The 288358-nt window shown below is 42.3% G+C and overlaps 5 protein-coding genes and 1 non-coding gene across 15 annotated transcripts in view; 3 read left to right on the top strand and 3 right to left on the bottom strand.

Moving 5' to 3' along the window:
- Nucleotides 1-17484, bottom strand: part of POLR1A (RNA polymerase I subunit A) — a gene marked incomplete in the record, with an annotated part of 52493 nt that extends 35009 nt beyond the window's left edge. The window contains 10 exon segments of the mRNA XM_074285655.1: nt 7417-7600; nt 8221-8326; nt 10185-10277; nt 11422-11519; nt 11653-11738; nt 11887-11994; nt 12707-12856; nt 13286-13402; nt 13404-13491; nt 17306-17484. Of these exon segments, the coding sequence (XP_074141756.1) occupies nt 7417-7600; nt 8221-8326; nt 10185-10277; nt 11422-11519; nt 11653-11738; nt 11887-11994; nt 12707-12856; nt 13286-13402; nt 13404-13491; nt 17306-17382 (1107 nt within the window).
- Nucleotides 17485-17785: 301 nt separating this feature from the next.
- PTCD3 (pentatricopeptide repeat domain 3) lies at nt 17786-42492 on the top strand. 7 transcript variants are annotated; one of them, XM_074285663.1, is made up of 26 exons: nt 17805-17927; nt 19564-19616; nt 19770-19806; nt 20169-20373; nt 20561-20623; nt 22376-22421; nt 23388-23456; nt 24972-25076; nt 25656-25779; nt 28704-28819; nt 30966-31042; nt 31804-31891; nt 31977-32037; nt 32212-32294; nt 32940-33084; nt 34097-34147; nt 35375-35464; nt 37012-37040; nt 37451-37557; nt 38120-38198; nt 38291-38381; nt 39316-39401; nt 39752-39897; nt 40868-40909; nt 40994-41152; nt 42101-42492. In XM_074285663.1, the coding sequence occupies exons 8-26, from the start codon at nt 24975-24977 to the stop codon at nt 42171-42173; spliced, it is 1749 nt and encodes a 582-aa protein (XP_074141764.1). In that variant the 5' UTR covers nt 17805-17927; nt 19564-19616; nt 19770-19806; nt 20169-20373; nt 20561-20623; nt 22376-22421; nt 23388-23456; nt 24972-24974; the 3' UTR covers nt 42174-42492. The 7 variants fall into 7 exon arrangements, with proteins under 7 accessions (XP_074141760.1, XP_074141763.1, XP_074141762.1 ...); XM_074285662.1 differs by lacking the exons at nt 20169-20373; nt 22376-22421 and adding an exon at nt 22290-22329 and having other exon boundaries at nt 17794-17927; XM_074285664.1 differs by lacking the exon at nt 20169-20373 and having other exon boundaries at nt 17802-17927.
- LOC141559285 (small nucleolar RNA SNORD94) lies at nt 40272-40408 on the top strand. The gene has a single exon (XR_012487346.1). It is a non-coding gene; the product is annotated as a small nucleolar RNA SNORD94 (small nucleolar RNA).
- Nucleotides 42493-46863: 4371 nt separating the features above from the next.
- Nucleotides 46864-85632, bottom strand: IMMT (inner membrane mitochondrial protein). Of its 3 annotated transcripts, none has more exons than XM_074285657.1 (15): nt 85235-85632; nt 74669-74742; nt 72352-72538; nt 67945-68038; nt 66366-66467; nt 65931-66041; nt 63857-63993; nt 63375-63475; nt 55724-55862; nt 53806-53935; nt 50623-50637; nt 49735-49958; nt 49122-49253; nt 48043-48172; nt 46864-47809 (listed from the first exon to the last, which is right to left on the bottom strand). In XM_074285657.1, exons 1-15 carry the CDS (start codon nt 85277-85279, stop codon nt 47199-47201), a joined length of 2232 nt encoding a protein of 743 aa, XP_074141758.1. In that variant the 5' UTR covers nt 85280-85632; the 3' UTR covers nt 46864-47198. The 3 variants fall into 3 exon arrangements, with proteins under 3 accessions (XP_074141758.1, XP_074141759.1, XP_074141757.1); XM_074285658.1 differs by lacking the exon at nt 85235-85632 and adding an exon at nt 84718-84960; XM_074285656.1 differs by lacking the exon at nt 50623-50637 and having other exon boundaries at nt 53785-53935.
- Nucleotides 85633-93006: 7374 nt separating this feature from the next.
- MRPL35 (mitochondrial ribosomal protein L35) lies at nt 93007-99633 on the top strand. The gene is made up of 4 exons (XM_074285668.1): nt 93007-93119; nt 94712-94898; nt 96487-96631; nt 99370-99633. The coding sequence occupies exons 1-4, from the start codon at nt 93080-93082 to the stop codon at nt 99556-99558; spliced, it is 561 nt and encodes a 186-aa protein (XP_074141769.1). The 5' UTR covers nt 93007-93079; the 3' UTR covers nt 99559-99633.
- Nucleotides 99634-102577: 2944 nt separating this feature from the next.
- On the bottom strand, nt 102578-227318 carry REEP1 (receptor accessory protein 1). 2 transcript variants are annotated; one of them, XM_074285667.1, is made up of 9 exons: nt 227053-227318; nt 172728-172800; nt 158542-158618; nt 152899-153019; nt 148748-148861; nt 126481-126658; nt 118629-118664; nt 110726-110883; nt 102578-105825 (listed from the first exon to the last, which is right to left on the bottom strand). In XM_074285667.1, exons 1-9 carry the CDS (start codon nt 227082-227084, stop codon nt 105754-105756), a joined length of 861 nt encoding a protein of 286 aa, XP_074141768.1. In that variant the 5' UTR covers nt 227085-227318; the 3' UTR covers nt 102578-105753. The 2 variants fall into 2 exon arrangements, with proteins under 2 accessions (XP_074141768.1, XP_074141767.1); XM_074285666.1 differs by lacking the exons at nt 110726-110883; nt 118629-118664 and having other exon boundaries at nt 227053-227303.
- Nucleotides 227319-288358: the final 61040 nt, after the last annotated feature.

Consider the following 288358-nt stretch of genomic DNA (forward strand, 5'->3'; position numbering starts at 1 on the left):
GTCAAAAACTTTAATAATCTAGTGTTTGACAAACCCAAAGACCCCAGCTTTTGGGATAAGAACTCACTGTTTGACAAAAATTGTTGGGAAAAAGAATAGATGAAAAATTCCCAATTAAACACTAAATTGGAAATCCAGAAAATTAAGAGATTAATAAAATTGAAAGCAAAAATCATTTACTAGTACATAAAACTAGGAACCTGGTTTGTGAAGAAAAAGAATAACATAGAGAAACCACTGGTAAACTTACTTAAAAAAAAAAGAAAGAATGAAAAACAAATTACCATTATCAAAAATGAAAAGAGTAAATTTGCAACTAGTCAAGATTGAATTAAATAAATTATTAAAAGCTACTTTACCTGATTATATGCCAATAAATCTGACCATCTAAGTGAAATGAATGAATACTTATAAAAATACAAATTACTCAGATCAACAGAAGAGGAAATAGAATATTCAAATAACACCATCTTAAAAAATACTAAACAGGCTATCAATGAACTCCCTACCAAAAAATTCCCAGGACCAGATGGATTCAGAAGTAAGTTCTACCAAACATCTGAAGAACAATTAAGTTCAATACTATGGAAGCTATTTGGGAAAAAGGTGAAAAAAGGAATCTTACCAAATTTCTTTTATGACACAAATATGGTGCTGACATTTAAATCAGGAAAAGCAAAAACAGAGAAAGAAAACCACAGGCCAATTTCCCTAATGAATATTGAAGTAAAATTTTAAATAAAATGCAAGCAAGGGGCTTACAACAATATACTACAAGGCTCAGACTTGATGATCAGGTGACATTTATACCAGAAATACAGGACAGGATCAATGTTAAGAAAACTATCAGCATAAATGACCACACCCATAAAAAAATAACAAAAAAACCATAAAATTATCTCAAGAGAAGCAGAAAAAGCTTTCGATGAAATACAACACCCATTCCAATTAAAAACACTAGAAAGCATAAGAATAAACGGAGTTTCCCTTAAAAAGATAAGCTGTGTCTACCTAAAACTATCAGTCAACCAGGCATATAACGGAGATAAGCTAGAAACCTTGCCAATAAGACTGAAGTGAAACAAGGATGCCCATCATCACCACCATTATTCAATACTGCTCTAAAAGGCACAGAGTGATTAGAATAGGCAACGAGGAAGCTAAACCACCACTCTTAGCAGACAATGCAATGGTGTGCTTAGAGAATACGAGAATCAACTAAATTACTAGTTAATATAATTAATAATTTTAGCAAAGTTTCCAGATATAAAAATAAACCCACATAAATCACCGCCAGCATTTCCACCTATTACCAACAAAGTTCAGCAGCAAAAGATGGAGAAATCAATTTAAAGTAATTGTAGATAATATTTTGGGAATCTATTAGGACAAACACAGGAACTATATGGACACAATTTCAACCGAAATTTTCACATAAATAAAATCAGATGCGAACTAGAAAAATATTAATTTCTCATAAGTAGGTTGAGCCAATATAATAAAAACTGGCACTTTTACAAAATTTAATTATTCAGTACCATACCAATTATATTACCAAAAAAACCCCCAAAAACAAAAACAAAAAACAAAGAACAAAAGATCAAGAGCATCCAAGGCATTCATGGAAAAAGTGGTCTCACTGCACCAAATCTCAAACTGTAGTACATCAACATCAAAATCTGGTGCTGGCTAAGAAATAGAGCAACAGAGCATTGGGATAGACTGGCTACCCAAAACACAGCAGTAAAAGACCAGGCAAGACGTAACACGGACGCTGCGGGCATGCACAAGGTCACGGCCCATTCCAGGCAAGGCAGCTGCTGAGTGAAGGCCCATTAAGACGTGCTTCCAGCACCTGAGCAGCATCTTGGCTCTTCCTGTATCCTTTCAAAGAGAAGTTCGCCCAACCAGGTGTGGTCCTCCAGCACCACCTAGTGACCATGGGGGAAGGCCCGTGGGAGCGGAGGTGGAAGAGCTAGTGGAGTTACCTGAGGAAATATAGAATGAGAAGGTCCCTCGGTTTCTGGGGGAAAGGGCCACAGGAGAGCCAGACATGCCAGGAGCAGGAGAAAGGAGGCTGTGCACTGATCAATCAGCGCCCTCAATCGGCAAACATCACTAATCACTCCCACCTCTTGGGGAGTCTCCAAGGGACTTAGGAAAGAAGGGGAGCAGGCTACAGGAAGATCTGAGAACAAATTCTTTGGACAGTGCCTGTGAGAACTCCCAGGGAACAATTCCTTCTACCAATGCAGATTACACAACCTGGTCACAGACAACTGATAGAAATTAAGTGATTTATGGGGCATCTCTTGAACCTAGTACACAGGGGCACCATCTTTTCATAAAAGGGAAAAGATGTGGGATGGAGGGAGTGTCTAGTGCTAAGGAGCCTAATGGTGAGGGGGAACAAGACAGGCAAAGTCAGACCTTATCTAGGGAAGGGCAGCAGCACGACCCACCCTCAATTACTGAGGGAACTGAGGTGGGGGAGAAAGGGGGAATGGAGGGACACAAAGAGAGGGGTGGGAAGGAATGGGGGAGGGGAAGACAAAATGAGAAGGCCCTTGGCTTGGAGGGGGGCTATGCTCCCACCCAGCAGGAGAAAGGAAGGACGGAGCCTTTTGGGGAAGAGGCTGCAAGCCCAGGGCAAAGGGACCCCACCCACCACTGCGTCCCTAAAGCACTCTTCGTGGGCAGGTGAAACCTGGGCTTGTCCAAGCCTCTGCTCACCCCTGCATGGTGAAGGAGAAGCGCTATTGTATTTAAGTGACATTAAAGAAGGAAGCTTTGGGGCAGCTAGGTGGCACAGTGTAGAAAGTACCGGCCCTAGAGTCAGGAGGACCAAAGTTCAAATCAGGTCTCAGACTCAACACTTCCTAGCTGTGTGACCCTGGGCAAGTCATTTAACCCCAGCCTCAGGGGGGAAAAAAGAGGTGGCTTTGGCTTCTTAAAAAAGTATCAGTCTTATTTCTATGCTGCCATTTGGCCAAACAAAAAGGATTTCACTGGCTGCCATAGAAACAGCATCCTCTTTTGCTTCTGTTTTCGCTACTACCTAGGGGATATGATCTTCAGCCAGAGCAAGGGAAATGGATTAACAGGGAATTAAGACCTATATAAATGAAGAAATTATGAGAAGACATGCTAGCTGCCATCCTCAATGAATTCAAGTCACCAGCTTGAAAGAATGAAAAACTGATCTGTTGCTGGAACACTGTATGACCTCAACAAAATCACAGAGAAATGCTTAAAAAAAAAAAAAAAAAGACCATAAAGTTTTCAAAAAGGAGAAGGGTATTGCTTGAAGTGCAAACTAGTAAACCTGACTTCACTTCAAGGCAAAATTCTAGAACAGAAACATGAAAGCACTGATTTCTGAGCATTGAGAAAAAGAAATAGGGATCTCTGGAAGGGGCCACTGGGCTTTACCTACTTCTCTTGCCTGATCCTCACAACGACCCCATGCAGTAGGTGCTCAACCATCTGACAGTTGAAGAAACCATATGAAAGACGAGGTCATGATGTGACCAGGGCCATGTTGTCATGGCATTCAAAGTTTTGTGCCAAAAGGAGCTTTAGGGGCCAACTTTTGGTTTTACAAATGAGGAAACAGGCCGGGTGAGGAAGAATGTTAGGGTCCCACACAATCAATCAGGGTGGGATTTGGACCGGAGTAATATTGGAGGCTAGATTTGAACTCAGAACTTCCTGACTGCGGACCCAGCCATCCCAGGCACTCCAGAATGTGTATATCGGCTGGGCCCTGCAGAAAGTCGCTCCTGGCGTCCTTCTGGGTCAGATGGAGAGGCCCAGGAGAAGGCCAATGACCAAAACCCAACAAGTCCAGACTACCGGGGGTGACATCCGCCTGGAAGGAAGGCTCTGCCAAAGGGGCCCAAGGCCGTCACCACACCGCATTCACACCAATGGCCCTGATAAAGGCACAAAGGGAAAACGGCCCCAGTTTCCCAAACCTACAGATGCTGAGGGGGATAGCAAAGGGCTGTTGGCATCAGGGACCAGAAGCCTTAGGATAAAATTCGACGGCAGACAAAGTCCCATGCTCACCCAGTCAGAAAGAAGGCTGAAGAAGCCCCAAACTCCATGAGCCCAAAGTGTACAGTGGCAAAAACTCTCCCACACCCCAGAGTGGCAGATCGAGCCCCCCGAGCCCAGACAGCCTCAGAGAGGCAGCTGAGGCTAGAGATGAAGGCCCCAGCGGGTGCTCAGCCCCCTTTCCCCTGGGCCAGCCCACTCTCCCAAAGCCACACCAGGCGCCTAGTGAACCACATTTGGGGACAGCAGAGCCTGGCTGGCACTAGGAACAGCCTCCCTGACTTCTGGAGGGCTCACGGCAGGCCTTGGCCCCAAGGAGGATCTGGGAGCTGCAGAAGGCCACCCCGTTTCAATGGAAGAAAAGACACATTGGGGGCTAAACGGCAAACATGGGAATGGGTTCCACAGCCTGCAGCACCCAGAGGCCCAGAGCCTGGCTCAGTGAGGGGCCACTTGGGCAAGGCCTGATGAGGGGCTGGAGCATCACTGGGGGCGTGGTGCAGCTGAGGGGCTGGGGAGTCACAGTGGGGAGGAGGGTGCAATTGACAGGCCTAGGAGTCACACTGGGGGGTGCAGGAGTTATTTCGGGGGGATGCAGCTGAAGGGCCAGGGAGTCACTTTGAGGGGGGGGTACAGTTGAGGGGGAGGGGCTGAGGAGCTGGGACATTAAGGGGGGGTACAAGTGAGTGGCTGGGCCTCACTCTGGGGAGGAGAAGCTGGGGAGTCACCCTATGGGGGTACAGCTGAGGGTCCAACCCCAAAGGCTCCCTGATTCCACCCAGACAACGGGCTCCACCTTGTGGTGAGCTGGGGCCATGACAACTAAGACCCTTCAGGAACACTAGTTTCGCAGAACTGGGGGGGAGGGGGGGACATTTTGCCACTGCTTATAGAACCACAAAATCACATTACTGGGAGGAATCTCTCCCAGTGGGGGTTCTCAACCTGGGATCTACAGCCTTTCCCTCCCCTGAGGGTCCGCAGATACATCTGAGGGAGTCCCTGAGCTCAAATGGCAAAAAAAAAAAAAAATTAATTTTTAAATATCAAGAATTACATTTGTATTTTCACAAACTTCTAACTAAAATTTAGTTTCTCCTTCAATAAGGATCTTTTTTTTTTTTTTAAATTCTGCAAAGGGGTCTGCAGGAGTCTCAGCTGCCAAAGGGACTCCTGGTCTAATCCGGCCCTCACTGTGCAGACCAGGCCAGCTCCCACAGGACCCTCCTCCTAATGCTCCTGGAGAGGAGAAAAGATCGATACAAAGCAGCGCGACGCTTACCAGCCAAACACCGGAAACTGCACAGATGGGCCAGGGAATCAAGTGCTGGATGCCAGAAACATGGGAAAACGTGTATGAAATGAGGCAAAATAAGGGCAAAAACTAGAAGCAAAAAACCAACAGGATGGTGAGAAGAAACCCACTGCCCTAGGTTCAGGGCGGTCCAACTCCCACCCTGATTGATTGTGTGGGACCCTAACATCCTTCCCCACCCCCCGGCCTGTTCCCTCATTTGTAAAACCAAAAGTTGGCCCCTAAAGCTCCTTTTGGCACAGAACTTTGAATGCCACGACAGCATAAATGTGCACAGCGACAATCAACGATATAGTAAATAACAAAAATATGCTCCAGGAGAGACCCACCCGAACAGAATGTCCTCACTTCTCTAGCCTGATAAGAGTTAATATATAGCAATTGTTTTAAAAAAAAGTCTATGAAAATCCCAAATCTGGTTTTGTGTAAACTCACTCACAATCTTTCTCACGTTTCTTTGAATATTTGTGTGTGCTGAGAGATGTTAAAAAAATCTAATTTCTTAAAGAAAATAAACCGAGACCAACTGATACTCCCGAGAGATCACCATCCTCCAGAGCCTCTGATTTTTGACCAGAAACTAATGAAGCCATCTGCTGTGGCAAGGCCTGTGCTTTAGCTGAACTTCCTAGGGCCTAACCCAGTGTTCCATGATTGGCAAATGTTGGCTAAGTGAGGAGGGGATGGAGAAAGGAGGGAGAGATCAAACAGGGAACTAGATGTCCGGTGAAGTTTTTTTTTCACCATACCATATTGATGTACTTGAAAAGAAAGCTGTTGGAATTTTAAAAAATTGGGAGGGGAGGCGGGGGAGGAGTGCTATTATTTCATCTGTAAAATGAAGGGGTTGGACAAGATGAACCCAACAGAGTAAGTAAAACTTACTGAGTGTAAAACAAGCTTTAGACTTTCAACTGTTACATAAATGCACGCTGCTATTAGCATTCTATTCCCACTAAACAGGAAATCCCTCGATCCCATGACTAACGGTAAACAGATTTCTGAAAAGCTAATTCTCACTGAACTCAGAAAAGAAATTCCTATTTACTAAAATGACCTAAAAGAACTCATTTTTTCATATGATTATTGTGGAAGGAAAAAAATCTGTGGCCTTTGACCTAGAGATCCCGTTACTAAGCATAGAGTCAAGGAGGCCAAACACAGAAAGAAAGGTCCCACATCCTTGGGAATGTTTCACAGCAAGAGCCTTCTGAAATGGAAATAAAGCAGATTTCATCAAGTGAAGAGAAGTTAAAACAAATTATGGCATGGGAAGGTCATGAAATACTACTGCACACTAAGAAAAATGTTCAGAAAATATGGAAAGATTTGTACGGACTAGGGCAGAAAGATACGTCCAGGAAAACCACGGCCACAATGCACATGGAGAGAACGGCAAAGTGAATGCCAGGAACACCCGAGCAGCTCCCAGAGAGGCAGCTCCCAGGGAGCCCTCCCTCCTGCCCAGGGACAGCATCTACACTGTCAGATTCGGTTACAGCATCTACACTGATTCGGTGGCGAGATTGCTTTTGCTTTGTCTTTCTTTTTCACTTTCTGCTACAAGAGGGTGAGGAAGTGATGCAGGCTCTATCAGGGAATAAAGGTGACAAAAAACCAAAGACCCCAGCAAGTCCTTTGGTATTCTCCCTGAGCTCCTACAGGCCAGAGAGGTGGTCCGGAAGTAGGGTCAGGGACAACACGGGACTTAAATGGCCTCACTAATCCACACACCGGGTCATTATGGATCACTAGAGAGCTAGAAGAAATCGACAAAGACTCTAACCCTGAGCACAACGTGACTCGCCTTGACATGGCCTGGCGCCTCTCACTGAGTAAATACTCAATAAATGTCAGTCCAAATGATCTGAGCACAACCAGAACCCCAGCCTACGCGAGGCTCTTTCTGCCAAGGCCCAAACGACCGGCGCCGGGTCTCCAAAAACGTCCCGATGTCTTTTTCACTGCCCAACAGCTTTTTTGTCTCGGCAGTTCACCAGACAGCCCCAAGTTAGTCCTGAATGTGGGCCTCATTACGGTACCTCTGGGGAGCCATTCTGGATCTCCTTCTCTGTCACTCCCACGCCCTCACTGGGGAGGGACTGTTCTTGGGCCATCAGAGCCAGAAGCTTTCGGATCAGAACCACATCTTTCAAAACAGCCTGCAGGTTCACTGTCTGGCCATTGGTATACATCTGGTCCCCGAGGCGGTTGACAGGGCGGTACCTACAATGCAAGACAAGGTTAAAACAGCCAGGAAGAAATTCCCCCCCAAAAAAAGAAAAAAAAAGAAAAAAAAAAAAAAAAAAAGAATTTTGTTTTCTTTCTCATTTTTTCCCCTTTTTCGATCTGATTTTTCTTGTGCAGTATAATTGGGTAAATATGTATAAAAGAACCTTTTTTAACACCTTTTTAACATATATTGGATTGCTTGCCATCTAGGGGAGGAAATGGGGAAAAGGGAAGGAAAAATTTTGGGGACACAAAAGTTTTACAAGGGTGAATGTTGAAAATTATACATATGTTTTTAAAATAAAAATAAAAAGCTTTAACAAAAAAAAAAAAAAAAAAAAAAAAAGAAAGAAAGAAAAGAAAAGAAATTTCCCTCTCACCTGTTACTGAAAAAGCAACCAAACTACTCTGCCTTCTTCCCCAAGATGATCAAAAAGGAGACAGAGGCTAGAATGGAAGACTCCTTTATTCTAGTTCCCTACTGACCCGGGGGACAATCCTTGGGGAGGCCTGCTGCCATCCTCCTCCTCACCTAAATCATACATCCCTCCCTCCAAGTGAGAGGCACCAATCAATCCTCCTTCCAAGTTGTTACACAAGGAATTAAGCGTTACCTAGAAGGCGGCACCACCACAAGGTCCAAAAAGAAGATATTTGGATTGAATTTGGACTCCATGCCAGGCTCCTCTACTCCGGAGAAAAGGTAGTTCAGAAAGAAACCTGTGATTGAAAACAAGTAAACTTAGTAAATCAAATAGAAGGGCAGCACCATTAAAAAAAAAAAAAAAAATCAATCAATAATTTCTACAAAGGAGCCAAACGAGAAAGTGGTTACTGAGTTTAATGGTCACATGTTTAATTTCACTGCTGTGACATAAGAAAAGCTGCCTAAATCAAATTATCAATGTGAATTCACAACAAATAAAAAGAACTATCAGAAGCTACTTTACAAATGTATATGGCAATAAAAATTAATAATTCAAAGAAAACCGATCATCTACAAAAATGCAAAATATGGCAACTAATAAAGATCTCTCAAGTCAACTTCAGAAAAAGAAATAAAATAAACCAGAAAAGTGACATTTTAAAAAAAAACAAAACAACTTTCCCCTGGTTGTTCTATTAGATACATTCTATTAGATAGTTAAAGAACAATTCATGTCTTATGATACTAAATTATTCTTCAAGGGTGATTAAAAGCTTCTCCCAAAACTTTATGGGTTCTGTTACCCAAATAAGGGAAAGACAAAGCAGAAAAAAAAAACTATAGTCCAATCTTACTAATTAATATTGACATGAAAAATTTAAGTAAAATTATCACAATGGACTAAAGCAATTCGCCATAATCAACCTGGATTCACATGAGGAATACAAGAATAGTTCCCCATTAGTATTTACGTAAGCAATATTAAAAAAAGTATCAAAACCACTAAACTATTTCAAGAAATGCAGAAATTCTTTACAATGAACAAAACTTATTTACACTTTAGAATTCTAAAAATACCTGATATAATGTGAGCAAGAACTTTGAACTAGAAGTCTAATGATCAAAAGGCTAAAAAAAAAAAACCCAAAACTGGAGAGTTGTTTAAAACTGGAAACATCCTATTCAATCAAGTGACCTCTTATGTACTAACATTTGCCTACCTTAAATGATACATATTCAATAATCCAATTCTCCTTTTAAAAATGGGGAAACTGTGGCTCAGACATTGGAAGTGACTTGTCCAAGGTCCCACAGTGACAGCCAGGATTTGGCCCAGATTCAATGCTCTCATTCGGAACTGCTAATTAAAAGGCCTTTATTTCATTTGTTTTCCCTTTGCTTTCACATTAACTTCACTCATTAATTAATTCTACAAAAACATATTAATTCTGTTAAGGAAGCACGGGAAGAATAGATGAGAAGCCAATAACATTACAAGCAGAGTTTTAGAGCAATAACAAGTATGTTATGCAAAGTGTGCCCATCTCGCTAAATTTTTATATTTCTACATTTTTAATAGTCAACCCCCAATGCTTCATCAAGAAGCACTCTTTTCAGAATAGTGAGAAGAGCAGTGTACTAGAACTCATGAGAGCCAAGTTTCAATCCCAGCTTTGACCCTTACTGGCTATTTAATAGACAAGTCACTGAATTTCTGCAGGCCTTGGCTTTCCCAACTGTGAAACAGGAATAACAACAGTACTTGCACAAACTACCTCAGAGTGATATGGTATGGTGAGAAAGGAGCTAGAGAAATCTGGGTTATTCTCCAGAACACAGCGAACAACTGGTTTGACTTGTTCTGAGCAGACCCCAGTCAGAGCAGGGAAAACCCCACAGATTTTACTTATCTAAAGCACAAAAATCCCAACTCGTACATGGAATCACTTAGGCAGTTACAGAAAACATTCATCATAAAACTGTTTTAAAAAGCATGTCCTTCAAGGGCACATCATTCAATTCATCTTGAACACAGTGAGAGGCTAACTGTTCGGCTCAGGGTGATCCAACACGAGGGACAGATCTCAGTGGAGGACGCAATGGTCATTGGTAACTAAATGAGCAAATTAAGACTCTTAGAGAGCAGATTACCTTCATTCTTCCAAAGAGCCAAGACATGCTCTCGGGCAGTGCTGGGCGTCAAGTAGCCCCTCTTCCCTAAATGGGCTTCGTCGATTTCTGGGGCTGGAAGAGTAGGGAATGATGTGAGTGGGAAGAAGCCTGGGCCTGACAGACCCTCACCTTTCTCTTTGTCCCTCCCTTCTCACCTAAAACCCCCCAGTGCTGAAGGGCCGTCCCAACAGGGTCTATCAGGGACTCCCCAGCTAGGAACTCTGGGAGACTCCCAAGGGGCCCATTTCTTTAAACGATTCAAGAGAACACAAAGCCCAAACACTTTCAGACTGACTAGATCTTCCACAAAAGAGCAAACAGACATGGCAAAGGGGGTGACTTCTGGGCAGGAGCAGCCGTCACCCAGGCAGAGATCACTGAGCTCACAGCAGGCACCATTCTCATCAAAAGCGGCTGGCAGAATGCCAACCATACCCAAGCCAAGGGGACCTCAGAGTCACCACAAAGGGAGCCTCCAGTCCCTGGCCCGGGGATAGTCTGAAGTCCTATGTGCCTGGCTTGACCTCCTCATCCCCCTTCTCTGTCTTCTGCCCCTCACTCTCCCACACTCAGGACTCCCCGGCTGAGCACGGAGCTGCCAGCTTCTACGCGTGCCTGCCCCCCTCCCTGGCACGGTCCAACAGTTCAACTTCAGAACCGATGGCCAGACATCAATCACCTCTTCTAAACGTTGACTCCCCAAGGGACCTCGCCTCTGTGTTGCCCAGCAGAAGGCAGGGTCCCAGAGTGCCAGGCCAGCCTGGCTTTACCAGCTATGACGCCTGGCACAGGTTAAGTGCTTAAAAACGGCTTTCTTCATTCTTCTCTACAGACAAGCTGCAGAGTCTACATAGATAAAGGTGGCCCATGGGGGAGGGCTCTGCAGGGGCAGGCAGGGTCACTGGGGAATGAGGTCAGCTCCCCCCCCCCCAGATCAGGGGACAGCCAGATAAACGATGGCAGATGAGGTCCAAGGCTTGGGACTGTGCTGGAGGGATGGGATGGGATCAGCAGCACCCACAGGCTGCAGGCTGGTGCCCACGCTCACACGTGCACATCCTTGTGCTTATGCACACTTGGGGGGGGAGGTGGAAGGCTCACCCAGATTCCCCTGATTTTGGCAGCTCCTTCCCCCACGCAGGGAACATGGCCCCCCGATTTCAGAGACAGATCCCTGCTCCGGGGATCACCCTCCAGGGCAGCAGGGGCGCCTCACCTTGGGCGGTCTTGGCCTTATCCTTCTTGTGAACCACTGTAGGGTAGGTGACGGTCAGCTTGCTGTTGTGCTCCTTGCGAACCACTGACTTCCCAGTCCTGGGGGAAGAGAGCACATTCAAGACCGGGAAATGAGGGGCCGGAGGGGGGTGGGGGAGGGCTGGAGTGGGGAGGGGCAGGAGCAGGAGTGGGAGCACAGTGGGGGCAGGGAGGCCAGCTGCTGACCACTTACTTGCAGTGGGGACACCTCTTAGATGCCATGTGTGCCTTCCAGAAGTGGGCAATCAGCTTGCTCTTACTCTCACAAACGTTCTTCACCTGAAAGACACAAAGAATGTCCAATGGAGCCTGCGGTGAAGGCGGCCTGCCTGTGCGGGTGGCGCGGAGGGCCGGGGGCCTGGGGTCTTACCCAGGAGCCGTTCTCCCCCTGCCCCCTACTCGGGAGCCATCCCTCCTCCCCCCTCACCTGGGATCCTTGGGCCCCCAGCAGATTGTTCTCTAAGATGGCTCGAGTATGCTCTTCTAGCTCTTCCTGCATCTCGCAGACAGAAGCATTGGGGTTCTCATCTTGAAACTGAAAAACCGAAGGAAGGTGAGTGGTCCCGGCCCTTCTGGTCCTCCCCATCAGACTGCTCGGGCCTTCTGCAGCCCTGACCACCACCCCTGCCTCCAGCCACTCACAAGAATGATCATGACATGTACGGGCACTGAGGGCCCAGGCCCACGTGGCCTAGACTAAGGCAGAGCCGGGCCAAAGGCATAGGGGTCCCCCTTCCCGTGTCTGAAGGAGGACCCTCTGTGACTGTAGGTGGACCCCAAGGTTGGCAGTCACAACAAGCGCCCCAAGCGTCCCCTGCTTTAGAGAAGGGCCCCATCACAGTCTGTTAGAGGGTCCCTCCCATCTCAGCCTGCTTTGGAGAGGGCCCTGCTACCACTGCCTGCTTAGAGAGGGGGCCCCCATCACAGCCTGTTAGAGAAGTCCCCCCCTTCGCATCCTGCTTTAGAGAGGACCCCCATTGCAGCCTGTTAGAGAGGGACCTCCCATTGTAGCCTGCTCTGAAGCCTCAATGGGGATGAGAATGAGCAGAATCTCAGTGGAGAATGAGAGCGCGAAAGGCGTCTGCTCCACATGGTCAGTCTGATGCCCATCCCAGCCAAGGACGGCAGCCAACACGTCCCCCCCGTTCCTCTAGACCCCTGCTCCTCGGGGCACCGCTGAGGCCCCCAGGGGCTTCTTCTCGAGATCAGGCTTTCTCCTGAGCCCCAGGACAGCCTTGCCCACCTACCCTGTTCAAGGTGCTCTCGAGCTCATAGACTCCTTGAAGGGCCCCGACCTCGAGCACCCGTAGCTGGCAGTAGAGGAGGTGGACCACCGGTCGGGGACAGGTCAGCAGGTGGCAGTTCAGACAAGAGCCTCGGATCAGCAGGTAGAGTTTCTGAAGGATGACAGGAGAAGACCATGTTAATGCGCAAGGTTGAGGGGGGTGGGCCCACGCTCCGGCCCCCTTCCTCCAGGAGGGAGCCAGGGCTCTGAGTGCAGAGCGCCCAATAGGCTCTGTGATGGTGGCTGGCTGCGGCTGGACCACTCTTTCTGTGTCTTCGGTCTTTTACAAGGATGGGCTGGGTGGGATTCACCAGGAAATAAAGGGCATATAAGCCCAAAGCAGAGAGGGGATCCCTATCTGGAGCCAGGAGGGATGCTGGAGGCCACACGAGGGCCAGAGGGATCTGCCCACTCCCCTGACTCAGAATCCAGGGTCACGGCCAAGGGCGACAGCCAGGTCTGGCTGCGGAGGGAGGCCCGAGACTGCCGCTCCAAGAGCCCGCCTGCCAGCTGCCCCAAGAGCAGAGCTGGATGTACGTACGTCAAAGAGCAGAGGGTTGTAGACAACCAGGGGCAGGTCGATGTGGCCCAGGTGCCCGGGACAGTTGCCAAAGTCCTGCACACAGGTGGAGCACGCCTCCTTGGAGTCGGCCGAGCCCCAGGGACAAGTCGTAGAGTCCGTTCACTGAGGGGTTCCCCACGTGGTCCACATAGCGAGGGTTTGTGATGGCTTTGACGCTTAGTTGCCTGCAGAGAAGGTCAGAAGTGAAAGAGGAACTATCCACTACTTATGACACCGACAGAACTTAATCGCTACATTGATTGTACAGATCAGTACCCCATTGGGGAGGGCCTGCTCTTGCCCCCCCAAATGCATCTTCCTGGGCAGGTGTGTCTCACTTCAGGGAAACCCACTACATGAACCTGTAAACAAGCCGCTCTCATTCATCACAACCAGATTTACTCTCTGTATCTCACATGCTGTGAAGGCTGCCAAGCACGTGGCTCGATCTGGTGGAACCATTAAGCTAAGAGGAGCCGAGTTCAACGTTACCTGGAGTAACTCTGAGCAAACCACAGCTTCCTCATCTGCAGAACGGAGGAGCAGAGGGGCGCCCAATGGCTGCTGATGCCCTGCCGGTGCCCAAGGATACCAAGCCCCCGGTTTATAGCAGATTAAGGGAAGAGGTTCCATCACGTAGTTATTTCAAGCAGAGCAAGCCCCCAGAAAGCAAACTACCCAAAGCGTCTCCAGCGGGCCATTAGCCCATTCCTACTTCTGTCTCCAACATTACTGCAGCCTCCATAGCCAAGCTTCCTTCCAAAACCCCCTTCCCTCTTCCTCCCTCCTCCTTTCTCCTTCCCTCGGCCCCTCCCCATCTCTCTCCCCTCTCCTTCCCTCCGCTTTTCTCTTTATGGACACGGGCCCACAGGTGGAATGCAAGTTCCCAGATCATTTCCCTCCTCTGCATAATAGGAATAATAACAACTAACAAGCAAATGGGGTTTTCAAGGATTCTGCTTGCTCTTCATTTGATCCTAAATGAGTCTTGTTGGTTTTTTATAGATGGCAAGTGATTCAAGTTTTGTTTTACAAGTAGCATCATTTCAATTTCAGAGAGGCTTGGAGAAACTTACATGAACTGATGCTGAGTGAAACGAGCAGAACCAGAAGATCGCTGTACACTTCAACAACAATACTGTGTGAGGATGTATTCTGATGGAAGTGGCCATTTTCAACAATGAGATGAACCAAATCAGTTCCAATAGAGCAGCAATGAACTGAACCAGCTACACCCAGACAAAGAACTCTGGGAGATGACTATGAACCACTACATAGAATTCCCAATAATCCTATTTGTGTCCGTCTGCATTTTGGATTTCCTTCACAGGCTAATTGTACACTATTTCAAAGTCCGATTCTTTTTGTACAGCAAAATAACTGTTTGGACAAGTATACATATATTGTATTCAATTTATATTTTAACATATTTAACACGTCTTGGTTGACCTGCCATCTGGGGAGGGAGGAAAGGAGGGGAAAAATTAGAACAAAAGGCTTGGCAATTGTCAGTGCTGTAAAATTACTCATGCAAATATCTGGTAAATAGAAACTATCAAAATATATATATATATAAAACCCAAGTAGTATCATCTAATTCAATGCACTCAAACATGGGCCAAAGTTTTGAAGGGATCATTTCTCGTGTGCAAGAAATGTTTCTGTGGTCATTTTTCACATGCATGAATGTGGTGACTGCGTTAGCACCCTGGATACCTTAGAATCAGCAGGTATCAGGATAAGCAAAAGTCTTTATTCTTGGTCTTTAGAGGTAGAAATAAAGAGAGTGGACGCGTAGGATCTCTGTGGTCTCACCTCATCATCTCTCGAAGAAGTGACCCTGGCTAGTCTCCCTGCACCCCCTAGTCCCTCCCATAAGTCTCTGATACACCAAGCAATTGGGCCAGCACAGGAGAGTGGGAAGGGCCATTTTCTAAGCATATTCTTATACTGTCCAATCGGTAATTAGCCTCAAGTGCTGGATTGTCTGGCCTCAGTGCATTGACTCAAGAGTTTCAGCCCCTCACACGTGATAACAGCATCTCTCCCCTCCCTTGTAGACCCGTTTGCTGAACTTTAGCCTACATTCTCTGGGCTCTCTCCCTCCTCTGACCCCTACCCTTGAGGTTGGGAGCGGAGAGAGGGAAAGAGATGAGGGTTGGGGATGAGAGAGAAGTGCTGGAGAAAGCTCGGCCGGGAGGCAGCCAGGTGGAAAGCAAAGTGTGCCGCTGATCCCAGAGTCCCAGGCAGAGGATCTGAATCTGCCCCCGGGAGGACCCTGGGCTGGCCTCTCACCTAGTCTCGCATCTCTTCAGGGAAGGCGGCCTAGAGCAGGCTTCTTAAACTCTTTTACCTGTGACCCTTTTTGTACATGAAATGTTTATGTGACCATTGGAACACTACATGTAAAATAGGTACACAAATCTAACATTTATAAATCGTAATTTTATGTGCTCCACATTCTGTTACGAGAGCCCATCTGGGGTCACGACCCACAGTCTAAGAAGCTGGGAGCTAAATGATGTTTGAAGACCCCTCCCATACGGCTCTCAATCTATATCCGTCAATCATCACGGCCACCGAGGTAATTCACAAACTGCATCATCTACACCTGATGCTTCTCTGGGCCTCATTTTTGCAACCTGCCAATGGATAAGGGAGAACCCGGATTTAAATCCAGGAGGCTGCTTCCTCCTCCCTGGGGCGCATTCTAAGAAACAGTGGAAGAACCGCACAGAGGAGACAAGACTCAAATCCTGACCTCAAGACAGCCTCGTACCCTCCTGGTATTCACCCACTAAACCTTGGGTGAGTTTGGCTTGAAGGAGGTCTATGATCGCACATATCCGGCACATCCCAGGACCTGATCCCTCAGCACCTCATCCAGCAGATACTCATAATCATCAATGCTCTATCACTCAACATAAAAAGACACAAGAATAGGGGCAGCTAGGGGGCGCAGTGGATAGAGCACCAGCCCTCAAGTCAGCAGGACCTGAGTGCAAATGTGATCTCAGACACTTATCACTTCCTGGCTGTGTGATCCTGGGCAAGTCACTTAACCCCAGCCTCAGGGGGGGAAAAAAAAAGAGGAATAGAGCAGCAGCTCATTCTTCCACTCCTTTCAGACCCAAAGAACCTGCAGGTATGCTTGTGCCCATTTCCTTGATGAGGAAGCTGAGAGCAGGCAGGATGGGAGCCCGCCCCTGCACATTTACTCCACTCGGCTTCTCTCTACACAATTACATGTATTTCAAGAAATCACATGACACATTTAAGCCAACAAGTGTGACACTTAGGGTGACTGCTCCCGTTTATCAGAAGTTAAAAAAAATTGGCTTCCTGCACATCAAATGATGACAATCCCGTGACTTTCCACTCATTCCCCGGTCTGTTCCACTCCCTCATTCACTCCCGCGTTCAGTGACCAATGAATGCTGCACATCGATGCCATGGACCCGATGTCGGCTGGACCCGACAGCGACGTTACTGACAACACAACGGAGTCAATTTCAGGTGACGCAGCCGAGCCGCCAGGAGTGAGCATCTTCTTACTTCTCCAGGATAAAAATATTTGAAACTGACAAGCTCTAAACTGATCTCAGCGGATCCCGACAGGCAGCCGCTATGGCCACGCCCATTTTACAGAAAAGTAAACTGGGGCAGACAGAGGCGAAGCAACTTGCCCAGGCAGACCGCTAACCGGGGTCTGGGTTTGGGCCCAGGTCAGCACTCCGACCACTTCGCCAGCTGGCTGCCCCCCGGGAAGAGAGGGAGGGGGATCTATCCAAGCGAGTCAATCTGGCACACGGCTAGCTAGCCCCAAGCCCACTTAGAGCGGTCCGCCCCGACAAGGTCACCGAACTACGACTCCCAGGAAGCCACGCGCGGAGCCTGCGTCTGCCCTGAGCTCCACAGCGCGCACAGCCTGCTGGGAGTGGTAGTTCCGCAGGCCCGCTTTTCCTGGGATCCGGCAGGGTCCACCACAAAATCTCTTACCGGAGCTCCTCGGCCGAGTACATCCCGAAAGAAATGCCCCGAAGGCGCCGCCAGGGAACCTCCTTGGAGGCCTGCATCTTCGTACCTTGCCCACGTTCTATTTGCCAAGACGGACGGCCGCGGCGTCCCGGCGCCAACTCAAAACTTACTTCGGAGCAGTGACGACCACGCTACTTAAACTACGCATGCGCGGAAAGAAGCATGCGCGAGAAGAGTAAGAGGACTAGACTATTATTTTTCAAGGGAGGGAAAGAGAAGAATTTTTGGAATCCTAAGTGTCACAATATTTATTTACATAATAGGAGTTTTCTATGTGTTTGAACAAATATTTTGAGATTAGACAAGCATATTTTCTATTAAAATTCTTAATAAAAATATTTTAGAATATGACACACTCCTCTTTCAGACCAACATAGAAAGCCTCCCCTATATTTTCGCCTAGTGGTATCTTCCCACTTCCTCCTCTTCCCTATCGTCTCATCCCAACATGCTTCGCGCGTGAGCCCAAGATGGCGGCGGCAGCGGCAGCTGGGAATCGTTTTCTCCGCGCTGGTTGTTGCTGGTCCCGGCTGCCCTTGGCCGGTAGACGGGCTGACGCACGGAGAAGAGTTACTGGAAATAGGTATGGAGCAAGGGTCTGTGAGGTAAAGTGGGTCCCGGGATCGGTTTGAAGCTGTAGTGGGAAAGAAAAAAATGATCCTCTGCCAGAGCTGTGAAAAGTTAGGGTGCGCGTGCGCAGTGTTCATGGCACGTGGGTCGGGGAAGGCGACCTGGCGACCTCGAGCGGTTAGGTCATAGTTGGGAATCCCCGGGTAGAATTTGAACCCAAGTCCTCTGACTTCAGATCCAGTGCGCTTTGCACTGTGCCTCCTTGAGCTCCTTGAGATTAGGTACATCTTTCATTCATTTCAGGAACGTTCAGGAACGTTTAATACGTTCAGAAAAGTCACATGTTTAACACACATCGGGTTGCTTTATATCTTGGGGAGGGGGAGAGGAAGAAAAGTTTGGAACACGAGGTTTTGCTAGGATGAATTTTAAAAGTCTGAGGACCACTGAGTTAGGGTTTCATAACAACAATAAAGTTACAATAATGCTTTTATTCCCACTTTATAAATGAGGAAATGGAGGTTGGGGGAAGCGAAGGGAATTACCCATCACACCGCGTGGGAACTAACGTTTGACCTTGAGACTTCTAGTCCAGCAGGCTAACTACTTCACTGCTTAGGTGCACATACAACTAGTCTAATTCCCTCACCACGGATTAGGAAACTGACTTACTCCCAGGTCACGCCCACAGTGGCAAGGGAGCAGTCTGAACGCAGACCTGGCTCCAAATTCTTTCCACCGCGTTTCTATGAAGACAGTGGCCTTCTGGTTTCCAAACGTAATCATCCTATAATACCTGACTCCAAAGTCTGCATCACGCGCTGCGTTTTCCTCTTGGTAAATGGAATACCCTAATCCAGGGGTCCTCACACTTTTTATATGGGGGCCACTATTCCCTGTCCCTCAGACTGTGGGAGGCCTGACTACAGTAAAAACAAACACTCACCTCTGTCCCCGCCCTCAGCCCTAATGAGATCATTTGTGTAAAGTGCTTTACACACTTCAGTCTCATATAAATGTCCTCTGAGAAACCTTCTAGCTTAAAACATGAACTAGATAAATACTGCTTTTGTCAGTTCACACCCCAAAAGTAAAGTTGATATTTTCACCCGTTGATTAAATCGCTCTTGTCACAAATATTTTTTTTCATTTTTAATAGCTTTTTATTTACCAGATAGACGCATGAGTAATTTTTCAGCATTGACAATTGCAGAACCTTTTGATCCAATTTCTCCCCCAGATGGCAGGTTGACCAGTACATGTTAAACATGTTAAAGTATAAATTAAATACGATATATGTACATGTAACCATACAGTAAATATGAACTTTTTTTAATTACTAGAAATTTGAATTTATTGTTAGTTTGTCTAATGAGATCACGTTACCAAATTTTGATAGCAGGATTTATGTCACCATTCTACACTAATAACGCAAAACACGTGTGTAGGACAAGATAAACTGAAGTGGGTATCGTACATAAAAAACTGATTGAAAAGAAAGAAGCCCCTTAGAAGAAGGAGAATTCTGCTCCTTGTCCAGGCCCTGCCATGTGGGAAAAGTGTCTGCTCCTTTTTGGAGAGTTAAACAATTGCGTCATCTGTGTTGGTGTAGGTAATTTCTAACTAGAACCTTTGGCCTTATTATGCAGGTTTTATTCTGGAAGTGCATCTCTCCCAGCAGCAGCAGGACCTGATCTTCCAGGTATGATACCGTCATTGTGCCCATAGCATAATTCTGATTTCAGGGAATCCTGGAGTTGCGGTTGGCTATTTACCTGAAAAGTTAGCTACTATTTTGGAATTGACTATTTTATTGAGAAAATCTAAATCATTGGTTTTCATTCTGTTCTTTAAGGTTGTGAAGAAGTGGTCATTCCAAGAAGAAAAACTTGGTGAGTGATGCTTTTATCTCAAAATAGTGATTGTTCTAACTTGGGAGAGATGACAAGATGATCTGTAGAATCAAATATATATCATTGGAACATGTTGGCAGCATCTGTGTGATAGCTGTTGCTCTGTAGAGGTGAAATCCATTTAAGAGTCTTACATGAAAAAGAATCAAAGAATTACCTTCTGATGTTGATCCTGCCATTCATCGACCCAATGTTTCTCTGAATATAAAGCTACTGGGTGACATTTGGTCATCTTGGGCAGTGGAGGATAGCCATGGAGTAAACCCAGTTTAAAATATCCTGAGAGGGCAGTATATTTCTGGGAATGTCCTAATGATTCAGGCTCCTTTTGGTCTTTCCAGGACCAACCTGGCCAGGCCAGATCTGAGAACATTCCTATGTTCATAGCCTGCCTTGGGATCCTTGTCTCTCCTCAAAACACTGGTTGAAGCATAAGCATCTTTCTTGCATAACGTTAAAGGAGAGCCAGGTTAATCCCCTTCTGAGTGACCAATATTGTGCTTGGTTCTTCCAGACAGCATCTGCGGTCGAGGTTTCACAAAAAAGGTTCTTGATGGGGAGATGGGTGTGGATTAGAGTTTGGATTGGTATAACACAGTGAAAGGAGCAGTGGGTTAAAACCACCATTTTAAAGAGTACAAGGGACTTGGGTTTGAATTCCAGCTCTGACAATTACTAGCTTTGTAACCATTGTTACATTGTAAGCCAATCACTTATACTTTCTGGGCCTTAGTTTACCATTTTGTAGATGAAATCCATACTGCTTGAACTATCCACCTTACAAGGTGATTGTGAGGTAAGCATTTTGTGAACCTTGAAAATTAAATTTTCCATGTGTTATCTCCTTATTAGAATGTCTAAAGTTTCCTTTTATATCCCCAGCCTTAGCACATAATAAGCACAATAATAAATGTGGTGGGGGTTTTTTTGTTTTGTTTTGTTTTGTTTTTTTCCCCAATCATTCTTAAACTCCTTAAATATCATGAGCAAATCTTTGGAAGTAGGGATTATAATGGGGGAAGGGGGGAGCTGGCAAGAGCAAGTCACCTATATCAGAAAAATAAGAAAGAAATGAGGTTAGATAGAATGGGGTCTTATGGCTTAGAATCTTAGGAATGTTTGACCTGTAGAATACTAGAGAAATCATTTAGTCCCTTTTGTTTAGATCAAGAAGTGGAGCCCAAAGAAGCTCCACTTCCTCCAGATCCCAAGATCATTAAGGGATTGCGGTGAGTTTGCTCTCTGTAGAAATTGTGGGAATTCCTACATGAGAAAGTGGAGCTTAAAATGATATGTTTATTAATGACGTGGGGTCAAGGAGGCTGGAGGTAAAGAGACCCATTAGGCTGGGGCTTTAAGAATGGATTTTAGTTTCACTGTCCCAAGGAGGGCTGTAAGTATATCCTTACAGCAATCTGAAAAAGTGGCCAATTTGCTTTAGCAATTAGGCTAACTTAGCACTTTTTTATCTTTTATTCCCAAGCTGATACAACATAGAAATGATTTTTTTCTTGAGAAAAGGATGAAATGTAATTAAAAGGTTGGTAGAGTGTAAGCTGATTTAAATATAGTTATTGTAATTACCTATACTTAAGCCTTCCTCTTAGCTTGGTATCCTTTTTGCTGAATGTTGTTTTACACTTACAGTTTGAAAGAGAGTAGTGAAAAAGATTAGTCAGATTTAATATCAAAACAAGGATGGTTTCTGCAGAAGACAGCAGTTCAACACATGTTCCTCAGCAGTTTGTGCCGTTAGGCGAATGACCAGCAAGTCAGGCTGGAGGATAGGAGGAGCCCTTGGTTGAATTTGTGATTTTGTACAGATTTTATATATTCATTCAACTAGCATTTGTTAAATAGCTGCTGTGTACTGTGATTCACTGGTGTCAGGGTTAAGCAAGTCACTTAAGACTATATTTTACAGAGAAGGTGGGAGTTTCTTCACATGGGACTTCTGTCCACCAATGAAATTCGTATCCTTTTTCCTTTTGTGTACAAGATTGCTGAATCCATCTTTGGCAAAGAGGTGATAGACCAGAGGTGCAGAATAAGAAGTACAATATCAGTTACAACTGGCCCATAAAGTTATTTGCTTTTAGTGGGGCATTGAGGGGCCACAGTAGTAAAGAAGCATAAAGATAATTTAGATGGACTCACAGGCAGTTTTAGTGTTGGTACTACCATATTTAACATATATATATTTTTTAAAAATAAGCTATATGTAACATTCACAGTTGCATATGTCAGGGTTTGTTTTTTTTCCCCTTTATGCTTTGAAATTGGATATATCAGATGCTCTTTACCACCTTGTTTGCCCATAACATTGGTTTTTGGATCACCTGTACTTTCTTTGGGTGATTTTCCCAATGTTTCGTCACTTACTGGGTTTTCTGCCCTTTGTTAGGTTTTACTATGAAATGAGATATGGTTGTATTTATACTGTGAATATTTCTTCCTAACAGATTGGAGCAAACCTGAGGCCAGACTCCCTTGAATCACATGGTAAATGTATGAGCTTATTTTTCATTGTTAAAATTCTCATTTTTAGGGATAATGTAGCAGTTCTTCAAGCTCTGGCATCCACCATCCAGAGGGTAAGTAGTACTTTTTGGATCCTTGAAAATAGTCTAATAATGCCTTTGGTTGATGTTGAGACTGCCATTTCATGAGCTTATTTCCACCCAGAATTCCCACATCTAATAGAAAAAGAATCAGTCCTTTTTCTAAAGTACTTTTCCCTCATCAAGCCTGTGGGGTTGATGAAATATTTGACGTATTGTCATCCACATTTCACCGGAGCATGCAAAAGTTAAGGTCGTTGCACAGTCAAAAAGCTAACAAGGACCAGAACTACACCTCTAGCCCAGATCTTTTCCACAAAGGAGCATTACAGAAACAAAAAGCTTATTTATACCTGTTTTAAAGTTAAATTGCTGAAACTTGTCAATGGAAATTTATTTTGAACTGGGTCATTGCTTTCTGTCCTCACATTCAGAATTCATAAGCTATGCCTAAGTGTTTTTTGAATTTCTTCCTCACCTTCACCCCCCAAAAAATACCTGATGTTTAGAACTTGCCATTTCCCTGTGAGAATGTCAAATGGTTCCCAACATAATAGGATTTAAGCTTCACTTGTTTCTTAAAGAGGTACACTAGTGAAGCACAAATCTGTTTTGAAGTCCTGAAAAGGGTCATGCACCAGAACCTAGAAGGGAAGTTTTAGGAGTCCTGTTTTCCAGAGAACCTTAATATTTGTTCTGCATTAAAGTTTCTTGGTCTCTGCAGTGAAGGCAAACATTTCGAGATTATATGCCATTTCTTCTTAACTGCTTGTATACAGTGTCCCAAAATGTGTCCTGGCTTTCAATTGTTCCTAATACTTTGCTTACTGATTGCCAATTTTTACACCACATTAACTGACTTTCCTTCTCATTAGGAGTTTTTACTTTGAATCTCAGGTCCTGCCCCTTAAAGTGGAATAGTAAAATTTCAGAATCTCCTTCAAAATAATTTTTGATCACTTGAATGCTGAAATTAAAGAGACTTAATTTCCCCCCCAGGATCCCACCGCTGCCCATTACACATTCCAGGATGATCCTTACCTCACCCCAGTCACGTTTTCAGAAGCCGTAAGTGTTTTCATATACATATCTTGTCACCCAGCCCTATTCACACACATAAATGCTGACTGGTAACTTCCCAGATTGTGATTATTTAGGATATTTAAATAGTCAGGGGTAAAGGACCAAGATTAGCTCAGGTACCACAGGGTGAGAGCATGGGAGGAATACCTGGGTGTGGTTTGGAATCAGCTAGAAAGGGGAAAGAGACTAAGTGGCAAATATAAGATACATCTTAGATATGTGTATGTGTGCATGTGTACACACACCCTCTTATCTTTATGCCTTTTATTTCTACATAAATTTAGATTTCTTACTAACTCAACCTCCCCAGTCAGTCTCCCCATTTCATCTGGAAAGGATTGGATTTGTTTTTGATTTGTTTTTTCCCTATGTGGCCAAAGCTATTCTTTTATCTTCACAGAAATTTAGTTTTGTTTTTTTTTTTTGTTTTGTTTTTTTTTTTTAATTAAAGCTTTTTATTTACAAAGCATATGCATAGGTAATTTTTCCAACACTGACCCTTGCAAAACCTTTTGTTCCAGGTTTTCCCCTACCCCTAGTTGGCAGGTAGTCCACTACATGTTAAATATGTTAAAATACATGTTAGATCCAATATACGTATACATATTTATATAGTTATCTTGTTGCACAAGAAAAATCAGATCTAGAAGGAAGAAAAAGAAAAACTAAGAAAGAAAACCCAATGCAAACAGAGTGGAAATGCTATGTTGTGGTCCACACTCAGTTCCCACAGTCCTCTCTCTGAGTATAGTTGATTCTCTTCATCACTGAACAATTGGAACTGATTTGAATCATCTCATTGTTGGAAAGAGCCACGTCCATCAGAATTGGTCATCGTATAGTCTTGATATTGCCGTGCATAATGATCTCCAGGTTCTGCTCATTTTACTTAGCATCAGTTCATGTTTTTCTAAAGTCATCCTCCTGATCATTTCTTAATATTCCATAACATTCAAATACCATAACTTATTCAACCATTCTCCATTTGATGGGCATCCACTTGGTTTCCAGTTTCTTGCTCCAAACATTTTTGCACATGTGGATCGCTTTCCCTCTGTTAAGATCTCTTTGGGATATAAGCCCAGTAGAAACACTGCTGGATCAAAGGGTCTGCACAGTTTTATAACTTTTTGAGCTCTTCAGAATGGCTAGATCCATTCACAGTTCCACCAACAATGTGTCAATGTCCTAGTAGAAATTTAATTTTTTACTTTTTCTGGACAAGTTTAAGACAGTTAAAATTTTGAATAAGACAGTAAATCTGATTTTAAATCCCACATGCAGATTTATTTGGGTGAGATAAGAATTATGTAAAATAAAAAATTAAACTTGACTAAAATATCTTTATCCTGCATTACAATGAACGTGTTCCTGTATTTTTTAAATTTATCCTCTTTCCTAATAATAATGGTAGAAAAAAGATAATAAAAAATGCAGTTGATTTGAGTCCAAATCAGAATGACTGGTTAATAATTAAATCAATCTCCTTTTCTTACACAGAGAATGTTTATGCTGGCAAAGGCTTCTGGAAAGAATGCAGCAAAATATATTATTAATACAAATCCCACGTTCTTTGATAAGTGTAGAGCAGAACCACATATACCGGTAAGTAGAGGTTGGTCATTTCCCACTCTGAATAAGTTTGTTTTTAGGTTTTCCTTGAGGTGATCAACATTTGCCTCGCCATTGAAGAGAAATCTTATAAAGCATTGTGCTTAGGTGGATAGCAGAGGGAACAGAAAAGAGATTCCTTTACCTTTAAATACAATATTTTGTGTGTGTGTGTGTGTGTGTGTGTGTGTGTGTGTGTGTGTGTGTGTGTGTGTGTACATATATATATATATATATATATATATATATATATATATATATATATATATATATATATATATATATATATATGTTTTTGGCAAGGCAATTGGGATTTAACGTGACTCACGCAGCTAGTAAGTCTGAACTCGGTGCCCTATCTAGCTGCCCCCTTCTAGGTTGTATTAAGAAAAAGGGAGAGGTGGGATGATTGCAAGCTGATGAAAGGTAGTCAGTAAGTAGCAAGTCACTTTTCAAGTAACTTTCAGTAGTCACCTGACAATGCAGGGCCCCAATCTCTTTTCTTAATACTCGTCTTGTGGAAGAGAGAGGGGCCCCTGAGACCTTACACCCTAACATCCAGCCTGTTTTTAGTGCCTGATGCCTGAATACTTGGAGCCTCAGCTTGAGGAAGTGAGCGAGGCCGCCCTCCAGGAGCGCATCCGGCTTCGCAAAGTCAAGGCCTCTGTGGACATGTTTGACCAGCTCCTTCAAGCAGGTAACTGGCCCCCAGCTCCTCTTCTTGCCCACTGGATTAGTGTTCTTGGATGGTTTCCAGAAATCTCAAACTGCTTCTAGGGTGCTCTTTGAATTGGGGGCTTTTGCCTTTCTTTAGAGTCCCAGTGCTCAGCATAATACCTGGCACAAAGGAGGTGCTTAATAAGTGTTTAGTGACTGACTAAAAGGTGCAGGACAAAAGTAATGACCCATGTGTCTGTGAGCCATGTTACTCTGGCCTTGGCAAGCACTATTGCTGTGGCCAACTCTCCCTGGGTTTGCTTCCTGAGCCAGGGTTGCCATGTCCCCTGGCTGGCCTGTTTGAGAAGTTGGGGAGGGTGACAAAAAATTTTCATAGAGAAAAAGAGAAAATGACTTCCAGTGCTCCCTTGGTTGCATCAACACCATGGTAGTAGAGGGCAGGTGAGAGGTGAAAGGGGATTAGAGACTCCCTCCTCTGTGCTTCTATCGGACAGTAAGGGTGGGAGTCAGGAGGCCAGGATCCTCCTGGGGGGCTTCAAGTACCATGACCTGAGACAAACTTCATTCTGTGGGAGCTTTAGTTCCTTCTTTGTAGACTGAGAATAGTAAGACTTCTCTTTGTATCTTAAAGGGTTCCTTACAGTGACGGTTAGGTGATTCTGTCTAAATCATGGATCTTAGAATTTAGAGCCAGAAAGGACCCCCAGAGAGCCCCTTTACACATGAGGAAACTGATACCTGGAAAAGTGAACCCGTTCTTGCCTTCTTTGTGTCTAGGGCACAATCGTCGCTTCAGTCACCCAGCTTGCAGCCTTGGAAGTGTTCTTCCGTGGTCCCTCTTCAGAATCTTTCCCATTTAGGTCTGTGCATCCATTCCCATGGATGTGTCCAAAGAGCCCCCAAATCTATGGCGCTTCCCTGAGCTTCAGTTCCTCTTTGCCAGCAGTGAGCCGTTTCCTCATCAATTGCATCAGTTAAATCAATTAAATTAAAATCAATTAAAAATCAATTTAAAAATAAATTAATTAAGAAGGGGGGAAGGGGCTGAACCTGCTCAGCAGGTTATTAGGGAGACATACCTGGTCTGTTTGGAGGAGACTTTTGGTCTCAAACATGAAACAAGGCCAGTCTTGCTTTCTCAGTATTTTCAGTTTTGCTGTATTCTTCTGAATAATAGAGAATTTGGAATAGTATAAGCTTTTTTTAGCTTGAGTTACCCTGGCTTTTCTAGAGCAGATTAAAATAATCATTTTCGTTTTATCTTCATGAAGTTAAACAGTGCACTAGAGATCCCTGAGGATCATTTTAATTTTTTTGGAGGACAAATACTGCCACGGACCTCTCTGAGTTTTTAAAGTCATTTTCAGGCTGCTTCTGTGGTTCCATCATAGTCTCCTAAAAAATCTTTCTGATGCCACAATTGAAACTGTTGCTTAGTTGTTCTGGCAGAGGAATTGCCCTGACCTTGTAAGAACCACATAAGTTTCTGGACTGATTTCTGGCAGCCACCAGCAGGACTTTTTTCTTTGCTGAAAATTAGTTGTGAAAGATGTGCTCCAAAGTAATGGGGGGAGAAAAGGAAGAAAAACCTCAGTGAAGCAAGTAAAAAATAAGTGAAGCTAGGAAAAATTCAGAAGACACAGATAAGGATTTTACTCCAAACATGATGAACTTTAGATGTATTTTTTAAACAAGCTGTGCAAGAGAGTCATGGTTGTGTATATAATCCTTTTTTTTTTTTTCCCCTCTCCTTTATGATTGGAAATGTTTGTGTTGATTAAATCCATAATCTTTTTATTTATTTGGGGAAGAGGGGGGTCCGGGAAGGGACCACATCACTCCTGGGGCAAATTGAGCCAGATTCAGCTGTAACTGGGAAATGACACTCCCACAGGGATACTTGGGTATTGTTTCTCTATAACTTGGATGCTATCATGCTCCTTTTAGTTCTAAAGTGGTGTTGCTTCCTCCAAAATAGAATCCATTTTATCTTCCTCCATTTCTCTTTCCAACATGACACGGTCTCTTGTGGGCATTGAGTCCTTTCTAGTTCATCCCTCTCCTTTAATCCCCATGTCTGATGAGGTGCTCAGAATTGAGGGTCCTCTGTCTCCATCCCTGGGCTGCTGCCTTGCTTCAGGTGCCCCTCTCACCTCCCAATTTTCTTTGCAGGCTGGCTCTCACCCCATGGTTCGGGACCCTGCTTCACCAAGAAGCTTCCCTCACTCCCCATATCCTTGGGTTTATTTTGCATATTCTTAGATTGTTCTATTATTTTTAGCTGTTTTATTAGTATGGAGCCATATTTCATAGTTATCATTTTGAAAGCTGGTTATTCATATCCTTTGACTTCTTATCTGCTGGAGATTAGCTCTTGTTCTTATATCATTCCCTGAGTGTCTCAGGTGCCTTTAACAGAGACGATGTTTCTTTCTCTCCTATCCTGGCTGCCTTTCAAATAATGTCACCTGAATTGTCTCTTGGGTCTTCTACAATTCCCTTTCCCCCTGTTCACTTCAATTCCTCCCCAACTACCTGCTAGTAACTTTAGCCAGGATTGCTGTGCTTTTTGCACATCACCTGGCAGGTGTGGGCCAGGCACAGAACACGAGTGCATGGGTGGCTCCATCATTTCAGGTCTGGAAAGAGCTGCTCTGGCTTTTGTGGTTTTCCACTGTCTCAGGAACTCCTTGTGTCTTTCTGTGGAGCTAGCACCACACTTGGCACTTAGGTGCTTAGTAACTGTTGGGTTGGAGTTAGGAAGACCTGTGACCAAACCTTCCGTGGAATGGAGGGAGCGTAGTGACTTCCAGGGGTTGTTGAGAGGGAAATCTTTTACAAACATTAAAGGACACTTATGAAAATGTGGGCATTAGAAAGCATAGTTTGCAGCCCAGTGCTCAGGTCCTTTCATCTTTCATGGTCTCTTTTGTTTGCTTGTAGGGACTTCTGTATCTTTGGAAACAACAAACAACCTCTTAGATCTATTATGTTACTATGGTGACCAAGAGCCCCCAAGAGAAGAACAACCTCATCAAATTGAGGAATCAGAAGAATTGGTAAAGATCAGCACATTGGGGTTTGAGGTAGCTTGGGGGCTATGGGGGCTATCGGGGCTATCGTTATTTGCAGTGGGGAAACTTCAGAAATGTCCCAGTAAATACAGAAGTAAGGCAAGAAGACCACTCCCCGTTCTCCCCCTCCCCAAGGATTTTGTTAGTAGTAGCAGTGGGGGAATAGGAAGGGGGGGGGGAGCAAAACAGACAAAATGAGCCCTTGTCGATAATGAGCTGATTGCTTACTTAGAAAACCACAGCATTCCCAAAGAGAATACCTGAGACAATTGAAAGCTTTGGTTAAGCAAGATAATCCATTAATAAAAATCAATGGCATTTCTTTGGCTCAGTAACAAAATCTGTGAGAAAATAGAAAAGGGAATATTAGAATAACTACAAAATACTGCAGAAGTCTAAGAGTCTGCTAAATCATACTTAAAACTTTAAGCACAATTGCTTGTCTTTCATTAGAATTAATTCTGGAATTCTTAAAAATTGAAGTAGAAGTGAGTCTGTGCTCTATTGAGGCTTTGACCTGAGCCCTGAGGGAATAGGCCTCAGTCTCACTTTGCTGACCTGATAGAAGCTTCCTTGGATGACCCAGAGCATGTGAAGCAGGGCATCTTGTGACTTTGGGTGCTGATTTCATCTTGGTGCTTAGTTGACATGTAGCCTTAGGTCACTTTTTCTCTCTGCTTCAGTCTCGGGCAAGGTGTCGGAGAAGTCTCTGTGATATTCTCAGCATTTAATGCTTTAGTCTGTAATTACCTGTCTTTGAAACCAGAAAAAGACACCGTTTTCGCCTGTCTTATATCACTGCCTTGAACAATTGAGAATTTTTTTTAAGCTATTGGCATTGATTGTAGGCTTTATATCCCTGAACAAAAGGGCTTTTGACCAACTTATTCTGGTCACTCTGAAATAGGAGGCTTTCCTGCTGGCAGATTTGCTGTCACTACCAATGTACATGTGATGGGAGCAGGAAGAAAGTCTTCCTTTTTTCCCTTCTCCCCTCCCCCACAAAACGGAGTAAAATAAAACCCACCTCTCTCTTCCAGGCACATTGTCTCAGCCTGGGGAGCTCCTTTGTCTTTAAAAATGTCAGTGACCCGATTCAGACATTTAAATACAAATTTACTTTGCTTCTGACTAAAAGGGTTATCTGAGCTACTTGAGAAGCTGAACTAGGTTGTAAAGCAGCAGTGATGCTGAATTTGGGACCCTTGGAAGGAGAGATGGAAATTTTGTGGTGCAGGCAGTCAAGGGAAGGGTGTTTCAGTGAAGAGCTCTGGGTATTGGGGCCACATTGGCGACTCTGTGTTGGGTTACCCCGTGCCTGGCTACTGGCCCAGTGGCATCTGATGCCCAGACCCATAGGTCTGATAGCCCTGCAGCAGGCAGTGACAGTGACCCCCTTGTTGGCATGTTTGGTTTAGCTCAGAGCATAGGCTGTGAATCTAAGCTACATTTAGTTTTAAGTTATCCCATCTTTTAAAAGTTACAGAATTTAAATAATGAGGAGACAAGCCAGTCAGTGGTACAAAGAGTGAGTGGGACTCTGCCTGGGTTTTGCTTTCATTCTGTGTGACTCGCTTCCCTCAGTTCTTTTCCATTTGGCCACACTGGGCTATTCTCAGTTCTGACCTCCTGTATCTCCAATCTTGGGTGGGAGCTTCCCCCTCGCTCAAGACAGTTGGGGCTTGTTTGGCTCACGGGAGAGCCAGGACTGCTGAAGCTCAGGACTTTTCCACCCTTTCCTCCTCCTCCTGCCAGGTTCTCTCCTTAGAAGAATGCCTGGCTTGTGCTGGTCCATCATCTTGGTCAGCACCATGAGAATTTTGCCCACTGAGAAGCAGTAGGACCCTTTTTGTGTGATAGGATCTTCAGCAAGAGAGGGGTGGAGTCATTTATGGCTTTGGGGGGAAGGATGCAATTTTTTAGTAGAGTTCGTGTTGGGGTCACATTTTGGGATTTAGGAATCTTTTCCTCACAACTGGTAGGGAAGGAAACGTGAAAGTTCGATGCCCTGTTTACAGGCAAGGAAACCTCGTGAGTGGGAAGCAGGTGCACATAATCCTCTGACTCTGGGCCTGGGTTCCTCCAGGAGCTGGATGTGACCTGCAGTGTTGTGTTGGGGGTGGGGTTTCAGGAGGAAGCAGAAGTTAATCTGACGAAGAAGTCCAAGAAGAAAAGGGGTACTGAGTTCCAGCCCTGGGTTACCTGGAGGTGAGTGTATCGCCCCGGGGTTGCTCTTATGTGCAGAGGACTCAGGACACGGCCGAAGGACCAGGTGGTTTTAAGGCAGAAAACTTGGGAACACAGGAGCTACATATGCAGGCCATCGGTGTCTGAAAGTGCTGTGGTGTGCCTTTGGGGGAGCCTTTCTCCAAGCAGAAGTGTGTTCGTGGTCAAAGCTCAAGTCCCCATCATCCTGTTCCCCCCCACCCTTTATTTTTCCCTTAAAAAAAATTAATGTACCTGACATATATTTATTCTGTTGTCCATTCAGGACAGAGCAACACTGCTGGCTTTTGTGGCGCCCTTCCCTTTCCCTGGGAAAGTTTGGGCTTTTGTTGTAAGCAGTGCCGTGTGATCTCAGCCCCAACCCATAGCACCACGACATCCCCCTGGACCAGCGTGGGGGGGGGGGCAGGCCTAAGCCTTCCCCCCATTAGTCACCACACTTACCCTCAGGCTAGTAAAACAGCCCCAACTGTAAGAGTTAGAGAGCAGCTATAGGAAGGGAGTCGGTTGTAAGAGTATCATCCCTTTTGAAGAGCAAATGGGGGCCCAGGGAGGCCACGGCATCATCCCTGGCGTTCTGACCTGGCTCTCTTTGTACCCCACCCCTGCCCATGGAGAGACTGCTGGCCAGAGTTCAACGTGAGACCTAAGGGGAAGAGTCTAGGGCTGGGGGGGAGGGGAGGGGAGTTGGGATGGCTCCCAAAGAGTGCTGTCCTTCAGGTGCAATGTCTCCCTTAATCTAGAGCAAACAACAATGCAGAGAGAATTTTCAATTTGATGCCTGAGAAAAATGCACATTCCTATTGTACACTGATCCGGGGAATGGCCAAGGTAAGCCTGGGGGTCACCTTTGTTTTGCACTCCCGGGGCTCGCTGTCTCCTGCTGACGGGGCTGCCTTTGCTCCTTTTCTTCTAGTATCACGCGGACAAGAAGGCCTTCAGTGTGTACACAGACTTGCTGAACAACCGGCTCCGGGGTGAGTGCTGCTGGGGTGGGGTTGGCGAGGGCCGAGGCCGCACGTTGTGGGCTCAGGGCCCGCACAGGAGCTCCAGAGTGGATGACATAGGCACTAAGAGCCTTCGTTGCCTCTGATCCTCCTATCATCTCCTTTTCTTCGTTCCCAAATCTGGTTTTTTTCTGTCTTTTGCAGCTGATGTTCATACCTTCAATGCACTGATTGAAGCATCAGCCTCAGTGAGAGACAGAAATGAAGAAAAATGGAATCTTGTATTGGTAATATTGATTTATCTCTTAGCGATTTATGTGAAATACTATAGGTAACCTTGATATTCCCTCTCAGTTTTAAAAATTGTAATGATGGTGAATTTTATACAAATGAGAAAAAGGCAATGATGACGATGATGATGATAGAACAGGGATAATTTATGAACAAAGGAGTAAAATGTGATTCAGAAAACTTGGGTTAATTTACCTCTTTCTCATTAACAGTGAATGATTGGACATGGTAAAAATGGGAAAGAAGAATATAGGAATGAGGGAGGAGGAGCTACTCATATTCTCTTTTCTTGGGAAGGATACTGTTTGGTGTTGCTGTGGCTGATGGGCGGTCAAGGCAAAAACCAGCATAGAGGGAGGGTCCCTGAGCATGGCCATCATACCATGCTAAATTCTGGTAATAAGCGAAATGCTAATTCTGGGAAATGCTCTCTTAGCAGAATTTTTAGTTCAGGTAAAAAGAGAGTACCACAAGGAATGTAAAACAAACCAACCAGTCTTGGACTAACCAAAAGCCAGTTTTATTAAAGAAAGTTAATTTGGCACCATCGATTGTAGTGTTATCACCCAGAGCACTTTGACAAATGCTTGAACGTAAAACTGCACCCCTCTCATTTGCAAACTTGGTTTTTATTCCACTAGGATTTGTTGAAACAAATGACTGAACAAAAGGTGAAACCAAATCTTCAAACATTTAATGCCATTCTTCGGGTCCTTAGAAAACTAGCTTACTTTGGAAAAGTTCCTGCTTTACAGACCCTGTGTGAAATGAAGGCCCTCAATGTAGGTGAGTGGGGGTCCTGGATGTTAGCGCAGAGTCCCAGTTTGGGATGTCGTGTTGATTTTGGCAGCCAGGTCTGTTGATGTAGTCTTGTGTGTCCATTTTTGGTTTTGATTGACTTGTTCATAAGTATTAAGTAAAATAGCCTTGTGTGGGGGACCAAGTGGCTGGAAGGCTTGTCTCGTGTCTCCATCCTTTCAGCTCTCTGTTGCCCCTGGCAGGACTCTCAGGCTCTCACTGTCTAGGAGTCTCCCGGGGCCCTCCTGCTGGGGCTTCTAGAGTCAGGAGGCTTCCACAGAAAGGCTGTGCTTAGGAGCTGTGGGCTCCTTGGTGCGTAGGGATTGCTTCGAAAGTCTGACTCCTGCCTTAATTGGCTGCTTTGGCCAGAAGAGGTTCTGCTTTTCTTGTTGCACTTAGAGCTCCTTGGGCCTGGCCTTGACCTAGATTTAAGCATCCACCTTGTGTTCTCAAAGAAGAAGCCCTAGCACAACCGCATAAGCTCCGTCCCCAGGTCTCCCTGATAAGAGTCTCCCACATCATCCTGCATCCCATCTGCTGTGTAGCACCCCCAGAAAGACAGGGGCCGCAGAGGATGCCTTGTGCTCTGAGCAGCTCAGCCCTGCCTTTGGACCCTCTTCATTGCTGGAGATTTGTGGTTGAAGCACTGATAGTGAATGCAACTCTCCCTCCCTCCCAACAGATTTTGCATTTAAAGATTAACAAATTGGCCTTTTCCCCATAGCTGTGAATACCAGGTAGGCATTCTAATGACAGGATTTGCCAGCTTCCTGTGGGGTCAGTACAATCTTGCCTTTGGGACCTGGAAGCAGCAAATGTTTGGGAAAAAATACTAGGTTAAAAAATAAAAACTAGGCCAAAAATCGGCCTTGAATGTGGCCTGTGGCGCCATAGCTGTTTGCGAGGCGAACGTTGTGTGAGATATAAAATATCCTACAAATGTCAACTATTAGAACTTACTCTTTATTCTTTTTTTTATTCCCTTCCTGACGATTTTGAGAACCTTCACTTTCAACGTATCACTATATACTTGAGATATTTTACAAATCTGGTAAGTATAATCTTAGATTATGTCTGGCTGTAGAAACTTAACAAGCTTTGAATGCAAATAGTAAATAAATAGACTCAAATAAATTTCCTCAATAGAGGAAGTGGTGTATGAGTATCAGGCTATTTGCCCTCATCTGAATTTGCTTTTTGTATCATTTTTTGTTTTAAGTTGAGAGTGAGATAATAAGGATTCTTACTCCTGTCTTGGAATTTATATGTGCCCAATGATGAGATCATTGAGCCAAAATGTGTGAACTTTACTTGCAATGTATTAAACTTTTAGGCCTATGATTTTTCATTTTAATGAGAGATTTTTTACTTTTGAGTACCATTGACTAGTGTGCCTTGTGATTTATATGCCTCTGGAAAGTGTTCTTTATTCCTGCTGGTCCTATTTTATGCCACCCAGAGCAGTACTAGATGGTGGCTTGTCATAGTACAACTTACAAGTGGTTGATTGTTCCTCGAGCATCACTTCCGGTAACATTGCGGTACAACTTGGATGACCACTGTCTCTCCTTGAACTTAATATGTTTCTAGAAATGCTTGCTGTATAGCAGTAGGACAAGAGGCAAAGGAACAGAATTACCCCCTTGTGGTAAATAACGTGATTTACTTAGAAAATTCTAGAGATTAAACTGAAAATTTCATTAAAACAATAATTTTAGTAATAGAACCATATCCCATCCAAAAATATCAGCCTCTTATACATTACTAACAAAACCAAGTATGAAGAATTTACAAAAAGAAGTTTCATTCATAGCTCACAGAATATTTAAAGTATCTGGCAACGCAAATGGCAGGGCACAAAAGAATTACGTGAAAATAACTTCAAAGCATTCTTTATGGAAATAAGACGGACCCATGTAATTGGAGATAAATTAATGGCTCATTGTTGGGCCATTCCACTATGGTAAAAATCACAGAATTGCCCAAATTGTGCCTTCCAAATTACAATACTGTGCTAAATCTTAATCCTGCAAGCTGTATGTTGAGGGAGAAGGCAGAACTCCATAACAGATGTCCAGTGGTTGCATACATAATAGTCTCCTTTTGTGGTGTTCTTTACATAGCAGAATGCTTAGGGTTTTATATTTTATAAATTTATAATTCTCTAAAATTAAAAAAAAAAAAAGTAGAACTACAGCCTGTTTTAATTGGTGCCATAAGATTGGAAGGCTCGACCAACGATCTTAAAAGAAATTCTTGTGCTTCACTGATTCTGCAGCCCCAGGAGTCAAAGTCTCCTCCACTCACCTAGCTGACATTCTCGTTGAGCTCCAGGGCAAGAAGCTGCATGTGCAGGATGTGGATGATGGTAAGCCTCTAGACATGTCACATTGTGTTTGGGAATTCTCTTTCCTTTCTGCCTCCACTTAACAGTGTTTTCAGAGAAAACTTAAGAATGTTCCATCATGGTGGAATTATTTTTTAAAAATAATTTATCCTTTATTTTTAATACTTTTTAAAAAAATTTTTTTTGAGTTCCAGATTCTCCTTCCCTTCCCTGTTCATTAAAAACGCAAATAATGTTCTCAGTTACATATCTGAAATCATGCAAAACATTTTCATGATAATCTTATTGCATCAAAAAGAAGAATAATAAAGTCAGAAAATTATTTCAGTTTAGCATTTTCTCTCTGGTAATATTTTTTTTTGGTTTGTTTTCTGAGGCAGTTGGAGTTGTGACTTGCCCAGGGTCACACAGACAGGAAGTGTTAAGTTCCTGAAGCCAGATTTGCACTCAGGTCCTCCTGACTTCTGGGCTGGTGCTCTATCACTGCACCACCTAGCTGCCCTCTAAGTAGAGGTTTTTCATCATGAGGCCTTTGGAATTGTCTTGAGATTGCTTATATTGATGAGAGTAACCAACTCTTTCATAGCTGGTCATTATTACAACATTACTTTTACTGTGTATAAGGTTCCCCTGGTTGTGCTCTGTATCAATTCGTATGTCTTCCCAGGTTTTTCTGAAATAACCCCCATTATCATTTCTTTATAGTACAATAATATTTGGTCACAGGAATGTCACAGCTTGTTCTGCCATTTTCCAGTTAATTTTCTGATTCTTTGCCACCGCAAAAAAACCCAAAACCTGCTATAAATATTTTTATGCATGTAGGTCCTTGGCCTTTATCTCTTATCTCTTTGGAATACAGACTTAGCAGTGGTAGTGCTGGATCAAAGGGTACGAAGCTTGGTTGCCCTTTGGGCATAGCTCCAAATTGCTCTCCAGAACCATTGGATCAGCTCCACTAGCACTTTCTTAATGTACCTATTTTCCCTCATCCCCTCCAGCTTTTATCATTTCTGCTAGGTGTGAGGTGGCACCACAAGAGTTGTTTTAATTTGCCTTTTCTCTGTAATCAATAGTGATTTTAGAGCATTTATTTTTTCATATCCTTTGACCGTTTATCAATTGGGGAATAGCTTTTAGTTTTATAAATTTGACTCAATTCCTAAGTATTTGAGAAAATTTTTGATATTCGTTGCCGAATGAAGTTTCCATGTATCTCTTTCAGTTAGGTCAATTTTTGTTTTTGCTTTGAGATCATAATTATTAAGGAGGAATTATTATTATTATTATTTTTTCCCTGAGGCTGGGGTTAAGTGACTTGCCCAGGGTCACACAGCTAGGAAGCGTTAAGTGTCTGAGACCAGATTTGAACTCAGGTCCTCCTGAATCTAAGGCTGGTGCTCTATCCACTGCCCCAGGAGGAATTATTTTTTATCAAATTGAATTAATACAACTGCAGCTTGAGCTGCTTCCACTAGATTCTTCCGCATTGTTGTTAAATAAAAATGTTAATGGCTATTTCACCTTTACTGACCAGAGGTTAATACCAGCCCTAAATTTCCTTTCAGACCAGTTTTTTTCATCTGCTATGAAGGTGGTAAGTACATTTCTTGCTTCCAAAGAAGACCTTGCTCTCCCTCAGACTTCCCCCATGCTTTCCATCTGCCCTACCCTTTGTTCCTCCTTCCATTTCTTGTCTTCTCTCCATATTTGTGTGATTTTCATATCCTGAGGGTCAGGTCTTGTCTCTGGGTGGGCAGGCCTTGATTCTGTGTGAGACAGACGGGCAGCTGTCTGCTGATTGGGGGTGGGGGTGAGGGGGGAGCAAGGGCAGTGCCGTCCATGGCTGTCTCCCCAAGTCCAGCAGCTGCTCCAGGGTCTGACAGCCTGCTGATAGTGCAGCGCCTCGGACCCAGTCCCTGACCTCCCTCCGCAGCCTTAGAGCTTGTGGGTGGCCTTGGCGCCTCCGGCCCCTGCAGCTTGGGCTCATGGCCCCGCTCTTTGCAGTGCTATATGCTCAAAGACCTGGACCTCGCCTACCAATTGCATGGCCTCCTAAGGACCGGTGACAACTGGAAGCTGCTTGGGGATCCCCTTCACAGTCTCTACTATTAGTAAGTTGGGTGTAAGCATGAGCTTCTTGTTTGATTTATTTGCCTCTGCCTGTAAGACTGCAGGGTCAAGGCAGACAAGCTTCTCCCTGCCAAGAAGTCAGGGCCTGAAAGGGGGATGCAAATGCAAGATGAATGGATGGGTTGCAAGAGAGTGGGGGGGGGCTGCCTCCTGGGCCAGGCTAAACCTGCAGTTAGTTTCTTAAAGATTTGGGCGGGCACCCAAGGGTGGACGAGGGACTGGGTCATCTAAGAGTTGGGAGTCTTTACTTGTGACTGGTGGTTGAAGCAGAGGGCTAGGCTCAGGCTTGTGTGTGAGGAGGGGGCTAAACTTCTGTCTGGAAGCGTGGACAAGCCATCTTGGGAACGAGTGTGTCCCTCGTCCTGGAAGTTTTCCCTTTCTGCAGAGGAGATTCAAGCCCTGTTCCTGTGGAACTTAGAGTGTCCTGGGGCTGCCTTTAAGATGCTGGGGGCCTGTCCTGATGGCAGGGACGGTGCGGGCAGGTTCTGGGTGGGTCCACCTTGTGCTGTGGGGAGAGCCTCAACATGTTTGTTCTCCCTGCAGTCAGAAGTTCTTCAATTTGTTGTGCCTGATGGAGCAGGTGGATGTCACTCTGAAGTGGTACAAGGAGCTGATCCCTTCTGTAAGAGCGCCTCTCATTTGTCGTGGGGGGCTCCGCCTTTGTGTGTTCCTGCCCCCCACGCCCAAAACTGAGAGTGTGTTCCTTTTTCTCAGGTCTGCTTTCCTCACTCGTTCCTCCTGATTAATCTTCTCCAGGCCCTGGATGTGGGGAGCCGATTGGACATGATCCCTGAGATCTGGAGAGGTGAGTGAGGCTGGCAGCTCCCCACCCAGCCCCCTTTTTCTTAGGAGGGACCTAAAGGAGGCCTCCCCTGCTGGGCGTGTGGCACAAACTGGGCACCATGGGCCTGGGCTCTGAGGGAGACCAGAACAGAAGGTGTGGAGGAGCCGGATTAGCTTTGATATTGGCTGGCTGTGGCCGGTGCCTGGTAGCGGGGAGGCCTCAGGAAGGCCTCGCCTCCTTCCAGTCTGGCCTGTCCGCCTCAGTCTCAACTGCAAGATGAGGAGAGTTCCTCCTGGGCTTGGAAGGACCAGGTCAGGTCACACATTTAGCCTTGGGCCTGGCACCAAGTATACAATGACCGGTGTCATGTGCCAGGGGCACAGAGTGCAGTGCCGGAGCCAGGCTGACTCCCACTGCTGAGCTCCCATCCGGCCTTAGATACTCAGTAGCCGGGTGACCCTGCCGAGCTGTTTCACTGTGCTGGCCTCTGCTTCCTCATCTGTAAAATGGGCTGGAGAAGCCAATGGAGACTACTCCAGTGTCCCTCTGCTGAGAAAACCTCAGAGGGGTCACAGCCGGCCAGGACTCCCTCAGTTAAAAGATATTATTGTTGTCACTTGCATTGTTATTGTTTCTTGTCATCACAAATCTCTGACAGTCCTATTGTATGGGCCTGGGGTCTTTGCCCTCATATTCTCTGCTGGGTGGACAGAGTTTTATCCAGAAGCATTTTGCCCATCAAGTGTTCCTCTGTTCCTGCGGCAGCAGGGGAAATTTCAGGCCTTTGGTTCCTTTCCATTTCCCCCCATTCCCTCTCCTGGGGGGCTTGCTGCTTTGTGCCGTCTCCCTCCTGAGACATGGGGGTGATGGGATCTGGGGTCAGTGGCCAGAGCATTGTGCGGAGGTGCTCAGGGACGGCCATAGTCATTTCTGCCTGTGTCTCTCTTGTTCCAAGATTGCAAAGAATTTGGTCTCAGCCAGTACAACAATCTGAGGGACGAGATCCTGCAGCTGATGGCCAGAGAGAAGCAGCCCCCCGAGGTAGGACGATGGGGGCCCGAGCGCTCTCTGTAACATCCCATGTCCCAGCAGCATCTGACTGCTCAGTCGCCGGCCCAGCTTCCACCTCCTCTGGGTGATCTCTCGGGTGTCCATGTGGGAAAGTGGGGGGAACAAGAGCAATGACTTGTTAGTGCCCGAGACAAGGAGTCCTAGGAAATGGTCCCAGGACGTGTGAGAACTTGTGTTAAAACTGGGGGGCCCAGGGTCATTTTGTGCCTCGGCTTCTCCCTCTGTAAAATGAGGACGACAGGGCTTGGGTGGTTGTGAGGTGAAAAGTGCCAGGGTGGGCTGTGGGCTGTCAGGAGCTGGTGCTAACCATCTCTCCTCAGCTCCAGGCAGCGTTTGCCGACTGTGCCGCAGACATCAAGTCAATATTCGAAAGCATAGACGGCAAGCCCGGGTCAGAGTGGTCCACCAATGCCATGAATTGTATCGCTGCTGTCCTCCTCCGAGGGGGCAGGACCCAGGAGGCCTGGTGAGTGTGGTCCTGTCTGTTCGGCCAGGTCGGGGGGGGGGGTAGTGCAAGGTGTTGAGCAAGACTGCCAGAGAAGACCTCTAGCCCCTGGCCTGGGTGTGGGCCGCAGGTTGGGTGCCTGTCCATGGCCAGGGTCCTGCCCAGGCTTGTGGGATTGGACTCCATGGAATTCTGGAAGCCAGCACCTTGGGGGCCTCTTGTTCACCCCTCTTTTGAATGAGGGAGCGGTGCTCTTTCCTGGAGCCCTCGGGCCTCGAAGGGTCTGCTGGTCCACAGGCCCTGGGCTCAAGGGGCCCTTGCCCCACTGCAGTCCCTTCCTGAGATTGACATGCCAAAATCATGAGGTGGTGGCGGTCCGACCTCCAGGGTGTGGTTTGGCTGTGATGATTGGCGCAGGGGTACGGACCTCAGCTGAATCATGGGAGCTGAATGTAGGTGTGTCTCTGCCCTCCTGCATGTGGCAGGTGGATGGAAAGCACTTACATGAAACTGGTGCCTAAATCTGAGCCTTCTCACACCGGGCAGTCTGCTCCCGCCCCCGCACACGGTCCTCCTGGACAGCCAAGGCTGGCCTCTGCCTTCATGGGGACACAATCCCTGGGTCCTTTTGGATCTGGTTGTGCTGCACATTGGACACCTCCAGGCTGGCACACGGGCAACGGGATTCTCCATTGTTCCCTCCAGCATGTTCTGTTTAAAATCCTTTCTTCTGGCTGGTCTGGAACATGATTTGCTCAGGAAGTAAGGGCTGTGCCCAGTGCTTGCCCACAGGGGTTGCCTCAGGTGTCACACTCCAGCCCAACTTAGACCTTCCCCCCGCTGCAGGACCTGGCCTGTCTCTTCCCCAACCCCTTCACAGGTGGTGAGGTCCCCATTGACCCCCTTCAGGGGAAAAACCGTGCCGGCCCTGGGAACAATGGGAGGGTCAGGTGCTCCAGCCCTGAGAGAACCATAATCTTGTCTCAAACAGGCAGATGTTGGAGAATTTCAAGAAGCAAAACAAAATCCCCAGGTGAGTCCTCTGGGGGTTTCCTGCCATCTTCAGTGGCCGGGTGCGGCAGGCATGAGCCCAGCCCCATGGATCTTCTTGTTTCAGAGCCGAGCTGATCAATGAATTCATGAACCACGCTCAGGAACGCCACGATTCTGCCCGGGCTGTGCATTTGGTGAAGCTGACCCACTCCCTGAGCCTGGCCATCTGTGAGCCGCTCACGCAGAGAGTGCTGGCTGAATTTGAAGTCTCTGAGGAACAGAGGTAAGGGTGCCCTCTGCTGTCGCCCCCTTGGAGAGGCTGTTAATGAGCAGCTGGGGTGGGGGGAGGCCCTGCTGACCACCATTGGAGCTCTCCTGTGGTTCCAGTTATTTTTAATACATGTTTTTTCTTCTCCCCTTAATCTCGTCCCTTTCCCTGACATCCTAAAAAGTACAGCAGAACTTAACCCTGGGCAGTCACTTCATTTGCCAGCGGCCCAGCGTTACTCTGTAACTTTTACCTTGCCAGGCTCTCCTAATTCCCAGGACGTCAGAGAATCCTCTGGCCACTGACCTTTGCAGTGCCAACTGACTTTACCCGGCTGCCTCCTCTGAGGCCTTCAGAGGTCTCTGGCTGCGATTTCTCGAACCGTAGTTTAATGACCGACAGTGGGCTCAAGAACAGCCACACGCAATCTTAGTCTTTATTCTACTTGCTTACATATTGCCCTGGTGTGTTAACTCCCAAGTGAACATCATGTGTCACTATCAAGCTCCTTACCTCTCTTGGCTATCCATCCACTCGGCTCAGCCACCCCGGGATAAAGAGAGCGACCTCCGGCTGCGTGGGCTTAAGAAGGGTCTGTGAGGTTACACACACAGCCCGTCAGAGAGGGAGCCGTCTCCCGTTACCAGGCTATCTCAGTATGATCAGTGTGATCAGGTCCTGCCCATGAGGCAGTCTCTGTGCCAAAGAAATTATTTACCTCAAGCACTTTCGGCTTCTTACTTCCTGTTTGCACTGTGCTGACCCATTCACAAGACCCTAACAGCATCCCACTTAGTCAGTGGTGTTTTTAATTGAATTTTCATTTTGAGGCAGCCCGGCATGGCCGGGGACTCTGGCACTGCTTCTGGCTTTTCTGCCCAAGCCCCCAGACTCCCCCACGTGATAGGGGACGGCAGGAACCCCAGAAGAGAGAACATGAACTGTCTGTTTTGTTCCTTGCAGAAAAGCCCTAGAAGACTTAACTGGGACAAGCAGTGACAGCGACAGCAGCAGCAGCAGCAGCGACAGTGAGTGAGGGTCGGTGTTCCCCAAACCCTGAAGATCTGCTGGGTCTGGAGCTGAATCTGACTCGTGGGGGCAGGGCAGAGCCCGTGGGAATAAAGGCGCCGGGCAGCAAGTGAAACGTCGCTGCCGAGGGGCAGGAGTCAGGAAGGAGCGATTGGGACTCAGGCCTGCAGCGCTCACGCCTCGGCCGCCCTTCGTGATAAATGAGGCCGCTTAGCTGGCCACAAGCCCGTATCGGGGCGCAGAACTGGTGCCCTCGCTGTTGTTGGCTTATGTGCTTGGGAAGTGTTGGCTGAAATCAGAGAGAATAAACCCTGCGTGGTTCTGGCTGCCTCCTCCCTGAGTCTTTCCTTAATTAGACCCGGCAGCTCTGGGCACCCTGAGGGGCCGCTCCCTCCCCCAGCCTTGGCTGGACACCTGAGGCTTGGCCTGAGAGATGCCTGGTCCTTTCCGTTGTCCGAGAAGATCATGTGATAATGGGGCTGGGTTTGAAAATAGAGAGTGTGCCTCCCCCAGCCCCTTCTACTTCCAAGGAGAGCAGCAGCCCGCAAGGGGGGGCCCCCAGCCCACATCCTCCTTGGCTAATGGTCCCTGTGCCTCCTTGTCTTCATTTACTGTGCAGTTTGCTCTGAAACTAGAGGAAGGGGATGGGCAGTGAGGACTGGTGCAGACTGACCCGGCCCTCCTGGTCCTGCTCCACCCACACGTGACTCAGCCCGATTCCGGGAACCTCTCAGAGCCTCCTGATAGCCACAGACACTCGAGTTGAGTTTGGTGTAGACAAGGATGGGGAGCCCACAACGGCCAGCTAAGGAAAGGGATGATGGGACTAGTCAGCAAAAAATCAAAATGGGGGGGTCCACTGGGACATGGGGAGAGGGGCGAGCGGGCTACATTTTGCCTAACCTGGATGTTAAGGAAATTGTCAAAAGGAGTAGGAGAGAAGCAGGCCGAATGCCAGAAGGCACAGTGTGGGGAAGGGAGCAAGCATCAGGCCCCGATGTGCCTGGCACTGTGCTCAGCACCGGGATGGGCAGCGCGCGAGAATCTTAGGCCTCAGGTAAGAAGGGTAGCCACAGAAGTCCAAGGGAACCCCTGGGCCATAGCCATCACTAACACCTTCCATTTTTCTCTATAAAAGTGAGTGTTCTTGACCCACTCCCCCATAGGCAGGTCCAGGTCTGTGTACTATTCTTCCCCGCCATGTTAAACTGCCCGGGATGGCTGCCTCCTTTGGGCTTCTCCCATTTGTAGCTAAGATCTTATGAAAGTCACTTCTGGGCACCAGAGGCATTTTCTCTGCCCTGCTCCTGGGCGTTGGCAGTGTGGCCCCTGACCCCCCTGGGAGCCTCCTCCTCCCTTCACTCTCAGGGCGTCCAGTCTAACCCACTGGTATCCAAGATGATCTTTCAAAGGCTCGCATGCACTTTTTCATTGATGACTTCTAGGAGCCGCTTCAGACAAACCTCACTTGCTGGTTAGTGTTTTCGTATTTATCAACCAAAAAAAGTAACTTGTCACTGCTCCCACTTTGGCTCTCTCTGGAAGGAAGGAAAGTCAGGACTACTGTTTGAAGGGCGGGTCCGGTGCGCCCCATCATTACAGCAACACCCTCTATTTATATAGAGACCTGGGGGAAAATTGGATTTACCAGGACTACCCTGGGCTCCAAATCTGGCTTTCCCCCTTCTTCTGCCCAGTACTTTGGCTTCCAGTCCTCATCCACCAAACAGCTCTTGAGTGGCTATGGGTCTTCGAGGAGACTGCATCCCTCAGAGTCCTGAGCCTATTACCTCGTCTGAACAAATTGCAGGGTGGGGAGAGGGGGACGCAAGATGGCGTCCAGGCTCCCTTCCGTTTTTAAAGCTCTCATTTGAGGGTGTAAAACAAGCTTCCTCCCTAAGCATATTAAAACCAGGAGCCCTGGGAAGAGCTTTGGTCAGTCTGATGATCAGTATCATTCAGGATACAAAGAGAACAAATGTGTGCTCCCGTCTCGGGGGATTACTCAGCACAAAGTACAAGTTTCCTCTGGAAAGGGAGCTCCTCTGCATCCTCCCATTTTGCATCAGTTATAATAGTCTATGCCCTTGGTGCAAAAATGTCCATGTCGATGAGGTAGCAGATCCAGAGCAGCGGTCGCGTTACATTCAGGCCCGTTCTAGCCTGCTGCTCTCTGGTTCCTATTGGGAGTCCAAGTTGTGCAGTTTACAGAAAGTTTTAAAAAATTAAATTAGGGGGCAGGGAAGGAAGGGAGAATCTGGAACTCAAAAAGAATATGACAAAATCTTTTTTAAAAATAATTCCATTGGACCAAATCAGTCCAGCGAAAGAACTCTGGGAGATGACTGTGAACCACTACATAGAATTCCCAGTCCTTCTATTTTTGTCCGGCTGCATTCCTGATTTCCTTCACAGGCCAATTGTACACTATTTCTAAGTCCGAAAAAACAACTGTTTGGTCACGTATACATATATTGTATTTAACTTACACCTTAACATATTTAACATGTATTGATCAAACTGTCATCTTGGGGGGAGGGGAGGCAAAAAATTAGAACAAAAGGTTTGGCAATTGTCAATATTGTAAAACTACCTATGTATATATCTGGTAAATAAAAGGTATAATTAACTTTAAAAAATAATAATTCCATTGGGGCAGCCAGGTGGTACAGTGGGTACAGCACCAGTCCTGAAGTCAGGAGGACGCAAGTTCACATGTGACCTCGAGACATGTAACATTTCCTAGTTGTGTTATTTAACAAGCAAAAAAAAAAAAAATTTCCACCATGATACAACTTCCCAGTGATGTCCCTGCAAACATGGAGGCAGAAAAGAAAGAAGCCCCAACCACAAGCCTTCCACCTCTTGTGTTGGGGGAGAAGGGAGGTTGTAGGACACGGCTTGGGACTTAGGTCCAGGTCCTGCACGTGAGGCTTCTTGCCCCAGCTCACTGAGAACGCCAGAGATTTTGTGGGGGACGGTGGGAGGGAGGGAAGGCTTCCCTAAACCCTGTCCATTCTAGCCACTTTTCTCCGAAATAAAGGAGCATAGAGAGCTGAAATTGCCTGGAGGCTGTAGTGAGCTCTGTGCAGATTCAGGATTGCTCCTCACCCTGGAAGGGGGACCAAGGGGCAACAGGTGGCGATGAAGTGTCTGTATGGTTGGGAGACAATGACTGTCACCCTGGAATTTCCCAAAGAAAGAACAGTCAATCTTGGACTTAGAAAAACACCTCCAAAGGATACCCACCTGTACAAAATCGTTTGAAAAAAAAGCATTTTGTCCCCATTGATTGGGGAATGGCTGGGGTACGTGGGGGTAATGGGATGATGAAAATGTTGAACAAGCTGGTTTTAGACACAACCTGACTGAGCATAACAGGCAGAACCAGGAAAACAGTGTTCGCAGTAAGAGCCAGAAGGCCTGGTCCTCAGCAATCCCGTCTGCACCCAGGAAAGAACTAAGGAGCCGAATGCAAATCAACACACGCTGTGTTCACTTCTACTTTGGTTTTTTATCTTTTCCACAATGTTTCCCTTTGTCTGGTTTTCCTCTCCCCTTGATTCATGAAGCAATGCGTATTAAAAATCATTTTACTAGAAAAACAAAAGAAAAAAATTATCCTAAAATGTGGAGAAGGGCATGTCCTTGTGTGACATATCCCCTTCCCGTGTCCCCACAGTGGGACGACAAACAGGGACCTGGGGGCCTCGGTGCCAGGACCACTAAGGGGTACATTAACACAAGATCCAGGATGCTCAAGTGTAAAAGGCATGAATCTCGGGGGAGGTTCAACATTGAGGGCATGGATAGGAAAGGGGTGCAGGGGCCGAGGGCAAGATGGTCAGAGGAGCAGGGAGACCCACTGGAGTGGGCCAGCACGGAGGCAGTGCAGGAACAGACACCCAGCGGCCTGAACAGCTCCTGACGGGCTCCTGCCTGGGGGGAGATCGGTCCAGCCAAGCTTTGCCACCCACCCCACGCTGTCCCATCCTCCCCCCTGACTTCTGCAAGGACTTCTTTCAGCTAGAGCTTCTATGAATACCCAGCTCCTGCCACATGTCGACCCACTAAGAGGTGGGGGCCATGCTGCCAGGCTACTCTTGCCCATGCCATGCGGGCAGTGTTTGCCCTCAGCTGCAGGAGGCTGAGCCTGGTTTAAAAAGCTTCCAAAAGGCAACAGTGCCAGCCTCTGACCTCAGCCCAGAGGGGTGGCCAGGCACCCTCCCCCTACAGCAAACTTTCAAAGTGGGGTCATCGGTTCCAAGTGAAGCCCCCTTTCCACATATCATGTGGGCAAGACTTTTTAAAAGCTGTCATGCTCCGGTTCCTCATCTGGGAGACCAGATAGATGGCTGCAGTCGTGAGGGGATTTCTGAAAGGAGAACCCTTGGTGCGCTGGTGAGTGCTCGGGGGCTGAAGCACGCAGAGGCGCCAGGCTTTACACAAGCACAGCGTCTCCCGAGTCAAGAGTAAAGGCTCAGGAGCTCCTGGAGTCGTGGGCCTGGAGAACAAGGGTCCTATCCTGTCCCTAAGCCGTACTGCTGACCCGAGTTCTGGGGACACGCGCTGAGACACCCGAGAATGTGTGCATGGGCCGCGTCCTCCCAGCTCATCACGGCCCTCCCCCCACATCACCGCCCTCCTGTGGTCCTCGGCCCCGCCTCTCCACACACCAGAGGACACACACAAATCGGTAATTTTCACTATTTTATTCAGTTTGCTCCAAGTGGCCAAATCAATAGTGGTCGGGATCACAAACATTATCTTGATTGGATCGAAAGCCCCATCAGTAATACCCGAAAACGTCCAATGTTAGACAAAGTGTGAAGGAAAGTGCCTGGAGGTGGCTGACATGATAGTAATTGGAAACGGAGGCTGCAGCAGGCGGGGGTGACAGGGCAAAGATGGCCCCCAGCCCTGCCCCCGGGAGCCTTGCTGCACAGCCCTCCAAGACATCGTGCGGATCTCTCTAGACACAGGACAAGTGCGTACAGGAGAGCGCGATGGGCCGCGCTCAGGCCTGGCGCCCTCACTGCTGCACCTGGGTGGTCCCGAGGCCCACGGCGCTGGCGTACGCGGTCAAGATGTCCACGACCTGCTTGGTTTCCAGGGTCACACGAGCTTCGTTCAGCCAGTCCTGGGCCACCCGGCGCGACTCCCCTTTCAGCTGGTTGACGAACTTGGCGGCCAGCTCGAGGTCGCCGTGCTCGATGCTGTACGAGGCGTAGGACAGCAGCGTGAACGTGTTCAGGTCTTCGGGGACGAGCTTGGCCGGGGGCTTGATCTGCTGAGGCTGGAAAACAAGCAAGGACTGCAAGTAGGAGAGGAAGTACTGGTACAAGCTGTTGCGGGTCTCATCAATCATGGCCACCCTGCGCGCCAGCTTCTGGACGTGCTGGAAGCGCGCCCTCAGGGTGTCCTCGCTGTAGATGCCGCGGCTCAGGGACTCGGCCGGGATGGCCGCGGTCAGGGCCTGAGCAAACTCGTTGTCCGAGCAGTTAATACGGATGGCCTCCACTGCCGTGCCCAAGGGGATCGTGGGACCGTCGCCCGAGGCGGTCTTCAGGCTGTACTTTAAGGCCTCCACAGAAAGCCAAAGCTGGTGTGCCTTGCGGGCCTCCTCCTCGGCCACCACGTGACCTGTGGGGAGATGCTGTGTGGTCAGCAGGGGCAGGGGCCAGCCCCTCACCTCTACCACAAAGGGAAGAGGCGGTGTGAGGCAGGACCGCCCCCAAGACCTGAACCCAAAGCCAAAGCTCCCCCCTGGCCTCCCACCCACATGCCCCGTCCTCTCCCCGGCCCCTCTGCCCAGGATGCTGGCAGTAAGCCTCGAGCTCGAGCCAGGCCCATCGGGCACCGGTCACCCCGCTCACTCTGGACGGCCTGCTCAATCCCTCGGAGCCGGGCGTAAGCTGTGTTTATGTCCAGGGTGAAGTTGTCCACCTGCTCCTGACTGAGGCGCTTGAACTGCAGCTCCTGCTCGGCGAGTTTCTCAGACAAGCCCTAAAGAGACCACAGAAGGCCCAAGACACACCTGTCAGTGCGCATAGCCCCCCTTGCAAGGCGCTCTCAGCCCCCATCCCTCTCAAGGACCCGGCTTGTGGCAGCAATGCCAGGTCAGGGAAGGACAAACAAGGGGCCGTGCCCAGTGGCAGCTGTGAGTCAGAAAGGAAAAAGCTTAGAGTTGGTTTTGGGTGCGAATTCTACACAAGCTGAAGGCCGAGAGTCTCCCACCCTGAGCCACAGCTCGGCAAGAAAGCCAGGACAGCTGCTCGCCTGTCACTGCCTGGCCCGCGGCCACTGACCACACAGAAAACCAGCCCTGACTGGGAGTGCTGGCTTGCCCCCCACCCCCAAGGAAATAGACCCAGTCTTTGAAGTGACCCGGGAACACATAATAGCCACGGTCCTCAGAGACTGTACTGTTTGCATACTGAGAGCAGCCAGGGCCCAATTAGGGGGAGGCAAGACTGGAACTGGGGGCTTCTGCAGCCCCCTTCATCCACTAGGACTCACACCTCACTGTGCAGGAGAAGCTGCCCCAGCTCAAAAAGAAGAGTACTGAGGGGAGCCCCCGTGCCTGCCCAAGGCCCACCCAGGCCCGCCCACATGCGGAGACCAGGGTTCAAAGGGCCAGTGCAGCCAGGGGAGGGGAAGTGGGCAGGGGGAGAGGGAGGCTGCTCCACTAGCTTTGAACACATCTAGGGTCAGCCACTGGTGAGGAGTGCCCACGGGGGGAGGAGACTAGCTGAGGACAGGGAACCCCAAAAGGCACCTGCCAGCAGAGCCTTAAGGCTGGACTCCTCCTGGCCTCACATAACCAGAGGCCCCAGGCCCATCAGCCTGGCCTCGAGGCCCCACTGGAGGCTGAGGCTCTCCTTTCCCCATGGGGCAGCACCCCAAGTTCACTCGCACTGACCAAAGGCACTTCCAGGCCCCCCAGGTCCATCACCTGCTCATATTCATATTTGAGCTCTTGCTCCTGGATCCGGAGAACGTCCCTCAGGTGGTCAGTGTGGGCAGCGGCCTGGCGCCGGAGCTGAGTCCTCATTTCCGCTTCCATCAAATCTCGGACTTCCTCAACCTGTAAAGCCAATGCTGAGTGACCGTTCGTTCTGTTGCTCATACACAGCCTCAGGAGGTCGAAGTATAAACGGCACAAAGCCAGGGCCTCCTCTCCAAAGACAACAATCTGAACGCAAAGGCCCCCAGCCTCCTCAGGCTCGAGTCTATCTCCTGAGGCCAGTATATTATACTGTGCACAGACTCTCAATTCATGGATGAGCAAGGATATCAATTGTACTCACATGGGCCATCAATGGTATCATTTAATCCCCTAAGGCAAAGGGAGTGTGTCTTAGACCACACACCCAGGGTCTGAGGGGGTTTCCCTGGCCATCAATTTTAGCTCTTAACTGAGCGTGGTATTCCTGCTTCCAGAGAAAATGGCGATCCCAGAACCTTCTGGAGAAGGTCTGTGGGCATCTGCACCCACACCCATGCACAAACACATCAACAAGGAGGCCGGGCCCCGCTCCCTCACCCTTGGGACCCTGCTCCCTCACCCTTCGGTCCTGCTCCAGCTGTATCTCGCTCCGGTGGCGCTCGAGCGCTTTGGCCACGGCGGATTCAAAGGCCTTGTCGTCCTCCAGCTTCTGCTTCTGCAGCGCGCTGTCGATGTGCTGCTGCTCACGGACCTTCTGCTCGGCCAGCTCCCTGTTCAGCTGGTCAATGCGCCGATGGGCGTGCGCAATGAGGGCATTGAGATCATCAGTGGACAGCTGCCCGGCTAAACAAGGAAATTTTCAATGAGAGACGGCCAATAACCTTCACGACTAGCCGGGATGGGTTTAACAATCTAAGTTCTGACCATTGGCCCCTAAGCACTGGGCAGAAAAAGGGAGCCAGAGCATAGCAGCTGCTGCCCCCAAAGCAGGAGAGCCTTAGCTCCAGGTCAGGCTCCTCATAGGCACCATTGGAAGGGAGGGGGAGTCTAGGGCCCCTCTGTGGCCCATCCCAGCTCAGGGGCCCTAAGGCTATGGCGCCTTCCTGGACAGGAGGTTCCAGACCCCTCCGCCTCCTTGAGTCTTTCTGGCTCATTCTCCAGCCTTTCTTACCTAACAAGGTTTACAGAAGGCCTTCGTATTCTTTCATGAGCCCAAATCCAGGCAAAGGCCTACCCTCCCCCTCTTTACACTGCCCCGAAGAAAACTCCCTAGTACACATATCAGTGGACTCTGCTGTCACCCAGATGATTCTGGACATGTGAGGAGCAGCTTATCCTGTGGCCCTCATGAATTTCCAGAACATCCAAGTGAGACTTAGAATGAAGAATTTCAAGTTTGGCCTGAAGAACAAAGTGAGTATTTCTGAAGGTTCAAACTATCTCTGAAAAGGTAATTTAAGTCTTCAAACTCAAGTCTTTAAAGATCCTAAAATACTGAATTACTCACCTATATCTGAGATCTCTGCAAAAGAAAAGAAAAAGATTTGAAATATTAATATTCATTTGAAATATTACATGTTTATTTCAACATATTCACTAATAAATATATGTAAAGGGGAAAAATGCTACTAGTGGATTTTGCACATTCTAAACCAATTCAGAAACTGACCTTAAGGTCAGTTCCAAATACTGGGGCAATTACCTTTCTTAGAAGTTTACGTTGTGGACTGAATTATTTTATATTTGAAATAGAAAAACTACTTTGTTCAAAAGATGTTTAACTGCCTTATATCTGTTTAGGTTGGCTAAGATGACCGGAAAAGATAACAAATGATGGAGGGGATGCAGGAAAACTGGGACAAATATGCATACTTCCATCAAAGGGCTATCAAACTGTGCATACCCTTTGATCCAGTAATGTTTCTCCTGGGCTTATATCCCAAAGAGATCTTAAAGAAGGGAAAGGGACCCACATATGCCAAAATGTTTGTGGCAGCCCTTTTTGTAGTGGCCAGAAACTGGAAAATGAATGGATGCCCCATCAATTGGAGAATGGCTGAATAAAAGAAACAATCAGCAAGATGATTTCAAGAGAGGCCTGGAGATGGGCTGATGTTAAGTGAAATGAGTAGAATCAAAAGAACATGGTCCACAGGTACAGCAAGACTGTGTGATAATCAGTTGTGATGGACTTGGTTCTTCTCAGTAATTCAAAATAATTGCAATTGGCCTGGGATGAAAAATGTCATCCACATCCAGAGAAATAACTATGGAAGATGAGTGCAGATCAAAGTATACTATTTCCATCTGGTTTTTTGTGTGTTTTTTCCCTTATCTTTGGATTTTTCTTTTAAAACATGAATGATATGGTAATATGTTTATAAAATGATTCTACATGTATAACCTATATCAAATCGTTTGCTATCTTGGGAGAAAGATTTGGAACAAAAAAAATCTTACAAAAAGTGAATGTTGGAAATGTAATATTTTGGAAAGGCATTAATAAAACAAAAGAAAACAAAGTTATTTACCTCACAAAAAGGAAAAAACAAACAAAAAGATAATTAACTTCATAGGGAGGATGTGTCACCATAAAAATGGAGATCCTCAATCAACGTTCTCTAATTTTGATCCCTTATGCAAAAACATGGGATTTTTAGAAAACAAAGTAGTCCTCCCAAGCTTACCAAGAAGTTACTTTTACCATAATTATGGCTTCCTCACTCTCATTTTAAAATAGAAAATATACACAAAGACCAAACATACACGCAGTGCATGCCTCTGAGTACTGTTAATTATCAATATTAGCAGCTAGCAAGTGTGTTAGTGTTGTGAATTGTTTGCAAAGTGCCTTATAGTCATTTTTCAGTCATGTCTGACTCCTTGTGACCCCATTTGGGATTTTCTTGGCAGAGATATTGAAATAGCAATTTCCTTCTCCAACTCATTTTCCTAATGAGGAAATGGAGGCAAACAGGGTGAAGTGACTTGCCCTGGGTCACCCAGAAGAGTCTGGGGCCACATTGAGAATCCAGGAAGATGAGTCTCCCTGACACCAGGCTCCACGGCACCGCCTAGCTGCCCTAAAATATACTGTCTCATATAACAAGGGTAGTTGCTATTATAATCCTCATGTTTTTCCTTTTCCCCTCTACTTTTCTCTCTCTTCTCTCCTCTTTCTCTTTCTCCCTTCCTCTGGAACTTCTTACACATATCAGGATGCACTATACTACATTCATGAACCACAATTTGTTAAGTCATTCGCTAAATGGCAGGCACTGACTGTTTCTGGGTCTTTGCTATTACAAAATGGGCTGCTACAAGTATTTTGGCAGGAGTAGGGACATTTGTGAATGACCTTTCCTTGGAGTAAATACCTTCAAAATACCTGCAAGGCTCTATGTCAGCCAGTCATGAAATGCAACTGTCTCCAAAGAAGGAAAAAAGGCATGTTTAAGCATGAGTCTGAAGGACAGGTGTAAAAGAGATCCCCCCCGCGGCTGTCTGATAGGAAAAGCAGCAGACGTGCCCGTCGGAGCGTGTGGTGGGGCCTCCAGCCCCTGCCTAGACGAGTCCCCCCAGGCCGGAGCCTGCCCTCTGTGCCGTGGAGACGAGAGGTCCATCTAAGTATAACTAGGCAGAAGAGGAAATGCTCAAAGGTGTGAGCAGCGAATGCCTGACATCTGCACAAGAGACCCCTGGGCAAAGACATGAAGGCTGAATAAGACTTGAGTACGGACACGTGAGAAATGGTCACAAGGCTCTAACAAGGGCCCAAGTGAGGAGCCTGAGGTCTCATCTAGGGTGGGGGCAGCAGAAAAAGTGTAGAGGGGCAGAGGCGTGCCATGTCCTCAGGGCTTCCCGGCTCCTTCAGATGATGCAGACTTCTGGCCCTCCTCTTCTGCTGTGCCTGTCGCCAACTTCCACAAGAAAATCTCCTGTGGGGCTTAGGAGTGACCTCCTGGCTTCTGTCCCCCACCTCCCTCTTTAATCAATCCTGACACCTACCGGTCACAAGAACCTTCCTGCCCCTTCATGGAATGTCCCGGCCACCATGGACAATGCAAACCCCAACCCCAAACCACCCCCACCCCCAATCCCACAGGGTCTCCCTCAGTTCCTTCCTCGGCTCCCATCCCCTATTCCTACTCCCTTCTCTGCCTGGGATGGGGGGGGAGAGGGAGGGTCAGTGTGCCCTCCCTCATTGCTTAGCGTCCATTTACTTATCTGTGTACACGTTAAGACAGTTAAATGTCACCTGCGACCAAAACTCTCAGAGGGCAGGGGACTTCATTTTGGTCTCTGCAGACCTCAGGGCCTTACATACAGAAGGTGCCTAAAAATGCTCACTGAAATGGACTAGGAAGCCTGTGGCACGAGCTTCGTCCTTGCATCCTACTCCAGTCCAAGGTCTCTTCACTTTGACCCCACGGACATGCTCCACAACTCCCATCTGGACCTTCCCCAAGAGAAGCTCCAAACCCAACCCATCTGGCTGCCTTGCAGCCAAATCCCACGACCCCCGAGTTTCCCCAATACTTCCTCTGCCCAGGGGGTCCTGACTGCTGGAAGCACTGGGGCCACGTCTGGTGTTTAAGCAATGGGGATGATGCCTGAACGGAATGGGACACGGCTTTCCTGTTATTACTGAGCACTCCGAGAACATCGCCCATCTGCTGGTCATACTTACTGAGCCCGCTCCAACCAGGAAGTAAATCTGGGGTGATGCTATTCAATTCCCTTTGGAACTCATCCCGGGCCTGGGTCACCAGCTCATGGTACTGTGTGACGACTTTGGCTTCAGACTGAGCTGCCTGGACCTAAACAAACGCAAAGGTCTCAGGTTTGAAAAGGGCCTCAACATCAAACACGGAGTCATCCCAAGCTGAGAGGTCAATTAAGCGCTTACGAGGCACGCCCTGCACCACAGCCCGCAGATCCACAAGACATCCCTGCTCTGAGGGGCTTTTGCACCACACAGGGGAGAGAAAGGAAAAGGAAGGGCGTCCACGGGGATGGGGCAGAGGAAGGAAGAGGGAATCTAGGAGTCAGGCTGCTTCTGGCACAAGGATTAAAGGATGGAGAACAGAGCCATAAGCACTTATTAGATGCTTACTGTGTACCCACTACACAGGTTGCAAAATGCTGGCAGCACAAGAAAAGGGAATAGAGGTCTGGGAGGATCCCAGAGAATAAGAAGAGGCAGACGGGGTGGGTGTGGGGGAACTGGGTATGAAGGGCTTTAAGAGCTAATGAGAGTTTACATTTAATCTGTTAAAATTATATAATAAACATACAAAGGGAAGAACTTCCGAGGGAAAAAAGTTTATATTTCATTCTAGAGCCCCTCGCATTTACTGTGCAGTGCTCCAACATAAATGTAAAGAAAATGGCCACAGTGTGGAGGGCAGACTGAAGGGAGGAGAAACTGGAGGCAGGAAAGAATCAAGTGAGAGGAGCTGTGGGGGGCAGATAAGGTGCTGGGGTGACACATGGGCTAAAGGGAAGAGACCCAAGGGATCCCCCCGGTGACCAGGGTCAGGAGAAGAGGCTCACTCTCAAATGGCCTCGGATAAGGGGATGGGGGAGGCAAGAAGATGTATGGAAAACTTGAAGAGAGAAGAAAAGTACAGACAAGCTTTTGTGGGGGCTACAGCAGAGAATCCAAGGATTACTTCGGATCGCCCGGTACTGGTGAGGGCCCAGTTAGCAACACTGTGTGGCTCCCATACCTCCATTCATCATTAGGTGAGTAGAAATGAAAGAGGAAGAAGTAACAACACATGGGGGCAAAAGTTTCTACAGGAGAAGACTTGCAGCAATACTATGGCTAACTACAGAGTCAGGACTGGAAGCAGTCAGTGCAGGTGTGATGTTCAGCGAGAGTGCAGAGGTAGAGGGATGGTCTGATTGGAGGCAAAGAAATCAACCAAACAGAGAGGAGATTAATCCATCAACAAACATTTATTAAGTTCATCCTGTGTGCCGGGATGTCCCAACCTGGGCCCTTGTGATTCAAACACAATGACTGACATTTAAGCTCTGTTCTTTCTCTTTGTCAGGTCTCTTTTCTTCCACAGCACTAAAAGGGTTGTTTCAACTAAATTCTACCCACTTCCACATTTTCCAAACCAAAAGGAATCACTCATGTGAAAAATGGGAATGGAGGGAAATGAACTAGAGATCTCTGCAGAATCTATTAAAAACAGAAGGCATCCCTTTATTTCGTGTAATTTAAATTTCATTATAGTTAAATGACATTCTAACCTGCATATTGAATTGCTCATTATTTAAAGCTATTCAGTAAACCTAGAATATAATTCCAGACACAGAACGTGCAACTTTTCCTGGCTAATAGTAATTTTTCACTCACATAATTCGAGATCAGATAAACTCTAATACGGGAGGTCACTTAAATAGAATAAATCTATATGCATCTAAAGGTCTTTTTTTTTTTTTTTTAATCAACAGCTTCAGCTTGGCTAGTTATTTTGGCACAAAAGTCTAGGTGAGTAAAGGAAGTTGGTCAGTCCTACTTCCTTCTTCTGAAGTTATCAAACGGATGCTCAAGCCCAGTCAAATGAGTAAGGTGAACAGTGGAAACTGACCTTTTTGACCACATTATCCAGATCAACGATCATGTTCTGAAGATTCTCTTCTGCAGCAGATATGTGAGTCTGGGTCCCTGTGAGCTCACTTCTTTTCTTGGACTTCTCAATGACACCCTTCGTTTTCTCTAACTCTTCTCTGAAGACATGAAAAAAAAAAAAAGCATTTGTATTGTGGTACAACACAGCATTGTACAACAGAATTTGACATAAGGTATAACAGATGATTTCGATGAGTCACTTGTCCTCACCCTATTAAGGTACAAGTAATTTTGGTCATCTATGGTCAGCTGAAAGAAACCTCACCAGCTATATGTGTTGGGAGTCTGCTGCAAAGGCAGTTCAAAACAAGCTTTTTAAAAAATAACAAAATTTACTTTATACCCCCCTTTATATCCCATATTCCCTCAATCCATGAGAGAATGAAATAGAATTGATAGCTTCTTCTACAAAATACCTTCACATAGTAAGAATGCCTTTAAGAGTGAAGCCAAAATTCACTCAGTTTGGGCATAATACTGATTGAAATAGGAAAAAAAAAGTCAACACAAAAGACAAGAAAAGAACTCCTAAAAAAAACCCCAGAATAAGCCAAAAACAAAAATCCACTAAAGAGAAGAATGACTTAAAAAGCAAAACTACCAAAATGTACAAAGATGTACAAAAATTCTGAAAAATAGAACTCCTTAAAAAGTGAAAACTCCTTAAAAGGCAAAATTGGCCATATAAGAGGAGGTACAAAAGTTCAAAGAAGAAACTTGCTTAATGATTAGAATCGGGCAAGTGGAAACTAATGATCCTATGAGGCATATAAAGAAACAATGCATAAGAAAACATAAATAAGAAACAATAAAACAGGAGCAGTGGATAGAGCACCAGCCCTAAAGTCAGGAGGACATGAGTTTAATTCTGACCTCAGACACTTAACACCTTCTAGCTGTGTGACCCGGGGCAAGTCGCTTAACCCCAACTGCCTCAGAAGAAAAGAAAAGAAAAGAAAAGAAAAGAAGAGAAGAGAAGAGAAGAGAAGAGAAGAGAAGAGAAGAGAAGAGAAGAGAAGAGAAGAGAAGAGAAGAGAAGAGAAGAGAAGAGAAGAGAAGAGAAGAGAAGAGAAGAGAAGAGAAGAAAAGAAAGGAAGGAATTAAGAGAGAGAGAAAGAAAGAAAGAATAAAACAAAATCAAAAGATTGAAAAATATGGAAGTATTACATTGGAAAAAAGTTAATTGACTTGGAAAACAGTCTGAGAAGTTAAGAAGAAAAAGGAAGGAAGAAAGAGAGAGAGAAAGAAAGAAAGAATAAAACAAAATCAAAAGATTGAAAAATATGGAAGTATTACATTGGAAAAAAGTTAATTGACTTGGAAAACAGTCTGAGAAGTTAAGAATTACTGGACTACCAGAAAGCTGCAATAATAAAAGAACCTAAACATCATCTTTCAAGAAATTATCTAAGAAAATTATTCTGATCTCCTAGGAGAAGAGGTTAAAACATTAATAGAATCTACCAATCCCTTCCTGAGATCCTAAAATGAAAACTACCAAGAAGTCAAATTTCAGTGTGTTCAGGTCAAGGAGAAAAATTATAAACAGCCAGGAAAAACAAAACAATTCAAATATTGTGGAGACACAATTAAAAACACAAGATTTACGAGCTTCTACATTAAAGGATAAGAGGGCTTGGGATATGATATTCAAAAAGGCAAAGGAGGCAAGGATTACCTACCCAGGAAAAGACAGTATTATTCACTGGAGGAAAAAGTTATTTAATGAAGTAAAATTAAGGTGTGAGAAAAGAAGGATCCAATGAGAGAAAGGAGGATGGGAGAAACAGAATAGGGTAAATTATCTCACATAAAAGAAGTGGAGAAAAAGCTTTTACAAATGCAGGAAAAGACAGAAGGGCAAAGGGGGAGCTTGATTGGCTCAAATTGTGAATAACACATTCAGTTGAGTATGGAAATCTATTTTACCCCATAGGAGAAGGGGCTGATAAAAGGGAGGGTATATTGGGGGAAGGAGGTATATTGGTCTGAAGCAAAACACTTTTAAGTAGGGACAGAATGAAAGAAGACAAAGAAATCTAGATAACCTGAGGGAAAGAGAAGGGGAGGAGAGACAAGATGGAGGGAAATACACAGTACTTCTAACAATGGAAAAGTTTTTGTAATATGTTTCTCAGATAAAAATTTCATTTCTCAAAAATATAGAAGTTCATAAGAATATAAGTCATTCCAAAAACTGATGAATGGTCAAATATAATAAGTTTTCACATAAAGAAATCAAAGCTATCTTTATTCCTATGAAAAAAAAACTCTAAAATCACTCTGATTAGAGAAATTAAACAATGCCATACCTACAAGACTGGCTAATACAGACAGAAAAGGAAAATGACAAATGTTGGAGGAGATATGGGAAAATTGGGACACTAATGCACTGTGGGTGGAGCTGTATATATATATTGATTCGACCATTTCTGAGAACAATGTAGAACTATGTCCAATGGGCTGTAAAACCATTATATACCCTTACTCCAAAACAATACTACCACTAGATTTGTATATCAAAGAGACTAAAAAAGGAAAAGGCAAAAGGACTTAAATGGCTTAAGTTGTGAATTAGGATTATGATGGATTATTGTGCTATAAGAAATGAACAACAAAATAAATAGAACCAAATATAGTGACATTGTACAACAATCAGCTATGAAAGACTTAGATCAGGGTTTCTCAAACTACGGCATGCGGGCCAGATTTTTTGGGGGGAGGGGTAATGCTGAGGACGTTTATGCGGCCTGCCAGGTTATGGCAAATGGGCTGAGGGGCGGAGACAGCGTGAGCTTTTGTTTTTACTATAGTCTGGCCCTCCCACAGTCTGAGGGACAGTGAACTGGCCCCTATTTAAAAGTTTGAGGACCACTGACTTAGATACTTGTGATCAAGATAATGATCCAAAACAATTCCAAAGAACTTAGAATGAAAATTACTTTCAAACTCCAGAGAAAGAAATGATGGAATGTAAATGCAGATCAAAACACACTCTTTTTCTTTATTTTTCTTGGGTTTGGGGGTTTTTTTTGGTTCTGTTTTCTTTCACAACATAACTAATACGGAAGTAGGTTTTACATGATTGTACAAGTATAACCTATATCAAATTATCTGTTTTCTCAATGGGGAGGAGGGAGGGAATAAGGGAGGGAAAGAATTTGACATAACTTTTTAAAAAAATGAATGTTAAATGTAAGGTTTTATATATAATATATAATCTGGGAAAAATAAAATACTTTTTTTTAAAAAGAAAAAGGATGAATGAGTAAAAAGAACAATCTATAGCACTAAATTAAAACCTCAAAGTATTCAAAGAAAAATGTTTACAAATAAAGTAATTTCTAATCGCATATGAAGTAGTATAGTTGATTTTTGAAACATCCAAATGACTGAAAAAATATTCTGAGGAACAATGTTTCAAGAGAGGTTTCTACAAAGAAAATAGACTTTTTGTGAAGTGAATGATGATAAAATTCGAGACCTTATGCCTCATCCTAAAATGAGGCAAATTGTGCCTCTCAGGAAAGCAGGCAGGAGGAAATTCAATCTTTAAGTACTAAGCTACTGTCAGCAAATTCTGAGAGACGATGGAAGAATACTACCCAAAGAAAGGGGTGAAGGACAAATGTCCTGATTTTCAAAGAAAGGGAGGGGAATGAAGGCTGCAAAGTAGCCCAGTGAGTTTGTTCCAATTCCTTCTTCTTCTTCTAGAACATATTATTAAAGGAATGGTTAAGGAAAATCTATCAAAGAAGCAGTGTTCATAAAGAGGTAGTTCCACAGACTAGTGAAGCAGGGGACCAGTAAAACTAAGCACCTGCATTGAGTTCAATCACACAGCAGAGTGTAAACAAGATGGCAAGATTCGAGTTGGTCAATGGTAAGAGCGTGAGGTCTTTAGAATAGACTGAATGAATGGAGATTCTCTCCTTCCAACCCCAAGTCATTAATATTTCAGTGGACTAAATTTAGTCTCTAGGGATTCATGTTTGCTATTGGGACGGCTTGATGCAATTCAAAAAAAAAAAAAAAATTAAAAAATGAATGTTAAATGTAAGTTTTTTATATGTCATTGGGGAAAAAAATAAAATAATTTTTTTTTTAAAAGAAAAAGGATGACTTTTTACTAATGACAAAATAAAAGCTAGAACAGCATGCTTAACAAATCTGCAGATGAATTACAATTGGGTTAAAGTATACCTATAAAGTATAAACACAGAGTGGGGGTAGACAACAGAATTGAGAGTGGGAGGACTGGTGGAGGATTGCTTCCATGAGTCCATGGTACACTGGGAAAGGCAAAGATTTCATTCAAGTTCAGGCTGCATAAAGGGAAACAGAACATACAGGCCAAGGAGATGAACTGAGCCACGCTCTTCTCTAATCAGATGTGACCTTGTGAATTACCATGAGTTCTGGATCCTCCGTGTGGGACAGGGTATGGATAAGCTGGGGGGAAAAGGCATCAGGTTATGCCACAAGGTTCTACTTTAGAGAATGGGCCATTTAACTTAAAAAAGACACATAGAGAGAACAGGAGAGCTGTCTCCAAGCATGGAAAGTGGGCACATGGACAAGGCTGACAGTTGTTCAGCCCGATCTGAGAGGGCAAAACTAGGAGTTGTGTAAGTTATAGGGAGAAAGATTTCAGCTGTATTTAAAGATTCCTAACCAGTAGAGGTATCCAAGAGTGGAAAAGTTGCTTGGAGAGAATGGAGTCCTCATCAGGAGAGATCGTCAAACATCAGTTAGATGACTACTTATCAGCTAGACTGCAGTGAGTATTTAATTGGCTTCTGGGTTTGCCCTAGTACATTTTTCAGTCTCTGACACTCTAAAACTATAATTCTTAATCCCAGAATGGCAGCAGCACAACTCCATACAATTCCCAAAGTGCTATGACATAGTCAAGATACTTCCTCAGGCAGGAGTGACTAATGTCATGCCTGATAAACAGTTCACTGTGCCCAAGATTTTGCAGTGTTTTTAAGGAGCCTAAGTGGAGTACTGATGCAAAAACTTAAGGCCACTATTCTCCCAATAATACTATTTGGCCAAACATCCAATACAATATAAGAACCACCAAAATTAAAAGCCAAAGGGCAAAGCAAAGATGCCCAGCAGGTGTACTCAGCCTTATCATACTACCTCACACAACTTGCACATCGGCCATAGCCTAAAAGACAATTATGAGGATGATGGACCAGTCATCCCCCCTCCCCAATGCATCTCTTTAGATCATCCTATCCAACAGAAGAACAGAGATATGCCTCACAGAGGTTGGCTCAGTGAAGAGCACTCAGTGACAAAATCACAGATCAAGCAAAGGTGGGGGTGGCCCAGGAGCCAGAGAGCCTAGGATTCAAGCTTTGCTGCAGACATGTACTAGCTGTGAGAGCCTGGGCTCCATCACTTATAAACTAGGCATCACCAGAGCTCCCATGGCCCATGGTTGTGACCGGACGAGGATAGCCCCAAAGCATCTCCTGCTCTGACGACTCAATGTTGTTCTCATCTCAATGCTCACTTTCTAAAGGTTATCACCACGCCACATGGCTACAATCAGGCCTTGTGACATACACAGAGCTAATGCTAAGGGGCCTGCAGAGGAACCCGGACCAGAAGTGGGCTCCGGGCTGTCAGCCATGAAGGCCTGGGAGCGTCTCCCCGTGTCTTGTGTGGCAACCACAAGAAGACATACAGAGATGGCTGTGGAGGTTTTGCAGTCTGTCATTTTGCAGCAGAGCATGAGCAGCGAGGGGGCCATGGGGCACAGAACACCTGCCTGAGTGCCCATCTTAGCCTCAGACCCTACGTGCTGTGTGACCCTGAGCAAGTCACTTATCCCTGCTTGTCTCAGCTTCCTCATATGAAAAATGAGCTGGAGAAAGCAAAAGCAAACCACTGCACTATCTCTACTAAGAAAACCTCAAATGGGGGTCACAGAGATATCAGACACAAGTATAAATCAACAGAGGCAACAAAAAATTGGGGACAGATTTTGATTCTTCACTGATGATGAGAACGTGAGACCATTTTGTAGAAGAGTTTCACTGGTAGACAAATTTTCTTCAGGTATATCATCAGGCCAGAGATAAATAGTCCCATTCATGATATAGATATATAGATATTCCCAAACCACAAATCTGGGAGAGACCTAAGAGATCTAGTTTATCCTCTCAACCACAGCCAGAATCCACTTCACAATATCCCTGGCAAGGAGGGTCAAGCATATCAGAAACATTTCTATCTAAGTATCTTAGGACAAGAAGTTAGCAGATTCTGTTTCGCAGCAAATAAACACCCATTTCTAGGACCCTGATGAAATCTTCAATAAAGTTCACAGAAAACATATCAAAGAAAAATAAATCTTATTCAGTAATATAGCTCAAAATGTTCCCACGCTTGCCTATATTGATCACAAAATATAGTAAATCTTAACTTTACAATATAATCAAGAAGCTGTCCTAGGAAAATCTTAATTCTTCCCTCATTTAAAATCCTCCATTAGGAGTTTCTGGCTGATTTCTTACTTAGACAAATTTTCTTCAAAAAGAATGATTAATTCAAGTCATTTTCCAATTGATAAATGGTCAAAGGATATGAACAGACAATTTTCAGATGATGAAATTGAAACTATTTCCACTCATATGAAAGAGTGTTCCAAATCACTATTGATCAGAGAAATGCAAATTAAGACAACTCTGAGATACCACTACACACCTGTCAGATTGGCTAAGATGACAGTAAAAGATAATGACAAATACTGGAGGGGATGTGGGAAAACTGGGACACTGATGCATTGTTGGTGGAATTGTGAATACATCCAGCCATTCTGGAGAGCAATCTGGAATTATGCTCAAAAAGTTATCAAACTGTGCATACCCTTTGACCCAGCAGTGTTTCTACTGGGCTTATATCCCAAAGAGATCTTAAAGAAGGGAAAGGGACCCACATGTGCCAAAATGTTTGTGGCAGCCCTTTTCATAGTGGCTAGAAACTGGAAACTGAGTGGATGCCCATCAATTGGAGAATGGTTGGGTAAATTGTGGTATATGAATGTTATGGAATATTATTGTTTTCTAAGAAATGACCAGCAGGATGAATACAGAGAGGCTTGGAAAGATTTACATGAACTGATGCTGAGTGAAATGAGCAGAACTAGGAGATCATTATACACTTCAACAACAATATTGTATGAAGATGTATTCTGGTGGAAGTGGATATCTTCAACATAAAGAAGATCTAACTCAGATCCAAATGATCAATGATGGACAGAAACAGCTACACCCAAAGAAGGAATACTGGGAAATGTTTGCACTTTTGTTTTTCTTTCCAGGTTATTTTTACCTTCTGAATCCAATTTTTCTTGTGCAACAAGAGAACTGTATGGATCTGCACACATATATTGTATCTAGGATATACTTTAACATGTATAAGACTGTCTGTCATCTAGGGGAAGGGGTGGAGGGAGGGAAGGAAAAAATTGGAACAGAAGTGAGTGCAAGGGATAATGTTGTAAAAATTACCCATGCATATGTTCTGTCAATAAAAAGCTATAATTAAAAAAAAAAAAAAAAAGAAAGAAAAAAAGAATGATTAATTACTTGGCTTTCAGAAGGGCATCAGTAGCTTCATTGACAGCTTTTCTTCGATCCTTCAAGGCATCCTCCACTGATCGCCACTGCACTGATTTTCCATTCGCAATCTAGAAAATAAAACTTGTGCTATTAGGCAGATTTGAGCAAGAACAAACAAATAAATGTTAGATGGTTTTGAATGAGTATGCAGTCATTTACAGATTCCAATAATCTAAGTACTGTCCAGTCAGTGAGGTAAGTATGTGAACATGGTGAAGAAAGTGTGCTGTGAGCACTATAGGCCAATTCATGAAGCACTTGCTCTGGGACAAAGCATACTGTAATTGTGTTGATGTGGGCTGCAATCAATATTACACTGACATTAAATTTAGCTTTAAAAAAAAAAAAAAAAAAGGAAATGTGATGACTTGATTCATTATGGAAACAAATGCTCAATTTTCTTCATGTTAAAACAGAAATTTTTTCCCAGTCCATGAGCACTGACTTACCTCGGAATTGTCCATTGCTTTCTTCAACATGTTTGAGTGACTGTTGATGGCCTGGATGGCAGCATTCTGGGCTGAGATTGCCTGCAGGGTAATCTGAGCAGTGCGGCTTAAAGAATCTTCCAAGTTTTTGGCCAGAGCTTGAACAAAACCCAGAGTTAAAAAAACAGTCAGGGTCCTCACATCATGAGGAATGGATTTTTTTTTCCCAATGGCATCATGACCTCTCCCCTTCCTTTCCATATGATTCTCCTCCTAAAGGATTTCCCCCCCCAAGACAATATCTCTGGTCTTTATGAGGTTGTGACCTAGAATACCGGTAAATCCACATCAGAGTTATTAACCAGAAATGGTATCACCATAAACATGGAATTCTGCTATCAGAATACCAAGCCTAAAGTAAAAGACTTGGTATTGTTATAAACCACAAATAACTCTTGAGATCCTAAATATCTATAAACAAAGATTTTAGATTCTCAAGGGACCCAAACAGTAAAATGGACAGAAACTATGGCATTTCAAATCACTCATTATATATCTCCTTACCAAATGAGAGTTAATAAAAATGACAATTCTCTAGCCTAAGAGGAAACAGACATCAGAAGAAGAAAAATGCACAAAAGGAAGAAAAACTAACAAACAGAAGGTAGAAGAGAGGAGAAGGAATTCTTTTTGGACAGTTTCAAAGCAAAGACACAGCTAAAATGTCACTAAAATCCTATTGGTTTAGGTGAGCTTTATACAAAAGGATAAAAATATTCCCAAATAGTTCAAGATAGCCCAGGAAAAAATGACTACTCTTCCCAAATATTTTCATGATGCCATGTACAAGAAATTAGATGTAACAAAAGAGTAGATTCGGTCCAGTTAGACCATACAAAAAGACAACTTGAGACAGGCCTGGAAAATGCATCACAAAAGACAGATAGAAAATGCAAAGATCACTTTGGATGGAAAACGCCATCTGCATCCAGAAGAGAATTATGGAGACTGAATGTAAAATCAACACATGCTATGTTCATTTTTTTTCTTTTGTTTTTATTTTTTTCCTCAAGGCTTTTCCCTTCTGTTTTGTTCTGATTTTCTGTCCCAAGGTGATTCATAAGGAAATATGTTTAAAAAAAAAAAATTTTTTTTGAATGTACACGCATAACCAAAAATAATTATTAAAAAGTTAAAGATCAAAACTATGAATTTAATTATTTAACATGCTATCCCCTTTTGAGGTTCTCTAGAATCTGAGATTTACAAATTTTGAAAAAGGATTTCAAGGTAACATGGAAAAATCTTGCCAAAAGTCATAAAGAGAACACGGCTTTTCGGGCAATCCTTTACACTCTGCAGGCCTTGGATCCCCCTTTTTAATCATAAGGTGATTAGGAGTCTCAAATTTGAAAATGAAGGTACAACTACTGAGTACATGTGAGCTCAAGGCATTGGGGGGGGACTGCTACAGGTACAAAGAATCACAGAGTCAGAGACAGAAAGGAGCAGAGAAGTCAAAAGAAAACAGATGGAATGACGAAGAGAGGACAAGACCTGGAGCCAGATCAGAATTCAAATCCAGCTGTGTAATGCTAGGCAAGTCACTTCACTGCCTGCCTCAGTTTCTTCAACAATAAAAAGGGATGACAGGACCTATCTCCCAGGATTGTAACGAGGATCTCATGAGATAAATATTGGTAAAGAAAAATTTACAGTATGCTATAAATGTTAGCTAGTAATAATAGTGAGGTCCCATGAGCCAGTCCTTTCACTTTACTGCTGAAGAAACTGAGGTATTATATCCTTAGTGACTCACACTAGCAGAGTGTGTGACATGGGCCGTGACATATTCATGCCACATACTCTTCCTGAATTGGAATCCAGAGTTCTGTCTGCAGGCCCTTTCCATGGGATAAGGAGAGATGAGAGTAAAACGAGGCCGCCCCAGAGAGCCCAGGCATCAAGAACAAATCACCTCGTGCCACCCAGGAAAGGAAGGCCCCACGAGAGGGTGACAGACACGACCCCGGGCTAGGTAGCAGCCAGAGGCTCCCCCCCACCCCAATACTTAGAGTTCTGGTTGTTTACATACACTGGATCGCTCTCTCCTGCTCCTCGGCTTCCTGCTGGCCCCGGAAAGCCGCAAACTCTTCTGAGAGTTGCTCTTTTTTAGAAGATGAAGTTGCATACTCATGTTTCTCCTCTTGCAACAGAACAGAAGGAACCAGATTTCAATGCAGAATTTATACATGTGATGGGGCTTAAAACAGCAATTTCATACCTGCCAGGGCACTCCACCCATGACCACTCCAAAAGGAGAACATGGAAGGGCCCTGGCTGCTAAACACGTTTTCAAAAGGATGCGCTCAGAATCAAGACACAAGTCTTTTCAGAAAGCTTCTTGAAGAGGACCAAACTTAAAAATGACAACTCCAATAGTGGTGAAGCTATCATGGTCCCACTGTCTGGTTACTCCTTGAGCACACTAGGACTTACAAGAGACGAAAGGAAAAATCAATTTTACTACCTGCAATGTATGGCTTAAGTTTTCCTTCTAGTAGTTCAAGTGGAGGTACTTGGACAAAATCTTCACGCTGCTCAGCAGGAGATGGGACAGGTCTAGCAGCATCTGGTGTAGAAATAATCTGTTTGCTTCTATAGTGCTATAAATATACATTACCCTAGGCAAATCCCTATTTACCTTGCTTGTGGCTCAGTGACACATAAATATCTGCACTATTAATGATTAACACATCTCTGTGTCTGACAGGAATGGCTGGGCAGAACCATCTGCACAAAGAAACAGACAGACAAATGTTCCACCCAGCGGATGCCTTCCCAGTGAGAGCACTAGGACTGTTGCATTTGTCTGAATGGAAAAGGTCCTCACGCAGTGCCCAGAGGAAAGCTGAATGACCAGCCAGGAGCAGTCAGACATCCAGTGTTCCCAAGGGCAGGATGGGAAAAAAGAATGTGAAATGAGGAAGATGGAAGAATGGAAAAAGTGCCCAGAGAAATGAGAACAGGTGGTGAAATGGGGAGTGGAGAGAATAGAGGGGACCAGAAACAGACTGGAGCCACAGGCTAGGAGAGGTCAATGGAGGGCTTGTGAGGAAAGGCCCCCCAAATTCCCCAAGACACTCTCCATTTCCATCCTGTCTGGCTGTAAATGAAGGAAAGGAGAGAGAGAGATGCTCAGAAACAGAAATAAAGGTTTGAATAAGGAAAAGATCCAAGTCCAGGAGTTGTAAAGTGAAAAGCAACATAAAGAAGATAGAAGAGTTGAGGAGAACTTTCTATCCCCAAGACAGCTTAGAAGATATGAACCCCACTCAGAACTGAAAATGCAGGAAGAAGCATTAAGAGATCTGTTCTTGAAGTGGGAACACATGCACAAAATAGCAGGTAACAGGAAAGAGTGGAATCAGAGAGAGAAAGGGGACATGGTTTACAGAAGCAAGAAATGTGAGAAATTTTCAACCCTTTTGGGTTGAAAAGACACCAAAAATGAACCCTATTAAAACACTGACCCACTATGTGCTCTGAGGAAGCCTCCTGCAATGGCAAAAACACTCGAAAGCAGGCGTCCTGAGGAAGGCGGCCTCCTGAACACATCACTGGAGCCTAGGAAATTCAATGACCTCAGGACTTTCTAAATACTAATAGCTTTACAACTAAGTCCATCATCTCCCCAAGCTAAGCAAAAACCCAGGGTGACACAGGGCATGGTGAGCATTGGCAGGAGAGGTGAGGTCTGAAGGCAAACAGCTGGGCAGAAATCAAATGGGTACAAGTGGGTTCCCCTCCCCCCAAAAAAGAAAAAACAGTTTACTGGAGGAGAGGGATAAAGCAAGAACAAAGCAGCACCAGAGCAAGCTCTTGTGAGCCAAACAAGCCCACCAGCAGCTACTCTTCTCCTTCCTGGCCATCCACATTCTGCGTAACAGCCAGAGACCAAACTCTGTCAGCAGGCACAGTGTGGTGGCCGACTAACTCTCCAGAGATTCAGGGAAGGGACAATCCTTTTTTGAGTACAAAAATGTCACAGCTGTCTATGCATTTATTTCTATGCTTAACTTTAAAATATCAGGATAAAATACCAGTACCTTTAGTTGAAGAACTTGGAGTGTCTCCCTTTTGTTTTTGGACTTTAGAATCTTTCATTACTTCTGACACAGTAGTAATTTTTAGTGGACCAGGCTGAATGTTGGGAACAGAAAAGACATGTCAAATTCAGAAAATATAGCATGCGCAGCAATCTCCCATTGAAATAAATAGCTTCAAAAAAGACATTTTCTTTTGGAAGACTACCCTCAGAAATACACTCCCCAGCCTTCCTGATAAATAGCAGGTAATACTCAAAATGCAAAAAAGGACTCTATGTTATTGGCTATGACCCATGTGGAAATGTGTTTTTTTTTGATTATGCATTTGTTATATAGGTTTTCTTCTGTTGTTCCTACTATCCAAATTATGAGGGAGAGAAAAAAATAATTAAAAAATGCTTGCTCCCTGATAAAAGATAATAAAATTAAATTTAAACGTAAACCTAAAAAAAAAAAATTATCAGTAAATTATTTCCATTTTAGCTAAGTGTTTTTTGTTCTCATATTTGATGAGAAATTTATGTTCCATCACTATTCTTTCATTCAGGGATGAGTCACTTAGGAATTATTCAAGATGTCTCTCTCCTCCTCCTTGTGCTTGCCTGGCTATATGCTTTTTCTAATATCAGTGCTATTCACTAACACCTTCACCAACAGGTACACCAGCCCCTCACTGAGTCTTAGAAATTTCTATTTAGCCCCTTCATCCCACCTCCTGGGAGGGAGGGGAGGCAGGGACTTGTATCTAGTCCCAATGTCTACAAGATATCTGGTCTCCCCATATAATAGATGCCTCAAATGGGCATTGAATCCTGATATAATGAAAAGATTATTAGAGTTGAAGTCAAGAGATCTAAGGTTCAAATGCCAGCTGTGGGTCCATAGTGACAGCTATTTGAAATTTATGAAAAATATACATTAATTACCACACGGGAACATTAGGAATCATTAGGATCACTTAAATAACAGCGGATTATTCCTATCATCCATCATCATACCAATAGTTCAGAGTCAGTCAGTCTCATGAACTGGGTGAAGTTCCACTTCAATTAATCACTAAATAGTGACCAAGTACCTACTAATGGTGAGAAGCAATGCACGATAGAAAGAATATAGGACTAAGATAGATGTGTTTCCTCATCTGTAAAGGAAGATCATGGTTTCCAACTCTAGTGATCCCTAGTTTTTATGATTCCTGACCTCAAGAATCTAATTTAGTGAAACATGTAAGACACATAGATCACTGAAAAGATCGTTCTCTTAGAGCTAGTATGGACTTGAGTATTTACTGAGACAAACCACCTCTCTCCTCCATTCACCCCACACCCTACTTCTGACTTAGAATAAATGAAGAAATGAAGTAACCAGAAGGTTACTGAGTCAGGATCACAGAACTACTCATGGATGTGGATCACAGCTAAAGACACTGGGCCGGAGCAACTAAATTCTTTGTCCAACTGTCCACAGGTGGCCATGGAATAGATCTGAGCCTGAAACCCAGCTATTGTGATGCCCAACTTAATGCTATTTTCACCCCATTATGCTAAGCACAGAGATTAAAAACCTCCCAAGGCCTGACTCTCCAAGTTCATACTCTCTCCATAATTTATTAAGATCCCCTCAATATTTACTTTTCCATTCATGATCTTGTGATGTTCTCATATCATTTCACTGAGAAGACTCAGTGTTTTATGAAAATTAAGTGGAAGATCCATACAGAGCTGACAGTAGCTAAGGCAGGACAGGGAGACAGAACTAGAAGAAACCAAGAAAGGAAAGGAGGCATGAGTTTTTTAAAAGATGACTAAGGATTCAAACGGGAAATTATTCACGCAATGAAAACAATAGCAGGAAATGAGAGCCACTTGGTGTTCACTTTAAACACACCAAGTCTGAAATGGTGTCAGGTCACCCAAATAAAAATGCCATGTGAGATACGGTGGGGCTGAGGAAGAGAAAGACTGATTCCGAAGTTGTATACAAAGGAATCTAAGCTCAAAGTGGTGAGAGTAACTAATAGGATCCATGAGAAACACTAACACAAAGCAGGTTTCAGACCCACTTTCAATTTGATTCCAGACTTATCATTTTCTCTGGCTATACCCGGAGGCCTGTACCTTAAAATAGAAGTGCTGGGGTGGGAACAGTCCCAGCAGCTGAGACACTTATCACAAGCATGTCTATTTTAAGTTAGGCCCATGAATCCACCAGAGGTTATGTGGGACTATGAGTTCAAATTTATATAGTTCCTTAAGGCTTACATAACGCTTCCAACAAAATATTCCAATGAATGCTCACAATAATCCTATGAAAGAGGTACAATTGTTATATTCTACATTGTTTAGATGAGAAAACTGGCTCCATGAAAAACATGGTAAGTGTCCAAGACAAGACTCAGCCCAGACCCCCCATCCTCCCAGTCAGCATCAGTTCTACTGAGCTGCTTCTCTAAACAGCAGGCAATGCCAGCTCCCCACAACCCAAAAAGTGGCTGGGGTTGCCCATCTCAGCACAAGAGAAGAGCTGACACCCCCTCACCCCAAAACAGCCTGTCAAGAATATGGATGTATAGCCTCTATCAGAATGCTTGATGGGAAAAGGGAGGGAGCAGAAAAAAATCTGAAACTCAAGATCTTACAAAAATGAACGCTGAAAACTACAGTGTTTGGAAAAATATTATTGAGGAAAAAAATAAAAATAAATTTTAAAAATTAAAACTTTTTTTTAAATTACAGAAAAACCAATATAGAAAACTGCAAAATGCTGTGGTTCATGTTTTTTAAAGGGTTTACTTTGTAATCTGGTGAACAAAGGGTGCTGACATAATTGGCAACTACAAGGTTTTAGAAATATCTATGGATTAAGAAAAGCAAACCACTTAACAAACCTGAGGTCTACCTTGTGGACACTGTAACCATTATTATTGCATTTTTTTTTCCCAAACCACCTAATAGACCTGAGGTCCCATGTCCAAACTCCCTTTCTGCTCTATGATGTATGTGGGCATATTCATTTTATCTGGTGTGTGTTAAGTGTAATTTATATATATATATATATATATATATATATATGTATAATTTTTTTTTGAGGCTGGGGTTAAGTGACTTGCCCAGGGTCACACAGCTAGGAAGTGTTAAGTGTCTGAGACCAGATTTGAACTTGGGTCCCCCTGAATTCAGGGCTGGTGCTCTATCCACTGTGCCACCTAGCTGCCCCTCAAATAAATTTTTGAAGACTTTTAAAAAATGTATGAATTGTTGGATTTAAATGTTCCCTGGTCTCCTTAATCCAGAGACAAAGAATTGACTGTATTTCTGTATTTCACAAGATTCAATCCTCCCAACCCCACAACCACCACCTTGTGGACATTACAAGCATTATTATTGCACTTTTTTTTTTTTTTAAAACAAGCTAAATAACTGTAGAATTTCAAATGCTAACAACAGCATAGGAGAGTAGGAATACAAATAAACTAAAAATCAGAAAAACAGGATTTTCTACTTCTAATTCTCACTGGACAAAACAAGACAATTAATACCATTATCTCAAAGGCTCATCTGTAAAATGAGAGGCCTGGGACTAGGGAATGAGCCTTTCCAGCTCTATGAGCCTATGATTTATCAATAAAAAAGGAAAACCTAAGGGTTGAAGAAGATTAGGCTAATTTAAATAGTGTTGGCAAACACCAATCTGTTATGAATAAAATTTTTCCTGTGAAAGTCTTTTTAATTCCATCTTAGTAATGGAATTGCTAAACACATGAATTGTACAAAGGATGAAAGGCTGCCATTTGCACATAGTCAAAATAAGACTATTCATACATTAATGACAAACTACAAGAGAGGAGGCAAGTCAGAGGCAGCTGGTGTTAGCAAGAAGACCCCGACACAAGGCCTGCCTTGACTGTTTCTTAAAATGTAAAAATGTAAAATGAGGAGCTACCCCTTCCTTCTTTTATCTGTTTGGTCATATTGATCATTCTTCATTTTATTTTTTTAAAAAATTCCACCTTGGTCGTGGCTCTTTTCCAACAATGAGATGATTCAGACCAGTTCCAATGATCTTATGATAAAGAGAGCCATCCACACCCAAAGAGAGGGCTGTGGGAACTGAGTGTGGATCCTAACATAGTATTTTCACTCTTTTTGTTGTTGTTTGACTATAGTTTGTTTTCTCTTTTTTTTTCCTTTTTGATCCAATTTTCTTTGTACAGCAAGATAATTATATTAAATTGTATACATATATTAGATTTAACATATATTGGATTACTTGCCATCTGGGGGAGGGGGGGAGGTAAGGGAGGGAAACATTTGGAACAAAAGGTTTTGCAAGGATCAATGTTAAAAAAAATTACCTATGCACATGTTTAGAAAATAAAAAAGCTGTAATAAAAAAATCCCATCTTACCGGCTTTTTTGGTGATTGCGTTGCCTGGGAAGAACCAAGGACCATCTCAAAGACTTTGTCAGAAAAAGGGATGGTCTTCTCTATACTGTCTCGGAAATGCTGGTCCCATTTAGCATACAGAATAGTTCCACCAACACCACCACCAATAAACAAGAGGCCTGCTCCAGCAATTTTGCCTGCAGAAAGTCTAAGATAAAAAAAATAGCAAATATTTAATATTTATAAGAGGTTCTGAATATTACCTGATAAAACATAATATTAGAAATAATTAACAATTTCAGAATACCACTTTCTCCATTGCAACCACCTTAAGAGTGCTCCAGCACCATTTTCCTATAATCAATTCAGAAATCAGGAATAATGAAATCAACTTTTTTTCTCTTTAAACTTGCTACCTTTAACACTCTATGGCAGAAAACAGACCTGTCCAGCTACTGAAGAATGGGGACAGGAAAATTCCCAAAGATAACAAAGATGTTGCCATTTATAAACCTGTTCCTCTCCTCCTGAGCAGAGAAAAGATTGAGAGATTTGCTTTGAACCCTAAGGAGATTCAATAAAATTAATTTAGCAGGTAATGTTTTCTAAGCTTCTCCCCACTTGATGTTTCTCTTCCAGCAGCTTAGAAATATGGCATTTAAAGCATTTTACAAGGGCCCAGATTCCATGCCTGGTACACAGCAAGTACTTAATACCTCTGCATTTTTAAAAAAAAATGTCAGGCAATATTGCTAGCCACTCTATATGTAGCCTTGACCCCACTAGCCTGGTCAGGAATCACCCTGGCTCCTTTCTCCCCTTTGTGGCAGAGCTCCTTTGACAAGACAATCTGCCATTGTCTTTCTCCCCCCCCCAGAGAAGCTGAAACTTCTCTGCCCAAATTCTTCAATCATCTCAGTGGCCAAATCCAGGGACTTTCCTGAGCCTGCTCTCTCCTCCTCCCTATCTGAGCACTCCTGTTCAGGGGCTCTGCTAGAGCTTCCTCCAGGTCCCACCAGCTGATGGAGAAGGGCCTCCTTTCTCTCCTCCCTCAAGGTACAGTATTTTCACTTGATGATCACACCAGCTCCTAATACAGAGGACTCTAAGACTCTCTCCTAACCTAAAGACCGGAATCTCCAACTTAACCTATTAAACATCTTGAACTGGAAGTATCAGAGACAGAGAATCTTAAACTCACTCTGTCTTCAACTAAAATCACTATCTTGTTCCCCGCAGCCCCTTCTCCTCAATTAATTGTCTTCCCTTCTGAATATCTCTATTGCTAAAGAGTGCTGCCAATCCTCACTTAAGCCCCTGTCCAATCAGTTGCCAATACTGTCATTTACATCGCCCAATTATCTCTTTGAGATAGCCTCCCCTCCCCCAATGTACTGCAAGCCCTGATCCAGGCCCACCTTGCCACTGGGCTGGTCTCAAATTCCTCCTGACTCCAAGCCCATCTCCATTCTGATATCAAAACTGATATTGCGAAAGCACTCGTCTGCCCCATACCATGTAATCGTGTCCTTCGTTGGCTTTCAAAGCCCTCTGTTACCTAGTAGCCAGGCCCCCTTCTTGGCGTTCCCAGCTTCTGAACCCCCCTCCGATGTTGGGCTCCACACTTCCCACTCAGGCCATTTCCACTTCCCCTGCTGCTCCCCAATGGGAAGGATCTCCCTCCTTCCCTCCCGACCTCCATCCATGTCCTGGCTTCCACTTTCATCCAACGCTTCTCCTAGACACCTTCCCGGTCTTCCTGAATCTAAAGCTTTTCCTTCAAGACCACCTCAATGTAACCCACAGACCTTTTGTGTGCACACAGCTGTGTGCATGTCCTCTCATTAGAAGGGGAGCTCACTGAGGGCAGAGTTTGGATGCTTTTGGGTCTCTGCAGGGCTTACTACCATGTATGGCACATACTATGAGTGCTTAATAAATGCTAGGAGACTCCATGGGTACACAGTCTTCCCCATTAGAATATAAACTCCTCAAAGGAGAGGCCTGATATGCCTTTTGTGTCTCAGCATTTGGCACCAGGCCTGGCACAAAAGAGAGCCTTCCCAAATGCTTGCTGAATGAAACTTTGAAAGTGTTAGCAATTCTGGTCAACACAATGACCAACACAATTCTGGAGAAATCCAGCACTGCCTGAGGCTGGATTCCAGCACAGCTTGAAGGAATTTGTTCTCCTTGATGATATATGACAAATGGGATTTTACTTTCCTTGGTTTATCAACTGAAAGGCAGATCTTAATATTTTTTAAAATAAAAAAACAAAGCTTGCTTATTGTTCATAATTAAAAATATTTGTAGACATTAGCATTCATCTACATACCCAGAATTTCTTGTTGTAGAATATCTACGGCATGGTCTCAAGGGACGGAGTATAAATTTTCTGCAGAGGCAATTCTAAGGAAGATAAGAACATACAAAATGACAGTTAAATTAAAAATATATGTATTTTCAAGCTTACAGAGACCAAAAGTAAACCTTACAAATGTTTGTATTTCATAAAAATGAATTTTTAGAAATTCAAATGAGTTTCAATAATGAATTTGATCCCAAACATCCATCAGCTATGAAATAACACTGTCATGTGAAGGGGGAAAAAAACATCTACAACTTAGGAGGCTGGGCAATCTTGGGCAAGATGCAGAAACAGAAAATAAGAGTTGAAAACTGAGGACCTCTGACAGTATTGCACCCAAGCTAGGTCTGCACCCAAGTCTCCTTAACTTCAAAACAGATAAATATGCACCCAGTTTTCTTTACTTCCTATGGCACCCCATTCGACTTCTTTATATTGATATTTTATTCAAACTTCTATCAGTCATTAAAGTATATTAATGTATCAAAGAGAGTTGAAAGCAAGAATGTAAAACCATTGTGAATACATAGACTTGTAACAATGCATCTGTTGTTTACTCATTTATTAAAAGAAACAAGTTATATATTAGTTTTACCAAGGTAGTAACAAAGTCATCTAATGCATTTAAAATGGATTTTGTTGCTATTTGATATCTTTACACAGCCGTAAGTAAATCTGTTTGATTCAGTATCATTTCATTTAAGTATTCTTGATTTCTTCCCAATTGTTATTTTTTACAAAAGTCAATTACACGCATATATTATTTATTCAATCACTCCCAAATTATTACATTTATTCCACATTTGGGATGATCTCATCATTAATAAGAATAATATGACATTAGTTAACATTTCTATACAGCCGTTAAAATTTTGTGATCACACGTTAGATGATAACAATCCAGTGTAATCATTATTATGACCATTTTATGGATGAGAAAGTTGAGGTTACCCACCCCAAGGTCAAGAAATTTATCTAAGGTCCCAAAGATACTATCTTGCAGCATTAGTCACACTCATGTCTTTCGGATCTTTTGATAAGTAGGCAGACAGAGCTAAACAAGTGCTGAAACTAGATTTGGATTGGAGGACTCAGATTTAAATTCTATCATTTACTACCTGTCTGCACTTGGATAAACCATCTAATTTCTCTAATCCTCAGTTTCCTCATCTGTAAAATGAGAGTAAGCTCAATGACCTCTGAGCTCTTTTCCAGATCCTATGACATGATGTAATTATCTACTATCCACCATGATGCACTGTTAGGAAGATTTTCCTCACATGAAAAACTGGGTCTCTTCAAGTTTTCATTCAATGTCTTCTGGGACCAAACACAACACTTTTATGTCTCTTCAACCTGACAGTTCTTTAAATACTTAAAGACAACTCCTTACCTCCTCTTCCCAATCTTACCTGCATGTCCTATTCTTATCCACTCCACTAGTCTGTCAATGTCCTACCTAAAATGGTGCCCACAACTGAATACAGTCTTCTAAACAGAGTCTAGATAGTCTACCCGCACAGAACAGAGCGGGATCATGGCCTTTCCATGAAGGCAGCCTAAAGTCACCTTAGCTTGAGGCTGCCTTGCTGAACTCTGGAATTCTAGTAAGGTTTAGTTCACCCCAAAAAACCCTACTTTTCCCATGAATTGTGCTCTAGCCCAAACCTCTCCCTTCATGACAAAGATATTCAATAACCAAATCAAGGGCAAACTCCTGAGGTGTTGCTCTAAAGCTCTCCTTCCAAGATTACATCAGCAACTAAGTTGAGGAGAGAAGGGGAATGAGGAATAAGGTGGTGCAGTGGATAGAGACCTGAGTTCAAATCAGCTGTCAGTGACTTCAGGCAAGTTACTGGATTCAGAATGATTTGCAAAAACAACAAAAAAAGCAACAAAATCTTGAGTTTAGTTAGGCCACATAACCAGAAGACTAGAAGAATAGCTTTCATCCAATGTCTTGGTGAAACCTAAAGATATAGTGTACTTATTAGGAATGTCTAGAGGATACCTCACCTAGTCTTGTTACCCAAGATTGTGGCCAATCGGATTTATACACACCTGTCACCTTGGAATTTCTTAACAATAAAACAAAATGCAAGACAATGAAGATAAAACCTATTTCTTGGCTGAACTTTCAACTGAGGAACACTAAAAAAATCTCTTTTCTAAGTTGTAAGCAAAATTTTTCTAAATGTACCATTTCATCAAGAGAAATACTAATTTCTCCTCGATGCCTATTTCTTTTACCTTCTGGAAGTTTACATTCCAAATTTTCAACTCCTTTAGTTAGAGTGGTGACTGCTGACCCTGCCTTTGGCTCTATGGTAATTGAAGACTTCCCTTCTGGATAGCTGTAGTATTTTTATCTCTGACCAGAAGTTCTGGATTTGAGCCAGATTGTTCTTGGGAATTCGCATTCCAGGGTTCTGACCTCTGGATTCTTCCTATTTCCCCCTCTATACTCTAGATCTTGAGCAGTTTTCTTTCTTGAAATATGACATCCAGGCTCTTTATGGCTGTGGTATTCAGACAATCCAAAAAATCTTGGCTTTTTTTCCTCTTCTGTTCAATCTGTTCAGTAGTTTGCTGTGAGAGATTTTTCATTTCCCCCCCCCTCCCCTCTCCAATCTCTTGATTTTTTTCAATATTTTTGGTCTCATGGAATCATGGGTTTCTCTTTGATCCATTCTAATTTTCAGGAAATTTGCTAAGATTATGGTTAAAATTTTGCACCTCATGTCAAGATGTTGATTCCCTTCCCCATTCTTTCTTCTGTAGCTCTCATTTTTTCCCCTAATTTTCTTCCTCGATCACTCTCATTTCATTTGTAATATATATATATATATATATATATATATATATATATATATTTATTTATTTATTTTTTAAGCATCATACTCTTTCAGGAATTCTGAATTTGTGGCTAAGCTGTGTTTTCCTGAGGCCTGATTTAGAGATTGAGACATTTTCTTCTTTACCTCTAGATCATCCCTGCCATCACAAGAGCTCTTTATGATGAAGTTCATGTTTGTTCTATTTTCTAACTTCAGATCTGATGCTGGAGTTTGGCTCTAACAATTCTGAAGGGAAAGTCTAGGGCTGCTTCTGTTGCTGCTTTTCTGGTATTAAGTATCATGTTATTATTCAAGGACCTCTCAGGCACATGCTAGGGAGCTGCAAGCTTTCATAGCTCCCAAAGTGTTCCAATTCCTGCAAGTTACTAACGTGGGGCTGGCTCTGATCAGCAGCTGACTACAACTGGAGTCAGTCCCTATCAGCCAGCTAGGATGCTCTGCTGGTTTCAAGAGACTACTGATTCCCCTTTAACAAGTGATTTGGGCTCTGGTTGGTTCCACATCTGCAGGCTGAGCCTGAGCCTACAACTGAGACTCTGCTTTGCTCCCGGAGTGTGAGCTGCACCTCTCCCTCCAACTGCTTTCTGACTTTCTTAGTTCACCACAAAGGGCTCCTAGATCTATGATATGGCCCAGGGTCATGGGGAACTACAAAGCTGTCAGCCAGGGATACCATCTCTCCCTAGACAGTGTGCTCCTGGACTACTTCATTTTCCAAGATCTGGAGACCTCTCTGCCCATCTTCCTAGGTCAAGCTGACATGCACAAATGGCTCACAAATGAAACATTTTCCAGATTTCTAAGAATTGAGTCTGGTGATTTTTTTTAGATGTTTAAAGAAGTCTTTGTAAGGGGCCCTGTTCCTGCTGTTCTGCCCTTTGAGATTTTAAAATCAGAAAGCTAGATTAGATATCTAAGGTTCCCTTCCAGCCCTCAAGTTCTATTGACTAAACAAGACTAAATGCAACAAAAACTAAGTATGTGCAAAGCATGCCAGAAGGTACTACTGGGAATAAAAGGACAAGTGAAGGATTAAAAAAAAAAAAAAAAAAGAGTTAACTAGCTCTCCCTCCTGTTACTTCCCTGGCTTCAAGACTAATCCTATATGCAAGGACTTTTCTTACACCCTGCCCTAGCCCTTCAACCTGGCTTAGTGCCTTCTGTGTACTGGTTATTTACATGTTGTCTCCCCAGGTAGAAAGGTGATCTGAAAGGCAGACTTTCTGCTTTTTCCAGGAATTAGCACCTACCCTGGCCTATCATAAACACTTCTTGTCTAACCTGGGGTGATGGGACATCTGAGTCAGGTACCACCCCGTAAGCAAACTTCCAGGGAATAGTACTGCTGAAATACCAAGCATCTGCATCATTCAAAGAGATCTTTGAGGGTAACTTTTAGGGACTCCTCCTAGCGCAGGGTGCCAAGGGCACCACTAGCTGTGCCCACCCTATTTCTATAAAATAAAAAGATCAGAGTCATGGAAGAGCAAAGTTGGAGGCCACAGAGGGCATTGGGGCTAAAAGGAACAATGTCACCGTCTTCAGGCACTTAGAAATGCCACATTCTACAGGAAGCTTTGCCGATCTCAATCTCTAATTCCAGTTAACCATGTCTCTTGCTTGTCTGTACACAGCTGCTTGCATGTTTTCCCCGCCATTACGCTGTCAGCTCCAAGAGTGGCCCTTCTTTTGTTTGTGTCCCTAACATTTAGCACAATATCTGACATACAGTAGCCACTTCATGTTTTTCTGCCTGCCTGACAAACACTGTGCTAAGTATTGGGGAGACAAAGGTAAAAACAAGGGGTCTTCCTGCTTATCTCCACTTTAGCCAGTGTATTCTAGATGTATGCTTTCTCTCCCATTAAACTGGGAAAGATGCTTTGCCTTCCTTTGTATGCTTAGCACCAATTAAAGACTGGCACATACTAAGAACTAATAATTGCCTGGTTATAACACTGGACTTTCATAACCTTCAAATGATGAGCAGGAGTTCACAGCCCTAGATTTGTTCATTATTGTTGTGTTTTCCACCCCCACATCCTTCAAAGTGGATCAATATGACACAATATGTGGTCAAGGTGCAGCGAGTCATATTGTGGCTGCTCAGACCTATATGAGCTCAGAAAGCTCTACTCAGGATCAGGCCCAAGTAGTCCACATGAATATTCAGGGTAGAGATGGTTCAAATTTACACATCTCACGTTTTGCAATCTGGCTTTGTTCACAGAACCTTTTTTGAGATATATATATATATATATCTTAAACAATGTATAAATCAATATACATATTAAATCAATATATCTATATCTAGATATAGATATATATTGATATATAGAGAGCCTTTTTTGTCCTAGATAGAAATTAGGGGGGGGGGGTGGGAAATCAGGTAAACATGAAAATTTAAGTTTGTAGAAAATTTATGTCTTAATTTTCAAATGATGAAATTAAAATTATTTCCATTCATATGAAAGAGTGTTCCAAATCACTATTGATCAGAGAAATGCAAATTAAGACAACTCTGAGATACCATTACACACCTGTCAGATTGGCTAAGATGACAGGAACAAATAATGATGAATGTTGAAGGGGTTGTGGAAAAACTGGGACACTGGGATTGTTGGAGTTGTGAAAGAATCCAACCATTCTGGAGAGCAATTTGGAATTATGCCCAAAAAGTTATCAAACTGTGTATATACCCTTTGATCCAGCAGTGCTACTACTGGGCTTATATCCCAAAGAGATCTTAAAGAAGGGAAAGGGACCTGTATGGGCCAAAATGTTTGTGGCAGCCCTTTTCATAGTGGCTAGAAACTGGAAGTTGAATGGATGCCCATCAATTGGAGAATGGTTGGGTAAATTGTGGTATATGAAGGTTATGGAATATTATTGTTTTCTAAGAAATGACCAGCGGGATGAATACAGAGAGGCTTGGAGAGACTTACATCAACTGATGCTGAGTGAAACAAGCAGAACCAGGGGATCATTATACACTTCAACAATGATACTGTATGAGGATGTATTCTGATGGAAGTGGATATCTTCAACATAGAGAAGAGCTAATCCAGTTCCAATTGATCAATGATGGACAGAATCAGCTACATCCAGAAAAGGAACACTGGGAAATGAGTGTAAACTGTGAGCATTTTTTTGTTTTTCTTCCCAGATTATTTTTACCTTCCGAATACAATTCTTCCTTTGCAACAACAACAACAAAATTAGGTTCTGCACATATATATTGTACCTAGGATATACTATAAGATATTTAATATGTATGGGAATGCCTGCCATCTAGGGGAGGGGGTGGAGGGAAGGAGGGGAAAAATTCGGAACAGAAGGGAGTACAAGGGAAAATGTTGTAAAAAAAAAAAAAAAAAAAAAAAAATTACCTATGCATATGTACTGTCAAAAAAAAAAGTTATAATAAATTTTTTTTTAATTTAAAACAAAAAAAAAAAAAAAAGAAAGAAAATTTATGTCTTGTACAGAGGGAGAACAATCATTATTAATCTTCAAAATAGTAGCTATTGAATGTAAACTATGGGATTTGCATCTTTAGATAGTGCTATTACCAGAAAAATTATTCAGTCAGCCAGGCAAAAATCTATGTGAATTACTAGAAAACTCCATTTGCTTTGAAAGGCCAGATTCCAACTATGGTTAGGGGCAGACATTGGCTTCCCAGAGTCCTCCTTAGATCCATATTCCTCACCACTCTACAACAGAGAAAGCCACCGAACTCTGCCAAGGTATGCTCCTATTCACCCCTTGTCGCGCGAAGTTGATTAGGATGCAAATGGTACTAAAGAAACTTGTAATTTGGTTGAGCAAACAAGGCCCCATGTATGAAATAAGTGAATAATTTCCGATAGCTTATTACAGAGGGGAAAATGTAGCCTGTATATGTTCAAGTCAGTAAGTGCTATCAGCTAAATAGGAAGAGAAAGAGAGGGAGAGAAAGGGAGAGAGAGAATATATTTTGAGTTACCTGAAGGTTGTTATAATTGTCTCTTCCCCAGTCAGCATGTATATCCAAAAGCTACCTTTTATGTTTGCTATAAATACATGTTTATAAACATTAAAGACAAAAAAAAAGTTCTAATGTTTAGAAAAAGGAATAAATATGAAAAAAGAGGAGAATGAAAATTTTGAGCTGATTAAATTCAGGACAAAGATATTAAGCATTCTATAGGGTATAGGGCCCTAAGGCTGTAGAGGTCCTCTAACTTTAAGAAATATTTATTAACTGCCTGCACTGTGCCAGAGAAAATTAATTCAACAAGCATTTATTAAACCCATACTGCATTATCAAGCACTGTGCTAGGAGAGGAGGATATAAAGGTGAAAAAAATTAATTGGTCCTAGATCTCACCTCAGGGGGATGGAGTATTATATACAAGGAACATGGAAGTGGCCAGTGTCAGCGGATCCCCAAATACAGTTTGTGGGTTTCATGTTCAAGACGACACGTAGGCAGGAAAGTGAAGCCTATGTATACTGGCCTAAGTGGAAAGGATACCGAGAGAATAAGGGAGAATCCCAGGTTCTGAACTGCAGAATGACAGAATCAGAAGAATTCAGATTGGTGGGTCACTATCTAAATCAAGGGCCTGAAAACCAAAAAAGAGATTGAAAGTACAAAAAATGAAATCAGGAGGTGATGGTAGTATTTGGAGGAGAGGGAAGGAACAGTACAAATAGTGAAGAGATGAAACTACGATATATAAAGGAAGAACTGAAAAAGAAAAGTGGGAGATCATAACTTCTCCACAATCCTTTGCTAATCACAAAGTAGACTAGGGTCTCATTCAGGTTTTGGGTCAGATTTCTGGCCAAAATGACTATGAGAATAATGTCTGAGCTGAGAAGTGGACAATTTTGGAAGAGACAGGATGGGAAATAGAAGGAGCAGAGCAGTAAATAAATTAAACCAAGATTTTTCATTTTCAAAAATGGGATAGGTTTATTCTGTTTAAAAGCAGACTGATGACTGGCAAAGGGAAACCAGAGAGATCAAAGCTAAGGTGAAAGCAAAGTTATCTAAAACACAAAATAGGCTTTGGTAAATATCTGTTTTTCACATGGAAAATGAGAGGAGAGACACAGAGATAGAGATAGATACTGGAGAGAAGAGACACAGAAATCTTCAACGAAGAATAGAAGAATTCTTACTCTCAGTTTCAGAGAAAGTCGGAACCACTCTCCTGCATAAAGGAAGACTAAGAGCCCATCAGCAGTTTAGGCATAAAAGCCACACAGTTCGGACACTGGCAATAACCAGCATTTTATCCAAGCACTTTACTTTGCAGAGGAGGAAAAGTGAAACCTAAAAGTGACTTGGTGTTCAGCATCTATCGGACTACTTGGCCTCAGCTTCTCCTTAGCAAAGAATGGCAGCTATGAGGCAAGTAACCCCAACTGCACATTAGTGTCTCTGCAAACCCAAATCTGGATTACAGAACCCCATAATGTATAAGCCAGAAGAGATCGCAGGGGCCATTGGGGTCATCCTATCAGTCCAGTCCAATTCTCCGTGATTCCATTTGGGCTTTTCTTGGAAAATCCAACTGTCATTACAACAATAATACAACAGTTTTTCTCATCCACCTTGTTTTTTTCAGTGTGGATACCCAGCTAGAACAAGCTCTTTTGAATGATTATGGTTCTCATCCCTAAATTATCCTAGAACATTTTCGAAAGGTAAGCAGGAAAGCCCCCAGTGATAATGTGGGTGGCAGCAAATCTTACAGTAATCATCTTTTAAGTGGGTGGCCTGTTACAATACTTCAAGGCATGTGATTGGGCCACCAAACTCTGTACTTCATTATTTACTTGGGCCTTTGTCATGACATCACAAAGAAAAAGATTCTGAAGGTGAAAGAAGTGTTCCCCACAATAGCAGAATTACATTAAAATTTTAAAATTAAAAATGTTAAAGTTGTATTAGCAACAATGATTACTAAATGACTACATAAAACGTTAGTTATAAAGAATGCCAAAAGCAAAGTCAGAATATTATTGCTTAATATTAATATGTACCTTTTAAACAGTCAATAAATGAGTTTAGACTTACAGACTTTTTGTAATTCTGTGCTTCAATGTGTTTTTTATTGACAATTTCTAAACTTAGATTTAAATCTTGCATGTTGGTGGTCTGAAGGGGGAGGGAAAATAAGAGAGGCTGATGCCTTGCTGGGTTCTGCAAGTTGCTACTTGGCCTTCAGTTCGCACTAGGCCCGTCCTCAGTCCGAGGGGGCCCAGACAGCTTTTCCCTGGACAATACAGTAAGGTTCTGAAGTAGTTTCTGTCCAGCCTTGGAGTCAGGAAACCCTCCACTGACACATGAAGGAGGGGGGACTACGGACAAGACCCCTTGGCTGGGCCCAGCACTACCGGGACTGGAACGTCTATCCCAGGTGGTCACCACTTTGATTAAGTAAAAAGTCCCGGAAGAAAAGTTTAGGGTTAAGACTTTGCCTGTTAGGCCCAAAAAGGGGTGAGCCTTGGGAGAAAATCCAAGCGCTGGCAGCACCATGAATATACAGGGTTTTCTGGGAAGAGGAAGAGTGGCAAAGAAGCCGAGTAGGTGGGGCTGCCTCTGACGCCCCCCCCCCCCCAAGCCACGAAATTTCAGGGTGAGGTTGTAGGAGCGCTGATCTTGGGGGGGCGAAGGCGGCTTTCAGTCCGGAGCAGGAGGCCCGGGAGTGAGACAGGCAGGAGAAGCCCCGAGGCTCCCGTCCAGGGCAGCGGGATGGCCATGACATCGCTTAACACTCTTCCTGGCTCCCATGCTCCTGGGGAATGGGGCCTTCATGAGGCTCAAAGTTTCAGTGAGCTAATTAAGTTAATCAAAGCTTAGCTAATGATCCGCCCCACTTCCCAGGCCTGAATACTTAATTAGCAGCATTCTTGCCAGCTCTTTGTGACCCTGGAGTCAGGACTTCCTGGCATCTGCCTTGGAAGGTTGTCCCCGCACAAGGTCATACTCGTGTTCCGCTCCTCCCTTCTGCAAGGACCCCGATATCGCGTTTTTGGGGTTCTCCCTTTAGTGAGAGGCTTTGAGGCAGACTAGTAGGTAATGGGCCCCGACCCTCGGGACATTAAGAGCCAAGGCCTAGGACTTTAAAGACTGGTCGGCTGTCCCAGAGGAGGGCCCACCTTGCTTCCGACAGCCCTCAAACTACCGCTCCCAGCAGCCCCTGCGGTCGCCCTCTCCCACAAGCCAGGCTCTTCAGAGCCTCGGGAGCTCCCATGCCAGCTGGGAAGTGTAGTCCGCCTACTACGCCCCGATCCAAGCTCCCGGGTCCACCCCTCGACCTTCAACCACTGGCTGAGGCTTCCCGGGCAGGCGGCGGACCAGCCACACGGGCGCCGGCGGGTCTCCATTGGCCTTGGTCAGAGAACAGCGAATGGGGATTGGCGGAGCGCCTCGAGACCCCACCCCCCGACCCGCCCGCCGGCCCGGCCGCCCCTCTCGCTCTCCCCACCTCAGCAATCACCCCTAATTCATCGGGCTCCAGGGATTCTCCCACTTAACGGCCAACCGCGCCCCCGAGTTCTCGCGAGGCCCCGAAGGGGGCACCCGGTCCTCCGCCAGCACGCTCCGCCAGGGCCTCGCCGGAGGCTTCCCGCCCCTCGCCTTCCGTTGGCGACCCCGCGCGCCCCCCGCACTCACCTGGGCGGCGGCGCTCAGGCCCGTTAGCTGATAAACCCGCAACATCTCCTCGGGCCGGCGGGACGAACGTGTGGGGGCGAGCTGCCGCGAGCACTGGAGGGCGTGCGTACGTGTTCCCCGGCCGCCCCCTCAGCGCCAAGCCCGGCAGCACGCACAAGAGGGGAAACCGGCGGAACCGCGCAAGCGCAAGCCGCCCGCCGCCCCGCCGCCCCGCCAGACTGACAGGGTCGGAAGGGGGCGGGCGAGGTAGGTGCTGATTGACGGCTTGCGTCAGCAAATAGGGACGCTGGCGACGCAGTCGAGGATTGGTGGAGTGAAAGGAGGAGGCGGGATGATTCAGAACCGGCCTGTTGGTCGGTTCTAGCTTGGTAGCGTGGAAAGCACTGGGGGCGTGGCCCGTAGGACCAACTTCCGGCTTCCGGTCGTGCCGAGATATCAGAAACCTGAATTCTGACTGAGTAGGAGCGAAGCAGGGCTTCCGAAGTTTTGCTCATATGTCTCGATTCGAGAGCCTATCACGTCTTAGTAATGACACTGACCCTGGAGAGGGCTCTTCCATAGTGGAGGAAAGACTGATTCTGACCACCTCCGTGGGACAGTGCGAGCTCGGGGGATTTGGCTGGGAAGGGAGAGCGCTCAGGACGGACTTGTTCTTTAATTACAAAATACGTTATCTGCTCTGGAGGGGCTCACGTTCTGACGAGCGTCTTTCAGCGAATGAGCCAATCGTGGCTTAGTGAGCAGGGGTACAATTAGCTTTGGAAAAAAAAAAAAAAGTCCAACCATAATTACCTTATAATTGTTTTTCCAGCTTATGACATATATCATGTGGAGAGATCTATAGAAGGTAACGTTTCTAAGAGTACAAGAACTTTCTTTCTCGGCATTCTTAGTGCTTATTACTTCTTTATTAGATTCCCTGCACAGTGACAACACTGAAGTAAGGGAGTCAGTTCCCTGACATCGGAGTGATCGATTTCCACCTTAGTGAGACGCGGGCTGCGTGACCTTCCCACCACTGAGTAACACGTGGCGTGTCCTGCTTGAAGTTTGCAAAGCGCTTTGCTCACAATGAGCCTGTGAGGTGTCTGGTGTGTTATGAACCAAGGTTTATGGCACTGCCACATGAAGCAGCCGGGAATCGTTCGCAACCTTTCTGAGTACAAGTTCTGTATATTCCAAGCAAAGTAAATTTCTAACCCATGTTTTTTAAGTGTTTTACCAGTTTTGACCTCTTTTGATGTGAAGACAAACTAGCTTTTTTAGAAGAGACTCACCCACAGGTTACCTAGCTCTGGGTAAGACTAGCTCAAGCACAGCTGATAACCTTTAATAGAGCCCAAATGGGAACTTTTTTTTTTTAGATTAAAAGGAAAAAATATAGGTACGTAATGCAACCTGTCCCTTTGAAGCCATGCATCATCAATACATAATTGAGATAGAAGAAATATTGACAAAAGTTATATGTATAAAACAGAAAGAGAATGTGTCCTTTCTGAATTTCTGATAATTTTCTCATCTATCTAGATTATTTTTACCACAATAGCATCTCTCAAGAGAACATTTCCAACAAATATTTTTTAAGGTTTTTAAAATTAAATTTTATCTAAAACTGATTTTAAAAAATGTTTTCTCCATAAAAAATGTGATTTATATAAATTGAGGGGGGTCATAAAATGTATAAAATAAAACCAAATTTTGCAATTATATGATACAAACAAAACATTTTAAAATATCTGAATCATAATTACTACTGTGGTAGCTTATCCAGGCTTGGTGACGCTTGGTTTCTTGAATATAGGTTGTCAACTGGACTAGAATCAGGCTCTAACCTGTGGAGCTGTACAAAGCAGGCTAGAGACAGGAGAATGAGGACACAAACCGAAGCAGGCCAAAGCCAGCTTCCTCAGGAGGAGGGCTTAAACAAAATCTGCTAACGCTGGGACAAATATACCAAAGGAGTTGGACCATAACACAATCATTTGTGAGGCAACATTTCTGGGGACAAAACAGGTGTTCTTGGGTCCTGTATGAACAGTCATTGTCTCAAATTTTGGGCTTCATGGCTGATGCTGAGTGAAAAGAGCAGAACTGTATGAGGATGTATTCTGGTGGAAGTGGATATCTTCAACATAGAGAAGAGCTAATCCAATACCAATTGATCAATGATGGACAGAATCAGCTACACCCGGAGAAGGAATGAGTGTGAACTGTTTGCATTTTTGTTTTTCTTCCCAGGTTATTTTTACCTTCTGAATCCAATTCTTCTTGTGCAACAAAATTCAGTTCTGGGCACATATATTGTACCTAGGATATACTATAACACATTTAATATGTATGGGACTGCCTGCCATCTAGGGGAGAGGGTGGAAGAAAGATGGGGAAAATTCAGAACAGAAGTGAGTGCAAGGGATAATGTTGTAAAAAAAAAATTATCTATGCATATGTACTGTCAAAAAATATTATAAAATTAATTAAAAAAATAAAAATAAAAAAAAATTGGGGGGGGCTTCATGGACATCCTGCAGGACAGAGACTTCTGTGATAGGAACAGGTATTATAGTACCTATCAGTGACAAGAAACAGGGATTATGAACTTGCAATGGACAGCTCTGGGAATTAAGGGAAGCCAAATCCCTCAGTGAACACCTGGTGCTGGTCCAAGAGGATGATTTCATCCACAGTGCAAAGGAGTACTGTTATACCAAGCTTAGGACACAACCTGCTTCCTGGGCCTCAGCTCTGGGAAACAGGCTATCTCCCAAATATTTTCACACAGTCCATCCTATTTTTCCTAATGTAAAATTTTAGTCTTTCTGCACTTGACTTTGCAAACTAGTCTACTATTTCCCATAAACAATAGTCCATTTCCTTCCATACTTTTGCAGAGTCTGTTGATGTCTAGAATGTCCTCCCTAACTCCCTTCAAGACATAGCTCAATTGCTACTGGGACTTCCATGAGGCCTTAAGTTGATTTCTCCTTCCACTCCAAAAATTATTTTATAAATCCAAATAAAACATGTTTGTCTTTATCCAAATGTGAGCTCCTCAGGGTAAAGATATCAGGATAAAAAAACTCAGGATAAAAATCTTCTAATTTTGTCATGGTATCCCTAGTACCCAGGGCACAATGTCTGGTAAATGGAATTCTGTTAATGATTGTTGAAATGAATTGAATAACAAGCTCTGGAAGAGCAGAGGTCTTCTGGTATCAAATGTCCAACATTTATACATTTTATGCCCACCTTCATTTATATTAATCACTTTTTATGGAGAAAAGAACAATTTATTTTAAAAAGCAGCGTGCTCAAGAGAATACTATAAGCAACAATATGTGATGAGCAATTCTGATGGACATGGCTCTTTTCAACAATGAGGTGATTCAGGGCAATTCCAACAGACTTGTGATAGAGAGAGCCATGTGCATCCAGAGAGAAGACTAAGAAGTACTGAATGTGGATCAGAACATGGTATGTTCACTTGATGTTATTTATTTGCTTGTTTTTTTCTTATTTTTTCCCTTTTGATCTGATTTTTCTTGTACATCATGATAAATGTGGAAATACATTTAGAAGGCTTGCTATCTAGAGGAGGGAAAAAATGGGGAGGGAGGAAAAATTTGGAGTACAAGATTTTGCAAGAATGAATGCTGAAAACTCTTTGCATGTACTTTGACAAATAAAAAGCTATTATAAAAATAAAAAGCTACATTCTTAAAAACCATTACTAAGTTGAGAAAGAATGTTTGGAGGATCCATACCAAGAAAATTGGCAGTCCTTGAGGCCATGAATAAACTATTCTAAATTGGTGCAGTGGTCAAGAATGGTAATACATGGGTAATAGAAACCAGTCATAATGGTATAATAAACACATAAAAAGTTTACTCTGTGGGGGGCAAGAGGAGAATGATGACTAGGCCTAGATAGAATAGAACTTGTGTGAGACACTTTATCCATCAAGAAAAAAATCATAACTAGTATTTAATATGATGCTTTCTGTAGAGTGGTTTACATGTGTTATTTCTATTGAACCTCACAATACCCCTATAAGATTGATATTACAAGTATCTCCATTTTATATCTGAAGAAATTGAGGCTCATGAGGAAGGTTACTAATTATATTGACACTAAGTTATTGGGGCAAAATCTGAACCCAGGTATCCTGACTGCCACATTTATGCAGGTGAACACCATCAAGTACTGTGGTCAATACTAGAGGAGTTTAGAGGAGGGAGATCACCTCTAGCTAGAGCAATCAGTAAGTGTTTCCTTGAGAGTTAAGGGGATTGTTGCATGACGGGAAATGCCCAGGATCTGGACTCAAAATATCAGTGTTTGAATCCCAGTAGAACTGCTTACCACCTAGGTCACTCACTCTGGCCAAGTCAGACCCTCTGGATCTCAGTTACCTAAACTATCAAAAAAAAAAAAAAAAAAATATATATATATATATATATATATATCTTGGGTTAGAGCTCAAGATCCTAAGGTTCCTTCTGGTTTTGAATTCTGTAGTCCAATTATTTCATGAATGAGTCTATTCAATAAATCTCATTTTATCTTGGCTATATCAAGAGTTGTGCCAGACAAAGAGTCACTTCCCTCAAGGAGTCTACATCCTAATGAAAGGGAACAATCAACAAATAATCAAAGTGAGGGGGGGAAGACAAGGCTGGGAGGACCAGCCTCTCATTGGTGCAGTCTGAAAAGGTGTCAAGTTAAAAAGGTGGTGTTTGAGCTGAGCCTCTATAGGAAAGATGGAGAGCATTCTAAATGCATCAGGAATTGAATCGGAAAAAATACTTCCTAGAGCATGAATGAGGAAGGGTCTGGAGGCCAGGGAAAACATCCCAAGGAGCATTTTGCAGAACTTCTAGTAACTGCTATGAATATATGTGGCTCAGAAATGAAAAGATACTCTTTGGTTCCCCGTAGCACTGTAACAGTTAATTAAAAGGGGTGGCGGGTTTTTTTTTTTTTTTTTTAATCTTTCTCCAGATTAAATAGCATGTGAGAATACCTCTTGGGGGATTCTCCAGTAAAAGTGGGAGGACCAGGAGCTGCCTTCTACCTTAGCAGCATGGCAGCAGAGAACCCTTGCCCTGCCTGGGCAAGCCTGAGTCTGGGTGTAGGGTGACCCCTTTTGTTTCCTTTCTCTTTCTAAGCATGGGGGATCACATATCAAGCCTGAGATGGACATTTGGAGCCTCGAAGGTAATCTGGAGAGGTTGGGAGTTCCTGATTTCTCAGTCAATGCAGACCATGCCTTAGGAGGGGCCCCTAGCTATGATAGAGCACTTGTTAGAACACTTGACCACTAGCAGTAGGATGAATACAAACCCAGCCCATATGCCAGAAGACACAAAGCTGGAGAGAACGGTTCAGACAGTACAGTGGAGGTGAAGGTGAAATGCCAATTTAGCGGTCCACAAAATGTTTCATGTTTTGATATTATATCAACTTCTATGAAAGCCTAATAGTTCCTTTAAACTAGTATTCCTTAAGGTTTTTTTGTTTGATTTTGTCAATGTTATCTTGTGATTTTTCTTTCTGTGAAGGAAATTAATGCTATCAGGTGCTATACCTGATCTATGTTAAAGATTGAGTAGTTTTCTATTATTTTATTTTGAGGAAACTCCAGACGAAAGCCACGAAGTGCTTCTTTATGGGGCTGTAGGGTGGAGATGTAAAAAAACCCAGGAAGGCTTATCTGAATCTTTACAAGTCAGTATACTCTCAGGACTGAACACTGTCTGCATGGATCCAATATGAGAGGAGTCCCTTGTAAGGGAGGAGAGATCGGGTGACCCAGCCCCTGCCCCTATGGGTTCTATGGTGCACAGACATGGGCCACAGCAAGGATGCAGCACATTAAATACCATGTAGATGCAGACCAATATGGCTACTGGACTATAGGACTATACTGGATTATATCAGTTTAGAAAGTGGAGTGAGCATTAGTGATATGGCCAATGATGGGAGGCACCAATCATTAGGATTCTGTCATGTGAAGAATTCACAACGGCCATTCTCTTTGGCAAAAGGCAGATTCACTTAGGGGAAGATGTTACAGAGAAAATGATGGGATACAATAGAACTAGAGGAGGAGCATCAAGCAAGTTCCTCACAATTGCCCATAGGAAGGGAGCACCCCAAGAGGCTGAGCATGTCCTTAGCTGGCAGGCCAGATCCTGAGAGGGACTAAAGCACCCCAAAAGAGTTAGTTAGCTATAAGGAGAAGTGGGGTTAAGAAACACTGGAGTCAGGAGAGATACCATATGGCATGGGGGAAGGGGAAAGGGGGAAAGACCGCATGAGGCAGACTGACCCAGAGGAGGGCAGTAGTAAAATCATGGCCCCAAAGTTATTTTATATGGACAATTTAGCCTCAGGAACTTGACATAACTTGCATTTCTGACTGGATTACTTCCAGGGAAGGGACCATGGAACTAAACTGATGTCCATTATGGGAACCTTCTTTCTGCCTGCCCCAAGGAACAATTTTTATCTGTTCTTCAGTTTCACTGGGCCAACCACACCTGCCATTCAGGACTCCATTACTAGCTTATGAAGAATTTTCAATACCAGAAGAGTTTGTATCTTAACTTAGAGATATCTTGTAGCCATTACTCCTGAGCAAGTCAGTGACCTAAGCTTTAGAAATGACAGCTTGTGTAGAGGCTAGATCAGAGGGGGAGGCAGGGGGGCAAATACAACAGTGTAGCACAGGCCTGGGCAGTGACTGAAGCCCAAGTGGTCGCTTCTGGAGCTCTCAGCCCAAAAACCGGTCAGGAGATTACAGGACGTTAGGGTCACTCAGGGTCTCTGAGATCCCTGCTGACCCCGCCTAGAGGAGTTCCACATCATTTATTTGTGCCCGAAGTGTTTCTGTGATTGTGTTCATATAGTTCCTGGCTTTGTCTTGGCAGGTAGATTTCCAAATATTTTAGGTAATTTACAGTTATTGTAAATGGGTTTCTCTGTCTCTTCTCCTGGGCTTTGGTAACTAACATACAGAAATGGCGATCATTGACAAGGCTGTGTTTCATATCCTGTAACTTGGCTAAAGCTGTCAGTTGTTCCAAGTTGATTTAATAGATTCTCTAAATATTCCAGCCTTTCACTGGCAAAGGACGTGGTTTTTGTACCTAGTTCCTGAGGAAAGCTCGGCCTCCTTTTCTTCCCTCCCACAAGTGGGGTAAGCCTCCCAGAGGCCGGACCAACAGTTTATCTAAAACTACAGACTCCTGGGCGGTTACTGGGTTGCCGCTCCGCATCTCAGTTCCTCTTCCCTGGGCCCTAGAGCTTCTGGGTCGTGGAAGCCTCGGGGCGACAAGGCCTCTGGGGCAACGATCCGAGCCTCGAGGCTTCCCCGGACCGCGCCGGGTGCTCTCTCCGGCCTCAGATCCGCAATCCGAAACGGGGCCGGAGAGCGCTCCAGGAGCCTCGCGCCTACAGCCCCGGGCAAAGGCCAGCTCGGGTCCGCGGCGTGTCCCCAGGGACACCGGGACCCAAGAGCTCCGAAGGACGGAGGCGCCTGTGCGCTCGGGACAGCGGGAAGGGCTCCGGGTCTCCGAGATCCCGAGCGCGGGTCACTAACGGAGGTCCAGGAGGCAAGAAGGCTCCAGCCTGGGTCAGTTTTCCCCGGCTTCAGAACCGGGGGGCGGGGCTGCACGTGCCCTTCCTCGCCTGCTAGCCGGTCTCTGCTCTTGTCCCCGCCCCTGCTACTTTCCCTTCCCTACCTGTAGCGCAAGCCCCACCCCGCTCCCTCCCTGCGCCTCCCTCGCTCCGCCTCTCGCCCCGGGTATCTTGGTCCTAAGTGGCTTCCGTAGGCGCACGGGAAGATGGCGGCGGCCGCTTTGGCGATCCGCGCTGCTGCTGCAGGTCAGTGAGGAGCCCGGCTCCGGACTGGGAGCACGTTGAGGGGAGCGCTTGCGTCTGGCGGGTGCGGCGGGAGCGGGAAGGCCGGGCTGGGCCCCCAGGGTCACTCTGCTTCTCCAGGGCCCGGAGGCTCCCTCCCCGTGTCCTCGCTTCGGGCCTCGTCCTCCGCCCCGCCCCCCCTGCGCATTTTGGCTGGCTCCTCCCCCTCCCCACGTTATTAAAGGGGGTGTGGGGGAAGCGGGACTTTGGCTCCTGAATAACTGCCCAGGCTAAGGCATTGGGGAGCCTAGTTTTTACCAATGGAGAAACTGAGGCTGGAGAGGCCGGAGCGCCCTCTGTGGGCAGACTTGAGCCGCCCAGCGGGGTCGGACTGGGGGTGGCCCCGCCCCCCATTCTCCTTCAGGAGCCTGGAGTGACTGCAGAGGAAGAGCGATTTATGGGGGAGGCGCTTAGGTGGTTTCGGACATAGAGCTGGAAAAGACCTGGGACGGCGGGAGAAGGGAGCGAGGGCCCTCCGCTGCTCACACGGTATTCCCGATGGGCGCAGCCGCGGTGGTCCCCGGCTCTGCCCGCCAGACCGGGCCGGGCCCAGCACTGACAGGAAAAGCTCTGTGCGCCCTTCCTCCCTTGTCCTCTCCGATGTTCACAAACCGCCCTCGGGCTCTCACCCCCTGATGTCAGGAGGACCTGAGTTCAAATGTGACCTCAGCCGCTCATTAGCTGTGCGACCCTGGGCAAGCCCCTTAACCCCAACTACCTCCCCCAAAGGAAGAAAGCGGCCTCTTCATCTCCCTGGACCGTTACTACTGGGGGACGGTGTGGACTGCCGGCCGAGCTTCCGTATCCTCGGCCGGTGATCGGCCCCCTCGTCAGACCCCCTCATCGGACCTCTCCCATCAGAACCCCCTCATCAGACCCCCTCATCGGACCCCCTCGTCAGACCCCCCTCATCGGACCCCTCTTCAGACCCCCTCATCGGACCCCCTCATCAGACCCCCCTCATCGGACCCCTCTTCAGACCCCCCCTCATCGGACCCCTCTTCAGACCCCCCCTCATCGGACCCCTCTTCAGACCCCCTCATCAGACCCCCTCGTCAGACCCCCCTCATCGGACCCCTCTTCAGACCCCCTCATCGGACCCCCTCGTCAGACCCCCCTCATCGGACCCCTCTTCAGACCCCCCCTCATCGGACCCCCCTCATCGGACCCCCTCATCAGACCCCCTCATCGGACCCCCTCGTCAGACCCCCCTCATCGGACCCCCCTCGTCAGGCTCCCCCCTCATCGGATTCCCCTCATCAGACCCCCCCCATCAAACCCCCCTCATCAGACCCCCCCCATCAAACCCCCCTCATTGGACCCCCTCATCAGAACCCCCTCAGACCCCCCTCATCGGACCTCCCCTCATCAGACCCCCCCCATTAAACCCCCCTCATCAGACCCCCCCATCAAACCCCCCCTCATCAGACCCCCTCATTAGACCCCCCCATCAGACCCCCCTCATCAGACCCCCGTGAAATGTGGTGGTTGCGGTACTTGGTGTTGCTGCGCCGACCTTTCACAATGTTGTCTCACACCGCTTCTCTCTGCTCCAGGCCTCGGCCGGCCCCTCCACGCCTGGGTTTCCTCGGCCTTCCAGAACTGCTCGGGTTCTCTGCGGCTGCTCTCGGCGCTGTCTGGACGACCTCTCGGCCACGTTCCCGCCTCACTCGCTGCTCCTGCTGTCGTGCGGGCTCCAGCTGTTAGAAGTCTGGTGGGGCCCCCCTCGCCCATCCTTAATAGGTATGTTCTGTCCCAGCAAATACCGGTCAGTGATGGGACAGCCAAGTCAGACCGAATTCTAAGATAATTTTAAAAAGTAATAGGGCAGATGGTGATTTCCTCCATTACTGCCCGCGTTGTGTTGTCTCAGGCCTTTAACACTGCAGAGCCATTGGTGGCGTGAGGCCCCAAAGCCCAGGCAGCTTTCCCAGCGCCCATCGGTACCTCCTACACGGGGCAGAAGTGGGGCCCCCAGGATGTTTTATACATTGCAGAGTAACGATCATCCCTGGCAGCGGCTCGGTTAACCCTCCCACGGCCCTCCCAAACTCGCCGGCCTGCCTCACACAGCTCTGATGGTCAGGACAGCCTCTGCCTCTGTTCCTAATACCGCCCTCTGCCCGGTTCTCTGACCCCCTTCCAGGGGCCACTGCGGCCCAAAGGGGCCCATGACTCAGAGCAGCCCATGGGAGCGCCCTGACCATCCCAGGCTACGGCGGACGCCGGAGGGCACTGGCCACGGGCCTCCTTGGGCTTCTCTTTCTGAGTAGGTACTTGCTGCTTGGCCTCTGGTCCTCAGCACGGAGCGGCCCAGCTCCGCAGTCATTCAGACCTCGGGACACGGAGCTCAAACATCTCTCATTAACTTGGTTTCCACGCCTTCTTATCCTTTCCGATCTTTCCTCCCAAATCTAAAGAGCAAAACAGGAACAAAAAACAGTCGCACAGTCCTGCGTGAGCAGCTCTCGATCCACTTGGACCTTCCTCCCACTCCACACAGGGCTTCAGAAAATCCCCGTCGTCCCTCGTGCTTTCTGCTGTTCCTCTTCCACGGCCTGTCTTTGCTTCTGCTTTCTATGGGTCTTTTATTAAAAGTGAATAAGTTTCCCAACAGCAGCCTGACTCTCTCTGAAGAGTTCTTTCTTCCTCAGAAATGTTTGTGCACAGGAATTCCATTTTTAAGAACCTTCCATGCTTCTTAGGCTACCGTGCTACTTAGCTTCTTTCTGAACCCTGTGAGAGTTCCATTCAGAATCTACCACGAATGTTATTCCCAACTTTCCTCTTCCTTTCTGTCGTGTACTCTGAAGATGGAAATTATATCCTCAAAATGTTCCTGTCCTTTCTCCTTAAGTGGCTGTTTCCACCTTCAGGATTGGGATCAAGAACAATGTCCCTTCTGTCCCTTCACCTTTTGAAGCCAGACACTGAGCAGCATCCCTACATTTGGAAGATGTCTGGGTAGCTGAAGGCCCTGGCGTCACCGTCCGGAGCCTGGTTCCTGGCTGGGATCTCTGCCTGTTGAGCCAGGACAGGCGGTCACTCTGGCCGAAACGGCAGGAGAGCTCCCTCTGTCTGCCCGTCATCCTCCGCTTTGGATGATACGTGTTGTGATTATGGGATTTGGGAAGCCAGAGAAAGCTCATCTGACCCTTCCACTCCCTTTATTTTACAGAGAAGAATAAAAAGGCCCAAAGCGTACTTTCCTATCAGTGTCTGGGTCTGTCTGACCCATTTCTTGCTGCAAAATAAAGTCTTGCTCATTTTGTTGCTCATCAACGGGTGCAGTTGGCTTTAAATGAAGATTGTGTTTTCTTTGCTCCTCCAGTGTCACCCCTCTGCTACCCACTCTCCTCCGCCCACCAGCCCGCACTCTGACGTACTGCAGTCTGAGAAAAGGAAAGCGGAAGTCCGTGAAAGCCGTGCTCTTCAGGTTTCTCCGGCTGCACAGCGGCCTTTGGCTGAGGAGGAAGGTGAGTGCTCCCCCTCATCCTGGGCCATACGCTGCTCATAATTAAGTGAGCCTTCTGTGGTCACGGGACTCACGCTTTAGAGCAGGGGAGGACCAAGGAAGCCGCCGGTCAGCCAGCTCGTTTTACAGGCCAGGGAGGGGAGGCCGGCCCAGGGGAGGGCACTTGTCCAAGGAGTTCATTCCCCAGAGGTGAGACTTGAACTAGATCCTCAGGCCCCAGCCAGAGCTGCGCTTTCCCAGCAACCAGGCCTGAGATGTCGTTAATGTTAATGTTCCTTCTTTGGGGACCGAGCACTGATTCCTCTTGAGCCAGTTGTCCATATTTAGTAAACGCTGGCTGTGAGCAGTCCGGACACCGCGGATAAGTGTTTTAGGGAAGAACTCGTCTTTTGTTTTGTGGGCTTGACTGGCTAGTCCAGTGGTTAGGCCCTGGTCTGTCCGGTGTGTGCCTCCTGCCCTTTCTGGGCCTGGCAGCAGCTCTGCCCGCCTGTGTCGGGAGTTCCAAAGATGGCTGTGACTGAGTCATCGATCCCCGACCTGGTGGGCTGCTCGGGGGCTGACAGACAGACAGACACAGGCTGCCCAGGAGGACCCAGACTGCTAGTGGCTGTTCCTGGGGCAGCGCTCCATCACACACACTTTTCTGGCTGGAGTTTGTCTCATGAAGGGACTGTGGCGGGAACTTGCAGGCGGGTTCCTGCACATGCATGTATCCCCTCCCCCACACACCCCTGCTCCACCTGGGTTACTTTCACAGCCAGAGGTGCTTTTTCAGACCTTGCTTTGAACAAAGTGATGAGGTCATAGGAGCATCCTCCCTTCTGCCTTTCGGAGGCTCAGCTGTCCCAAGCTGCACCAGCATAGAGCTGCTATGGCAGGACCTGCCTGCCAGAGGGCTTGAGCAGGTCCAAGGTTCCCCGCAGATGCAGGACCTCCCCAGGAGGGCTTAAGCAAGACAGGTACTCGGGCTTGGTTTTTATGCTGATGAGGGGGATCTGTCCCTGCCACGACTGCAGCCTCTCCTCCCCCTGCCTCCCATTCATTCCCTGTCCCCATACCTGGACTGTGCTTCTCCTCCCTTCTCCCCCAAAGGGCCCCGACTTCAGAGTCCAGCTGCAGTCCCTCCTGCGGGAGCCCCCGTGCTGCCAGTTTCTTGGAGCGCACTTTGTGCGTCCCCTGTAACTACTGAGCCGCGTCTGTGCGTGGTGTCGCTCCATGAGAAGCCTCGAGCAGAACTTCTCGTCTTTGTAAAATGGGTGGTCTCCCGGCACGTTTGGTGGGACTAAATGGAAACCGCTGCACAGGAAGTAAATGTGAACTCAGTCCTTGCTGTTTAAGATGATTCTTCCCTTTGCCATAAAAGTCTAGATTTAGGAAGGAGATCAGAAAGCCGATCCCCCTGCCCTCTGGGGGTTCTGTACAAGGGGACGGATTCATAGAAGCGGCCAACTCGTTTGGGTGCTGCGGTTAAGGCCTTTAACTCGTGCACCTCTTGTTCGAGCCTCGAGGACAAGGGCACATATGATCTAATGCAAGCCTTGGCCCCTGGCTTGTCTCATTATTCAGTATAAAGGGTCGTAGGAGCCAGCCATTAACTCGGTCTCACTACTTCAGGCAGGGTTTGAGCGGGGAGGCCACAGTCTTTGAGGCCAGTGCCATCGCCCCACACAGACACATCCTCAAGGGAATGGAACCCACTTGTCTCACTGACGTGAGAGAGAATGTTGGGATGGTGACATCGGAGGCTCCCTGTCCCTCCCGCCCCCCAGAGCCCGGCTTCAGCCGGTGAATTCCGCAGTGGGGGGCAGAGGGTGGTGCCCCAACATTATTGTTGTTAAATGGTCAGATGATCCCTTCTTTGAGGGACGGGTCCTTCCATCAGGGCGGAGCTCGCCTCCTGAGCCTCGCTGGGGGTGAGGCGTCATTCGGTGGTATCCCGGCCTGTTTGTCCCCTGACCTGGTTTAGTCCCCCTCTGACCTTCGCTTGTAACCCAGCAGGGCCGAATGCATCTCCTGGGATTGGACTGTGGCTTATGTTTATAGAAGAGTGGTCGTTTTTAGCAAGATATATACAGACATATGGGTTTGGTTTTATTCACTTCGGTATTTATTAAGATCCTACGTGTGCACAAGCCTGGGATGCAGAAAACAAGAGCTCCCTTAAAGGAGCTTGGGCGTTACTGTAGGGCATCCCCTTAAAGGCAGATTGGGGGACGTCCTCGTAAACATCACTCGCCTCCAAGGACTGGTTTAAAGCTCTGAACGGGGCCATCCCAGACAGTAGGGGATGGGCTACCTGGGGGCGCCTGCCCCAGCCCAAGCTTGTCTCCATGCTGACTCATGCACAGCGGCCTGTGGAGGTAACGAGCAGCAACAGGGATAGCTGCGGGCTTGTCACAGGGAGCCCAGGCTCTTTGTGAGGGGTGCCACTCTGGCTGGCACCCACGTGCTTCTCTGACCAGGCCTGGGGCCTGGTGTTTTGGTGCCCTCTAGGTCCCTGCAAAGTGAGCAATAAGCAGGTGAGAGACAAGGTGCAGGGCACCAGCAGGAGGGTCCAGGGAGAGAAGCAGCGGTGGGGGGCTTTCTGTCTCCTCCAAAGTGATCCTGCCTCTGTGGGAGCTGCTGGGGCCATGGGGGATGGGGGGAGGGCTTCTCGTCACCTCTGTGGTGACTGTCTCTATGGGAGCCTGTGGCCATGGCGGGGGTTGTTGAGACACCGCTGTTGCCTTGTATTCACAGGCCGGTTATAAGAAGAAGCTCTGGAAGAAGAAGCCGGCTCGGAAGAAGCGGCTCCGGGAGATGGTGTTCTGCAACAAGACGCAGAGCAAGCTGCTCGACAAGATGACCACATCTTTCTGGAAGAGGCGCAACTGGTACGTGGACAACCCCTTCCAGAAGTACCAGGACCGCACCAACCTCAGAGTGTAGGCCCCAGGACGTTGGCTCCCGGAATGGGCCTTCGGTGGCCACAGGACACGACACCGAATAAATCAGACAAATGGCTACTTGTGCATTATACGTTCTTTCCTTCAGCAGCCGTTTGTCAAGAGTCTACTTAGCACTGGGCACGCAAGGCCCAGGACCAGGATGGAAGGCTAGGCATTTACTGGGCAAACAGCACAACCCAGAAGTCATGTACACGTGGGCTTTCTACAGAGAGTGGCAGACCTGGGACACAGCCTGGCAAAGGCGCAGAGAGAGGAGTGGGGTGCTGGGCACAGGGGTGAGATGTTGGGCACAAAGGGGCGGGATGGTGGACAAAGAGAAGGGAAGGATGTGGGATACAGACAGTGGCAGGATATTGGGCATAGAAGAGAACAGAATGTTGGGCACAGAAAGAAGGATGTTGGGCAGGGGCACAGGACAAGGCTTTTGTGCCCATGTTGGGCAGCACATACAGCGTGGTGTGCCCTGATCCTGGGAAGACAGGTTTAAGCTAAAGACCACATGTTCTCTTATTTTTATCCAGCCAATGAGCCGAGGTTTCCCTATAAATGTGATTTTTGTTCATTTAGCACAAGTGGGAGGAAAGATCCTTGGACTATGGGGCTGAATTTTTGGATTTTCTCCCTAAAAACTGATGAGTGTTTGATGAGTCGGGGACAGACTCTGGCGCTCCATCTGTGGCACGGTGCCCCCGGTCACTGAGTAAACGATACGGGCTTTTCTTGCTTTTGTCGGTTTTCTCTGGACAGGGTTGTAGGCCAGAGAAGTGGAAAGGAGCCAGCTCTCATTGCCATTTAGAGACTGGAGTGCCCATTTCTAAAAGAAAAGCCTTTGGAGGTAGATGCCATTCACCGGTCTGCCCTCTCTCCTTCACGCTCATTAGAATGCATTTCTCATTTTCCCTTTGAGGCAATAACCATGGCGGGGTGATGGCAGCCAGGGGAAGGAGCCAAGGTCATTCTTGTTTGGAGCCTGTAAAAACCATCCCTGGTCATGGCAGGAGGGGGAGGACCTCCTTAACACACAAGAACAGAGCTGAGGGGAAGGCCCCAGGGGTTCCCCCCAGGACAAGAACCAAGACACCGCAGCCCAGGTCGGCCGCTGTGGTTGGGCCGGTGACGTTAGGGCGCTCCATTGTTAGATTTGATTTCTTAGACTTCATCCCACTTCTGAGTAACCAGAAGCCCCACCTATTTCCCAAAGCCTCTCTACTTATTTTCTCACCTCCCACCTCCCTTACCTGCTGAGGAGGCCACAGGTCTGGCCCAGTGTGAGGAAGAGCACTCCAAGGTCATTGTCTGCCATTTCAAACCCTGAAGAAAGGAGGTTTGATAAGAGGGACTTTAACCTACCTTATTTTCTTTGTTCACAATAAAAGTGGGAAAGGAAATCGCCAGCAAGAGCGACTATTGTCTAGAACAGGGATCTCCAAAGTGGGGCGCACACGTGACAGGCCATTGGGGCGACCGATGAGACGAGGTGTACCCCATTCTCCCCAATCCCATTATTGCCCTACATCCTCCCCCACTAGTCCAGACCCTTCTTCAGGCTCCAACTTCAGGCTGGGTGAGATTACAAGCCCTGGGCCCAGCTGCCTAATTCACTCCCTGCCCCAGCAGTCATGGGGCAACGTGGGGAAAGCATCCAGATCCTCAGCTGCCTTGCCCAGCTCTGTACCCAGAAATAGCTGCAGGGTAAGAGTTTCACCTGCTTCGGTTTTGATTTCATTGGGAGGGATTAAGTTTCCAGTATTAAAATTCCCCTGCTCAGCAAGCCAACTGGATCTAAATAATTGAATAATGAATATTTGTCAGTTATACTTTAGAAAACGTTCACTATGATTTCTAAAACGTGAAATGATCACGCTTACTAACTCATTCTGGCTTATCACAGGGCAAACTGCTACTTGTCAGTGTAGAGCGGGGCAATAATCATGAAAATTTCGGTGTGACACATTTCCGGCTTATCTCAGGGCAAAGGATTTAATCATCGGTGAACTGGAGAGAGGCATTTTTCTTTTCCAAAAAAGACGCGTTGCCCGTTGGCTGATCTTTTCTGTCATAACAGGTGGCTGCCGGGCATATGTTCCCTGATAGATAAAAATGATCACAATCTGTCCCTTCAGGCTAAAGGAAACATTTTAATAATGAATGAACAAGGAACTGCTTTTTTTTTTTTCTGAAACTATATTTGGAAATGTTTTTATTATTATTTTTTGTTGCTAAAAACGTGTTATCTCATTTAAATCTAGAGACAGACTTTTCTAAACTACACTGGTGAGTCAGTAATTCAGTATGTTAATTCTTTAAAGACTGCGACACTTGAGATTTTTGAGATTTCCATCTGTAGGGTACTGGAGTACTTAAATACATTCTAGTAGTGACTTTTAAAAGATCACAAACTTGAATAACTTGAACTGTGCTGGTTGCTAGAGCTCTGAGCTTGGAATCAGGAAGATTCATCTTCCTGAGTTCAAATGCAGGACAAGTCACTTACCCCGGGTGCCTCCATTTCCCCATCTGGAAAACGTAGATGATGATAATAGCACCGGTGCTGCTGTTCTCAGTGATGTGGTTTTCCTGGCAAAGACACCGGAGTAGTTTGCCCTTCTCCCCTCCGGCTCATCTTACAGATGCGCAAACATGTAAAACGTTTATTCCCTCGCATTTCCCGTTTCCTGCCTTTTCCCAGAATGTCAGATCAAGACTTCTGTTCCCATTTGTTTGGTGTTATTTAGTTCTCTAAGCATTTTTCCCTTCTGTCACCTCTTTTTTTTTTTTTCCCAGAGGGTCATCCCAGAAATGGAAAAGAGGAAGAAATAGGGAAAAAGAATCCCTTTGTAAGCCCTTTGAAAATTACTCCATTAACCCATTTTTTAGAAATGAGGAGTTCTTTGTTAAGAAGCCCACTACTTAGGACTTTTAACCCTTTCTCACCACCCAGATTCATTAGAGGAAAAAAAATGATCTTTTTCTCAGGCGCACCATGAAAAAAAAAGCAATTTTTTTTTTTAAAGAAAAGGTTAAGACTTTATTTATTCAAGATGAATATATCAAGCAAGAAGTATAACAAAACAGCAGAACTTTCACCTTTGGAATACTGTCTGTGACATCGCTCCCAAGCGTGGTTTGGTGTACTACTACTCTATGACAGGTTTTCCTAGGCTGATTACAAGAAGTCGACTATCATAATATGCACAGTTATGATCCTTAATCTATCAGCTGTTGCTCTGAGGGCGAGTTGTGAGAGCATGAATACAAGTGTCCTTGGCTATTTTAAACACTGTGCCAGGTAGAGAGCGGTGATTACCTGAAGCTAAGACAGAAACAAACCCAAGATAAAACCACAGCTGGCGCGGGCCAGCCTTCTATCACAAGGACAAGGACACTTTACAATGGAGAAACACACATTTCAAAGACCAGCTGAAGCTAGCGGGTGGCTTAGCTGAAGCCAGGAGGGAGCTGTGCCGAACTGCCTCTCCCACTTTATAAGATTAGACCGCTGTCCCTCCCTGCCCACCCACCTCCCACCCCCACCAAGTAATACAGGTGCCCACAGGCTATGAAAAAATATAAGTCAATACATAACCATTACAGACTTTTGAGCTAGCATTTTGTAAACAACCTGTGTCTGTAATTAAGCAAATTAAAAACATTGTCTTATTTTGTAGACAGAGCACACCACTAAGCGTACATTTGGAGGCATTCACATTTCATGTCAGTCTATACACAAATATACAGCTTGTTGGATAAATACACGTTTTGCCAGAGATATGAAAACTTCTCAGTTGTACAGTGAATGTCTGAGAGAGAAACCAACTCCCGTATCAACACTTGAAGGAAAATTGAAATAGTCAAGTTTACATTTAAGACAGCAGCTTGGACACCTATTCTTATTTTTACCTAGAATCAAAAGTAATACAGCATATCTGAGCGTTCTTCAAACATTTTTTTTTTTGGCATAATTGAGTGCAAATTTGTCAGCTTCTACTTGTCAAAATTTCCTGTTGCATAATAGAGAGGAAAAAAAAGCTTGCTCATAATAGGATTTTAATTTCTGCTAAAGTTTTTTTTTGTTTGTTTTTGGGGAGATTTTTTTGCAAAAAAAAAAATTGCATAACATAAGCATGCAAGCTGGGCTCCTCAAAAGTTTTTTCTGGGCACATTCCATGATCGAATATTTCCTAGTTGCTACCTAAAAATAAATAGCTTTCTAAACTATAAAGAATTTCTCTTAATAACCTCAAATTGGTACATTTGAGGGAAATCACGTTTCTTCCCAATAACATGTGGAAGTATCGTGACAAGGAAAATACTTTGTCCTCCTTTAAAAGACAAAACAAAACCATAGTGCTCAGGGTTTTCTCTTAACTCATTTAGAAGCGGGGTTTTTTGTTTGTTAGTTTGTTTCATTTTTATTTTTTGAAGGATGCTATAAAATAATTTATGAAGGACCCAAGGGATAGTAACTGGCAAACAATTTCAAGGGCAAACATTTCTGAGCCTGCCAGTTCACCATCTCCCTAGATGGCCCGCTGCACCTTAACTATGTTAATAATGGAACAGTCTTTAATAGACCTGGTTATATATTTCAGTTGACAGCAATTCTTATGTGGTACACATGTTTTCTAGCCTATGGGACAGATTAAAGGCCAACACAATCAGAGCTAAAGGATTGATTAACTGCTTGGTGAACACTGCATGCAGAATACACTTATATCTTGAAAGCACAAATACTCAATACAGCTTCTTCCTCTTCTTTCCTACTCTAGGGATGAAAACACTATCCTAACACTTAAGACTAAAATGACATCTAACCCAGATTCTCCTTTTTTGGAAAAAAGAAATTGGGCTATCTGTTCTCAATACAAGTCTAGACTTTCCCATGGGTTCATGGGAACCCATAAGTTCATGAAAAGTGTCTCTTGGAAGCCATTAGTGCACAGATGAGAGCAAGATTTAGAATTCAACGGAAAGCCAGACACAACCGTGTTTTCTAGGACCAAGTTTCCCCATCAGAACTCTCCCAAAATCTTTCCTGCTCCTGTTATCACAGGTAATTGCAAACATGTCTAGAATGAATTCGAAAGCTTCAGTTAAAAATACCGATTCTAGCTTTTCTTTTCACCGATTCACTGGCAGCTGCCTTCACCCCTCCTGTCTCTGTAGGGTGAGAACGGTTTCAGAGTGGGTCAGTGCAGGGAAGATGATGGGGCATCCTTACTGGGACCTAAAACTTTTCCTCTGCTAAGCTCGTTCCGTCCATAAGTCCTTCAAGCATCCCTGCGAGGTAGGCGCACGGTCCCATCCCCAGGAAGCTTTACAAGGTGAAGGGTCCTGGTGCAGGATTCAAGAATTCCCGGCCCAGATCCAGTGCAGAGACCCTGCCTCCTTTCATACCCTCCTTATCACATGATGTTCAGCTCACTATTATTACATCTCAGGGGGACTTCACGGGGAATAGAAAAGAAAAACTTTGCAGAGAGGGCTGACCACCAGATCTCTTCACTCCATCACTAATTTTTTCTGTCCTCACTCACATAGTGAAATACTTGCCAGATACCCGCTTGAGTTGTACCTGGAAACTTTGACAAATTTCATGTGGGAACACGAATTTCAGTGGGTTTGTTGCTTTAAGAAAAATCAAAATTTGTTTTTTTCATTCAGTCTTTTGACATGATTGTGAGCCATTGTTGGCCTCTGCAAGTCTATTTATTTTAATCAAAAAATATAAAATACATGATGATTCAAAGTATTCTTATCAAGTAGGGAGGATATTTTCTTTTAATTGCTATTATTTGCATTCATGGGAATAAAAACTAGATAAATAACTGATAAATTACAAACTTATACCCCAAACATTTCTGTATTTCAGAAACACAGCAGAGACGATTTCTGCCATGATGTTTTTCTCTCAAGTTGATGACTACTGAGCTGTGAATACTACCAACCTCAGGGGACTTAGAGGTCATTTCCTGCTATCCCACCCTTAGCCCCTTCTCCCATGAAAATGAATTTTTTTTAAAGAGAGAAAGAGAGAGAGAGAGAGAAGGCCATGACTACTGTGATGCCCACTCAAAGCACACCCAGCTCCCAGATTTCTATGTTATTAAGTGAATAGCTCTTTAAGGCAGAGAAGAGGCGTGCTGTAGGTCCCGGTGCTGTTGGCTCATCTAACTCACATGGTTTCAGTGGCAGGGGATGAGGTACATTTCTTCCTGAAGCGAGATCGAAGGGTTCTAGGCGGTGCCTGTTGGGAAGACCCAAAAAATGTTTTAAATAATTTAAAATGTAAATAATTGACTCAGAATTACAAAACGGTTCTTGGTACTGGTGGAGTACATTTCTACATCAAGGAACTCCTTTCATGTAGGATATCGAAGGTCCAGATGAGAGTAATAATCAGAGATGAAATGCAAAATAGTGGAAAAAATAAGGGGAAATCTTGGATTCATGTTCCATCTCTGATAGATTCTGACTAAAGGGCACTGGGCAAATCACCCAACCTCCAAATCTCCAGGACTTTAGAGTGGCTAGACTAACAGCGAAGGGAGTCTCTACACAGGGAAGTTCCTTGTGCTGATGAAACGCTAGTGTCAGACACCCCAAAATAAAAAATAAATGGTATTTTCAAGGGAAGGATGTTCCCGACCCATCATCCATCAGTCACAGGATTAAGACTACCTTTCAACTTCTATAGGAAACAAAGGTATGGCTAGAAGTCATAGAATCTGAGTTGGAAGGATCTTCTCAGGTCCAGTCCAACTCACGAATGAACAATAATAACGATAGTTAGCATAGTTTAAAATTTGCAGATCACTTTATACAACATCTTACTTGAGTCTTACAACAACCCCCAGAAGATGGATATTGTTTTTGGCCTTATTTACAGATGAGGAAACTGAGGCAGGCGGTAGCTATATTATCCAGAGTCACATGGTCTTCCACCTGCAGAAATAGCAGTGCCTTCTATGACATTCTTGGTTAGTGGCGGCCATTTGTGAGGAGGAACCCACCATCTTGAGACTGGCCACTCAGGAACACTATCGGTAATTTCTACCTGTGATCACTCCTGTTTGGGGCCCAAACCAAACAAATTAGGTCCCTTTCTACAGGGAGAGGTCGACTGATGCCCTAAGACATGGGGCAAGAATGAAGGATGACTAACAGCAGCAATAAATGACTAAAAGGAAGAATTCAGAGAAACGTGGAAGACTTATATGAACAGATACAGAGCAAAAGAAGTGGAGAGAACAACTTACTTGATAACTGTAATGACCAATCAGTCAATCGACTAGCATTTATTGAACGCCTCTTGTGTGTCAAGCACAGAGATCTAACTTCAAGAAATAAAACAATCCCTACTCTATCTGAAAGATTTAGGAACCCTGATCAATGCAGTTCACAAATTCAAAAGGTTGATGAAGCAATTGGCTTCTTCATCTCAGCAGAGAGCTGATCATGTAGGGGTGAAATGTTCAGACATGGTCAATTTATTGATTTGTTTAGTGTGACTCTACTTATCTATTATAAGGGTAAGATCTACAGGAGAAAGGCAAGAGGGAGTTAATAGAGAATCCTAGATGCAAAAGAAAGACATCAGTATGACATAATACACAAAAGAAAAATATAATTCAAAATGGGACAGAAACAAATTGGATTTTGTTACCAAAGGCCTAACTTTGAAAATAAACTCCTTTTTTTCTTTCTTTTTTTTTTTTTTGCTGATGCAATTGGGGTTAAGTGGCTTGCCCAGGGTCACACAGCTAGGAAGTGTTATGTCTGAGACCAGATTTGAACTCCGGTCCTCCTGATGTCAGGGCTGGTGCTCTATCCACTGCGCCACCTGGCTGCCCCCCAAATAAACTGTTTAGTGTGACTCTACTTATCTATTACAAGGAGAGGGGCATGAAGGAATTAATAGGGAATCCTACATGTAAAAGAAAAGCATCATATGATGTAATACACAAAAGAAAAGAAAAATAATTCAAAATGAGACAGAAACAAATTAAGTCCTAACTTTGAAAATAAACTATCTAACAAGAGTTTTTTGTTCCACAGACAATTCTCTTATTTATATACTTGAATATTTGCATTTGTTGGTGATTAAATTTATGAATGAAGCAGACAAATCTGTGTTTCAGGGTCATAAGAAGTGGTGCAGTGAATAGAGTGCTGGACTTGGGGTAGGGAGGACCCCTCTTTCTGAATTCGAATCCAACTTTAGAAGCTGGTTGGGCGAGTCAATCAGCTGTATTTACCTTAGTTTCCTGGAGCTGGAGAAGACAATGACAAACCACTTCAGTAATTTGACCAAGAAAGCCCCAGATGGGCCGAAGAGTCAGACATGACTGAAGAATTTCATAAGACGTGAGCAGAGGCAGGAGCTTAAATTAAATAAGAGGCATGAGCTCGCTGAATAACCTAGGCCCAGAGTGAACAATCTTCGATCTTTCTGCACTGAATCTTGCTCCCTCTCCCATCTTCCCTGCCCCAAATCCCAGAAGAGGCAGACAAGACATGACTTCTACTGCTCCAGAATCTCAAGGGCAAGGGGGAAGAAGGGGTCTCAGAAGTACAGGCTGGCGCCTCTTCCAGGTTTTGTAGATAATTTATCATTGCTGTCACATCGGAATGAGGTCTGTCCTTGCTAATTATAATAATTACACGTATAATTATAATAATAAGATCTGAAGCTCAGTAAAATGTGGAGGCTTCGAGGCCTCTCATTATCCAACCAGGAAGGGCCCTGAAGAAGCTGCTTCCCAAGGAGGAGCATTAAACAGGGGCACTGCCAGCCTCCCTTTGGAGGCACGCTAGTTGTAGTCATAATAATAATAATGGAGCAGCCAGGGGGCGCCAAAATGCACAGAACGCAGGGCTTGGAGTCAGGAAGACTCATCTTCATGAGTTCAAATCCGGCCTCAGACAGTGTGTAGCTGGGTGAGCCTGGGCAAGTTCACTTCACCCTGCTTGCCTCAGTTTCCTCATCTGTAACGTGAGCTGGAGAAGAAAATGGCAGACCATTCTAGAATATCCCAAATGGGGTCATGAAAAGTCAGACAGGACTGAAAAATGATTCAACACCATCTGATGATAATGATAATAATAATAATAGCCATGGCACTTTCCTCACAGGATTTATCACAAGGATCAAACAAATGTGTCTTTTTGGGTTTGGAGTCTCTATCCTTCCACTTACTAAAGGCGTGACTCTAAGTGAGCCACTTTTCCTCCAAAGTAAAGGTTGTCTAAAATGCTGCCCCCCTCACCGGAGACCCTTTTAGGGGATTTTTTTCATATTCGATAATTATTTTCCTTATATTAATGGCATTATTTGCCAATATTGCCTCCCTTTCCCAACTATGTACTGCGAGGTCAGATTTTTCTTCTTATACTTCAATTAAAAGAACATATGACATATTGAATGCAGAAGCAGCTAGAAGATTCCAGAAGTCTTAAGCAAGACATTAAACATAACTAATGAAATCACATTGTAATCAGTTCATTATGTGCTAATATAAATAAAACCGTTTCTTAGAGAATAACTATGTTTTCCAAAAAACCCCACACAATTTAGGGAGAAAAGGAGCATTGTTTTATAATGAAATGATTACCATTTAAAAATGAATAAATGGATGTTTTAAATTTTACCAGCTTTAATTTTTAATACAATAATAATAACTATAACCCACATAAACAAAGGCTCTTTGGGGTCCTCAGTAGTGTTAGACTATAAAGGGTTGCTTAATCTTCTTCATCATTTGGCCAAAGGCCAGAGAGCTTGAGAACTGCTGGTCTATGTGATTTCTAAGGCCCCTTTGAGCTCTAAATTGATTGTTCTAGTCACTCATGGAAAGCATTTTGTTGTAAAGTACTAATATTAATTATTATTCTTACTAGATTGTAAGTGACTTAAGGGCAGGGGTGAGAAAGACAGAGACAGAGAGAGAGAGAGACACAGAGAGACAGAGAGAGAGAGACAGAGACACAGAGACAGAGACAGAGAGAGGAGAGAGACAGGGAGAGACACAGAGACAGAGAGAGACAGAGAGAGAGAGAGAGAGACAGAGACACAGAGACAGAGAGAGGAGAGAGAGAGAGAGAGAGAGAGACAGAGAGAGAGAGAGAGAGAGAGAGAGAGAGAGACAGAGACAGAGAGAGAGAGACAGAGACAGAGACAGACAGAGAGAGAGAGACAGAGACACAGAGACAGAGAGAGGAGAGAGACAGAGAGAGACACAGAGACAGAGAGAGAGAGAGAGAGAGAGAGAGAGAGAGTGTGTGTGTGTGTGTGTGTGTGTGTGTGTGTGTGTGTGTGTGTGTGTGTGATTCTAGACTTCCCTGAAGATGGGATGGAAAAGTAGACTAAGGGGAATGTTAGAGGGAAATGAGCCCCCAGAGTATGGGAGGGGGCAGCTGTAGAATGGGAAGAAGGATGAACCCAATGGAAGAGGGAGTGGGCCAGATGTGGAAGCCCACAGTTCCAGGGAACAGAGCAGAGCTGGCAAGGAAATGTTGGCTTAAGGGGAGGGAACGGGGCACTCAGGATTGCTCCTGCCTAGAGGGGCAACGGATGATCTGGGAGTATTTAAAGAATGGAGAAGGGACAGCTAGGGGGCGCAGTGGATAGAGCACCAGGCCTGAATTCAGGAGGACCCGAGTTTCAAATCTGGTCTCAGACACTTAACACTTCCTGGCTGTGTGACCCTGGGCAAGTCACTTAACCCCAGCCTCAAAAAATAAAATAAAATAAAAAAGCTATGTTTAACATATATTGAATTACCTGCCATCTAGGGGAGAGTGGATGGGAAAGGCAGGGAAAAATTAGAACATAAAGTTTTGCAAGGATTAATGTGGGAAAATTATCGATGCATATATTTGGAAAATTAGAAGAGAGAGAATGGGACAGTTTCCAAATCCGTCAGTAAATAGGAGGGATTTATTATCTCCGTGACTTTAGGCACAACTTGGAGGCTCTGAATGAGTCACTAGCCGCAGAGCCCAGGCTGCTCTGCATTGAAAATCACTGGTCTAGTTCAAAGTAAAAAAGGCCTTCGCCAGCCCATGAGGATATTCTACAACCTTGACCTTGAGAACCATGTGAAGTATCTGTGGTCTCTCCCACCGAGACCCTGGACACCAGGTACCTCCAGAGGCCTCTCCGTCTTCCGGGGAGCTTTAAACTTGTACATGTAATCCAAGAGGTCCTCCTCTTCCTCGTCGGAAAATACCAAAGGGTCCTTGCCCGGGGGTGGGCGCGGCTTCCACAGCTGCACACCCCCCTCATTCACCTCTCCCTCAACCACTGGGAGTCCATTTAAAATCTACGCAGAGGGAGACAAAGTCTGGTCAGGTAGGTCAGGGAGCGGCGTCCCAGGCCCAGAGGAGGGAGACCACACGTGTTAGAGCACACATTGCACACAACACCCCAAGCGGGGTTAGAAGCTCGAAGGCCCGGGGCGCCTTCTCCCCTTACTGGGTCCCTCAGTTTCCCCGTCTGTAAATAAGACAAAATGCCAGCTGCTCGGCTTGGCATTTTGCCTTCACAAATGGGCTCCAGTTAAACCCAAAGTGGTCCCTTATGTGGTTTCCTGTACATTCTGTCCCTCACGGTTTCACTCATAGGTCTGGAATGGACTTCTCAGCTTCCTTCAAAGTTCACCTTGCACCTCCTCCAGGAAGCATTTCCCATCCCCCATAAGAGCATCTCTTCTCCCTCACATTATCCTGTATTTACCTGCTGTGTGAGAGCTGGATCCCTCAGGGGAACAGAAGCCCAGCTCCCCGAAGCTGAGTTGTTCCAGCCATGGCTTATCCTGTGTGACCCTGCCTGGGGTTTCCCCTTACCACTTCCTCCTCCAGCTGAGGGAACTGAGAGAGCCCCGGTCACACAACTGGAAGTGTCTAAGCTGGATCTGAACTCAGATCCTCCCGATTCCAGAGCCGGTGCTCAATCTCTGCTTGGCCACTTAGCTTGCCTGCCTGGCCCGCAGTAGGCGCCTAATAAACGTTTGCAGAATTGAATGAAGTGACTTGGCCAGAAGTGATCGGGTCGGTGCTGGGCCATTCAGCGATCACATCGTCTTTTTTTGGGAATGTGTGGCCAAAACTTCCTGGTGATGTGAATGACCTCTTACTATATAGAGAATGAGTCAAATATATAATAATATATAATGCAATATATAATATATATATGTCAAAGATCCAATGATCACATGAAGTCAATTTGGCCATGACTCCTGTTTAATAATTGACAGCCTTGATGCTTAATCAATTGATTTTAAGGAGCATTCCCCTATATGACATAAGTAACTCCATGAAAACTAATTTTTTTACACTTGTTTGAGTGTCAAAAATCAAAGAGGGGGGAAGAAAAGGGGAGGTCTGTTTGGGGCCTCCCGACTTACTGTCACATATGGGCAAACGCAGGCAGTGAGATGGCACATATAGGGCATCAGCCTAGAGTCAACTCAGTCTTGAGTTCAAATCCAGCCTCGGACACTTTCTAGCTGGGTGACCCTGACCAAGTCACTTCTCCCGGTCTGCCTCAGTTTCCTCATTATAAAATGAGCCGGAGAAGGAAATGGAAAAGCACTCCAGTATCTTTGCCAAGAAAACCCCAAATGGGGTCACAGAGTCAGACAACACTGAACAACAATAATTTATAGATACCATCCTGTACATTTGGCTCCTTAGATGTAGGAGGCACTGAGGTAATGATCAATCTAATAGTAATACCAGCATGTGCTATTGAAATGAAAATTTTAGGATGATATTGAAATACACATTTTGTTTTTCTGCCGTAGTGGACATTATTTAGTTGGTGGAGCTACGTTTGTAATCAGAACATCCAAGTTCATAAACCATTTATGTCACTCATTCCCTTTGGCTTGCAACTTAACATCAGTTTACCTCAGTTTTCTCATCTGTGAAATGGGGACGTTGGATTGGACCGCCTCTAACGCCCCTTCCAGCCCTAAGTCTGAGATCCTGTGAATGATATTTTTGTAGTGATCCTCATTGTTCTGATAATCGGCAATGCATAAAACATTCCCCTCTATCATTTGTACCTTGTGTAGCAAGGCCTCTAGCACTGGCCGTTAGGACTTAGATGCTCTTAATTAAGAGATGTTGCTCCGCTGTATTAACACTAGCCATGGGGACATAACTGAGCGAATAAAAAGTATTTGTTAAGGGAAGGTTATATTGAGAATTTGGACACGATTCTCTTTGCTGTTTTCTGTTGCTCTTCCAAGATGCAGCCAACAGGTGGCAGCATGGCAGCACAGTATTGCTAACTAACTTTACACGGGTACAGAGCAGAGGAACGTGGCAGCTTGGGAGGGTGGGCAAGAGTCGAGCTCGTTCCCTCTTTCCCCGTGGCTTGTCCTGGCAACTTTGTACTGACCTTTGCCTCCTCAGTTTTCCTCCAAGACAGAATTTAAATATTTCCCACTTGTACTGATTTAGGTGGAAAAACGTTGGTTTAAAGGCAACTCACTAGAAGTGTGACTTTGTCAAGTTAGTGGCCAAGGATTTGAACTCGGATCCTTTGCCTACAAATCAAGTGTGCCCGTGACACTCCTATGAGCTATAATCAGAGTCCCAAGCCCTGCATTAGGGATAGTGATATCAAGTACAGAAGGGCTGCCCCCTCCCCCAATTGACTTAAAATTTAGATCAGTTTTGAACCTTCTGCTATTGTGGGCTCAAAAGTTTTGCCCTGGTTAGCAAACATGGCAGCCAGACAAGCAACAGGCTCCAAACCCAGCTTCCCTCTTCCGAGCCATGCTCCAGGGTGGCATGGCGCTCTCAGCCTCCCCGCCTCCTTCCCTTAGCCACCCTCACCCCCCCACACATACACACAATGTCAGCAAACACAAAGTCACCCAAGAGCAGTTAGTGAAAAACCAGCCCACACACAGAGCGGCAAATAAGTCACAGAAATCTCGTGCAAAACCCCAGCACTTACATCAAAGTCCCGCAATATTTACATAGAGAAAAGAAAAGAAGACACTATTAGAATAAATCGCGCACACACACACACTTTAGCATCTGGGAGCTTTTCTCTTTTTTTTTTGCTGTTGTGGGACTGTGACTCAAGAGGAAAAAATCATCTAAGTAAAATCCACATAAATAAAAAGGACCCCCCTTTTTGAGGAGAAGGGTGGATCTATTTTTAGACGCAGAAATGTGTTCCAATTGCTGACGAGGAGAAAAATGAAGCTAAATTTAAGAAATACACATATTTCAGTTCTATGGGAGAGAAGGACTTGTAAGAAGAAAAAGGAAAGGAAAATACAGGATCACATAGAGTGAGAAAACCGAGGCACAAGCGGGAAATAGGGCATTAAGGATGAAGGCTTTAAATACGTTATGAATTATATAACTAAAATTATTTAGGAGTAAATTGCTCTATTATTAAATTATTAATACCCTAATTATTATACCCCTATTGCTCCTCAAACACTATCCCCCCATCTCCCATCTCTGAAGCATTGCAATAGTTGTCCGCTGTGCCTGGAATATTTTGCCCCCTCATGGCTGCCTCTTGCTTTCCCTAGCATTCGCCAAGATTCAGTACATAAGGCTTGAGGGTAGGGATCCTGTTTCTTCCTTCTTTATATCCCTAGGGCACAGTGTCTGGAACACAGAAAGTACTGAACAGATGCCGCTTGTCTCTTGGACACAATGGGCAACTGAATTAGTTGTTACACATTACTACTTACTGCCTGTTACCGATGGTGCAAACTTTGGGGTTTCCCTACAGTTGGAGTACCAAGACTTCTGCATTGTTAAAAGAGATCGTTTCTTTCTTTAAGAGATAACTTTTTGTAACTCTCTCTAAGACAGGACACCAAGGCCCTGACTGGCTATGCAAGGCCAGTCCTTTTGAAATAAGAAAAACAGAATCACCAAATATTAGCACCAAAAGGGCATCACTTTGTTTAGTGTTAAGAGGGATATGCATCATCAACAAGCATTTATTAAGTACTTACTGTATATTAGGCACTAATTACTAGGGAGGAAAAAAAAAAGTGCAAATAAGTAGATACAAGCAAGATACACCCAGAGTAAATGGGAGGTCTTGTTCCTTTCTTTTTTCCTTTCTTTTCTTTTCCCTCTTTTTCTTCCTTGTTTTTTTTTTTAGAGTTTTCTTCCATAAAATTATAATATGGAAATGCTTTACATGATAGCATATATATAAAATTTTTAGCAGATCTCCTACTGTCTCAAGGAGGAGGAAGAGGAAAGGGAAGGAATAGAATTTGGAACTCAAAACCAAAACCCTCCTAGAATTTAGGAATTTCTACATGTATCAGGATACTAAAAATTAAAAATCTAATCTTTAAACCAAGAGAACATCAAAGCTTCTTTTGGTCCAAGGGAATGATAGAAGAAGAAAAAGGCAAGAAAGAAAGGGAAAAGGAGAAGAGGTGGGGGAAGGGAAGGAGGGAAGAAAACAAATCAGCTAAGATGGAAAACCGAGTTTTGCTCCCAGAGCCCAGGCTCCAAAGCCAGTCTACTCTGTTTTTCAAATTAATCCCCCCAAAGAGGGGAGAGATGGCCCCCTTCAGTGGGGGACAGGAGGAGATCAGAATGATGGTGCACTCCAGCTCCCTTTCATCTTCTGCTCGGGCCAGCTCTGCCTGTTGCAAACAGCTACTAATTCTGCCCTTCCAAGACCTGGACCATGACTTTTTAAAAATTAAATCTTTTTTTACTTTCAAAAAATATGCATGGATAATGTTTCAACATTGACCCTTGCAAAACCTTGTGTTCCAATTTTCCTTTCTCCCCCCCCCCCGCCCCATCCTCTAGATAGCAAGGAATCCAATATTTGTTAAACATAATAAAATATGTTAAATCCAATATATGTATACATATTTGTGTGATTATCTTGCTCCACAAGAAAAATCAGATCAAAAAAGGGAAAAAATGAGAAAGAAAACAAAGTGCAAGTGAACAAGAACAAAAATTTGAGTGAAAGTTGTGCTCCACACGCAGTTCCCACAATCCTCTCTCTGGGTGGAGATGGCTCTCTTCATCACAAGATCATTGGAACTGTCTGGAACAGACACGCAGGGTAGGGACCAGAAAAATTTAAAGTCCAGGCCAGAAGGCAGAAACTATCACGAAAGGGAAGGGAAAAGACTGTAGCATTTCTTTGGGGAAAAGAGAGAGGGAGCTTTTAAAAAAGTGGTTGGCCAATAATTATAGAAATATATAGAGAAGAATTGCACATGTTTAACATATCATTGGATTAATTGCTATCTAGGGGAGAGGGTGGGGAAAAGAGGAGGAAAATTTGGAACACAAAGTTATGCAAGGATCAGTGTTGAAAAATTATCCATGCATAGGTTTTGAAAATAAAAATATTTAATAAAATGTTTTAAAAAGTGGCTGGCTCTCTGTTGAAATGCTCTGACTCCTGACCTGCCTGGAGGCAAAGAGCTAGACCAGGGGACATCAAAGGATTCTCCCAATTCCTCTCCACTCTAGGAGTCTAAAGTTTTGACAGATAGCGTCCATGACAATCATAAAATTTAAGAGTTGGAACTGACCTCATTGGCCATCCAGTCTAACCTGCACATGAAAGGGATACTGGACAATTGGTTTTTGAATCTCTTTCTGAAGACAATTAAGGAGGAGGAACCCATTACATTCTGGAGTAGTGGGGTGGTGCAGTGGACAGCGCCCCAGTCTGGATTCAGGAAAACCTAAGTTCAAATATGGCTCCAGACATTTCTAGCTGGGTGACCAAGTTAGTTCACTCTGTTTGCCTCAGTTTCCTCATCTGTAAAATAAGCTGGAGAAGGAAATGATTAAATCTCTCCAGCATCTCTACCAAGAAAACCTCGAATGGGGTCACCGAGAGTTTGACAGGACTGAAAAATCAACTGAACAATAAATATTTGTTGAACCAAAATAGTCATAGCAACATTTTTTTTGGTGGCAGCAAATGGGAAAATGGCAAATTTCAGTAGAATATAAGGAAATATTACTGCACCATTAGCAATAATGAATATGAAGAATCCAGAGAAATATATAACTTTTATGAACTGAGACAGAGGGAAGAAACAAGAGGAAAAGATACATAATACCTCCAACAATAAAAATGGAAGAAAACAAAGAAAAACAACTGGATATTGTGTGATTATAATAACCAAGTTTGACCCTGATAAAGATGATATTAATGACAATGATAGTGGCCAGTATTTACATACTTCTGATTCTTACAACAATCCTGGAAGATAAGTGCTATTATTATCTCCATTTCATTTAGTCAAGTAAACTGAGGCAGACAACTGTATATAATTTTCCCAGGGTAATTTTCCCAGTTCTCTGGGTAGGGGCAAGAGCATGTATTTAGAAATGAAAAGAGAGGTCTGTATGTATGTAATATATCATAATATAATATTGTATATATAAATAGATGTGTGTGTATATATATATGTTATATATATACACACATACATATGTATGTGAAATATATGATTCTGGGTAGGGAAAAGGGCATATATTTAGAAATGAGAGGTCTGTATAATATAGCATAAAATAATATAATAAATATATATGTGTATATATACACTCACACATATGTATATGAAACATATATGATAGTTCTCTGGGTAGGGAAAAGGGCATATATTTAGAAATGAAAGAGAAATATATATATATTATCTATAAATATATATATGTGTATGTATACATACATATGCATGTGATAAATATGATAGTTCTCAGATAGTTCTCTGGGTGGGTAAAAGGGCATATAGTTAGAAATGAAAGAGAGGTCTGTATACACATTTATATATCATAATATAATATAATAATATATTGTATATGTATACACACATACATATGTATATGTACATACACACATATGAAATGCTTCTGGATGAAAGTCACTCATCCCCTTACAGGGCCCAGGAAACTCTCTAAGTTTGGATAAGTCACAGGGGAGTTCCAGATCTGCCCTGGACCCCTGGGGGAGCTCTTGCATGGAAGATGTTATTACAGGGCCAGACTCTCCCGAAACCCAAACTTGCCGCACACCTCCCAGAGTCATAGGCTGGATTTAGTTGTTTCCTTTTTAGGAGGATCAGAAAGTACGAGGATTTTCCTAAAAATCTATCCCATGATGCATTCAGACAAATCCATTCAAAATAGCCTCTATCACTGAGAAAGAATTACTCGCGGAAATCTGTGAGATCCAGGAGCCACAGAGGTTCTTGCCCTAGGTGGAAGCCATCAAGGAGAGGAGTGGGGTGAGGGACGGTGGGGAATGTGGGGGACAAAGGGAAGGGGGTGGGGGACAGCAGATGAGAGAAGAGGGAGGTCTTTCTCTCCCCCTTGGATCTGCAGCCTCCACTGCCAGCATCATCAGCCCCACCTTTTCCTCCATCTGCTCTCCTGCGGCTGAAAGTCATCTCCAGCAGCAGAGTTTGCCAATGAGTCCAGCTGTGGCACGAGGCTGGTGGAGGGAGGGAGGAGGAAGGGAGCAGACGGGGCACCAAGCTGCTTGTTAGCTCAGCAAACTCACTGCTCCAAACCATTAAGGCCACATGGCGAGCATCTGGGGCATGGCAGGGGGTCTCCATGGAGACCTGGGCTGCACCTGCTGGCTGAGAGAGGGTCTCCCAGAAGCAGGAGGAGGCTTGCTCCAGGCTTTGGAAATTCTGGGTTGTCACCCAGAGGAATTGGGGCTCTGGCCCAGACTCCCAATGCCCATGGGACTCTGATGGGCATTCTCTGTGCCATCAGTAAGGCTTGGAGAGCCCCAGGCCCCCTGCTTTCTCCAGCCTCAACTCCCATCTCAGGGCATCGTAGACAAACCAGGCAGCTTCTTCCTGGCTGCCTCAGCCCCCTTCTCCAAAGGGAGAGATGTGGGGGCTCTGGAAGAACTAAGACTCCTCTGCCTCCCACAAAGCACAACACAAGGACCACGCAGCCGGAAGAGGCCCCCGGTTATCTGTGTTAGAAGCGTCACAGCCATCGGACCACCACACAGCGGGGAGGATGGGACCCTGGGTCCCTCCCACTCACCTTTCCGGGTCCTGCATGAGGTGCAGCAGGTACACACTGCCAAGGAGACAGAACAAGTCGGCCATCAGTGAAGCTCGGGGCCAGATGGGGGGACCCACCCAGAGGGGCAAGACGGAGCGATTCAGGGTCACGGCTTATTGTAGATGTGGCGAGTCACTGACTCTTTCTGGTGGGCCTCAGAGCGGGGGCATGGGGAAAACCCACAAGAGCCGGTGGCTGTGGGTTGGAAGCTCCTTCAAATCCCTGGAAAACCTTCTACAAAGTGACGTGAAAATGTGACAGAAACACTCTCCTCCAAAGCCCCCCAAAGTGGGCTATGGGAAACCAGTCCTCCTCCGGAGAGGGCTGATCTCAGACAAAGTCCCTTCTGGCTCAGAATCCGAGCCTGCAAATTTCTGAAGTCACCCTTCCCAAAGGAACTGAGAAAGAGAAGTTCCCCGTCCAGTCCCTGGGCCTCAGTTTCCCACTCTGTAAAACTAGGGACCTCCATGGTACTTTATCTATGGATACATCACTTTTAATTGAGGGGATCAAGGAAGGTTTCATACGTTTCTCTGCACAGAAAGTACAGAGGAGGGCCACCAGATTTGGGAGGGGTGTTTCATGCTGCATGAGGAATAGATGAAAGGCCTGGGGAGGGGTAACCCAGAGGAGGGAAGAGTCCGGGGAGTGGGAGGCGGGGAGGGGCATTTAACAGACTTCACATGAAAGAAATTCTGCCGGTGGGGGTGGGAGTAGATGAGATTACAAATGAAACCCCTTGAGCCCCCGGCCCTCCAGTGTCCCACATGTACACATTTCTCTGCAGGCAGCTAGGGCACCCACTGGACATCAAGAAGTCCTGAGTTCAAATCTACTTATTTAACCTGTTTCTTCAACTGAAAAATGGAGATAATAGCACCTACCTCCCAGGGTTATTGGAAGGAAAGATAACATTTGTAAAGTGCTTTTGCACAAAACCTTAAAGCACCATCAATGCTAGTTATTATTATTATTATTATTCTCCTCTTGCTGGCCTAGAATGCCCTCCCTTCTTGTCTACATTCAAGAATTAGAGCTGACTCCATTTGAACTTTGAGCCTGTTTTTAATTCTAGGGCGTCACCCCCAGCAGACCCATGGGAACCACCAGAAGTGGTAAAGGGCATCCCACGGATTCCCCAAGGCCCACTCCACATCCCACCTCTCCCTTGGAGCCTTCCCTGGAGACCCTGATGCTTTTTTTTTTTTTTTTTTTTTTTTTGAGGCAATTGGGGTTGAGTGACTTGCACAGGTTCACACAGCCAGGAAGTTCCCGAGGCTGGATTTTGAACTCTGCTCCTCCTGACTCCAAAGCTGTCCGCTGGGCCATCTAGCTGCCCCCATCATGAAGCACTTGGGATGAACTAGCAGTAGCAGAACTTGGCAAGCAGCCCTAGAATTCCTCCCTCGAACAGGAACAAGACGACATGGGAGAGAAAGCCCAAAAATCCAAATCCCAGAGTCTGCTCTGGAGCACCGAGGGGAGGGAGGGGAGGACTTCCACTGTCTGCCTGTGACTTGCTCCTCCTGCTCTCTCTCAGCAGACGGGGTGAGTCAGGAGCTGGGCCATTGGGGCGTGCGATACCATGTATGTCCAAAAATCGCCCTGAGTCCTGACCAGCTCTGGCAGACGCTCTCGCCCGGGGGCAGGCCCGCCCTGTCCCTCTCTCCCACTCCGAGACGCTGCCTGACAAAGCCAGGCTTGTGGAGCTGACTTAGCTCTCCCTTGTCCAGCTGGTCCCATCACCTACATCCTGGAGGACAAGGTTCCCTTCCTTCTCATCCCCCCAGCCTTAAGAATAAGGGAGTTGGGGGCCGTGGAAAGGGAGCTGAATTGGAAATCAAAGGACTACAACTCACCACGTGTTGTCCAGTCTCTGAGCCTCAATTTCCTTCTCTGTAAAACTAGGGACCTCTGGAGTCTTTTAACTATGGAGAAACCACTTGTAGTTGAGGAGATCAGGGAAGGTTTCATAGACAAGATAGAGAGCTAGAGCTGGGCCCTGAAGGACAGGTGAACAGAGGTATCTGGGAGGCAAAGACTCTGCCATGCTGTTTATCCCCTTCTAGGACAGTTGTTTTTTTTTTTTGTTTTTCAAACTCTTTAATAGCTCTTTTTCCAAGAAGAAATCCCTTTCCTCTCTCTTCCTATAGCAGAGTCCTTCCTCCCCTTGCCAACCTGCTCCTTTTCCTCAAGCTAACTTTGGACTTCAATTGCAGGCAGAAAAAAGGGGAAGGACTGGGGAAGGAGTGATCTTGAAATCACTCAAGAGCCCCAGTCTCCCCAATCCTCTGCATAAAGAAAGTCTTCATTCCCAATATTACTAATAGATCTGAAGCCTCATGAAATCCAAGAGGAAGAGGAGCCATGTGTACAAAGATGTTTAAAGCAGCTCTTTTTGTACTGGCAAAGAACTGGTAACTAAGATGATGATTATCGATTGGAAAATGATGGAACAAAAAGTGATACATGGATGTGATAGAACACTATTGGGCAATAACAAATGATGAAGGAGATGGATTCAGAGAAACCCAGAAACCTTGTATGAACTGATGCAAAGTGAAATAAGCAGAACCGGGAGAATGGGCCCTAGCAAAATTGTGAAGATAAACAACTCTGAAGGTCTCCGAGCAATGCAAAGATTCACCATTATTCCAGGGATGGAGGAGGAAGCCTGGTGCCCAGCTCCTAACAAAGGGGGTGGACTCAGGGTGCAGGGTGTGATGCACAGATTTAGACATGACCAATGTGGGAAACTGCTTTGGTTGAACGTGCATATTTGTTATAAGAGTTTTATTTGTCTTTTTTTTTTTTAATTGGGCTTGGGGAAGGAAGGAGAGACAATTTGCTGTTGAGTCAGTTCATTTGTTTGTATCTGATGCTTCATGACCCCATTTGGAGTTTTCCTGGCAAAAATTCTGGAGCAGTTGATCATTTCTTTCTCTAGCTCCTTTTACAGATCAGGAAACTGAGATAAACAGGGTGAAATGGCTTGACTAGGGTCCCACATCTAGTAATGCATATTTTGTTAAATTAAAAATAAAATGGAAAAAAGGTGAATTTTGCACAGGGCTGATCCAATCTTCCCCAGCTTTCCTGGTTAATAATGTTGCCTTTTTGTATGTATGAAGAATTGGTGGGGCAGAAACAGGGTCAACATTGATGACACAGTGAAAAACTGGCTTTGTCTTATTGGGCTGCTTTTTGGGAGCTCTGAATGGATGTCTTACAATTGAAAAGGAAGTAATGGTCATAGGATCACTACTACTACTACTACTACTACTCTACTACTACTACTACTACTACTACTACTACTATTTCCACTACCACTACTACTGATATTATCACTATTACTACCTCCACCACTACTATTAGTACTATCACTATTACCACCACCACTACTCCTACTATTACTATCATTGCCACCAGCACCACTACAACTACCTCTACCACTACTATTATACCACTATTACTACCTCCACCACTACTACTAGTACTATTACTACTACTATCACTATTACTCCCTCTACCACCACTACTACTATACCACTAGTACTACTACACCACTACTACTATAACACTACTACTATACCACTATTACTACATCCACCACTACTACTATCACTACTATTACTACCTCTACCACCACTACTACTATACCACTAGTACTACTACACCACTACTACTACAAGTACAAATCTTTATTATTAAATTTCCAATTGATTTATAAAAAGTCTCTGGTTTTATGCTCACAATAACCTCGGGGAGGGAGCTGCTATCATAGTCCGCCTTTTAGAGATGAATAAACACGGTAAAGTAATTTGCCTGGAGTCCAACAGCTCGTGAGGGTCTGAGATCGGATTTGAATTCAGGTTTTCCTGGTTCCAGCCCAGCCCTCCATCCAATGTGTCCCCTTCTCGACTCCTTCAAGCAGCATGGCCGGATGAAGCTCAGAACCTTCCAGGTGGGATGCCTGGAATCAGCTTAGCCCCCACCTCATACAGGGGCATGGTGCTGATGTGGAAAGGGCCCCTGGGTGACCCTGTTGGGCCATAGTTTTCCTCAGGGGGTGGATTAGATATTGGAGCCTGGGACCCCTCAGGACTGTCATTTGTGGTCCCTGCTCAGGACACTAGTACAAGCCCTCTGGGTCTCCCCCCAGCACCGCGGGTTACCTCTGGAAGCCTGACATCCTAGTGAGGCTGGGCGTCTGCCCCCGGCCCCGGCTCTGCCAGTGCAGAGAGGGTTTGCTTTGGGCCGCTGCCAGAACAAGCAATTCTGCCCTTGTATGGTTCCCCACCCAGGGCAAGGTGGGACAGCTGCCCAGCCGGGCTGAGAAAGCTCCCCGGATGCCAGACTGCTCATTGGATTTGCCAGGTCAGTTCCCTCTGAGCCTCTGGGAAGCCTTTTGGCATACAAAGCCACCAAGGAACAAAGTCTACATAGCACTCTGTTTGGGTCTGAATCCTACGTCAGAAGTTTGCTATCACCTAAGTGCCGACTGAGTGCCTCAGTTTCCTCATCTGTAAAGTGGGAGTTAAAACAGCACCTTCTTTACAGAGTAGTCGTGAGGATAATATTTACATTTATTTGTAAAGAGCTTTGTAAACTTGAAAGTGCTCTAGACATGTTAACTATACTTTTAACTGTTTAACTATTATTCTATAAGCATTAGTGGGGGGTTGAGAGGGTCTCCTTTTGCCTAGTAGACCTGTGGACAGAGTGCCAAGTGTCAGAAAGGCCTGAATTCAAATCCAGTCTCAGATACTTCCTAGCTGTGTGATCCTGGGCAGATGACTTAACCCCAATTTGCCTCAGTTTCCTTATTTGTAAAAGGGGGATAATAATTGTACCTAGCTCCCAGAACTGAAGTGAGGATAATAAATGAGATGGTAAATTGTGAAGTGCTTAGCACATAGTAAATGCTTCATAAATGTTAGCTATTGATACTGCCTGTAATAATATATCCATCAGTCAATCAACAAACATCTGTTAAGTATTTTTACTACGGATTGAGTACTTTGGCAGACGCTGGGGATAACAAAGACAAAATGTCAGAGCTAGAAGGGGCTTTGGGGATCATCTCAACTGCCTCAAAGGACCTAAATTTAAATCCACTAACTTATTAATTTTTAAATTTCTATTTACTTATTTTTAGGTCCTATGTTCTTATGAGCCCGCTTACGTTTTACAGATTAGGAAACTGAGGCGTGGAGAATTTAAGTGACATAGCTAGTAAAGAATGGGAGGAGGGAGGAGAAGTTGGGGTGACTCCCCACTCGGGGTTTTTCTGCTGTGGGAGCTGGTGAGAAGGTGGGTAAGAAGGGGTAGGTAGACAAAGCAGTGGGACCAGAAGGAGAAATCAGACTTCTCAGGAAGCTGGGCAAGAAAGGGCAACACCTGGACAAGGAAGAGGCTGCTGGGCAGCTTAATGATTAGAGCAGTGGCTCTCAAACTTTTTAAATAGGGTCCAGTTCACTGACCCTCAGTGAACTGTTGGAGGGTCAGACTACAGTAAAAACAAAACCTCACACTCTGTCCCTGCCCCTCAGCCCATTTGCCATAACCCGGCGGCCGCATAAACATCCTCAGCGGGCCGCACGTGGCCCACGGGCCGTAGTTTGAGAGCCCCTGGATTAGAACATTGGACCGGGAGTCAGCGACTTCCTTACTCAAATCCTGCTTCAGGCAGATCCTGGCTTAACTGCTCTGTGCCTCAGTTTCCCCATCTGTAAATGGGGACAGCAGCTACATTTTTATAATGCATTAAAGGTGACTAAATGCTTTTTAAATATTATTTCATTTAATTCTAGGGAGGAGGGGCTATTATTATCCCCATTTTACAGATGAGGAAACGGAGACACAAAGAAATTCACTCATTTGCCACATGGTTAGTAAGTTTCTGAGACTAACAATTCATTCACTACACTAACTAGCCACTCGTTATTACAACATGGTTATTAGGAGGCTCAAAAAAGACATTTGGAAAGCCCTTTTCATCCTTAAAGTGTAGTATAAATGCACACTTCTTCTGTTATTATTATTGCTGTGTGTGCACCAATTATCTGCCAACATCAACAAAAAGAACTGTTTATTAAGCACCTGTGGGAAGGGTACAACCTGAGCTGCACAAACACGAAGATACAAAGCCTCTAAGTACCTGGTGGTGCGATGGATCGAGCACAGAGGCTGGAGACAAGAAGAGCCACACTCAAATTCAGCCTCAAACACTTCCTAGCTGCGTGACTTAACCTCTGTCTGCCTCGGTTTATCATCTGTGAAATGGGCGTGATAACCATGCCTAGCTCCCAGGATTGTTGCGAGGATCAAATATTTGTAAAGTGCTCAGCCCGGCGCCTGGCACACAGTGGGTCCCTTGGAAATGTTTATCCCCTCCTTCTGCCCTCAGAGGAAGGATGTACAACTTTGAGCTACACGTGCCCTGTAGTAAACAAGGGACCGAGAGGCTGCATGGCCGGTAGAGGGCTGGCCTTGGTCTAAAAGGCTCTAGTTCTGCCGAGGACGCATGGTTGTGGCCAAGCCTTGTAAAGTCTTGATTCCCCTGGTAATTCTCTAAAACTCTCATTTGCCGGAAGATTGACAATCTGCATTGGAGGAGGGAATTCACACAGTAGGAGGTCCCTTCCCAGAGAAAAATCACATTTTGAGACCAAAAAGCCAAAATAAAAAAAGAAATATATGTGTGTGTGTGTATGCATATACATTTATATACACACATATAAATATATATTTATATAATTATATATAATATAAAATATAACATATATATATACATGAGAGAGAGAAGAAGAGGGAGCTGAGTGAGGATTCTCTCTATATGTATAGAGAGAAATATATATATATATACTACACATAGAGACAGAGTTAAGTTCCCGAGGATTTTGCCACAGTAGAAGGGCCTGAGAAGATTTCAAAGGCACGTCAAGAAAAGGGGACTCCCACAATGAGATTCTTTGTGATGTTCCTCGTTACTTCTCATAAACATGGCGTCGGATCCGATTCTTTGGGAAGGAGCACACTAGGACCCCTCCCCAGAATAGCCTTCCTCAAATGGAGTTGAAAACCCTGCATAAATTCCCACCATGGGTGTCACTGATGGCTTAAACTCCAAGGGGGGGGGTGGGCAGAGAGGGAGAAAGGCCCATTATCTCCAGAAGGTCCTGGTAAATCATCTGGGAAGGGGCACTCTCCCAACAGCTGGAATCAGTTGGTCAGATGAGCTGTCACTTCCAGTGTGGAGCAGATGTGAGGGGGTAGATGAATTTCAGTTGGAATGGGGTGAAAATGGGAAGACTCTTTAGGTGGGCCGTGAATAAGAGTACAGAGTTCCTGAGTATCTGGCCCAAAGGGATCTGGTCCTTGGGAGTGGAGCCCTCAGGGGATGGGTTTCGATGCTCAGAGAGAGAAGTCCAAGCTTTCATGGCTGGCTGAGCCACATCTCAGCCAGAGGCCGGCCTTGCTTCTCACTCTCTCCTCTCCTGACCTCTCAGCTTTATCCAATGTGCTTCTATTTCCTCTCTGTCCATCAAAAAGACAAACCCAAGCTGATTCAAGCCTTTCTAGCCACGGCATTTCCAGAGGACTTCCAGAAGTGATTTCCCTCCTCATGAGGGTCCTGGCCTCCTGACCTTCTCAGTGGACTCCTCATCCCACCACGTCCATATCATATGGCTCATTTGGAAAGCAAACCCGCTGGGCTGGAGCCAAGTCAGCCTGGACTTTGGACAGCTCCCTTTCACCAGGTACCACTTTAACCTCCACCCAGTGAGATGAAGGAACACATTTCAGAAGGGAAAAGGAAGTCACTTACCTGAACTTCCAGCACTTTCAGATGCACTTCTGGACATCTTGGGCTGGCCATGTTTGCTGCTGGTCCGCACGGTGGCTGAGGGAGGTGGGCCAGAGGGGACGGGGGCCCCATCCCCGCGGATAGTCGTGAGGTCTTGCATGCTGAAGCTCCGGAGCCTCTCAGATAAGGCACCTTGTCCCTGGATGCAATAGAGAAACAAGGAGGGAGCAGTCAGTTCTCTGAGCCAAGCAATCTACTTGGGGATCAGAGCTCCTGGGGATCAGGGCAGCGCCCCTGGAGAGCTGCAGGTCTTCCATGCTAGGGGGGATGAGATCTGGGCTCTCACTGATGAGTGATGACGAAGACCTTTAAATGGGAAGGGAGTGTAGCTTAAGGAGAGCAACCAGAGAGATGACTCGGAACTCTGAAGCAATTTTTAAAATTTTAAATTAAAATAAAAAGAAGAGGTTCCCAAAGATGGAAGGAGGGGGAGAGCACAGATAGATAAATAACTAGATAGATAGAATAGATGGACAGACAGACAGACAGGATAGATGGATAAGATAGTTCGATAGATATATAACTAGATAGACATAAATAGATAGGTACATAACTAGGTAGATGGATATATAATTAGACAGACAGACACAACTAGATAGATAGGTACATAACTAGACAGACAGATACCAAGATAGGTAAGTACATAGAGACTAGATAGACAGATAGATAGATAGATAGATAGATAGATAGATAGATAGATAGATAAAGAGACATACGGATAACTAAATAGGTATATAACTAGAGAGACAGAAAGATAGATAGAAATACTTGTTTCATATCCTTAGCATCAAATGGGACATGGGGTCTCAGTTGTTACCAGAAAAAGAATTCCTACATGTCCCTCCCAACAAGGAGTCATCCTGCCTTTGCTAGGCAACCTCCAGTGAAGGAGACTGTGCTCACTTCTGGGGCAGCCTGTGACTTTAGACAGTTCTAGTTATGATGAATTCTCCAAGAACGAAAAAGAACCAGGGAAAAAATAGACTTCTGAAGTCACTCCAGAGAAGGAGAGAGAAAATAAAAAACCCAAGTCTTCCTGGATCAAATGAAATACTATTCATGAGGCATTCAGTACAGTATTTGGCACTGTATATATCTGTTCCTTTCCCCTTTGAAGCTCTGCCCACTACACCTGGCTCTTCTGAAGGTTAAAGGACAAACAGACAGAATTAGTTCATTGAAATTAAACCAGGTCAGATTGAAAAAAAGGGGGCCTTCATTTACAGCAAAAAGAAACATTAATGAAAACAAGACTCACTATATATACTAGAGAGATAAAACTAAACATAAAATTCCAACTTAGATAAGGTACTCTGGTCACTGTTCAGTCCTGTCTGACCCCATTTGCAGTTTTCTAGGCAAAGATACTGGAGTAGTTTGCCATTTTGATATCTGGCTTACTTTTCAGATGAGGAAACTGAGGCAAACAGGGTTAAATGACTTGCCTGGGTTCACACAGCTGGATATGAACTCAGATCTTCCAAGCCCAGGACTCAATCCACTGCACCACCTAGCTCAGGAAAACCTGAATTCAAATTCCACCTGATACAGGCTGTGTGACCCTGGACAAGCCATGTAATTTCTCTCAGCCTCGATTTCTTGATCTGTAAACTAAAGGGGATGGAATTGATAGCCTGGTGGGTTATTTTCATCCCTAAGTCTATGACCTTAAGATATCTCCTCTGAGCTCTCGATCCTTCCCCCTTTCTCCCTTTCTCCTCCCTCTCCCTCACACACATATTATTTACCTGTTTGCCTATCTATCTTTCTGTCCCATCCATCTGTCCATCCATCTATATCAGTAGGCTCCTCACACTTTTTAAACAGGGGGCCAGTTCACTGTCCTTCAGACTGTGGGAGGGCCGGACTATAGCAAAAACAAAAGCTCACACTCTGTCTCTGCTCCTCAGCCCATTTGCCATAACCCATTGGGCCATATAAACATCCTCAGAGGCTGCATCTGGCCCGTGGGCTGTAGTGTGAGAACCCCTGATCTATATTATCTATCTATCCATCCATCCATCCATATTATCTATCTATCTGTCTTTCTAGTTTCTATCTATCTATCTAGTTTATACCTGTCATACCCATCTATCTTATCTGCCTGTCTACCCATCTATATTATCTATATCCATCTAGCTATTTCTCTATCTATATACATATACATGTGTATAAATATACATACACACACATATATATATATACATATATACACATATGTATGTAAATCTAGATCTATATATGATACATAGTTATAGTATCATCCAACGAAGTGGAACCTTAAGCCCCAGTGTCAGCTTCCTGCTCTCAGCCCTTCCACAGCTCCCTAATTCTGTGAGTCCTTTCCCCACCTCCACACCTTGTCTGGAAATGGACAGCCTCCATCAGCCCTCCAAACACGGATGCCTCCGGAGCCTATCTGCAGAAAGTCTCTTCCTTTAAGACCTAGCCAAGGGGCCACATCCCCTCTGAAAGCTTTCCTATTTTCCTTAGTTGAAAATGATTTCTCCTTCCTCACGTTTCTCCCGCTAGCTCTCTAGAGTTCTCCTAAGAGAACTTTAGAATCATAGAGTGAGAAGTAACCTTCAAAACTATCTTACACACAGTCCTCTCCATTTTACAGACGAGAAGCCAGGGCCATTCTCGGGAGCTGCAGATGGCTTCCGAGGTCCTGCAGCCCTCAGATGCTCTCCTCCATTTTTATGCTGCAGCAGCAGTTAAGTGTCTCAGAAAATGTGCCTTTGGTACCAGTTTCCTTCCCAAAGGACACATGGGTCCTGTCTCTGCTCTGGTAAAAAGAATCAGCTGCTCTCTCTAAGCCTCCATCTTTTCCTCTGGCAGCTCTGAACAAGAGGGCAACCAGGGATCTTGTCCTGGGCTTTGCTGACCTTTGCAAGATGCCAAGAGCATCTAATTCTCCTGGGAAGTGACCCAAGGGATCCCTGTCTTTGGCTGTCTCCCCTTTAGACTTTCTAAATTTGCTGATCCGAGTCCCAGCTCCAGCCTTAAAGCCTCTTGGATTTTTCTGGACTTTCAAGTAGCTAGCCCAAGATTTTTTGCATACCTGTTTGTTTAATTGGATTAGCTGTTATATTCCCCATGTTTGTCCCTTCCTGTTCATTTCCACTGTTGAAACTTTCGTCATCTCTGCCTTAGGTTAGTGCAGTGGGCCTCAAACTTTAAACAGGGGGCCAGTTCACTGTCCCTCAGACTATTGGAGGGTCGGACTATAGTAAAAACAAAAGCTCACCCTCTGTCTCCGCCCCTCAGCCCATTTGCCATAACCTGGCGGGCGCATAAACGTCCTCAGCGGCTGCATCTGGCCCGCTGCCGTAGTTTGAGAAGCCCTGGGTTAGTGCAGTAACCACCTGGCAGTCACCTCTTGCCTTCCCTCCAAACCTTAAGTTCATCCTAAACACTGGTGACTGATGTTTTTGAAATATTGCTTTCAGCATATCACTCTGCTGCTCCAAAGTCTGTTGTGGCTCCCTATTACCTCTTTGATGGAACCACTGACTCAAAACCTAGTGAAATCCTGAGTCAACTAGCTGCCTCAAAGAGGTATTTCCCACTATCTCTTAATATTAGTGCCTTCCCTCTGAGCTTCTCTCTATGGCTCAAATGAGAGGCAAAAAAAGCTTTACAAAGCACTTCCACTCACTGAGAACTTCAGTATGTACCCACTACCGGCATTACTATTCCCCTTTTCTAGAAGAGTAGCCCAATTTGCCCAAGGTCACACGGCTAGTAAGTGGAAGAGCTAGAATTTTTGCCACAATTCTGACTCCAAGCCCAACACTCTTTTTACTACCTTCCACCCCTAGGCAGGGAGCCATAACATTTTTTTGCATTGTTGTTCACCGGTTTTCAGTCCGGTCTGACTCTGCGTGGCCCCTTTTGGGGTTTTCTTTTTTTTCTTTTTTTTTTTCTTTTTTTTATTAGGCTGGGGTTAAGTGACTTGCCCGAGGTCACACAGCTAGGAAGTGTTAAGTGTCTGAGACCAGATTTGAACTCAGGTCCTCCTGAATTCAGGGCTGGTGCTCTATCTACTGCGCCACCTAGCTGCCCCGTTTTGGGGTTTTCTTGACAAAGATCTAGAGTAATTTTCCACTTCTTTCTTCAGCTCATTTTAAGGAAATTTTAAGGGTAAGTGACACACCCAAGGTCTGAGGCTATATTTGCACTGACTCCAGCATTATGTCATCACCTTGCTGCCCAACAATCCCTTGTCAGCACTAAAATTGCGACTTCTAGGAAGGATAGTGTACAGATATAACATTCGACTTGGAGTCAGGAAGACCTGGATTCCAATTCTGCCTCAGACACTTCCTAGATCTCCCAGCTTCAGTTAAATGAGAATTATTGCATTAGTGGTCCTTAAGGTTCCTTCCGGATCTAAATCTGTGACCTGAGGATTCGCTCTAAATTTAATCAGTGGCTAGGAATGGTGACGGATACAACTCATCAGTGAAAAAGTGACAAAGGACTTCAGTGATACAATCTGCTGAAAACCAAACCGCCAGCACCACCCTATTTCCCATGGCAGATTCTTTAAAAAGGTGTTAGTATTTCCTTCCCGAATTCATCCGATCAGCCGCCTGATTCTAGTACATGCTCTATGGGGGGACCCAGCATGCTCTAAGGCCATGCTGGAGAGAGATCAATTCCTGGGTTATAAAAGAAACGAGGTTTCTAAAGACAAAGGGAAGACTACCAAGAGTTTACCAGGCAGAGCCAAGAACCAAACGGAGTTCATTCATCAGGCATCAAATCCTTCTAGAGTTAATCAGGTGTTAGGTGGCACTAAATCAGTAGGTGGAAGACTTTGGGGGGATCACCAGAAAGCAGTTCAGCTTTCTGCTCCAAAAATTCTATTAACACACACACTCCCACATGGGTATCAGGACAAGAGAGATGCTTTGTCCCGATAGAAACCATGGGCCACGTGGACAGAGGCTGCTGCCTACGCTGGGTCAGTCTGGGGTTAGTCACACTTCTTTGTGAGGTTACCTGCCCTTCTCTGGGGTCCAAATATGAGACAAAATCAAAGAGCCGGGCAACCTGACAGAGGGGAAAAGAAACAGTCATTGACATGGTTCCCACACAGTGGACTGGAAGAAGCCACACAGACCTTTTGACAAACATTTAAGTACTTATGAGCTCATGGCACTGTGGGAAATAAGACCCTTCCTTTAAGAAGCTCCTGGTCTAACTAATGCATTGTTGGTGGAGTTGTGAAATGATCCAACCATTCTGGAGAGCAATATGGAACTATGCCCAAAGGGCTGTCAAACTGTGGTCTAGCAGTGTCTCCTCAGGGTTTGTATCCCAAAGAGATCATTAAAAAGGAAAACGTATGTGCAAAAATGTTTGTAAAAGCCTGGAAATTGAGTACATGCCCATCAGTTGGAGAATGGTTGAATAAATTGTGGTATATGAATATTATGGAATATTATTGCTCAGGATTATTTCAGAAAGGCCTGGAGAGACTTACATGAACTGATGCTGAGTGAAATGAGCAGAACCAAGAGAATATTGTACACAGCAATAACAAGATTATGTGATGATCAACTGTGATGGATGTGACTCTTTTCAACAACAAGGTGATTTAAGGCAATTCCAATAGACTTGTGATGGAGAGAGCCATCCACTTCCAGAGAGAGAACTATGGAGACTGAATGTGGATCAAAGCTAGTATTTTCACCTTTTTTTGTTGTTGTTGTTTGTTTGCTTGTGTTTTTTCCTTTCTTGTGTTTTTCCCCCATCTGATTTGATTTTTCTTGCACAGCATGACAACCATGGAAATGTGTTTAGAAGAATTGCACATGTTTAACCTATATTAGATTGCTTACTATCTTGGGGAGGGGAGAGGGGGGAAAGGAGGGAGAATAATTTGGAACACAAGGCTTTGCAAAGGTGAATATTGAAAACTAGCTTTGCATGTGTTTGAAAAAATAAAATACTATTAAAAAAAAAGAAGAAGCTCCTAGTCTAAGAGAAGATACAGGATATAACAGGTGAACTAACAAAATAAGGCAATGGAAAGAACATGGGCTTTGGAGTCGAGGACCAAGATTTGAATCCCAGGTTTTCCACCTACATCAATGGTGACTTTGGGAATGTCATTTAAAAAGGATCTCAGTTTCCCTATCTGTAAGATGAAGTCGCAAGTCTAAGGTTCCTTGTGATGCTATGATTCTATCACTAATTAATGCAATAAAGGTAAAAAGAGGAAAAATTATCATGGACAAGACTGGGTAGAAAGTTTTTTTTTTGGAGAAGATGCTATATGAGTTCACTAGAATTTCAATAGACAAGGGGGAAAGGAACTTTGGGAAAGAGGGGGAGGATGGGATGAATAGAAGTAGAGAAAGATAAAGCACATTCCAGATGACTGGGAAAGAATTTATTTAGGGGAGAAGCAGAAAGTTTGGGGATTTGATCACAAAGGGTCCTGAAGATCAGGCTAAGCAGTTGAATTTTAACCTATGGGTAATAGGGAGCTATTGAAAACTTTGGAGTAGGGGAGAGATATGCTCAAAATAGGGCTTTAGGCAGGTATCAATAAGCAGGACGGATTGGAAGTGTTAGATCTTAGAGCAGTGATCCTCAAACATTTAAAATAGGGGCCAGCTCACTGTCCCTCAGACTGTTGGAGGGCCGGACTATAGTAAAAACAAAAGCTCACACTCCGCCCCTCAGCCCATTTGCCATGACCTGGTGGGCCGTATAAACGTCCTCAATGGCCGCATCTGGCCTGCGGGCCGTAGTTTGAGAAGCCCTGTCTTAGAGGAAGAAAAGACAGAAGGAAGTTGCAGCTAGACATATGGAAATATAAAGACTGGACCCTTTGGTAGCAGGGGACAGAACAGATATTCTATGTTATTGTTATTGTTTTAAGACTGGATTCTCCCCAAACTCCTAGGCTGGAATATAGTTGTAATTCACCAGCAGAACCCACTTGTAGTTGGCCCAGAACCTCTGACCCGCTCCTTTTTTGACCTACACCAGCTTGCCTTTCCTATAGCCCGGCAGCCCCCATCCCCCCTGATCTGGAGAGCTCACCACATTGTCAGACAAAATGCAGACACCTGATCTGCTTGAATGTGCTAGCTCAGAACTCCTGAGCTCAAGAGAACCCCCAGCCACAGCCTCCCCAGTAGCAGGATTACTTGGTTCTACAGAGTTTAATCAGGGGAAGTTTCTATTCAGCTGCATACTTACTACACACTACTCACTCAGTGAGTGTTAGAGATAGAGAAACTGTTTAAATGCTCTGATGCAGAAATAAGCTTCATTTTTTCAGCTTTCCTTCTTCTCTATCCTCTTCCCCTCTTGAGCTGATTCTTTTCCTTCTTTTGGACCCTTTGTCATTGTGTTCTACCCTTTTCCAGTTCTCCTCAAAGCTGCTCTCAGGAAAAGACTGGACAGAAGTCACATCTGACTTTCCGTTTCACTCCCTATGTCTCTCCTTCCATGGGTACATCTGTCTTTTTCGCTTTCTCTAGCTGTTCCCCCTTGAAGGGAAATATTAGGCACCAGGGACAAGCCTGGGCCACGTGGCGTGGGCAGGGGACCTCGGTCCTCTGAAATCAGGGAAGTCAAGCCCACATCTGAGCAAGAATCCCAGCAAGAGGATGTTTAACCTCTTAAGGTCTTAAGACTTCCTTGAGAGAGAACTCACTATGTGCTTCCCCTAGGCAGCCCAGCTAGTTGTGGGGAACTTTCTCCTGCCATCAGTTCTAAATTTGCCTCTTGGTAAAGTTCTTCCCATGGTTCTCCTGAGTCTACCCCTCACACTCGGCCACGATGGTGAAGCCATAGCAGAGTGGGGAAGTTCAAGAGACCCAAGGGCTCCAAGATGGCCAGAGCAATATAGTAGTGTCCTGGTTGGTTAGGATATTCAAGAAGAACAGAATGGGTTCATCAGGAGCGTTTAGGAGAGTACAAGCTCCTTGAAGGGCAGGACCTGTCATTTTTGCTCTAGCACGGTGCCTTGGACGAGCTGAAAAATTGCTTGGTGTTTGACTGATTGATCCCGACATGGGGAAATCAACTGAAAGGGCAGAGAGGAGGAATTAGATTGTGGTCAGAAAAACGGACCAAGTTTGAGATGTGAAGGTAAAGTGATGGCCTGGGATGAGTTCTATGCCCTGGTTTTGTGGCTGTGACTTTTCCTGATCTCTATTGTTAGTTCTCTCTTCCCGCTCCCAACCCTCCACCCCCATTTGCTTTACATATATTTTGCTTTTACTTTTTTATAATTTTATTCTAATTTCCCATCCCCAATAACACCTTACCCAGTACCTAGCAATCAGTTAATAAACATTATTAAGTGCCTACTATGTGCCAAGTACTATGCTAAGCATTGGAGATGCAAAAAGAGGCAAAAGAGGGTCCTGGCCCTGAGAGAGCTTACAGTCTAATGGGGAAGACAACAAACAAAGAGATAGAGATAGAGATAGATATGTATAAAGCAAGCTATATACAAAATGAATAAGAGAGAATTAAACAAAGGAAAACTTTGCAGTTAAGAGCAGTTAGGGAAGTCTTCCTGTAGAAGATGGGATTTAAGTTGACACTTAAAAGGAAACCAGGGTAGAGCATTCCAGGCATAGACCAGCCCACCATGCTAAGGGGCAGAGTTTCTTGTTGGTAGAACAGCCTGGAGGCCAGTGCCATTGGATCCAAGAGTACTTTTGGGGAAATAAGGTGTAAGGAGCCTAGAAGGGTGGGTGGGAACGGAGTTCGGAAGGGCTTTGAGTGCCCGAGGATTTTGTATTTGCTCCTGGAGACAATAGGGAGTCAGTGGAGTTTATTATATAAAGCGGTGACATGATGGAACTCAAGTGTTTGGAAAATGGCATCTCAGTGGCTGAATGAGGGCTGGATTGGAGTGGGAGAAACTTGATTTGGGCAGACCCCTCCTTCCCCTAAGCAGGCTATTACCACTGTGTAAGAGTGGGGCCTGTATCCGGGAGGTTTCAGTGTTAGAGGAAAGAAGGGGAAGAATTTGGGGGATGTCAGTAGATCTTGGCAACAGCTCAGACATGGGGGTTGAGAATGGCACAGGGTAAGTTCTTAATAAATGCTTCATAAGCTGAATTACAGAGGGAGGGACGTCAGTGCAGACAATGGACTGTAAGGTCTGAAGGCAAAGTCACCAGTGTGGACATGGTAGTTCCTGAGGGTGATGTCAGGGTATGGAGCACAGGGGAAAACAGGAACTCGTTGGGGATAGCAATGTGGCTTGAAAAGCAACAGCCCAGCTCAGTGCAGAAGAGAATAGCCGGTTTTACCATTTCAGATTTCCAAAAGGAAACTGGGTCAGCTCCAGTCATTTCTGGTTGTTCAGTGTTGTTGAAACGGCATTAGGAAGTGTCTGGGTCGATTACAAGAAACAGAAAGGAAGAGGACAACGATGATCATAATAATAATCCATATTTGTGAGCTCTGTGAGAAAAATCCCATGAAGTCTATAGTTCAAATATTATTGTTTCTGCTTTCGGATAAGGAAACTGAACATAAATTTTGTGACTTGTCCAAGACAATACAGTTTGGAAAAGTTCCAATCCAGGAGACTGCCGTCCGGGTCTCTCGTCTCCCAAATCTAGCAAGATTGTCCAGTTCAGAAAACAATTGTTAGGTCTCAAGGAAAAGGGCAATTTAATGTTGAAATGTGGGTGCGATGGATCCAAGGTCATGTACCCCTGACCTTTAAGCTCTCTCCTATCCCGACTGAGTGTCTAGGAGCACCTGAATGGCAGAGATTGGGACCCTGACCTCCAGGCTTTGGGGGATTGTTTTTTTATCACTCACTATCCTGACAATGGGCTGCTCTTTCAATGGCCTTTCATGTTTAATCAGATATTCCAGACTCCAGCAAACTGCCTCCCTGGGCTAGCCTAGTGACCTAACCTGGGCTAGCCAAGTGACCTAACCTACGGGAGAGTCTGCTGTGACCTTGATCTCGGAATGAGAACGTCCCTAGCTCCCTAAGTATCTCACTCAATGTTTGCTATGCCCACGTGTATTCTTGCTGGTACAACCTCTAGAGATCACATCTTCCAAATAATTTCCAGATCACTCAAGGGAATGGGTGGAAAAAGCCAGTGGAGGACTCTACTGAAGGGATTAGTGCTGTAATTATCAAGAATTTGTCTTGTTTACAGCTTAACTCAAACATCGTTGTTTGCCCATCTCCTTTCTTCTTCCCCTGGGCAGAAGGGCCCAGGGGACACAGACTGGACTTGGGTAACACTCACTGAACTGCAGTATTACCAGGGACGGTATCATGGCAGAGTGGGTCCTGGGGTCAGAAAGACCTAGACTGAAGGCCTGATGATGACACTTCCAATGAAATCACTTCAATCCTTACCTAGACTAAAGCACTGAATAGGTGTTGCCTCAGTCCAACTGAGCCCCATTAAAGACCTCCGTTTATCTAGGAGATGACTATGAACCACTACATAGAATTCCCAATCCCTCTATTTTTGTCAGGATAGTGAGTGATAAAAATCCAATTTTGGATTTCCTTCACAGGCTAATTGTACACTGTTTCAAAGTCCGATTCTTTTTGTACAGCAAAACAACTGTTTGGTCATGTATTCATATATTGTATTTAATTTATACTCTAGCATATTTGATATGTATTGGCCAACCTGCCATCGGGGGTGGGGAGGGAGGGGAAAAAATTGGAACAAAGGGTTTGGCAATTGTCAATGCTGAAAAATTACCCATACATATATCTTGTAAATAAAAATTATTAATAAAAAAAAAAGACTTCCATTTAAAAGGGCCAGTGTCTCCTGCGGTCTGGGGGGGGGCAGGGCCAGATGGCTCTGGAGGGCAGAGGGAGGCAGGTGACCTTGCACAGTCCTCCCACACTTAAATCCAATCCATGGTATCACCTCTCTGACCTCGTGGTCGTTTTTTGAGGATGAAGGACTAATAACGGCTACATTAAGACCCTGGCTGAGTTCCTAAAAGCCCTCAGGAACTCTCAGTTGGCCCAGGCTCATACTTACCAGATGTGTGACTTTGGGCAAGATAAATTCACCCCTAAGAGTCTGGTTTTAACCTGGAAATGGGGAATAATAGCAGCAGCTTGTCTACATGGGGTTGTAAGAAATAAATGAGAAAATGCAGGGCTTCATAAAACAAAAAGTGCTATTTAAAGCCCTAAAATAGAGTAGGGGAAGGTGCAGCCACCCCTTAAATAGTCTCCCAGAGCCACGGTGTATAAGTAGGTCAGTCATTCCCAAAGGCTTTCTCTGCCAAATGGCCACATAGGGGCTCCCTGAATGTCAACCATGGACAGGGACAACAAGATTTAGAGAGCAAAAAGCTAAGAGAGAAACTCAGAGCAGTGGGACTGCCGTGCTTTTCTATTTGTATTCCCAGCAGTCAGCACGCCACATTTTTTTGTTGCTGATCAGTTGTTTCTGACTCTTTGTGACCCCATTGGGGTTTTCATGGCAAAGATACTGGAGGGATTTGTAATTTCCTTCTCCAGCACATTTTACAAATGAGAAAACTGAGGTAAACAGGGTGAAATGACTTGCCCAGAGTCACCCAGCTAGTGAATGTCGGAGGTTGAATTTGAATTTCCTGACTCCAGGCTGCTCCCCAGCAGCACCGTACACAATAAATGTTTAGTCATATTTAACATGTATTGGTCAACCTGCCGTCTGGGGTGGGGGGGAAGGAGGGGAAAAATTAGAACAAAAGGTTTGGCAATTGTCATTGTTGGAAAATTACCCATGCATACATCTGGTAAATAAAAACTATTATAGGGGCAGCTAGATGGCGCAGTGGATAGAGCACCAGCCTTGAATTCAGGAGGACCCGAGTTCAAATTTGATTTCAGACACTTAGCCCTTCCTAGCTGTGTGACCCTGGGCAAGTCACTTAACCCCAGCCTGGGGGGGGGGGGAACTATTATAAAAAAAATAACTGCTTAGTAATTCCTCCCTGCCCCCATTTATTCACACACTTCTACGCAGTATGTAAGAACCATGTTAGTTATAACTTTTGAGACATTAAGACTTAGCTCAAATGTCACTTCAAGAGGCCCTGCCAGATTCTCCAGCTGCTTAGTGAATTCCCTCTGAGATTAATTTCCATCTGCTCTACAATATCCCTATTTATACACTTTTCCCAATAGAAAGCAAGCTCCTCGAGGTCAGAGACTCTCTCTCTCTCTCTTTTTTTCTTTCTTTTAGCACACTGCCTGGTAACTGCACTTAAATCCTTTTTTCCCTTTCCTTTATCCTTCCCTTCTTTCCTTCCAAAGCATGCCATTTGCATTAACTGAATTGCACTGAAAATGGACTTTCTCTGAGGACTTTGCCCAAGGAGAAGAACTTTCTATTTCTAGAGTGGGGAGGGTTTTCAGAAGCCATCTAGTCTAGCCGTCAGATAGGGAGGAAATCCCAGGAGAGAGATTTTAAAATGCCCCCGATATCACAGAGGGATTAAGTCAGAGAGCTGGGATTTGAACCAAGGGATTCCGATTCCAAATCCAGCATTTTTGTCTACTATTTTCTGTTGTCTCAGGGTTAACATCTACCCACATTCCATCCTTGTTTTCAGGTCATCAGTCAATGAAAGAATAACTGAGGTCAGTTTTACTACTTAGATTTCCAAAACAAGCGATTTGGACTGGGTTTTTCAGACCTCCTACACCTCTAGGCTTCTCTGAGGTCAGCTAGTTGTGGTCCATCCTCCCCTTCCCTGGTGTTTTAGAGCTAGCAGAGGGCATTCTGGGTCATAGGGCCAATGTGGTCTCCAAGAGCTGAAGGAAGACCGTAAGAATTCAGAGAGCTAGAAACTCAGCTGTGAGTTCTCGGTCCTGATTCTGCTCTCATGTTCATTGAGTCATCTGCAGAATAGATCTGAGAAAGGGACTTTCCATGGTTAGTTACCATGAGGAGATTGACACAGGAAGCATCCTGCACACAGCCAAATGGAACTATTTAAAGGGATGTGATGAAACTCCTTTCTAGCTCTTTAAAATCCTGCTTAAAGCAACGTCACACGGGGGTATAAACTACAGTTCTTGTAACTTTAAGCTATTTTGGAAGGGAGTCTGTGACCAAAGCAGTTTGTACTTAAACCCTATAGTTAGAGCACAGGTTGCTATGGTAACATTAGAATAGAATGTTCATTTCACTTCCACATGGTACCCTAAGAGTTGGCCATAAGGGAAACAGAAACTTGGAACACAGGATTAATCTGAGCTGAACAATTCTGTGATTGGGGAAAAGACAATCAAGGGCATACACGCTAATGGCGCCCATATGGCTGCGTGACCAATTTTTAATTTAAATGCTACCATGTGGCTGGGGGGGGGGGGACTGGAGGGAGGGAGCTATTTTTCTCCTTCCTCCCTATGCTGGAGATGGGGACGGGGGGAAGGCACAGGGAGTGAACCACAGTTCACAGTTATTAATAATAGCTAATATTTATACAGCAGTTATTATGTGCTAAGCGTTTTATAAATATTAACTCATTGGATCTTTAAACAGCCCTGGGAAGTAGGTGCTATTACTATCAGCTTCGTTATACAGTAGAGAAAATCGGGGAGGCAAGGGTCAAGTGACTTGCCTGTCTCACATAGCTGGTCAGTTTTCACCCAGCAAAAACTTTTTGAGTTTGAAAGTCACTATCTTGGCATTAAACTTCACCTGGCCTATGTGGTCCCCTTTTCTCTTCAAGTATTTATTGCAGGATTTTTTTCCTGAGTCTGGGTTAAGTGACTTGCCCAGGGTCACACAGCTAGGAAGTGTTAAGTGTCTGAGACCAGATTTGAACTCGGGTCCTCCTGAATTCAGGACTGATGCTCTATCCACTGCACCACCTGGCTGCCCCTAGCTGGTAATTTTTAATAATTTGTCCTTTAGAACTATTGGTTTCCTTCTTTGATGTTTTTGTTTGGTTACATGCAAAATTACACTTTTTATTTTTTCCTTTTTTAAAAAATTATAGCTTTTTAAAAAATATATATACATGGATAATGTTTGACAATCACTCCTACGAAACCCTGTGTTCTTATTTTTCCCTCCCTTCCCCCCCCCCAGTTGGCAAGTGATCCAATATATGTTAAACATTACATTTTCTATTTTTAAAGATACATTTAAGAGGAAAAATGGGTTATTCTCCCTATGTATTAGGCACAACTATTAGAAGCCTAGTTGTTTAGAACAAAGGGACAGTTAGGATAAACCGCTACTAAGTCAACTAGTATGAGACAATACTTATAGTCAAAATACATGAGAAAAAACAAATGGACTATTATAAACAAGCAAATAATTAAATCAAAAGAAGAAAAGGAAAAGAAGAAAAAAGAAAGAAAAAAGGGAAGGAAAGAAGGGAGGAAGGAAAGAAAGAAAGAAGGAAGAAAAGAAGGAAAGGAAGAAAAGAAAGGAAAGAAAGGAAGAAGTGCCAACTAGACATATATAAATGAATAAAAATAAATGCCACAAGATCAGAAATGTTGTACAAGAATGAGAACTTTAGTAGGAAGTATGAGTATCAAATAAGGTAAGTTTTCATACACAGCTCATAGAATGGATCTCAGTTAATAGGTGTACTTTGCATGAAACCACAAAGGGTCCATAGAAGGGGGTAGTTTTTATGCCTTTAATTTCTTTCCCTTTCTTATTGCTATTACTAGTATTTCTGGAATAATGTCAAATAAATTTATTGGGAAATTTTCTAGCATGAGATGACAAAGACAGAAAGAGTTGATGAAGGAGGACATAAGAATTATCAGGGAAGAAGAAAAATAGTTTAACACGTAATTTTAAGGAGACAATGTTTTATTCTTTTTTTATTTATCAAACATCATTTATTGACCATCTGGTGGGTGCAGAGCATTAGAACAAGAAGAAAGACAGACATTATCTCTGCTCTCGAGATTACAGTCTTACAAAAGAACTAGATCAATTCAATTCATTAAACATTTATTAGGAAGGAGTATGGGTAAGATAATGTGATAGGAGTTGTTAGAAATGTAAACAGGCCTGAGCTCCTAATTGGTTCTTTCCATATGTGGAATTATGGAGTACGAGATGAAAAAGAATTGCTTGTTTGCCTTTCCCAGGTGGAGATAGCAGAGCTGATGCTAAGGAGGAAAGTCCCTCATGTACCTGGGAAGGCTGGAGGTAGGCTAAAGATGGCTAATGTCTTTGATCAGCAGTGGGGAAGAATACAGTCTTAAAACCCACCACAGTGAAGAACATCTTTCTTCCAAATGAAAAGCTCTGGGCCCTGTGCTATTATTTCACATGTATCTCAATGACTTGGAGGAAGGTGTGGATGATATCTTATCAGATGTGTAGATGACACTAAGTTAGAAAGGACCACTAAGGTATTAGACAGCAGAGTCAGTATTGAAAAAGCCTAACAAACTAGGATATTGCGTCAAATCCCAAAAAGATGGTATTTTCCACCATCCAATTTCAAGGTTTATGTATAGGTTTAAAAAAAGGATTCCATTGGTTCAGGCTGGTGGGAGCATGGTTTCACAGCAATTTATTTGGAAGAGATCTAGGGGTTCTGGTAGACCACCAATTCAACATGTCACCCACATGAAGTGGCAGCCCAAAGAAAAGGCTAATGTAATCTGAGACTGTATTTGGCTTCTGAGATCACGAACAACATAGTCCTACCGTATTTTGTGCTGGTTCGACCCCATTAGGATTTTGTTTAATTTTGGTCAATATGGTTCTGAATGACAGGAATACTTAGGAGAACATCCAGAAGAAGGCAACCAGAATAGTGAACATCTGTGCTGCCACACGAGATTTGATTGAAAGAAACAAAGGATTTTTAATCCCGAGAAGATGAGTTCTGTGGGGAACTGATCTGTATCTTTGTTCATGCATCTGAATGACTGCCACGTGAAAAACAGATGCCTTTGTCTTCCTTGGTCTCAGAGAGCTGAATTAAGAGCCATAAGGAGAAGTGATAGAGAGGCCAGATTAGATTTATGTCAAGAATAATGTCCTACCAATGAGCAATAGTAAATCATGCTTTTCACTAAAAGCAGAAGGAGCTGCTTTGGGAGCCAGTGGGTTTCCCCTCACTGGAGATTCCAAGAGAAGTTCACATGATCTCATGTGGGAGATAGTGGATTGTAAGTTTCCCATTTAGAAATGGATCGGACTGGATGATCACCAAGATCTCTTCCAATTCCGAGATCCCATGATTCTTGACCCTTGAAAGCAATATGGAGCCACCTAGTCATTGACTGAAATCAGAACTAAGAAGAAAAAAGTGAGCTAACACCTTGGTAGAATCTTTCTCAAGCTAAGTCTGATAAAAAAGATTTACCTTTTATAGCAGACCCGTGAGAATAGTTAAAATGGAAATAAGAGACTCTATACCTTTGAAAGCAAGGAAAAACTCAACTGGATTCAGTGAGCAGAAGGGAGGCTGACTCAACAGCAAAAAATGGCGACAGATATTGGGTTCCCTCCCTATTCCCCTCATGTTTTGAATTGTTTTCCTCAGGATGTACCCAAAGACTTGGAAATGAAGGATATAGGAGGTAATGGGAGGCAAAAGAAAGAAATCTCAAGGCCACAGGAAGGTATACTCTACTCTCACTGTTAAGGAAATGGGTCCAATCCCCAATGAAGATATCATCGTCAAACGTAATCTAAGAATAATTATTGGAAGATGATTATTGGAATTCCTTTTGAAGTCTTTTCCTCTCTTCACTTTCCCTTCAAACTCAGTTCAAGGCAAACAATATTCGAAAGGTTCCTAGTATGTTTCTAGCTCCACTCTCTCATTCAGAGTGGGAAAATAATGGTATTTTGTCAGGGTGTATCTATAGCCAAGTTGTGAATGGGTGATATAGGTGGAAGGGGGGAAGGAAGAGTGGTGAGTTTTGAAAACGTCTGCACAATTTCCTCAACAGTTGCTGGGGTTGTTCTGGTACTATCAAAAACTATTGATTGAAAATCTGTTATATGGGATGATCCTCTCTGGGAGAGGAAGGACACAGGAGGAGGAGGAAATTTCAGATGATAAGAAAACAAAAGATATCAATGAAAATTGACTTTTAAAAATATTGGTTGAAAAGCCATGGAATGGAGTAGACTTTATTTTTAGTGCACCAAGATGGGGAAGCAGTCGATATCCCAAAGATTCAGGTAGATGTAAGCACAAATCTAACTCCTAACCCCTGGCAGGAGAGGAGGCGCTGGCAGAAAGCATGGAACCTCTAGGAGAGGTTCCAAAGGATGCCATATGGCATGAAGCTGGAAAGTGGAAGGTCCTGAAGGGAGAAAGAATATCCCTGGTATCAGCCCCATGAGACAAAGTCCCAGCCACCCAACTCTAGTTCTTATTTTCTTCCACATTTACATTCCTAGGGCATTAAACTGGGCAGGAAAGTTCCTTGTTTTAGAAGAAAGGCACATAACCAATCCTACATTGGTCCAATCAGTCACCAGGCTAAAGACTATGGGGTTGGCAAATGTGTCCTGAGAAACATGCAAAGGCTACATACGTGGTGACCTTGTTCTCTTAGTTTGGGTGGGTGGGTCTAATTATACCCCTCCATTTAATTCTCAGCTGGCAGCTGAGTCATTGCCATGGTTATCTCTGGTCTGCACCGGACTGACTCAGTCATGTGTGTGTGTGTGTGTGTGTGTGTGTGTGTGTGTGTGTGTGTGTGTATTTGTGTTTTCCCCCCATTTGACATCAGAAAAAAAAAAAGAAAACAAAAAAGAAACTTAAAAAGAAAGTATTGTTTTTAGAAGAGATGGGTATTTTTTCTCTTCAAAGACCTACTTGACAAAAGTGCAGAAAATTTTGTAATCTCCACCTGAATCCAGCAGAAAGCTTCTATCACTACATTTATTAAACTTGACAGAAATTAACAACAAACTATGTGAGAACTCGTTGTGTCTGACCCTTGGGGAGCTTCCGCCATGTTTTGTTCAAGTGATGGAGTTTTTTCTTAGAGTGTGACATTCCTTTTGGACTGTGGCTTGGATTGCAGAGAAGCCTGGGTCTAAAAATAGGCGAGGGCTGGAGGGTTTCTGCTGTTAAAGGACCATCCCCCGGGGGCCGAGAGAGCTGTCCCTTGGAGTCTCTCTGAGGGACTGGCGGCGGCTCATTAGGTGTTGCTGTTGGCCAAGATTCTACCAAGCCCATCCGGGGGCTCAAGTTTGAAGCAGACCTGGAAAAGGATGAGCCCTGCAAAAGTTACTTTCAGACTAAGCATGAACAAACCTAGATAAGAAAGGAGTAGCCCAGGGACCCGAGTGATCTTTGAATAAATATGTAACTAAATTCTGGCAGGGTTCAGATCTGTGATTTCCCTGGTGAGGAAAACTCTCCACAGATAATGGTTAGCAACTCATGGTAAGGTAATGATTAGAAAACCAGTTGCCTGGGAGATTTTATGACTTTGCCAGCTGCTGTGAGTCAGAGGCAGGACTTGAGAGCAGATTTTCTTGGACCCTAAATGTAGTTCTTTTCCCACTACACCACACTGCCACTCTTGCAAAAATAAAGATTAAAAGATGAAGGTGAAAAAAAAATTCAAGTAAAAATTAGAAGAGAATCGCAATTTTAAAAATCATATAAAGTGGGCAGAGAAAGAGGGAAAGGAAGGTCGGTGGAATGGGGCTGGTTTTCTGGATATTTATTTGGGAAGGTTAGGCTCATGGATATAGAATAATAATAGAATAATAGGATAATCTCTGTTTCACTTCTGGTTGTTGTTGCTATTCAGTCATTTTCAAGTCTGACTCTTTATGACCCCATTTGGGATTTTCTTGGCAGAGATACTAGAGTGGTTTCCTTCTTCAGCTCATTTTACAGAGGAGGAAACTGAGGCAGTTAAGTGACTTGCCCAGGGTCACACATCTAGAAAGTATCTAAGGCTAAATTTGAGTTCAGTAATTTGAGTCTTCCTGATTGCAGTCCACGTGATTTAACCACTGTACCCTCTACTTGTCCTTCACCCCTGGTAAAGCGTTACAAACCTAGGACCCAGGGAAGTCCCCAAATAGAAGGCTTTCTTCTTAACAGTGTATCCTACCACTATCTGCAAGGAGCTTCTTCTCTAAGGACTCCAGAATTCCTACCATTTTCCTCTTCATTCTTCCTAAGGAATTCCTTTTCCCTATCCCAGCCCATGTGATCACCCATTTTGAAGTATATGATTATTAGATGATGATTGAGGCAACTGAGGAGCGTGGAAAGAAAACTAGCTATGGAATAATGGGATCTGGGTTCAAATCTTCCCATTTCCCTTTTGAGATAATTTGTCTGATTTCAAGTACCAGACCCAGGGTGGGGTAGGATGGGTGGGATGGGGTGCTCTCTTAGTCCCTCAACTCCCTTAACTAAATTCCTGAAGAAGCCAGGTCTTTTCTGTATTTAATCCCTGGCCTTGACACTACAGCTTCTCTCCCTACAGCTCCCTATTCAATATTGGAACTTGGGCTCTGATCATAGAATCATAAATCAATCTAGGACTAACAGGGACCTTAGAGGCCATTTAGTCCAATTTCTGGTTTTTGCAAAAGCAGTGAACTGGCTTATCAAACACTGCAAAGGCCTATACATCAAAGGAAGAATTTGAAGGTCCCCCAACTTCAGAGCTAGGAGTTATTCTGCCATATCTACCTCATGCAGCCTTGCTTTCTCTCAGAAATCACCTGAGCAAGGCTCTTTCTCAACTCAATGACGAGATCTCACTCATGTCTTCTGAGCTGAGAGGTCTCTCTAATTCCTTTATCCCTCTATCTCAGGCTCTGAGGTAGGAATCCCATCTTCTCCAAGCAATTTCAGAGTTCTGCCTTTTTAATACTCCCATGCTTTCCCTTCCAACATTCTCCTCTGTCCATTTCAAGCTGACAACTCAATTCAATTCAACTGAATTCAACTCCATTCAATTCAGTTCAAGTCAATTAAATTCAACTCAACTCAGAGCAATTGAAATCAACTCAATTCAATTCAATTCAACAGAATTTAACTGAATTCAATTCTGTTCAATTCAACACAATGCAACTTAACTCAATTCAACTCAACTTAATTCAGTCATCTCAATTCAATTCAATTCATTTCAACTTAATTCATGAAATTCAACTCAACTCAGCTCAACTGAACTGAACTCAATTCAATTCAACTTTATTCATAAAATTCAATGCAACTCACTTCAATTCAATTAAATTCAACTAAACTCAACTTAATTCAGTTCAATTCAACTCAGTTCAATTCAATTCAGTTCAACTCAGTTGAACTCAACTCAACTCAACTCAATGGAGCTTAACTCAATTCCGTTCTTTAAGAATGCCAACAAAGCCCATTGTTTCTGGGCACTTTATTCTACTCACTGTGGGTACAAAGATGAAATAGAGTCAAACTGTCCTAGCTACCAAGAAGTTTACATTCTCTCTGACCCCAAACATCTCAAAATCAGCACCAAAATCTTAATGACTAGAATTAGCCAGGCTGGGAAAATCCTCAAACCTTCATACAAACATCAGGAGTGGGGAGAGGAAGTAGAGTGGGAACGATGCATGAATTATCCCCTGTGGAATGACTTGGAGTTAGGGGACCTGGGTTTGCATCCCCGCTCTGCCAGTCCTTGTCCATGTGACCCGGAGCAAGTTATTTAGTTCTCTCAGTCTTAGTTTCCTGATTTATAACATGAGATGACTGGATTAGATGACTTTTAAGATTCATTTCAGCTCTAAATCTATGACCCCATGATTGAAATAGTATTTTAAATTGCTGCATAGAGGGTAAAAAAAAAAAAAAAAAAGCAAAATAAAAATAAAGAGAGCGAGGGAAGTAAAAGAGCCAGGGAGGCACATGAAATAGTGAATAGAGTTGGAAGATCTGTGTTCAGATCCTACCTCAGATCCTTCCTAGCTGTGACCCTGGGTACCATCTTTCAGCTTCACCTTTCAGATCTATAAACTGGAGAATGGGTAGATCTGATGACCTTTGAGGTCTGTAATCTATTGACAATATACAACTACGACTAATAATATTAATAACTAATATACAATTATATTGGAGGGATGGCTTGTTGGATAGGATAGGAAGAAGGGATATATTCAAGGGATAAAAACAAAACAAAACAAAACAAAACTCCATCAATTAAAATGATGTTAAAAATGGCAAGATTTTCCAAGTGCCTTATATTTATATCATCTCATTTGCTCTTCCCGACTCAGTGGGGTACATCCTATTATTATCTCCATTTTACAGAAGAGAAAACTGAAGATTGGTTAATAGGGCTGAATGGGACTGATTGAAGTATTTCTCAGGATTGAGTCACATGATTCCTGTTTCCAAAACTGGGATCTTGGGAGATCATTTGATCTCTGGAGGGATGAACTTTGAACCTAGAGATATAGGAAGTTGCAGAAAGTGAGAGGCAGCCAACAATGTGACCATTGGGCAAGGATGGTTATATCCTTTTAATTTATCCAATGAGAGGCTCCAGTCTTTTGCTTTTAAATCCTGGACAAGCCTGAAGCAGGCCTGGTTCCAAGAGCACATGGCTGAGTTGGGATGGCTCCCAGGTGTGTCTGGGCTTCTCCCTGCAGAGATTAAATAAATGCTTTCTTCTTTATACCTGATGATGTCTCCAATTAGTTAATTGGGAAGGGGGTCTTGCACCCGATTTATCCCACACAGGGTCATGTGGCCAGGAGGTAGTCAAAGGTGGAATCAGAACACAGGTTTTCCAGACTCCATGTTCCTGGATCTATTCATTATGCAATATAATGAATAATATTGAATACTGATTTTAGAGGGAACAGATTTTAGAGAAGAGACAAAGAGAAGCTGCGTAAATGTTCCCTCCCTCCCACCAAAACCAGTCTCCCACTTCCCTCCTCTAAGCTTCCAGCCCCAGGACTGACTTGTTTTGTTTTTCCTTTAGTTACTCAGGAGCTTGGCCTTGGAGTTCCCTCTCCCAGTTTCAACACCTGCCTGTTTTTTATTTTTATTTTTTAATGAAATCTGCCTAGAAAAAGAGCCTGGCTTGGAAAAGAAAGGCAAGCCCCCTCCCTTTTTCTCCCACTCTCCCCTCCCCAGTTTCATTGCTTCTCTCCCCCAGAGAGGAGCTGGGGGGGTGCCTGGCTCTCTGGCTGTGGCCAAATCATACTGACCCAGTGGGTAGATGAGAGAGAGGAAATCGGGCAGGGCAGAGCAGCTCTGCCCAGCTCAGCTCTGGGGTTACCTTGGAAGCAGCCATGACCGCTGCAGTGGCCGCGACGTTCAGCCCCCGCTTCCCAAAGTGCACAAGGGCATCATAGCTCCGGTCTTTGGCTTGGACCAGGCAGTCATCAATTTCCTGTCAAACAAAGAGCACATTGAGCTGGGTCTTAAACCCTCTCCTCCCCCTCCATCCCCTCTTCTAGGGATTGTGCCTGTAGCATGGAGTGGAGTCCTGGCTGAGGTGGGGAAATAACGCCGGGTCTGAAGCCAGATGGCCGGCTCTGCTGCTCACTGCTCGCTCGCTGGATCCCAGTTTCCTGATCTGTAAGTAAATGTGCAGTTTTCACGTGCAATCAAGCATCTTTTCTATTAATTATACTGTGTTGTGGAAATACTTATTTTGCAAACTCTGTGAACTGAAAATCAAATAAAAATGATGGGATAGAACTTCTAGGGAAATGTGGCGGTAGCCACCTGACCTTGAGAGCGCTGTAGGTGCACAAACATTGCTGGCCATCAGGTAACAATCTGCGGGTCAGCAAAAACAAAGTTTCTGATACAATAATGAGGCGCATACCAGACCACCCCTCAGTTCTCCCTCTGAGCCATAAAATTAGACCATCAGCAGCATCAAGCACCCAAGCTCTCTAACTTTTTCCTATAATTTTATCTTCTTGCTCTTAGTTCTTTGCTAAATCTTTTTGGAACTTATACCCATTTCAACTGGCGTTAAACCACAAAAAAAACTTTGCCCTTTGACTTGGATCTGGGTTCAAGCTTGCAAGCTTTTGAGATACCTCGTGATACCTGTCTATGATCCCAACCTTTTGGGGTCTCCTTTTGAACCTCCATAAGAACATTGAACTTGTTCATCCTAAGTAATATAACTTATCCTCTTTTGTTCAACTGGGCAAACACTTATTAAGCACCTACTGTGTACCAGGCACCATGTTAGGTGTTGGGAACATAAAGACAAAAATGAAGTAGCCCCTGCCCTTAAACAGCCTTTTAGTGTACTAGAGGCAGAACAACTGGTGCACAGAAAACTAGATACAACAGGAGATACTGTATTCGTGACTGTAAATAGAATGTCTGTTGTTGGTGAAACAGTATCATCAAACTACATTCCAGTAGAATGGCAGGATTGAATTTTTTTGGTATGCATTGTAGGTATGACATATTGATACATGTATACACACAAATATACACATGTATACAATACATATACACATACACATATGTGTTGAATTGAATTTGGGATGTGAAAACAGCAGAAAAGTGACAGTTAAACAACTGACTCTGGGTGGGGGGATGTATGCATGGCACACGCAAATTAAATTTGTGTTATTAACATTTTCTCCAAAATTTTCTTAAGTATAGATAATCAACAAAAAAGACTGTTGAGGAGGATAGATCAATGGATAGATAGGTAGGTAGACAGACAGACAGACAGACAGATGAATAAATGAAGATTCAACTTGTGATTTCATTGACATAGGGACTTCTTAGATGAGGAACCTCTGTCTCCTAGTCTTCCAGCCATTGAGAGCAGAAGTGTCAAATCAAAAGGAAGCCATTAATCCATTTATTAGGATTCCCACTGGCCACATACTGACTTTGTTTTAAAATGCCATGTTATCTATGTTTTTATTTCATTTTTTCTTATTGCGTTCAATGTTTCCCAATTACATTTTAATCTGTTTCCTGCAGCACTGGGTAGGAAGGGGACCCTTGACACAGTCACTATGTTTTAGAAGCAGGATTTGATCCCAGATTTTCTTGGTTCTAAGAGCAGCTCTTTTTCCAGTATACTAAATTGTCTGTTGTCTAGGTGGGGGGAAGAGGGGAGTGAGTTTAAGGGAATAGCACTGTTCACAAGATTATAGGATTGAGAGCTAAAAGGAAATTGGGAGATTGTGTTATTCAAATTTTAAAGATGAGGGAACTGGGACCAGACAAGAAAAAGTGATTTGCTTGGTTTCTCTCTCTTCCTCTGTCTCTCTGTCTCTCTATCTCTGTCTCTGTCTCTGTCTGTCTGTCTGTCTGTCTCTCTCTCTCTGTGTCTCTCTCTCTCTAACACACACACACACACACACACACACATATTCTCCAAATCCGGGGCTCTTCCCTATAAACCTAATCTTTCATTTTATGAACACGGAAACTGAAGGAGAGAGCAGAACAAATCCAAAAATATTTAATACGTTAAAGGTGAAAATCAAAATGTGACTAAGAACCCCAGTTCAAGCCAGGTGGAATTTTAGTGTTTTGGATTTGTTCTTACTCAAGAATTTTAAAAATTCTGCTTCCATTGTAGTTGGAACTGGTCTACTTGGGAGTTTGGGGAAAAGCTTTGGTTCAATTCCCAGGTCAGTAAAAAGTTCTTCCTCTATGTTGGGGTTCTGTCTGGTTTAAGGATTCACATTGAAGGTTGAGGGCTGGGTCCAGGTAAGTTCATGGCACTAGTTTCTAGTCACTTGATAAAAGTTTGCCCAGGAGTCTCTGTGGTAAACTAAGGCACTAGTTGTGTGACCCTAAGTCACTTCATCTTTGCCTCAGTTTCCTCAACTATTAAATAGAGGATGATAATATCATCTACCTTGGAAGATCAAATGAGATAATATCTATAAAGCATTTAGCACAGTGCCTGGCACACAGGAAGTGCCATATAAATGCTTATTCCCTTCACTCACTTGTGAAATGGGGATAGTGGCTACACTTACAACTTAGGATTGTTATGAGGATCAAATAAGATTTGTAATGCACTTTGCAAATCTTAAAGCCTAATGATAATAAATATTAGTTAACTAGTATTTTAATCAGTATTAACTAATTAATTAGTATTAACTATTATTAATTAATAATAAATACTAGTTAACTAGAAGACTTGGGAGTAACCATGAATACTATGGAACCCCATTTTTTGCCCTTCATCTTTTTAAATTCTGGCTGAGAATGCTGGCCACACTTGGCAGACTAGAGTCTCCATTCTGGAGCAGTTTTTAATCTGGGATCCCTATGATGTGAACTTTGAAACCAGCTTATTAAGTGCTATAAGGAAGTACTTCTCCCAGACTATCCAGTTTGTATAGAACACAAGGCCTTAATAAGCCTCCTTTGCCTCAATAACGTGAGCCCAAACTCTTTCAGCATCTTTAGTCTCATCCTCCCTGAGACTCTCTTGATAAGCATATCGTGGGGCAATTCTGAGACCCGGTCAGTTAGGTTGGCTCTTTCCAGATTCCCCCTTTATCTCACTTGATTCCTCCCTGGTTCTTCCCTTTACTTCCTAGATCTTGCCTCCACTCCCTTAAGACTAAAAGATATGTACCCTAAAATGCAAACCACTAATCATTGATGACTCTGTGTTGCAATTGCATGAGCCTGTGAAGCTATTTTCACATAAATAAAATAGCACCCTTTTCACTGACTCCTTTTCCTATCTGAGCTCACTATGAGGTACTCTCTATCCTGCCTAATAACGTCTTCACTTTAATGACTTCTTCCTCCTGGTTAATTGTGAATTCCACTGAGAAATTTATCTTTCCTCTTATTCATTTACATAATAAATAACAAAACTTTGTAATCTGTGATTGATGACTTGCCATGGTTGCTCCACGTTGCAAAATTTTACATAATATTCTTTTTACAATTTATTGCTCTCCCAAATCGATTTCTATTTCTCACTTTATCTCATCACCTGGACCCAACCATGGATGGATTTCAAGGGGATCCATGAATTTGGACAGGAAAAAAATTACATTTTAATTTTTATTAGCCTGTAATTAAAATGTGACCTCTCCTTCAATTCTGATTTCTTTAAAAATTATTCTGACAAAGCTTCCCCCGGCTTCACTAGATTGCCAAAGGGTTCTGTGACACTGGAAGAATTACAAATGACAATCCACGGAGGAAAAGGAGTGATCAGGTTGGGTAGAACAAAAGGAGGGGAAGCCACTCTGAAGGGGTGGATTGGTGGTCAGAGAAGCCATCACAGGACTCTTCCACTACAATATAAGTATTTCTCCAATGTATGGGGTTTTCCTCTCCACCCCCACTCCCTACTTTCACCCTCCTCCACCTCCCCTACCTCCCCTCACCCTCATTCTCTATCATGTTACTTTTACAAAAAAAAGAAAACCATAGGGTGGGAAGGGTGTGGGACCCAATTACCTTTTCTTTTGATGACAGCGTAGGATGCACAAACTTCCTGTAGAGGAGGCTGGAGCCCTTTGTGTAAGGAGACAGCAGCCAGGCCACAAAGGCTATTTTTAGTTCATAATAGAAGGGGAACCTGCAGAGAGTTAAGAAAACAGGCATTCTGTGAAAGGGCCCCCTCCAGCATCTGCCATCCTGCCCTTCCCCTGGGCAGGGGAAGCTCCCAGGCACAGACCCCCTCCCCCCAAAATGCCAGCACAAGGCACAAGGCAGGTGCAGGAAAAATCTCTAGCCTGCCTTTTCCCAGCACCCCCCAGGCTTCTCTTTTTCTTCAGATCCCTTGGAAATGCTTTGCAACCAAAACTCAAGAGATCTTCCTTCCTTCACGGTTATTCTCATCTTACCTCCCTGGCAGTGAGGGTTTGCCAGATGGAAAAAGCTGGTTCCAAACCATCTTCCCAGCCTGAATGAACTTGACTTCCCTATCAGATACTTTATATTCCTGGTAAAACTGGACTAGTGGCTATTTCTGGGATATAATATTCCATCTCTCACCTCCCTGCATTCACTCAAGTTTTCCTCCACATCCAAATTAAGACAGGTCTTCATCCTTTAAAAATCCACCCTTGATTTCTCCTCTTTGAATTCTGGTCTTCCTTCAAGGCTCGGCTCCAGTTTGCCATCTCGTCCAGGAAACCTTCCCTGATCCTCACCCTACAAGTGTTTATGCTCTCAGCCTCCTTTAATGATTGGATTTCCATTCCTTCAACTCAATGGAAGTTTATCCTGGAGGCTGGGACTCTGGGCTTCTCCCCATTCTGATCCATCCTTCACCAAGTCTGACCATGAACCTTATGGCACAGATCCTTCCATCTTGGAGAACCAAGCAGAGCTAGCTCCATCTTGAGTTAAGCATTAGCTCACCAATCAAAGGACCCTCTTGCTACGTTTCCTACCCCAGAGATCCCGCCACAAGAACATCCTGTGTGGTTCTATGTGGAATCTGTTCAGGGACACTTCCAGGGTTCCCGGATTTCAGGTCAAGGTATCTCATCCAATCAGCCAGTTTCCACAGCATCCCCTCCCAACCTCCTTTTTCATGAAGCTTCTCCTCCTTCTTTGTGATTTAAGCTCATATAAACTCTACCCTTCCATCCCATCTTCAATGTGTGGGGATGGGTTTCCTTGCTGGCACACTCAATAAACCCCAAACAAGTTCCATACTCTGGAGTCTCCACATTCTTGCATCACCCACACTCTCCTACTCAGTAATCTTCTGTGACTCCCTATGGCATGTAGAATAATACTTTTCTTCTTTTAAAGTCCTTCCCAAGCTGATTCTAGCTTTTTCCCAGTTTTATTATACATCATTCCCTTCCTGCAACCAGGGGGCGCAGTGGGTGGAGCTCTGGGCCTCCCAGAGGACAGAATCCCAGAATCAGGACAAGCAGAGTTTAAATCTGTTTGCCAACAATTACTAGCTGTGTGAACATAACACATGAAATAACATCACACACACATATATACACCCAACTCACACACACACATATATATGCACACACACACATATACTCACAACACACACATATGTAACATACATACACAAGACATTCACAAACATACAACACACATACACACACCTACTCACACACATACAACACTTACACTCATACTCACGCACTCATAATATTTTATATGCAACACATACACAACTCACATAAACACTAAATGCACAACATGTACATACATACACAATACATATACATTAACACACAAACATCCAACACATATATGCTTACACACATCCATACACACACCCAACACATATTTATGCACTACACAATACTATACACAATATACATGCTGTTATGCAACATACACCACATACAAACACACCACACACAACACATACAGACACACATCACACACTCATACACACAACACATACATATCACATTGTACACACTCACCACACACATACACACATCTTTCTCTCTCTCCAAAAACACCAAGGTGAAAATCCCAAAGCACTTCTGCCAGGGAAGAAGTTCTGGCTTGGGAACAGAGCCCTGCTCCCCACAGGCTCCTTGTCTAGCCAACCACAAAAGAGATGTCAAGGTCGGGAGTTGTGAGCTCTGAAGAAAAACATTAGTCTCCTTGGAGGCCTCTGGGCACTGCCAGGCCAACTGTTCCAGGCAGCATCTTTCTATTCTTTGTGCAAAGACTAGCCAGACACCAGCTGATCTGAGCAGTCACAGCCACAGAGGGGGAGTTTCTGGGGACAAGGTGACAAAGGAGCTGAGCATTCCAAGGCCAGGACATCCCTCCACCCTTAGGACTGAGCTCCAGCAGGGAATGGCCTCTCCCCACACCTTCCACCTCAAAAAACCAGGAAGCCAAAGATAAACTTTGCCAGCCCTATTAACTCTCACACACCCTCTTCTATATAGCCAAATGAACACACAAGGAGCAAAGTCAGAGCTAGAACAATCTTTGGAGATCAATTAATTCCACCACCTCCATTCCTCCATTTTATAGATGAGAAAACTAGGGCCCAGAAAAAATTAAGTGATGGCCTATAAGTGGAAGGGATAGGATTTAAACCCTGCTGTGCTTACTCTAATCCTAGTGCTCTCTTCTGAAGTCTCAATCACTGCTCCAATACTCTGCTGATTTTCAAAAACACTCAGATTCCAGTGCCTCCTTGTGCACTGACCCAAGTCCAGTGGTTAACACACTCACTCTGCCAGAATGAGTAAGCTTTATTTTTAATTATGAAATATTTGTAGTGTCAATAAGAGGCAAAAGATGTCAGCAGTTCAAAGAATGTCTAGACCAAATACTGGAGGGGCTAAGGAAAAAAATAGGCACACTCCTACATTGTTGGTGGAACTGCAAATTATTTCACCTATTCTGGAAAGCAATTTGGAATTATGAAGGAAGAAATGATAGAAATAAGCATTTATTAGGCACCTTCTATGTGCCATTATGTTACAAATATGATCTCATTTGATCCTCACAACAACCTTGGCAAGTAGGTTGCTATTTTGATCCCTATTTTAGAGTTGAAGAAAACAAGATAAACAGAGATCAAGTGACTTCCTCAGGAATACCCAGCTAGTGTTAGAGACCAGATTTAAATTTGATTTTTCCCAACTCCCTATTCAAATTTCTATCAATTGCTGCCTTATCTCTCAACATTTGCATGTGCTTTGACTTAATGATATCCCTGATAGCCAGACATCCAACAGAGATCAAAGAAAGAGAAAATGGACCTAGATGTACAAAATTATTTCCAGCAGCACTTTCTGGAGCAACAAAACCCAGGAAACTAAGGGAGTCCCCATCAGTCGGAGAATGGCTGAACATTACAGCTTATGAATATAAAGATTCTACTGTGCTATAAGCAGTGACAAAAGACAGAGTGAAGTGAGCAGAACCCAGAAGAACAATTTCTATCATAACAACAACAGTGTAAAAACAAACAACTTTGAAAACCTTAAGAATGCTGATCAATGCAGTGACTAGCCCTGATTCTAAAAGATGAAGTCTATCCTCCACCTCCGGACAGAGAAGAAGAGATGGACTCAGGGGCACATTGATGGGACAGACTTTTTGGAAACAGTCAATAAAAGGATCTAATTCACCTATCTATATTTGTTATAAAGGCTTTACAAAAATTTAAAAACTTATTTGTGGTTGTTTTTATTGTTTAATCTTTTTAAGTATATTTGTTAAAAAGTTTTAGAATTTTTTTACTTATTGTATGGTTTTTTTAATTGTTTATATTGTTTATTGTTTTGTTGCTTATTTGTTACAAGAGTTTTGTTTTTCCTTCTTTTTGTCAATGTATGATTGTAGGAGCTGACAGGAAGTAAAAAAATCAGTTTTTATTCATTGAAAAAAACAATTGGAGCAGCTAGGTGGCACAGTGGATAGAGCACCAGCCTTGAAGTCAGGAGGACCTGAGTTCAAATTTGGCTTCAGACACTTAACACTTCCTAGCTGTGTGACCCTGGGCAAGTCACTTAACCCCAACTGCCTCAGGGGGGAAAAAAAAGAAAGAAAAAGAAAGAAAAAACAATTTAATTTTTTAAAAAAGGACATTTCTTCTCTTTCATTTTTTCCCACCTTAAGTGTTGTGAAGACTACAGGAAGATCTGAGATTTTTAGAGCTTAGGAAAATGCCAGTTTTCCCATAGTCTGCTGCTCCTAGATAGAGATGGGGACAGGATTCCAGTCTTCTGATCCAACAACTTTACTCAAGACCTCCAGACCCTCTGGAGGAACCCAAGGCTCAGAGCCATGAAACTGAGCTAGAATCAAAGTAATCAGATTGAACTTCCTGTTTCCATTGGTGCTGAGTGCAAATTAAGACATGGGAGCCAGACCAGAATGCACCACACATGAATCCCAGTCATCCTGAGAGTGGGGAGCAATTCAGACATCAAACTAAACACCAGCTGCCAGGCTGACTACAGAGAATGCTCAGGATAAGGGAGAAGGGCATAGTCTTTTCATTTTTGACCCTTCAGTAAACAATGGAAAGGGGACTGCATTTGGCAACAGAGGACCTAGAATCCCACTTCTGCCATTTACTCCCTGTGTGACTGTAAGCAAGTCATTTCCCCTATAGGGGCCTCAGTTTTTTCATCTGTAAAATGGGGGAAGGTTCCCCCTCTTCATCTATAATTCTAATGAGATGAAGAAGTAGGAAACTTAGCTTAATTTTCTTGTGTTTAAAATAGGGATAATGACACCTAACTTGTCATTTTTAAATAAACAGAATCATAGGTTTAGAACTGATAGAACTTCAGAGATCATCCAGTCCAATCATCTCATGTTACAGATGAAGAAACTGAGCCAGAGAAATGAATTAAGATAGTACCAAACAGTCCAAAGAACATTTTCCTAGTTTTTTGGTTCTCTGACTTCTTTAATATCAACTTTGATTTTTCTTTATTCCTTCTACTGAGTTTTATTGATGTATTTTGTCTTTGTAATTTCTAGAAAGACCCCTCTTCCCAAATCAAAATTAAATCCTTCCTTGCAACAAAAAATAACAAAGGTGATCACAACTGAAAAATGTATGCAACATTCTGTCCTGGTGGCCCCCCACCTCTCTGATATACAAGGAGACCCGTGCTGACATCTATATGTCCCCAGGCAGGACTGCACCATAAAGAAAGGAAAAACTTTGGTGAAAATAGACTATCTTGGAAGCTATACAATGTCTGAAACCAGAACCACAGATTTGAGATTTGTTGTTTCTCAGGCCTGAGTACCCAAAAGGACTTCCTACAGATGATGCTGGGTAAGAGACGGTGTATTACAATACAGGGTTGAGGGCAATAGACATGATACCAAGAAATCTTGCATTCAAAGTTTATCTCAAACATGTACTGTCTCTGTGACTTTGAGCAGGTCAAGTTCAAACTGGTGCCTCAGTTTCTTCCTCTGTAGAATGATGGGATTAAAGATAATGGCCTCTGTGGTCCTTTACATTTCTTAGCCCATAATCCTATGGTTGGTTCAATGTCCTCCTTTCTCCTCTCCCATACTGCCCTCCAAGATGATACATATCAGCCTCTGTCATTACCAAAAAAATATTCCTAATCACCACTCCTCCCGCATTCCCACACTTCAGTCATCACTCACCAGCAAAGAAAGATATCCGTGAATGTCTCTGCTGTTGTAAAAAGTGCAAATATAATCCAGTACATCATCCATTTTACCTGTCAGGAGAGAAAACAACCAGTCTGATGAGAAGAGGGAGGAAGGGCTTGTCCAACCTCCCACAGCATCAGACCAGCCAAAAGCTCAAGCAGTATTCCAGGCTAAGGTTGAATCCTCTCTCTTCCCATCCCCAGACACTTCTCCAAAGATAAATCAGGTTCTGTCCTGGTTTTCAGAGCCTAGAAAAAAAGTCAATGTGTTTCCATGGTCCACTCAGAAACTTCCAGTCCAAACCTCTGCAAAATCAAGGATTCATGATTTCAGACCTGGGCTTGACAATATTCCTAGAGCTCCTGTAGGATGTCTGGAAGAACTGTAGGCCCAGAGCCCTGAAGCTGAGTTACAATCAAAGTAACCAGGTTGAGCTGTTGACTGCTAGGGATCACTGTGGATTAATCTGGGACACTTCCATTCTCTCAGACGCTAGACTTTGCTTCCCAACCTCTCTCATACCTGGTTTCTTTTATTTATTCTCTTAAATCAGACTCTCCAACCTAGAGCAAATTTCTGCAAAGGAATTCCAAGATTTTCACTGCCTCAGAGGGGAAGGGTCCTAAAATATTGCAAAAGACTCCTTATTGGTCTTCCTTGTTCCCGTCCTACCCTCTTGAACAAAATACATCTTACAAAGTGCTATCAATTGCAGAACCCAGAAAGACCTGGGTTTCCATATCACTTCTGATGCTTCCTATAAAACCAACATATTATTATATTAAACATATTATATATTAATATATTTATTATATATAATATATTAATATGAACTTATATTAAATTTATATTATTATATTAAAATTATAATTATATTAAACCCCAATTTAATCCTTCAGAATCTGTTTCTTTATCTGTAGAAAGAGGATATCATCTTGTAACATGTTACTCAGAAGAGTTTCTGAATGTAGCCAGTGCTTGAAGCTCTGGGGTAGTAAAAATTTCTGGACTTGGACCCAGGTACTTCTTATGACTTAAAAGCTCTGTTACCCTAAGTGGTGACTTAACTCCTCCAGGCCTCAGTTTCCTCATCTGTCAAGTGAGAATAATAATAATCTTTGCCTCTCAAGGTCATTGTGAGGAACAAATAAATTAATGAAGGTCTTTGCATACCTTTAAATGCTATATCAATGTTACCTAGTATTATGATTGCATCACTTCCCTATTTAGAAATCTTTAATGGTATGAAATGGTCTTCTGGAGAAAATCTAAATGCCTTAGTTTGGGATTTGTTTTCCTTCCACAATCTGGTCCTTGTCTATTTTTCTAGTTTTATCCCCTGTAGTAGGGTGGTACAGCAGCTAAAGTGACATTGTATCAGGAAGATCTGCATTCAAATTCAACATCAGACACTTGCTAGCTGTGGAACCTGATAAGTCACTTAACCTCTATCTACCTGTTTCCTCATCTAAAAAATGGGGATAAAAAAAGCACCTACCTTGAAGAGCTGTTGTGTGCATCCAGAGAATATATTTGTAAACCTTAAAGTGCTTTATAAATGCTACTGTTATTATTGCTACTATTCCCTACATTATTACTATTCCCTTGAGAAGCACTATATTAAAGTGGATAAAATTCTGGCTTGAAGTCAGGAAAAACTGGATTCAAATCCTGTCTTTTAGGTTGTGTGACTCTGCACATGTCACTTAGCCTTTCTGAGTCTGAGTTTTTTCATTTGTAAGGTTAGGAGGATAGCATCTCTAAGATCTTTTCAGCTGTAAATCAGACATCAACATATAAATTCTATGCTCCAAACTATTTGCTACTCCCTTCTTCATGACTCATTTCCTGCTTCCATGCCTCTAACCATGCCATCCCCCTCACCAGGGATGTCTACTCCCTTTACATCACCACTAATTAAAACCCATTATTCAATGCCCAGCTTCAAAATTAATTTTCTCCCTGATCAGCTGAATGGGACTTGTTTCTCTTTTGAATTCCACTGGTTCTACATGTGATGGGAAGGGTGACTGGGGAAAATGGTCATAGGTATGTTTACTGCCTCATTTTAATTCTTGGAATATACCTTGAATTCTGCTCTAAGTAATTACTTCTTACTTCTTTCACATTATTACCATGCACACAGAATTGGTTGTTGGAAATACAGAAGGAAAACAGAGGTTTGGGAGCAAAAGAATATGGACCCACACAGATATTTTATATATATATATATATATATATATATATATATATATAATATTATATATCCAGCTAGATATCTGCAGGAAGCTTTTGAAGTGCTATATTTCCCTTTCCCTGTGTGCCCTTTGGGGACAGGGAAACTTTAATTCATATTTTTCACTTTTTCTATCCCAGTGATTTTCAACTATGTCCCCACTCTCCCCATCATCAAACCTTCCATAATATTTTAAAATTTAAAATAATTTAAAGCATCAATGGTTCCTGAGAGCATAAACAAAATTCCATACTTATAGGCCTTATTCTTCCAGTCAACCAATAAATATGTATTAAGTTCCAGATGTTTGCCAGGAACTGTGATAAGTGCTAGGGATACAAAAAGATAGTCCTTGCCCTCAAGGAGCTTATGATCTAATGACAGAGAGATAACATACCAACAAATATATACAAAACAACTCTATACAGGATAAATCAGAAATAATTAGCAGAGATAGAATCATTTTGGTCAAGGAGGAAAAGATAATTCTCTCTCCTCCAGGGCCAAGGATGGTCATTATTATCACACAGCATTCAGTTTGGTCATATTGACTTCCCTCCTCCCTCCCTTTTACATTGTTATAGGCTTTAGGGATGGTACTTTTCTAGTTTGCATCAGTTCCCATAATTCTTTCCAGGTTTCGTAGAAATTTTTGTGTTCATCATATCTCAAAGCATGGTAATATTCCAATCATGAATGTATTAAGTACTTGGTGTGTATTAGACACTTTGCTAAGCAGTAGAGAAAGGAAAGGAAAAATCAAACCCAGTCTCTGCCTTTGGGTAACTTTTTTTTTTTTTTTTTTTTTTTTTTTTTTTTTTTTTTTTACTGAGGCAATTGGGGTTAAGTGACTTGCCCAGGGTCACACAGCCAGGAAGTGTTGAATATCTAAGATCACATTTGAACTCAGGTCTTCTTGACTTCAGGCTGCTGCTCTATCTACTGCGCCATCTAGCTGCCCCAGTGACTTACATTCTAATGGGGGCAGAAAACATGTATATAAATAGGCTACAAAATACAAAATAGGTTACAAAAAATGCAAATGAGATGCCAGATAACCTCAGAAGAGAAAGTCCTAGCTTTTGGAGGGACAGGAGACCAGGAGAGGTCTGCCATAGAAGGGGAAATAAGATGAATCAGGAAGGACTCCATTACACTTACAACCTACAATTAGTTTTGCTACACTCCAAATGATGGGCATTCTTTTTGTTTTTAGCTCCTTGCTACCACAAAAGTCTTGCTATTCTTATTTGGATATATGGGTTCAAAGGTGTGGACACTTAAATCTTTTTTTTTTTTCCAGCCCAAAGACATTTCCATGTAGTACTTTAAATGATCCTTATTGATATATTTGTCTTCCCCCTCCTACCAGACTGGTAATTCCTCAAAGGCAGAGATTGTCTCATTCTTTTCTGTACTCCCATAGCACCAAGCCTAAGGCCTCCCACTCCCAGTCCTGTGACTGGTACATATTGTGTCAGAAAGACCTAGATTCCAATCCTGTTGCTTACTATCTGTGTGACTGTGTTCCAAGTCACTTAAGTATCCTCTTTGAGATTGGTACCTATGAAATGGAAGCACCTCAGTGGCTCAATTAGATGGAGAGCTGGCCTGCACTCAAATCAGATTCCAGACTCTTAGTAGTTGTGAGACTATATTCCTGGAGAAGGAAATGGCAAGCACTTCAGTATTTTTGCCAAGGAAACCCCATGGACAATATTGGTGAACTACAGAGTCAAACATAATTGAATAATAGCCACAAAGGCAAGGTAATGAATAGGATTTTAGGATTTAGGATTAGGAAGAGCTGAGTTCAAATCCTGCTTCAGATGCTTATTAGCTGTATGATTCTGGGCAGATCACTTACTCTTTTATTGTTTGTTCAGTCATGCCTGACTCTTCATGACCCCATTTGGGGTTTGCTGGGGAGAGATCCTGGAGTGGCTGGCCATTTCCTTCTCCAGATCATTTTACAGATGAAGAAACTGAGGCAAATAGTGTGTAAAATGGGGGTAATAATAGCACTTAATTTACAGGTTGGTTGTAAGGACCAAGGAAATTAAATTATGTTAAAATACTTTGTAAACTTTAAAGCACTATATAAATGTTAGCTATTATTATTATTATTAAAAGGGAATGATGATATTTACAATATAACCATCCAAGATTGTTCCAATAAGATATCCAATACTTGTTGAAAACCTTAAGATGCTATAAACAAGCAAGCTTTTAATAAGTGCTCAACAAAGGGAATGGTACCTACTCTTACTCTAGATACCCACAAAGGTTTAGCATTGGACCTGGAATTAGGAAGACTGGAGCTTAAATGTGACCTCAGATACTTCCTAGCTGTATGACCTTGGGCAAGTCATTTCCCCCTGTTTGCCTCAGTTTCCCCATCTGTAAAATGAGCTGGGGAAGGAAATGGCCAATAATTCCAGCATCTCTGTCAGGAAAACCCCAAATAGAGTCATGAAGAGTCAGACATGACTAAACAAACAACAATAAAAGAGTAAAAAAGAAAGTGGGAGCTCTCTAAGTAGTTGAATAAATGAGCAGCAAGGAAATTTCTCAGCAGTTAAATGGAATGCCAAGATCATCCCTTCTCAGGAAGAAGGAGGAACTTCAGAAAACATCAGGAGATACGGGTCCTTTAAACACCAGGGACAGCCTCAGCTCAGGAGACCCAGCAGGTGGCATTACTAATGAAGGGTGACTTAGCTAAAAATGGCTCAGATGTCAGGCCATATGAAAAGGACATCATTTAATAGGCTTCCGTGTCCCCGATTACTGACTCACTCTGTGCAGTGACTGTCACACACCTACAGTCAGTGCCTGTGGCTGATGGCAAGAAACCCATTCATTCATATCCATTAACCCCAGGGGGTGGATAAGGAAGAAATGGAGGGGTTGGGACTTAAAAGGGGACCAATGAGGACCCAGGTTTTGGAAGCTTGTGGTGGTTAGTCATGTTCAACTCTCCACAATCCAATTTGGAGTTTTCTTGACAAAGGTATTGCAGTGATTTGCCATTTTCTCCTCCAACTCATTTTACAAATGGAGAAACTGGGGCAAACAGTAATGTGACTTGCCCACTAGTAGTATAACATCTAATATTGAATTTGAACTCAGGATGCTCCCACCTTCAGGGCCAGCATCACCTAGCTACCATTAAGGAGCAAGTAGTCCTTCTGTTATACTAGCACAGATTTATCCAGGAGACAGACATTCCAGGTCCATACAAAGGCTGAGCCAGAACTCTTGACCAAGAATCTTGGACTTTATCTTATAGATCAGAGGTTCTTAAGCTCAGAGATAATAATAATAATAATAATATTTAAGAAATATATTTTGATTACTGTATTTCAGTATAATTTATTTCCTTTTAATTTAAATTTGCATTTTAATTTGTGTTTATATAAAACACTAAATTTTAATGTAATATTAATTTAACAAGGACATAATATTTGGAAAATAGTTTTTCAACATAATTCATTTCCTTTGTAACTCTGTTCTATACATTTAAATTGATTTTGTTTTAAATTGGATATTTCATATATAGAAGAATTACACATGTTTAACATATATTGGACTGTTTGCTCTCTAGGGAAGGGTGGAGGGAAAGGAGGGGAAAAATTGGAACATAAGGTTTTGCAGGAGTGAATGTTGAAAATTATCTGTGCAAGAAATGCAAATTAAGACAACTCTGAGGTATCATTACACACCTGTCAGATTGGCTAAGATGACAGGAACAAATAACGATGAATGTTGGAGGGGCTGTGGGAAAACTGGGACACTGATGCATTGTTGGTGGAGTTGTGAAAGAATCCAACCATTCTGGAGAGCAATCTGGAATTATGCCCAAAAAGTTATCAAACTGTGCATACCCTTTGACCCAGCCATACTACTACTGGGCTTATACCCCAAGGAACTACTAAAGAAGGGAAAGGGACCTGTATGTGCCAAAATGTTTGTGGCAGCCCTTTTCATAGTGGCTAGAAGCTGGAAGATGAATGGATGTCCATCAATTGGAGAATGGTTGGGTAAACTATGGTATATGAATGTTATGGAATATTATTGTTCTATAAGAAATGACCAACAGGAGAAATACAGAGAGGCTTGGAGAGATTTACATCAACTGATGCTGAGTGAAACGAGCAGAACCAGAAGATCATTATACACTTCAACAATGATACTGTACGAGGATGTATGCTGATGGAAGTGGATATCTTCAACATAGAGAAGAGCTAATCCAATTCCAATTGATTAATGATGGACAGAACCAGCTACATCCAGAAAAGGAACACTGGGAAATGAATGTAAACTGTTATTTTTACCTTCTGAAATCCAATTCTTCCTGTGCAAACAAAAAATTCGGTTCTACACACATATATTGTATCTAGAACTATACTGTAATATATTTAACATATATAAGACTGCTTGCCATCTGGGGGAGGGGGTTGGGGGAGGAAAGGAAAAAATCTGAATAGAAGTAAGTGCAAGGGATAATGTTGTAAAAAATTACCCATGCATATGTACTGTCAAAAAATGTTATAATTATGAAATAAAATAAAAATCTTTAAAAATAAATTGGATGTTTCACGTTTAACATTTAAATGTATTTTAATATAATTGATTTCCTTGTAATTCTGTTTTATTTTATTTATTTAAAATATTTAATGCTTAATGTTTGTGTGGTAGTTTGATAGCTATTTCGATATAGTATCCTTTGTGCATGCATTTAAAAACATTGTTGGGGCAGCTAGGTGGGGCAGTGGATAGAGCACCAGCCCTGAAGTCAGGAGGACCGGAGTTCAAATATTGTCTCAGACACTTAACACTTCCTTGCTGTGTGACCCTGGGCAAGTCACTTAACCCCAGTTTCACAAAAAAAAAAAAAAAGTAAAAAATAAAAACATTGTTATGAGAAGAAGCCTGTGGACTTCACAGACTGCCAGCAAATGGGCTGTAACACAAAGCAGACTGAGAGCCCCTGTTATACACACTGAAGTATCTGATGGACTCATCTTGGAGTCTAGAAGACCTAGCTTCAAATCCTACTCTGACATATCTAGCTATATGACCCTGGGCAAGGCACTTACTATCAGTGCCCAGACTATAAATTTCAGATAAGCTGCCCAAATACATTGGCTGGAATGAATTCTTTATATCACTGGAAAATAGGGAAGAAAAGAAGAAATTAATAGTGACAAACATTTTGCCCACCAAGAGCAACCAAGAGCTACAAATATCTGAGAAAGCATAAAAAGCTAATATATACCCACACATATACAGAATGTCCAAAAAGTCTTAATATACTTTTACGCTTTCACAATTTATATATGCATCTATGCATAAATGCGTGTGTATTTCTCTAGCTGTCTATATTTGAACTTCACAACAATCCTATAATGAAGTTCTATAGCTATGGATATTTCCCATTTTTCAAATGCAGAAACTGAGTCTCAGAGGTGAAATCATTTACCCAAAGTCACCTAGCTAATGCTATAGAAGGAGGACATGAATCTGGGACAAAATCACAATTTAGCACGTCAAGCCAGGCACCAGATGAACTCAGAACTCTATGTATATGTAATGTGTATATACACATATATGTATACACACAGTCTCTATTTTTTCCAAGCTATGTGATGTTAAGTTACATAATCTTTTTGCATGTCAGTTTTCTCACCTAGAAAATGAGGAGTTGATTCAGTGGCCCCTCAAAACCAGCCTATCTCCAAAATTAGGTCCAGATAGAAAGTAAACTTCCTGAGGGAAAGCACTATTTCGTGTTTGTGTACTTATCACTCAGCATACATCTTTTGGCATACAACTGGGACTTAATAAATGCTTGTGAATGGATAGACAGAAGAAGGAATGGATTGTCAAATCCATCAATGAACTGATTTCAGAAATCTAATGGAGAAACATGTTATAATTTATCAGTGGAACCATCACGTGCCAAAGAGGCAATTTAGGGTGGCTCAAGGCAAACTGGACTCAGAAAACCACTTCACGAACTGCCTCTGAAACATACGGGCTTCGTAACTCTTAGAATGTCACTTAAACTTTCATCCAAGCAGTTCACTAAGATAGGGGTTAGTCACTTGGAACCCATGAACATATATGTGTATGTGTATATAGATATATACATACATATACATATATGTATATTATACATATACATTTAGACTGTGTATGAACACATAAATATATATGTACTTTGATATTCAATATAATTGGTTTCTTTGCAATTCTTTGTACTTTGTGCATTTAAAAATATTTTAAGGATCCATAGGCTTCCTCAGATTAAGAAAGAGGTCTATGACATAGGATTATTAAATTGTACAAGGGGAGGTAGGGAAGGAAGGGAAGGAAAAGAGAGGAAAAAGAAAAAGGAAAGAGAAGGGAAAGAAAAAACATATATATATACATATACATATATATATACATATATGCAAGGTACTTAATATATTTAACACAAAGGAAACAGAAGGCATATGAAATAACTATGTAGCCATTCCCCATATCTCAGAGATGAAAGGTCATCTACTCCAACCCATATCTTCCTGAGAATCCCCTGGAGTGACCACAAAACAAGTAGTCACAGCCCTCTGTCGAAGGCAGCTATTCACTCTGAGGCAGACTTTTCCACTCAGAGGCTGCTCTAGGCCTTAGCAAGGACATCAAAGCTAAATTTGCTTCTCTGCAATGTCCACCTGTTCTGCCCCAAGGCTACTCTCTGGGGCTAAGCAGGACAAAGCTAATCCTTTGTACCAGGTGGCAGACTTGAAGGATATTAATTCCTCATTAAAAAAATCAAATGATGTTTAAATTTTTCCCAGGGTCAAAATAGCAACCACCATCTTGGAGTGGTTATTATATTATTATTTATCATCTATTAATATGCATAGATATTAATTCAACTACATTTGTTAAACAAATATCTGTTATAGATCAGCCCCAGCACCAGGCAAATTGGATACAAAGGCAAAAAACAAAACAGCCCTTACCCTCAAGGAGTTTCCATTCTACTGGGAAGGGACAGGGATACAAGAGGAGTACAACAGGAGTACAGCTAAATAAATATACAAAGCATATACAAGCGGCTTAAAGAGAGCAGAAACAACTTGAAAAAAAGCAGGAAAAAATAGTGATTTTAGCTCTTAGCCCAATGCCTAAAACACAGTAAGCACTTAATACATTCTTGTTGACTTGTCTCAACTTGGAGATGAAGAGGAAGTAGGGCAGCAAGAGAACAAATTCACAGAGGTAGGAAATGAAATTTTACACAGGGGACATACTTAGCAGCCAAATTTAACTGAAATGGAAAATATATGAGGGAAAATTGTACATCATTATATGTAAAGATTATAAAATTTATGATTTGCAAACTATAATTCCATTTTATTTCTAAAATAACATATTTATATATGTATAATCTTATTCTATTCCTTATTCTATTATTTAATTAAATTTATTATTATTATTTTATTATATATATTATATATATATGTATATATAAGTATATATTTAGACCCTTTTGACCTATCCCTAATGGTTTTCACCAAAATGCTCTTCACAAGGTAGAATCTTTTTTTTTTTTTTTTTTAATTTAAATTTTTTTTGCAGAGGCAATTGGAATTAAGTGGCTTGCCCAGGGTCACACAGCTAGGAAGTGTTAAGTGTCTGAGACCAGATTTGAATTCTGGTCCTCCTGCCTTTAGGGCTGGTGCTCTGTCCACTGTGCCACCTAGCTGTCCCCACAAAGTAGAATCTTAATAAATATTTGTGAAAATATTATCAGGTTCACTTAGTTCACATGCTTTCAGTATATAAGGGAGTCCGGAACTACTACAATTTGAAAATCACGTAAGACCTTGTAATTCTCAGTGGTCTGATTCCATTTTCTGTTTCATATCAATCTTCAACTAAATTTCCCTCCTGGGAAAAGGATTCACTGACCAGTGAACAGGAAGAGCCAGTCTAACTATCAACTACATTTCTCATTGTCAATTAATACCCTGTCCCCTGGCTTACAAGGCAGGATGAGTAGTAATCATTGATCAATTCTGTTCGTCCACTATAACTGAGGATGAAGAGGATCTCCCCTATATAGGATTTATGTCCTTCCTGCCTTGGGACCCATCCTCAAAAGGGCACAGTCCTTAAAGTATTCCATGGCTAACAAAAAATGGGAAAAAGCAGGATATGCTGAGAGAGAATGTTAAAGGTTTTCATTGTGCACTGAGACAGCTGAGTCTGGATATTTTAACTTATTATTAAACTTATATTTTTATGTCTCTAGACTCCATCACCCCATAACAAAAACTTGTTGGGTGGGCCTTAAATTGGTTTAATCTACCTGGGTACAACCGAGGACCATCACAAATTCCACGTCCAAAAGCCCTTATAAAGCAATTTCTCTCTTTCTGTGGTAGATAGTTGTCATTATTTCCATTTTGTAAATCAATTAAGAAACATTTATTAAGTGCCCACTATGTGCCAAGCACTGAGCTAGGTACTGGGGACACAAATGCAAAGATTGAAATAATTCCTATTCTCATTTAACTTACATTCAACCAACAAGCATTTATTGCACGCCTACTATGTGCCAAGCATTGTACTAGGTATTAGGGGTAGAAAATTTTAAAATTAAAGATTCTCAACTCTTGAAGAGTTTATAGTCAATCAACAAACAGTTATTAAGCACTTATTATGTGTGTGAGGCACTGAATTAGGTGCTGGGGACACACATACAAAGAATGAAATAATCTTTATTCTCATAAAATTCAACTGCAATCAATGAACATTTATTAAGCACCTACTATGTGCCAGGATCTCTACATATATTCCTTCTCATGGAGATACAAATATAAAAAATAGAGCAATTGAACATTCAAGATTCTTACACTTGATTAACAAGCATTTATTAAGCACCTACTATGCCTACTATGTGTTACTTGAATCCCTTCTACTATGGATACAAATATAAAAAATAAAGCAACCCAACATTCAAGGTTCTTACATTCAATCAACAAGCATTTACTAAGCACAAACTATGAGCCAGAACTTTATTTGAATCTCTTCTCATGGGAATAAAAATAGGCAAAATAAAGTAATTCAACATTCAAGGTTCTTACATTCAATTAACAAGCATTTATTAAGCACCTACTGGGGCCAGGAACTTTACTTGAATCTCTTCTCATAGAGATATAAATATAAAAAATAAAGCAACTCAACATTCAAGGTTCTTAAGTTCAATAGACAAATATTTATTAAACACCTACTATGTGCCAGGAACTCTACAGGTATCCCTTCAACTAGGGATACAAATATAAAAGATAAAGCAACCTAAAGTTCAATTAACAAGCATTTATTAAGCACCTACTCTGAAGTGCTGGTGTTACAAAGACCAAAGTAAAATAGACCCTGCCCTCAAGGAGCTTCCATTCTACAAGAAGAAAGGAGAAAAAGTCAAGATGAGGAGGAGATGCTGGTTTGGACCACACAGCCATCTCTTGTTGGTCCTCAGATGCTGATATCAAAGAGCTACCCAAGGCAAGTAGAGGCAGGGCTTGGGATGCCCTGTTTTATCACAGAGGGGTAACCTGTGCCCCTGCTTGCCCTGTTTATCTCCTTGAATTGTGTTTTCTCAGGTCCCAGGTGATCATTCATGGAGAGAGATGAGACCGGCAATGCAATTTCTAATGAGCCTGGCATGAAAAATCCATTACCCCCCACAATTCATTTGGTCCCAATCCCAAGCCACACCAAGGATAAAGGAACACTTTCTAAGGGCATGGCTCCCTGACTTCTGAGGAGAGAGAAGGGAGTTCTGGGGGAAGAGGATGGAGAGGGGAGATGCAGACCCCATGTGGGGAAGTACCCTAAAGACTCCTGGGGAGCCTGGAGCAGGAAGGCAATGCAGGAGGAAGTCAGCCCATCCATAAGAAAAGAACATTCACGGCTACCTGCCTCAACCGCCTTACCTACTGGGAGGTGAGCTGGGAAAGGTGATGTTCCATCTCGATCACAACTCTCTCCCCTATTCCTAGAGCCTAGCTCTAGTTGAGATTCCTCTTGTCTCTTGCACCTGAGGATCTGGGGGCGGGGGGATGTGGGAAATGGGAAAATTTCTTCATATACTGGAGCACCTGATCTACTCGCCTTACATTCTGCATCCAATAAGCAACAGGATCGCAGTATTCTCAGTCTCTGAAACTGAGAGGAAGCAAGCCAATGGCATGGGAGCCCTGCACTAGATAGAGGGGAATGACATTATAATATAAAGTCATATAATAAAACAATACGTCTCAATTTCACAAGGGCCAGCGGCTACTGTGGAAAAATTAATTCACATAACGTGATCATTAATAACCTAAGGTATTTGCTTAAGGTGTTTCCTTTCCTGATATGTATTAATATACCAAGAGGTGATTCCTTTAAACCAAGTCTTCAGGAACCAAATAATTCATATTAAATAAATTCATATTAAAATTAGTTATAACAATTAAAATATGCATTAACACAGGCACCTTGACAGCCACGTAGGGAGATTTAGGGGAACAAAAGGAGCCATTACTGCAAAATCTTTCCTTCCTTTCCTGCTTCTTACATGGCACCAGGTCGTGGGAAAATCCCTGCTGACATTTATGCAGCATTCTGAGATTTGAAAAGGGCTTTATACTGATCATATCTCATTGGAGCCCCACAAGGGCCCTGTGAGTTAGGAGCTATTCATCAATCCCATTTTACAGATAAGAAAACTGAACCTTAGATGTAACCAACTCACCTGACATCACATATAATTAACTATTTGTGGGGAGACTTGAATTCAAGTCTTCTGGACTCGACGTCAGCTACTCTATTATACTGTCTAGATAAGTGATAATAACCATAATAAATGAAATATTCATAAAACACTTTGCAAACATGATTTTAAATTTTAAATTAGTTAATTTAAAATTTAAATTAAAAAATAAATTTAAAATAAATTAAATTATTAATAAATTTGAATATTAATCATATTGGTTAGCATTTACACAGCACTTTAAAGCTATTATAATTATATTTATATATCATATAATTATAATTATAATCTCATTTAATTCTCACAAGAACCTGGTGAGATGGATGCTACTGTTATCCCATTTTCCAGATGAGGAAACTGAGGTTCAGAACATCTCCGGGTCACAATGCCAATGAGTGTGATGGCAGCAGACTCTACTGTGGGAGAGTCAGCATGACAGCTTGTCCCTAAGAAAGCAGAGGTGGGGGAAGTTTGTTCTGGAAGCCCCATTCAGTTTCTAGGTCAGTACTAGACTGACTAGACTAGACTAGAATCTCTGCTCTAGATTCTAAATGGCAGAGCTGGATTGATAAAGTTTCCTCATCTAAAGATTCCCAAAACCAACACTTCAGTCCCAAAGGGTCTGTCATCCCTTTCTCTCAACTCCCAGGCCTGCTTTCCAACTTGTGGGGAGCACTGCCCTTCCCTGCCCACTTAACAAAGGGCCCACAAGTGACCATGACTTTCTAGCTCCCAGCCAGACCTTTCCCGGGGGGGGGCTGGTAATGCCAGTGCCAGGACCCTCCTTTAGGGATAAGAGCTGGGCATAAGAGAAGGAAGATCCTGAAGGGACCATAGGGGAACTGAGTCACAGCCCCTAACCCAGCAGCCTGAGGAACCAGAAGGCATGGATTGTGAAGTTACATCGGGGCTCTTGTCCCAGGATGAAAAAAAAAAAAAAATTCAGACTGAAGAGGAAATCGAGTTCAGAGAAATTAAGTGATTTATTTACCCAAGGTCACACAGCTTCCTCTTCCCTAGAGCCCATTGCTCACAATGGTTCTCCCCCATTCTAAGCCCAGTCAGCCCAGTCAGCCCCTGGCCCATAGCATCCTCAAAAAACTCAGCTAAAGAACAGATACTTACGTATTCTTTAATGTCCTTTGACTTTACTGCCTTGTACGAATAATACGCAGGATAAAGGGTGCCAAATAGGAGCCTAGGGAGAGAGAGAAATAAAAGAGAATCCGTGTGAATGTTGGGGTCCAGACCCAGGGATGAATCATGATCCCCTTCCCTTCCCAGTAGTCCTTAGGACCCATAAGGACAGTGACCACCATCACCACTACCACAGCTCATATTTTTGCCTCCCGACAAGATGTGAAAAGTTGGGGTGTGTACAGGAGATCACCAGGGATCAATTCAACAATCACTGATTAAGCCGCTTACATGTACCAAATGTAGACTTGGGGTCAAGAAATTTGAGTTCAAATCCTGCCTAAGACCCTTACCAACTTGTGACACTGGGCAAGACCCTTAGTGGCTCTCTGCCTCAATTTCCTCATCTATAAAATGGGGATAATAAGAACATCTAGTCCAGTGTTTAGGGGATCACAATGAAATGACAGATGCAAACCTTTAAAGTTCTATATAAATATTAGCAGTTATTATAATGATAGGCTACAGAGACAAAAATCTAATTGTTCCTGCCCTCAAGGAATTGATATTTTGCTCTGGTAATCAATATGCACACAGTTAAGTATATATAAAATGTATTTACATAGCACAGAGTCTAGCACAGAGCTGTTGTTGTTTAATTGTTTTCAGTCACGTCCAAATCTTCACGATCCCATTTGGTGTTTTCTTGGCAGAGATACCAGATGGTTTGCCATTTCCTTCTCTAGCTCACTTGACAGAGGAGGAAGCTGAGGGAGAGAGAAGTAACTTGCCCACAGCTAGTAAGTGTCTGAGGCCAGTTAAACTCATCTTCCTAACTCCACACTCAGCGCTCTATCCACTGAACCACCTACTTGTCCCTGGCACATAGTAGGTGATTTAATAATAGTTGCTGATTGACTTAATTTTTTTTAATTAAAGGTTTTTATTCTCAAAACATATACATGAATAATTTTCAACACTCATCCTTACAAAATCTTGTGTTCTAAAATTTTCCCTCCCTTACTCCACCCCCTCGCTAGATGGTAAGTAATTCAATATACGTTAAACATGTATAATTCTTCTATACATATTTCCACAATTATTGTGCTGCACAAGAAAAATCAGATCAAAAAGGAAAAAATGAAAAAGAAAACAAAATGCAAGCAAACAATTACAAAAAGAGTAAATATACTATGTTGTGAACCACACTCAGTTCACACCATCCTCTCTGGGTGCAGATAACTCTCTTCATCACAAAACCATTCAGCCTGGCCTGAATCATTTTATTGTTGAAGAGAGCCACGCCCATCAGAATTGATCATCATATGATCTTGTTGTTGCCATGTGTAATAATCTCCTGGTCCTGCTCATGTCACTCAGCATCAGTTCCTGTAAGGCTCTCCAGGCCTTTCTGAAATCATCCTGCTGGTCATTTCTTATAAAACAATAATATCCTATGTGCTATGGCATTCATATACCATAACTTATTCAGCCATTCTCCAACTGATGGGCATCCACTCAGTTTCCGTTTCTTGCCACTACAAAAAGGGCTGCCACAGACATTTTTATTATATCTTTGGGATACAAGCCCAATAGAAACACTGCTAGATCAAAGCCCTTTGGGTATAGTTCCAAACTGCTCTTCAGAATGATTGATTAATGGGAGTGTCAGCAGCTGAGAAATTAAGAAAAGGCTTCCTAGGGCCTTTAAGTTGAATCTGGAGTGATCCTGGAGATTCCAGGAGGCAGGAAGAAAGGCACACTACCATCATGGGGAAGGGATGTGGGGGTGAGAGAGAGAATATCAAAGAGGAAATCCCAGCACCCTCAGCAACGGCGGCAGCAGTGATCATCACCAGCTGAGGTCAAGACAGATCCAGTTAATCCCAGGCAGTTGCTATGGCCTTGACCCAACTTGGGACTCGCCAGCTGCCAAGACATGGTAAAAGAATCCTAAGCAGAAGCCCGGATGCCTTCTGTCACTGGAATCTCGGAGCTGCCCTCGCCCCATGTCATTGGCTGGAAAGCCTTTGGGGAGAACATCCCGCCTTATAAACCATTAGCACTGCTTCTGTCAAGATCGACTGAACAAGGCTAGAAGCGAGGCACCCAGAGCAGCCATCTAGAACTAGGAGAAGGGACTTCAGATCATTTGGTTTAACCCAAGATTTTATCAATGAAAATACTGAAGGCCATAGAGGTGGAGGACTTACAAAAAGACCCAGATAGAAGTTGCCCACAACAAAAGATGGGTAAAGGGACTGTGATCTGCACAACTGCTTAAAATAGAGATCACAGCCCTAAGGAAGCATTCCTGGGTCCTTGCAGAGTTCCTGGCACATAGTAGGTGTTTAATAAATGTTTGTTGAATCAACTCAATTCAACTATTATGGATCAGTTGTATACAGAGAAGAATGTCAGACCCTGAGAAGAAATACAAAGTTCAGATCCTACATGGACCCTGCCCTGCCAGAGCTTAGTTTAATAAAGGGACATGCTACATACACAGATAAATGCAACACAAAAAACCTTGATAAATTCATTTAAGAGTTGTGAAATAAAGTGCCATGAGTGGGGAGGGTGGTAAGGGGTTTTAATGAATCATCATGGAAGGCTTCACGGAGGAGGGGTATTGGAGCAGATCTTTAAAGGATGGGCCAGTATGAACAAAAAGCATAAAACCAGGAAAGTGTAGGCACATCTATGGGGCACACCTGGGATGGGCTTGGGTGGTAGCAGTTTAATAACCAAGAAGGCGCCTAAACTTATCCTGGAGGGGGTGGTACAGAGTTTACTGACTCTGGAGTCAGGACCTGAGTTCAGATCCCACCTCTGATACTTATTAGCTGTGAGGTCCCGACTCTCCCTTAACCTCACCTATAATGTGAGGGGGGGTTTGGACCAAACCAAGACTTCTTAAATTTTTTTCCACTCCCGACCCCTTTTCACCCAAGAAATTTTTATACATAGTTATATAAAATAGGTTTGCAAACTAAACATTTACCAATAATAAATCATTAAGAAATTTATTTTAAAACAATTCTTTATACATAGAATTTTATCATTTATTAAAGACAAAAGCAAATTTGTATACTAATGATGTGTACTTAATACTTAATAAGTACTTAATAACAAAGTACTAATAATAGCACTTAATAATAATAATTTATTGCAAGTGCTTCATTTTTTCATGAAAAATTGTCTTTGTTGTTTTTAACAGTATTTTATTTTTCCAAATACACACTAAGACCATTTTCAACATTCCCCTTTGCAAAACCTTGTGTTCCAAATTTTCCTCCTCCTCCTTCTCCTTCCCTCTTCCCCCTCCCAGAGACAGCAAGCAATCCGATACAGGTGAAACATGTGCAATGGAGAATTAAATCTTGGTGGAATGTTTGAGAACCAAGGCTGCAGAGAAGTCACACAATGCAAGGCGAGCAAGCGCTGCCAGAAACACCTTGGATCCATTATGTGTCTGATTCTGAATTAATTGCATTCAAAAACCTTTCACTGTGGCCAATTTTTTATGATCCTTGCATTCCCTTATGCCTCTGGGGCCCCTTTTAGTCCTGGATCCAGGATTTTCTGGCCTTGGCTTGGTTGGGAACAGAATTTTAAACACGGGAGTGGCGAGATTAGATCTTTACAGAAAGAAGTTCTGCCCCACAAGCTGATGAAGGATGACTTTGAGTGATGAGAAAGCAGACGGGGGAAGACAGGTCAGGAAGCATTCCATTCATGTATGTGGAATCCAGCACCAAGGCTGGCTCCGCCATTTCTTGCGGATGTTTCCCAGGGCAAGAACGGCCTTCCTGTTCTTATTAGTCTCTCAGAATCTTCCTTCAATGCTCAGCCCAAGTACCACCTCCATCCCAAAGGCCTGCATGATTTCCCCCTACACCACTGCCATTTTTTCCTCAAATTTTCTTGTATTCTAATTTTTTAAAATAAATATTGTCTCCTTCTACCTACAGTAAAATGTTTCTTGAGGGCAGCAACTGTCTTATTCTTGTATCCTTACAATATAATGTATGTACATTGCTCATGTTTTAAGTCATAGAAGTTGCCTTGAACTCGCCAACAGTCAGTGTGAAGCAGATGTTTGATCTACAGCCTTTTCCTCTTGCTCCTTTGATGCTTCAGAGCAAAGCAGAGAGAAAGCACTGGATTTGCAGTCAAAGAGTCTGAGTTCAAATCCCAGCTTTGCCATTTTTTATCTGTGTGATTTCAGACAAACTACTTAGTTTCTACTGGCCTTAGTTTCCACAAAGGATCACAGACTTAGAGCTGGGAAGCCATCTAGTCCAGTCGTCTCTTTAAGAGCTGAGTAAATTTAGCAAAGATGGGGCAAGCAAAGTGATAATAGATAGTAAGCATTAGAGGTAGGATTTGAACCCAGGCCAGTGATCTTTCTATTGTAATCTTCATGGTGTGCTTGAGTTGGGGTCAGATACAATCCTCCCTGAGGCATTTCTTAATTGTACCACCTTAATTTTTCTGATCCTCAGTTTTCTCATTTCAAAAAATGAGCATGAATAGCCCATATCTCACACAGGATTGTCCTATGTAAATGTAAGTAGTCACTGTATTATTTTAATATAATTTCCCAAAGTAAAGTAGATCAAAGGCCAAGGAGAATAAGAAGCCGGGAGAGACACTGAGAAGGATATTGGGGATCCTCCTTCTAGAGGGCACCCTCATCAACTGAGTAGAGCCATGTCACATAAGATGGAGAACACAATGACCACTGGGTCACACCATGCTGGGTCCCAACCCACAGTCCATAGAGGAGCAAAGAGCAGCCCATCTTTGTCACTGTTTTTTCAGCCTCTTCCCTGACTCCAGGAGGCCAGGCCGGATGAACTGGGGCCAGTGGAAAGCTCTCCTCTAATCCCAACAAACAGATGAATTGGGTCTGAAGTTTCATCAACACCAGCATTCCATGAGAGCCAGGGGAGGCCAGAGCCGAGCAGGGAGTTCCGCAGAGATAGGGGCCCTGGCCTTGGCCTTGTTTCCCTGTTATTCTCTCACACTTATTTTTCCAGCTTCACATGGAATGTGAGGCCATGAGTTATCTCTGTTTTGACAGCATGTGTTCACAGAAGAAATGGCTGGGTCTTTTGTTTACGGAATCTCTAGAACACTATATACATGGAAAGATTTTTCTGTTCTAGAGCTGAGAGAAGACAGGGAGACAGAGAAGTCACATTAATGTTTGAGGACAACTGGAATCAGAGAACCTGGGTTCAAGTTCTGGTTCTTTCTTCTCTCTATCTATTTATCTTTCTATCCATCCATTCATCCATCTATCCATTTACCCATTCCTCTATCCATCTACCCATCTATTGACCTACTTATTCATCTAGCCATTTACCTATTCATCTCTCTACCTACTCATTCATTTATCTACCTTTCCATCTATTCATCTGCCTATCCATCTATCCACTAACCCATCCATCTATCCATCTATGCATTCATCTATCCATCTACTCATTCATCATATTTTTATCCATTCCTCTATCCACCTACTCATTCATCTGTCCTTCTATCCATCCATCTACTTATTCATCCATCTACCCAAACACCTATCCATCTATCTCCTCATTTATCCATCTATTCACCTACTTATCCATCTACTCATCCATTTATCCATCTACTCATTCCTCTATCTACCTATCCATCTATCCACTTATTCACCTCTCTATCCATCTACCCATTCATCTCTCCACCTCTTCATACATCTATCCATCTACTCATGCATCTATCCATTTATTCATTCATCTATCCATCTATCCACCTACTATCTATCTATTCATCCACTTATCCATCTATCCATCTACTCATTCCTCAATTCATCTGCCCATCTATCCACCTACTTATCCATCTACCTACTCATCTATCTACATAGCTATCTATCCACTTATTCATCTATCCTTCTATTCATCCACCTATCCATCTATTCATCTACTTATTTACCCAGCCATCTCTCCACCTACTCATTCATCTATCTTTCTATTTATTCATCTATCCACCTCCTCATCCATCTTTCCATTCTCAGAGACCAATTCCCTCATTTTATAGATAAGAAGACTCGGGGATAATGATTTTAAATGACTTGCTTAAGGTAACATAGGTAGTGTCAGAGGCAGTATTTGAACTCAGATCCTCTGAATCCAGAGCCAAGATCCTTTCAGTAGATAAAGGTAACCTCATCCTCACTTTATAGGTGAAAACAATGAGGATCCAGGAGGTTGATTTAGCCATTGTCACAAAGTCCATGTCCAAGATAGGATTTGAACCCAAGCCCAGTTGCCCATCTACTGTGGATCACTGCCTTCTCAGGGGAGCTTGATTATTGCCTTTGAGAATGCCAGACCCACAGTCAAACACAAATTATTGTGTATTGAACAGACTTCAAAAATCAAAGCCAAAAAAAATTATTTATGGATCATGCAAGATTGGTAGTGGTACAGTAGGTAGTGTGTTATAGTTAGGAAGAACTGACTTTTTTTCCAGTAGGAGGCAAGGTGGGAGGGAGAAAAAATAGATTTCTTTTTTGTTAAGCAAAAAAAAAAATTTAAATTAAATTTTGAAAAACGACTGGGAGATGAGGAAATGGAAGCAAGAAAATATAACATTTAATTAATACCTAGTCCCTAGACTCCTTGGAGAATAGTAGTTACATATTTTGGTTCTAGATATCTCAGCAGATAGAATGCTGGGCCTAGAGTCAGGGAAACCTAAGTTCAAATATAATCTCAGACAATTACCATCTATGTGACCCTGGGCAAGCCACTTCATCCTATTTGTTTCAGTTTCCTCATCTGTAAAATGTGGATATTAATAGCACCTTCCTCCCAGCATTGTCACAAGAATAAAATAATATATTTATAAATCACTTTGCCTTAGTTTCCTCATCTGTAAAACGAGCCAGAGAAGAAAAAAAATCACTGCAGTATCTTTGCCAAAAAAACAAAACAAAACAGACCAAATCCTAGAGTGTAGTCAGACAACTTAAAAATGACTGGTCAGCAAATTATTATTATTTTGTCTATTTCCATGTTGTAGTATAAATCGACTACCTTAAACATTTTAACAAATCCCTGAATCTCACTATTGGGAGGGATTTCAAAGGCCATCTTGTACAACCCATGTTTGAACAGAAACAACTTAAAACTAAAGAAGACGCAACCTGTTTGTTGAAATAACAGAAATAGTCTTAATTGGACAGGCAAATAGCAATGGGTTGAGACCATGGAGACAGCTCATTAAAGCCAGTGTTCTAGATCAAAACAAACAACAGCCTCCTTAAATAGCTGGGTTTGGGAATGGAAGAATAAACAAACTCAATGAATGACTATAGGAATCTCTTGGATAATGAGATCTGAACTTGAAATGCCATCCTGAGCACCTTGAATTGATTTCAGTCCATTTCATCTTGGCCCCTGAACTGCCCACTTTTTCATCTGCTGAGGTTTACTGGGGTGCCGCCACTGCACCTGCCACAGGTGAGAGTTGGAGGACGAGTGAACACAAAGTGGATGAGCAGCCCTGAAAAGGGGTCAGCAATCTTCACACTAGAGATGCTAGTCACCCTGAACATCCCATATGCTTCGTATGTTATAAAAAAGGCAAGCTAGCATGGCGGATCAAAAGTCAGCTTTGGAAGCAGAAAGTTCTGGGTTCAAGTCCTTCCTCCAACACATCCTGGTTAAGTGAGTTTGGTTAAATCATTTCACTTCTCAGTGTTCCTGGCAACTCGAAGACTAGAAATTTCTGAGAAATCAGAAGCTTGATCTGATAAAGGCAAAGTAGGGAATCTCCTATGGAGTGAATCAGAAATCCAGCTTCTCTGCACCCACATCCCAAGGTCACTGGGAAGATCAGGTGAGATCGATCATTTGTAAAGTTCTTAGCATATTGCCCGGAAACTAGTAGGTACTTAATAAATGTTTATTGACTGACTCCATTATTAAGTATTTACTGAATGCCACGAACTGAGGACAAACAAGAAAGATAATCCCTCTCCACTATGTAATCACATCCTACTAGGTTAGACCAACTAACCAGTTTCAATGAGATACCTGCTCTTAAAATGTATATAACATAAATTATTTGCAACAACAAGCGTGGACTAAGCTTCAAAACAGCTCGAAGTACAAGGTATTATTACAGTAAGTGTGAAAATCCTAAGACCTTGGTCAACAGGGTGCTTGGAAGATTTTAGCAGGCCGACTTTGGTGACATTTAATGAGATTATTATAAGGACAGATCACTGAAAAAGGGTCCAGGTCATGCAGTGGATAGTGCCAACTTTAGAGTCAGGGAGACAAGTGCAAATCCTGCTTCAGACACTTGCTCGTTATATCATTTATACTCTCTGTGCCTCAGTTTCCTCAGTTGTGAAGTGATAAAGTTGGACTCTTTCAGTTCCAAATGATTCTAGGAATAAATAGGCTCTTTTTATCCTCTCCAAGCAGGGAAAGTGTTAGGTACCTGTCAGACAATAAGTGAAGAGAGACACACAGGTTCCAAAATATACTGAGCAAAAGGTAATTGAGGGAATTTGTTCTTGGGAAACTCAAATTAGGAGGTTTCAAGGGCAGACATCAACACTCAGCTAGGTGAGCTGGACTGGGAGACAGCTGACGGCGTACACAGCTCAGGTGACAGGGACAGGGGCAGAGCAAACCCTTGGGCTTTGGTTTCCATGAGATGGGAACCTCTGGGCCCTCGGCTTCTACAGTATTGTGTTTAACACAAACAAGCCAGGGAACAGTCCCTCTGAGCTGGAGCTCTCAAGTATGACAGGCACTATTAGAGTTGTATAGTTCCTCCACACAGAGACCAAAAAACACGTTCTTTTTCTTTTTCTTTTAATTAATTTTTATAATTATAACATTTTCTTTGACAGTACATGTGCATAGGTAAATTTTTTTTTACAACATGATCCCTTGTACTCCCTTCTGTTCTGAGTTTTTCCCCTCCTTTCCTCCACCCCCTCCCCTAGATGGCAGGCATTCCCATACATATTAAATATCTTATAGTATATCCTAGGTAAACATGTTCTTTTTCAAGGGAACAAGAAACAACTTCCATTAATGGGGCAAGGGGGAAAGAGCTGTTGGGGGAGGACAGTTCTAATAATTGGCGAAGATCTGACAAAGCTTCGTGAAGGAGGTGGCCTCTGAGCAGGGCCTTGAAGGAAGCTAGAAGGAAGCTCTAAAAGTCTGGGAAGAGGAAGTACATTCCAAGGCTGAGGGACTGTGTACAAAGGCGCAATCAGGAGGTGGGAGTGTTGTGTCTAGGGAAAACCAAGTAGGTCAGTGTGGCTGGGACATTTGCTTTCAGTGTCTCCTGAGGGAAATATTTGGGTTGTACCTAAAATCATCTTAGTCTCGTATTAATAAGTATGCCAGCTGGCTACCTTGGGGTGGAAGGGACGGGCTAAGGATGTCCTTGTCTCAGCCTGCTCCTGGTTACAGGAGCTCTCCTTGGTGCTCTGGGGTGCTGGGGTTTCATCTCTGTCAGGGCCCAGGGATGAGGTAGGATGGAGGGGCCAGCTCATCCAGAGCGAGCCTGACTGAGGAGGAAACACTATGGGATGGAGCACTATTTTACCTGACACAGTGGATATAAGTATTCAGAGACACAACATTTGGGATAATGTTTTGTAATTATTGAGTACTATTAGTGAGCTTGATGATGATGATAATGGTGGTTTTGACTAACTCTTCCCATTATTAAAGAATCATTGCGGGGCAGCTAGGTGGCGCAGTGGATAGAGCACCAGCCTTGAATTCAGGAGGACTGGAGTTCAAATGTGATTTCAGACACTTAACACTTCCTAGCTGTGTGACCCTGGGCAAGTCACTTAACCCCAATTGCCTCAGCAAAAAAAAAAAAAAAAAAAAAAAAAAAAAAGAATCATTGGTTTAGACCTGGAAAGGACCTTAAAAGTCCCCTTGTCTAGTGTCCTTATTGTACAGATGGGGAAACTGAGGCATAGAGAAATTCTGACTCTCTGGTGACTTTGCTATTGTGTCTCAGCTGCCTTCTCACCTTGGAAGTTTTCTCCTCCCCTGTAGCCTTCTCATTTTGGGACATTCCTCCAACTCCTTTGTCCTGCAGATGAATTCCTCCTAGGACCACCATTTTGAGGCAAGGTTCAGGCCAATTACTTTTCATATTTCTCCCAGCTCTGCTCTGACTCTCTAGACTCTGACACTTCTCTCCCTTCTCTCCTTTCGGCGCTCTCGTGTGTCGTCTTCCCTATCAGAAGGTAAGCTCTTAGTGCAACAGATAGAGCATCAGCCCTGTAGTCAGGAGGACTTGAGTTCAAATTTAGCTCCAAACATTTAACATTTATTGGCTGTGTGATCCTGAATAACTCAACCCCAATTGCCTAAAAAAAAATGCTACTTTCTTGCAATCAGGAATTCCTTTTCTTATTCCTTTTTCTTATATTTGTATCCCACAGCAATAGCCTCAAGTCTAAGGCCCAGGAAATCAGGCCTCAGTAACCAATCCCAGGATATGATGAATTCCTCATCCTAGATCACAGAAAAGCAGAGCTAGAAGGGATCTCAGCATTAGGCGAAAGGGGACTGAACAAGAATGCTGCATCTGCAGCTTCTCTGACAGACTCAGCCTTGGCTCAATGACTTCCAATGGCACAGTCCAATTTCCTCTCCCTCTCTTTGAGCCTTTCTGGGGAAGCTTCACTCAAGACCAAAGGATGGACAACAACAGAATCCTCAGCAACTCTCATTTAAATCCCAACTAAAATTCCACCTTCTACAGGGAGCCTTTCCCAACCCCCTTCCTGTTAATTATTCCCCACATATCTTGTGTACAGCTTACTTTGCATATATTTATTTGCTCACTGCCTCCCCTATTAGATTATAAACTCTTTGAGGGCAGGAACTATCTTTTGCCTCTTTTTGTATCCCTAGGACTTAGCACAATGCCTGGCACTTAGTAGGCTCTGGATAAATGTTTATTGATTGATTTGGGTTTCAGCCTGAATGCAAGAGCCAAAAATCTATATTTTCAGCAACTTGTTTCATTCCCCCACATACTTTAAAACCTAAATTTGGGGCCTGCTTTACAAGCTCAGAATAAGTTACAGAGCCATACTATTTACAGAGTCCTCTTCTTTATCTTTTCTAGGTCCCTTGCAAAGAGTCAGGGTCCTGATTCACCAAAGTGCTTTTGCTTCAGAGCAGCTGTGGAGACTCTCCGAGGGCAGTTTCCCAGTATATTTCAGAGGCAAGCCTTCTACCTGTCAATCACTAAGGTAGGTTTCTCAAGCACACCTGGCAATTCTTCCTAATAAACCCTCCAAGATATATGCTGCAAACTTGTGAGCTACATTCTGGAAAGAGCTCCAGGGGGAATGCATTCCCTTGAAATCTGAAAAAATAAATAAATAAAAATCAGAGCACCTGCAAGTTTTGTGTGAGATTATTGACTTTCTTTTTTTTTAAGTTTTGTTGCTGTCCTTTTTATATATCAATCCTGAGGGAGGCTTTAAACTGCAGATTGCTAAGAGTAGCTAGGAAAACTTATCTAAGAGACAAATTTATTTTTTATAAAATCATTTAGATAATCATCTTGATAAGTTATACCCAGTGGGCAGTTCCCAACTTGAAGGAGGAAGAATCATTTCAGTTCTTTACCAAAACAGGGTCAAGAGACAAATTACCTTCTTCTGACTGGAGAAAAAGTCAGGGAAAGTTTGTTTTTATGACAGAGATATCTGATGTAAGCTGCCTCTGCCACAGTAAAGGGAAAAGGGTGGAGTAAAGTTGAGAACAAGAAAATAACATTTTAGCCATAAAATGGAAATGAAGAGCAGATTTAAAATTTGAATCCATTAATATGTTGCTTTCAGGAAACATTATAACAAGGAGAGATACATACAAAGTTAAAAGAAAGGGCAGGAGTAGAATTTAAGATATTAAAAAAGGGATAGTAATAATGATCTCAGACAAAGTTAAAGTATAATAGATTTAATCAAAAGTGAAAAATAGGGAAACTATACTATGTGTCAGCAATATTATTCAATATTGCTTTAGACCAATTCTCATTTTGCATAAATACAAATATGCATATAATACAATTTTGTATAAGTACAAAAAAATTTAAAAGTTCAAGACTTTTAAATAAAAAAAGAAATAAATGAAAAAAATACACACAAATCAAGGACAGGAATATCCTTGCCAGACCTATGTAAAAATTCCTCCAAATGATTCAGAAAAGTGTGCTCTTTATTTATGGTAAAAATTATAGACTTGAGAAAACATGTTTATTGATCAACAATTATAGCATGTTAGATATGATGTAAATATTACGGTTTCACACCTGTCTTAGGTGTGAAACACCTGTCTAAGCCTTCAACAATGTGCTGAAGAATCAAGATAAGGGTGCTGGGTTTACAATCAGAAAGACTGAGGGTTGATTGCTGCTTCTGACGCTTAATGACTACTCGGTGGCACTGCAGTGAATAGTGTGCAAGGCCTGAAGTCAGGAAAACTCATCTTCTTAAATTCAAATCTAACCTCAGAGGCTTACTAGCTGTGTGATCCTGGCTCAGTCACTTCACTCTGTTTTCCTCAGGTTCCTTATCTGTAAAATGAGCTGGAGAAGGAAATGGTAAACTACCTTCAAATGGGGTCATGAAGAGTCAGACAACAGCAAAAAAACTCTGAGCCTCAGTTAATTCATCTTTAAAAGGGGCACTCCTATCTACTTAACCTAGAGAATTGTGAACAAAATACTTTGCTACTCTAAGACAGTATGCAGATATAGTATATAGAGAGTGGATACAATAAACTTGATTATACTATATATCATCATACTATACATATATACTATATGTATATATATAGTATATATTTGTATATGTAGTATATATATACTATAGTATATACATACTATACAGTATATACTATATACAATATATAGTATATATGTACTGTATAGAGTTCTGAGATGTCCTATGTAAATAAGTGATTTTGTACTAGACCAATACAAATGAGTAGTGTGATAAAAACAGCTTTTAAAGAGTAGCAAGAACTAGGTAGGAACACATCCTTACCTAGCAGATCACTAATTTTTTGCTATGAGAGTAGGAATGGGTCCTGCCTATTTCCAGAGGATGACAGCAGCCTTGCAGTGTCCCAGATGCTCCGGCCACCTGGTGGCTCTTGGTTTGGGCCATGTCCCGTATCCGTGCCTTCCGTATGTGGCCTTTGGGCATGTGTTTGTATTCTGCATGTGTGTCCCTAGTCTGTGAGTGAGCAGAGCTTTTCTTGTCGTTCCTTTTGCTACGTTGTTTGATTAAATATATTTTGTTGGGACCAAGGGGTAAAAAGAACCAGTCATGCCAGAATAACCTCATTTCCTCATTTAATAGGGTTGCTAGACTGGTAGATCCAAGGAATGCTGGAGATACAGTTTATCTAGATTTATGCAAAGCTTTATCTCACAGTTAAATGTGAGCACTTCTCTCAGACCTCCTCTCCTTTTTTAAATAGCAGTAAAATCTAAAAGAAAATCCACCCCAACACGCACATGCACACAGAGAGTTGCTTTCTTTCCCTCTTTGTGGCTACAAAGGAAAGAAATCTTGGAAAGGGGCATTATAATAGCAACATTAGAAAGGGAAGGAGGTGAACCAATCACCGTAGCCCTCACAAGGAGAAGGAAAAGAAAAGAAAGACAGTTGGTTACCAAGAAACCCTCCTGGACCAAGAAATAGTTGGAGGCTTTGGTGAGAGAGGGGGGAGTGGCGGAGGGAGCGGGCGAGAGTCCTGGCATCCCAAAGCTCCTTACCCGCAGTTTCTGAGTTCGATCTCTCCACCAAGGGCCTCTACCATGGGAACCTCTGTCAGAGGCCCTGCTCCCACTGCCTGGAGGGGGGCAGGTATGTGGACAGCTGCCAGGGCTGGCCCTCCAAAAGCCTTTCCCCAGAGAAACACTGTAAGGTTTGGCCATGCCGGCTTATCGCCTTTTTTCTGCTTCAGGAATAATATGGGCAATCCAGGCATTTCGTGGGTTGGCTGGGGACCCAACCACCCTAGACATTGTTTCTAAAGGGAAATGCGCTGTGTGTGCCAAGCAATTGACTTACAGAAGGACTTTTGGGAAAATAACCATTCAGTCCTAAATTGGAGGCTGCCATTCAGGTCTTTTTTAGGCAAAAGGGTAAGTGGAGGCCAGCGTGGAGTAGAGCAGGGGTCTGAACTTGGGGTGAGGCGAGATCTGGGTTTAGATACACCGAGAGCGATGGTCAGCTGTGTTTGTGTTAAAATATATGTGAGACTTGGACTCATTTCAAGTATAACAGAAGTCCAAGGGAGTTGTTTCCCATCCATCACCCAACCATTACCTTCTGCACTCTCTCTCATATGACATTGCCACCACCTTTATCAGTCATCACCTCCCCACTGGACAGAAAGCCAGCTGTTCCATCTCCCTTCCTCACATCTCTCCACTCCAGTCCATCCTCCACTCAGCTGCCAAGTGACCTCCCTAACGCACAACATTGACCATGTCCTTCCCCGCTCCCCATTCATTCACCTCCAGTGGTTTCCTGTCACCTCCAGGATCAAATATAAACTCTTCCATTTAGAGTTCCAATACCTTTCACATCTAGTTCCTTCTACCATTCCAGGTTTATTATCCATTCCCACATACTCTGTGATCTAAGTTCTCACACAAAACTCTTCTATCCCATCTCCAAGCATTTCTCCGACTATCCCCCATGTTCTCTCCCTTCTTGTATCCAGCTGCTGGCTTCCTTTAGGATCCAGTTACAATCCGGCCTTCTACAGGAAGCCTTTCCTGATTTCCTAGATGCCAGTGCTCTCTCTCTCTCAGTTGGCTGTATCCAATTTAGCCTCTATGTAGCTTATCTGTACACGGGTTTTTACTAAACGCTTGGCGTTTATCCTTTGTTTTGGAGAGGACCGGTGACATCACGGAGTGATATCTTGACTTGTGTATAAATTGGATTTAATTGATGCAGAGCTGCACAAAGTCATCTGTCTCACTCTCCCTTCCTGAGTCATCAGAGCCAGTGTCAGGACAAAAATCAGGATGACTGACGATAGCCAGGGATGCAGTGGATGACTTTGGTCTTTTATATCTGACCAAGTGCCCTACAGCACTTGATTTAGCAGCCTTCCTGGTCATTAGAACACATTGTTCTCATCCGCCCATACCCTTCACATGCTTGGGGGGAGACATCCCCTTGACTCACCAATGGTGGGTATGAGGTCTGTTGGTTACTTTTTTTTTTTTTTTTTTTTTTTTTTTTTTTTTTTTTTGCTGAGGCAATTGGGATTAAGTGACTTGCCCAGGATCACACAGCCAGGAAGTGTTAAGTGTCTGAGATTGGATTTGAAGTCAGTCTCTCTTTGAGCTCAGGTGCTCTATCCACTGCTCCACTTAGCTGCTCCATGTTGGTTACTCTTAATCCATCTACCAAAATGGTTTTTCCTGGCTGTGGCTGCTTCACATACTACTGCTTCTTGGAGCCACAGGTGAGAGCTGGGTAAAAGGTCATCCACCAATGGTGGATGAGCAGCCCTGAAAAGGGCTCAGCCAACCCTCATACCAGAGGTGTCCTCCCGGGACACCCCATACACCTTCACCACGTCACAGAGGTGGAGGACGTTATTGCACTAGAATTTCCCTATATCAATAAAATCAGATGCAAATTAAATTTAAAATACACACACACACACACACACACACACACACACACACACACACACACACACACTGCAAAGTTAATTACTAGGCCCAGGAGGAGATAAAGAGAATAAGACATGATCTTGGTCCTCATCAGAGTAACCTACTAGAAGAGAATGAATGAAAAAAAAAGTGTGTGTGTGTGTGTGTGTGTGTGTGTGTGTGTGTGTGTGTGTGTGTGTGTGTGAAACAGAGACAAAAGCAGATTCAGACCCAGAGACAGAGAGATCTCAGCTTTTTACTTGCATTGTAAGAGGGGAAGGCAAAACTATAGGGGAGTGGTGACCAAGAAAGGAATTTTGCTCTAGGGAGGCGGTTGAGGCAGGTAGATGGCGAGATGGGGATGAGTTGATACATATAAAAATGTGTAATAATGACCTAATAATAACAATGAAAAACAGAAACTAATAAGAGTGATATAAAATGTTTTATGAAGTTCAAGGGAGGAAAATTCCTTTTTGCCTGGAGGGATTCAGAAAGACGTCATGGAAGACAAAGCATTTAAAATGAAAGTGTATATTAATAATAACTAGCATTAGTCTAGCCCTACATCACTTCCAAAGTGCTGTGTGCATGGCATCATATCATCTCATTTGATCTACAGAAGAATTCTGGTTCCACTGGTATGAGTCTTTCATTTTGCAACTGAGGAAACTGAGACTGACAAGGAGAGTGACTGACCTAGGCTCAAGTAGTAAGTAGGGAAAATTCTCCTCACAAATAGTCCTTTCCTAAAATAACCCCGAATTATCCTTTATAACAAAGAAAAACCAGTTCCTCAACATCCACGATTAAGAATATTTCTAATGTTTCTAACGTTCTGGCATTCACAGCCTCTGACCCAGAGAGATGGGAAATACTTTTCATTGTCCGTTCTCCTAGAAAACGATGGATCATTAAAATGAGTTAGAATCCAGCTGCCTTTCAATGTTTTCAGTTACATTATTGTTGCCAGTGTGTATTATTTTTTAGCTCTACTTATTTCATCCCTCTGTACTTATTGTACCTTCCCCATTCAAGTTTTCCCATGATCTCATATTTGCCGATCCTTCCAACATGATATCTCATTACATTCCCAACCTGTGTTTTTTCAGTTATTTCTCAACCAATGGACACCTACTTTGTTTCCAGATTTGTGCTACCCTGAAAAATAGAGTCATGACTGCTATCATAGGGACAGGACCTTTCTTTCTGTCCTTGACCTTCTTGGAATGTTTGCTCAGCCCTGAGATCACCCAGAGTACTCTCCCCTCACTACATCCTAAACAGAAATGTTGTGAAGTCAGCAGTCATGATGTCAGATTGGGAACGTTCATCCTAGCCAAGGATAAGTAGGTGACTATGAATCTAGGAAGAGCTAAAGAGGAACCTCAAAAAAAGGCCGGCGACGGGAGGGATGATGGATCCCTGATAATATTGCCTGATACATGATACAAGGGAACTACAGAGTGAGATACAGACTTGAGGAAAGATTTAATATAAGAAGTGAAAGAGAGAATCTAAGTTATAGATAGGGATCAAACTACCTAAAAAAAAAATACCAATTGAGATTAGGCAGAAGGAAGATTCAGGTGTTCAGGACACTTGAGGAGAGGCAGTAGGATCCATGTTATAGGAAGAAGGAAAGAGAAAGAGAGAAGCCAGAATTGTAGGACAGGAACCAACTGGACACCAATCAAGAGGGCAAAGAAGGTGCCTGCAATGTAAGCATTATTTTGACTAGAAGACAATGGGATAGAAGTGAGATCTTGAGACATCTAGGAGTCTGGGTTGTAAGCATGGGTGACTGGGAAGATGGTGCTGGCCTTGAAAGGAACAGGAAAGTTGTGAAAAGGGATAGGGTTTGGGAGGAAAGGGAATTCGTTTAGTTTTGAATATGATGAGTTTAATAGGTCTCCTGTTCCAGATGTCCAGGCAGTTGGAAATGTGAGATTGGAGTTGGAGTGGTGCTCAATTGAGCAACAAGGCTGGAAGGCCTAGAGCAGAGTTAAAAGAATGAGAGGAGATCCAGTAGAAGCACTGAGTATTCTTTCTTTCCTTTATTCTTTCTCTCTCTTTATTCTGTCTTTTCTTTTTCTTTCCTTCTTTCCTTCCTTTCTCCCTTTCTTTTTTTCTTTCTTTTAAATAATATCTTAGCTTTCCCCAATTACATGTAAAAACAATTTTTAACATTTGGAGGGTTTTTTTTTTAAGTTTTGAGTTCCAAATTCTATCAAAGGGCTAGAATCTCCCTCTCTTTCTCCTTCCTGAGATGGTAAGCAATCTGATAAGATTATACCTGTTCAATCATGTAAAACATTTCCCTATTAGTATAGATGCTTCTTGAGAAGTTTAGATGCTATAGGGAAGAGTCCGGCATTGGGGGATGGAAGGAGCAAGCAGTCCCTATGAACATTTGGGTGCATTCTCTATTTTTATGTATCTTGAATTTGTTTTGAGCTAATTTAATTCTGCTGTGGTCTCATCTAATGCAATTCTTTTCCCTAGTTTTAACATCAGACATTACATGCCTCATTTCATTATCTGAGGATAATGGAGAGGGGCAATACAGATTATCCAAAAATGATTTTATAGTTAGCTTTGTCAACTATTTTAAACATATTTGAAAATAGGTTTCCATGATCTGAAAAATCCCAATTTCCACTGATCTCATGAAGCTCCCCATAGTGAGGACTGAGTCAGGGGAAAGAATCATCTAACTTCATCTAACTAGCCCAATTTTAAATTCTTTCCTAGGTTGTCCTATTCTGTGCTGGAGGCCGATAATAACATCCCTTCTCCCATTGAAACAAAAGTACCAATCAAAAACTCGGTCTTCTTGGTTTTTTAAATTTGAAATAACTCATGCTTTTCATGGTGCAGTGGGAAAGGGGGGAAGATGGAGAGAGAACAGTTTTGTTATAAAGAACCTACTCTTTCAATTAATTGCCTGGGTCAAGATCAACAAAAATTCTGTTAATGGCAACAGAGTATTTTATTGAAAAATGTGAAGCAGTAACAGGAAGGAACATTGTGTGATGATCAACTTAGCTCTCCTCCTCAGAAATACAATGATCTAAGAAAATTCCAAAAGATTCATGATAGAAAATGGCATTAACATCCAGAGAAAGAACTATGGAATCTGAATGTGAATTGAAGCATACTCTTTTCACTTTCTTTTGTTTTGTTTTTTTCCTCATGATTTTTCCCTTTTGTTCTTCTTCTTTGACAACATAACTAATGTGGAAATATATTTAATATGATTGTACATATATAATCTATATAAGTTCAATTGCTGCCTTGGGGAGAGGGAAGAAGGGGGAAAAATCAAAATCAAAATCTTATAAAAATAGATTCAAAAACAAATTTTTAAAAATTAAAATTTGTAGGTGGAAATTGCTAAGGATAATCTTCAGTATAGTGCTTATGATATTTGAGCCAATGTGTACCTTCTGCCCAATGGAAAGATGAATGTGAGTTGAGAGAAAGGGAAGTGTGTGAGAGATGTTATGGTAGATATGACAAGACTTGGTAATGGACAAGTTATATAAGATGATGAAAGGTAAGACATGAGGAATCTACACAGCAAAAAGATAGCTTTTTTTACCTGAGCTTGGCCAAAGGGAAGAGGGACTAGAATAATATTTTGAGGTGATAGTAGGGTCAAGAGAAGGGGTTTTTGTGTTGTTTTGTTGTTGTTGTTTGTTTGTTTCATTTTTTTAAAAAATAGGGAAGATTTGACCATGTTTGTAAGTACCAAAGAATCAGCCAGTAGATAGAGGAAAACTGAAGATTAGAAGGAGGGGAATTATTGGGGAGAGGCAATCTCCTGGAGCAGAGAGAATGGGATAAAGTCAAGGGCACAAATAGAAGAGCTGGATCCCGAAGGCTAAAGACTCCCTTTTTAATGAAACAAACAAACAAAAAAAAAAAAAAAACATGTTGTGGGAAACTGCAAAATAGTCTGGCAGAAATGAGGTAGAGACTAATTTTCATATCACAATAACTTCTAAATAGATAATAACATGAAAAATGAGGAGAAAAAGGAGTTACCTCTGAAAGAATTCTTATCTAAACAAGTTAATCATATATGGGAAGGAAACAGTTTTAATTATATAAAATTTAAAAACTATTGTACAAAATAAATGCACTTGGACCATTAGGAGACAGTTGAGGAAAATCTTCATATCAAAATTCTTTGATAAAAGTCTAATATACAAGATATATGGAGAATTAATATAAATATATGTGAACAAGAGCTATTCTGTAATAAAAGTTCAAAGAATTCTTTGTTCTTGGAACATGAACTGGCAGATCTCAAAAAAATGAAAATTATTCAGCATCACATGAAAAAGCAAATAACCAATTAGAGAAACAAAAGTTAAATCAACTCTGAGCTTCTATCTCCTACCATTAGATTGGCAAAAAAAAAAAAATTATAAAAGAGGAAAATAGCAATTGTTTGAAGGGACTGTGGAAGAACAGGCAGTCTGATGCATTATTGGTAGAGCTGTGAACAATTTGTAACTAGACCAAAAAAGTCATTTAGAGGTATATACTCTTTGATTCAGCAATACTACTATTAGGCATAAATCTCAAAGGTAGAGGAAAGGGCCCATGAATATAAAAATATTTACAATAGTACTTTTTAATAGTGGCAAAGAAATGGAAACCAAGTTGATGACCATTAATTGAGGAATGAAAGAACAAGAATGCGATGAAATATTACTATACATAAGAAATTAAGAATATGATAAAGTCAGAAAACCTGAATATTTATAAATTGAGCAGAACCAAGAAAACTAACTCAATGATAATAGCTACAGTGTGAAGAAATTCAACGATGAAAAATCTCAGCACTTCAAATAAAGCAGAGAACAACAATACCTTCAAAATATTGATAATGGCACCCACCTATCGCTCTCTGACAGTGAGCTAATGGGCTAGAGGAATGGAGTGAAATGTGCAATTCAGACCAGCCAACATGTTGGTTTGTTTTTGTATTCGCTTTAAGGGAAGGTTTCCTCTAGAGAGGTGAGTTGGGGTGGAGGTGGTAGATTTGTGGTGGTTGTTATTTTTTCCAGTCTTTTCAATTGTATGATTACTCTTCATGATCCCATGTGGAGTTTTCTTGGCAAAGATACTGGAGTGGTTTGCCATTCCTTCTCCAGCTCATTTCACAAAAGAAGAAACTGAGGCAAGAGGGTTAAGTGACTTACCCAAAATCACAATGCTAGTAAGTTTCTGAGGCCAGATTTGAATTCAGGCTTTCCTGACTCCAAACTTGGCACTCTATCCATTGCACCACCGAGTTGCCCCAAATAGAATAATTATAACTATGCAAAAAAATCTAACAAGATATTTTAATGCACAAATAAATATAAAAGACACAAATAGAGCAGCCTTGTTACTGCCTTGCTACATTTACTATATAATTCTTTAAAAATTAACTGAACAACACAGAAATGCAGCTACTTCATCAGCTTCTTTTTCATTTATCTTTGCATACTGAAATCTTTGTAGGCTGGGTTTTTGTTCTTGTTTTTAATCATTGTTACATTCACAATAAACAAAGCAAAAGAGGAACTAGCTTCTGTGAGAAGGACCACCTCATCATCTGAGGCTAAAACAAAAGAGGAGAGAAAAGGGGGTAGGGGAAGTAAAGAGGAGTGTGTGGGGGGGGGGATTGAATGTTCAGAGGCTTGGGTACCAGGAGAGAAGAGAAAGATCCTGGCCACAGTCTTTATCTTCTCTATAAAGTAGGAGGCTAACTCTCTGCTTCTGTAAATGGGCAGCAATTACCAAGGGATGATTGGTTCCCCAAATAAACAAATTAGAAATAGAAAATAAAAAGAGCTTGATAGAGAGAAACAAAAGTCGGGAGATATCAACATCTCCATTAACAACAGTGGGAGGGGAGGGGAGGCAGAGGGTTTTATTCCCAGATTGTTCTGATTCACTGGTTCCCTTGGGCACTGAACTTCTGGGAGATTCAATTTCTTCTGATATTAGGAGCCATGAAACACTTTACAGATAAGTGCCCAGTAATCGCCATCATTATCCCTCCCTATGTGAAATGCTTCATCTACATTCATCCCTTCTTACATTCTCCAGAGGCTGAGAGTCAGCATAATAAGGGAGGGGGGAGGAGCACGGGAGGCAAATCCGTGAGTCCACCAGCTGAGGAAAGGCCCTCCATCAATAGACAAATAGACATGGCTCTGTAGTTGGTACGCTTGGAGCATTTGACTTGTTCAGACCCACATACCCCTTATGTATCAGTGGAAGGTTTGAATCCAGGAGTTCCTGACTCCTAGGCTTCCATGATGCTTCCTATTATTATATATGTCTACATACATAAGCACATATGATGAGGTTGGGCACCAAAACATGAGGTCAGGGGAGCAATTCCTGGCACATGTGAAGAATTCACAAAGGAGTTCTCTTTGTTATTTATGAGAAGGGGTAACGGACAAAATAAAGAAGTAAAATAGACGCAGGAATGGTAAGTACAAAATAGACTCAGGAGAACATATAATGAGCAAGGAAAGGGGTTTTAACAATTAACAGTGGAAAAGACAAGTTTCCCATCGGAATTCACAATTAACAGGAGAAAGGGAATATGCCATGGGGTGGGAGTACGCCATTGACTGGCAGGCTAAATCCATAGAAGAGTTTAGCACCCTAAAAGAGTTAGTTAGCTATTCCAAGGAGGACACCATGAGGCATGGGGGGAGGATGAGAAGAAAGATACCATGAGGCAGAACTCCCTGGCAAGCTCATCCCCAAAGGGATTCAGCAAAAATGGCACAGACCATGGGCAGATTCAGAGGGGAAATTTAACCTTGGGGATTTGACATCATAACTTGGCTTTCTGATTAGATACAGTAAGGTGGGATATCTCAAGACCTCCACATTATATTAATATTATATCATATATAATTAAAATAATAATAATAATAATTAAAAGCATTATGATCTTATCAGTACTTCAGGCTTTCTCTGGCCAACCCCAACTAGTTACCCAGGACCTCATCATACACACACACACACACACACACACACACAAACACACACAAACACACACACATACACACACACATATCCACACTAGCTGTGTAACCCTAGGCTCCTTGGGCCTCAGTTAATGAAGGGAATTGGTCCAGATGGCCTCTGAATACCTTACTGCTCTAGATTTAAGATCTATGATCCTTATTGGGATCGACAAGGAAATTGGTCACCCAAAGCTCCCCTAATTTCCAGCTTAGCATCTTCTTACTCCTCCATTTCCCACAATTAAATCCTACCTAATTGTGCCCAATACTACTTCCTCTAGGAAGTCTCCCTGATCTCTCTCTCCCTCCTCCCCTAAGAATGGAAGAAGGGTGGTTCTGAAGGTAAAGGACCTAAATTCAAGTCCCTCATTATTTACTGCCTGTGTGTAAGTGGAAAAGCCATGATCTTCTTCCTTTGTAAAATTAAAGGACTGGGCTAGATGGCCCTGGGACCCTTCTCAGCTCTAAATTTACTGTCTGTATCTCTATTTTGTAGTGATAATTACAGATATCTCTTAAACTCTCCTAAAAGACTCAAGTTTTCCAAGGACAAAAACCGTATTTTATTCATATTTTTCTCTTCCACATTTGATGAAATCAATTGGCACAGAATAGTGAGTCCATCATAAATATCTGTCCAAGAAAAACTCAGATTCCTCAATTGCAAAGGATCAAAGATTCCTGGGTTTGGTCAGAGACACAGGAACAGTGGCCTGGTATACTTTATCCCATTCTGTGGCTCTAAATCCTCGTCAGGACCAAACCCACATCTCCTCTTTGAGTCCAGAGTCATCTTTGCCTCTGCTGCCTTCTAGAATCTTAGCTTAGCTCCACAGCTAAAAAGACTCCCAAAAGTCATCTCTTCCAGAAGCTGTCTGAAACATGAACCAAACAACACTCCCAACAAGTACCCAGTTACCTCTTCTTGGATTCCTCTAGGGATAGAAAACTCATTACCTCTCCAGGTGGCCAAATCCATTTTACATGGTAGGAAGGAAGAGAAATTTGCCTTCTTATTAAGTTTTTAGTTTCTATGCCTCCTGCCTTCCATTTTGTTGTGGTCTGACTCTTTTTGACCCTTTTTTGGGTCTTTTGTTTCTTGACAAAGATTCTGAAATGTTACTTGTTTGTCATTTCCTTCTCCTGCTCATTTTACAGAGGAGAAAACTGAGGCAAACAGAGTTATGTGACTTACCCAGATACTTCCAGTTAGGAAGTACCTCAAACCAGATTTGAATTCTTGATGAGTCTTCTTGACCCCCCTGCATCACCTCGTAGCCCAATCTTTTTATATCTTGTATGAACCTAATTACTTGTATATTGTCTTCCTCATTAGAAAATGAGGTCCTTCTGGCTAGGTATGAGGAGTAAAGATTCATGTCATGTAATCACTGCCATGTAATTCCAATTAATGAGGAACTGGGGAGGAACTTATGCTTAGGATAGGAAATAAAATGCTGCCTTCGAAGTTTCAAAAGTGTCTCTTCTCATCTAGTCAACCATTTTTGCAAAAATATAAAGTAAATCTTTGCTGCATTCGAAAAAAAAAAAAGAAAGAAAACGAAGTCCTTGAAAATAGAGATTGGGGGATATATGTATGTATACACATATCTTTGTGTGTATACATAACATGTACATACATGTGTATAAAGACATAACATGTTTCTATGTTATTAAATGCTTAATAAAAACTTGTAAATCAATTGATTTGATAGTCCTATGAACAGCAGCCTCATCTGACAGTCTATGCAATATCCCACATCTATCTCTGCAATGAAGGAAGGTATATTTTCTCATCTATTCTTTAGAGTCAAGCCCAGTCATGATGATACAGTATTCACTCAGTTTCATTTTAATGTTTGTCCATTTTCACTGTTGCAATAGTATTCTTGTTGCCAAAAGGTACTTTTATTTATGAGAAGAGGTTACAGACAAAATGAAGAATGCAATGTAATGTTTCTATTCTGCACCAATTGACACGTCTTCCCAAGCTTCTCTGAATTCCTCATACTCATCAATTTCCTGATATTCATGTCTCACAATTTGTTTAGTCATTTCCCAATCTGTGGGTATCAACTTTGTTTCTCATATTTGTCAATTTCATGATATTTGTGTACAATAATTTATTTAATCATTTCCCAATCTGTGGTTACCTACTTGTTCCTCATATTCATCAATTTCATGATATTCATGTACAATAATTCATCATTCCCCAATCAATAGGTACCTACTTTGGGGCAGCTAAATGGCGCAGTAGATAGAGCACCAGCCTTGAATTCAGGAGGACCTGAGTTCAAATCTGGTCTCAGACACTTAACACTTCCTAGCTGTGTGACCCTGGGCAAGTCACTTAACCCCAGCCTCAGAAAAAGGAAAAAAAAAAATAGATACCTACTTTGTTTTTCATATTTGTCAAATTCATGATATTTGTGTACAATAATTTATTTAATCATTTCCCAACCCATGGGTCTCTACTTTGTTTCCAGTTCTTTGCTGAATTCCTCATACTCAATTTCATGACATTCATGTACCACAATCTATTTAATCATTTCCCAATCTATGGTATCCATTTCATTTCCAATTCTTTGCTTCCCAAAAAAACCACTGCTATGAGCGTTTTGGGGTACATGGAGACTTTTGTTCCACCTAGCCTCCTTGAGGTATAGACTCCTCAGTGCATTAGAATCTCAGGCTCAAGAGATATAACAAGTCATTTATTTTTTTTTTTTTTTGAGGCTGGGGTTAAGTGACTTGCCCAGGGTCACACAGCTAGGAAGTATTAAGTGTCTGAGTCCAGATTTGAACTTGGGTCCTCCTGAATTCAAGGCTGGTGCTCTATCCACTGCGCCACCTAGCTGCCCCGTCATTTTTTTTTTTTTAACATAATTTCAAATTGTCTTTTGTGAGGCATCTTTCCTCTCTTATGTGCTCTCTCTCCAACTAGACTAAAAGCTCTTTGAAGACAGGGACCATCTGTAAATCTTTCCATCCCCTTTAGATCCTTGCCCAGGGCTTTGTAGAAGTATGCTTTAAAGAGTCTGTTGATGATGCTGACAAGGTCATACGGGCCGTGGAAAAAATTGGAATCACAATACAGACCCTAGCTCTGGCACTTACTGCCCGTATGCACATTTTAAACTAAATTTGTTCTGGAGAGGAATCTGAACTCTGCCCAAAGGGCTATAAAATTGTGCATCTCCTTTCACCCAGCAGTGCCATTACTGGGTCTGTATCCCAAAGAAATCATAAAGGAAGGAAAAGGACCCACATGTGCAAAAATGTTTGTAGCAGTTTTTTGTGGTAGCAAAAAATTGGAAAAGGATGGGTGCCTATAAGTTGGGGAATGGCAAGTTGGGGTACATGAAGGTAATGGATGTTATTGTTCTTTAAAAAATGATGAACAAGCTGATTACAGAAAGGCCTAGAAAGATTTACATGAACTGATGCTGAGGGAAACAAGTAGAACCAGGAATGCATTGTACACAGTAACAAGAAGATTGTGCGATGATCAACTATGAGAGACTTGGTTCTTCTCAGTGGTTATCTCAATCATCTTTGGACAGAAAACGTCATTTGCATCCAGAAAAAGAACTTTGGAGACTGAATATAAATCAACACATACTATGTTCACTTCTTTTTTCTGATTTTTTTTCCTCTCTCTCCCATGGTTTTTCCTTTCTGCTCTGGTTTTTTTCTCCCAACATAATTCATAAAGCAATGTGTATTAAAAATAAATAAACTTTTAAAAATTAAAATAAAGTAAAATAAAATAAATTTATAGATCTACAGCCCTGGCAGCTAGATGACATAATAGTTAGAGTGATAATCCTGGAATCAGGACTTTAATTATGGACTGGTTGTGTGACCGTGGGCAAGTCACTTCATTCTGTTTGCCTCAGTTTCCTCATCTGTAAAATGAGTCAAAGAAAGAAATGGTCAATTACTTCAGTATCTTTGCCAAGAAAACCCTAAGTGGGATCATGAAGAGTCACGCATGATTGCAATGACTGAACAACAATAACAACAATCTTTTTATATCAGACACATCTAATTGACCAAATGACAATCTAGTGTGAGTTTTTTCTGGGTCTCAGTTTCCTCATCTGTAAGATGTAAAGTTCAACTTGATGAACTCTAAAATCCTTTCTACTTCAAATTCTATGATGCTATGATATGGGAGGGATGGCAGGGGAGAGGAGAGGCATGGGAAAGGCTAGAGCACAGACCATCTTCATATAGAAGCACACCTACCTACCACTCAGGTTTCCTAGGGATCAGAAATATTCCATTGATGCTCCTATTTCCCATCCTGCCCCCATCCCCGGAGACGGTTCCCAGAAAGCTATTAGCAGACAAGATCTGACTGCCCCATCGTACAAGGGAAGGCAGATGCATCTCATGCACCACAGCCCTGGGAAAAAGCCAAGACAGAAGACTGCCAGGAAAGTGAAAGGAAATGAAGCTGCTTTAAAAGGCAGCTGTGCTCTCCTAGGAGCCACTCCTTGCCCACTCTGGTTTATAATGCTCTTCATTGTTGGCTCTTTAGCAGGTGATAGGGTACTCAGACACTCAGAGGCTATTGTCCTGCCTCATCTGGTTAACCTTGTTATTGTCCAGGCCTTTTCAGTCTTGTCTGACTCTCTGTGACCCCACTTGGATTTTTTTTTTTTTTGGCAGAGGTACTGAACTGGTTTACTACTTCCTTCTCCAGCTCATTTTACAGATGAGGAAACTGAGGCAAAACCTTGGTTAACCCTGTAGTTAAACAAAGCAGACAATGTCTAAGAAATTCTCTCTTTAGAGAGTTCAGCCTTTCTCAGATGGACGATTTCCTTGTGGGTCAGATATTGGCCAGAGTTCTAAGAAGGGACAGGCAGTGGGGTGACACTGGGTAAGTCATTTAACCTTCTTTTCAGTCTCAGTTGTTATATTTGCAAAATGAGAGAGGTGGGCTTGATGGCCTCTGAGATCTCTCCCAACTCTTAATCTATATGATCTTGTGACATTTCTCAGCAGGACAGGAACCCTATAGGATGAGGTAACAAGTTCTTTCACTCCATAGCTTACAACGCAACACCCTGCTCCCTTAATTTGCCCTGGACTGCCATCTCCAAGCTCTCATCGACATGTACTCTGCTACTTTTGGTACCTATCTTTCCCTAACACCACACTAGGCTTCCTTCTGGAGGTTAGCTGGGTTACAGCCCAGAATGGAGGGCTGGGGGAAGATGCTTCTTTTTGAGGCATGACCCCTGACTCCTTTGCTGGGCAGCCGATCCTCTGCTCCACTGTGCCTTCCAAACTCAATTTGCCCTGGACAGAAAGGGATCCTAACTTTGATTGCATTTCCCACCTTAATCACTTCACACTATTGTCTTCCAGGATCCCTCATAAGAGGGTAACTTTAAAAGAACAAAACTCCCCATGGAAATAAGGATTCCAGGAATAAATCCAAAAGTTTCTCACCAAATTATACTGATCCAGCTGAGTAAAAATCTTTGAGAACAGGCCCACTCTCATGGGTGGAACATCAGAGCAGTTACCCTCTGTGAAATTAATGTCAAGAGGCTGAAAATGACCAAAGGTCAGAGTGTCAGAGCCAGAAGGTCACTTAGAGATCTTATCAAGATCAGGAGTTCTTCACCATTTTTTTGTTCCATAGACCCCATAGTCTGGTGAAGTTGATAAACACCTTTTCAGAATCAGGCTTTTAATTTCAAAAAAATAAAAATAAACTGCAAAAGAAGCCAATTTTGTTGAAATACAAATATCAAGCATAAGAACTGGGCTAAAAGAAATGATGAGTTCAATGATCTTAGAAAGGCATAGAAAGAGTTACATGAAATACTAAAGAGTAAAGTGAGCAGAACCAAGATAACACTGTATACAGTAACAGCAATACTGGTTTAAGAATGACTGTCATTTTGACTATCATAAATACACAAATTAAAAATAAAAATATGAAAAGGATAACTATCTGCATCCAGAGAAAGAACTGATAAATAGAAATATGTAGAGATTAATTTTACATTTATATATGTTTAGCATACATATACACACTTGCTTCACATATACATATGTACACACACATACATACATATATATGTACATGCATACATGTGTTTATGTGTGTGTACAAAACTGTGTCTAGCAGTAGCCAGCCTAAGGTGAGGGTGAAGAGGGAAGGAAAAAAGGAAATATATGTGATAACTTTGTTGTGTCTTTGAAAGGAACAGCAAGTTGTGTGTGGTAGATTTGCAATTTCATGTGCAATCATTGTTTTCATTTTGCTGTATTAAGGAATTGCTTGTTTTGTACCATGAATTGAAAATACATTTTTTAAAAAAGAAGTACAAATAGCAAAATATTGGGAAAACATGTTCTCACAAACCCCAAACCTTTGATTGAAGGAGAAAAGATGCTTCAGGGGTTATCTAGTGAAACTTCTTGTTTTTATAGGTAATCCCCAGAGGTTAGATAGAGAAGAAAAAGCTGAGCCTGACCTAAAGAAAGAATTGGCTGATGAATGAACTCCTGGCTACTTGCTGGGACAAAGAAATGGGTCAAGGATGAGAAAAATATACTTTGTAGACTGTGTAAAATGACTGGATTAGAATAAATCTTCCAGACTCTAAAGCCTAAAATCTATGAGAGTTTGTTCTTCTGCCTTTGGGGATTTTGTTGTTTGTTTGTTTTTGTACTGACCTGAGATTTCCATTGATTTGAGAATCGCCTCAACTAATGACATAGCCAGCATTTGTGTCCTTCAGTAATTTACCCAAAATGATGCAGCCAACTGATTGATGTCAGAGATGAAGCTTTTTTCCAGGGCTCCAAGACTTCCAAAAAAGGCTCCCCATCCATGACATCATTTTGTATCTCTTCAGTATTATATAGACTATATAATCATAGAACTCAAGTCCATAAGTACTCACTTAGCACTTACACAGTAGAAGTCATCTCCCTAGACCCTGTCTCCCCATTTATACTGTAAAGCCTTTCAAGGCAGAGAACCAATCTCATAAATATCAATTGATTAAGAGATACAAGCAATAATAACTTTAGGATTTACTGATGGGAGGAAATGAAAAGGAAGAAGGTGATTTGCTGGGAATTTAGAAAAAAGGCTGGGCCTGATCGTCTCGGGCCTCCAGAAACAATCATGGAATAAAGATTGAAGTTGGATGGAATCTTAGCCTTATTCAATCTTCTCATTTTATAGGAAATTAATGCAGGGTTTCAGACTGACTTGTCTAAGGTCATAAGTGTCAGAGGCAGGATTTGAATCCAGGTCCTCTTATTCTAAACTCTGCGTTCTTCCCACTGCACCGGACTGCAGATGCAGTAATGAGTAGGAAAAGCTGTGATTGAGAAAAGTCATCCTCTATAGCCAGCTGAAGCTGAAACCTTCTCCATCAGCATTCCCTCAAGACTACACGTCCCAGATCAGAGGGAGAGGTAAAACTGGCACCAATGGGAAATCGCCTCCTCGCCCAGAGTCTCGTTATGCAGGGTACAAGCTCATCAGAGAGCTAATGAGTATTAGTCATTCCCCTGGAGGTCCATCTAGAGTTGGGCCCAGGAGAATCATCTGGGATGATCTCAGAGCTGGAACTCCAGGGAAGGCAGAGGGCTTCCTAATGTAGTTATGAGAGAAATCTAAAAAAATATGGGGCCTAGACTTTCTTCCCCTGCCACTTCTGTGGCTTCCCCTCCACAGAACCTCATTTTCTGATCTGTAAATGGGGATGATGACATTTTCCCCTATTTTCCCCTAGAAGGTTCTTATGAAAATTCAAAGAAGCCAGATCAAGATCTTGGGAACCCAAAGCACGTCACTCACTCCAGGGTTGGAGCTATTAAACTTTCTCTGAGCTAGGGAGATCTGCCCTCCTTCATCCCTCATCACCATCTCTCCTCTTCTCAGTCCCAGGTGGGGGCTCCTGAATTTCACTGAGTTTTCAGAATTAGAAGGGCCATGTAGTTCAGTCCCTGCTTGAAAAGAATCCCTTCTAGAAGTTAAGGAAGAACCCACTATCTCCCACATCAGCTCCTTTCATTTGATGGCTTTCATTGTTAAGTTTTCCCTTGGATCCAACTTGGATCTTGGCTTTGTGTCCTAAGCAAATTGTTATAAAAACAGCTAAAATTTATATAATACTTTAGCCTGAAAAAACGGAGCCACATAGATAACTTGCCCAAGGTCATACTATTAATCTCAGTTGACCCTCACAACAATCCTGGGAGGGAGGTTCTATAATTAGCCTCATTTTACACCTGAAGAAACTAAGGCAAGCAGAGATTAAGTCATTGGTCCTAGGTCACAAGCTGGATCCTGACTCCAGGGCCAGTGCTCTGTCTGCTGCATCACCAGCTTATCAGCAGGTCAATTCTGCCTTTATCTAAGTCACGGATAAAAAGGAGAGGCTGGGTGGTATAGTAGGAGGATCAACATCGGCAAGTTCTGGATTCAAATCCTGCCTTAAGCATATACTAATGATGTGATCTTGGACCAGTACCTTTGTCTTCTCATCTGTAAAATGACAAATTGCATTTGGGGCCAGCTCTAATTCCAAAGCTGTTCCTCATCCCGAGCTGAAGTTTGCTTTTCTGTACTTTCCCCTCCTGGGCTTTGCTCTGGCCTCTGGACACAGAAAATAAAGTCAGACCTCTCTTCCATGTGGGAGCCCATCAGTTAATTGAAGATGACAGATCACACTGAGTTCAGGACCAAAGAGGCCTGGGCACCCCCGCCCTGGGCTTGCCAACTAAGCAGCTGTGTGACCTCCCATACCTGGAGCTGGAGGCCTCTGGCCCCAACAGCTTTGAGATCCCTTCAGGTTCTACCATTCTCTAAAGTCACTCGAGATGAGGAAGGCTTTTACCTTGAGCTCTGTGTCAGCCTGGGCATCCGGCCAGGGGAGCTATGGGCTCGGAAGAAGCTGCCAAGGGTGTGGCCACTGCAGGGAGAGGTGAACCTAGGGGAGATTCTTCTGGGCTACTCTACACAGCTAAAAATGTGTCCCCCCTCCCTGCCTGAGGGGGGGGGGCTTCTGTCTGACCCCTCCATGCATTGTGGCCACCCAGAATGAAGGGTAGGGTCTTTTCCCAGCTTAGCACCCAACCCACAGATCAGCCCTAATCTAAGCAGCCAAGCCCAGGCCAGGCTCTTCTTGCCTAGGATCCCACAGGGACACCCAGAGAATAAACTCACGGACAGTTCTAACAATCATTGTCCATTTCTGCAACACTTTAAGGTCCAAAGTGAGCTTCCCCTAAATGTTCTCACATAAGTGGCCAAGCCCCATTTGGTCATTGTTTGCAACCAGATTAAGTCAGATTGAATGTAAATAGCAATCATTTCTGCTTTGGCCAGAAATCCTGAGGATCCTCCCCCCCAGATTCATTTATTTATTTAGATTTTTTTTATTTTTGGACTGGGTGAGAGAGGAGATTCTTTGCCTCAGTTGTTACCTAGCCTTAAACACTGAATGGGTGCGTTGCCTCAGTCAAACTGAGACCTGTAGAAGACCTTAATTTAAAAAGACCAAAGTCTCCCATTTCATCCAGGGCCTTATCCAGTCATCCTGATCTCTATCTGGCCACTGGACCCAGATGACCTTGGAGGGGAAACTGAGGCAAGTGATCTTCCCTCACTTAAATGCAATTCACTTGCATGTCACAGCAGCACCTTTCCATTATCATGGTCCTCTTCCAGAACAAAGGACAAACAACAACAATAACACTTGAGCCCTAAAGCAGCCCTGTGAATGTCTACGTTAACCACCAAAATCATAGTGACAAATAACTTTGAGGAACTTGAGAATGCCAGTCAATATAGTGACCAACCATGTTTCCAGAGGATCAAGAATAAAGCCTGCTCCCTCTGGTCTGAGATTGGGAAGTATTGGGACGTCCTTGCAACAAATATTGACTAATATGATAGTTATTACTATTATTTTATCAATTATTAACAAGAATTAATAAATTAACAGCTTTTACTAGTGACATTTATTAATGATAATTAAATGAATAAAGTAATAGTAATATATATATAAAGTAATATAGTAATATATTATTAATTTATGCAAGTACAGTATCAGGGCTATGAGAGCTAAGAGAAGGCGCTTCCTCATCTGAACAGTTTCATTCATTTATCTCCCATTTCTGAAGCATCTACTTCTGAGGCAAGCACTGTGCTAAGTGCCGGGAATACAAAGACAAAAGCAAAATATTGCTTGCCCTCAAGGAGCTTATATTCTACAGGAAGAAGACACAGTACATAGGTAATTAAAGTAAGCTTTTCAGGAACAGATGGAAGACAGTAGAAGATCAAAGGAAGCCTTATGGAGGAGGAAGCAAGTCTGAAGGGAGCTAAGAATTCCAAGAGGAGGTAAAGAAGAGCATTCCAGGCCTAGAATTTGCTGTATGATTTCAGGCTAATAATAAGTGATGGGCCTCAGTTTACTCATCTGAAAAAAGAGGGAGTTGGACTCATGGCCTCTCAGGCCAAGATTGCATCTGACCCAAACCTCATGCTAATTATCAATCAGCCTTCACACAGAGCTATGAAATAAGTAGTCCTTTCTTAGCCGACCAGTTCTGTTGTCTCCTCCCGGCCATAGTGGCTCCTCAGAAACAGCACAGCTGGAAGACGAATTCAAATTCAATTTCAGACACTTAGTGATATGATCTTGGGAAACCTTCCTCCTCTCTAAAATTGATACAATTAGAGTACCTACCACCCATAGTCATGCTTTGCAGACCTTAAAGGGCTACATGAATGCTAATTATTATTATTATTGGGCAGACTGTTATTATTATTGGGGCATATGAGGGAGTTCCAGAGGATCTGAATTCTAGTTCCAGTTCTCATCATTATTTTACTTTACTAAGCTATAACTCCATCCCTGAGTCAGAAGCTTCCCTACCACAAAGGAGTATTCAGACAAGAATGCTAAAAAGTTCTATCTTGGAAAAAGTGCAAAGCGTTAGAATACATTCTCCACATTGGCTTGCTCCACAATCTAGTCTCTTCCCCTCACTCATTGAGTTCAGTTTATAAGAATTCACTAAATCTTACTGCATGTCCAGCTTGTACCTGCTACTTAATCCTCTTCCAGACAGGATTATATCCTAACTACACTACTTGATGATCTAGTCAAAAGATTGCAGAGCTGGATTATTAACCCTGCAGCATATCAATAAGGGAGGTTGGAGAAGAAAATCTAATTTATTCAGGCTTCACTTATTCTGAAATCAAAGTACCAGAATATGTGTACACATTTATACATAGATATGAATATTATGCATATATGGCAACTCTCTATATGACTTAACATATTAAACATTTCCTTTATCTCCAAATTTTTTCCAATCATAGCAACATGTTGTAATTATAAAATTCTTACTATTTTCTTTCTTTCTTCTTCTTCTTCTTTTTTTTTTTTTTTCCTGAGGCAATTGGGGTTAAGTGACTTGCCCAGGGTCATACAGTTAGGAAGTGTTAAATTTTTGAGCCCAGATTTGAACTCAGGTCCTCCTGACTTCAGGGTTGGTGCTCTTTCCACTGCACCTCCTAGCTACCCCAATTATAAAATTCTTAACATAAGTTTAGGAAAGATAGAGTCTAGTCCTTTGAGCTTAAATCCAAAGGTGAAATTGAGCACATGAACACATTCTTGCAAACATTGTGGTCTCTCCTAAGCAAGTTATCTTGAACAAAAGCTATCAAACTGAATGTTAAGAGGCTTACTAGGATCCTGAAATCAAAACTCGCTTAAAAGAACATATTTAAGGTGATTAACACTTAATGCAATTCCAATCTTAATGTGAACTTTTTGAAGTGTAAAAATATAGACCATGACATATTTTGAAAATATTCTAGCAAAAACCTGTATACTATTAGTAGACCCATTCCTCTTTGTCTATAACCATTGTTATTAAGTCATTTCAATTATGTCTGACTCTGTAACGCAGTTTGGATGTTCTTAGTAAATGAATTGCCTACAATAACCCCACCAAAAAAAATCATTCTACTTTGGGAATACCCAGTGGGTAGATCATTATGAACAACTAAAAAATAATTTTTAAAAATATCTAAAGGATGCCCCATGTAGACGTCCAGGCCACAATTTAAGAGCAAAAAGCTATTATTCTTGTGTTCTCTTCTTCCTAGAAGTGATTTGAAAAACATTATATAACAAATATGGATTCCCTGCTTTCCCATTACCTCACTTCTCAGCCATAAATTTCCCTCACCCTTTAAAGAAAGATCTGGACAAAAGTTTGTGATAAAGAAGAGATCCAAACAATGTTACAGAAATTAAAAGAAAGGGCTTCCTAAAAGAAGAAGACACAGTATATGGATAGAAAAGTAAATAGAAATAGAAGATCTGCATTGTGCCATTTGTATGAGTTAATTTCCTAGGGCCTCAATTCACTCTTCTGGGGAAAAAAAGGAGCGGTTGCTCAGTCTAGACGATCTCTAAGTGCTTTTCCAGGTTTAAATCTATAAGCAAAAGTTGCAGATTTTCTAGATTAAAAAACTGAGGACCTCAAATGTTAACATTCTTTTGCCCAAAGCCAGGCTACAAGTGTCACCAACACCAGTTTCTCCACTAGCTCTCATTCCACTGAATGCATTTTGGTTTGTGTATATAAGTCACAATGTCCTTCAGTTTGGTAGTCAATTTAATTTGTCTTCTCTCCCACACCTTCCTTCAGAGCCTTCCAACACTGATCTAACTCTGGGAATGTGTGTGTTAGGAAAAGAATATAATACAATTACCTGGATTTTAGTCCAGGCTCTGCCACTACTGAGTGACCTTAAGCAAGACTTAATTTTTCTGTCTCAGTTTCCCCATCTCTGTCCATCTCTATGTCTTAGAATTTCCAGCCTCCTTCAAAATACAATTCAAGTTTTATGTTCGAGGTAACTCTTTTCCCAATTCCCCCAATCATTAGTGCTTCCTTTCTCCTGATTTTCTTCTATTACTTGTAAATACTTAGCTTTCACATTTCTGTGATGTGTTATATTCCACTTTCCTTCCAAATTGAAAAGAAGCTCCTTGAAGGCAGGGCCTCTGTTTTGTTTTTGTCTAAGTAACTACATCTCTTCAGTAGCTGGAGCTCCTAACACAAAGCCTTGTACCTTGTGAGTATTTGCTAAATATCCATTCAACCAAATTGCTTGAATCTGTCAACTAGTAATAAGGAGACCTGCCCCAGATATGACACATAGACTGGTTGTTTAGGTAAAAACATCTTGAGAAAATTTAACAACCAAAAATAGGAAAACATATATATTTTGAAAGTGCTAAAGAAATGTAAACTATAACAATGCTGATTAAAATAGTAGGGAGGGCAAGAAAACAATACCAAAGAAGGATGATTCAGCCTTTGATTCAATCCTTAAATTAGAAAAAACAAACAAAAATGCATCTATTATATAGCTCAAACCAGAATTCTCCATTTGCTTCATAAATAAGCAAATGGTGAAAAATCAAGCTAATATAATAATAGCTCAATGATATATTAATAGTGTAATAATAACATTTCTATAGCATTGTAACATTTGAAAGTCACTTTATAAATATTATCTCATTTGATACTAACAACAACCCTGGAAAACAGGTTCTTTATAATCCCCATTTTACAGATAAGGAAACTAAGGTTAAATAATTTAAGACTACATAATAAATAGCCTGGATTTTGAACTCAGGTCTCTCATTTTTCTGAGTTCAAATCTAGCCTCAGATATTGACTAGCAACATGACATTGGGCAAGACACTTTATCCTATTTGCCTCAGTTCCTCATATATAAAATAAGCTGGAGAAGGAAATGGCAAACCCCTCCACTATCTTTGCCAAGAAAACCCCAAATGGGGTCATAAAAAATCAATCACAACTGAAATGACTGAAAAACAACAACCAAAAAACCAAACCCTGGAATCCTGATGTAGTGCTCCAGAGATCCACTGAGCTCCCCAGCTGCCTACTATCAAAAACTTTCCAAGGAAGCAATTTCCAGAGGGTTTTTTAGGACCTACACAAATGAAATTCAATATCCCCTGTCTTCCTTGGCTATCAAATGATTACAGTTAATGTATTGAGGCACTTTAGTGGTACAATGGGTCATATGTTGACCTTGAGAGTCAAGACTTGAATTCAAATTCTGCCTCAGACATTTACTAGTCTTGCGAAGCAGGGCAAGTCACTTAACCTCAATGTGCCTTAACAGGAATGATAATAGTACTTCTTCCCAGGATTGTCATGAAATCTAGTGAGGTAATCTCCATGAAATGTTTTGCAAACCTTCAGGTGCCATACAAATGCTGGTTATTACTGTAATTATTAGTAGCTGACATGTTATATTGGCATAGGGAAAAACAGGAAAGTAATACTCATGTAATGCCAGTAATTAAAACAGGGAAGCTACAGCAGAAATGTGACTCTTGTGAATACTGGTAATTGAGGAAAAAACAGAAGTGATGGGAGGATGGAGAGTCATCTAGGGATTCTAAAAGGGAGCTCTTAGCACTCGCAGGCCTTTAGGAGGTAATGACTGCCCATCAATCATATTTCCCTCACACTGAGGTTTACGGCTTCTCCGCTTTCTCGATGCAAATATATTACTAGCATAATTCATATTTATTAGCTATGCTTCATAGCTCACAAATGGGCAGAAAAAGAGAGGAGGGAGGTAGCAAAGAAAGATAGAGATATTTTCCTGGAGTGCCAAGGAAAAGAAAAGGGAGGGAGGGAGAGATGGAAGGAAAAAAGAGAGAAAGAAAAAGAAGGGAGGAAAGGGGCTGAAAAGAATCTAAAAGATATTTTTTTAATTATTGAGAGAAGATAATAACAACGTTTATTAAATATTTACTATATGCTAGACACCATGCTAGATTGTAAAGTAGTGCTATTATCATACCCATTTTATGCCTGAGGAAATGGAAGCAAACCAGTTAAAATGACTTGATCAAAGTCATATAGTGTCTGAGATAAAAATTGAATTCAGGTCCTCCTGACTGCATTTCTAGCACTTTATTCACTATACCACTTAGCTATCTATAGTAAATGATCATTGGGTAGTGAAATAAGCACTTTTAAAGCACCTACTTTATAGAAGGCACAGATGATACAAAGAAAAAAAATTAGTGCCTTGCTAACATGGAATTCAATTTAATATAATTTTTCAGCCCTAAAATTATATTAATTAATTAATTAATAATAATCACCCAATGAATGCAAGGTCTTTTTGCAGTTTTTTTTTTTTTTACTTTCTCAGCATACTGCTTAACAGACAGTATGTGCTTAATAAATATTGAATTACCTCTATTTAGAAAGGAAGGAAGGAAAGGAAAAAGGGAAGGAAAAAGGGAAGGGAAGGAAAAAAGGAAGGGAAGGGAAAGGAAGGGAAGGGAAGGGAAGGGAAAGGAAGGAGGAAAGAACAGAGGGAAGGAGGGAGAGAAGGAAGAAAGAAGAGAAGGAGGAAGCAAGGAAGGAAGAAGAGAAGGAGGAAGCAAGGAAGGAAAAAAAAGGAGGGAAGGAAGGAAAAAGGGAAGGAAGGAAGAGAGGGAGGGAGAAAAGAAGGAAGGGAAAGGAGGAAATAAAAGAAAACTAAATATAATAAAGTCTTTTTTTTCTTCTTTGATTTTGTGTTAAAATCTATGCTATAATGACCACCAAAAAAAAAAAAATCTAAAGTGAGAGGTTTAGCACAAATACAACTAGAAAAATCAACACTTTACTACAAAAGTTAGGGATATATCTTTCCTTTATGTTAACAATTACAAAATGATGAGTATAAAGATAACTACTTGCTAGACAACTATTTTTATATACTTTTCTTAGTGGAAAAAGGGAGAAAAAGTGGGGAAAGAGAGTAAGTGTCTGTTGTGTCAAAACAAAGTACACCAATACACTAAAAAAAAAAAAAAAAAAAAAAAAAAAAACCTAATCAAGTACTAGAAAGAAAACAAAGTCTATCTTATAAGAGCATGGGTTTTTCTTATTTTACTAATATGGAAATATCAAATTTAGGAGTTTCATTTGGAAATGTGTCCCATTCCTGGTTCACTGTTGGTTTATTGGAGCTTAATATCAATGTGCCCTAAATTCTGTATCATGTGACATTACCCTTTCCACATTGCCTCACCTGCTTTTCCCACATTCCTGTCTAGAGTTCCACGAAAACCCCTAGAAGTTCATACTGAATAATCCAGACAAAGAAAGAATGTTTCCACAATTGTACAGGCCCACAATTCAAAAAGCTAGGCTCTTTTTTATTTTATTTTTTTCCTGAGGCTGGGGTTAAGTGACTTGCCCAAGGTCACACAGTTAGGAAGTAAAAAGCTAGGCTTAATAACCAGGACAATTCTCCTTCTCCAGCCCATCTGGAGCATGGGGATATATATACTATTGGGCTCATGATTCTAAACTTTCTCAATTCATTCCTTAAACCTTCTGGACCTCAGTTTCCTTATCTGTAAAAGAGAAGATTAAACTAGGTGACTCCCAGCTCTTCTCCTAAATCTATGAGCCAAGGATTTTTCTGGTCCAGAAAGGAAAATTCATTAATGGCAAGAAGCCTTGGAAAACTGTGTATTATGCTCAGCCCATCACTTGTACTCCCTCTCCCCCCCCCCCCCAAATGTAAGTGAAGTTCTTGGCTGGGATTAACTCCTGGTCAGGTATCATCCAAGATCACCCTCCTGGAAAAGACCTAGACAGGGAGGACACACTCAGGGACGTACACTAAGAGGGTTAAACAGACCTTGGCTTCCTTCCTCCTACTCCAGCTCCCCAAACATACACTGATTTCTCATAAAGGAAGAAATGAACTCATTTCAGAACTGAGCTCAGAATGACCTAATAATAAGCAGGTGAGATCTTTCCACTGAACTTCAAAGACACAGGAGAGAAAAGACAAAAAAGCAGGATTAGTTGACAAAGCAACGGGGCAGCTGAATAGCAGGGAAACTTGAGTTGGGATTTTCACCTTCTTGCAAATACTTTTAGAAGCCTCCCATTTATAAATAGACTTGCAACTTAGGGGCCAGTCAGGGGAAGGAGGAACAGGAGGGAGGTGAAGTAAGAGAGAATCTAGGAGCTGGAGAGGGCCCTAGCCAGAAACTAGTCCCTCCATTACAGAGGGCTCGAGATGCCCTTGAAAGGAAGTGATTTACCCAGGCACCCAAAGGCTAAGTGGCAAAGCTGGACTGAAGCACTATCTCTGAATTGGAAGAGCCCTCGGAGGCCATCAAGTCCAAATTGTCAATCAATCATCTGACAAGCATTTATTAAGCCCCTACTGTAAGCCACACACATACAATCAATGAAACATACCTACTCAAAAGGAGTTGCAAATGGCTTTTCTACAAAATGCCCAACCAAGCACCAGACTTTTGCTTGAAGATTTCAAGGGAGAGAGAAGTCCCCAGTTTCAGAGAAAGCCCACCCAGCCTGCTTTGGAGCAGCCCTGAGTGCTAGCATTTGTTTTCCCTCACAAAAAAAGCCTACGTTGTTATGGTAATTGTATCCTGTCCTCAGAAGGCAAGCTTTTTCCAAATGCTCACCCTTAAAATAATTAAGGCAGTCACCAGGTTACACACACACACACACACACACACACACACACACACACACACACACCCCTAAAGCTTCCTTTCTCCATTCTAAGTCACCTCACTTCATTCAAATGATCCTTGGGAAACATACCAGAATCCAGTTCCTAGGCCTCCTAGCCATGTTTTTTTCCACAGAGACACTAAAACCCTAATTAGTGTGAACTATTAATTATCTGGATTTTCCATGCTCTGCCCCACCCCATTCCAATTGTCAGAAGCTAATGTTATATTAGGGATTTTTCTTAAAGGAACAAGAAAAGGAAGTTTCACCCACTCAGCCATTCAATCTAGTCTCCTACTAAAAGTTTATGATGACTTTCAGGCACAAGCTCCCCATCTTATGCAACAGAACTGACCTGCTAAGGCAGGTTTATACCAAATCATTTATTTACTCCACAAATATTTGTTAAGTCAGTCGCAGGAGAGGCCCTGAGCTAGAGGCTGCAGGTCCAAAGATAGATCTGATTTGGAATTCAAATGTAGGGAGTGGGGAGGGGATAGGGGCATGGGAATTCAAATGTAGGGAGTGGGGAGGGGATGGTTCTGCTGCTTATTATTTATATGACTTTAAGCAAGAAAACCTTCAGTGTTCTCACCTGTAAAATGAGATAACTTTTAATTTTTTTTTTTGTTGTTATTCTGAACTTACTCTCAAAAGAGCATTTCTAGACATATCAGAGCATTATATATACGGAATATATATATATATATATATATATATATATATATATACCGTATATAGGAAGACATGGATCTCCATTTTATGCTACTTGCTTTAAATATGTAAAAATGTACATATGTGTGTGTTGTGTGTTGTCTGTGTCTGTGTCTGTATCAGTTAAGTTGCACAGTGCTTAAAAGGTTGGGTCTGGAGTCAGGAAGACTCATCTTCCTGAATTCAAATCTGGCCTCAGTCACTTAGCTGTGTGACCTTAGGCAAGTCCCTTTACCCTATTTGCCTCAGTTTCCTCATCTGTCAAGTGAGCTAGAGAAAGAAATGATAAATGACTTCAGTAACTTCACCAAAAAAACCAAAAACAAAACAAAACAAAAAAAAACCCAAAAGGCCACAGAGAATCAGACACCATTTAAAAGAATGAAGGGAAATATATGCAGAATTCAGAATATATATATATATATATATATAAATTTATATATGTATATGTGTGCCTATAAATATGTACATACATATTTCTGAACATTACTTTCAAAACTGCCCTGCTTGTCTATTCTTTTCTGTGCACTTTTTTAAATTTCTGTTTTTAAATATTCCCCTTGGCTTTTTTTTTTTTCTTTTCTAGCTTTTCTAGAAGAAATGGTTTCTGAGATCTTTTCCAGTTTAAATCTATGATTCTGATACCCACAATCAACCATAAGTTTTGCCATGTATTTACACTAATACACTTGGTTTATTCAGTGCTTTATCAGAGTTATTTGTTTATAAATTATGTCTCTTTCCTAGACTACTGGATTCATGAGTATGGGCCTTTATTTATATTTCTATTTTCTGTATGTGTATATATTCTTTTCCCTACTAAAATGTAAGATTCTTTAGCGTGAAAACAGTCTTGTTTTTGACTCTCTATCCCCATTACACAGTACTGTAGTGGGAGCAGGGATATGTTGGGGTCAGCTCTAACCACCTTGCCTATTACTAAATTTTCATCGTGAGCATTTACATCTGAGAAATGGGGCAAAAGCTACAAATCAGAGTTTGCTTTATTGTTGCGTTGACTATCTAGACTTGAGAAAGTGATGGAGAAAATGTTAATGATTGTCTGAACTTAAAAGTGGGTCCTGTGTTCATTTTTTTTTTCAGAGCTGGTTGTTAAACATTTACCAGCAGAGCCTGTCTAGGTGTTTAATAAAAGCATGAATGCAGGTGGTGGGAAAGAGACATTGGAACTGATAATGCATTGGCCCATTTTAACAAAGGTTAAAATGAAAAGAAGTTTCTATTTAACTCTTGATTGCAAAAAAAAAAAAAAAAAAAAAAAAGTGCCAATGAACTTGAACATTTGTTGCCGTGAGTACTTCCGTAATTTCAATTAACTAACAAACATGTATCAAAATGCCTACTATGGGTCAGGCACTGTGCTTCATGCCAGGGATACAAATACCAAAAATGAAACAATCTGCAGTCTCCAAGAGCTTATGTTACTATTCTATCTATTTAGCTATTCCTTTTTCTGAGTTCTATTCGTGACCTGAATAGCTCTGCCAAATTTCTTCTCAAGGTGACTAAGGAAATCATCTGTTCTTATGACAGATGCTCTAAGACTTCCAGTGTTCCCAAAAAGGAACATAAGAGAAACTGTCTTTCTTTCTCCAAAACTTTATGCATATCTTAGATTATTTCAAATCTAGCCCTCCCTATTTGAAATCTGCTAAAATAAAAAAAGCAAATTGCTCCAACAGAAAAGTCATTGAATGATGTGAACAAATAGTTCTAAAAAGAAGGGTTGCAAACTATTAATAGCCATGAGGAAGAATATTCTCAATCACTCATAATGAGAAAAATCCCAATCAAAACAGCAAAGGGTGACAAAAGCTTGATATTGTTGGCGTTGGAGGGGTTGTGGGAAAACAGGCACACTAATTCATGTAAATGAAGCTGAGAATAGGTCCAACCATCCTAGAATGCAATTTGGAATTATTCAAGTAAAATAAAGGGACTAAAATGTCCATCTACTTTGATCTTGCTGTTCCCCTGCTAGATATATATCCCAAGAAAGTCATTGACAAAAAGAAAGGTTCTATGTGCAATTGGATAGTTATAAAACCACTTCTGTGGTAGGAAAGAGCTGAAACAAAGGAGACGTCCGTTGATTAAGAAGAGCTACAAAAATGATACTGTGGGTATGTGATAGAATAATGTTATATTGTAAAAAACAAGAACTACAACCATAGATATTTACATGAACTGATACAGAGTGACATCAGCAGAGCTCAGAAAATAACATACCCAGTGACTGCAACAATGTAAATAGAAGGAACAACCACCACAAAATAGCTAAAATTGAATGTTGCACAAGAATATGAACTGAAAGAAGGGAAGAAACATTTATCTAGTACCTACTATATGCTAGGCACTGTGCTGACATTTTTATATTTTTAAAAATTTTATTTTATTTTTTTTGCTGACATTTTTATAAACATTATCTCATTTGATACAACAATCTTGGTAGGTAGATAATATTATAATCCCCATTTTACATCTGAGAAAACTGAGAAAGACAGAGATTAAATGACTTACCCAGAGTCACATAGTTAGCAAGTGTCTTATTCTAATCACTGGGTTACCTAGATAGCTGTCTTATTATATAGAATAAACTCAGTACTATAGAAGAGATATAAGAAAGTCACCTCCTTTTCTAAGCAGAGGTAAATTTGTAGATGTCGACAATTGAATATAATGTAATATTTTTCTATGTTAATCTACATTTTTCAAAAAGATTTTTTATTCTAAGGCAGAGATGGACAGGGCAGAATAGAGAGAAATCAAGGCAATGTAAACAAACTATATCAAGAAAATATATTTTTAATAAAATAAAATAAAAATACCAAGGCTTTCCAGCACCAACAAATAAACATTTATTAAAGAATTATGTGACAAAGGAACTGGAAACTGAGTGGATGCCCATCAATGTTAGAGAATGGCGACTGAACAAGTTATGGTATATGAATATAATGGAATATTATTGTTCTATAAGAAATGACCAGCAGGATGATTTCAGAAACTCCTGGAGAGACTGACAGGAACTGATGCTGAGTAAAGTGAGTAGAACCAAGGGCACATTGTACACAGCAACAACTGGATTATGTGATGATCAGCTCTGATGGATGCGATCCTTTTCAACAATGAGGTGATTCAATAGACTAGTGATGGAGAGAGCCATCTGCACTCAGAGAAAACCATGGAGACTGAAAGTGGACCACAACATAGAATTTTCACCTTTTTGTTATTGTTTGCTTCCTCTTTTTCTTTCTCATTTTTTTTCCCTTTTTGATCTGATTTTTCTTGTGGATAAATGTGGAAATATGTATAGAAAAATTGTACATGTTTAACATACTTAGATTATTTCTGTTCTAAGGGAGGAGATGGGGGAAGGGAGAGAGAAAAATTTAGAACACAGTTTTGCAAGAGTCAATGTTGAAAACTAAATTTGCATATATTTTGAAAATAAAAGGCTATTATTAAAAAAAATTATGCTAAATACTAGAGAAACTAAAGAAAGGCAAAAAATAGTTCCTGTTCTTGAGGACAGAGAACTGTTCTCAAGCAGTCTTAAGGACTTACATTGTAAAGGGGGGAAAAACCCACAAAAGGAAGTTCTAACCTCTCTGAATGTCATTGATTGTGCTCTATCCATGCTCATTGCTGAGCTAGCTCAATCAAATCTATGAGGATAAGACCATCAGAGTTTTGTGCTGGGGAGAGAAAATTTAGGGGCACCATTTTGAAATGTCACTTTTCCTTTGCTCTCTGACTGCAAAAATGAATGAGTGTCTCTCTCCAAGCCAGGAACTGGCAATGTGGAACCTTTGGCTCTCCTGAAGTCTCAATATAAGTACTAAAGCTTTAAGAAGACTCTGCCAAAAAAAAACTCCAGTTTTTAATGCTCCACCTACCCTAATCACTTGATATATATAGTTTATATTTATTTATCTGAAAATATGCTGTATCCTTATAGCCGAATTTAAGATCCTTCAAAACAGGATTATCTTACTTTCTGGTTTTATATCTCTAGCAAATAGCACAGTGCCTAGCACACAGCAGGTGGTTAATAAATGCTTGTTTCTTAAACTATTGAGAGTCTAGGGGCAGAGTTCCTGTGAGCCAGACCCCCGCCAGCAGCCAATCTTTCCGCAACTTAGATCTCTGAGAGTCCATGGGTCCTACTACAATACAATCAACAACACTGGGTGGTCCTTCTATATATTATTTCCTTCCCTTCCCCTCCTCCAAGCTGTGGCCAATGCTCCAGCAGCCTGGAAACACGACAATCTCCCAAACCAGGCTTCCTCTCTCTGTCTGAACTGCCTTAGCTCACACATAAAAATTGCTTGTGATGATGAGTCCTATCCCCTTTATGCTGCTGCCTTCTCTCTGACATTATCTCCAAATTTCCCTTATTTGCCATCTCCATTAGACTGAGATCCTGGAGACCAAGAACTAACTTCTTTTTTTTTTTTTTGCCTTTCTTTATATTCTCAACACTTAGCATAGTGCCGGTCACATAATAAGCTCTTAATAAGAGCTTGCTAATTTGTTGACTTGATTCCAAACCCATCTGAACTTGATGGGCTCTAAAAAAAAGGGTAACAAGAAAAAAGGGCATTCAATTGGGTTTATTTCCAGTCCACAAAGCTCTAAGTGGGCACAAGTCTGCCCTGTGCATCCTGAGATCTGTGCTTTTTGGCTGATGTCATGATCCAGGAGAATAATTGGATTTGGAATTTCAGAGCTGACCAAATAGTGAATATTACGGAAATTTCAATCGCTTAAATTGTATATATGAATCACTCAAAACTTGCATTAAAGTTACTGGTAGGCAGTGACATGGGATGATGCTCTCAGTCCTGGTATTACTGCTGTTTTGCCTTTCTTTGCTTTTATCCTATATGATCTCATTTGTCAGTTACTGGTACCATTCAATTGATTTGTCCTCCTGGGGTCTGAACTGGTGTTTATCAACAATTGTCCAGCCTCTGTTTGAATCACTGCCTTCAGAGGCAGACTGTTCTACCACGAGACGGATTTAATTGGTTTATTCTATTATTATTATTCTATTATTATTAGATGGTTTATTCTAATATCAAGATAAATTCTTCTTATTAGAACTCCCACTTGTTATACTTAGCTCATCCCTCTAATGCCACAAAGGACACGTCTAATCCTTTTGTCATGACAGCTATTAAAAAAACTTGATGTTTGTCTATTGTGAACTATCACAACCTCCAAGTCTTCTCTTCTCAAAGTTTTTGTTATTGTTATGTCAACTTTCAATCGTGTTAGACCCATTGTGAATCCATTTGGGTTTTCTTGACAAAGATATTGGAAGAGTTCACCATTTCCTTATCCAGCCCATTTTATAGCTGAGGAAGCAGGATGAAGTGACTTGTCCAGGATCACACAGTTAGTGTCTAATGCTAAATTTAAACTCAGGAAGATGAAGCTTCCTGACTTCATCAGGTTTTCTATCCACTGCACCACCTAAATAACTTTTCAAGACTAGATTTCACCCATATCTGCAGATGATCCATCCCTACATGACATAACCTCAAGGCCCTTTATCACCAAGGTTGTCTGCATTGGATTCACTCCATTTATGAACGTCCTTCAGAAACTGTGGGGCTCACACCTAAACATGATACTCCTGTTGACCATAGATCAAGGCAGAAAACAGAGACCTCTTTATTCCTGAAAGTTAAGTTCAAAATCAAATTCACTCTCTTAGCTACTGTTGATTTTTTTAGACAACCTAAGGTCTCATCTCATCATACCTCCTCTTTGGGAAGGTCCTGGACTATTGCATTAGTTAGTGTCTCTGCCTCAAGTCTCTCTCTATTAAAATCTATCCACTACTCTGCTGTCAAATTAATCTCCCTAATGTGTGGCTATTACCACATCATCTCCCATTTACTGGCTGCTCCTCCTGCCTGGAATTCAGTCCTTTTTCATCTCTATTGCCTGGTTTCCTTGGCTCCCTTCAAATCCTGGCTAAAGCGTCATCTTCTGCCAGAAGCCCTTCTCCAAAATGCCCTTTAATACTATTGCGCTCTCTAAAATTATCTTGTTTGTACATAATTGTTAGCATGATGTCTCTCCTATTATATATATCCTCAAGGTCCTTGAGGGTAAACACTTTGCTTTTTTGCTTTGCATCCCCAGTACTTCCAGAGCACATACTGCCTAGCATTGCCTAGGTGCTTAATAAATGCTTACTGGTTGGATCTGTGAAGTCCATTTTTTGAATCCAAGTCAAGTAAGCTTTATCCCTACTCAATTTCACCTTATCAGATGCAACCCAAAGTTCTGGGCTATCAAGATTTTTTGGATCCCAAGTCCTTGTTCCAGTTTGTTAGCTTTTCTTTCCAGCTGGTATCATCTGCTAATCCAATGAGCATGCTATCTCTGCCTTCATGCAAGTCATTGTTTAAAAATGAGCCAAGCAGAAGTCTCTGGAGCTGTTCACTGGAGACCTACCGCCAAGTTGACTTGGGAACATTAAACACTCTTTGAATCTGGCCATTTAACTACTTCCAAATTCAGCTAATTGCACCACCACTTCACTGATGGCTCTCCATCCTTTCCACAAGAACGACATGAGATATTTTACCAAATATCTAAAATCTAGGCAAACTCTATCTAGCCTGTATATCCAACTTCTTTGTCAATGGATTGATAGTGTTCCACTGCCCACTGGGTCAACTGCCCTTGGGTTTCTTTTAAGCTCATGGAGTTCTATGACCTGTACCCAGGTAGCATTACCAAGTTTTCTGAGCCAGAAAGACCTGGGTTCAAGGCTGTGTGACCATGAGTATGTCATGGACTTCTCAATACCCCAGTTCTCTCATACTATAAATCCCTTACTAGTCACTAATACATTTGGAGGAAGATGTTTCCAATTAGATATTTCCTTCAATCAACAAACTCCATCTATATAAAATGGAAGTAAGGTTAACCTGAAAGGACTCATTCTAGCTGAAACACTCGGCAAAGTGGGCATTTAATTGACACTAGCTGAATGACATAAAGTTTTGCTAATTTGGTGATCATTGATTTCTAAATTTTCAAGAATTTTCTCTTGAATTAACCATCTTAGAATTTTGCCAGCACTTACTGTCCATCCCATTGACTGATAGCTTCTCTGTCCCTGTGGACGTGTGTCCACCATCAGCTTTTCTGGCTTCTTTGCCTCAAAGACCAGAACCCCTAAATCTCCTTTGTATCTTAAGATCTATGCACTTTTAAAATTTGTAATTATGCAAGCGATCTAAAAAGAGAACAATAGACAAAGGAGATATGTGGTTAAACAAACAATTCCCCTGCACTCTTAAAGATCAGTGTAGGACTGAGTAAAGGGGTTCTTTTCCTGAGGAAATGATACTGAAGACTGATAGAAGAAATAGCTTCAGAGACAGCTTAGATAGAGTCATATGGTAGTTATTAAGGGAAATGGGGAATTGTAGAATTTAAACCTCTAAAGGGGCCTTTGAAGTCATTTAGTTTCAACCTTTTCACTCTATAGATTAGGAAAAGGAGGTTCAAGGAGGTCTTCGAGGGATCAGAGACAGCTTTATTGATTCATTCATTCATTCCCTCTGGCAATATAAAGCCCTCTCTCCTCCTAATCTCTCTTTTCATCTATTTATGCCCTAGATGGCTTACTAGTCACTAATATGCATGGGGGAGAATGTTTCCAATTAGATATTCCCTATTAGGCAGCAAGGATTTATTTTTTATTTTTGTGCTTTTGAAAGGTAACTGGAGTTAAGTGATTTGCCCAGGATCACATTTCTAGTAAGTGTTAAGTGTCTGAAGCCATATTTGAATTCAGTGTTCTATCCACTGCACCATCTAGCTGCCCCATCAAGCATTTATTAAGCACCAACTATACACCAGACTGACAGTTATTGGGAATATAATTCCAAAGAATAAAATATGCCCTACTTTTAAGACCTTTTATTCTAAGGGAGTAATAGAAAGGAGATTAACAAGCATTTATAAATATTTGCAGTATGAAAATAAAGAGAATAAATACATTTATTTGCAATAAATGCAAAGTAATTAAATACAAGGTAGTTTGGGAAGAAGAGCACGGGAAAATCAGGAAAGGCTATGTGGTCTTAGAGGAAGAAAGGGACCCTGGGAGATAGAAGAAGGAAGTGCATTCCTGGCAGTTAGCTAGCCAAAGACACAGAGGGGGGAAATAGAGAGGGGAAATTGGCCTCAATTTGTCTAGACAGCAGAGTGCAGAGAAGGGAATAAAATCCAAATGAGACTGGAAATATGGGTCAGGGCCAGGTTGTAGAGAACTTTAAAAGCTAAAAGGGGGGGATTTATATTTTATCACAGAGACAAAAGGAAGTCCCTGGAGTTGATTGAGTAGGGAAGTCACATGGTCAGATCTGCACTTAGAGAAAACTACTATTTAGTTCAGATCTCAGATCTGGGCCAAATCTGTGTATTTATTTTGGTTTTGCTTTGTTTTGGGCCCAGATCTGAGGTTTTATCCATGTAGGGATTGTTGCCATAGAAACTCTGCCCCATGAACATTGGCAGCTCATCTGTGATTTCCAATCAGACCGTCTGAGACACTGGAGATTAAGTGGCTTGGCCATGAGACACAGTGCTGATGTCTGGAAAAGGACCCCTCTCAAAGGGAGATCACTGGCCCATGGTCACTGGCAAAGGCATCACTTGAGCTAAGTCTTTGCAACTATAAATGCAACCACCATAAAATCATGGCACCTCTCCCCTAAGAGAATATCGGCACTATAGCAGAGAGTAGCATGACATCATTAAAAACATGGAACAATTTCTTTGAGGCTGACCAACTCAGTCTTGTTTTGGGCCCAGCTCGCATTCCCTCTGCAGTGATGTCCAAATTATATATATTGTTGTACCAGCTCGTCGGGCTGCCCTTTCAACTGCACATGTATTGTATTTATGTATACATAAGTACGTGTTACTATCTCCTGATAGAATACAAGCTTCTTGCAAGTAGAAAATGACTTACTTTTCCTTTGGATTCCCCAGTGCTAGAACTATGCTTAGAATATAACAGTGATAAATAAATGTTTGTTAGTTAATTGACATCATCACCTGGGCAGTATGTATTTTTCCTTTATGAATTATTTGGATGATACTAAAATTGCCCCTGGATCTTACTGTAGGCATTCTCTTTTCTTCTCTCTTTTTTTTAAAAAGTTTTCATTCATGCTATTAAAAGTCAACGTCACATATTTAACATGTATGGGACCGCCTGCCATCTAGGGGAGAGGGTGAAGGGAAGGAGGGGGAAAATTGAAAGTCAACGTCACATATTTAACATGTATGGGACTGCCTGCCATCTAGGGGAGGGGGTCATTTCCCAAGGACCATCTCCCTTGTTTAAAAAAAAAAAATGTTCTGTCAAACAAAACAAAGCAACATATCATTCATGTTGGAAAATGAATGCTTTTTTTCACACCTTTCATCCACCACCTCCCTGTTGATAGCATCCTTCAGGGCAGCAGCAAATAGAAATACAGAAATACAGCTATCCCATCCACATCAAAAGGATTACAGGCGTGGCACCCTAGAGATCTGGAAAATGTGTAAAAATGTTTTGGCCCTTTGTACCAGAGCACTCAGTGATGTTATACAATATTATGCAGTTCTTTTACATATTCCTGAATTTCTAAACTTTTCCTGTGTCATCTGCTGACTTTTGTAGCCACAGATGTGGCTTCTGCAAAATTCCTCCCCAAATTCCCATTTAATTTCTTACGCTGATCACAATATCAAAACTACGATGAGGAAAATCCCTATGTGAAAGGGATAGCTGTATCTGAAGAACTTCACCATCTAGAAGAACTCCTGCTTCTGTCTGGATTTTGCACTGAATATCCTGAAAAATCACCATCACCTTTGGTGTAATAGATCTCCCAAGGAATAATTTAATTATGCTATTTTGTGTAGAGGTAGCATGACACTAATGGATAGAGAACTGCCTCAAAGAAAGGGAGGGCTAAGCTCAAAACCTGATCGATCCATCCTCACTGGTCAACCACTTAGTGCTCTAGGTAATTCAAAGATCAGATTGTAAAGAAGGAGCTGTTTCCTTACTAGGGATTCTCTATACCAATGAAATCTCAGGTTGCTGTCCAATCTTTTTTTGAACAGCAACAGAAAGAGCCTCAAGACCTCTCCAGGTTCCTGGGAAGCAGTACGGCAGAGAAGAAATTCCAGCCTGTGTTTTGCTTATTTTTATATCCCCAATGCCCTGTACAATACTTAATAAATGTTTTTGACTGACTGAACAACATCTAAAACCAATTTTCACCAGTTTTTGAAACACTTTTTAACTGGTTAATCTCTCTGAAGCTCAGTTTACCTATGTATAAAATGAAATAATGGTCCTAGGTACATACTACTGTTGCGGGAACAATGATATCAGCCCCTTAAAAGCACAATGGAATTGTGGGTTATTATTATTAAAGGTCACCAAAAGAAAGCATTGTGATGAGGCAATTGAAAAATCTAACTGGGGCTGCAGTGAGAGGCATAAAAGCTTCCTTGAACTTGGAGGTGAGAGCCCTGCAGCCGGACAACACCCAGAACATTATGGCCAGTTCTGGGAAGCACAATTTAAGAAAGGCATTGATAAACTAGAGCAGGGCAAGCAAGATAGCGAAGAAAATAGGTGTGTATTTATTAATCACTCATCATCCAGGCACTGTGCCAAGCACTTTTTATAATGAGATAACATTATAATGTTATCTCACCATGACCCTAGGAGAAAGGTATTATTGCTATCTCTATTCCAACTGAGGAAACTGAGGCACACAGATTAAATGACTTGCCAAGGTCACAAAACTACCAAGATCTGCCCTTCTCTGTGCCCCTAGCTGCCTCTGGATCCTTGTCACATGAGGAGGCTTGTGGGTTAGGGATCAAAATAGAGTCAGGAAGCACTGAGTTCAAATTTGACCTGAGATACTCTGGACAAGTCACTTAACTCTGACTCGTCTCTCAAATGAGCAGGGGAAGGAAATGACAAACTACTCCAGTGTCTCTTCAGAAAAAAAACCCAAACAGGGTCACAAAGAGTTGGACACAACTGAACAACAACATGTTTATCCCATGTACTCTGGGAGCACGTGAAAGGAGTTGTGTTTAAATATCTGAAAGACCGTCACACTTAAGAAGGATTAGATTTGTTCTATTAGGTCCCAGAAAGAAAAATATGGAGCAATGACTACATTGACCCTTGAGGTCAGAGAAAACCCCCCGGATGATGGCAAAGCGGAATGACTAGATCAGTGAGTGATTCTGTAATTCCTCCACCTTTTCCATCTTCCCAGCTTGTCCTCTGGAGGAGGTCAGGCTGGTGAGCAGGCTGGGAATGTGACCACAGCCCCTCCCCTCCCACTGAGGCCAAAATACTTCAGAGATCAAATGCCCCCTCTCAATTCCAGGGGCTCCTTATCCTCATGACCCTCCTGGCAGAGAAGGTCCCCCCTCCTGGTGGGGGGAAAGGATGCCCCAGAGAATCAGAACTGAATCAGCCCCTTGCCAGTGTCCCGGAGCTCGGCCGCCCTGTATTATTCATGCCCAGCTCTCCGGTCCATATGAAATCGTCTAAATATTTAACATGCCTCCTGGAATAGCCCACAAACCTAACAGCAGTCAGCAACAGCTGCAGATGGGCCCAGATCAAATGACTTGGGGGCTGAAAGGGAAAGAGACCAGCCCATCTTGGTCTGGAAAGGCTAGAAAAATGGCAGATGCTAAGCAGTGGTGGCCGGCCCTTCCAGCCCTGGAATCCTCTTTTGTGTGTCTCTAGAGAGAAGAAGAGGACAAGGAAGATCCATTAGGATAGAGTGAAAGTCTTGGCAATAGGCTGGAAGAACCGGGTGGAAAGGATATCGTATCAGAGAGCCCATTTCCCTCAGACAAAGGAAAGCCGGAGGCCTTCTCAGAGCTCCATTCCAAAAGGCAGCTCGAAGATCAGGGGCTGCTACCGTGCAGGAGGGGCGGAATGGATGCACAGAGATGGACAAGATGAAAATGTCTGATCCACACGCAGCAGAGTCGTTCCCAAAGAGGAAGTAATTCAGGAGAGACTCTGAGAAGTGACCCGGCCACCCATCGGCCTCTGAAGCTCGGGGTGGGAGAAAGACAGGGAACACACCCTTAGGAGTATTCCCACAGGTTCCCTCCTCCCCCTCCCCATCATCTTCCTCTCAAGCCACAGCGCCCTTCGGGTCCCAGTTGTCATTGTCTTCCTGGCACTGAGGAAGGCACTCCCGTCCCACACATTCCCGCAGACCCGCAAAGTAGCCGCGTCGCCCTTGCACCCCACCCAGCTCCCACGGGATTGCCCCACAGCGCCACGGGGTCATTAGGAGGCAGACAGACCGAGGGGAAACTGCGAGACATAAAGGAGGGCATTAAAAAATAAATAAATAACCAGACAACAACAGGGGAGAAAAAAAATCCACCACCCAAGGAGAGCCCCGCCTCCGCCGCCGTCTCCCCCACCCAGTCTCCGGGCGGACCCCTCAGGCAGCGCCCCCTAGTCACTTTCCAGCCCCCGTCTGTCAATTTCTCTCGACAAAGCTTGTTGGCCGGCACCGGACAAACCCAGCCGGATATTTCTCTTCAAGAAGGTGGACTGACTGAATTGCTGCCCAGTCCCTCCCTCCCCCCACCCCCGACCCCCGCCATCCGCAACAAAACCGACGAACAAAAAGCCCAGCCCGGAAAACAAAGACCCGGGGAGGGAATGGGTGGGGGTGGGCGGCAGCCCTCAGAGGAGGAAGGCTCTGGGCACCCCGGGGCGAAGAAATCCAGCCACCTTCTCCAGCCCGAGGGCTCGCCCTCGTGCCCTCTTCCCGCAGCAGGGAGCCCTTTGCAACGCTCCCGCAAGGGACTGGGCTTCCCGCAGAAACAGGCTGCGCCTCTGCCCCTGCTTCCCCGATGCAGCACCCGCGCGCCCCGCCTTGCTCTGCCCTCTCCGCCTCCCGGTGCCCACAACCCCGCTCCTATCTGCGCCTCCCCTCCTAAATTTAGCGGCGCCGCCGGGTATTAATAGCCGAGGCTGGGCGGCCGGGCAGGGGCAGGGCGCGCGAAACGCGGGCTGCCCCCGGGCCAGAGGAAGGGAGCCTACTTACACCACCAGCCTGGAGATGATCCAGGACACCATGGCGGGGGGCACGGCGCGGCGAGGCGAGGCGAGGAGAGGAGAGGCGGCCGCGGCCGAGGCTGGCCCGGCCCGGCCTGGGCGCCGCGCGCGAGGAGGAGGCGGCTGGCTCGGGGCGCCGGGCTCCCGGCACGTCGCTGGCTCTGTCCGGCCGGCCGCTACAGCCACACTGAGCGGCCCCGCGGCTCAGCCATTAGCAGGGCGCGCAGTCGGCGCAGCCGCGGCAGGTTCCCAGGACGGCGGCGGCGGCGGCTCCTGCCCCCGGGGGACCTGGGCGGCGCGGCCGGGCCCGCGATTGGGCAGCGCGCGCGGGCGGGCGACAGCCGGGGGCGCTGGCGGCACGCCGCGCTGAGCCCGCGTCCGCGCCCTGGCACCTCGGGGGGCCCCGGCCAGCCCCCGGCCGCCTGCACCCACGAGCTGTCAAAGTGCGGGCGGAGGCAGCCGCCGGCTGGAGGGGTGTGAGGAGAGGGCGGGCCTCCCCTCGGCTCCCTCCCCTCCCCTCCGCAAGTGTGCAGGCACGCACACACGCGCGCACGCACACAGCACACATACACGCACACACACACCACACACACACGCACACACACACCACACACACACACATGCACATACACACACCACACACATACACACACTTGTGGCAGAGGCGAGAGACTGAGGAGTCGGTGAATTTACTGGGGGGAAACTGAGGCACAGAGAGTTCCGTGACTTGCCCAGAGACACTTAGCTAGTATAATGTCTCCGTGTCCATCCTAACAAGCTGTGAGACACAGGACAAGTTACTTAACTACTCTGGGAGGGTGTCGTCACACCCTCCCATCTCCTCCAAGTAGCCCAAGCTATGCCCGGAGACTGGAATGCCCTCCCGCCCCGGCCCCACCTTTAGGATCAGTGGTCAGATGAACCCCCACCTCCAGCGAAGGAGCTTTCCTGATAAGCCCCTCCCCCGGTGGTCCGGGGCTTTCCACTAAATTACCGCGCATTAATTGTGTTTTTAGAGTGGCTACTCAGGCGAAAGGGCAATGGAGTCTGCCCACCTGGCTTCAAATCCCCCTTCAATCACAACCTGGGTGACCTTGGGCAGTAACTTTCGAAATATCGTCACTTAATATTTATGAATGATGCCCTCCACTCAGAGGCTTCTGAGATTCTCTCTAGCTCTCTGGTCCTGTATAAGTTGTCTTCCCGATAAACTATAAGTTCCTTGAGGGCGGGATCTTTTTTTCCCATTTTTTTTATTTTGAATTCCCAATGTCTAACACTATGACTGGCAAATTTGTTGTTGTTCAGTGTGTCCGACTCTTCAAGACCCCATTTGGAGTTTTCCTGGCAGAGATGCTGGAATATTTCCTTCTCCAGTTCATTTTACAGATGAGGAAACTGAGGCAAATAGGGTTAAATGCCTTGTCCAGGGTTACACAGCTAGTAAGTGTCTGAAGCCAGATTTCAATTGCAGAAGGTGAGTAACTCGGCCATCTAACTGCTTGATACATAGTAGGTGCTTAATAAAATTAGAAAGACCAAAAAATTGATGCAAAATATTATAATTTTACTTTGAGATGAAAATGTTCATCCCACTATCTCCATTTTCTTTGCCAGACAGATTTTTTAAAGTCCTGTTGGCTTGGATCTTCCAGATATTCCTAAATTCTGATCCTTCTATTAATTGATATATTGTTCTGTGAAGGAAAAATAATACCTGTAGGACCTACCTACCTCATAAGGTTGGCTGGAGGCTCAAAAGAGATCACCTGTAAAACATTTTATAGACTTTAAAGCAACACAGAAGACTCTGTTTTTATTCATACACAATCACAATGAGATGGAGCCAAGAGGCTCAATTAATTGGCAAGCATTATTATAGAGCAAGGATGTAATAAAAAAGCAAAAACATCGCTCCCCTCAAGAAGCTTACCCTCTCATAGAAGGATACCACATATGCAGAGAAGATAGGACATAGAGATGTACAAGTACTTGCATACATATAAATGATATTCATAAAGCATATGTGTATGTGTGAAGAAGGCAAGAACCTTTAATTTCATTGGTGGGATCACTCCCCCACTAAGACATGGCAAATCAATGGAAAACCTATATGTACACACACGCATATATGCATCACAATAATTAGCTGTTATTTCACACTAGCTTTGGGTGTATTGTGTCCTGTGATCTTCACTACAGCCCCGGAAGGAACTGAGAGTATTATTTTAACACTGCTTTAGAGATAAGGAAAACAGTCCATCTGTCTCTCAGACAACAAGATGCTGAATAGGGAAGGGATTTAATAATAGCTGCTAACATTTACGACTTTAAAGATTGCCAAAAGCTTTACTTAGTTGTCTCATTTGTCCTTACAAGACCAGTAGGGTGGGTAATCCAGATGTTATTATCACTTCCTATATATCCATCCCCAATCTCTTCTTGAGCCTCAATCTATCTCTCTTTAGACATTTCAAGCCAGATATCCTATAAACATCTCAAATTCAACATGGCCAGAGCAGAACTCATTGTCTTTTCTCCAAATCACTCATCTTCCAAACTTCCCATTCTGTTGAAGGCACTGCCATTCTTCCCCAGTCTCTCAGATTGGTACCCCACTTTCTCTCATTCCACAGTTCCAATCAGCTGCTAAACCCTGATGTTTCTACCTCAGCACATTTCTGCTCTTACAATAGTCACCATCTTGGTTCAGGCCCAGATTACCTCCCACCTAGATTATTCCAACTGCCTCAAGTTTTTTTCCCCATTCCTATGCCAAAATGATTTTCTTTCTTTTTCTTTTTCTTTCTTTCTTTTTTTTTTCTGAGGCAATTGGGGTTAAGTGACTTGCCCAGGGTCACCCAGCTAAAAAGTGTTAAGTGTCTGAGGCCAGACTTCAGGGCTGGTGCTCTATCCATTACACCAAATAGCAACCTCCTAAGTAATTTTTTTTTAAAAGCACAGATCTGACCATGGCAGGAATGAATGCCCTCCTTACCTCAGCCTCAGAGAATTCCTTTTTCCTTCAAAATGTGGCCCAAGGCCTTCTGTGTAAAAACTTCCCTAACCCTCCCCATCCTCAACATCTGAAACCCTCCCTTTCCAACTCTCTTATACTTAATTACTTTTTATTTATTATTTTTATCTTTATCCTGCATATATTTCCACCTGTCCTTATTGTCTCTGGTTAGAAAATAAACTCCTTATTAGATGTCCTTGTTTGCCCTTCATTCTCAAAGAGGACCAATGACATCATGAAGGTGATGTCTTGACTTGCAAGTGAGTTGGATTTAAGTGAGACAGAGCTTTGCAAAGTCATCAGCCTTCTTAGGGATTATTCCTTTACTGTATTTGTATCTCCTGCACCTATACAGTGCCCGGCACCCAGAAGATACATAATAAATGACTGTTAATTGATTGATCTGGTCCAGCCTTCAAATTTTACAGATGAGAAATCTGAAGCTTAGGGAACTTTAATACTTCCAAAGGTTAAGTGACCTGAGGCCTAGAGCTAGCTAGTGGTAGAGTCACAATCAGAACACAAGTCTCCAAAAATTTAGTAATTAGTCATGAGCATAGGGAACTTCAGGTATAGCAGAATCCCTCCATCAGTTCTATCTGTGTTGTTTAGGTTTTATTTTTGAATGGGACCTGAGACACCATGGGTGATGTCTAGACTTGTGTGTGAATTGCATTGAAATGAATTCAGCAAGGCTCAGTCTAACTCTCTCTTCCAGAATCACTGAAATCAAGTGGCAAGACAAAATCAAAATGACTGGCAATGACTTGAGATGCAATGAGTAACCGTGGTATCTTCAAAATCTGACCAGATTTAGAGTATGACTCCTATGGGATGCACAAAAGTTAAATGACTTGCCCAGATTCATGAAGTAATAAAGATCAGAGGTGGGGGTGGGGTGGGCAGCTAGGTGGTGCAGTGGATAGAGCACCATCCCTGAAGTCAGGAGGACCTGAGTTCAAATCTGGCCTCAGACACTTAACACTTCCTAGCTGTGTGACTCTGGGCAAGTCACTTAACCCCAATTGCCTCAGCAAAAAAAGGAAAAAAGAAAGAAAGAAAGATCAGAGGTGGGATATGAAACCAGAGATTTTTGACACCAAAACCAGCACTCCATTCACTTACTATTCCATGATAGCAATTTATACTTGTCCTCGTCATCCTCCCACTTGCCCAACCACTCTTTAGGGTTAGGGTTTTGCTGAATCATCATCAATAGCATACCCCCTAACTCTAGGTATGGTGCCCCCTAACTATAGATGTTCCCCAGGGCTTTGGCCAAGACCCTCTTCTCTATCTCCCTTTGGTCTCTTAATGACCTTATCAATGATTATCATGGATTTGTCATCTCCAAGTTGATAACCCCCAGATTGACATAGCCAATTTGCCTCTCCCTCAAACTTTAGTCCACATCACAAATTGCCTATTGCACATTTCAAATTCAATGTCCTGGAGCCATCTCGAGCTCTACATGTCCAAAATAGAACTTATTTGTTCCCCCAAATCCACCCCTCTTCCTCATCTCCAGTTGAAGATACCTCTGATCTTCCAATCTCCCAGGTTTCCACTGTTGGTTGCATCCTTACTTCCTCACTCTCTTCCTCACTACAAGCAAATTGTCATGGGCTGATTCAACCTCCTCAATATCTCTTGATTCCATCCCCCTAATTTCCACTCACTAGATTCCAATCACTTCTCACCTGAGCTACTTCAGGAGCCTTTCAATTGATCATCTTTCCTGGTGTCTCACCTGTCCAATACATCCTCCAGTTAAATAATAACAATTAAACAAACCATGACCTAGGAAAGATCTTAGCTTAAAAAGATCTCCCACTGCATCCAGGGCCATCTCCAGTCTTCTGATCTATTTCTCGCCCCTGGACCCAGATGGTTCTGAAGGAGAAAGTGAGGCTGGTGACTTTGCACAGCTCTCCCTCACTTAAATCTATTTCACTTGCAAGTCAGGACATCAGACTCTTGCTGTCTTTGGTCTTCTTAGAGAACTAAGGATGAACAATAACAAAAAACTAAACCCAGTAAAGAGCCAGTGTTCATCAATTGAGGCTGGAGCCAGAAGTAAAGAAAAAGTTCAGTTCTTCCTTCCCCCTTTGGGGACAATGAGGGAAATTTTATTGTCTTCCCCCCCTCTTTCCCCAGTCCATCTTGACCATGTCAGCTAGCATCAGAGCTATCACCCAGAGCGAGACACCCAGGACTTACCAGAGACAACACCCACCCAGTGATTATTAAATTTTCAGCATGAGTATTTATACTTGGAAATTAGCAAACACTACAAATCAGGGTTTATTTGTTTTTTGGGTTTTTTTTAATTGCCAATTGTATAGACTTCTAAAAGTGATAGACAAAATGTCAGTAATGAAGATTAAGCTTAAAATTGTGTCTGGAATATATTTTGCAGGAGGGGAAGTGTTAAACATTTACCAGCAATCCCCTGGAGATACCCCACCCAGCAGCTGAGAAAGCAGAGACACAGACACTAGATACAGACTCATATAGAGATCAGTCACTCAAGGCTGGATAAAGATTAAGGACGGTGATCTCTGGCAAAAGAAAGGAAGGAAGGAAGGAAGGAAGGAAGGAAGGAAGGAAGGAAGGAAGGAAGGAAGGAAGGAAGGAAGGAAGGAAGGAAGGAAGGAAGGAAGGAAGGAAGGAAGGAAGGAAGGGAGGAGGGAAGGGAGGGAGGGAGGGAGGGAAGGAGGAAGGGAAGGAGGGAAGGAAGGAAGGAAGGAAGGGAGGGAGGGAGGAAGGGAAGGAGGGAGGGAGGGAGAGAGGAAGGAAAGAAGGAAGGAAGGGAGGGAGGGAGGAAGGAAGGAAGGAAGGGAGGGAGGGAGGAAGGAAGGAAGGAAGGAAGGAAGGAAGGAAGGAAGGAAGGAAGGAAGGAAGGAAGGAAGGAAGGAAGGAAGGAAGGAAGGAAGGAAGGAAGGAAGGAAGGAAGGGAGGGAGGGAGGGAGGAAGGAAGGGAGGGAGGGAGGGAGGAAGGGAGGGAGGGAGGGAGGGAGGAAGGAAGGGAGGGAGGGAGGGAGGAAGGAAGGGAGGGAGGGAGGGAGGAAAGAAGGAAGGAAGGAAGGAAGGAAGGAAGGAAGGAAGGAAGGAAGGAAGGAAGGAAGGAAGGAAGGAAGGAAGAAAGGAAGGAAGGAAGGAAGGAAGGAAGGAAGAAAGGAAGGAAGGAAGGAAGGAAGGAAGGAAGGAAGGAAGGAAGGAAGGAAGGAAGGGAGGGAGGGAGGGAGGGAGGGAGGGAGGGAGGGAGGAAGGGAGGAAGGGAGGAAGGAAGGAAGGAAGGAAGGAAGGAAGGAAGGAAGGAAGGAAGGAAGGAAGGAAGGAAGGAAGGAAGGAAGGGAGGGAGGGAGGGGGGTTGGAAGGGAGAGAGGGAGAAAGGGAGGGAGGGAGGGAGGAAAGAATCAAGAGAATCAAGCCAGCTATCACTGGCTATGGAGATGGAGGTTTGAAGATGCCCAAAGCCCAGAAGCACAGTAGAGAGGTTCTGCCCAGGGATAAGCCTTTCCACAGGAAAGAAAGGACTCTTGGAGCCTACAATTCCAGAGCTAGGAGATACTTCACAGTCACATGTGTTCCCTAGAATCTCATCCCTCCTCCACTCAAATTCTCTCCTGGACCTCTTCCTTTAACTTGGTAGCAAATGACCCTGGCAAGCCTCCCTCCTATTTCGTGCCTTGGTTGACAATAATAATCACAGACTTGCGAAACAAAATGGTCTCTGTGGTCGCATCTTTTGAGGAAACTTGTACAGTTTTGCCATGTGAATGGGGCAAACTCTAATGAAGATCCTCTAAGAGACATTTGTCTTTACTGAATCAAATGGCTTTTTATCCAGGTACCAGACAGGGAACACAGTGGGATTTTGTCTTCTTTACACATTGCAGTCTCTGTAAAGACGGGATCTGCTATAGAATAGACTTCCTGAAAGCCTGGCTTTTCCCTTCTTACGCCATCAAATTAACATGGACACTTCAAATATGCCATCTCCCTTCTCAAAAAACACCCTTGTGTCTTTCAGATAAAGTCAAAATCCTTTCATTTAGAACTCTAGGCTCTCTACAATTTGATCCCTGATCTTTCATTTTAGAGAAACAACAAAAATAGAAAATATATCTCTGATTTTCCTTTTGAAAATTCATTTGAGGAGAGGGAAGATACACACATGAAAAAAAAGAAGAAAAAAAACTAGCGATGAATGCAAACTAACATCAGCACAGTGGCAGTGTGATCTGTATGTAAGGGCTGAGGATGGAACAGGAGAATACAAGGAAGTAATATAATGTTCATATCAAAGGATAATGTGATAGAGATATACCACTCTGGTTACACAACATTTAGAACATTATCATCAACTCTGGGTACCATATTTTAGAAGAAATATTGAACAATTGAGAGAGAAGTGTGCTAGTAGATTCATGAGGTTCTGTTTGCTCCATTCCATTTTTCATCAGGTCTACTACTTGAGAGTTAAGAGGCAGTAGATTTAGGGGACAGAAAATTAAGCTTGAACCCAAGAAGACCTGAGATGAAGTTTGGAGTTGCAGTTGGAGACTGATATATAAGGGCTATGTCACTTACCACTTGATGCCACAAACTCTCTAAGCCTATATAACTTCCATAGAAGGTGCCAATCTGAAGTGGTAGAAAGACTTTCCTCATTGGAAATTTCCCTATGCCAATAAAATCCCAGATTTAGTTCCTATCTCTATACCTTCTATTTGGAAAAAGTTTTTCTCACTTTTAAACTAAGCTTTTCTTTTTCTTTTCTTTTTTTCTTCCTTCCTTCCTTCCTTTCTTTCTTTCTTTTTCTTTTCTTTTTTTCTTTTTTTTTTAATTTTTTCTGAGGCAATTAGTGTTAAGTGACTTGCCCAAAGTCACACAGCTAGGAAGTGTTAAGTGTCTGAGATCAAATTTGAACTCAGGTCTTCAGGGCTGGTGCTCTATCCACAGCACTACTCTTTTTGACATTTTTCTTGTGAGCTTTTAATTCCATTTCAGATTGATTTCTTCTTTTTAAAAAAAGTCTCTTGCTTTATTTCTTTCTTTAAGCTACTCTTTTCTCTGAAGTTCTATTTCTACTTATTGTAAAATTAATCTTTTCTTCTAGATTTACATCTTGGGCTCCTACTAACCTACCTGCTGTGTTTCTTCACTGTATTCGTAATTTTGTTCTGTTGATTCATATCTTTGGTTGTTGCATTAGGACTTTGTGCCAGGGTCAGGCTCTTTCCCCTCCCATCCCCATGAATGGGGGCCACAGGTCCTCTTTGATCCTATTCTTTCAGTGGCCTAGAGGCTATCCCAATTGCATTTCTAAATGAGGTAGCCAAGACAAGACCCTGCCCTTTATCATAATCTCTGGCCCTAGACTAGGTCTAGAACTAAAAAGAATTTTGACTTGGTCCAATAGAGGTGCTGGATATGGTTCTATTTCCATCTTCTTCTTAAACAATCCTCATTTTGGTTTCAAGTCCATATCATACTATGGTCCTGGAAAGTCCCTGATATTTAGGCTGATGGCATGCAGTAGCCCTATCTCCTGCTGTGGCTCTGAGAGAAAGGACAGTTTCAAATCTCTAGAAGGATCCTGGATTCTGTCTTCCTTTACAGTAACCAGCTGAGAATTAGCTTTGTGCCCAGCTGCTGTTCTGACATAGATCCCTCAATTGCAAGTCCAGTTTGCCAGAACTAGCATTGACTTCTGTGTTCTCTACTCCTGCAAATTTCTAAGTGTATATGTGTATGTGTGTGTGTGTTCTTTCATGCACACATGCATGTACACACACATGCTCGTGCAACCCGCATAGAAGAGTATTTTGTTCCCCTTTTATAGCTTTGCTGGGCTCCTATAAGAGCTTCCATGACACCATTTTAACCAGAATATGTATAACTCATGGGTACACATCTTCCAACCCATAGGTCTCCATGGCAAGATGTCCCTGGGTAGGGTTGCATAAATAATGCCAGTTCTTCATTTTAGAAATACACTTTTCATCCTGCTAAAAAAAAAAAAAAAGGCCTTCCATGCCTCTGGCTTGGAACACAAATGAGGATAATATATGGCAAAATATTTTCAGCATGTATTGAAATAAGTATGTTATTATTATTATTATTATGGATTATATGATTATGTTTTCTTAATGAGAAAGAACAATTAATTTGGAATCAGCGGACATGGGTTCAAATCCTAACTCCACTCTTTATGTAATAGTAAATCTTGTTTGACCTTGAGCTCTATGTCTCAGCTTCTCCTCACGTAAAGCAAGATAATCTCTAATATCCCTTGTAGTTCCAAATTTCTAATCCTATGATCAATGGACCCTCCTCACAACTCTGGTTTGAATCTAACTTAGTCAATTAATTATTGGTCAATTATTGGTCAATAAGGGCAATTATTTTCTGGTTATATTATTGTAATCTCCTTGAAAATATTTTATTTAAAAGGATTGTCTCAATATTAATTCATGAAATTGATCTGTTGCTTTCTTTCTCTGCTCTGTCTCTTCCTGTTTTGGGTACTAGGACCATATTTGTCTCTTTCTTCTCTGAATTTGCCCAAGACATCAATCATATTTGGAATGCCTCCTCAATTCTGCATCTCAGAATCTTCATTTTCCTCACTTCAGGAGCCATCTCCTACACAAAAACCTGCTTCCTCTTAGTTGTCTGAGTCCTTTCCCTCCAGTTTATCTCAAAGATACTCAAATGTGTACATGTGTACTCTCCAGGAGAATAATATAATTTTGTGATATAAGCAGAATGAAGAAAACAACATATATGATGACTACCCAAATGCAAATGGAACGAATAATAACAACCAAAACAACACTGAATGCCATGTAACGAGCATGTCCAAGCTTGGTCCCAAAAAGAGGTGAAAAAGGGACTTTCCTCACTTCTCTAGAATCAATAGGGAAAACAGTATATGTTGTTAGTAGCTGGTTTATTGGCTGGCTTTGCTGAACTACTCTTCTTCCTCTTTTTTATTCTTTGTTACAAGATATAAAAACAAAATATATCAATAATTATAGTCATACCTAACATTTATATAGAGTCTCCTGCATGTCAACCCTATGCTAAGATGTTTTGATCCTCACAATAAACCTGAGAGGTAGGTTCTATTATCATTCCCATTTAGGGGCATCCCAGGAGGACTAATACCTCTGGCATGAAGGTTGCAGAGCCCTTTTCAAGGCTGGTATTCCACTTTTGGTGTCCACCTGATTCTCCCAACTCTTACCTGTGCTTTTAAGAACTATAGTATGTGCAACGGACACATTCTGGGAAACCACTTCGTTATATGGGAAAGTAGGTTGAGGCCACAAACTTGTCAGTGAGTTAAGGAAATGTATACTCCAAACACGTGAAGATTTCTTGGTGGACTGGGTGGGTGAAAAAAACGGGCAACTGAAATAGACTCTGTGGAGAGCTTAAAACTCGGTCAGACATAGAAGACTCAAAGGTCATCCATTGCAGACTTTTGTCTCTTCAATAACTTTGGAAGAGAGAATGAGGCTAATAACTTTGTTCAACTCTGCCCCACTTAAATCCAGTTCACCCATTAATCAAACCATCAAATTTCATGTCATTGTTCTTCTTCAAAAATGAGGGACAAATAAAAATAAAAATAAATTTTAAATGAAAAGCAAATAACAATCCCCATTTTTAGGGAGTTAGGTGACTTGTCAAGGTTATAATAAAAATTAATAAAAAAGAAAAGCAGAATGTAATCTCCCTAAAGGCATATCACAAGGAGACATTAGGGTAAGGCTTAGTAGAAGAAAATAGTAATAGTGTATCATAACAACAATAAGATTGTAGGTACTGGCCCTATGATTTCATTGGCAAAGGGGACTTATATTTGAAGAAATCCCATCCTCCAAAGCAGATCATGATAACTGGTAATAATAATAATGATATTTAGTTATCTTTTTATATTTATATAATTTATTTATATTTATTTAAATATTTATATGTATATATATATATATATAGTTATATAATATTTATATAATGCCTACTATGTGCCAGGCATTCTGCTAAGTGCTTCACAAGTATTATTTTGTTTGAGAATCATAACTGGGGGAAGTAGGTATTGTTATTACTTCCATTGTACATATGTGGAAACTGAGGCAGCAGTTAAGTGACTTGTTTAGTATCATATAAAAAGAGAATGTCTGAGATTAAATTTGAACTTTTCTTCCTGACTCTAGAACCGGTGAACAGTCTATCCATTGTACCTCTTAGCTGCTAAAGGTCAGTGCTTTCTTTGAAATGTATGTCTTACAAAGAGAAGATCTAATTCAGTTCCAATTGATCAATGATGGACAGAATCAGCTACACCCAGAGAAGGAACACTGGGAAATGAGTGTAAACTGTTTGCACTTTTGTTTTTCTTCCCAGGTTATTTTTACCTTCTGAATCCAATTCTTCCTGTGCAACAAGAGATCTGTTCTGTTCTGCACACATATATTGTATCTAGGATATACTATAACATATTTAACATGTATAAGACTGGCTTCCAACTAGGGGAGGAGGTGGAGGGAGGGAAGGGAAAAGTCGGAACAGAAGCCAGTGCAAGGAATAATGCTGTAAAAAATTACCTATGCATATGTTCTATCAATAATTTAATTTAAATTGTTTATTCTGTTTAACAAATATAAAAATAAGTACTCCATATGCAAAGTAAGAAATAAAAAGAGGATTGTATACAAAACAATGAATCTCTATTTTTAAAAATACACATAATAAATTCTGACATACCATCCTACCCTTTTGTGTTTCCTTTAGAACTTTCTTGAGTTAAGAAAAAAATATATATATATATAAGGTTCAATATATACAATCATATTAATCACATTTCCACATTAGTCGTGTTGTGGAGGGGAAAAAAACCCCAACTCAGAACAAAAGGGAAAAACCACGAGAAAGAAGAAACAACAAAAAAGTGAAAATAGTCTGCTTCAATCTGCATTCAGATTCCACAGTTCTTTCTCTGGAAGTGAAAGAGCATTTTCCATCACAAATCTTTTGGAACGGGAAGAAGGTTTTTTTCAAGGACTTGCAAAGACTATGTTTCTTTCTCTTCCAGGGACAAGTAACAATTGTATATACACAAGGTATATACTGATCTCCCTTCAAGTGGAGAAAGGGAATGAAGTGAGTAGAGCACCCGCTCTGGAATCAGGAAGACTTGAATTCAAATCCAACATCAAATACATAACATTCATTAGCTGTGAGACCTCAAGCAAGTCACCTAATCCCAATTGTGTCACCCAAAAAAAAAAAAAAAAAAAAAAAAAAAAAAAAAAAAAAAGAAGGAAAAAGTGGAAGGACTAGGGCATTACATCCCTACTTTCTGGATTGTTGGGAAGAATGAAGTTTTCCTAAAAAGAATAGTAGAAAAGTTTCAGAGAGAAAACAAAGGAAAAAGAAAATCTATAGAAGGAAATCCTAACTTGTGGCAAAAAGTTGGAAAACCGAGGTACGGAGAAGGAAAAGAAAAAGAATTCTTGGAGGTGTAAGGCAAGTTGCTCTTCCAAATGGGTTAGTGCTTGACCGGCTCAGGAAGACTCTAGTAACCATCCCCAAGAATCTCTTGTTCTTTGGAGTATGGGGAAGAGATCCTGACTTAGTCAGGTCTCCTCTGCTCCCACCAGCCAAGACAGGGGTCATAAATCTAAATCTCATTGGGATTACTTCCTTTGGAAAATATTAGCTCTGTTGCAATGGAAAGAGCTTTGGACATGGAGTCTGGACACCTGCATTCGAATCCTACTTTTGTCACTTGTGGGACCTTGGTCAAATTCATTTAACCTCTGAGTTTCAATTTCTTCACAATAAAATGTGAGAATTGTACTAGACCTTTAAAGCAGGGTGTCTTAAACTTTTTCCATTAGCAATCCCTTTTCTCCAGGAAATTTTTATACAACCCTGGGTACATAGGTATCTAAAATAGATACATAAATCAAATATTTACTGATAACAAGTCACAATTTTGTGACACCCCCCCCCACATTCAATTACACAATCCTAAATGGGATCATGACCCACAGTTTAAGAAGCTTTGCTCTAGACTGCCCTACAATTCTCAGTCTATCATCCAATGACCTTTAATTTCCCAATCTCCCATTCCCTATCTTCTTTAATCCTGACCATCTAAAACAATTCACTGACCAGACAAAGCAATTTATCTGTTGAAGAGAGGTCATGGATCTTAAGCTTGAGTCCCCTGCCTGCTTTGGAATCTGTAAGCTGGCCATCTGACTTTTCCCAGAATCCATTAACCCACTTTTATTGCTGTGGCTATTCAATCATGTCTGACTCTTTTTGACCCTGTTTGGGGTTTTCTTGGCAGAGGTTTGCCATTTCCTTAATCCATACACTAATAGTCTAATATTCACCAGCCCCTTTCTACTAAGATCAGTAGGCAACAACTCATTGCCTAATCCAGATCCATCAGTATATTGCCAACTCCATTGACCACTGATTGCTTTATTCTTAGTGGGGTCTACTCAGGAATTAGAACTGCTGACTAGGCCCAGACATTAGCTCTCAACCTTTCTAGAGTCTTGACCCTGGGAGCTCAGAATAATAGAGTTTTATAATCCTCTGAGATAATGGACACCACAAATTCTGCAAACCTTAAATGGAGGTTGTTATTGTTATAGCTTTATTCATCACCCTCGGGGAGAATGGGCTGGTGGGACTTTCAAAACCTTGCCACCAAGTCCAAAAGCTTTGTTCTGTCCATGAGACTGCCTCTTGCTTTTCTACATAGGCATAACAAACTAGAAACACATACTACTACATAATCAGTTCTGCTTTAACAGGTTTTATGACTGCCTTAAAAATCACTGCTCTAGGCAAACCCAAGCTATAAAAACTACAGGGTTTATAGAGAAAATAGAATTAGGGTGCAACACTCAGAAATTTCATCAGTGTTATATAAAAAAAGATCATTGTTGAAGAGAGTCTGTGGAGAGAGAGTGTGGATCACAACATAGCCTTTTCACTTTTTTTTTTTTTTTTTTTGGTTGTTTGCTTGCATTTGTTTTCTTGATCATTTTTTTTTTTTAACTTTTTGATCTGATTTTTCTCATGCAGCATACCAATTGTGGAAATATGTATAGAAGAATTACACATGTTTAACACATATTGAATTACTTGTAATCTAGGAGAGGGGGTGGGGAGGCAGGGAAGGAAAAAAAAATTTAGAATAAGGTTGTACAAGAGTGAATTTTGAAAACTATCTATGCATAGGCTTTGAAAATAAAAAGCTTCCCCCCCCCCCCAGGCTGGGGTTAAGTGACTAGGTGACTAGCCCAGGGTCACACAGCTAGGAAGTGTTAAGTGTCTGAGATCAGATTTGAACTCCCGTCCTCCTGAATTCAAGGCTGGTGCACTTCGCCACCTAGTTGCCCTGAAAATAAAAAACTTTGCAGAAAAAATAAAAAGAAAATAAAAAAGAGGAAAAAGAAAAAGATCATTGTTGTTCAGTCATGGCTGACTCTTCATGATCCCGTTTGGAGTTTTCTTGGCAAAGATACGGAAGTGGTTTGCCATTTTCTTCCCCACCTCATTTTACAGATGAGGTAACTGAGATGAACAGAGTTAAGTGATTTAGTTGCCCAGCGCTAGACAGCTAATAAGTGGCTAAGGCTGGATTTAAATTCAGATCTTCCTGACTTCAAATCCAGCATTCTATCTATTATGTCCCTTAGTTGTACATAAATAAAGAAACAAACAAATAGATAAATAAATAAGATAGGAGCCTAAGAAAAGCAGTAAGAAATACATTAATATTCATGATTGCTAGATTCAGAGCTCAAGGACCTGGGTCAGAATCTTGCTTCTGCTACTTCCTGTCCCTTAATTAGGCAGTAACAAAGCTGGTTCTAGTGCCAAGGATGTGTCGGGCACTGTGATACAAAGAAGAGCAGAAATAAAGACACTAGTGCTCCCCAGGAAGTCACAGTCCAGTAACTCCCTGGCCTTCAGCTCCTTTGTAAAAGGAGGAGGTTGAACTAGATGATCTCCAAGACCCTTCCCTGTTCCACATCCGCAAGGAAGAATGGTATGATGGGAAGAATGGTAGGTGGGACAGAGAAGCCCTCCATGATGGTCTCAGGATGCTCTGCATCCTCACACACGAGGCAGTGCCTGTCAGGGCATCCTTGGCTAGGAGAATGGGAGTTGTGGCCCCCTTAGCCCTGATCCCAGCCCAGGCTTTCAGACACTGACTGAAGCCTTAGAAACTCTGCCAGGAATCATACATTCAGAACGGGAAGCTATGCTCATCTTACAAGCCAGGACACCAAGGTGAAATGATTGGTTCACGATCACACAGGTAACTAGTGAATGAGCTGGAATTTGGACACCAGATCCGTGACTCCACGGCATCATGGTAAATAGAAAGGCCCCCACCCTGAGACCGAGCATGGTCATTTCTGAGGCCCCACGTCTCCTTGAAGTGCTAAGGATTTGAAGAACAGAGCGCAGCAGCCAACAAGAAGGAGCTTCCCCCGACAGGAGCCATCAGGGACTTTGGAACTAACTGAAGCTTCATTGGCTCAGGTTCCCAGAGGGTCCTGAAGATGGGGAGAGGCTGGGAAAATACCTAACCTTAGCTTCTCCTGCCCAAGAAGCCTGAGCCATGGTGGAGAGGCTGAGACTATTTATTAATGGTTTGGAACCCAACAGGGATCAGGGGAACTCTGAGGCTGCATGAGGGAGGCTCTGTCTGGAGAAGAGAAGGCCCAAGAAGGGCCTGAGAGCTTCCTTCAAGTGCTTGAAGCTCTTTGTGGGAGAGGAATGAGACTCCGTCTGCTTGGCTCCATAGAGCAGAACTAAGGAAAGTCGCAAAGAGAGAGTTTTGGTAGAAGGAGAAAGACAGAGACAGAGAGACAGAAAGAGAGGGAGGGAGAGACAGACAGAGACAAAGACTTAGTCACACACACAGAGAAAGAGAGACAGAGAGACAGAGACAGGCAGAGATAGAGAGGGAGGGATAGAGCAGACAGAGAGAGACAGAGAGGAAGGGAGAGACAGACAGAGAGGAAGAGAGGAAAGGAAGGGGGAAGGAGAGAAACAAAGAGACATACAGAGACAGATAGACACACACACACACAGAGACAAAGAGGGAAGGAGGGAGAGATAAAGACAGAGACATAAAGAGAGATGGACAGAGACAGATCCACACACAGAGAAAGAGGGACTGAGACAGAGAGAGAGGGAAGGAGGGAGGAAGAAACAGAGATAGCGACACACAAAACAAGAGAGGGAGAGAGACAGAGAGACAGAAAGAGTAGGAGAAAGAGAGAAGGAGAGAGACAGAAATACAGAGAGAGGGAGGGAGGAAAGGATAGCAAGCTAGCTAGATGGATAGAGAAGTATGTAGAGGGATAGACATGCAAATAGATGGGTAGATAGATATGTAGAAAGATGGATAAATAGATGAATGGATAGACAAATATGTAGATGATGGATAGACAGATATGTAGATAGGTAGATGGATGGATGGATAAATATGTAGTTGGATAGATGGGTAAATAGATGGATGGATAGATAGGTAGGTAGATATGCAGATAGATGAATAGATAGATATGGAGACAGGTATATATAAATAGATGGGTGGGTAGTTAGATGGATAGATAGTTAAATAGATGGATAAGAAGATAGATAATGTAGATAGAAAAATAAATAGATGGTAGATGAATGGATAGATAGATATACAGACAGTCAGACAGATAGAACATTTATTAAATGTTTTTCTACATGCCAGACATTATGCAAAGCACTGGAGATAAAAATACTACAAAAGAAAGAAAGAAAGAAAGAAAGAAAGAAAGAAAGAAAGAAAGAAAGAAAGAAAGAAAGAAAGAAAGAAAGAAAGAAAGAAAGAAAGAAAGAAAGAAAGAAAGAAAGAAAGAAAGAAAGAGAAAGAAAGAAAGAAAGAAAGAAAGAAAGAAAGAAAGAAAGAAAGAAAGAAAGAAAGAAAGAAAGAAAGAAAGAAAGAAAGAAAGAAAGAAAGAAAGAAAGAAAGAAAGAAAGAAAGAAAGAAAGAAAGAAAGAAAGAAAGAAAGAAAGAAAGAAAGAAAGAAAGAAAGAAAGAGCCACTTGTCTTCTAAGGGAGATACATTCTCGGGGGAAGCCAAGCACAAAGGGAGCTGCTGGGGGGAGAGGGAATAGGGGAACTTCTTGGAGAGCAAAAAGGAGGCCAAGAGACCAGAGTGAAGAGGAGAGCTTCCTGGGCCAGGGACACCTGGGCGGAGGCTACCGGACAGAAGAGCTCCAAGGAAAAGGCGGGAGGTGGAGAAGGCAGAAAACTGCAGGGGCAGGGGAGAGGGGAGCAGCCTGCCTACAACTATTAGCAAAAGAAGCAATGGGCTACACTGGAGGCTCTGGGATCGATACCCAAGCGAAGGAGCCTCAGAGAGAAGGTCCTCTCCAGAGAGACTTCTCAGGGAGCCTTGAAGGGGAAGCAGAGGGGCAGAGATGGGACAGAGAGCATTTCCAGGAAGCCTCGGGAAGCAGCACCATTCAGGAGCTGGAGGGTGAGAGCCCCAAGGTCAGGGTCACTGGATCCTGGGCCAGAAGAGGGGAGTTAAGGGGCAAGAAGTCTGAGAAGGCAGGAAAGGGTCGGGTTATGAAGGGTTTTAGAGTCCAAACAGGGTTTTCTATTTAATCTGGGAGGTGATGTGGTTGTCGTTCATTCATTTTCAGTCTTCTCTGACTCTTGGTCACCTGTTTGGGATTTTCTTGGCAAGGATACGGAGTAATTTGCCATTGCCTTCTCCAGCTCATGTTACAGATGAGGACACGAAGTGACTGGCTCAGAGCCTCACAGCTCCAAAGTGTCCGAGGCCAGATTTGAACTCAGGAAAAGGAATCTTTTCTACCACAGGTCTGGCACTCAGATAAGACTATGTAACATCAATCTGTAGTGGATCCACTCAACATAGTTTGAGATCTTTTCCAGCTTCATTCAACTCCACATGAACAGGAGGCAAAGCAGAGTCCAAAATGGGGAACCAGGGGACAACATCCTCCAGGAAAGAGCACGATGTACGTTGGACTGGTTCCCCAAGGGGCCAATATGAGGAAGGGGGGAAGCTTGACCAAAGCAGGTAATAGCCTGAGAGGGCTGCTGGTCACAAGGAGGACAAAGAACTTCAAGGTTAGCTCTTCTAAATCACAGGGAAGGCAGAGTGAGAAGAGATTTTGATCAGATAAAGGAAGTTCTGGGTTCATGAACATGGAAGGTCTGCATGGAGCTGAGGTAGATGAGCAGGCCTTGGGGATGTGAGGAAATGGGGGCTCAGGGCTGTTTGAGGAAGCACCCAGAGGTAGATTAAGGTTCCCTAGAGGGATGGGCGGAGGTGGAGAAGAGGGGAAGCCTGGGAGCCCGGCACTGACCTCCCTGAGGACGGAAGGAGATCTGGAGCCTAGAAGGTGGGAGAGGATTTGGTTCTACGGAGCTCCTGCCAGCTCCGAATTCTGTGATTCTTTGTGGCATAAAAACAAAAGGCATCAATACATGTACTGTAAGTTTTTAAAGTATTTAAACTCTTTTTCCAGAAGTGGAATGAGCTGCCTCTGGAGGCAACAGGACGCAGATTAGAGATCTATCTCCAGTGATCCACTCAGCCCATCCATCCTGGGAGCCTTTCATCCATGTCCTCCCACTAGCTCACCACAAGGGGGCCACACACAACATGCATTTTCTGTTCCTTTCTTGCATTCCTTCCAGCGAATACTCAGTTGGCTGGCTATCAGCTATCCCTTATTCTTGACAAGTGACTGATTCTTTTTTTTTTTTTTTCTCACTGATACATTTCTTTTTTTTTTATTTTTTATTTTATTTATTAAAGCTTTTTAACTTCAAAACATATGCATGGATAATTTTTCAACATTGACCCTTGCAAAATCTTTTGTTCCAATTTTCCCTCCTTTTCGTCCATCCCCTCCCCTTGATGGCAAGTAATCCAATATACATGGTAAAAATATATGTTAAATCCAATTTTATGCTTATTTATACAATTATCTTGCTGCACAAGGAAAATAAGATAAAAAAATGAGAAAGAAAACAAAATGCAAGCAAACAACAAAAAGAGTGAGAATGCTAGGTTGTGAACCACACTCAGCTCCCACAGCTCTCTCTCTGGGTGTAGTTGATTCTCTTCATCATTGAACAATTAGAACTGGTTTGAATCACCCCATTGTTGAAGAGAGCTATGTTTATCAGAATTGATCATCATATAATCTTCTTGCCGTGTACAATGATTCTGGTTCTACACTCAATGATAGATTTCTTTGTTAACTTTCTTTATGGTACTTTCTCCTGTGGAATTCCTTGTTTTTATTCTGTTGCAACTCACACCCACCATGTAACTAACTCCCCATTGTCCTGATACTACATTTAAGTAGCTAAAGAAATATATTATCCGTATATAATTTTAACATGTTTAACATAATATCAGATCACTTGCCATCTAGGGAAAGGGGTGGGGAGAAGGGAGGGGAAAATTTGGAACACAAAGTTTTGCAAGAATCAGTGTTGAAAAATTATCCATGAATGTGTTTTGAAAATAAAAAGCTGTCTACACATGGAGAAAGAACACTAGGAAACGAATATGGACTGCTTGCATTTTTGTTTTTCTTCCCAGATTATTTTTTCCTTTCTAAAACTGATTTTTCTTTTTTTTTATTTTTTTTAATATTTTAATAGTTTTTATTTACCAGATATATACATGGATAATTTTACAACATTGACAATAGCAAAACCTTTTGTTCTAATTTTTCTTCTCCTTCCCCTCCCCAGATGGCAGATTGACCAATACATGTTAAATATGTTAAAGTATAAATTAGATACAATATATGTATGCATGTCCAAACAGTTATTTTGCTGTATAAAAAGAACCGGGCTTTGAAATAGTGTACAATTAGCTTGTGAAGGAAATCCAAAATGCAGGCAGACAAAAATAGGGGGATTGGGAATTCTATGTAGTTAAAACCAATTTTTCTTGTGCAACAAGAGAACTGTATAAATATGTACAAATATATTGTATTAAAGATATACTTTAACATGTTTAATATGTATGAGACTGCCTGCCATCTAGGGGAGTAGGTGTAGGGAAGGGAAAAGTTGGAACAGAAGGTTTTGCAAGGGTCAGTATTGAAAATTGCCCATGCATAGGTTCTGTCAATAAAAAGCTATAATAAAAAAGAAAAGAAAAGAAAAAGGTGTCATAAAAAAATAATAAAATAAAAAAGGAAAAAGGAAAGAAATATGTTATCAATGATCCACAACTACTCTGAAATATATACCGAAAAAAATATTATCTATAAGAAAAGAAATGGTATCTGAATACAGATTGAATCACACTCTCTCTTTAAAACAAAAACCTTCTTGAAGGTTTCAGTTAGGGTGGTAGATCTATATTTTCTTTCATAACATGACTTTTGTGGAAATGTTTTGCATAACTTTCCATGTGGTTTCTTAATCCCCATCTTATGGATAGGGATAAGAGAGAGAATCCAGAACCCAAAAGTTTGTTTTTAATTGTTTTAAATGTAACTGGGGAAAATATTAAATAAATAAATATATCTTTAAAAAAAAAAAGAAAAGAATTATGTTATCATTTGAAAAGGAAAAGACTACTGACATTGAGTGGGCCCTGGAAAGGTTCACATAGAAGGCGGCCACATGGAGCCAAACAGAGCCTGGGATGGAGCTAGAAGAACTTTGCTTGGTTTTTATTACCTCTAGCAATTTTTCCCCATTGACTAAAAAAAATTCTAAGAGATGCTGATGGAGCAAATTCTAAGATTCTAGAAAAAGGAAGATGAATCCTTCAAAGAAGTGAGCAGCAGGTCAGTCCAAGGAGCCAAAGGATCTGAATCCTGGTTCTGCCTTGGCCTGTGTGTGTCAGTCAATGATCATTTATGAAGTGCCTATTTTGTGCCAAGCAACTGTGCTAAGGGCAGAGGAGACAAAGAAAGGCAAAAGCAGCCCCTGTTTCCAAGGAGCCCACAAAGACAATGAGCAAATCATATATAATCACAAGATAGATTAGAGATAATCTTGGTGGGAAGGCAATAAGATTAAGAAAGATTGGGAAAGACTCCTTTCAGAAACTGGTACTTTAGCTGAGAATTGAAGGAAAGTAGGAAGACCAAGGGGCAGAGATAAGAAAGGAGAGGATTCTGAACATGTATGATAGCCAACGAAAATTCACAGAATTGAGAAATGGGGCCCAGTCTGGAGATATTTAACTAATTGCAAAAGATGCAGCTACATCAGGTGATCACTTTATGAGATACAAAGAAGTCCTTTGGAGGAATCAGAAAGACTGAAATGCCATGGGACGGAGAATGAAGGACCTGGACTCCAGGGATCTTTAAAAGTTGAGGAAGAAATGATAAGTGGCTCCTGCAAGGCCCCTAGAAACCACGTGGATGGAGCCCAAGATCCGCAAACAACCTGTTTAGATAATAGTATGGGGCTTTGTTTGGAGACATCTGAAGGAACGCTCCTGTGGGGGTTGAGGGAAGCCTTCTGGCTCTTTGCTGAGAGGTCACAGGGGTCACCCTGATGGGCTATCTGATTCTCAGGAAGCTATCAGAGTAGTCACCTGCTCTGACAGACCTGCTCCCTCTCAACCCCTGAACCCAGCAGGAATGGGAACTGGAGCATAGGAACCCAGAAAATTGTGAAGAGAGAACCCAAAAGTAGACTTTCCCAGATCAAGAGATGCTCACAGCTAGAGTGATTTCCAGCAGAAACAGATATATACATGTCCACTGGGGAGCCCAGGGTGGAAGGTTTACCTAATTTGAAAAGTCCTAAAGTCAGGAGTTCCCCAATAAAAGAGTTCCTAAATTTGAGAGTTTAGAAACTGATCATTTAGAAGAAGATTCCTCAACAAATTATCTCTTATTTTGCTGAGGTAATTGGAGTTAAGTGACTTGCCCAGGGTCACAAAGCCAGGAAGTGTTAAGTGTCTGAGGACAGATTTGAACTCTGATCCTCCTGACTTCAGGGCTGATGCTCCATCCATTGAGCCCCCTAGCTGCCCAACAGATTATTTCTTAAAGAAGAAAGATGGGTTCCCAATGTGGTCCTTGTGTAGACAAAAGACTGGAGCTCTACTATGGGAGGAGGAGAGATGTGGACTTTATCACTCACTGATGTTCCCATGAGGAGAATGCAGATCACATGGGAAAGCCATTATCAGCAGAGATACCATCTGAAGTCTTCAATGAATAGACCAGACCTTCATTGTACTTTTTAAAAAATCATTCCCAAGCATATGTTGACTTTATTGAGAATCTAAACTCCATGGCACTACTGAAAGCCTTGGGAGGGTTCATGTTTTAACATCTGAACAATCTTTTATTTCCTTAATGAGACTGTTATTCTTGTTCTATCATCTCAGCTGTATCCAACTATACAGGTTGGGTGTCGTGTGTGTTGGGGTGGGGGGAAGCTTTCCTAAGCTTTTCAGGTTGTCACCCCTGCTAATAAAAGCTAGCATTTATATAGTCCTTTAAAGTTTGCAAAGTGCCTTACAAATAGTATTTCATTTGATCTTCACAATTGGGGAGGTGGATGTTGCTATTACTCTTAATTTACAGATGAGGAAACTGAGACGCATTGCAATTGTCCAAATAATCAGGATCATACAAAGAATAATGTCTTTTTTTTTTTAATTAAAGCTTTTTATTTTTCAAAATACATGCATGGAACAATTCTTCAACATTAACCCTTGCAAAACCTTGTGTTCCAATTCCCTCCCTTCCTCCATCCCCTCCCCTAGATGGTAAGCAGTCCAATATATGTCAAACATGGTAGAAATATATGTTAAATTCAATATATGCATACATATTTATACAATTATCTTGCTGCACAAGAAAAATCAATTCAAACCAGAAACAAATGAGAAAAAAAAATAAAATGCAAGAAAACAACAAAAAGTGAAAATGTTATGTTGTGAATAACACTCAGTTTCCATAGTCCTCTCTCTCTGGGTGTAGATGGCTCTCTTCATCACAAGATCATAGGAACTTCCATCATCTCATTGTTGGAAAAAGTCATGTTCATCAGAATTGATCCTCATACAGTATTGTTGTTGAAGTGTATAATGATCTCCTGGTTCTGCTTGTTTCACTCAGCATCAGTTGATGTAAATCTCTCCAGGCCTCTCTGTATTCCTCCTGCTCATCATTTCTTACAGAGCAATAATATTCCATAACCTTCATATACCATAATTTATTCAGCCATTTTCCAATTAATGGGCATCCGCTCAGTTTCCAGTTCCTCATTGCCACACTTTCCCTCCTTTAATAAGAATAATATCTGAAGCTAGTTTTGAACTTGGGTGTCCCTAACTCCAGGCCCAGTGCTTAACCATTAAGCTAAAAAGCAGTGGGTATGATAAACCTAGAAGGAAGCTGGATGGCTCAATAAATAGAAAACTGAGTTTGGAGTCAGGAGAACCTGAGTTCAAATCCAGCCTCAGATACTTACTAGCTATGTGCTCTTGGCTAAGTCACTTAATCTCTGTTTATCCTCTGGAGAAGGAAATAGCAAATTAGTCTAGTGTTTTTGCCAAGAATATCTCATGGATAGTATTAGTAAGCCTCGGTCCTTGGGGTCACCAATAGGTGAAAACTACTGAACAAAAATGGCAGGTCTCGAGGTATAGATTGAGTAGGATGCCACCTGGTGGCCACCTTAGATAATGCGTTCTAAACTAAGAGCTTTGCAGGTATGGGCCATGTAAGAGCCTATGCTCTATGTGAAGCAAGCAGCTGCGCCTGTTACATTTTATATCCGAGGGTCACAGAATCACCCAGTGTAGCGAGCTGTCGTCTCCAGAAGCTGCCGGATCGCTCTCTGGGAAGAGATCTGCTGTGTCTACTCAAATCTCTCAGATTCTTCTTCCTGTAGTGAACTGTTGTCTCCAGGCAGTTGCTGTTAACTCTTGTCCTCTTTTATCCTCTCAGAGAATGGGCGTGGGATAATGCAAGGGCTTCTGGGAAGAACCACTTTAACCAATGAGCTTGCTCCTTCTAGGATTCCTAAGGTGTAAACTCCCTTTACAGGTCTGAGCCAGAGAACTGTCAAGTCAACCTGAGTTCTCACCTTGTAATTGTCCAGACAACCTGAGTTCTCACCTAGTAATCCTAACAACCCAGTCACAATTCCAGTCACTTTATCGCAATCACATTCGTAGAATAAATCAGGATAGTTGTTCGTCCTTCATTTCCCATGACCGCGCAGGTCCCCTGCCTCACTTTCCCCTCCAGAGCCATTGGGGTCCAGTGGCCAGATAGAGGTCAGGATAACTGGACGTGATCCTGGATGCAATGGGAGACCTCAAACTATTTAAGCTAAGGTCTTCCACAGAGCATCCATTCAGTGATAAGCTAGGGAGCCATTGAGGCAAACAATCTCCTCTTTCACCTAGTCCAAAAAAATCTAGAGAAATGAATCTGGGAGGGAAAGAACCTCAGGGTTTCCAGCCAAAGCAGAAATGATTGCTATTTACATTCAGTCTGAGCCAATTCAGACCCAGAATCAGCGTAGACCCTTCTCAACAACACACTCAGAATCCAGACCCGCTCTCTTGCCACTGCCCGACCCAGTGTCCCTTCCAGGACTCTACTGATGATGCTGGGAAGGTGCTACTGATCGGGATCTGGCTTTCTTCTTTTCACCGTCTACATCCTGGCCAAGACCTCCCTGTTCTCATGGGGTCAATGACTCTCTGGGCAGATCAATATTGAAATCAACTGACCCTGCCTTCTGCTTTGTTGGCATTTCCAACTGGATATCCTGGAGCACTGAGTATAAGAGTGGAGAGAGCACTGGCCTGGAGTTAGGAACCGCTACATTCAAATCCAGCCTCAGACACTTACTAGCTTTGTGAGCCCGCAAATCCCTATTTGCCTCAGTTTCCTCATGTGTAAAATTTGTATAATATTAGCATCTTGGTCAGAGATCAAAGACCACCGCAGTCATCTGCTGCATCCAGGATGTTCTGTCACTGGACTTTGATGACCCTGGAAGAGAGAGAGGCTGACCACTTTGTGCAGCTTTGTCTCACTTAAATCCAATTCACCCATGAATCAAGACATCCACAGATGATGTCATTGGTCATCTTCAAAAAGGAAGGAAGAAGGGGCAGCTAGGTGGTGCAGTAGAGAGAGCACCAGCCTTGAATTCAGGAGGACCCGAGTTCAAATCTGGTCTCTGACACTTTCTAGCTGTGTGACCCTGGGCAAGTCACTTAACCCCAGCTTCAGGGGAAAAAAAATGAAGGAAGAATTTGGGATGGAAAATGCCATCCTCATCCAAAGAGAGAACTATGGAAATTGAATGTGGATCAAAGCATAATGGCATTTTCACCTTTTTTTGGTTGGCTGGCTGGCTGAATAGATAGATGGGTAGGATGGATAGATAGATAGATAGATAGATAGATAGATAGATAGATAGATAGATGTATAGATAGACAGATGGATATAGATGAATGGATAAATAGATGAATGAATGGATAGATCAATAAATAGATGAATGGATCAATAAATAGATAAATAGATGGATGGGTAGATGGATGGACTATGGTTTTTAAAGCTGTCCTATCTTCGCACATGTAAACAATGACAAAAATGAGTATGGGGATAGCCTAATTCTGGTTGACTTGTCCCCAGCAGTGAGGACTCTTGTGCTTCTTGCTAAGAGTACAGAAAACTTCAGAAAGAGATCTTAGGATATGGAATTGGGTAATGAGAGGTAATTTGAAGATCACCTAATCCAACTCCTTTTTTTTTTTTTTTTTTTTCTGAGGGAATTGGGGTTAAGTAATTTGCCCTGGGTCACACAGCAGCTCCTTCATTTTACAGATGAGGAAACTGAGGCTCAGAGAATAGAAGTGAGTGGCTGAGATTTTAACCCAGATGTTCCTATTCCTAATTTGGCATCCTCCCCATTCTCCTAGAGAAGTTTAATAACCTGAATTTCCATCCTTGGGAACTTGTAGGGAATGATTGAGCTCCAGTGGATAGAGTACCCCTTTCAGGGGCAATATTGATCAAGTTGTAGCAGAGGACCAGGGATTTGACTCCGAACTGGGACAAAACCAAGCCAGTCTGAATTCCAGAGGCTGAAGGATTCAAGGGTGTTTTTTACCGGCTCCCTCAGTGGGGGTGACTCTAGAGCCTTATCTCTCATGTGAGTCACACCCAAAGGGCCTGGAGATTGGGAAGAATGAATCACACCTTGGCAGGCCCAGGCACAAGGCTGCAGCTCCTTCCTGAGGGAAGTGAGAGGCCCGGAGCTGGGATCAATCAAATAAGCAAGGATTTACGGGGTAACTGGTATGTGACCCCCCCCCCATGTTGTGACTCCAGTGCTGAGATAGGAGGACCTGACAACCCAGCCCTCAGCACTCCGGGGCCTCCCAGTCTGTCTGGGAGATAAAAGTAGGTATTGGGACATTCAGCTTTCCAGGAAGATAAGAATTGCTAACCACCCCCAGCAGTTAATTCTAAGGTTCATGGGAAGGTAAAAGTGACTGGGGAGCCTCTCTTTGATAACACAAATAGGAAGAAAAAAGCTTTTTTACTCTCTGAAAAAGAGAGGAAGGGCTGGGCAATGAGCCAGGCCAGCACTGGAAACAAAAGCAGCAACAACTATATTTGCAAAGCAATATTTTTAAAATTTTATTTTTGAGGAGAAGCAGGGTACAGTGGCACTGAGCCTGGGAAGACCTGAATTTAAATTCAGCCTCAGTCATTTTCTAACTGTGTGATCCTGGACAAGTCCCTTAGCTCTGTTTGCCTCAGTTTTCTCATCTGTAAAATGAGCTGGAGAAGGAAATAGCAGACCACTGCAATATCTCTGACAAGAAAACCCAAATGGGGTCGCGGAGAATGAGACATGACTAAAGTGACTAAATAATAGTAACATTTTTTTTTTTAAAACGAACACTAAAGAACTAACCTGAATGGAATGGAGGACAATCTATATAAGCCTTGCTCATGTGGTCTAATAAGTCTTCCACTCTCTTCTTTCTCACTTCAGCCACACAGAACCCTCGGCTTCCTTCCTCAGGCATCACATTATCTGTCCCTCAGGAACTCACCATCTTGGGGCCTGACTCAGACACCCAATTGGCTTTAGCCCTAACATGGCTCAGAACTTCTGAGCTCAAGCAATCTATCGGCCGCATCCTCCCAACTAGTTCTGGTTACAATTATGAACCCCTATGTTCAGCTACTATTCTCTCCAACAGGGAACCATTATGTGGTCTAATGGTCTAAAAATCCTTTCACTTCTTAGGGACAGGTACTGATCTGCAATGGTGGAAAGAATTCCCTGACTAGGGCCTTCTAGGACTAATGGAATCACAGATCCTTACTCTTTGTAAATACTTATTTTATTTCTTTTTGCTGAAGCAATTAGGGTTAAGTGACTTGCCCAGGGTCACACAACCAGGAAGTGTTAAGTGTCTGACGACAGATTTGAATTCAGGCCCTCCTGACTTCAGGGCTGGTGCTCCATCCACTGCACCACCAGTTGCCTCTGTATGTATTTATAAATGAGCAATTAGGGGGCACAGTGGATAGAGCACAGGGCCTGGTGCTAAAAAATGTTGAGTTCAAATCCTAGCTTCATGACCTTGCACAAGTCACATAACCCCCGTCTGCATAACATTAGAGAAGGAAATGGCCAATCTCTCCAGTATCTTTGCCAAGAAAACCTATGGACCGTTGATCCAAAGGGTTAAAAAGATTTGGTCAGGGTGGTTGTGAGGATGAGAGGGCTAATAATTATAAAGCACTTGGCACAGCACTTAGAAAGCACATAAGTTAACAGCTTCCTGGCCACCTAAGTGCATAAAAAGGTCTCCTCTCGAGAACATTGTGCACAGTATCAGAAAGATTATGTGATTATCAGTTGTGACGGACTTGGCTCTTCTCAGCAATGCAGTGATTCGAGACAATTCCAATGACTCGTGATGGAAAATGCCATCCACATTGGGAGAGACAACTAGGGAAACTGAATGGGGACTGAAGCACAGTATTTTCACCTTTTATTTTTGCTTTTACTTGTAGTTTTTCACTTTTTGGATCTGATTTTTCTTATCCAACATGATAAATATGGACATTTGTTTTTTGCACATATTTAACCTGTCTCAGATTGCTTGTTGTCTTGGGGAGAAGGGAGATACAGGAGAAAGGTGGAAAAATTTGGAACACAGTCTCATAAAAATGAATGTTGAAAACTAGCTTTATATGTATTAAGAAAAATAAAATATTATTAAGGAAAAAAAAGTTCTCCTCTAGGACTCTTGGAGTGTCCCAAGCCCACAGAAGTCTTCAGAGTAAGGAAGACCATACATACTCTGTCCTGAGATAGAGATAGAGAAGTCAGACAGCAGATTGAGCTGAAAAGAAATGTCCAGCTCCCCCCCCCCCCAAATGTGGAGAGCTCCTCCAGTTGTGTGCTTTGGTGCTTCCAAGCTGTCACTGAATTTTAGAGGAAATAGTCCCACTGCAAGCAGGAAAGGAAGTTCACACTTCCACATGGTCCTATTGTTTCAGTAGCCCTGGCTCATGACCAAGGTAAAACAAGGGGAAAATGTTCCCTCCTCTGAGAACCTGCTGATTGTACAGTGCTAGGAAAGCCCCCCAATGCCTTCCCTCTCAGGGTCAGATTTGTGTTGCATTAGACAAATAGCTCAGTTTTGAAGGATTTCTGGAGGAGAAAACTCCCAACTGGCCAAAGGCGCGCTATTTGAAGGGTTCCCCTGTTTTGGACCTTGGCATAGATACAACAGACCCTGGTTCTCTTGGATGGGTTCCAGCAACTCCAGCACCAGTTGCTTTAGCTGCCATATTAATTCAAGTCAATGATAACATAGTCTGCGGACGTCTTCTGTACCAGCTGTGCCCCTGTGCTGGGCAAGTTCCTCAGCTGTTTGAAACTCAAAACATTTTTTTCCTGAGGGAAATGAGTATTAATAATTAATGATTTAGGGAGAGGCAGAATTCCCCCAGTTTCTATTTTCAAGACCTCAGTCTCTGAAGGTAAAGTTAACCTTTTCTGTCAACTCCACCCACCTTTACAGGGAATCTCTAGTCTAAGTCTAATCTAGCTTGGGTGGAGACAGACCCTTTTGTCCAAATTGCCCAAGGTTGGGTTGAGATAGTCTCTCCATCCAGGGGTAGCACAAAGTCACTCTCAGCCCCATGTTGTGATATTCATTCTCTCATTAATTGTTAACCAGTCAGAGTTGATTGCCACTTGTCTTCCAAACAGTGTCTCTGGGCTAAGAGAGATGATCAAATCATTATCAAATAATTAATTGCCCAGAAACCATGTCTCTTGAACTTTTTTTTTTCCCCCCAGAGGCTGGGGTTAAGTGACTTGCCCAGGGTCACATATCTAGGAAGTGTTAAGTGTCTGAGATCACATTTGAACTCAGGTCCTCCTGACTTCAGGGCTGGTGCTCTATCCACTGCGCCTCTTGAACTTTTCTAATCACCACATTCCCATAAAACAATGGTAACTAGCTTCCTAGACATCTAGATGGGCACCAGGATTGTCCTTGTGGATTTGTCCCTGTGAATTTTATTTCCAATCATTCTCTGACTACTTTTGGAACCTCAGGCAAATCACTTAGCTTCAATTTCCTCATCTATAAAACGGTAATAATAATTGTACCTAATTCACAATATTCTTATGGGGATCGAATGAAATATAAGTGTGTATATGCATGTATTTTTATTTACTAGCTAGGTTGTATGGGGTCCCCAAAATTTCTGGCCTAGATGTTATTCACTTAATAATAAGCTTGCCAAAAGGAACCTGCATTTGTGACCCTGTGGATCATGTTGCCCATGAGGCTTTCTTGGCAAAGAGATTAGAGCAGTTTGCCACTTCCTTCTCCGGTTCATTTGACAGATGAGGAAAGTGTGACAAACAAAATTGAATGTCTTGCCCAGGATCACAGTCTGAGGCCAAATTTGAACTCAGATCTTGATGATAGTAGGCCCTGCACACTATCCACTGAGCCACCTTCCAGTAACTAGCATATATTAAATACTTAATATGTTTCCAGGAAATGTGTTAACCTCTGGGAATATGAAAAAAGAGGCAGAAATAATGTTCCACATTCAAAGAGCTCATTTTCTAATGGGGAAATACTCCATGTAAATAACATGACATATGCAGAGCAAATGGAAGATGAGCTCAAAGGAAAATGATTGGGAAAGGGAGAAAAGGGGAGAAGCCTAGAATTTGTCTCCCACGGAAAGTGAGGTTTGAACTGAACCTGATAGAATGCTGGGGAACCTGAAAGGCTGGAGGAAGGAGGATTCTATGTCTGAGGCATAGATCTGGAAGAGGTACCAGAATGAAGGGGGAGTCCCAAGTTCAAGAAATAGGCCGGGGTGTCAGGATCAGGGTGGGAAGTCGGGGGTAAAGTGCATGAGCACTGAGAAGAGAAAGAAGGTGGATCTTAAATAGTTTTTAATGCCCAAGGAAGGACTTGAAACGACTCTGGGAGTCATTGGGAACCCCTGACAGTGCCTGATGTATTAGTGACACATCCTTTAAGAAAATCACTTTAACAGCTGAGTGGAGGATGAGCTAGAATAGAGACTCAGAGCAGCAAGGTGAGCGGTGAATAAAGTCAAGGGCTTGAGTTCAAATCCAATCTCAGATATTTAGTAGTTATGTGATCCCAGGCAAGTCACTTAATCCTGATTGCTTCCAAAAAGAGATCAAGAGAGAGAGAGAGAGACAGAGAGAGACAGAGAGAGAGACAGAGACAGAGAGAGACAGAGAGAGACAGAGACAGAGAGAGAGACACAGATAGAGACAGACAGAGACAGAGACAGAGACACACAGGGAGAAAGAGAGAGACAGAGACAGAGAGAGACACAGAAAGAGAGACTTGAGTCAGGAAGACCATTTGGGAGACAATTGTGATAGTCTAGGCTAAATGAAATAAGGGTCCAAGCTAGACAGTGTTTGTGCAAGCAGAGAGAAGAGAATATGAATGTATTGTGTGATAATCAAGTATGATAGACTTAACTCTCAGCAATGTAATAACAAAAGACAATTCCAAAAGACCCATGAAAGAAAATGCTATCCATATGCAGAGAAAGAACTATGGAGTTTAAATAAAGATTGAAGCATACCATTTTCACTTTTTCTTTCTCTTGGATTTTCCCTTTTGTTCTGATCCTTCTTTCACAGGAAGACTAATATGGAAATATGTTTAACATGATTATATCTGTATAATCTGTATCAGATTGCTTGCTGTCTTGGGAAGAAAGGAGAGAAAAATGGAACTCAAAATCTTATAAAATGAATGTTGAAAATTCTTTTATATGTAATTGGAAAATAAAATAAAATACTATAAACATTTTAAAGCAGTTGAATATGAATGTAATAAGGGGAATGATGTAGAGGTAGAAAGGAGATGGATTAGATTTGTAAGGTGAGCATGAAACCGTGAGGATGGACAGGGAGGTTTCCTCCAAATGACTTGGAGGAAAGTTGGTACCTTCCACAGGATGCACAGGTAGGGTGTGGAGAAGAGATTCAATTGTATTTGATTCTTCTAGAATTTGAACCACTCTGAGATATTCATTTGGAGCTATTTGAAAGGAAGTCGTGATGTGGGACTGAAGCTTAAGAGAAACAGATGAGTAAAAGGAACCTCCATCTGTTTTCCACCAATTAAAAAAAAAACAAAAAAACAATGTGAATCTTCATATTTAGGTTGCTTATCTATTTCCAACTTATTGTGAAATATGGACTAAGTTGCTGAGGTTTGTTGTGGAATGTTGAAGGAGAATTAGTCCCTCTGATGTAAGGGTTTGTTTTTCAGCGCTGCTCATCCATCTTTGGGGTTCACTTCACCCAGCTCTCACCAGTGACTCCCAGAAGCACCTGCCCCAGTCATACCCTAATAAACATCTCAGCAGACGGGCTCAACCAGGTTGAGGGTAAGTGACAGCCCTCAAAGCTGGGTGTGAGTTCAGGAGATCTCCCAGCAGAATAGACCGAGGAGAACAAATTGTTCCTGTAGGGTGCTCACGGTTTGGCCAGACATCAAAGACACCGAGATCATCTTCTGCATCCTGGGCTATCACCAGCCTCCTTGACTTTTGTCCTGCCATTGAACTTTCATGTCTCTAGAAGAGAGAGTGTCCCATTCTGCCTTATTTAAATCCAATTCACACACAAGTCAAGCCATCCCTCCATGATGTCATGGGTCCTCGTCAAAAATAAAGGCTAAACAATAGCCTTTAGAAGGGGCTAGTTGTCTAGTTGCTTTCCATTTCCCAGTACTTCTTATGGAATAAGAGCTCCTTTCTTGAGTTTGTCACACACACTGGGCCATGAATTTGGATGTTCCGGATTCTTCTTTATCTAGACCAATCTCCTACTCTCCGACCTTGCCCTTGCTGCAATCCATCCTCCACTCCCCAGCCACGGTGTTTTTCTTAATTCCAGATCTGACCTGGATACCTCTACCTAATAAATTCCATAGATCTGACTCACTTTTGCCTCTAGGATCAAATAGAAACAATCCTCTGGGCACTGGGAACTCTTCCCAACCTTTAGCTCCCTCCTTTTTGCTTCGCCAACATTCTGAGACTCCCTATGTCAGCCTAATGGGCTTTATTCTCAATTTCTCACATAAGAGATCCATTTGTAGTTTCTATTGCCTTTACCTTGGAAATAAGATGGTAAAGAGAACAGAGCCCTAGACATGAAATCAGAACAATCTGAGTTCCATTCCAGCCTCAAACATTTATTAAATTGTTTGCCTCAGTTCCTTATCTTTAAAATGGGCAGCAAGGTTGGACAGTGAATTGAGCACTGGGCTTAGAATCAAGAAGACTCATATTTAAGAGTTCAAATCCATTCTTAGACAATTACTAGCTGTGTGGTCCTGGGAAAGTCACCTAATCCAGTTTGCCTCAATTTCCTTATCTGTAAAATGGGCTGGAGAAGGACATGGTTTCTTTGTCATGAAAATCCCAAATGGGATCTGGAAGAGTGGGACATGACTGATTAAACAACAATTCACTTTTTACTGTGGTGCTCCACCGGGATCATTACATTGATAATTTAGATTGTAATCTTCTCTTGAGTTCTCTATTCCCTTCTCCTTTTCCAATCCAGGGAAAATAAACAAACAAAAGCTCTCCCTAAGGAAAGTCACCAGTCTGTTGGAAGATAAAGAGGCTAGTTTGTTTTAGAATAGGGCCAAGGTCCTAGTTCTTCTGGGCTTCCTTTAACTGCAAAGCTAAAAAACTTAAAAATGCAAATTGTTTCTACAATTCCTATGATGCTTCTGAGCCCTGAGGCTATCTATTAATTTCCAAGCCTGGATGGCGATCTCTCCAACAGCAGAATTGAGTGCAATCAAGGATCTTACCTTTATCAAACCTTCCTTAGAAAAAGTAAGCACTCTACTGGGCTTATATCCCAAAGAGATCATTAAAAAGGGAAAATAAACCACATGTACAAAAATTTCTGTGGCAGCCCTTTTTGTAGTGGTAAGGAACTGGAAGCTGAGTGGATGCCCATTAGTTGGAGAATGGCTGAATAAGTTATGGTATATGAATGTTATGGATTATTATAATTCTATAAGAAATGATGAGAAGGATAATTTCAGAAAAGCCTGGAAAGACTTACATGAACTGATACTGAGTGAAGTGAGTAGAACCAACAGAACATTGTACACAGCAACAAGATTATGTGATGATGATCAACTGTAATGGATCTGGCTTTTTTCATCAATGAGACGATTCAAGGCAATTCCAATAGACTTCTCTCTAGAGACTGAATATGGATCACAACATAGTATTTTCACTTTTATTTATTTTTTTGCTTGTTTTTTTCCCTCATTTTTTCCTCTTTTGATCTGATTTTTCTTGTGCAGCATGATAAATATAGAAACATGTTCAGAAGAATTGTACTTGTTTAACCTATATTGTATTTCTTGCTGTCCAAGGAAGGGGACAGGGAGGGAAGAGAGAAAAAAATTTGGAACGCAAGGTTTTGCAAGGATCAATGTTGAAAAATTATCCATGCATGTTTTGTAAATAAAAAGCTGTAATAATAATAATAATGTTTGTCAGATTTGGGCATCTTATAGTTTGATGCTGACAGATAATATTCCTTCTCATTAATTGGCATTAAGGAAATAAATAGAACTTAATCCTGGATAATTTATAAAAAAGAAGAAGAAGAAGAAGAAGAAGAAGAAGAAGAAGAAGAAGAAGAAGAAGAAGAAGAAGAAGAAGAAGAAGAAGAAGAAGAAGAAGAAGAAAAGGTAAACACTGTAACTAGTAAGCAAATTATTTAAATATCAAACCAACTCTTGTTTAAATAAAAAAATTTAAATATCAAAATAATCGGGTAATTTACTCATTGTTTTGGACAATAAACAAGGTCAAATCCAAACAACAAGCATTTTTTTAAGCATCTATAAAACACCAAAGTAGTTGACCAACAAGGATGCAATTCTTTCTTTTGTAACAAATGAGATATATATATATATCCTCTTTTTCTATACCAAGTGTATATTTTCTTTATATATTTTCTCTTTCTAAGTGGTTAAGGAGCATCACTCTGCCTCATCTAAAGTATAGTTAATTATTGTTATTGTTCAGTCTTATCTGAATCTCAGCCACCCTATTTGGGTTTTTGTTGGCAAAGATACTGGAGTGGTTTGTCATTTCCTCCTCCAGCTCATTTTGCTGATGAGGAAACTGAGGCAAACAGAATTAAGTGACAACTAGTAAGTGTCTTGAGGCTGGGTTTGAACTTATTCATGTTCAGGCACGGCGCCCTATCCACTGGTGGCACAGTGTGCTTAACGATACAGTGGTATAAATATCACTATTGAAACAGATTCATTTGCCCATCATGTACCTGTGAGAGTTTTTGAACTGCAATATGTTTTCTTTCCTTCCCCCTCTTACTTTCTCTCCCCCTGTCCCTCTCCATCTTCCTCTTCTTCCTCCTCTCTCTGTCTCTCTCTCTGTCTTTCTCTCTCTCTCTTATTCTCTCTGTCTTTCTCTCCTCTTTCTTCTCTGTCTGTATCTCTCTCTGGCTCCATCTCCCTCGCTTCCTGAATTTATATTTCTTATATACTCTTGGAACATAAGCCCTCCTAGAGAAGATATGATTTTATTGATGTCTCTGTAGCCCCAATGTGCACTGTGGCTTTCCATATAGCGATGCAATAAATGCTCGTGGATAAATTGACCTAATTTTCTATCTTTTTATTTTATTTGTTTTTAATTTTTTAAATTAATTTTATAATTATAACATATTTTGACAGTCCATATGCATAAGTAATTTTTTACAACATTATCCCTTGTACTCCCTTTTATTTCGAACTTTTCTATCTTTTTTTTTTTTTTCCCTGAGGCTGGGGTTAAGTGACTTGCCCAGGGTCATACTTTTCTATGTTTTTAAATGAACAAATAGTTTTGATGACTATGGCTTTATTATATGTACCATATGAGGTCTGAAAGTGCTATCTCCCTTCATTCCTACTTTTTTCCCATTCTTTCTTTGGATATTTTAGGTCTTTTATTCCTCTGAATCAAGGAACTCAACAAGACATCTGTGTGGTGAGTTTGGGAAAGTCAAATAGCCTCCTTCCAACATTTAAAAAGAATTTAGAGTACTCAGGGAATAGAATGCTTGAAGTCAGAAAGACATAAGTACAAATAAATCCAGCCTCGAATACTTAGGCAATGGTAGGATAGTTATTTAAGTTTTGTTTGCCTCAGTTTCAGCATCTGTAAAGTGGGAATAAAAATAATAATAGCACTTAACTCCTTAGGATGTTGTGAGGATCAAATGACATAATCCTAAAGTACAGCATCTGGCACAAAGTAAAAGCTATATAACAGTTAGCTGTTATTGCTATTATTCCATTACAGGCAAAATAAATAGTGTCTACAAGACTGCTCTGAGTCTATTCTCAGAGGGCTCTACTATGTCAAACATCTTCCCTTAGATATTCTGATGAGATTAACTGGGGACTGCATCCTTCCCCTCAAGATGGTCTTCCCTCAGTCATCTCACATCTTGTCTCTATTATCTAACCTTCCAAATAAGGAAAGTGGCTGAGCAGCAGGCTCCTTTTCTAGATTGCCCTAAAAACCCCATATATGTGAATATCTCCTTTTGTCAGGTAGAGTTGCTAGTCACCTGCCCATCAGCTGTTGCTTCTCTCTTGATTTATTGACATCCAATTAAAGGGACATAGGTGGATGAATTACTCTCTTAGAGGATGCTAGGTTGAAAATTTCCCCAATACAGTATTTTGGGAAACTCATCATTTTTTTATTATTATTATTAAAGCTTTTTTCAAAACAAATGCATGGATAATTCTTCAACATTTGCCCTTGCAAAACCCTGTATTCCAATTCCCTCCCCCCTTCCCGCACACTCTCTCCTAGATGGCAAATAGTCCAATATATGTTAAACATGGTAGAAATATATGTTAAATCCAATATATGCTTACATATTTATGCAATTATTGTGCTGCACAAGAAAAAAAGAGAAGCAAAATAAAATGCAAGCAAATAACAACCAGAAAGAGTGAAAGTGCTGTGTTGTGAACCATATTCACTTCCCACAGGCCTCTCTCTGGGTGTGTATGGCTCTCTTTATGACTAAACAATTGGAACTGGTCTGGATCATCTCATTGTTGAAGAGAGCCAAGTCCATCAGAATTAATCATTGTATAATCTTGTTGTTGACATGTACAATAATGAGGGAAAGGGAAGGGAGAACCCCATTTGTCGGAGCATAGATAATCCCATGAGGCGCGGTGTCCCCTGTAAATGAATTTACAGGCCCGAAAACCTAGATTGTAAATAAAAGGTTTATTGTAGAAGTTTGGAAGTAAAGCTCAGTTAGAAAGACGCCAGAGCCAGAGGTGGCCACTGGGCGGGCAGGAACCCTTACATGGCTGGAAGGATACCATGTGTTGGCGGGGAGGGCTCCTGCAAAGAGAGAACTCCGATTTGACCCTTTTATACCTAAAAGGAGACGGGCGGTATCCCCAAGTTCTTGGTGGGCTTTTCAGTTAGCTCAGATCAGGTGAGGGCTAGGGGAAGCTGAGCTGATGGTGGGGGCTGGGCCCGGATATTCAAAAGGGTGCTTTTGACCAGGATTTGTGAATCAAGGTCAGCCATGGGGGTTGGGCAGTCAGAGAGGAATCTTAAAGGGACCTCAACCCCCATCACAATGATCTCTTGGTTCTGCTCATTTCATTCAGCATCAGTTCATGTAACTATCTCTAGACCTCTGTGAAATCATCCTTTTGGTTGAGTCTTTTAGAACAATAATATTCTATAACATTCATATATCATAATTTATTCAGCCATTCTCCAACTGATGGGCATCCATTGGAAACTCTTCACTTTCATTATGTTGACACAGCCCAACCAAGAACAATGAATAGCCTTCAAATTATTCAAGTCTTTATTTCTCCTTCTTTCTTTTGCTTTCTTTCCCTTTTTCCCCTGTTAGTTTGAGGGTGGGTGTGGAGATTAGTTCTTTCTAGTTTACCCAGGCTGGAAGTGGCTACTTAAGACCCAATTACATTGCTGATGGGCACAAAACCTTTGATCTTCACCCTTTTAGGTTTGGGTCATTTCATTCAGTTTTTAAGTCACCTGGTAACCCTTCTTGGGCTGATCACTGAATTAGCATAGATATCCAAAAACCCTTCTATTACTCAGAACTCCCAAAGTCAAACAATCAACCAAAATTAGTCTGCCTGAGTAGTAGGGATTATAGTAGGGATTATGCACTTGGACCACTGTCAAGCCCTTTATTTCTTTAATAACCATATTAAGTGGCTCTTGGTAGATCAATAATCAGATATTTTATACATTTGGTAGTTATTCTCAACCTTCAGTAGTTATTCTGAGCCTTCAATGTGATCAAGAGTGTGCCAGATCTTGCTGGGATACCTCAAGAGCCAATTGTTAAATTTTTCAATGTATTTATTGATTTGTAGCTTAGAAATAAAGAAATGCTCTAAATGAGAGCTTCAATTATTGCTTTGTTGATTGTTTAGACTTAAAAAAGTGATGAAATATAAGATTAGAATAAGAAACGATCAACAGCAGAGAGGCCTGGAGAGACTTACATGAACTGAGGCTGAGTGAAATGAGCAGGACCAGGAGATCATTATACAAAGCAACAAGAAGATTATCCACTGTGATCAACTGTGATGGACTTGGCTCTTTTCAACAATGAGATTGATGAGATGTCGGAATAGGGGGAGAGATCCCCTCTGCTCTGAGAGACACAGGTCCAATTCACGAACTCCAAAGTCTGTGGCAAAAAGGAAGTTTTCTTTTTCTTTTCTTTTTTTTTTTTTAAATTAAAAAAAAAAAAAAGGAAGTTTTATTTTTCAATAAGAAACTCTCAGGACAAATCTCTTCATGAAGAGATTTGCAAAGAATGTTTTAACAGAAACCTATTTTATGAGCAGATCTTGGCAGGCAGTTTGAGCTGATGATCAGACCGGGATCTCCCAAATGAATGAAAATCACTTTGAAGGCTTTTTTCAGAATTTAGAGTTTCCTGAATGGGGATCTGGCTACCCAAAAGATCAATGGGGGGTGATTTGTCAAGATTTCCAATTGAATAATGCTGCTTATCTTAGGAAAAGGTTTGTCTGGAAAATATGCCTTCTCCCAGATTCTTCCCTTCTTTTACAGATCAAAGGGAACACACTTTTTACAGATTAAAGGGGACACAATTTCAGAGTTCACTTGTGTCAGAGAGAAGAAGGGGAAAATCTGAAATGCAAGGCCATGCAAGGTCAATGTTGAAAATTTATCCATGCATATGTTTTGAAAATAAAAGGCTTTTTTAAAAAATCATTTAAAAAGTAATGAAAGAATGTTAATAAATTTAAAAGTGTATTCAATATGTATGTATATATGTATATATATATATATATATATATATATATATATATATATATATTTTTTTTTTTTTTTTTTTTTTTTTTTTTTTTTTGGTGAGTTGATTGTTAAATGTTTACCACTACAGTGCATTTAGGTATAAAGAGACTTAGCTTTGGATTCAGAAAGTTTTGTCTCTGACACCTTCCATGTGATTGGGTAGTTCATTATTTTCCCAATATTCCCAATGAAATTTTAGATTGCAAATGGAAGATCTGTACTGTTAAAGGGAGTTTCCTCTTGAGAAGTTCTCTGGACCAATGTCTGTCTAATCCCTGAAGTCTCCACCAAAAAAAAAAAAAAAAATGCTTATGGTTGAAAAAATTTATTGAAAGATCAAGATTTTAAGAGTAGGAAGAATCAGTCAGGTAAGTGAGAAGTGTAGAGGGTGGAGGCTGGGAACTAGGGCCTCAGTCTTAAACAGAGAACCCCAGGGATAGGGATAGGCAATGCAATATATTATTTTGTTCTGTTTTATTTTTCTCATTAGCATTTTATTTTTTCCAAATATATGCAAAAATAGTTTTCAACATTTATTTTTTAATTTTTTCATAGTGAATTTATTTATTTTTTCAACATTTATTTTTATAAGATTTTGAGTTTCAAATTTTTTCCCCTCCTTCCTTTGTCTTCCCTCTCCACTCCACCACCAGTAAGCAATTCGATATAGGTTTTACTTATACAATACTTTAAAACATATTTTCATAATTGTCATATCATAATCCAATATACTGTAAAAATCCCATTGCAATAAAGAGAACCACCCAGCTGTCTACCACACCCTAACTACTTGGCTGCCTGGCTATAATATTTCCACTGGTTTTAATTCTCTAGGAAAAAAGCTTTCCTGTAATGTTCTGTTGTCTCCAGAAACCGATCGCTTTCTGGGAGGAGATTTGCTCTCAACTGTCTCCCAGCCAGACTCTTCTTCTTTCAGAGTGGTCTAAACTCAACTCTGGCCTAGAGTAGACTCCTTCTCTGGGCCCAATGTTGTCTCACTACAATCTCTGCTAGGATAAAAGAAGACAAGCTTGTGAGAAAATGCTTCAACCAATGAACTTGCTCCTTTTAAAGGGGCATGTGAGAACTCAGGGGCTTAAAGGCTTCTTTAACTCAGGCTTCTTAAAGGTGCAAACTTCTTTTAAACATGTAAACTCTACCTCAGAAGTCCAAAGGTGTAAACTCCCTTCAAAGGCCCGAATCAAAGGTGTGAATTCTGAGCCAGAGAACTGTTTAGACAACCTGAGTTCTCACTTGTAATCCTAACACTTTCCTAGTTCTCACACTTTCACTGTAGCCTCCTCTCTCCCCATATAAGACTACAACCAACTCTGGCTATTTCAATTCCTCCTGCAATTCCCCCTCACCTCACTCTCCCCCTCCCCCATGTTTCTATTTGTGTCTTTGTGGCAATGGTGGAAATCTGACCAACCCTTTACCTCCCCTCAGACCAAAGCGGCTTTGGGGTCTCTCTTCAGGTAAACAAGCCCCCAAAATCCTTGGGACTATGTGAGAAACTGTGCTGAAATTAGTCCCAAAAGCCCAAGACCAGGCAGAGCTCCTGCAGCCATTGATGGGCCTGGAGAAGGTGGACCTAGTGACCTCCCAGAATAGGAGCCCAGAATCTCAGAGGATTCGTCTCAGGGAATCAGGCTTGGGAAAGAGACTGAGCAGGGAGTAAATAGAAAGATACGGATATAAGCAGAATATTTATTAAGCACTTCCTTTGTACCACTCTCTAGTTTCCCAGAATGTCCCTGCTGATAATGAGATTGACACATACACTGCCAGAGCGAGCTCAGTTTTGGGGAGGCTCTGAAGGAAAGTGTGGGAGAGGAGACCCCCAGACTGAAGGTCTACAGAGCCTTGTGCTGACCTCATTGGGGTATGTCTGGGAAATCTGGGCAGTTATACCAGTGCCATGCCAGGAAACTGAATCAATTCCATTTGAATTGTCTTAGGAAGATCACCTGGCAGGATCGGATACCAGCCACTGAGGGCCTTTCTCAAACTAAGCTGCCAAACATTCTATAGTTCAAATGCCAAATGGACGCTTGCCAAAAACATTATCTTATGGAGAATTCACAGGGCAAGTGCTCACGTGGTGGTCAGGAAAAGTGATGCAAGGACGTTGTCAAGGTCTCTCAAGAACTTTAGAAACAATTTTACAGCATGGGAGACCCTGGCCCAGGATGACGGAGCCCTCATCAGGGAGGGGCCATGCTCTAGGAGCTAAGCAGAAAGGAATTAGCTCAAAAGAAATGAGACATGCTCAAAGTCATGGGTACTATTTGTGCCCATCCTGTGGCAGAGCATTCTGAGCTCGTGTTGGTCTGGTCAGCCACAACTGGACACACTAATTAACTCTAACGATGTCATTTTGGTTCCAGAACAAGTACAACAATTAGCCAGGTACATATTGGGAAGGTAAATACAAGTAGCCAGGATGCTACTTTGCTCTGGAGGAAGATAGTGGGAGAAATACATGTGCACCTAAGGAGATAGAAGCATCCAGGTGGAGGAGGGAAGCACTAGCAGCTGGAGTGGGGAGAGCTGAGGAGTGGGGGAAGCCTCAGGGAGAAAGGAGTCACTCCAGATAGGCTGGAGGTGGGGGAGGAAGGCATTCCAGGTATTCCGAGTCTGTACAAATGCACAGAGGGAATAAAATGGGAGTTTCATAAGCTTAGGGACGGCAGGGTCTCTTTGGCTGGGTTGTGGAGAACGTGAAGTGGACCATCATGGAAAGAGCTGGGAGTAAGTCTGACAATGACTTTTGTTTACCTCTAACATGGCCAAGGTTTCCAAAAAAATGCCAGACAGCACAAAATGATTGCTCATTCCCCAAATGATAGTTTTAGAAGAGGAATTCTTAACCTTTTCCATATCCTGGGTCCCTTTGGCAATCTGGTGAGCACTTCTCTGAATCATGCTTCTGATACGTAAAATTAAATATCAAAGATATTTAATTTAATCCAAAAAAAACAAAAAAAAAATTAGATTGAAATACAGGGATCATCAACTATTCTGGAGAACAATTTGGAACTATATCAAAGATATTTAATTTAATCCAAAAAACCAAATTTGATTGAAATACAGGGATCATCAACCATAATGGAGAACAATTTGGAACTATATCAAAAATATTTAATTTAATCCAAGGAAATAAATTAGATTCAAATACAAGAATCAATAACCATTCTGGAGAGCAATTTGAAACTATGCCCAAAGGGCTATAAAACTGCATATCCTTTGATCCAACAGTGTATCTATTGGGTCTGTACCCCATAGATGTCATAAAAGAGGGGAAAGGATCCACATGTGTAAAAATATGTATAGTAGCCTTTTGTGGTGGCAAAGAATTAGAAAATGAGTAGATGCCCATCAATTGGAGAATGACTGATAAAGTTGTGGTATATGAGAATGGGATATTATTGTTTTATAAAAAATGATGAACAACCCGATTTTTTTAACCTGGAAAGATTTATATGAACTGATGCTGAGTGAAGTAAGCAGAATCAGGAAAGCCTTGTTTGCAGCAACAAACTTATATGATAATCAGCTATAATAGACTTGATTCTTCTCAGCAATTCAGTGATCCAAGGCAATTCCAATCAATTTTGGATGGAAAATGACATCTACATCCAGAGAAAGACTCAATACAGAGTGAAACATGCTATTTTCACCTTTTTTCCCTTATTTTTTTTTCTCGTGGTTTTTCCCTTTTGTTTTGACTTTTCTCTCCACAATATGATTCATATGAAAATATGTTAAAAATGAATGTGCATGTGTAACCTAAAAATAAATAAGCCTATACCAATTTAATAGAATAATAATAATAATAAACTAAATAAACCAAAAAATATAGGGATCAAAAACTGAAAGAAAAAAGGAAACAAAGAAAGGAAGGAAAGAACAAAAGAAAAGAAAGAAGGAAGGAAAGGATGAAAGAAAAAGGAAAGAAAGAAAAAGAAAAAAAGAAAAGAAAGAGAGAAAGAAAGAAAGAGAAAACCAAGGATCAAAAAGCTAAAAGTAAGCCCAAGTTCATTTTATTAAGGTTAAGAACTATTGGACTAGGGAATCTCTCTCTCTCTCTTCTTTTCCTTTCCTTTTCTTTCTTTTTTTCTTTTCTTTTTCTTTTTTCTTTTCTTTCTTTCTTTCTTTCTTTTTTTTTTTTTTTTTTTTTTGGAGGCAATCAGGATTAAGTAACTTACCCAGGGTCACACAGCTAGTAAGTATGAGGGCAGATTTGTACTCAGATCTAGAAAATCTTTTCTAAATACTCTGATGGGATAAGAGAAATGCTTCTCCCATGTCATACAATCAATTCCAGAGTTCTTTAGCAAGACTTTGAGAGTGTCCTTGTACCACTTCTGATCTTCATGTGTGCACTTGCCTGGTATGAATTCTCTGTAAAACAGTCTTTCTGGCAAGAATACATTTGGCATTTGGACAACACAGCCAAACCATCAGAGGTGCACTCTGCAGTTGAGTTGGGATGGTTGGCAATTCAGCTCAAGAAATGCCCTCAGTGTCCAGTACCTTCTCTTGCCAGGAGACCTTCAGAATCTTCCTAAGACAATTCCAGTGGAAGTGATTCAGTTTGCTGGCAGGGTGCTGATAGACTGTCCAGGTTTCATAGGCGTCCAGCAATGAGATCAGCACAAGGCTGATTCCTCTCCCACACTCTCCTTTGGAGCCTCCCAAATACTGACCTAGCTCTGGCAATGTATGTGTCAACATTCACCTTTGCAAAATCTTGTGTTCCAAATTTTTCTCTCTCCCTTTCCTCCCCAAGGCAGCAAACATGTGGAATTCTTCTAACGATATTTCCATATCTGCCATCTTGCACAAAAATATCAGATCAAAAGGGAAAGAGCAGGGGCAGTTAGATGTATGCAGTGGTAGAGCACCAGCCCTGAAGTCAGGACCCGAGTTCAAATGTGATCTCAGACACTTAACACTTCCTAGCTGTGTGACCCTGGGCAAGTCACTTAACCCCAAATTGCCTCCCCCCCAAAAATTAAATTTTTAAAAATGAAAAGTGAAGTCTTAAAAGGCTTCTCAGACACCCTAAAGGCCACTAAATCCCACTGCTGCTTCCAGTGAGAAGGTGACCTTATGGCCTGGGCCGCCTTTAAGCAAAATTATGACTATACCCGGTGTATCCACACCTGTGGCTTCATCACTCTCCTGTCACCCCAGAACTTTGAGAGTGGTAGAAATGACAAAATGGTATGGATGATGTCTTTTGATTCATGCATAAATTGAATTTTATTTAATTTAAGCTTAGAGGTAGGTAAATGTGGGCATTAGTCCATAAATTAAGATGTAGACTCTCAGCACTGTAGTTGGATGGAACTTAGAAAGGGACCTTCTGGGTCATCTGCAGCCTCCCTTCCTTTCCAGAGTTACTGCGCACCTGCTGCACATTTCCATAACTGGATAAGAGGCCAGGCAGAAACAAAACTGACTTCGAAGGTCTGGGTGCCGTCTTGTTGTTGAGGCTTAAGGCCCCCCAACAGAGTTGGGGTCCCCAGGTCAGTGTCACGAGTACGGCGAAAGAATTCACAAACTCAGTTTGTCTCCAAGTCAAGGGGCAAAGATTTATCACGCCGCTAACAGCCGGGCTAAGCTCCAGAAGAATTTAGCAAAGAACCAGGAGCAAGGAGAGAGATTTAGAGGGAAAAGTTAGAGAGTTTGGGTGCTTGATGTTGCTGATAGGCAACTTGGGGACAGAGCGCTGGGCGGGGAGTAAGGAGAACTGGGTCCAAATGGAGCTTGGACCCTTCTTTGGGTGAGGAGGAAGGTGTAATACCATAGGATCTACTTCCCTCACAGGGTCCTGGTGAAAAAAGCTCTCTGCACACCTGCCAGTTGTGTCTATACCCAAGCCTGGCCCGATCTCTGTGACCCCATTTGGGTTTTTCTCAGCAAAGACACTGGAGTGGTTTGCTACTTCCTTTTCCAGATAATTTTACAGCAGAGGAAACTGAAGCAGACAGGCTGAAGTGACTTGTCCAGGATCATACACTCAGGATGGGTTTGAGGTCAAATTTGAATTTCTGACTTCAGGCCTGAGGCTCTATTCCCAGCAGCACTACCTCTAGGTACAGCTCTTAGTAGATTTGGGAAATGCCTAGGGATTAAATGGATGAGAGTTTATCTTAGTCCTCTCACCCTTCCTGTTCTTGGCTCCCAGGAGAGCCTAGCTGGGCCCCCCTGGGCTTATTCTGCCCAGAAGTGCTCTCCATCCAAGCTTCCCTTTAAAATGACTACTCATGGGCCTATTTCCCCCCAATCTATCAAACTAGTAACCATAAATTAAGCTCTGACCAAAAAATAGACATTTGTTCAGAACAAAGGATGCAAGGAAAAAGGTGAACAAGTCCGTGGGTTCAAGCAGCTTACATTCAATATCATAAGGTCAAAATGGAAGAAGAGCAATACATGGAAGCTTTGGAAGGGAAGGCACCAGCTGCTGGGGAGGGATGCTGGGAGACCAGGAAAGGCAAGTGGGATGCGGGAGTCAAGGCAAGAGCCAAGTCTTGAATGAGCCCAGGAGCCCTAAGAGGTGGAGGTGAGGAGGAAGCACTCCTCAATAAGCTTTTGGCTTACTTGGCACTTGGTCAGTGATGTGGTGATGTAGAATGGTGCAGGGTGATGTAGACACCAGGTGATGGGAAGCCCCCAAAGTTGGGGCTCGGTCACACAAAGAAATCACGATAGTCATTTTCTTTGGCAAAAGGTAGATTTATGTAGGGAAGAGGTTACAGACAAAATGAAGGCATGCATAGATACCAGAAATAGTAAATTTGAAATAAAGCGGGAGAACTATGAAAGGGGTTTTCCTGAAAGGGACATGGCACCCCAAAAGAGTTAACTAGCTTATAAGGAGGAAATGTGGAGTTGGGAAGTATAGTGGAATTAGGAGAGATACCATGTGGCATGGGGTAAGGGGAAGGGGAAAGACACCATGAGGGAGACTGACCCACAGGAAGGCAGCAAATCTACCCATAAGCAGATTTTATAGGGAAAATTTAACCTCAGGAACATGACTGGGATTTCTGACAGGGCACAGAGGGGTGAAACTGTTTGAGACATCTCCAGAGGGTGGGTCTCAGGCGTCTGACCTAGCTGGATTTCAGACTGCACCACCTCCCCAGACCATGGAACTAAACTGATCTCTCACAGCCTTCTCCCGACTCGCCTCAGGGATTATTTTTTATCTGCTAACCACACCTAACATTGAAGACCTCTTCATGGAGGCACCCAGGGAAGAGCTGGAGCATCTTGTGTGAAGACTGCAGTTAGTCCCCTGAAGGGAATGGTGAAAAATGTAAGGTAAGTTGGAACCAGATCCTATAACAGCTGAAAGCAATCTCATAATACTACAAAGCTGTCTTCTTCTGGGTATATTTGAATTCTGAAAGGATCACGAAATACCTTAGCCTGTAATAAAGCACTTCTGTGCAGACTTTCCCAGCAAGCCTTGGGGTTTAATTCTTATTATACCCACTTTACAGGTAGAGAAAGTGAAGCTCATAGAGGTTAAAGATCACATAGCTCAAAAATGGTCAAACCTAATTGTAACTAAACCTAGAATTGGGGCAGTTAGATGGTGCTATAGTGCCCAGAAGAGACTCATCTTCCTGAGTTCAAATCCAATCTCAGATGGTTACTAGCTGTGTGACCCTTGGACAAGTCACTTCACTTTGCTTGCCTCAGTTTCCTCATCTGTTAAATGAGCTGGAGAAGAAAATGACAAACTGCTCTAGTATTTTTGCCAAGATAACCTCAAATGTGGTCACAGAGAGTTTATACACAGACTCGTGAGGTTATCTTGGCAAAAATACTAGAGCAGTTTGTCATTTAATATGTGTATATAATATGTGTATATATGTATATATAAAATATGCATATTTTACACAATATGGATGTATATGTATCATGTATATGTGTGTATGTTAAAAAAAAGTATACAAATATATATATATATATATATATGTATGTAAACAATTATGTGGTTTTGACATTGGGGAACAGAAGGCTTTCCTTCCCCCTTCCCAGTCTGGCCCCTGAGCCGCCCATCTCCCTCCCACCATACCATGTTTCTTTCCTAGAGCTTCCCTTCTCTCAGGGCTATACTGCTCTTACTGTGCCATCTGTTCTGGGGACTCATTTTACTCATGGGACATTTTGGCTAAGTGAGAGATCAATAGGGGAAGGAGAGAGGGAGGAGGTATTAAACTAGCCACCATCCCTGCCCCCACCTTATTTTCTATAGTAAACTCAGCCCTAGCTCTCTCCAGGTCCTATCTTGCCCTGCCCTCCTTTTCCACTCTGCCATGAGGAAGCACTCCCCAACCTCTCCCTTCCCCCGCTTTTGTTGTTAAAGAACTCTCCTTCATCCCAGATCTCTTGCTCTCACATTCATTCCATCTTCTGGGACTCACTGTGACTTAGCTTTTCTGGAAGACATAGCCCTCTTGGCCCCTCTCCAAGGCTGGCTGCATAAACTGATGAAGCACAGGGCAGGGAGATGACATTGCTTGCTTCCCATTGCCATTTCCAGACTCTCCCTCTGCCACTGTAGTGGTAATATCTACCCTTTGTATAGGCCTTTACAATTTGCTTTATAATGATCTCATTTGAGCCTCACAATAATCCTAGCTAGTCTTATTTATCTCTATTTTACCAATAGGGAAACTGAGGTAGACAGGAATTAACTGACTTTCTCTGGGGCACAAACTATTAAGTGACTAAAGCAAAAATTGAACTCAGATTTTTTTTCATTTTAAATGTATTTAAAATTTAAATGCAAAAGTAAATAGAAGGAAAAAAATATTGTTGTATACACAACAGAATATATGAGAAGATTCAATATATGAAGCAAATTTCCATTTCAAGAAAGCCTATACAACAAATATTACACATTATGTTCAAAGTTGTCCATCTTATCTTTGCTTCCTTATAGGTTTTTATTTTGTTCTTTGCTGTGCATTTTTAAATATTATTTTCCCCTCTTTGTTCCCTCCGTTTCCCCCAAGAAGGCTACAATTAAGCATGGATACACATACATACATATATACATATGCACATATGCATCATATACATATGCACATATGCACATATGCATCATACACATATCTATACATACACATATACATTCATATATATTTACATGGGAATACACTGATTGTCTATCCTGTTTCTCTGAAGAAAGTCCAAGTCTTCTATTTTTCTAAATCCACCAACTCACCATTTTCTACACCGCAGCAACATTTGAACCTTTTTCAGTCTAGTTTTCTAAAATAAAACTCAGATTTTCTTGTTTCTAAGTCCAGCACCCTATCAACTACCCCTTCTCTCCTTGCTGGGGGTGACCCAGTGAGAAGCCTGGGGACAGTGTCCTTCTAACAAGAGGAGCAGCAGCTCAGTAGTACTTGGACCACTTACAATCTTGGTCCTCCGTCTCCCAGATCTGTCTTTCAGCACCATCCCCTGTCCGTGGGAACTCTCCTTCCTTCCCTCTGATTGGAGTGGATGGACATTGGACAGCTCCTCCCAGATCCACCGCTGCTTAATATTGGTTCCAATGGAATTCTCCTCATCATTTCCCCTGCCCACTAAACTTCTCCTAAACTTCATCATCATCAGAAGCTCATCAATCTGCAAGGAACTCAGATCTCCCTGGGTCATTTTCCATTCTGTCGATTATGCTTTGGCAGAGATTCAGTCCAAGGTCACGCTTTCATACTGAAAAAAGCAATAAGGTTCTTTAATGTCTTTTCCTCATTTGAGGGTTTGGAAAGATGTGATGATGTGGGGTAATGGAAGAGGGCTTGGGTATGGACTCGGAGGCTCTGGGTTCAAATTCTAGATAATAATAATAGCTAACATTTATATAGCACCTATTGTATGCCAGGTATTCTGCTGAGTGCTTTACAATTACTTTTTCATTTGACCTCAAGTGGGTGTTATTATTATCCCCAGTATTATAAATAGAAAAATGAGATAGGCAAAAATTAAGCGACTACTATTACTTCATCTCTGGAGGTCACAGTTTTCTCATCAGCAAAATGGGAATAATAATCACACTGACCTCTATAAATGTGGGAGGAGTAAGATTCCAATGTGTTTAACTTGGAGAAAGGAAAGGAAAAAATATAAACTACCAAAAAGCACCTATTACATGCTAAGCATTTTACTAATATCATCTCATTTGATCCTCCGGAAAATTCTGGGAAGCAAGTGCTATTATTATCCCACTTTTATAGTTGAGAAAACTGAGGCTAATAGGGTTAAGTGGCTTGCCCAGGCCCACACAGCTAGTAAGTGTCTGAGGCTGGCTTTCAAATCAAGTCCTGATGTCAGGCCCCTTCTGCTCTCTATCTATACTCCACCTAAACTGCCTGAAAGGGTTTTGGGTAGGAATATAATAACCTGGGAAAGCTGCCACATTGATTAGGTCTTTTTGTCGTTTCTATTCCTTTCTTCTCCCCCCAACTGTGGCAGGCAGGGCGAGGTCTCCTAGGTAACCAGACAGTCCCAGTTTTTTAGCATTGCTACCAGGTTCTAATGGGCTGGTTACATGACTCTGCATCTTAATTTTATCTCATAAATAAAACATGTGCTCTCTATGGAGCACAGATCCTAACTGAGCCCCGGGATGCCTTGCTTCCTCAGATTTGAAGATGGGGGAAGGACATCAGGGATGACTCCCAAGATCCAGATCCTGGGTGACAGTCCGTTAAAAGCAAAGCTAGGTGAAGAGAGGAGTTGCAATCAATTGTGGGACTGCAGAACAAGCTGTGGGATTTGCATGTGATGAAATACTCTTGTTCTGTAAGAAATGATGACAGGGATAATTTTTAAAAGATCTGGGAACACTTGTGTGAAGTACAAAATGAAAAGAGAAGAGTTTATATAATAACAATAATATTAAAGTTCAAACAACTTTGAAAGTATTAAGAACTCTGATTAATATAATAATAATAGATATATAGAGAATTTTAAGGTTTGTAAAATGCTTTACAAATCAATCAATCAATAACATTTATTAAGTTCTGAGAGGAAGATTATGAATAACCAATGGTTTGGAGAGCTTTAGAGTTCCACCATCCCCTTTTTAAGTCTTTATTTTAAGGCTCAGCCTCTGAAAGGAGACTGATGATAGCAGATAGGATGAACATTTCCCTCAATCTACATATTGCTACCCAGCCCAATTCTACAAGAAATTTAATTTAAACCTATTGTATTCTGCTTAAGCTTGGGTGGAGGATATAGACCCTTTGTTAAAGCTTCTTAAACTGTGGGTGATCCTGCATGGGGTCAAATAGCTGAACGTGGGGGTCATGAAATTATGATTTGTTACCAGTACAAATCAAACATTTGTATACCTATTTTATATTATATTATGATATAATATAATATTATATATTATATGTTATATATATATATATATGTAATAGGTGTATTTTATATACCTATATACCCAGGGTTGCATAAAAATTTCTCTGGTGAAAGGGGTTATGAGAGCAGAAAGTTTAAAAAGCCCTCATGTAAATTTCCCCCAAAGCTAGGGGTGATTTGGAAGTAAATGACATGAGCAAAATTATATCCCCTGATCCTTTGCATTGTAATATTCATTCTTTCATGAGTTGTTAGTGAATCAGAATTGATCGTCACCCTCAAGAACACCCACTCTTCCAAAAGCATATAAACTGTGAGCCTAAAGCACCCCTTACCCACTTCATTGGTAATATGCTAACATTATTAATAATAAAAATCAATTATCCAAAAATTATGTCTCTTGAACATATTAAATGTCACAATATCTACTATATGTCAGGCAAGTCGTTAAGGATTAGGGATACAAAAAGAGACAAAAGAGAAATACCTGTCCTCAAAATGTTTATAATCTAATCAGGGAGACAACACAATATATATATGTATATACCAAAGTAAGCTTTGGGACAGGGAGGTGGGGGGTCAGGAAGTGATTAACAAAGCAAGGCACTGAATTATCTCCTTGGATCCCCCAAACAATCTTTGGAGTAGGTGTTATTATTATTATTATTTTACAGATGAAGGAAACTGAGCCAGGAAAACATTAAAAGACTTTATATGGATGGGACATCAAGAGAGGCAGAAGCCAATCAAGTCCCAGGAACAGGTCTTTTGTATCCTTTTATTTATTTTTTTCCCTGAGGCAATTGGGGTTCAGTGACTTGCCCAGGGTCACACAGCTAGGAAGTGTTAAGTGTCTGAGACCAGATTTGAATTCAAGTCCTCCTGACTTCAGGGCTGGTGCTCTGTCCATTGTAACATCTAGCTACCTCTTTTGTATCCTTTTGGAGAAAATTACCATTGTATGTAGACATCTTATACATACAGAGTTTTTAGCATGTTGTTTCCCCCAGCAGACCTAAGATTAAAAAAAAAAAAAAACCTGTCTTTTTACCTGTTTTCCTATCATCAGCACTTAACACTGTGTGGGACATATAGTGAGGACTTACTTAATAAAAAGGCTTGTTGACTGCCCATTTGATAGCCTTAATTTACCCAATTCTTCATTCGTTTTCATTTTGCAGGCAGATCACTTCTGCCTTGGAACTCTCCATTGCCCTTTCAGTGATAGACATATTTAATCCTTCAGAGGCTATAAATCAATAATTTTGCTCTTGCTAATTAGTAGGATGTAAGCTCTGGTCATCATCCATCATTCTGAACAAGAGGGGGATTCACTGGCCACTTCAAGGTTAGACATGGGATCCCAAGCCTGTTAACAGCATTTTTTTTTCCTTCTGAGATGGCCTTGCTTGGTATCTCAGAGAGGGAATAATGAGGCAGACAGGAACTAGGGAGGAATTGGTAGGGAGTGGGGAGTAGAAAGTGCCTCCTTAGGTTAGGAGGGGATGAGCTGAATAACAAAGATTCTTTTAAAATGGGAACTTAAGGGGAAAAAAACAACTCAAAATATATGAAATGTGTTATCTCAGAATTCACAGGCCACAATACAACTGCTGTCTTCTACACCAGGGCAGAAGACTGTCTTATTAAAAGAGATTACATTACTTTTCAGGGGGTTGTGTTCTCCTCACTCCATGCAGACTCACAAACTGCTGAACCAGAGGCAAAAATCCATCCAGCTCACCTATTTTTTTATGTACAACTATTCTGTCTCAACAGCTATTTGGCCCAAATACATGGCAGCAAACAAACAGAAAATTGGACTTCCAATCATAAATTCTGAGAGATCAAATCCTGACCCTGCCTGACTCAGGGGCAATCCATGTTTTAAGAATCTTGAAAATTTCATTGGATCTGTCAGTCAGTCAACAAGCATTTATTGTTGTCTATTATGTGTCAGGCATTGTAGTAAGCTATGGACATATAAAGAAAGGTGAAAACATTGTCTTTCTTCTCAAAGAACTCACTGTCTAATAGTGGGGATACAATTTGCAGATAATTTATGTAAAACTGAGACATAGCCAGAAAAAACTGAAAGGAAGGCACAAAGATTAAAGAAGACTGAAATTCTAAAAAACAAAATTGGGAGGGAAAAGGTTAAAAAAGAGAGCAATTATCTCATACAAATGAAAGGAAGATCTGATACAGAGGAAGCAGGTGGGAACGGAGTAATGCTGGAATCTTAACTCTCATCAAAAAGGGAATTACATGTACAGTTAAAAATGTACAAAAGTCACCTAGGTTACCTAAACTTCTTTTTTTTTTTTTTTTTGTCATATAAACTTATTTTAAAAATTGACTAGGGGATAAAGGACAAACTTTTATAAGAGTGTATAGATTAAGATTTAGGAGGGTAGGGGAGAGAGGATAAAGGAAAGACTTTTAGAGGGATGAATAGAAGAAGAAATAAAGGGGCAAAATAAGAGCAATAAGGTAAAAAGAGACATGGGGAGGACAATAATGAGTAAAAATAAGATGGAGGAAAATTCATAAATAGTAATTATAACTTTTAATGGGAATGAGATGAATTCATCCATTGGATTGAATGGATTGCGGAATGGATTAAAAATCAGAATTCAACAATATGTTGTTTACAAGAAACACACATTTAAGAATGAGAGATACAGGGGCAGCTAGATGGTTCCATAGAGTATCAGCTGAAGTCAGGAGGATCTGAGTTCAAATGTGACTTCGGACACTCAACACTTTCTAGCTCTGTGACCTTAGGCAAATTAACCCCAATTGCCTCAGCAAGAAGAGAGAGACAGAGAGAGAGAGAGAGACAAAGAGAGAGAGAGAGAGAGAGAGAGAGAGAGAGACAGAGAGAGAGAGAGAGAGACAGAGAGAGAGAGACAGAGAGAGAGAGAGAGAGAAGAGAGAGAGAGAGAGAGAGAGAGACAGAGAGAGAGAGAGAGAGACAGAGACAGAGACAGAGACAGAGACAGAGACAGACAGAGACAGACAGAGAGACAGGGAGGAAGAGAGAGAGAGAGAGAGAGAGAGAGAGAGAGAGAGAGAGAGAGAGAGAGAGAGAGAGAGAGAGAGAGAGAGAGAGAGATACACAGAGTTAAAATGGAGGATTGGAGAAAAATTAATTAATTCTTCAATTAATGCAAACAAGGTAGGAATAGCAATCATGATCTCAGACAAGTTATGACTAAAATTGACTTAATTAAAAGAGATAAAGAAATTACATTTTGATAAAAGGTACTATAGACAATGAAGCAATATCAATACTGAATCTATATGCACCAAATACTACAGCATCTAAGTTTTTAAAAGAAAAGTCAAATGAATTACAGGTGGAGATAGAGAATAGTTCTAGAATAATGTAAGGCTTTCATCTTCCCTTATCAGAACTAGATATATCAAACCAAAAAAAATAAGAAAGAAATCAAGGAAGTGAATAGAATTTTAGATTATCTAGACAAGATAGAGCTTTGGAAAGAACTCAATGGTAGTAAAAAGGAATATCCCCCCCCTCCTTTTTTTTTTTGGGTTTCATAATATCATTACAAAGATTAACCATATATAAGGAAATAAAAGTTTTATAGTTAAAAGCAAAAAAGCAAAAATAGATCACAGTGCAATAAAAGTTATATTTAATAAGGGACCATGGAGACATAGATTAATTTTTCCCCTCCCTGAGGCTGGAGTTAAGTGACTTGCCCAAGGTCACACAGCTAGGAAGTGTCAAGTGACTGAGACCAAATTTGAACTCAGGTCCTCCTGAAGTCAAGGCTGGTGCTCTTGCCCGCAATTTTTTTAAAAATAGAAAAAGAACAAGCTAAAATTCCCCCAATCAAACATTAAATTGGAAATTCTAGAAATTAAAAATGAGATGAGATGAATGAAAAGTCAAAGAAACATAGTTTCTAGGTTATTAATAATCAATTTAATCATTAAGCTAATAAATAATAATCAAAAAATTGACATCAATGATCCTCTCATTGATCCCAGCATGTTTAAATGCTTTGGAAAAGAGATTGTCCCTGGCAGGTGGAAAACAACTCTGAGTGGTTAACAATTAATGAGATGAGATAATGAAATAATATAGAAGATGGGTCTTTTCAATGTGGGGCTGAACACATGACTTTGATAATGTCTTTGCTCTTAGACAAAGAGACTTATCTCCACCCAGAGAACTTCAATTGAACACAATGGTGCCGAAATTCCCCTAGATTAGATTCTCTTTACCCCTTAAAGAGAAATAAGCTCTACACAGTTGGGTGTAGTCTGGCCCAAGCTTGAGGAAAATGTCTCATTGTCAGCTCTGTTCTTTATGAGGACTGTATTTTTAAACAAGGAAATAAAAAGGCTCTTTGGGTCCCGAATATAAAATTGGTTATTAACATAATAAGAAAATAATCATTTTTTCTCAGTGAGATTAATGAAATTGGATGTTAAAAAAAATTGAATTAGAAACTATTTCCACTCATATGAAAGAGTGTTCCAAATCACTACTGATCAGAGAAATGCAAATTAAGACAACTCTGAGATACCACTACACACCTGTCAGATTGGCTAAGATGACAGGAACAAATAATGATGAGTGTTGGAGGGGATGTGGGAAAACTGGGACACTAATACATTGTTGGTGGAGTTGTGAAAGAATCCAACCATTCTGGAGAGCAATTTGGAACTATGCCCAAAAAGTTGTCAAACTGTGCATATCCTTTGACCCAGCCATACTACTACTGGGCTTATATCCCAAAGAAATACTAAAGAGCGGAAAGAGACCTGTATGTGCCAAAATGTTTGTGGCAGCTCTCTTTGTTGTAGCTAGAAACTGGAAGATGAATGGATGTCCATCAGTTGGAGAATGGTTGGGTAAATTGTGGTATATGAAGGTTATGGAATATTATTGCTCTGTAAGAAATGACCAGCAGGAGGAATACAGAGAGGCTTGGAGAGACTTAAATCAACTGATGCTGAGTGAAATGAGCAGAACCAGAAGATCACTGTACACTTCAACAACAATACTGTATGAGGATGTATTCTGATGGAAGTGGAAATCTTCAACATAAAGAAGATCCAACTCACTTCCAGTTGATCAATGATGGACAGAGGTAGATACACCCAGAGAAGAAATAATGGGAAGTGAATGTAAATTGTTAGCACTAATATCTGTCTGCCCAGGTTACATGTACCTTCGGAATCTAATGCTTATTGTGCAACAAGAAAATGGTATTTACACACATGTATTGTATCTAGGTTATATTGTAACACATGTAAAATGTATGGGATTGCCTGTCATCGGGGGGAGGGAGTAGAGGGAAGGGGGGGATAATTTGGAAAAATGAATATAAGGGATAATATTATAAAAAATATATAATAAAAAATTGAATTAGTGAATAAAACTAGAAGCTGGTTTTATGGAAAAAAAAAACAACAATAAAATATATAAACCATTAGATAATTTGATTAAAAAAAGAGAAAAGCAAATCAAATCACTGATATTAAAAGTGAAAAGGGTAAATATACCATTACCAAAGATGAATTTGGAGCGATTATAAAGAATTATTTTTGCCCAATTACGTGCCAATAAATTTAACAATTTAAGTGAAATGGAAAAATATTTACAAAAATATAAATAGCCTAGATTAGCAGAAGAGAGGATAGAATATCTAAATAAATATATTTTAGAAAAAGAAATTGAATACGCCATAAAAGAGTTTCCTAAGAAAAAGCACTAGAACTAGATGAATGCTATCAGGGCAAATGCATATGATCAAACAGTTAAAGAATAACTAATTCCAATATCAAATAAATTATTTAGCATAATAGGCATAGATAGAATTCTACTAAATTCTTTAAATGAAATGAATATGATATAGATACCTAAACCAGGAAGAATAAGAACAGAAAAAAAGAAACTATTGATTAATTTCATTAATGAATATGGAGGCAAAAATTCTAAATAAAATATTAGTTAAATGATTACAACAATATGTTACAAAAATTTTACATTATGACCAAATAGGATTAATGCAGGTTGGTTTAACATGAGGAAAACTATTAGCATAATTGATTATATCTCTAATAAAAAATTTTTTAAATCATGATTAAATTTATAGATGCAGAAAAAGTCTTTGATAAAATTCAACACTCATTTCTATTAAAAAAAAAAAAAAACTTGAAGCATAGATATAAGTGGATTTTCCCCCCTTAAATGAATAAAAATGCATTTATCTAAAACTATCAGCAAACAGTATTTGTAACAGGGACAAGCTAGAAGCCTTCCCAGTAAGATCAAATGTGAAATAAGGATGCCCACTGTCACCAGTAACATTTAATGTTGTATTGGAAAGCCTAGCAATACTAAGAGAAAAAGAAGAAATAGAAGAAATCAGAATATAAAATGAGATAATAAAACTATCTAAAACTATGATCCCAAAAACTCAACTAAAAATTAGTTGAAACAGTAATTTTAGCAAAGTAGCAGGATATTAAGTAAATCAACATAAATCAATATCATTCCTATATATTCCAAACAAAATCCTACAAGAAAAGATTGCAATAGATATCCCGCTTAAAATAATTCTAGATAGCATAAAATATCTCAAAGTACACCTGGTAAAACAAACCCAGAAACTATATAAACACAATGATAAAACTTTTTTTTTTGTATAAATGAAATCAGATTTAAGTAATTGGAGAGATATTAAATATTCATAGGTAAACAGGGTTAATATAATAAAAATGAAAATTTTTACCTTAACTATAGTCAATGCTATCCCAATTAAGTTACCAAAAAAAGTTTTTTACTAAATCAGAAAAAAAATAACAAAATTTATTTGAAAAAATAAAAATTCAAGAATATCAAAGGAAATAATGAAAAAATATAAAGGAAGGAAGTTTGGCAACACCAGATCTTAAACTATATTATAAGGCAATAATTATTAAAACTATTGGGTACTGGTTAAGAAATAGAAAGATAGATCAATGGTACAGAGTAGACATTCAATTTTTAGCAGCAAATAAATACAATAATCTTGTGTCTGACAAGTATAAAGACTTAAGTTTTTAGAATAAAAATTAATTATTGGTAAAAATTATTGGAAAACCTGGAAAACATTCTGGCAGAAATTGAGCATATACTAATGAGGTAAAGTCAAAATGGATATATGATCTAGATAAAAAAAATTATTTAGGAAAATTTGAAGATCATATACCATATTACTATATATTAGATTGTGGGAGATTTGCAAACTTGCTCACGTCCCCATCTGATAGAACACTTACTGGTCTAGGACCTGATGCAGACACAGGACACAGTTTCATTATGGATACAGCACTCAGCTCAGAATGTGGGCTTTTCCGAAAGAAATCACCACTGCTCCAGGTGATCTAGATTAATATGGAAACTGAGCCTGTGTATCTTTGAATAAATCCCCCACTTAGAAGCTGTACACTGGTCATTTCCAGTGCCTTGTCCCTTGAACCTGGAAAGAGACCAACTAGCTGAAAATAGCTGGGCAGACAGATCAGAAACTCATCAAGGGAAAATTGAGGCTCTCCTAAAATAGTAATCATTTATAAAGCACTTGATAAATATTATCTCATTGGGATCTCATTGGGATGATATTACCAATTTTACAATTAAGGAAACTGAGGCTGAGAGAGGCTAATTGGCCTGCCCAGCTAGTAAGTATGCAAGGCTGAATTTAAATTCATATCTTTCTGACTTTGGCCCCAGAAGTCTTTCTGCTGAAGATCTAGCTGCCTATAGTGGGAGATACTAGACTGGAAGTCAGGGGAGAGTTTTGGGCTGGACAAATAAATCAGAGAATCATCTAGATAAAGATGACACTTGGATCCATGGAAGCTAAGGAGGTAACCAAGTACAATGATTTAAAGGGAGAAGAGAAGAGGGCCCAGGACTGAGCCTTAGAGTAATGAACATGGCCTGGAGGAAGATCCATCAAAAGAAGACTGAGAAGGAATGATCTGAAAGGGAAGCAAGAGAGAGCAGTGTTATAAAACCTGGAATTAAAAGATAACTGATGAGGTTGGGAATTTGGGAGACAAGGATAGTGGTCCTCTCAACAGAAGTAGGGAAGTTAGGAGGAAGGGTAGTTTTATTTTTATTTGTTTGTTTTTGGAGGCAATTTGGGGTTCAGTAATTTGCCCAGAGTCACACACTTAGGGTCTGAACCCAGATTTAAATTGAGGTCCTTGACTCCAGAACCAATGTTCTATCTACTGAAGCACTAGCTGCCCCCAAGAAGGCTAGATTTAGGGGAAAGACGAGTTCTGTTTTGGATGTGTTGAGATGCCTATGGGACATCACAGTGGAGATCTCTTGCAGCTGGCCATACATGACTCATAAATGTAGAAGTACTAGATGACACGCAGTCACCAAAAACCCTGAATGACCCACTGTAGGGCCTTAAACCCTCCAGCATACCAGGCTCCCCACTGTGACAGGCTCATAATCATTCATTCAAGCATTCAGGATAGGTACAGAAGGTTTTGTTCCTTTTTCTCTAGGGGAATGGACCAGAAGTCCTGGACAGAGGTAGCATGAAGGACAATTAGTAGACACAGGTTGTACAGGTCCCCTCTGGGAGTCAACAAAGTCAAGGAGATGCTGGATGGCAAGATTCTATGGGCAAATTAAAGTTTATAGGTGTTATCTCTTTTCAGGTGCCAATCTTCTAGCTTTCCTAATTGTTTATTCAATAAGTAAACATTTATTAAACACCTATTTTGTTCCAGATGCTATAAAGGGAACATAAAGTAAAACAAGCCCTCCAAGTCCTCAAGGAGCTTGCTCTCTAGTTGGGTAGATTATATATCTACATATAGATAATGTATATATATTACATATATATATGTATATACATATTCACACAATATAAATACATATAATTTATAATGTATATAATATACATAACCACACAATATAAATACAAATGTACAATTGTATGTACAATGTCAATAAGATGATAAAGCCTACTATGTTCCAGGCACTGTGTCAAGAGTAAAGATACAAATACAAGTCAAAAGGAAGGCATTCCCTGATCTCAGGAAGCTTACTATATATAAAACATATCAGATTGCTCACTGTCTTGGGGGTTGGGGGAAGAAAGGGAGAAAAAAAGTTCAGAACCCAAATCTTACAAAGAGAACACTGAAAACTATCTTTACATGTAATTGGAAAAAATGAAGTATTATTAAAGAGAATGAAGAACAAAAAACAAATGTAGAACTACAGAAATCTAAATATCTCTATTGCATAGATATCTATAACTTTTTGTGAGTTTTCTCTGTTGTCATTCAATTCTTTCAGTTGAGTCCAATTCTTCATGACCTCATTTAAGCATTTTATTGGCAAAGACACTGAAGTGGTTTGCCATTTTCTTTTCCAAATCATTTTACAGAGAATGAAACTGAGGCAAACAAGGTTTAAGTGACTTGCTCAGTCACACAACTAAGATGTCTGAGGCCATTTTTGAACTCACATCCTCCTAATGCCAGGCCCAGTGCTCTATACACTATACCAGAGCTTCTTAAATTTTTTCCCTTGTTGCCTGAGAAATTTTTACTTGACCCTAGAGTGTATAGGTATATAAAATTATCAGGAAATCAAACATTTCCTGATAATAGATCCTAATTTCATAACCCCCACATTCAGGTACATGATCCAATATGGGGTCACAAACCAAGTTTAAGAAACTTTGCACTATAGAACCTAATTGAACACACGGTCCAGGGCCTCCAGTGGTCTCAATAATAACAGTAGGTGAAGGATCGCATTGGACCCACTTGCAGGTTTGTCTGTGCAGAAATGATGTTCATCACTTCTCCAGAGGTATAATAGACCACACAAAAGGGCACCTGGGACTCAGGTTTCCCAGAAGGTTAGCAATGGTAAGCTCCTTTGTAGTGTGTAGTTTGACCAAAAAAACTTGGTCAGTGGTTGTCCAGCCACCCCAACTCCCTTGACCACTTTGAGTATTTCTCTTTAGCAGGACCTTCAGGGCAGAGTCCTATGTGGTGATCAATCCCCTCCCTCAAGCCCCAAGAAGCATAGAAGGTCTTCTGTGGTCCTGTGATAACACTACATCTAAGTATTTTAGATGTAATTTGATGTTTCCTTTTCTAAAGGAGAAAGACGAGAGATTAAAAGCAGTAAAGCTGGAGACAAGCTGTCCAGCATGAAACTTTTATAGGAGCAGATTATAGTTTCAGAAGCAGAACTGGATGGCCATCTGGGAAAGATGACCCTTTGCTGCATGGGACTACAGAAAAAGCTCCAGCACCAACACACTGGTGTTCAGTCATTTTTACTGGTACCTGACTCCTCATGACCCCAGGTAACTTTTTCTTGGCAGAAATAATGCCATTTCCTTCTCAGACTCATTTTACAGATGAGAAAACTGAGGCAAACAGCGGTAAGTGACTTACCCAGAAAATTTCCAAGGTTAGATTTGAACTCATGTCCTCTTGACTCCAATCTGTTACAAACCTTATAAGTGTCTATCTTCACATCATCTCTCATCTGCATCTCCTTTTCATTCATATAGCCATTGTTATAATAGTCTTTTGGTTCATTTTTTTGTCTCAGTCTCTCCCTGACATTATTCCCTATTATCTCTAGGATCAAATATAAAATCCTCTGTTTAAAAGCCTTCATAAACCTTTTCTCTCCAGGCTTTTTACACTCCTCCACTTGTGACTCCCTTCCTCCTCCTTGGGGCTTCTCTTCCTCCACATCTACAGCTACTGACTTTCC

Source organism: Sminthopsis crassicaudata, chromosome 2, assembly GCF_048593235.1.
Source record: "Sminthopsis crassicaudata isolate SCR6 chromosome 2, ASM4859323v1, whole genome shotgun sequence".
Classification (NCBI taxonomy): Eukaryota; Metazoa; Chordata; class Mammalia; order Dasyuromorphia; family Dasyuridae; genus Sminthopsis; species Sminthopsis crassicaudata.

Excerpts from the sequence above, each read along its gene's own strand:
- IMMT (XM_074285658.1), bottom strand. The coding sequence starts at position 84,945 with ATGGAGACCCGCCGGCGCCCGTGTGGCTGGTCCGCCGCCTGCCCGGGA. Across the intron at positions 66,468-67,944 it reads TCCAAGTTCTTCAACTAAAG|ATGCTGCTAGACCTGTCCCA; the intron begins GTACTGGTATTT and ends TTTCTACACCAG. Across the intron at positions 66,042-66,365 it reads ACTTAAGCCATACATTGCAG|AGGAGAAACATGAGTATGCA; the intron begins GTAGTAAAATTG and ends TTCTGTTGCAAG.
- MRPL35 (XM_074285668.1), top strand. The coding sequence starts at position 93,080 with ATGGCGGCGGCCGCTTTGGCGATCCGCGCTGCTGCTGCAG. Across the intron at positions 93,120-94,711 it reads GATCCGCGCTGCTGCTGCAG|GCCTCGGCCGGCCCCTCCAC; the intron begins GTCAGTGAGGAG and ends TCTCTGCTCCAG. Across the intron at positions 94,899-96,486 it reads CCCTCGCCCATCCTTAATAG|TGTCACCCCTCTGCTACCCA; the intron begins GTATGTTCTGTC and ends TTGCTCCTCCAG.
- PTCD3 (XM_074285659.1), top strand. The coding sequence starts at position 17,815 with ATGGCGGCGGCAGCGGCAGCTGGGAATCGTTTTCTCCGCGCTGGTTGT. Across the intron at positions 37,558-38,119 it reads CTTCACAGTCTCTACTATTA|TCAGAAGTTCTTCAATTTGT; the intron begins GTAAGTTGGGTG and ends TTCTCCCTGCAG. Across the intron at positions 40,910-40,993 it reads AAGCAAAACAAAATCCCCAG|AGCCGAGCTGATCAATGAAT; the intron begins GTGAGTCCTCTG and ends TTCTTGTTTCAG.
- REEP1 (XM_074285667.1), bottom strand. The coding sequence starts at position 227,084 with ATGGTGTCCTGGATCATCTCCAGGCTGGTGGT. Across the intron at positions 172,801-227,052 it reads ATCATCTCCAGGCTGGTGGT|GCTCCTATTTGGCACCCTTT; the intron begins GTAAGTAGGCTC and ends CTCTCTCCCTAG. Across the intron at positions 105,826-110,725 it reads AGACGGAGAGGCCTCTGGAG|GCACCGCCTAGAACCCTTCG; the intron begins GTACCTGGTGTC and ends TCTTCCCAACAG.